Genomic DNA, 288,358 nt, shown 5'->3' with positions numbered 1-288,358 from the left:
TTCTCTCTCTTTCATTAAAAAAAAAAAAAGTTTTTTGAAAAAAAATGAGGGAGATGAATACGAAAGAGCAAGAGAGGGGTGAATTTGATCGAGGTTCATTATATCCATGCATGGAATCTTACTTTGTATAATTAATAGGCACTCATTTCAAACTAAGAGAATAAACTCATCATTGCTGACATGTGGAGCTGGAACATTCTCTGCTGTGGGAGCCAATATCCAAAATCCGCATCCGGGCTTCTGTTCCCTGGGTGCCCGCGGCACACAGCCCCGGCCTCTCTCCCCTGTGGCCATCAGCAATAGCCCCACACCCTGCTGAATGTCCCCCGGAGGACAAAAATAGTCCCAAATTCCCAACTCCGGACCTCAAACATGGACAAGAGACCAGGCAGGAAGTGAAGTCCTCAGGGAAGAAAAGGTAAGGAGAGTTTAATCTAGAGAGTATTCATGGAAGTGTTCAGAAGATGTAGGGAAAGGCCTAAAGAGGACAAGAAGGGAGAAACATGTTTCTGGGCAGAGATACGCTAGTATCCTATCATAATGTGTGGCTGTCGCTTGTAGGCAGGAGAGAAATTAAAACTCTGTAGCAGAGGTTCAATCAGTGTGTGTGTGTGTGTGTGTGTGTGTGTGTGTGTGTGTGTGTAACTTCTCAAACACTGAGCAGGGGGGAGGAGGTACACTGTATGTGCCTGTGAAAGTTTTACCATGAAATCCCCTTGTATGAGCTAATAAAAATATGAACAAGCTGAGCACTGGTAGTCAACACCTGAAATCTAGCTACTCAGGAGGCTTACACTTGGAGGATCCAAGTTAGAAGCTAGCCAGGTCTGTGAGACTCCATCTCTAATTAACCAGCAGATCCAGACTGGAGGTGTAGCTCAAGTGGTTTAGCATCAGCCATGAGAAAAAAAGCCAAGTGAGAGTGTGAGGCCCCGAGTTCAAGCCCTAGTACTGCCCCCCCAAAATTAACACTTTGACTTCATCCCTATACAAACTCAGAGCTCTCTAAGCATTAACAAACCAGATACCAAAAGACAAGGGACCCGTGGTAATGAATGGTTTGGCTAGGCCAGCCTCCCTGAACACAGACTGAAGCAAAAGAACATAGAGTATAGTCAGATAGGCAAACAAAACATCCACCACCTTCTCCTACAGTTCTGAGACTTTAAGAAACGTAAATATATTAAGTCAACACTGGGAACCCATACATAAGTCAGCTTTGACTTAAAAGGCGCTCGCTTCTCTATACTTCATTCAAGCTTATAAAACCGTGTCTCAGAACCCTCCTAACTGTTCATGCCAGATCTACCTCCCCTTCTACCCCCACCCCCACTGCCTTGACCAAGGCCTTGTATGCTGGGTTCACAGATCCCACAAGCAGGTTTGTAACACAAAGAGTGGTCAAAGCTCTGCGCCTATATATGTATATCACTAGACATGGCCTTCATATCTCTGTATGAACAACTAGAGCCCATGGCCATCAGCTTGAAGATAATGTCCCCAGGATACCCACCCCACTCAGACAGGACTTCGTCTCTGTAGCTGTTTGAGATTGGCTGGCCCCTCCTGGGATCCCTCTTACAGGTCCAACCATAAGGCTTCACCCCCCCCATTCTAAAGGCGACAGTGACAGAGTGACCTTCTTCTACCCTCGACTCTCCTCTTCTTAGAAGTAGCAAAGGTGAATGAGATCAGTGATGTGGACCTCATCAGTGGCCATTGGAGCAAAGGCCTCCTTGGACCCCCTTTGTCCCTGCACAGGGCAGGAGAAGCCGCCATTTTTACCAAGCATGATGGTTGCTTGTGTCACCTGCTTCTTTCCGTATGCAGATGACATGGGACCTGCTGCTGGACCACTTGGTCAGCTTCCATTTTCTTGGTCCTAGTGTTTCCGTTTGTAACTGAATATGCATGTCTGAGCCTGTGTCTGGAGAGGGAAATGCATCACCCTGAGCCCATGGGACGTCTAACTTTGATTTGGGGAAGGAAGGCAGTACTGGCCATGGCCAACAATGACAGGAAGGAGGAAACCCACATGGCTCATGGCTGTGCAGCATGTCAGAACAAAAACAAGCCTGGGACCCAATGTCTCTGTTCATGCAATCCTCTTTCGAGCAGGTGGACGCAGAATAATCAGGAAAGGGTCAGGAACAGCTTGCTTTCTGTCCTTGGAATCCCCAGCAGCAAACTCCCATGGGTTTTCGTACTTGTACTCAGCCCCCTTCTAAGTTGGTTCAAGCAACAGTGCCCCTAAGTGCAGGACACAATGTGTTCCGGGACTCAGAGTATTTCTGTCCTTGTAGGAACTTCTACATGCAAAGGTGGCCCTGCCCACCAAGTCTTTCTAGCCATCCCAATACCTTGAACTAAAGTCTCTCACCTCACCAGCAAAAATGAGTATTTATTCATGACCCTGTTGCATATTTTTAAAAGAATTTCCACTGGGCATTAGATAAACTCTGGAAGGCAGATTCCTCCTTAGGCTCTTTAAAATCCCAAGCCCCCTCAGAACGGAGATTGCGGGTGAGAATTGTGTTGAATTAGAGAGGGCTGAAAATTTACTATCCACGTTCCTCCCTCTGACATTCTAATTCCCCTCTCTGAAACTGAGCCTATGTGTTTATCAGGGTTCTGTAGAGAAACAGAACAGAGACATACAGATAGACAGACCGGTGTTAAGGAATTCGCTCATGCAGTTATAAAGGCTGACAAGTCCAAATCTGAGAGGAGCCCCAGCAAGGTGTTGAGTCAGGACGGTGTGTTATACAGCAATAAGCCAACAGACGAAGAGTGCCTGGGATTTTAACAGCTCCTGAGAAACGTGTTAAATTTAACTTCACACACATGCACTGTCTACACTGAAATATTTTAAGAACCTTACCACCGTTAGAACCCTCCTGCCACATCCTCTAGTTCTATAGATAGCCCATTTGGCTCCTCAGTCCATTCATGGCAGGTTAAGGACATGGAAAAGTATGAGGGAAATTGGCTAAGACTCCAGAGTCACTCTACAGTGTCTCCCGGGCTCCACCAATAAAATGCAGGTGTGATCTCAGGCAGCAACTAGAATAGTTGTGCTACTGCAGAGCAGTGATGGGGTAAATAAAAATATCTATCCCCTCATCCTCAACCCTGTCAGAGGGATGTCTGGGTGTTTGGAGAGGCCGAGAATGTTGGCACCTATCTGTAAGCTCAGCTACTCAGGAGATAGGAGATAGGAGGATCACAGTCTAAGCCAGCTGGAACAACACTTAAGAGACACTTTGTGGGGGAAAAAAATAAAGCTAAAAGGGCTGAGGGCGTGGCTCAAGAGGCGAAATGCCTGCCTGGTAATGTCAGGCCCTGAGTTCAATCTCTCAGGACTGCAAAAAAATGCCGCACAGACACACTGTCCCCTTTTTCTCTGTTGCTCTTCACTCTGACCCAGAGAGGAGCCCATGATAGCTGGGTGCCGAGAAAGCTCAATCATCAGCCACCACCCCATTATCTGATAGGCGAGAAGGCACTTTGGTACCTGGTACTTCATTTCATCCAGACAAGCACCTCCCAGAAAGGCCTCTCTGCCCCTATGCACACTGGCTTCCTGGACACAGCCAGACTTGGTGCATATTCCTCTCAGACTCAATCTAGAAACCTTGCTCCCCATAAACGCAAGGCTAGACGAGACTGACAATCTTAACAGATTTATCAGGGTGCCAGCCTGACCCTCCAGTCCGAATTTAAATTTGTTTTTGAGCAGAAAGCTGACGGCTGCTTCTCGGTGGAGCAGGGCTAGCAACTCCAATGGCTATGAGGCAGGGGAGATATTCAAACTAGTTAGCAACCAGTACCACCTGGGCAGTGGTACGCCCAGGGCTGGCTCCCTCAGCCACAGATATAATAAGCCTATGGGCAGGCAGGCGAGGGGGAATTGTGGGCTCTGGGACGGGTGGCTGGGGAGAACGTGTGCTTCGGTCGTGGAGAGCTGCTACCTAGCTGTAGGCAAAGGCAGACCTGGGAACGTAAGCCTCCTGCTATCAGAAACACAGTCTCCCCCTCCTCCCCCGAGCAGAGCTAAAATGGAAATTTTCATGAAATTTCCTGATGTAAATGTGTAAATATTAGCAACTAGTTTGAATTTTTACAAAAAAAAAACAAAGTTCTCGGCATGCTATGATATGCTATGATATGGATATACCTACAGCTATTTGCGTCCTCCCAGAATTCCTTCAAGGAGACAGTATTCGAGTGTGGGGCTTGGGGAGGTGACTTGGGTCATAAGAGTGGAATTTGTGCCCAAAATCATAGAGCCCCGAAAGAGGCCCCTCAACCCCATCCCCTGTGTGAACATGCAAAAAGTCGGGGAGACATAGCTCTGAAGAGCCCCTCACCAGAACCAACACGTGATGCTACCCAGATCTCACACGTCCAGGAAATGGATTTCTGTCCTTTCTAAGCTGCCCTGACTCTGATAACTGTGTTACAGCATCCAGAATACACCAAGACCCACAGGCCCAAGTGAGGACATATATCTATGATGTTCATGCTCAACTTCTCGCTGCTACTCCAAAGGTGGACACAGGAAACCCCCGCAGGCAAAGTGCCACTGCTCCACGTGGCGCCATTAGGTGGCCTCGTCATCGTGCACACACATGGCCGGCAGCAGGGCTTCGAAAGGACAGCCTGGCTGGTTCACTACTTGGGCAAAACTTCCATAACCTTGTGGAATGGAAGGTGAACTTAGCATCAAGCTGTAGGAACTTCCCGCTTGGAAATACCAGGGGTCTCAATCTTCTCTCCCCAACAAATCAAAGTTGGAGAAATCCATCGGGAGGGACTGAGATGCGTAGGGCGAGCTCTGCTGATCTAGTCCTCCAAAGAACGCTTCAGCAAAGTAGGAGGCCTCTGAGCCAGCCTGAACCTTGCCAGCAAGAGCTGGCGGTGTTCCATTGTGTTTGTGCTTTGGGGAAGGGTCACCAATAATGTGAGGGGAACCCCAGGAATAGGAACCTGACAGCCCAGATGAGGCCTAGACCCACAGGGCCTCCCCGCATTGACCTGCACCCCCCTTACCTTCCACTACAACACCACTGCCCCTCCCCCGAAGGCCACGGCCAAGGGGCTCATCTCAGTCTCCCCTTCTCTCCCAGCCTGATGTTTTGGGGTGACCATTGAGATGGTGCCAACTTATGAGCAGGGCTGTCATTGTAGGCACATGATGCCTGTGGTCTCAGAAGCTCCCACTGCTTAGTTGGAAGTTCATCTTAAAATGTCGTTGGAATGAGTGAAAAAATGCATTTTTATTTTGCTCAGAGCCCTTCCAATTATGCAGCTAATCCTGGGCCAGGGGTCCCTGGGTGATTGCAAATGAAGTTATTGAAAAAGGGGGCCTTGAGAAATAGGATCCAGCCCATTATTATTCGTGGTAGTTAGGCTTTATAAATTTGCCACAAACACTGAGGGTGAGCAATGGTTCCTAGGGGAAAAACAAGAGTTAGGTTCTTGCAAATTTCTGGGCAGAACCTCCTCATTAGCTGATCGAGGCACGGTGCACATCCTTTGTGGAGACATTTGATGTACTCTGCACTGTGACCCATCAGCGTGGAATGCAGCCCACAGCACGGTAGCTCGTGCCTAACACAGGTCCTTCCTCCATGGTACACATGGAAGCCTTTCCATTCAAAGCGGCCCTACAGTGTACCCCAGCAATACAACAACTTGGGGGACATTTCAACAGCAAAATCACCACCCACTACAAGAAAATGAGACGAGCAACCCTCTTCACACACCATGGAAAGAACACTTGTGTATGAGTTGGGAGGAAAAAAAAAAAGCAGTGTCCCTTTGTCCCACCTCTGCTGCAAACATTCCCATTGGGCTACTTCAATTTGTAGCCACTGCGCATGTCCACACATGGCCAAGGGAGACCCTTAAGCATTTCAGCAGATGAGTGAATTTGCAAATACCCAGTCCTAAAACAATGCACACCTCACCCAAGACTTCTTCTGGTACTTTATATGGAAGCCCATTGGGGCTACGGCTATGTTAGGATCCCAAGCTGGCATATAGGTCAGAGCACTTAGTAATAGTAATGCCAGCTATTTATAAAGCTCTCAGAGTGTCACCAGTACTGTTGTAAGCAAGTGAGGTAAAGTAGCTCCCAGGGCCTCCCACTCCTAGCCAGGCAACCGTACGACGTCTCAAATGTTCTGCACAGATATGGCAATGATGAGACGTGCTAGTGAGTCCACACTGTAAAGCTAGTCCATGACTCTCAAAAATAAATCTGTACTTACGAGTGTTTAGGAAAGTCCTAGGAAAGAGGCCACCCATAGACTCTTGGGAGCACAGGCCCTGTCTCTTACCTAGATTTCCATCAACGTGCTGGGCTAATGAGCATAATGAATGTCCCATTCAGACTCTTACTCATTAAATTAATGGCTCACAAAATGGCATAAGAAATGCTCAAGAAGAGTTCTTGGCAGACAACATTCATATTCTAGCTAAAATGTTTCGGGGACCTCCTGGCCCATCCACAAGGTATGAGAATCTGGGGGGCCTGTGAGCTCCACAGGCACCTCAGGCCCTGAGCGCTTGTGCCCAGCCACTGTTGCAGGAGAGTTTCTGGTGTCTGATGCCAGCCAGCACTTCGAGTCAACTTCACTTGAAAGGCGCTAGCCAGAGAGCTCAAAGCCACAGAGCAGAAAGCGTCTCACACTTGCAGGAAGCTGCGTGGACTGTTTGCTGGGTGCTTGTCAGAATATGTGCTGGGATTTTTATCTGCCTCCCCTGTGTTATTCCGTTTCCTCATGGGGGAAACAGCTAACTCCCCTTTCCCCCAAGCTTCTTATCATCCACAAATTAGGGTTCTGGGCCACTAAGTCACACAGCTACGCTGTGTCCCCAGGCAGATGGACGGTAGGTCCATTAAACTGTCTCTCTACACAGAAGTAACATGCAAGCTGAATTCACCATGGCTTAAATCCATTTTGCATAAACATGTAATATACAGAGGCCCTAAACCACAAGTATTTGCAGGAAAATGGGGCGGGGGAATAAGTCTCACACTTAAAAGAGCGTGACAATGAACGAGACTAAATTATAAATGCTAAAAACACAAACTGCAGATTTCAACATACCCCCAATCCTAACACAAAGGGTTTAGGGGATACATTGATTTTCTAAGTAATTGCCACAGCTACCAAACATGCTCATCTGTTGGAAAACATGACTGTAACATTATTAGAATATGAAGAAAGGGCCTCTTGGGAATTGATGAATTATAGTATTTTTGTCACTGTCCCTTCAGCCCTGGGAACAAATCCCAGGTCCCTCAGCAGACTCCCTGATCTGTGTAAAGTCTCTACACGTTGACCTCGGGGAAATGAAATTCACAGGGGCATCTCCCTGCAAGTATGCTTTTTTAAATTAACACAATATTCTAACCTGGAACAGCACCCATGCATTAAGTTTTAAGCCCCAGCACGCACACACACACACACACACACACACACACACACACACACACACACACGAAATACATATTTTAATCTTAAATATGGGAACTTGCCATGGTTAAAAGGCATCGTCATGGTGGCTCACAGACTTGCTCAATCAATGCTGTAATTAAAAGAGCCGTGTGGCACCCGGTATGGAGATTCAAACAGCTTCCAGGAGCCAGACAGTCCTCTAAAGCAGGAAATTCTTGAGAGCCACTTGGTTGGAAAAATTCAGCATATACTCAAGCTATAAGAAACAAATAAAAAAAAAGACATTTTGTCATAAAGGAGAGAATGTACAGATGTTACACAGGTTTTCCCATAAGCAAACCCAGCAGGGCATTTACAATTGATGTAGGCTTCAGAAGGATTCTTGCCACATTTACAATTGATATAGGATGTAGAGGGATTCTTGCCATAAAGTTTTTCTCTTGAAGCCTCGCGTGCCTGTTCCCGGCTATGTGGGTTCCCAGGAAGCAGACGATGCTAAGAGAAAGCTATGGTCCCTTTGAGCTCAGCAAGAAATTCTTTCTGCTCCCAGAGGTGCAAATTGCTCTGGAAGTAGACTAGCACTGATGATGTCATCAAGCTCTGAATCCGATTCTACAGGTGGTTGTGCAGGGGTGTAATTCTAGCAAAACAGCACTTCCTGTTTGCCAAAGTAGCAACCAGTACCTCAGTCTCTCAAAACTCAAGATGCAGCTGAGTTGTCCAGCCAGAAGCCAGAGTACTGACACTGACCATTCGGACACCTAGGGAACGGTGCAGCCTGAACGACCAAGCAGTTCAGCTCCAGGTTCCATTGGAGATATCTCACAGCTTGGGCTGTCCATCATTCCACTGGATCTAAAGGAATCCACTGCAGTCAGAGCCACAGAAAGCCTTCCAGGGGGCTACCATGAAGCCAGTGGTGTGCAACTGAGGACACAGGCCAGGAACAGGAACCTCGGCATGACCAAGTCTGTGGTGTTTGGCCATGGGAGTGGCAGAGGCATTGGTCCAAAGGAATTTGAAGAAAGCTAGGGGCTGTGGAAGAAAAGAAAGCATCATTTCCATCAGGATTCAGGAACAGGCTGAACAACAAAAATGAGATCAGAAAGAAGGGGAGGAAGAAAGGAAGAGAGTCACCGGAGAGGGGCTGTCATCAAAAGAGACAGATTCTATGAACACAGACAGAAAAGGAAAAAAAAAAAACATACAGGAAGTAGATGGGAAAGATGTGACGGGCCAGAGACATGGCTCAGTGGTAGAGTGTTTGTCTAGCACACAGGAGGCCCCGAGTTCCATTCCCTTCACCAGAAAGGAAGAACACGGAAACGCAGAGAAATGACTCAAGAGGACCCAATGTCACTGAGTCAAGGGACATAGAAGCTTCCAGAAGAATGTCCAAAGGGTCAGAATATTCACACCCAGAGAAGCTGCAACGGGGCAGTAATTCTGCGCAAGGGAGCAGCGTTAGAAGTGCGGATGATAAAAGGGACTCTGCTAGGAAGGAAGAAACACGGAGCATGCGCTCTCCTGGCCAGTCTTAGCTGCAGAAGATGAGCAGAAAAGGTGTTTGGAATATGGCCTAGTGGTAGAGTGCTTGCCTCATATACATGAAGCCTGGGTTCGATTCCTCAGCACCACATATATAGAAAAGGCCAGAAGTGGCGCTGTGGCTCTAGTGGTAGAGTGCTATCCTTGAGCAAAAAGAAGCCAGGGACAGTGCCCCAGGACTGGCAAAGAAAAAAAAAAAAAAAAAGCCAAGATTCCTTCCCAAACAAAGATAGCTAGCTGCCCTGTAAGGAGCAGAGCAGGGTGCAGCCCAGCTGCCTGTGAGCTGCTCTGGGGAGGGACAAGAGAAGACTGGGAGGTCACTGCCCCCCTGGGCCTGCGCGCCTGGCACCTGTGTGCAGAGAAGAGAGGGAATGAGAGCCCTGGGCGTGGCCTGAGCCACCTGCCTTGTCCAATGCACAGACTCCCCTCTTCTATGCAGGGGGTGGGGGCCGCTCCCAGTCCCCACATGACCCCATCTCCAGTCTGACAGATCACAGAGACCATAGGGAGCCCAGGAAGGCTCCGTGGGTGTTCCTGGGCTGGTAGAAAGGTTTCCCTACAAAGGAAGGAGTTCATCCTCTCCAACTAAGATGAGAAGTGCCTGACACTTGGGGAACTCAGCAAGGGAATGTGTTTAAAGTGATCTGCTCTCACAGGTCTAGATGTTCAGGCACCTCGGAAAGGCTTATTTTTAGCACTGTGGGCTCCGCTGAGACAGAATCACCCACCCAGTGTCTGAAGCCAGCTTCAGGCTGACAGACAGCAGCCAGAGTTCTGCCCAAACACCAAGCAGGAGGAAAACAGTGGAGATGGGTGAATACTAAATGTCACCATCGGCTTGAGAAAAGGCGGGGGGGCGGGGGGGCTAATGATAAGAAAAGGATGAAACGTTAAATTACATTCTACTTCCCATGACAGCTTTAGTGGTCTAATTTACAAGGTTGGTGAGACTTAGGTCTTTACTATTTTAAGCTCCTTAGACATACACACAGACACAAAAAAAAATCTGGTGTTGGTTATACATAATTCATTCTCTGAAGCACAGATGAGCAGAAGAAACAAAGAAATGGGGTTTTGAAATAAAGGTTAATTGCAAAGGAGGAAATATATGTGGACTTATTGAGGAAAAAGAACGTAAAATAACTGGGTCATTTCCCATGAAACAGAATAAAAAGAGTTATCCCAGTGACTTATTTTTCCATACATAGCTCTTAAAATGTACTAAATAAACCAAGTAGCCAGTACCTTACACTTGTAATCCTAGCTACTCAGGGGACTGAGATCTGAGAATCTAGGCTCAAAGCCAGCCCAGGCAGACAAGTCTTCAAGATTCTTATTTCCAATGACCCAGCAAAAAGCCAGAGCTGGTGATACGGCTCAAAGGGGAGAAGTGCCAGCCAAGAGTAAAACTGCCAAGTAAGAGCAAGAGGCCCTGAGTTCAAGCCCCTGTACCGGAACCAAAGAAAACAAAAAGGAAAACTCTCGAAAATTGCTGGGAACATAAGAATCACCAGCACCCTTAGGAATTCTGCATTGGCTTCGCACCTACAGAAATAGATCAGGTGACATTACATTCACTGTTCCTATACAAGGTCTTATTTTTTTGGCAGTACTAGAGTTTGAATCCAAGACCTTGAGCTTGCAAGGCAGGTGCTCCACCACTTGAACCATGCCCCCAGCCCTCCATTGGTTTTAGGTATTTTTCACATAGGGTCGCATGCTTTTTGCCTAGACACTTCAGATCATGAGCATCCTACCTATGCCGCCCACACTGGGGAGACAATAGGCAGGTCCCGCCATTCCCAACTTGTTGCTTAAGATGGGGTCTTGATACCATTTTTCCCAGACTAGCCTCAAATCATGATCCTATCAGTCTTCACCCTCTGAGCAGCTGAGATTATAGATGTGAGCCACAGTACATAGCCTCTAGTGAACCTTTCTCTAAAGGCCCTGTCCACAAACCTACGCCAGTGTCCTACAATCCTGGAAAAGACAACAGAAAGCACAGTGGAAGAAAGCAAACGTTATGAATTTGGAATTTTAAAATTTGACTCATTACTTTGTTATTTAATTTATAATATCCAGGCATTATAAAAGCCTGTTCTTTAAATACTTTCATTTTTATCAAAATGTAGACACAAAATTCCTTACAAGTCATGGTAAAGGACAACATATACTAAAAGGAAGACTTGAACACTACATCTCTTTGACTTTCAGTGACAAGTATTTCAACTATTTCTATTTAGTCTGTGATCACTAACATAAAATGCACTAATTTTCCTTTATTCTCCCTATATAACCTCTTTTTCTCATCTTAGGGCATAAAAAGGAATGAGCATAAGTGAAATAAATATTAAAATGACATCAAGATTCTACTTCACTCAGACTTGAAAGTACTTAAAATTAAAATACAATATGCTGTTAAGTTTTTTTTTTAGTACTATCTGTGAGCCAGGTGCTGATGGTTCACTCCTATAATTCTCGTTACTCAGGAGGCTGAGACCTGAGGGGTGTAATTCAAAGCTAGCCCAGTCAGGAAAGTCCATGAGACTCTTCTTTGATTAATCACCAAAAAACTAGAAGTAGAGCTGTGGCTCAAGTGGTACAGTGCAAACCTTGAGCACAAAAGGTCAGGACAGCCCCTGGGCACTGAATTCAAGTCCTGGGACACACATGGACACACACACACACAATTTTCAGAATATAAGCAAAATTCTCTAAGCCCCCATAAAACAGAAAGGCAGAGGAAAGTAGCTTTTGCTATCATGTCATGTGATTTTAAAATTATAATTATTAAAGTATATTAGGGATACATGCTTGTGGGTTTAACTGTGATATTTAGTACATGTATCATATTTGATCTCTCATGCACTAGCTCTAACTTCCCTGGCTCTCCCCGGCCTGGACTCCTTTATCCTTCCCTCTGCTACTTTTAAGTCATCTTTTTAGCTTTTTGTCTTAATTCTAGCTTCCACATGGAAAACATGTGATTCTTGTCCTTCCAGGTCTAACTTATTTTACTGAACACAACTTATTTTACTGAACACTATGACCTCCAGTTCTATCCATTTTCCTGCAAATGAAATGACCTCATTTCTGCTTCACGGCAAATAAATAAATAAATAAATAAATAAATAAATAAATAAATAATGCCATTGTTGATTTTTCTGCCCAAGTTGGCTCCAAACTGCAATCCACGGGTCTCAGCCTCTTGAGTAGCTTGTAGCTTCTGTAAGAACGTAAGATGCTTTTTTCTAGTTCTGAAAAGAAGAGCACTGATATTTAATAAGGATCATTTTGGTACCATGGCTATTTTCCCAATGTTAATTCCCCCTATCCATCTTCCTGTGTCTTCTCCAATTGCTTTCTTCTCTAGTGTTCTATCATTTTACTGTGGAGGTCTCTCATCTCCTCAGTTAGGTTTATTCCTAGGTAGTTTGTGAAGTCATTGTGATGGGATGGGCTTCCTGACTTCTTTCAGAGTGAGTTTATTCTTCTGATTTCTGTATGTTGATTTTATATCCTGCTATTCTCCTGAATTCATTTATTCATTTTGAAGAGTCTTTCACTGGAGTCTCTAGGGTGTTCTAAGTATAATATCATAGCATCTGCAAACAAAGAAAACTGACTTCCTCTTTTCTTATTTGTATCCCTTTTACTTCTCTTGCCTTCTGCCCTGGCTACACTTTCAAGCACCATGGTGACTAGAAGTGGTAACGGTCGTCCCCTTGTCACATCCCTGATTTTAAAGAAGATGCTCTCAGATTCTCCCCATTTCAGATAACACTGGCCATTGGTTTGTCGTGCATGGATTTCATTATGTTGGAAGATGCACCTGGAAAACAACAGACTTATGTGAGCTAAGAATTCTCTGAGTTTGTCTGGAACTCGGGGCTTCTGGGACTCTGAGGGACTCACAGAGCCCGAGTTTCATCTAAGTGAGCACCCATCATGCTGAAAACCCGCCCTTTCTCTCGCCCAATGTCTATCTATAAATAATTCCATACGTACATAAAAGTTGGATTTCACAGAGAACATCTAGCCGCTCACTTCAGAGACTCGGTGAGTTAATATTTTATTATTCTTGCTCCATCCCACATCTACCCATAGCTTTATTGATCTACCACTCCATCCTACTTCTTTAATAGATTTCAAAGGAACACACACATATAAGTACACTTCCTCCTAAGCATATTTCCCACACACACAAAGCATGCAACTTCATTTAAATGAATGAAAATGGAAAATGGGACTGCTCACACACACCAGAAGACCACCCATGTACCGCGAGACAGAGAAAGGAGGGGCTTGGGAAGACAAGTGGGGTACTTCAAAGGACTTATTGCATTTTTGACTACCTTCACCAAGAAAGGGCAGTGAAGGGCTGCACCCCATAAGCAAAACACCAATATGTTTGTCATTAGTCAAAACTACAGTTGAAAAAAATCAAAGGGAAAACATGAATCTGGACATATTTGTTGCTTGGGGGCATTTTCCCAAAGGAGTTGGTGTCTGGAACTGGAAAGTTCAGCCCTTCTTGGCACTCAGCCGTAGCTCCTGGGAGGAGAACCCAGCCAAGCACCCTTTTAAGTCCTTGAGATGTCATCTGTGGCTGTTTACCTACAAATATGTGCATGTTGATATCCTCCAAGGTTCTTGGTTTTTCTCCAGTGCTATTTTTAACTGCAGACATATAGAACCTCCGACGGCAGACATTCATGGAGGGCACCAAATGCCAGCTTCTCCACTTTGACCGGGGAGCTCTGTTCATTTGTATCCAAGACAGTCCCAGATCTTTTCATATCTAACTAGCAGAGAAGCTATTGGGACCAAAGATCCCTGTAGACAAACCTCTGGCTACCTGTTCTAGAAAAGCAGAACAAAGCATCCTTCATTCTGAATGCGAGGCTGCTACTTGGGTGACAGAGCCCAATACAGCAGTGCCCAGAATCGCACCTGGGAACACAACAGCTCACGTCAGTTGCTATGAGGGCGCCCGTCCATAGGTTCCATCAGAACCAGGGTTGCCGAATGCCTGGTGGTCTTGGCTCAAAAACAGAGCTCCATGAAGATGTCGCTCCAAAGAAGCCAGTGCCTTCTTGATAATGAAAACCTCTTCAGTTCTTTTAAGATTACCAAAAAGGATACCAATCAGGACTAACATGCTACGTATTCAAATCAAAGCACTGTAAGACGATCTGAGCGGAGCGTTGTAGCCCATGCCTAACTATAATCCCAGCTACTAGGGAGGAAGACATAGAAGGATTGCAGTTCAGACCAGACAAAAAGTTAGCAAGACCTCATACTCAACAGACAAGGTAAGCGTGGTGGTTCACATTTGTAACCCCAGCTACATAGGAGGATCACAGAAACAAAATACCCCATCTGAAAGCAAAATAAAAAGAACTGGGAGCATGTCTCCAGTGATGAACCATGAGGCTCCAAGTTCGAACTCTACTGGTAATAAAGAAAATGTGATCGCCAAGATTTAAAAAATCTTCTGATTTAATTATTTCATTACATATCCAGCACCCTTTTCTCTCCCACCCCATCTCTGGAGACCAAATTCAGACAACCCGTGGAAGGTGACAAAGCTGGATTCCTAAGCACCTGTGTGACAAACCTGGTTAAGAAAGATGACACTCGAAGGGATAAAAGCAGCTACATGTCACCATAAAACATACCTCCTTTAGCTCCCAGCTAGCTTTCTTTTTCTTAGTTAAAATTTAAGAATAAGCCAAACACTGAATCCACCAAAGACTTTAATACGGCCTCTGTGGGGAGGAAGAAACGACATTACATTTATCTACTGACAGCATCAACAGAAAACTAATTTGAGAAAGAAAAGACTAATTAAGAAGAGCAGAAAGGACTCCTTCACTTCCTTTGATCTTAGAAATTATTAAATAGTAAATTAACCTCTCCATTTTATTAGATATAATAAAGAGAAGGCAAAGGAGGCGGAAGGGAAGGAAGCATTGGCCTGAAAGGCTGGCGTGCTGTCTGGCATCCCTGCTAGGTGCCCAGGTGTGGGTGCAGGGAGACCTGGGCCCTGCAGGGCTGGCTGGGTGGCTGGGGGAGCCTGAGTCCCCATTGCTGACTCCGCAGCAGAGGCTGGGGGTACCACACGACTAAAGACTCTCAACTACCCATCCTCCATCAATCAAGCAAGCATCAGAGAACTAAACACCGGGACCACTAATGGGAGGAAAATGCCTGCAAACCAAACATGCCACAGGAATTAATGCCCAGAATGCATGGTGAACACATACAACTCAATTGAAAAAATAAAATTAAACAATCCATTTCAAAATGAGACAAAGGATCTGAATAGCTTCTTTGTTTTGGTTTGGGTTTGGGTTTGTGCCTGTACTGGAGCTTGAACTCAGGGTTTGTGTTTCCAGCTTGTGGGTGGTTAATTAGAGATAAAAGTCTCATGGACTTTCCTGCCCAGGCTGACTTTGAGTCGCCATCCTCAGCTCTCAGCCTCCTGAGGAGCTAGGATAAGGTCTCATGCTTTTCCCACCTCAGAATATGGGCCATCTTCTACCTCTGACTCCTGCTAAACAGAAATCAGGAAGGAAGGAAGGAAGGAAGGAAGGAAGGAAGGAAGGAAGGAAGGAAGGAAGGAAGGAAGGAAGGAAGGAAGGAAGGAAGGAAGGAAGGAAGGAAGGAAGGAAGGAAAGAACGAAGGCCAGAGGTCTATGAAAATAAACTATCCATCAGGCATATGCATATCAAAATCACAGTGAGATACTTCCTTGCCCCCATTAGAATATACAGAAGAAGAAAATCCTGATATGCCGGAGAAAGGAAGAGACATGGAGTTCCTGCCCTTGCCCTGTTGTTGGGGAGGTAAGCTGATACAACACTGGGAAACAGCAAGGAGTTTCCTCAGAAAAACTCAAACCGGACCTATTCTTTTTGCGCAATCCATAGACACTATTAAGATGTTTTTACACATTTAAAATACAACTACTCTATGATCCAGAAATACCACTACTGGTTGTGTATCTTAAAGAAAATAAATTGCTATGCTGACCAGACCTGTGTACACATTTGTTGCAGCATTTTTGACACTCGCCCAGAAACAGCCATGGAACTAGATGAAAGCCTATCATTCTTCAACAGTACAGATAGACTAGAATAATAGATGGAGTGAAATAAGCGAGAAGGACAAGTCCAACGTGATCTCACAGAAGTAAGTCTGTAGCGTTTCCGTAGTTCACATCTGCTTGTGATCCCTAACTATCACACTAGAAAGAAACATGCATGGTGGGGGGGTGGGGAAGAGAGGGACTAAGGACCCGGGCAAGGACCCAGGTCTGTTTCTCTGAAGCCATCTGAGGGGTCCAAATGCTGAACTAAAGACAAAGAGACTTCACCAGACCCAGAGTCACCAGCCAAAAGCTTCTGGAAATGTCTTCACCCTTGCTTCCCACACAACAAACACATACCTCTCTCCCACCCAGGCTTCACACTGAACTCTCAAGTCTGTCCACAGTGTGCCTCTGTGAAAACTGAGGTTGTCAACTCTCCATAGGCCGAGGAGGTTAAACAGAAGTCCCCCAATGAGGCACGTGTGCATGGATTTCCTGGTTTGAGACATGGCTGCCCTCCCCATTAAGCTCCATACTGACAAGAGTGACAACATTTGCATCAAGGCCCTGAGAAAGGCATGGAAAGGAGAGCTGACAGCCTCCCTGTGGGGGGCGTGATTCATAGGCCACTCAGTGACACCAATTAAAAAACCCAGGCCTTCAAGCAACATTGGAGCTCAGGCTCCTCTCCCTTAATCACAAAGTAAGTTCAAGCCAAGAAGGCCTCTGCCCTCCTGAGACATACCCTGGAGAGTATGGCCAGCTGCCTCCAATTCAACACCCTTCCTGGAGAAATTGCCCCCTGAACCTGAGACGTCATTGTGCTCCCTCAGCTGCAGGTCCCAGAGTGGGGACCAGGCTGGTGTTCCTCTCCCCCTAGGGTCTCCAATCTCCTTTCCCTACTAGAAGAATAAAGCCAGAGTTATGTAGGCAGGTCACCTGCCCTACGAAAGGTGTCCCAGTCAGAGACAGAAACCCACCACTCCCCACAGCTACTCAAACGGTGATCTTCATGCACACAAAGTCAGGGTCCCACAGAAGCAGGGAGAGCCCATATCAAACACAGGGTCCTCGATTCATATCCTTGTGCCACCAAAATAAAGAAAGAAAAATAATAGAAGTCTATTTGTAGTGTGGTTCTAGAGCCTAGCACTGCATGTGGTGAGGCCTTCCTGCTACATTAAACATGGTAGAGGTCACTGTGGCCTGGCAAAATGGAGCAAGTACGCCATCTTGGGTCTCACTTCCTCTTCTTATAAGACCACTGCAGGCCCCACCCTAATGACCTCATGACCTCATTCTTCCCAGAAGTCCCGCCTCCAAGTATTGCCACATGAATTTCAGAGTTAAGCTTCCACACACTCCTTTGTGGGAGACACACAAGGTGCCTAGTAGCCAGTTAACTCTGCACTTCAACACAATCCCCAGTAGATCAATACCACTAGAAGATCAACCCAACAGGACACATACAGAAAGATCAAATTCCTTGGCCAGAAATGCCCCTGAACCTTGTTAAAAGGAGCCATTGGAGAAAGCAACCAGACAGCTAAGTTTCCAGCGAGCTTTCCTTCGCCAGCTTAGCAGAGTCAAACCACAGCAATGATGTGTGAGGCCACCAGGGACAGGCTGTCAAGGGCGCGGTGACTGTCACCTTTTGCGGGATGTATTGAAACCCAGATGCTGCCTGACTGCCACAGCTGCAGAAAGACCCACAAAGCCACGTGTTGTAACCACACCATAATAAACACCACACAGCTCCATGCTTACACCAGGAAATCAAAGGAACTGATGCTTGTGTTTGATCACTGCTCACAAGCAGGAGATGTGAGGGCTGTCTATCTGTGTGTGGCAAGAAGGCAAGCGCATCTACTGCTAACTATATCCCATGTGAGCAATGCGCCTGGGTTGGCTTCCTAGCAGGGTACAGGCCTGTGGGGTCCCCACATGAGGAGGAGGGCAGGGAGGGGGTTAGAAGAGGCTTACTGGAAGAGTATGAGAACTAGAAAGGGTGTGTGACCCACACCTGGGACAGGTAATTGTTGGGAAAGTTTGGGGGCTCTGTGGTCCAATGGAAGTCTTGTTCAGGCTCAGACAGTAGACAACAGAGTCTCTGTTGAAAGTTCAGCCTGAAGGTGAGTTGCCAGATCGACATGATCACTTTGTGGGGTCCGCCTGATAAAGCAGGAACACCAATGTGCCAGTTTAAGGGTGGACTCGGTGCCCACCATGAGCTGATCCTCCTCCCAGGGCGTTAAATGCGGCACGCCACACAATCCAGTGTCACCTGCTTGACCCCAGAGTGGCTGCACAGCAGAAGTCAGCCCTTGCTAGAAGAGCGAGTGTTTATACGGTGCACATTTGATTGGGACGATCCAGAACTCAATGTGAGAGCCAGGACAGAAGCCTGGTGAGAGTGGCCCCTATCTATCATCCTAGGTACCCAGGAGGCTGAGATCTGAAGATCCCAGTTCAAAGCCACCCCGGGGCAGAAAAGTTCATGAAAGGGCTACCAGTGTGGCTCATGTGGTAAAGCACATGCCTATGAAGCCAGAGGGCCTGAATTCAAACTAACTCCAGAAGTAATACAGCAAGCAAGCAAGCAAGAGAAAGAGAGAAGACTGGAGGAATGGCTCAAGGGGCACAGCACCAGCTTTGAGCAAAAGTCCGAGGCCCTGAGCTCAAGCTTTAGCACTGGCCTGTGACGTTTCAGCCTAATGACTGCTGAGCATCTCTCCCCAAGCATGTGGTCCATTTCCCTTCCCCCAACAGGATCCATGGAGCCCCTCCTGGAAATACACATTCCTAGGCCCCTGTGCTCCTCCTCCATCTGCAGTGGGGCTTGGCAGAGCCTGTGACACCGCCATTTGCAGATGGCGGAGGCATTGAAAGCCACCAGGCCCGCAGTGTGCCGAAGATGTTGAAAACTCCTGGCTGAGTGCACTGTATGCAGTCACTAGCGGGCACACCTCACCGCCACCACAACCTCAGCCGCCTTGCCGGGCTAAATTTATACCTCTCCTTTGTGGAGATGCCAAGCCTTTAATTGTGGGGGACACTTGGCTCTGCCTGCTACTCCCGCCGGCGGGAGGGCAGAGCGTATCCCAGTTGAGACTAAGATGAGATGGAGTAGGGCTGTCAAAACCACCCATCCCAAGCCCCCTTACATTTAAGAGCAGACACTGGACACGGAGATTTCGGTGAGTCGTCGTCAAAGTTTTATTCAGGGCAGGGGTTTATATAACGGTAATGGCGGCAGGAAGAGGAGGGACTAACTGGGTATTAACGATTGGCTAATGAACTGTCCATCACGGTGATGTCACGAAACTTCCCGCAAGGGCGGAGACCACAGTCCCCCCAGGACCGGTCCCCAGTGCCATTAGGAGACATGTGCTCGCAGAGGAGGGCGGAGGGGGGGGGGGCTGATTTGTCTCCCTCTTCCCGGGGAGGTTCCAGACCAGGGGAGAAGGTAGGCGTGGCTAACAGCCAGCAGTCCCAGGTCTTAAAGGTATAGCCATCCGCGACACCGCCTCAGCGGGGAGGCCAGGCTTTAGTCATTGTCATGCCCAGGGTATAATGTTCCGGCTCTGCTGAGTGAATCTCAGACCTTCATGTTATTCATTAATGGGAGCATGAGGTGTGTACATGGGCCCTGTCCTCTTGCCCCAGCTGACTGACCTCCTGTCCCTCCAACCTTACCTCCTGCTAGCCTGCTAGGAAAAGAATGACTCCAATAGGAGTGCCTAGAATGGTTTGCATTTCTTTGGGTATAACTTCATGGAATGTTCACTTCAATTTTTTTTTCTAACTTAAAATAAATAAAACTCATGGCTGATAGCAGGGCATGGTGGTGCCTGCCTGTCACCCCAGCTAGCAGTAAGCCTAAATAGGAAGACTGGGGTCTAGGCTAGTAGCAGCCAAAAGCAAGACCCAAAGGTGGGTTCAATGGCTCAAGCCTGTAATCCAGGCTACTTAGAGGTAGAGATAAAGAATCACAGTTCAAGGCTGGCCCTGTCATAAAAGTTCATGCCAATCCACCTCAAGGACCTCAGTGGCTTGGCGTAGTGGCTCCTACCTGAGACCCCAGCTTTGGAGGAAGCACAGTGGCCAGATACAGTGGCTCACACCATCACCCCGTTATCCCTGGCAACATGGCACAAGTAGGAGGGTTGCAGTCCAGGCCAGCCTCTGCCTGTGAAGCTCACCTGGAAAATAACCAAGGCCAGAAGGGGCTGGTGGCATGGCCCGGCTGGTGAAGTGCCTGCCTAGCAAAGTGAGAGAGCCCGAGTTCAAATCCTACTACCAGCCAAAGAAAAGAGGGGAGAAGGGAGGGAAAGGGAGAGGGGAGGGAGAGGGAAGATGGAATGGGAGGGAAAGGGGATGAGGAGGAGAGAGATGAAGGAGGGAGGGGAAGGGGAGGGGAGGGGAGAGAACATGGAGTAGGAGGGAGAAGGGAGGAGAGGAGGGAGAGGGGAGGGTGAAAGGAGGGGGAGGGGAGGGGGAGGGGAGGGGGAGGGAAAGTCTCCCAGAGAAAAGAAGGGCCACTTACTGGAACTTCCCTCAAAATCACTTTTCTTTCACTTACAAATCAGTACATGAGAATCACGTTCAGATTAGGCCATAATTACAATCAGATGTAAATGCTGTATTCAGAGGGCTTCTTTGTGTGTGTAAGTTTTAAATCCTTCCTCAAAACTTCTGGCCTTGACTTACACTTCAGGATTAAATGAGAGTCTGACTTGTCTATTGATCATCCACCTAATTACCAGGTGTCTTCGACCACATTCTCAAAGCACAACCCACGCCCACCCAACACGTGGACGGTCTGATACCTGCGACATCAAACGCAAATGCGGTGCCCGGGTTTTGTCAGCCTCCTGCAGTTCCATTCCCTCCTCTCTCCTGCTTGAAGTCCTCAGCATATCTGTGAGATTTTTTTCACCTAGTTTTCTTATTAGGAGTCAAGATCTGTCCGTGTAGAAGAATCCCTTTAATGTTGGTATTTTAATTGAACACTAAAAAATAATAGTTCATGGAATACAAGATTTAGTGAAGCACATAAAAAAATAAAATGACAATAATAAAAGAAAATATCTATCTCGCTCACATAAATTAAAGCAAAGCCCTAAAAATTCAGCCCTATGAATATCATATATTCTGCATTTGATTTTCCATTTTCACCCCCAAAATGCAATAAATTACAAAGTATTAGCATGCAGCCTTGTGACTTGAGAACCTATCAGACCCATAATTCTCCCCGAAAACACCAAGGCTATTTCTTATCATATTTATCTTTCCAAATCGTTATTAATTCCACCAAAAGAGGTTATTGAAGGCCTACCTTTATTTTGACCTCAGGGGCTTTCAGCCAGAACAAAAAACAAAAACAAATTAGAACTCTGATATTCACATACAAACAGGGGAGGGGGCGGGAAATCAATAGTTTTAATTTTCACATTGAGGCCCACAATTTTCAACTGATGGCCTCAGCAGGTTTTAATGGACACAAACAATTTACTTTTACTGTTTTAATTGTTTTTAGTCAATCACTTTTTATTGCCCCTCTTCATCTGACTAAACAAATTAATCGAGCTCTATTCATAAATGATGACTTGGTAACACAGCCAGTTATGTATATTTTACTATTTAAATCTCAATTACAGGAGGCCTTAGGAAAGAAATGACCCCAAAGGTAGGTAGCCATGGTCATTAACACAGAAAGCCGGCATGGTTCCTGCCTATAATCCTAAGGATTCAGGAAGCTGAGATCTGAGGGTCATGGATCAAAGCCAGAGAAGTCTATGAAACTCTTAAACTCCCAGTAACCACCAAAAAGCTGAAAGGGAGGTATGGCTCAACTGATAGAGCATCAGCCTTGAGCAAAAAGAAACAAACAAACAAACAAACCACTAAGCTACTCAGGAAGCTAAGATCTGAGAATCCCAGCACAAAGCCAGCCCAGGCAGGAAAGTCCATGAGACTTGCATCTCCAGTTAAGCACCTAAAAAGCCAGAAGTGGCTGTGTGGCTCAAGTGGTAGAGCACTAGACTTGAGCAAAAAAGTTCAGAGACAGTGCACAGGCCCGAGTTCAAACCCCAGAACTGGCACCAAAAAAAGGAGGAGGAGGAAGAGGAAGAGGTGAGGAGGAAGGAGGAGGAGGAGGAAGAGGAGGAAGAGGAGGAGGAGGAAGAGGAGGAAGAGGAGGAAGAGGAGGAGGAGGAGGAGGAGGAGGAGGAGGAGGAGGAGGAGGAGGAGGAGGAGGAGGAGGAGGAGGAGGAGGAGGAAGGAGGAAGGAAGGAAGGAAGGAAGGAAGGAAGGAAGGAAGGAAGGAAGGAAGGAAGGAAGGAAGGAAGGAAGGAAGGAAGGAAGGAAACCTGTGGATGGCCCAGGGAAGCCTTTGGCACAACCAAAAGAGGCATGAAGGCCTTACCAGCCTAAAGGCAGGTGAAGCTGTTCCTATCGACTTAATTAGGAAGGCCAGCCTGCAGTCGCACGTGCAAGCTGCTGTGCACGCAATCCACTTCGCGTTGGAACCAGATAAACCTCCCTCACTTTCCAATCACATCCCAGCTTCAAGCTTCCCCCTCCACCTTTCTGCCTAGCAGGCCATCCATCATCAAGGAACACCCTTTGAACTCAGCACAACCCACCTTAGCTTGAAGTAGCATTCCTAAGAGTTGATTTGTAACAATCTTGCCAAAGATAAGTATCTATGCCCCCAATAAGATGTTACACTTTAACTCTTATATTTGCTTTGATCGGAAGATCCAGCCTTGGGCTGCATTTGAATCAAGTCCTGAAAGTTAATCAATTCCAGCTGTCATCAGGGTTTACCCAGCAGAGCTTCCCGGAACTGCCAGCGAAACGCTTGGTAACTTTGAAAAGTCACAGCTTTCTTTACTTCTCACTGGAGACGGCTGGATCACAGGGAGCTAGACTTGAAAATGTAGTTACCTGCATCGTCCCAGAAGCAAAGTGAAGGAGGGAGACAGAGGAAGGGGGAATCATTCGTGTCCTGGAAGTGACACTAGCTTGAAAAGGCCAAGAGGAAAGCCACATTCGGCACCCTCTAGGAAGCCCTAGTGATAGCCAGGTGCCAGTGGCTCACGCCTGTGATCCTAGCTACTCAGGAGGCTGAGATCTGAGGATCACAGTTCAAAGTGTGAGGAAAAACTGTCTTTTTCTATCAAAGTTCCTGCTTTGACCTGGCGGCTTGGCCCTTGTCAGGAAAAAGAGGAATACCATTGAGATAAGGAAGGATCTTTTCAAATGTAAGTTTCTATCTTACACCAGATTCTTTTCAAGGTGGACTTAAGACGCACCTCAGAATGCTCAAGAAATAGGGGCTGGGGATATGGCCTAGTGGCAAGAGTGCTTGCCTTGTATACATGAGGCCCTAGGTTCGATTCCCCAGCACCACATATACAGAAAACGGCCAGAAGGGGCGCTGTGGCTCAAGTGGCAGAGTGCTAGCCTTGAGCAAAAAGAAGCCAGGGACAGTGCTCAAGCTCAGCCAATCTGAGCAAAGGGGAAGGTCCTGCTGCATTAGGGATAAACAGGGGAGTAGACTGCCTGCTCTGTGTGTTTATTGGCCAGAATTTGGGGTGATGGTGCACCCTTCTGTACAAGTAAATTTTGCCTTGGTGGGACAATTGTTTATTTTCAGCTCTATCATGACTCCAGTGGTTCTTGGAAAGCATATTTACAACAAAAGCTAGCCTGGACAGGAAAGTCTGTGAGACTCATATTCACCAATCTATTAGAAAAACAGATGTGGGGGCTGGGAGTATAGCCTAGTGGCAAGAGCGCTTGCCTCCTATACAAGAAGCCCTGGGTTCGATTCCCCAGCACCACATATATAGAAAATGGCCAGAAGTGGCGCTGTGGCTCAAGTGGAGAAGCCAGGGACAGTGCTCAGGCCCTGAGTCCAAGGCCCAGGACTGGCAAAAAAGAAAAAGAAAAACAGATGTGGGGATGTGGTAGAGCACTAGCCTTGAGCAAAAGAAGCTCAGGAATAGCACCAATGCCCTAAGTTCAAGCCCCAGGACTCGCAGAAGAAAGAAAGGAAGAGAGAGGGGGGAGGAGGGAGGATGGAAGGAAGGAAGGAAGGAAGGAAGGAAGGAAGGAAGGAAGGAAGGAAGGGATGGATGGAAGGAGGGAGAGGGGGGGAGCAAGCAAACCACAGTGAGCCCTCCTACGGTGCTAGCATGGATGAGAGAGACACCTTCAGTGTGTCCCTGACAACCACATTTTTGGGGGGAACTAACTCTTGAGTCCCTTGGCACCTTAGAAGGCAGGGCAGGAATATTCTTCTCTGACTTGATTTATGAACACATTCCAGCAGCCAAAGCCTGGAAATCTCTGACTTGATCCAAAGGACAAGTAATTACTCCTTTTAATTGTGATAAATCACTCTGAAGTAGGCAAATATTTGATTCTCCATTAATTTTCCCCCAGTCGTAGCAAGTGGCAGGGCAGCTGCGAGGCCGCGTCTTCCACTTCCCTCAGGAAGGACTGCGTGTGCATCTGAATGGGGGGGACAGGTGGCTGAGGGTGACTTATAGGGGACAGGAAGTGCTCTGAGAGGAAAGAGAGACAGAGACATAGATGGATAGGTAGAAGATGATGGATGACAGACGGATAGAAAGATAGGAAATCAATAAGCAGCTCTGACTTACCACTCAGACCTGGCAGATAAATCCGAACTCAGCCATCCTCTGATTTGGCAAAAATGGCCAACTACAGGACTCGTGGGTACCCCTGGTACAGAAAGAAAACCATTATTTCATGGAGAAACCAGTTGCTTGTTACCATCTCCCCTCCAAAGGCTCAGGTTCTATGGACCAATAGGAATAGAGAGCTCCTTTTCTACTCCCACTCCTTAATAGCTATGAGATTATACATTCAAACTACATCAATTGTCTGTGCCTCAGTTTCCTCATCTGTAAAGTGGGGGTGCGCATGACACCTCCAACCTAATAAGTTAGTTGTGAGCATTTGTTGCTACTCTATTCATATCACCTTCACTACAGTGGATATCAAAAATAAAATAGAAAGTAAAGTATAATATAAGCATCTAACTCTCTGTTCTTCTCAGCCCTGGCCCAGCATTTTGGGGACATTTCCTCCCACTGGGTGCCTTTCCAGGTGACCCTTGTGTACTGGCTGCTGGCTGCAGCTTTCTTCCCCTCAGGCCTCTTCCTGAGCAGCTGGCTACAGAGCTACAGGATCTAAGACTTGAGTACTGAGGCAATCAATGAGATTAAACTCTGATAGTTGAAAGCAAATAAAGTCCTTTGTTCTGGGACCCAATGACCTAAGAGAAACAAGAAAGTCTGTCCCACAGACTGCTCAGCCCTGGGTTGCAGCTTGCAGTGGCCATCTTAGCACAAAGTCCCAAGATTTGCCATCAGCTCACTCAAACACATGACACTATAAAAATGGAGACAGAAATTGAGATCATCATGACTACTGGGTCTCTAAAACACAGCAGCCCAGGATATCTGGATTTAAGTCTGGGTTTGAAGACCAATGAACAGCACAGAAGATATAAGATATAAATTAAAATAAGGCTGGGTACCTGTGATTCATGCTACTCAGGAAGCTGAGATCTGAGGACTGCAGTTCAAACCCAGTCTGGGAAAGAGTCCATGAGACACAAATCTCCAATTAACCACACAAAAAAAACTGGAAGTAGAATTGTGGCTCCAGTGGTAGAGTGCTAGCCCTGAGCACAAGAGCTCAGGAACAGCACTCAGTCCCCAAGTTCAAGCCCCAAATGAGCAAGCAAGAAAGAGAGAAAGAGAGAGAGAGAAAGAGAGAGAGGAGCCACTACTCCATCTAATATGGCAAAAATCAGTAGTAGTAAACTGTGGTAAACTATGTAACTATATCTTAGTACATATGACAACCACATAAAGAAAGCAATATAAATGCTGCCAAAAAATAATAAACAATACAAAGACAAATACACTAGAAAAAAGTACAAGTAAAAGAATCCTTAAAATATTAAGACATTCCATGGGAAGGCAAGAAATGAGAGCAATACAGGAAACAAGCGATACAAAGAAATAATAAAACGACCTAAGCGTACCTTAATATCACGTTACTCTCAAGGGCTTTTTTAGCACATTACTTGTACATTGAGTTTTTTCCACCCATGTATACATTGTATCTGTAATAAACCCAACACCACACTGTCCCTTCTCCCACTACCCCCTTCTTAAATATTATAAATGGTAATTATCTAAACAGACAATTCAGAGACTGGGTTTGCTAACATGGCTAGAAATACATGGCGCAACAATACATTTTCTACAAGAAACTCACTTCAAACACAATGACAGTGTTGAAACGTATGTATTAGTTCATTTTTCATTCCTACAATGAAATTAGGGAGGCTGTATAACTTTATCAAGAAAACAGGTTTATTTTGGCTCATGGTTTTGGCCCAAGGTCAAAAACCTGTGTCTGATGTGAGCTTTCTTGCTGACAGAGTTCCAAAGGAAATACAGAGGACCACATAGCAAGAGATAGAGATAGGCAGAGAGAGAGAGAATGTGTGTCTTTCTACAAAGCCACCATTAGCATAGGGTCATGGGGACTCTATTTAATTCTCTCACCTAATTCTCATCACCTTCCAAATCCCTAATCACTTCTAAATATTGGAGTCCGGTTAAATTTCTACACTCTTAATAGCTCACAGTGAGGACTAAATTTCAACTCACAAACCCTTAGGAGATAGACTCAGACCAAATACAATCAGATCAGAATACAATCCAGATCAGAAAATAAAAGAAATGAGAACCAGCTAATTATATGGAAAACCAGCAAGGGCTATATTGGCCTCGGATAACGTAGACTTCCGAATTTTATGTAATGGTAAAACAGTTCGTCAAGGTGTCAGTGATCTTCAACACATACTGCACTGAGTAACAGAGCATCAAAACCCATTGCCCTTCCTCTCTGGGAAAACACCAAAGGGTGATGAGGTTGGAGCAGCCAGAGGGCCTGGAAGGCCCCGGGGAGGCAGTGGCAGCTTGGGGCGGGGGAGGGGTGGGAGGCTTTGGTAGCAGCCTCTGGGTCTGAGGTCATGGTTTGCCAGGAGGCAAAGCCAAAGATAAGGAATGGATCTCCACCACCAAACTGGGTCGCCTGGTTAAGGACATGAAGATCCAGTGTTGGTGGAGACCTCTCTTTTCTCCCTGCCCATCAAGGAGTCTGAGCTTATTGGCCTCTTCCTAGGGGCCAGGCCCCTCAGGATGAGGCTGAAGCAGACCAGCACTGGCCAGAGCACCAGGATCAAGGATCATGCCTATGTAGGTCTGGGTGTTACGTGCTCCAAGGAGGTTGTCACTGCCATCCAGGAGCTGTCATCCTAGCCAAGCTCTCCACCATCCCTGTGCAGAGAGGCTACCAGGGGAAGACAGACAAGCCTGCCCCCCATGCAAGGTGCCAGGCCACTGTGGTTCTGCGCTGCTGCGCCTCGTCTTTGCTCCCCGAGACCCCGGGATCATGTCGGATCCTGTCCCCAGCATGTTGATGATGGCTGGGATTGATGACCAACACATCATAGCCAGGGGCTGTGCTGTTACCCTGAGCAACTTCACCAAGGCCACCTGGGACGCTATCTCCAAGACCTGCAGCCACCTGACCCCTGACCCCCAGAAAGAGACCATGTTCACCAAGTCTCCTATCACAAATTCACTGACCATCTGGTGAAACCCCCACCACCGTCTCCACGAAGAGGACCGGGGCTCAGCTGTGGCTGCAACATAGAATTTTTATGCAAGGATAGTAAAGTGAATGGAGCCTGTTTCTTTAAAAAAAAAAAAAAAAAAAATCCTATTGCCATGGTCTGAATGCGTCTCCTGAGAATGAAGAGTGGGTAACTTCATCCCCAGCACAAGTGTTGGGTAACGGGACATCCAGGGCACATGGGGGCCGTGGAGGCAGAGCCTCGTGTGTGGAGGGAAGCTGGTATGGAAAGGGATTCTGGGGTGGCACCCCTCACCTCTCCCACCAAGTGAGGACACACTTAGAGGGACCTCATTAGATACTAGCACCTGGGTGTCGATCTGTCTAGCCCCTAGCACTATAAGAAACAGAGTTCCATTCTTCATAAATTACCCTGGCATAATCTTCATAAATACTCAAGTCTTCTGTGATCGTGCCACAAATGGAAACCCACCAGCCACATATAAAACCAAACTGATGCGACTGAGATGAGAAAGAGCCAAGGTTAGAATCATAACTGGGGACTTTCAGGGGCCCTACGTCTGTTACGAGACAGAAAACAGGCACAAAGTATAGGAGAATTAAACAAGACCATGAAGCATTGGGAGCTGTCATTTATAGAACATTTAACAATAGCAGCATACACACTCAAACACCCTGAGAACATGGTCCACAATGAGCCATGTCCTGTATCATAAACTCTTTTTTTTTTTTAGTGCTGTGGATTGAACTCAAGTCCTCACAAATGCTAAACAAGCACTCTACTGATGAACTACATCCTCAGCCCACCCAACAAAAAATTTTTTTTTAAATCAGAGTTTCCAAACAATGGGAATTAACTAGAAATCAATAGTAGAAAAGAAAATCTTCAAGCACTTGGAAATTAAATAACGCACTTTCAAACAATACCAGGGTCAAAGAGGAAGCCTCCAGGGAAATTTTTTTAATGCATACTCTGAATGAAAATCAAAAGCAAACATATTTTAAAATACCTGTGACAGCTAAAGGAATGCTGAGAGGGAAATTTACAACATCAACTGCCGACATTAGAAAGACAGGAAAGATTTCAAATCAATAATCTAAATTACTACATCAAGAAGAAAGGAAAGAAAAGAAAAGAAAAGAAAAACAACCCCAAAGTAAGCACACAAAAAAAATTACAGCCATCATTAGCAAAGAAATTGATAAAATTGAAAATGAGGGTGGCAAAAAAAAAGAGAAACTCAATGGAAATAAAAACTAATTGTTAGGAAAAATAAGTCAAAGCTTTGACAGATCTGAGAAAAATAAGACACAGAAAGGGTGCATTTCTTTGGGAATGGAGCAGAGATATTCCTCCAAGCACCTCACATCATGGATAAAGGGTGTTGTGTGAAGGTCCTGCAAGACTTGAGTTGTAACTTAATTGCCACTGTGACAAGTATCCGAAGGTGGTTGATGGATCACAAGGCTACACCATCATGAATGGGTGGATACTGGCAGCACCATGTGGGTTAAACATCACATAGTGGCTTTGTTATACAAGCACTGTATCATGCACACATGAATTGGTACCCCCTTCCCGGCCCCCATGCTTTCTCATTTCTCCTCTCTTGCACACACAAATGCACTTGCTCACCTGGTGCTGTCCTCTGTCACTTAGGGCAGAGCACGAAGCCTTTGCCGGATGCTGGAGCCCTGATCTTGAACCTTCAGCCTCCGGGCTGTGAGAAATACATTTCCCCGGGTGCTTAGTTGTATTACAGAACAGAGAAACAGACTAGGCAGAGGATCATACAAATATACTTAAATAACCTTGGCTCACAAATAGGAAATGTCAAAGAAATAAACCAATTTCCTGTAGACTATCAAAATTAACCCAGCTGAAAAAGGTAGCTTAAACACTTCTATAGCCATTAAAGAAATATATCAATAAAAAAAAAAATGCCCTGAATGATGGCTTCACTGAAGAACTTTACCAAACATTGAAAGTGCAATTAACTCCAACTTTATAGATCCACTCTACCTGACATTAGGATACTATATGGCTATAGTAAGGCAATATGGCATTGATGGAGAAAGAGACACAGGGATCAATAGGACCGAGTGAGTAACCTAGAAATGGACGTGTGCAAATATGCCAAATGGCGTGAATGCCCAGAGAATTATACTGTCAAAAAAAAATCAATCCCCAAATCTTATATGCTGAATGATCTCATTTATATTACATTCTTGAAATTATAAAATTGTCAACTACAGAGAGAGAGAAAGAGAGATATGAGTTCAAGTAAACTAAAAACATCTGAGTAAGATCAGCAAATTGTCTCCATCTCAATATCCTGGCTTTCATGTTGTTCTATAGTTTTTCAAGCTGTTATCCCTGGGGGAAACTGAGTAGAAAGCACACAGGGCTTTGCTATATTACTTAGAAGTTCATGAGATTGTGTAGCCATTGCTCGATACGTTTTATTTAAGTGGAGAAAACTGGAATTTCACTTTTAGTTTAAATGGGTTTTCTCCTTTGCACCTGTCACTGCCATGGGAAACACACCTAGATTCGCTTCCTGGAGAAGTATGTGGCCCAGAGTCTATTTTTCAGACCATCCCAGACCTACTAAGGGCTGAGAAACCCCTGGCCATGTGAGTAAGCCCAGGCAAAATCAGCAGAGCCAAATGTCACCTCAACCCAAACACATAAGCAACTGTACTTAGCTTTGTGGCTATTTGTTACACACCACTACCTTGACAATAGGTAACTGATACATAGGCCAAGCCTCAGAAAAGACAACCGATGTAGCTGCAGGAACACAAGCAGCCCACGTATCCATAGAGAAGCATCCATTGTTTTGTGCATTTGTAATTGTGGTACACATGCCATTTCCAGGAAGTTTTCTACTTGGTTTATCTTGAGTCCTATCAAGATCACCCTTTAACAGAACGTAACAGGTTGCCTGCAATGAAAGAGTGGGGCCCAAAGGATAGAGTAAAAAGGAAAGGAGAATAACAGACTGGAGATGTGGCTCAAGTGGTAAAGTACCCGCCTAGCAAGCTCAAAACCCTGAGATCAAATCCTAGAGCTAAAATGAGAAGAAAAACTACTAGCCAGGTAAAAATGACAGAAATCCTCGAACAAAACCAACAAACAGCTGGACAGCAGTGGCTTATATCTGAAGTCCTAGATACTCAGGAGGCTGAGATCTGAGGATCATGATTCTGCACTAGCCCAGGCCAAAGAGAAAAGTGTGCAGGACTCCCATTAACCAGCCAAAAGCCAGACTGGAGGTGTAGCTCAACAGGTAGAGTGCCGGCCATGCATGAGTGCACAAGTCCCGGTACTGGTACAGAAAAAGGAGCAATGTTTATTTATTGCAGGTGACAATCAGCTTCTAAGATAAATTTTAGAATTCACAGCTCCAATTTTTGCCATGATAGGAAAGAAGAGCTTTGGAAACAAGACCACACCAAGAGTCTATGCAATAAATGGTTAATGACCAATATTTGGACACACACACCCCCCCACCAGATCAAGATTGGACTTGAATTCAGCTTTTTGGCAAAACTGGATTTTCAGATATCATTATCTCTTTGATTCTTTGGTTCCATCAGGAAGCCCCTGGCTCCATCTTTTCCCACTACAGAGGAAGACAGAATTTACAACACTTGACCTTTGCACTGTCGCAATGGGAAAGGTCACAGGTCACACTGGGAGGAAACAACTGAAGAGCCATCATCAATCCCTAAATCTTGATTTTTTTTTAAAATGGCCAACTGAGCCATCCTTTGATTTCCAACATCGCATGTCATCATTGTAAACACTTCAGCCCTTCAGGTTCCCAAAGGATGCTTGGCGGCCATTCCTTCCTTGATCAATCACATGGCTTATTGACACGCCACCGCTGAATCAACAGTCTTTTCTGCATGCAGGGAGCAGCAGCCAATCACAGGTGTTGTGACTGATAGTATAGAACTCACGGCTGAGTGGGCCGCTCCCCACGGCCACGCAGGAATTAGATCACAGGAAAGATCCCTGACGGGATAGGCTAAAGAAGCAATCTTTCACCTCTAGAGACCTGGGTCCAAGCGTCACAGAAGCCACGGGGGGGGAAAGGGTTTCCTGGCCTCCATCTATCCCATAATTTGTCAAAACCCAGCAGGAGGGAAAAGCCTCCTTCAGGGACATTAATCAAAGAAAGCGGAGTCATGGCAGCCGAAGACCATGCAACGGGAGGCGGGCAGACATGCTGCGAGCCCAGCTACAAACGGATTCTCTTAAGAAGTTCCCAGCCCAGGCTCAGAGGGAAGCAACAAGGACACTAGTCACACCAGCCAGCCGGGCTCAGGCCCTGCTCCCAGGTTAGCCCATCTGGGTAAGAGTACCACCCTTCTTTTTTGGGGGGGTGGGGTGGGGGTGAGGCCATTCCTAGGACTTGAACTCAGGGCCTAGGCAGTATTCTTGAGCTTCTTTTGCTCAAGGCTAGTGCTCTACCTCTTGAGTCATGGCCCACTTCAAGCTTTTCCTGAATAGTGTATTGGGGATAAGAGTCTCAAGGACTTTGCTGCCAAGGCTGGCTTTGAACTATCTATCCTCAGATCTCAGCCTCCTGAGTAGCTAGGATGACAGGCACAAGTCGCTGGCACCTGGCAAGAATGCCACTCTTCTAACAAGGACTCTGGTCTCTGAGACATGCATGGCTGTGTCATTCAGATCAAACACCTCAAAACTAAAATTGGGTGGGGGAAGGGGGTAATAGCTCAAGCCTAGCACCTGCCTAGTGAGTACAAAGCTGAAAGTTAAACCCCTAGTACTACCAAAAATAATATCGGACAAAGAGCAAAACAGCTGAGCACAGTGGCTCACACCCATAATCCTAGATGATCAGGAGGCTGGGATCTGTGGATAGAGGTCCAAAAGCCAGCCAGGGGAGCAGGAAAGTCCGGGAGACTCTTATCTCCAATTAGCCCCCCCCCCCCCAAATGTCACAAGTACGCTATTGGTCAAGTAGTAAAGCACTTGCTTTGAGAAAAAAAAAAAAAAAAAACCTCAGGGGCAGCACCTAGGCCCTGAGTTCAGCCTTAGTACTGGCACGCGTATACACACACACACACACACACACACACACACACACACACACACACATCATGGTTCAAAGCTAGCCAGGATAAAAAATGTTGGGAAGAACCCATCTTGACAAATGAGCCCCAGGTACTGGCGCATGGCTAGCCCGAACCAAGACTTTTTAAAGTAAGAAACCAAACACACCAAAGTCTGGTTACGGGGTTCGAGGGAGGGGAGTCCCCGGCCCTCCAAGAGTCCACCACTCAGAGTCAGTCTCAAGCAAAAAGGCAACTGACCGGCCAGGGACGCAGCGCAGACTTGGGAGCGGCCACCGTGACCCCCAGCAGTCCTCAAATTGGGGTTTATAAAGGTAAAAGCGTGGCACAGATGTAGGAAGTTGACACGGGGTAGAGCAAATAACAAACAAGTTAAGCAAGCCATTTACAGAAGCAGCATTTGGGGGGTCAGGTTGACCTAATAATCAAGATGGAGTCAGCTCTCTTCCCAACTCTTCCTACCACGTTTCCTTAATCAAGATGGAGTCAGCTCTACAGCAGGTCCTAAAACACAAAGAGCCCTGGGAGCCCAAAGACTGCCTGGGAATCAAGGGGGTTACACTCCTGTCCCACACTGCGGGGCTTCCCGCAGCACCCGGGCCACAGGTCACCTCCTGTCAGGCTCCGCCCCTCCCTGTCACCCCGGCCCCTCGGACCCCGGTGTCTCACGGGGAGCGCTGCAAATCGTTGTTCCTTTGCATGGCTCCCTGTGCCATAGGAATGCCATCACCCCGGGTGACCTTCGGGCCTCACCTTGAGCTGGGGCCAATTCTGGTTGCTTGCAAACTTCCGGCACCATTTGTCACATTTTCCCACATGGCAAGACGTGGCCATTGCGATGTGAACCCCAATTCCCCTCCCAGCTCGGCTGGCTGGGGTTCCCGCTGTGTTATTGTAGGCCGACCCCGCATGCTGCCGGCCGAGGTGGCTTTGCATGGTTGTCTTAGAAACCTTTGGTTTGTTGCAATTTATGCCTTGATTAAAAATGTGCTGTAGGGTGAAACACACTAGTTAGTGGAGGGTTATTTGTTAATTAGTAAAACAAATCAGGTCAAATGTTGCTCATAAAGATTTTGCATGTCTGCAGTTCTGAAATGGCTCAAATTTGGCCTCCTTAGTAATGCTGGTGTATAAAGAGTCAAAGCAAGAGGGAATCTAGGTTGTTTTCAGCGTGTTAGTAGCAGGGGTGGGAAAGACCAGTTTTCTTCTACCTTACTATTTTCTCCACAAAAATCAAACATCATGGTTAGGTACTGGTGGCTCACGCCTGTAATCCCAACTATTCTGGAGGCTGAAATAGGAGGATCGTAGTTCAAAGCCAGCCTGGACAGGAAAGTCTGTGAGACTCTGGTCTCCAGTCAACCACTAAAAGACCGGAAGTAGATCACACTGTGATTCAAGTGGTAAAATGCTAGCCTGGAGCAAAAAAGCTCAGGGACAGCGCTCAGGCCCTTTTCAAGCCCCAGAACTGGCACGTGTGTGCGAGTGCACACACAAATGCGTGCGCGCACACACACACACACACACACACCTTATAATAACAATATAATAATATAATGACTCTTTGTCAGTATTGATGGATGGCGGGCTATCCCTCCCCAGCTCTTGCCTGGAGAAAGAGGCCTGTCCCTGGGAAGGCTTTCCATTCAGGACTCTCAACCTGGCCCTAAAATCCCCCCATCGGTTGTCCATCCCCGTTAGTCCTTCACGATACAGGGCTGTACCGCCCGCGCTCAGGACAGCTGGCCGGGCGAAGGGCATGGAGGCGCGGCTCAGGAAACATCTGCAGTCAGGGGCTGTTCTAATATCTTCTGTGTGTGTGCGTGCCAGTGCTGGTGCTTGAACTCAGGGCCTTGCACTCTCTCCTCTTAGCTTTCTCACTCAGAGCTGATACTCTGCCACTTGAGCCACAGTCCACTTGTAGTGTGTGGGTTTTTTTTTTTTTTTTCATTCTGCCTAAGCTGGCTTCAAACCACGGTCACCAAACTCTTGTCTCCTGAGCAGCGAGGGTCACCGCGTGACTCCCAGTGCCTGGCTCCTGTGTGGATACTTTTATTTTGAAGAATTTTTTTTTTTTTTTTTGGCCAGTCCTGGGCCTTAGACTCAGAGCCTGAGCACCATCCCTGGCTTCTTCCCGCTCAAGGCTAGCACTCTGCCACCTGAGCCACAGTGCCCCTTCTGGCCGTTTTCCGTATATGTGGTGCTGGGGAATCAAACCGAGAGCTTCATGTGTAGGAGGCAAGCGCTCTTGCCACTAGGCCATATCCCCAGCCCATATTTTGAAGAAATTTTTATTCAAGACTCTTCTTTCTTCTTTTTTTCTTTCCTCCAAACATTTATTTATTGTATATAGAAAAGTCTATAGATAAAGGTGACCTGGATTCCATTCACTTCTTGCCCACCCAATCAAACTAGATCACTTGCTATTACATACCCATTTTGGTTTGTCCTGTCATAACCATTTCCTCCTGCTGAAAATCCCTATTCCTCGCTGTAACCATATGATCTTTGGACACAAAGAAACATGCTTCAAAATGTGACCCTTTCTTAGCTAGGTAACTAGTGCCAGTCCTAGAGCTTGAACTCGGGGCCTGAGCACACTGTCCCTGGCTTCTTTTTGCTCAAGGCTAGCACTCTGCCACTTGAGCCACTGCGCCACTTCTGGCCATTTTCTGTATACGTGGTGCTGGGGAATTGAACCCAGGGCTTCATGTATACAAGGCAAGCACTCTTGCCACTAGGCCATATCCCCAGCCCTCCTGTATGTATTCCTGACGGGCCTCCATTCAGCAAGGGCGTCTTGCGCTCCCGGGGACTAGAGGAGACAGATTCTAGCTCATATTTTATTCTAGAAACCACACAGTGCCTTTAATCTGTGTACACTTTTTCCCAACCTGCAACTGTTACACTCTTGCTACTTATTAATAGTCATGGTGGTGAAAATAATAATAATAATAACTCCCATGTTCACATTCAATGCGGGACAGGTCTAGAGCCTCGCCATGTGTTCCTGCTTTAAACTACTAATGGGCACTGGTTGGGCATGCGCCCAGCGTGGCTCGGACCCCGAGCTGGGCCAGATGTGGCCTCAACGCAGCGATCACGAGATCAGACACGCCTCGGGTCCCACAGGACTCCTGTGGCTGCGAGAGAAAGAGAGAGAGAGAGAGAGAGAGAGAGAGAGAGAGAGAGAGAGAGACCCAGCTACATGTGGCTTTATAAAGAGCGAGGAGAAGGAAACCAGGGTGCCTTATGGGGAGAAACCCCAGGATCTGGCCACCGTGAGTCATGGGCACCTGAGGCTGGCTTTCACCCCCTCTGAGTGCCCTGCCAGGCCACGTCTGCTCCCCCCCCCCCCGCCACACTGTCACCCGCTGCCCACCCAGCACAGACAGCAGCTCAGCAACCCTACCCGAGGCCAAGGCAGGGGGGCCAACCTCCCGGGCAGGGGCCCGAGCCCACGTTCCTCCCTGCTCCCTCACCCACCTCACGTGCGGAGAATGGACAGGACGACCCCCAGCCCCCCCCCAGCCACGATGAGCAAAGATGACAGCCCCCAGAGGGCACTGCTGGCTTCGCCCATCCTCCCGAGATCAGTGCCACACGGCAGTGAAGTTCCATGCCAACTTGAATCCCTAGAGACAATGCCATCCCTCCTGAAACGGCGCACCTCCGTTAAGTCAACTTAAGATGAGTACGTCGTAGAGAGTTCAAATAAGCACAGAATAATGAATGCCACAGGAACTACAAGCGGCTCTGGGCAGGGGGCTACGAACCGCAGGGAAAGCCTGCGTGAGATCTGCATGGGCGGGGGGGAGGCCTCGCACTACCTGGCAGTGGGCGAGTTCATCCAGGGGCAAAGCCGGGCGTGGTGGTGCATTGCTGTAGTCCCAGCTCCTTGCTCTGTGAGACTCACAGGAATGAATGGGATTCAGCTGAGGGCAGAGCGCACCGGGGACACGGCCCTGGGGGTGGGGGAGGCAGCCACTGGCCATGCGCCACAGGGGCTGGGGTGGTGGTTCCTGCTCAGCTGACCCCCTGAGGCCAAACCAGCGCCAGCCAGCGCTCCCCAGAAGACCCATGGGGTCCTCCCAGCAACAGACAGACCCACTGCCCGCCCAGCCCAGCTCAAGCCCCATCCTCACTCGGTCCCATGGGTCCACAAACAAGAGCAGGGACGCGGAGATCCAGGGCCACGCTCACCTCCGCACCAGCTGTTGGCATTTTGGGTGCCCGGTGGCCCACAGCACCTGTTGTGTCCACACCAAGTGGGGGTCTCGTGTTTAGCATCAAGTTGGTTGTAGCCTGGCGCCGGTGGCTCACAAGTGTCATCCTAGCAACTCAGAAGGCTGAGTTCTGAGGATCGCAGTTCAAAGCCAGCCCGGGCAGGAAAGTCAGTGCGACTCTTACCTCCAATGAAGCACCAGAAAACCGGAAGTGGCGCTGTGGCTCATGGTAGGGTGCTAGCCTTGAGCTGAAGAGAGAGCTCGGGGACAGCGCCCAGGCCCTGAGTTCAAGCCTCATGAACCACGAAAACACCAACTGTCCCCCTGGACCCCGGCTGTGGTGGAGCACACGCCCTGAGTCTGGTCCAGGTGCTGTTCTGTTTCCAGTCCTCAGGACAGAGACTCCCTGTGCATTGTCCCCAGATCCAAGCAAATAAGGAAACTCAGAGGGAAGACGGCAGGCGGGGCCTGAGCCTCCTGCTCTGACCCCAGCTATGTGGGTGCCAAAGAGTCGGGGGGCAACCAAGGCAAAACGTTGTTGTGCGTCCATCTCAACAAACATGCTGAGATGGTAGCGCAAACCTGTCGTGCCAGCGGATCAAGAGACTCAGGTAGCGAGCTCACTGCCCAGTGTCAACCCTGCTCAACAGAGCCATAAAGTGAAATGTGCTGGGAGTGTCCGCTTAAGTGGGAAAGCAAGCATGAGGCCACGAGTTCAAATCCTAGTACCACCTGTGTGTGGCTCCAAAGGTCATCTGGCCTGCTTCCGTGGATGGCAGCCTCGTTGTCTGCACACACCCTCCATCTGTCACCACACCACAATGTGGGGCCTGGCCTTGCACACTCACCTGGGTCTGCCTTCTTCCCTGGGGAGCCAGAGAGGCTGGCCGGGATGGCCAGAATGTTCCTTCAAATGGTGAGACAAGCTAGAATGCAGCCACAGACCCCACCAGCGTCCGACAGCAGCACATAGGTGCCGGAAAGCTGGGTTCTTGCATGGAACCTGCAGGAAAGTGTGGGGTGGAATGAGGGACACAGAGCCTGGTAGGCCCAGCCGTCCTCACCTCAGGGCCTTTGCACAGGCTGCGCCCTCCGCCCAGAATGCCCTACTGTGCATCTTCCCCTGGGTGGAAATCTCTCTTCCACAGGCCTCATTTGACCAACCTCTCTCCCCTCTCCCAATGCCCTCAGCGGCATCAAGGAACCCCCTACCCGGAGCTCCCCTGCCTGTACCCCTCCCAGGCTCCATCCCCAGCACCCCAAAACAAAAGCCACAGCGATGGTTTCGAGGCCGCCATCCCTGCCTAGATGATAAAGCTCTCAAGGAGGACAGGAAAGGTGCCTCTCCTGGTCCCCCTGAGCCCTGGATGCCAGCACAGGGCCTGGAGCAGAGAGGACGCGTGGCCTGCGCCCTGTAAACAGCCAGGCGCCAGTGCGCCCCGTGGCTGGACGGGCAGAGCCACCAAGGGCAATGGCCCCCGAGAGGCAGGGTCCGGCGATGTCCTGGGGACCAAACTCTCTCAGAGCAACCAGCCAGGCCACCTTCCGCCCTTCCAAGCCCGCAGTGGGCGCACCGCAGCCAGCAATCCGCACACGGGCCCGGCCGGCCACAACCACCCTGGGCCCCTGGCGCCCATGTCAGCCTCAGGCTGCTTCTGCCTCAATGGCGAAGGCGCACACTTGCCTCTAGCCACTGCCTGCGTGTGTGCGTGTGTGCGTGCGTGCACTGGGGCTTGAACTCAAGGCCTGGGCACTGGCCCTGAGCATTGGTTGTTCAGGCCTTTGGGGGTGGTTAGTTAGGGATAAGAGTTCTCCCAAACCTTCCTGTGGGAGCTGGCCTTGAACCACCATCTTCCAGTCTCCTGAGCAGCTAGGATTGTAGGCCTGAGCTACCCGTGCCTGCCTTATGCCCAGGACAACTTCCGACGCCCTTGCCGTCAGCGAACCACGTCCACTCGGGACTGACCCGTGGCCGGCGTTATCCACTAGACTGGATGTGCGTGTCATTCGACGTGTCGCCAAGTGCTCAAGTTTCCCCAGTGGCTCCGCCGGCCCCGCCGCCGACTCAGGGCTGGGAGGACCGTGGCCGCCTTTGGCCTGGTGTTGAGGATCCAGGTCGTTTTCCAAAGCGTCGTGCCCCCTCTGGTGGCCGTGGTCTGAACTGCGACTCTCAGGATCCACCGGGCCCCCATCCAACAATGGGAAAACAGATGAACTCTCCTCACCCCCGCTGAAGGATGATGGGGAGTTCGTTGCCACAGACGACTTTAATCAAGTCACACGTGGGAAAAGGGGTGTCCTGGTGGAGAGAGAAACTCTTAAAATAACAGGAATAAGGCCATTATGCCAAAGGAAGGCTATACCTCGAACCCTTTGCAGGGGACTTCAAAAGAGGGAAAGGGGACATTGGTTTGGGTTGAGCAAGAAAGGGCTTCCCGCAGCCCCGGAGAGCGGATCTGCAGCCCTCTCGGCACCCCCTCGGGCTGCCAGCCTCCCTTAAGCGACCTCTTTCCTAGCCACTGAAGCTCGGCTGCACGAGATTGCCCTGCAAATCCGCCAGGAAGGAAGGGAAGTTGAGGCTGGGGGCAAACGCTGGGGTTGCCAAGCCTGAGACAGATGGCAGGGTGAGGCTGGCACGGGCCCCATGCCCTGGGTTGGCTCCCCAGCAGGTGCCCTCCCCATTCAGGCAGGACCCAGGTGCAACCGGGAGAAAGCCTCTCCCATCTTGCCTCCCCCTGGAGTGAGGGGGCTGGGCGGGCTCGCTGGAACAAGGCCCAGGGAGCATCTCACAACTCCCCAGTGAAGCTGTGTGGTCCCTCGATTCTGAACACTTCAAAGGCAGGGAAAAAATGTCTTCATAGCCCCTGTGCCAGAGCACCCGGGCAGCAATGGTGCCCAATACATGCGTTCAAAGGCTCGGGAATGGAAGGGCTGATTCACGGACAAGCAATGTGGTGGTGACAGCCACGAAGGTGGACTGACATCTTGTTTTTTAAAACAAGGTGTGCTGGACTCGGGTTTGAACTCCTGCTTGGCTTCCTTGCTCGAGGTTGGCGCTCTATCCTTTGAGTCATGCCTGGACTTCCAGCTTTGCGCTGTGGCCCTGGTGATGAGAGTCTCGTAGACTTTTCTGCCCTGGAGCAGAGCAGGGCCACAGGGCCCCACTGCAGTGGACTGGCTAGATCTCGGGGTGCTGGGGGCCACGAGGGTCCTGGCAACGTCTGAGATGTAACAGCCACGAGAACGACTTGAAGCTGGTTTTTGCTGGAGGCTGGAAGGTGCGGAGGGACTGAAGAAAGAGGAAGTAAAATCCAGAATTGCACAGAGGGTAATTGACGAGGGACTTACAGACACAGGCATGTCCTGGGCGGCACGATCCACACCCCAAGGCAGGAGGAAGCTACACAAAGGTGGGCTGCAGCCAGGTAAAACCCACCTGGACTTGCCCCAAAGCTATTCACTCGCCCAGCGTCAGTTGAGGAGGAGCCTGGGGTTCATCTGGGGTTCACCGGCCAGCATAAAAACACCCGGCCAACTCTACCTTCATGACTGGTTTATCCCACAGGCTGTGGAAAGTCAGCCAGGGGCCGTGGCTTCAGCCAAGAGGGTGGCCATCCTGTCATGCTCCATCTCCACAGTGTTCTGAGATCGATTGGTCATGTCTAATCCCTGTGACTGCACGCATAGGCTAAAAACAGTGAATTGTACCCTTTAAAGGAAGGGTTTTGGGGGGTGTAGGAAGTGTCTTTCAGAAGGAAGTGAGGAAGGAAGGCTGGGTCATGCCACCCTTCCCCCAGGGCCAGATCCAGGGACGAGGGACACAGCCCCTGCCTTTCAGTGGGAGGACTGCCAATGTCACCATATCGAAAGATGGGGTGGCACGGCCATATTTTGGGGGGCATGAGGGGCTGTCTTAGGGACTTTTGTGTGTATATCTGTGTACTAGTCCTAGAACTTGAACTCGGGGCCTGGGCACTGTCCCTGAGTTCTTTTTGCTCAAAGCCAGTGCTTTGCCACTTAAACAATAGCTCCACTTCTGGCTTTTTTTTGCCTGGGGTGGGGGGTGATTCATTGGAAATAAAAGTGTGTGGACTTTCCTGCCCAAGCTGGCTTTCAACCTTGACCCTCATTTCTCATCCTCTGGAGTAGCTAGGATTGTGGGTGTGTACCACTGGTGCTCAGTTCAAGCTTGTTTTGTAAAAAAATAATTTAAAGTGACTAAACGGGCTGGGAATGTGGCTTAGTGTAGAGTGCTTACCCAGCATGCATGAAGCCCTGGGTTCCATTCCTCAGTACCACATAAAAGAGGTAGAGTGCTAGCCTTGAGCAAAAGAAGCTGGGGAACAGTGCTCAGACCCTGAGTTCAAGCCCCAAAGCTGGCGCACGCGCGCACACACACACACACACACACACACACACACACACACACACACGTGACTAAATACAAGATCATAATGCTTCAGAAAATAATTCTCAAAAGTCATTCTACCCAGCCAGGCAACCGTGGCTTGTGCCTAAGCCTAGCTATTCACAAGGCCAAGACCTTGAGGATCGAGGTTGAAAGCCAGCCAGGGCAGAAAAGTCCAAGAAACTCATCTCCAATAACCACTCAAAAGCCAGAAATGGAGCTGTGGCTCAAGTGGCAGAGTGCCAGCTTTGTGCAGAGGAGCTAAGGTGTGGCCCTCCATTCTAACCCCAGTACCAGCACCAAAACCAACAGAAGCTCTCCACATGAGTGTAGCACTCACGCAGGGAAACTCCCACCCTTCCAGTCAGACATGCTGCCCACAGCTGGCGAACGGAGGCTCGGGCTGGGCCTCTCCTCTGCTTCAGCAGTGATATGGCCAGTTCATCAGGCTGAGCCCCCACAAAAGCCGCCCCCACAGCACACGGCCCGCGCCTGGCCTCTCCACCGCTCTCAGCATTGATGCCACCCAGGCCACAGATCAGGGGACAACACCGTCCCCAGGAAGTCCCCCGTGAGCTGCCCCCACCCCCAGGATGTTGTTAAGGCCTTTCCAAAGAGGAATCCTCTAAGCGTGGGGCCCGCACCACGGTGCTATCAGCAGTGCTGAGAATAGTCCATAGTGACCATTTTCAAGCCATTTGACCCAGGGTGGAAAACGATTTGTGGATGTGACCAAGTTCGTTGCATTGGAAACTGCGGAGACAAACAGAACCAATTAGAAGGGGAGGCTGATTGGCCAGGGGAAGCGTGGACTGCAGCAAAATGACAAAAAAGGTAGAAACTGTACACGCGCAAACACAAAACACCTTCCCACCAGAACGACAACAGCGCAAAGCCCACTTGCAGAGCACCGCCAATCTCAAGAGACGCATGGACTCGAGTTACGCCATGGAAAGTAAGGTAATATAAGTGGCATGGGCGGTCAAATGTAACCCCATAGTACTCAGCCAATGAGGAATTGGGGGGAAAGGGGAACCCCACACACTAGATGTGCATTTTGTCCTCTAATTGCCTAGAGTATGCCTGCCCATCTGACCTGTGATCTCATGAGATCACCATAAAGATCTCGCTTTTGTTGTACTTCTCCTCTCCAAGCCCACCCGTGAGCGGGGACACGCGAGCGTGTTTCTCCACGGACAGCGCGCTCCCTGATGTGCACGAGGCCCACACTGGCGAGGTCACCCCAGCAGACACCGCCCCAGGGGCAGGCCCCGCACCCGCACCTGGCAGGGGCTGAGGAGCCGGTCTGGGTGGGCGCCCACAGCTGGCTGCAGAGAGGAGCAGCTGGGGGTGGGAGTAGCTTGGGTCCAGATCCAACTCAGAGTCTTGGGGGTTAAATGCACAGACGAATCTCCAGCTGGGAGAGGAGAAAGTGAAGTTCTTTATGAACTGTGATGATCATCTTCAACGAGATTACAGGATTGATTGAGAAAGAGAAGAAAAGGCAAGAAGGGAGGGAGAGAGGGAGGGAGGGAGGAAGGGAAGGAGGGAGGGAGGAAGGGAGGAAGGAAGAAAGAAAGGAAGGGAAGAAGGAAGGGAGAGAAGGAGGGAGGGAGAGAAGAAGGGAGGGAGGGAGGAAGGAAGGAAGGAAGGAAGGAAGGAAGGAAGGAAGGAAGGAAGGAAGGAAGGAAGGAAGGAAGGAAGGAAGGAAGGATGGGGCAGTTCTATTGGTTGCTTCCATGTGTGTAAACAAGAATGAAGTGGTAACTGCTTAACGATCACCAGATGACAATGGAAAGAAGGAACTATGAAATCAGACCCTGTGGCCCGCGCCTGGAATCCCACGTATTCAGTTAGACCCAGGGATGGAGAGCTCGGTTCAGAAAGGGGAGCCCCCATGCCAACCCACAGCCGGGCGTGGGGGCCCCGCGCCGGCGATCCCTGCTGCCATGGGAAGTGTGACTAGCAGGGGGCGGGGGGCTCCATCGAGGCTGACCCGGGCGAGAACCGAGAACCGACGAGCTGCCCCCCTCCAGCCGGTGCAAAGCTCTGGGGTTCCCGGGTGAGCTTCCCCCCACCCCCACCCCCACCCCCGGAGGACGCGTCCACGCTGCGGGGGCCCCGGCCCCAGGCCACTGGGGGATGCCGGCTGGGCCTCGGGGCACCCGCTGCTGCCCCTGGGGGTCCCGGGCTCGTCCCCACGCGCTCCACTGGGCGCGTCCGCCGGGGTCACCGCCGCCTTGGCCTGGTTGCTTGGTTCCCACCGGGGTCGGAAGGCGTCGGCGAGGCGGTGCTCTCCGGCTGCAACTAAACGCGCGGCCACGAGAGGGCAGCCGAGGCCGCGCTCGCGCGCCAAGCGGGCCGCTCCGCAGGGACGCATGGGGGAGGGGGGGCACGACTAATCCATAGATTAGATTATGATATATGATATGATACGTATTAATATTTTATTAGTATTAATTAAATTAGTATTAATATTATATTATATAACATATATTATATATTATAATATATAACATATTATATATTATAACAAATATATATTTTAAATATTATAAATATGTAACATATATTATAATATTATATGTATTCATATTATATTAGTATATTATATATTGATATATTAATATATCTTAATGTATTATATTATGCTTATAAATATACTTATATAATAGATAATATGAGCTATAATAAACATAAATTAACGTACATAATGCATATTCATATATACTACATGTTATATATGAATTGATATGTAGTATATGATACATCACGTATCAATTATGTTCTGTATGTTACTCTGTATTATGTGTGTGGTTGGGTGAGCGTGCAGAGAGCAACAGCTTCGAGGCACGGACGGAAGAAACCCGAGCCTTTTGCAAATGACAGCCTCCAGAAGTTCTCCCCTTGACGAAGGCCCTCGCCCACGCGGGCTCACACCATCTGGGGAGGGCGTGAGGAGCCCCACCCGGGCGGGTTCTCACTCGCTGCGGCTGTGCCCGGCTCCCTGGGTCTGGAGGAGGGAGTCTGGGGGACGGGGGAGAGCGGGAGGAGCCGGTGTAAGGTTGCCCCTTCCCGTCCTGACCAGGCTGGGTGCATTCGTCCCCCCGGAGCTGCCCTGGCCCCCTCTCCTCTGGGGACGGGGTTTCGGTGCTTCCGGGCTGGGTGGCGGGCGGCCGCTGTAAGGCTGCACTCCGGGCACCGTGCGGCTGGGTGCTGACAGTGAATGGCGCTTGGGGGCATGGGTGGGAAGAGAGGCAGTCGTCTGTGTGTGGCTGTGGGGCTTGAACCTCCCTCCTGCTGAGATGCCAGGAGACCTCTCAGGCGTCTGGCACTCAGGGGAATTCATGGGAATGGGGGGGGGGGTTGGGGGGGGGGAAGAGGGGGGGATGAGGGCAGAGGAGCTCGGATTCCAGCCTGAGCTGCACAGGACTTTCAACCTAGGTGGGGCTGTTGGCCTAGATAAGAAAAGCCCTCTCTCAAGAAGGGAGGGAGGGAGGGAGGGAGGGAGGGAGGGAGGGAGGGAAGGAGGGAGGGGGGAGGGAAGGAGGGAGGGAGGGAGGGAGAGAGGGATTACCAAACAGGCCAGACATTAAATATAAGAAATGAAACTATCTAACTTAACATAGGGGAAACCTTTTAAAAAATAATTTAAAATAGTGAACAATAATTCAGGAAAGAGGAAAAGATTTGATTAAAATCGAATTAGTACAAGATTTTGTTCATGATTTATGTGGAGGGGGGGCAGGGGGGGTCATGCAAAGACCAAAAGAAAAAAAGACCAGAGGAGGGGCAAAAAAACAACAACAACAACAAACAAACCTATGACTGTAACTTGTCTCACGCAATAAGGGTAAACTTCCATATCAAATGAATGCTCTGGAGATTTCTAAACCAGGCACAATGGTACAGACCTGTAATCCAGGCGCTTGGGAAGCTTAGGTAGGAGAGTTATGAGTTCCAACCCAGTGATTCCGGCTCTGAAACAAGAAGAGACAGAAGAGTAGAAGGAAGAGGAGGAAGAGGAGGGACCGTGTCCTAACATAAATAAAACCACTAGCATGGCACCTGAGGCCTTACAACTGGACCCGCCGCCATTAGCCTCTTTGATATTAGCTTGAGATAAGCCAAGAACACACAGGCTTAGCCAGGAACCAGTGGCTCACTCTAATCCTAGCTACTTGGGAGGCTGTTTGAGGTCAGCCTGGGCATACACGTGAGACACTGGGGGGCTGAGTTCATAAGGAGCACCGTTCCATGCCAGCTCAGGCAAAAATGCTCATGAGAAGAAGCCGCAGTTCAGGCCCAGGCCCACGGAATCAAAGACACACTATGTCAAAATAACCAGGGGAGGGGGTGGGGGAGGCTGAGGTACAGTACCTGCCTAGCACACGAATAAAAATTCTGGTTTAGATGGGGGGTCTCATGCCCTGATTGCTATATAAGATCGTGTGTGTGTGTGTGTGTGTGTGTGTGTGTGTGTGTGTGCGTGCCAGTCTTGGGGCTTGAACTCAGGGCCCTGGGCACTGTCCCAGAGCTTCATTTTGCTCAAGGCTAGGAGTGCTCTACCACTTGAGCCACAGCACCAGTTCTAGCTTTTTCTGTTGATGTGGTACTGAGGAATCGAACCCAGAATTCCAGGCATGCTAGGCAAGCACTCTACCACTAAGCCACATTCCCAGCCCCACGTAAGCTCTCTTTTAACAGAAGTCATGGGGGCCTGCTGGCCTTGCTGGCACCTGAACCCAGCTCCTGCCAATGAATCCCCAGTAATACATTTCTAAGTACCTGGCATGTGCGAAGTGTCTCTATATTGGCTTTCGCACAATGGGAAGTAATCAGGCTAAATTATTCAGAAGCCACACCTAGTCCTTCACTGCAAGTTTGTGTGAAGAAAAGAAATCAAAGGAAAAGCAGGTGCCGGTCCCAATGCCAGGACATTCCTGGCAGCTAGATGCCGCTTCCCAGGTAGCAGTGACTTCTTGTCCCTTTGGAGACAATCGCCATGCCCATTATGTCATTTCAGACACCCTACTGGAACAGGACTTCGCTCCCGCCCACATCCTTCTCCCTGCAGTGGCCAGGTACAGAGCCACACCCATTTTACTCTCCCTGCTTGTCTTTGCGTCCTGTGTCCCCGTGTTGAGACTCCTCAGTGAATATTCAGATCGCTGCCTGCACCGGTCATGTCTTTCTGAGACGCCTGGCTCCAGCACGTTCCTGTATCACGTTGGGAAGCTACATGCATCTCCCCGGCCTTTGGCCAATGCCAGCCTCAGCACACAAGGCCATTCACCCGGCCGTCATTCCAGTGAAGGTCTGTGCATCGTAGTGGACTAAGGTAATCAATAGCAAACATTTCCTGAGAAGGACTGCACTCCAATTCTTCTCAAAGACATCCTCAAGGCACAGAAACAGCAACAGAGTAAATCTGATATCAGAGAGGCACGCATTTGTCATTGCGGTTGAATGAGATTCTGCATTTTTCTTACCAAGCCAAAGAAAGCACACACCCACAGACAGACTGCAGCTGTGTTTTGTTTTATTTCGGAATCATTCATCACAAGCCAAACCACTGCAAGCAAGGAAGAAATAGCAAAAGGCCTCAGACTAGAATCGGTGGTGCTGTCAGGCCAGGAGGGCCTGATGGGCAGGAGATCCCTGCAGAAAGGCATCCTTCCTAGGGGCCAGATGGCTTCATTACTTCATACAACACATCCTTTCTAAATTGGTGCTGGTACTGGGGCTTGAACTCGTGCTCTCACTTGACTTTCTGCTTTACCACTTGAGCAACATCTCTACTTCTAGTTTGTCTGTTTACTGGTTAACTGATGAATCTCGTAAACTTTCCTGCCTGGGCTGGACTTGAAGTGATCCTCAGATCTCAGCCTCCTGAGTAGCTAGGAACACAGGCATGAGCTACCAGCCGCCAGCAACAATGGCTTGCATCATAGCTAGCTTGTGGCTGGCCTGCCAGATGTCACCCTTCCCTCCCCCACCTTCCTGGGGACAAGGGCGTGTATTTAACCACATTACTTAGTAACGATTTAAATGATAGTCTAACAGCAAGCTCAGTTTTGTGTGCTTGTTTTTCAAGGGCTGAGAGGAGACTGAGTTGAAATGTGCTGATACCCAGCTGCTGTAATGGATGGAAGCTGAGATGTCATGAAGTCACTGAGAGATATGTTAAATACATTGCTGGCTTGTCACTGGTTAAGTAAACTCTGGCTCATCCACATACACTGGAAGACTAGAAAGCAAGCAAACAGACGAAGTGACATTGTAGGTATTAATTTGAAGTCACAAAAATCTAGAAGGAAAGGAACATTTGCTACCTCACTGGGGAGGGGAAAGGGAGGCTCAGACAGCGGTTAGCACCTCCAGTTAATCACTGTATAATGCCAGGGTTGGACCTCACACGCATTTAAGGCTCAGCATCTGCCAACATCTGCCAGACATTTGCCTGATGGGTCCTGCCAGGCCTGAGGCAGTTCCTTTGTCCATCTCACCTTAGATGCCCAGAGCCCACACCCCCGCTGAGACAAGCTCAAGCAATCTGGCTTCAAACCCTTGCTCTCGGTGCACTGCGCCCTATTATAACAGAATTTGGAAACAAGGAAGGTGGCACAGAAAGCCTGGCAGGTGTTATTTTGTTCTGTGTGAACTTCTGCTGTATGTAAACTACCTAATTTTAGAAGTAAATTTAAAGATGGATCCTGTGTTGAAGATCTAGCTGGAGAAATATATGATACCCTTATAAAGTTAAGGGGCACCTTAACAAGGAGATGCAATGGAGCAAGAAACAAACCAAGAGAGGTCGGCTTTGCTGGGAATGAAGACGAAGCCTTGCTTCAGCTCTCTTAGCTCTCTTCACTCAAAGCTAGTGCTCTGACACTTGAGCCACCCCTCCACCTCTGGCTTTTTGCTGGTCAATTGGAAATAAGTCTCATGGACTTTTCTCTCTTGACTGACTTCAAACCCTGATCCTCAGATCTCAGCCCCCACCAGCAGCACCTGGTAAGAAAGCCTTTAAAAAGTTACTTGTTTTAAAGACATTGGTTCCAGTTTGCTTCTAGAAGTACTCGGTTTTGAACTCAGGGCCTCATATACACGGGTTTGAATTCTTTCTGTGCTCTATTATACATATATATATATATATTTTTTAGAAAATACATTGGGAATTTTTTTCCTCCACTTCCCGTGGAGAATATTTCCAATGCTCAGTACACTAAAGTGTGGAAATGACAACAGGGATCGCAAATCACATTGTACTGAGTCACCAAACATGGAAATATATCTGATAGTGTGCCAAGTCCCTGACATTGAAAATAGATGACATATTTGGTGACCTGCTAAATCCCCATGGACCTACACGCACCCACTTGCAGTCCCGCCTGTATTGCCAGGCTGTAGGGAGAGGTTTGGGTTTTTCTTCCCCACCCTGCCCCTCAAAACCCACTCTTGCTATGCAGCTGCTACGGTGCACTCACACTAAGGACTACAACACTTGCCACACTTCTAATCGTTTATGAGCAACTGCAGCCTCAATTCTAACCAAGTAATTTCTGGTACCAGCAGGCTGCATTGGGACTGTAGACAAAGTGTGCATCGTCAATGCACTGAACAGCACGCAGGGAACAAACAGTATGAAGCACAACACAATGCCAACAGCCACCAAATTCCAGCACCAGGAAGCGCCTCACAAGCCCACTCAGCTACATTTACTGCTCGATGCAATCACTACTGACCTAAGAACAAGTCCCAGACATTGTCTCACATGGACCGAGGATGGGTTGATGACATGACCCTAGCAGGGAGGTGCGCCCTGATAACCATGGACTACTCGTGGACACCGCCTTTGCTGGGGAGTTCTCTTCCTGAGAGCACAGGCCAGATGCCCAGCTAGTGCAGGCTGCTTCCACAGGGCAGTATATACAACTAGCAAACAACCACATGCTGTCATTTCCATGTATTAAGTTACGGGGGAAAACTGCAATGCCAGGCAGGTGGCTCATGTTCCTAAGGAGGCCGAGATTTGGGAAGGTCAAGGTTCAAGGCCAGCCTAGGCCCGAAGAAAAAAGCTTGAAATCAATAAAAAGCTGAGCGCAGTGGCAGGCACCTGTCATCCCAGCTAGGTGCAGGTCCAGGCCAAACTAAGGGGAGGACTGGGGGTGTTGGTAGAGTAGGTCACATGCCTGGCAGAAGCAGAAGGCCCGATGTTCAAACTCCAATACCACTGAAAAGTATTGCGTTGCCTTTGGGATACACCCGAGAACTTGCAAATCAACCCAAAGACAAACTCTAAACTCCATTGCTCTAACACTGCAAGGGAACAGAATCATTTCGCATGAGAACACAGCCAGGAGTGAGTCAACTTAATTCTTGGCCAGTGGAAGGACCAGTCTTCCAATAGCAGTCCACACTCAGAACCAGGTGCATGGTGTAGCAAATAACTCTGTGGAGATAAAAAATCAAACGTAAAGGGCAATCCTCTTCCCTTCATGGAATTACACTTAACTATGCAGCTGTAAGAGTAAGGTTTCAACACCAATGCAGACCAGACCTATACATGTAGGCTAAGGGCAAATCTTGCATTTAAAAACCCTGGCAAAATTTCCCACAATGGTGGGCTAAACTCAGCTGTGGTAGAGAAACAACTGTAGTAAAACGATGCATCCAGCATCCCTCCCTGGAGATCAGGAAATCCCTACTCCTCACTATGGAGAGGACAGAGGGAGGCAAGGGGGAACCAGTAAATAAATTGCACACATGGAAGATATTCTTCTAATTTGTATTTTATTGCATTATGAAAATAATACATTTATTTGGCAAAGTAATCTAGGCTCCAAGAAGAAATAATAGTTCTGAAGTGTAATGGTAATTTTTAAATGTGGAATATATTCTAATACATACTAGCATCCTTATTAGGCCAATAACCCAGCAAATCTAATTTTAATAATTCCATATAAAATTACAAGATGTTTTCACATGTACCCATTTTATGACTAGCACAAATTGTGAGAACTGATCATTTGACCAAAACCAATGTGTTCATGAAACTTCTGTTGAGAAGACAATTTGAATGACTACCCGATGTTATTTCCTTTGGTTCTACAAGTTGCATTTTCAACTTACATTTTTCATCATCAAGCACCGTAGCAGCTTTATATTCTGCTCAAGTACCTTTATAGGCAAACTAGTATATTACATCTACATTATTTGAAAATTTGCTGACATACAAACGGAAAATGCATAAATACATGCCTATCTACACCAGAAAAATAAAATCCTCTGAATCTCAGTGCTTTTAGCGGGTCGCACTTTCTGGCCCAGGACTTCTGGGATATTTTCCAAATTGTTATGGCTCTACAAATGTAAATTCCGGTACTCCGGCCACGCCACGTCTGAAAGGTCTATTTGTGTGTACTTGTGATCAACACTGAAAACATTACATATTTCTGTTCCACTACACTCTTCAGAATTGAAAAAGATGTCTTTTTTTAAAGGCCAAGGCTGGGCACCGGTGGATTACACCTATAATCCCAGCTGCTCAGAAGGCTGAGAACTGGGGACAGCAGTTCAGAGCCAGCCTGGGGAGGACATATCCAGGAGACTCTTAGCTCCAAATAACCAGCAAGAAAGAAGGTGGTAGGGCCCAAGTGGTAAACACCAGCTGAGAGGTCAAAGAAAAAAAAATCTGAGAGTGGGAGGCCCTGAGTTCAAACCCAGTACTGACCAAAAAGTTTTAAAATATTGAGAACTATTCCACTTTTTAAAGGAGGAAGGTGATAGAACGTATTCTGTTTATAGTCTCAATTTTCTCCTCAGCATCATCAAATGATCTTTCCATGCTAGTTTCAACACCATATAAATAAACATTTTAGTCATTCAAGTTTTGATTCTTATTTGGTATTTTAGTAAGACTTCCCTTGATACGCCAAAGAAATTTGCCTAGAACCAGTCTCTGAAAGTCAGGAATGACTCAGTTTCTGTTAGAACTGCCATTTCACTGAGCAAAGCCTGTGCCAATGCACGTACCCACATCATGGAAACGTACATCATAGCGGCCACAGTATCTGAAGTCAGCCGAGCGAAGGTCTACTTCGCTACAAATAAAACTACACCTTCCACCTATCCTACAGGAGATATCCCTTTGCCTTCTACATGTATCTGTATAAACAGCATGTCTGACTAGGATCAACATGAGTATCTAATAAATTATCAAGACTATTAAACTAAAGATTAAAATGAAGATTTCTCATAGAGTTAAGTGATGTTTTGGTACATTCACCATTATTATACTTTATTTAATAAAGAAATACATTTGCTCTTGCAAAAATAGCAATTGCAAGTTTACAAATAAAACCACAGACCTCAAAGTCACAATGCTAAGTCTTCAACTCAAACCCAACAAAGTCAATCAATTGGTTTACAAATGGTCCATGGCACTATAATGAAAATAAAAACTATCAAAAGGTCACAGGAGCTTAGAGAATAGGTTTATTGACAATTTCATAAATACCCTAAAAGAAAAAAAATCCCAAGATTTCTAAACTTAAAATGCTTAAAATCTGTTCTCATTGGCAAAATTCCTCAACAAAATGATCACTAAAAATGAATGTCACATTTAAAATGCTTCATCTTAATATTGTAGCAAAAAAATTTACAATGTTTGCTTCTTTGTTCCTTCTTGGGTACAAAATCCACTCCGCTTTAATCTCAACTGTTAAAGACATATTCGCAAGTACATCATGTAGCTCCTGCGAATGTGACAGTACCACACAGTCAGTAGGATGTTATTCTACAAAGGTAACGGAGCCAACCCATGGTGGTATCTGTAGTCAAAGAAATTGGAAGTCGTCAAAACGTAACTGTGGATTCCTTTCCAATCACCCAGAGAATATGACACAATGTCAGAGAGCGTCTGCATCAGCTTTTAAGTTCATCTGTGTATTCAGGTAACTGAAACTTAAAAGGAATTTTTCTGATAAAAATGTACTCAAATATTTCATAACATTAACATTTATTGCTTTATATGAATACTGTATTGAAAGCCCAAGCATTCAGTTTACACACAGAAATTATACAATTATATACCGCTTCACAAAGGCAGTAAACACATTACATTCTACAAAATCTACTTTACAGAAATTTAAAAATTCTAAATATCAAAAGATACAGCTGAAGAAACAGGTATAAATTTGGCAGCCAGTAATTTTGACAGGGAGGTTTGCAGCTTACATGACTTTAAATAAGTGAATCTGAAAATATTGAGTTTAGAGTAATCATTGTGCTTTGTGTCAATCTGAAAAATCTAACACTGGCTGTCGAAGAAGCATGTTCAAAAATATTTAATTCCCATCAAAATGTCATACACGTTATAAGTGGTAGCTTCTGTGTACCCTAAAAGCTGTAGTCATCCTAGCTAGCTTGGGTACATTACTAAAGTAGTATGTGGATCCTTCCAGTACTGAGGTGTTTCGTACCATTGACATTTGCATACTCCAGAATAATTTAGAAAGAAATGTGTAATATTCACAAATGTTCAGAAACGCAAGCAAAAAGTTAAGGAACCTGTCCAATTCTGAGAGATGGTCTCCTATTAGCTTCATAAGCGTTCATCCTACAAAACAGCAAGCTATGTTTGAACACAATTTCCAAGATAAAGCACATTTCCTCATAAATAATAGTCATTTTCCCCCTCAGGCACCTCAGAAGTATACAAAAGAATTTTAGTTTGAACAGGTCTCCTGGAATGTGTTTAAACCTGGTATTTCAACAGACTTAAGATGTCCAGGGTTTCACAAGGGCCAGATTTTATTTGATTTACTCAGAAGAAAAAGAAAATGTCTTCTGAAAGAGGTGAACTCAACCATTACCAATAGAAAAAGTATCCACTGTATTCATCTCTTATAGAAACAGAAAAATATAACATTTCCCCCCTTAGAATAATATATATGTATATATATATATGTATATATGACTTAAAGTTCCATTGTACATAGTCAAACAATAAAATCTGGAAACCAGCATGAAACCCTATAATTCACATGTTAAAATGCTGAAACAATGACCAAATATGAAAACTCCTAAAGCAGTCAGAAAAAGACAAGACAAAAACTTCCTTGTATGTGTATAAACTAAACGTGTTCATCTTTAAAAGGTTTTCAAAATTATAATTACCTTCCAGTTTAAAAACTTTAATTCTAATTAAAAAAAATCTATACACAAACCACTGATTTGACCAGACCCCCGTCCCCAAACCAAAAACCAGTAAGCAGTAAGCAGGACCCAAAGGAGCTGGTACTCACAGTTCTTAAAGGTACAACTCTTCCAGGGTTTATTCTTAAAGTACTTTTATTTTACAACCTGCTTCTCCTGTAAAACTAAAGGTCCACTTTGTTACATAAAAGTTTTATACAGTGTAAAACCAAGACTGTATGTAAAATACTGTATCTAAAGGTTTCTAAGTAGTTAGTCTTGTTCCATTGGCTCATCTGTGCCTTCCGTGGCTTCATAGTCATTTTCCATGGATGATTCTGAGGCAATCTCTCCAGTTTTATTGGAAGTGGATCCTACTAATTCTTCTGTCTCCTGGCAGTCTGAACCACTACCTTCAGGGCCTGCACTTCCACTACTTTCACAATGCAAATCGTTCTCAGCTTGAGACTGACCGGATTCTTCCATTTGATTGTTTTCCTCAGAAGTCTCATCATTCACAGTTAAGGCATCATCAGATTCTTCTTCTTCAATTTTTCTTTCTGCAATCGATTCTCTTGATGTCATATAAGACTCTAAAAATAAACAAATGTTAAATTTTATTTTCAAAATACCTTCAAAATTAAATTTCATGAATTCTGATGTCCTATAGTTCAAATCATATCCCCCAAAACTCAGCAGCAACTATACATGGGGGGTGGTGGGGCACAACATCAGCACTGTAAGCAGTTCTATTACATTCTTTCACAAAAAAAAAAAAATATATATATATATAAGAATCTGAGGATCTCCTTACTCCACCCTTCTACAGATGATCTCTAAATACCTTCTTCTTCCCCTTCTTCATCCTCTTCTTCATCCTCCTCGGAACAGTGCTGCCTGGAGCGACTACTGTCTTTGTCTTTATCCTGAGATGAAGATGATGCTTCTGTTTCTTCCACTTCGACTGAAGACATCTCGCCAGCAGCCGTCGGACTGGCTGTCTCTCTGACCTCTTCTCTGTCGAACCTTAGTCTTTTCACCTCATGCCCTTCGGGTTCCACAGCATCTTCATCTGGATATTTGTTTTTTAAAGAGCTTACTGAGGAAACTTCTGATTCAGAGGGTGGAGAATCACTGTAATTGTCAAAAGTATCATTAATAAGACTATTCTTATCTTCTACAGTCTCATTTTTATGGTACATTTTTTAAATTGCATTTTTGTGTCAAAGTTAAATTACATCCGTGCAAAGAAAAAAAGATGGTTTCAAGGCAACTTCAACTGTTTCAGGAGCACCTCTCAGCAGGGCCTACTTGGCAATTTATATAACCCTCTAGTCTTCTATGCCCACCTTCACCTGTTCTAAAGTTACAGACATAAGCCATAGCTCCTACTACTTCATGAAAGCACGGTTCTGTCCCTCCAAAATATGGCATTTCTCAACAGTTGTGTGTGTGTGTGTGTATGTCTGTCCCTCCAAAATATGGCATTTCTCAAGTCGTGTGTGTGTGTGTGTGTGTGTGTGTGTGTGTGTGTGTGTTTGTTTGTGTCCCTGTCCACACCCACCCCGGGGGATTAGTCTCAAGAACCTTCAAGGGCACGAAAATAATGAGAGCAATGGAGAGTATAGTGTTCGCATAGAATCTTGCTGTGTACTTCATAGCATCTCCAAATGACTTACAACATCTACCATATGGCAATGATGACAATACAGTATTGTATTCTCATTTACTATTTACAAAGCTTAACCCACTGGTTGTAAACAGTGCCATGAATATTTACCTCCTATGAAAACTTTTTGCTGTTTTAATTTAAAACACACAAACAAACCTGTGGTTTTCTTCTTCACTTTGTTGTAGACTGGACTCTTTGCTATCTGTGCTCTCAGGCAAACCATTCGTTGTCAAAGGGGCTGACAAAGAAACCTTCGGTCGATTAAGAGGCCTGGGTGTTCCAGGTCCATTTATATTAGACCTATAAGAAAAATCAACATTATTTTTCATTTTTGTGAGAAGTCTTTCCCCCCCAAAGTATGTTTATGCTTATGTCACAGAAGTATTTGCTGTAATTCTGATTTTCAGGTTCATGCTTATCTACTATTCAGTGTATCCTAGATAGAGGATCTAGGCTAGACACAAGACCTAGAATATCTTGTATCTTTCCTGAAAACATCCAACTCTTTTAAAACCTGCTATTCAAAATCAGGAAACTGTGAAGTCTTCGGATATTTTTTATTTATGTATTAAAAAAAAATCAATAATCTCACCGGTCAGTGTAGCTTGGTGAATTCCCAGGAAACATAACACCATTCATCCGATTTAAACTATTGGAACTGTTTTTCCTAAAAGAAAACAAGTTAATGGATAGCTTATTCTTTAATTATGCATGAATTATGCGTTTAAAGACCTTTTGTAAGATCTTTTGAGTATGGAAGATTTAATTTTGTACCTCTTTTACAGTGTTTTCCAGACTACCTCATATTAATGTTATTAGCAAAGCAAAAAATATTTAGTAGCCAAGTGCCAATGACTCACACCTGTAATCCTAGCTACTGGAGGGGCTAAAATCTGAGAATAGCAGATCAAAGCCAGCCCAGGTAGAAAATCCATGGGACTCTTATCTCCAGTTAACCAACTCTTCAAAACACCAGCAAGTGGAGCTGTGACTCAAGTGGCAGAGTACTAATCAAGATTAGCAAAAACTCATTTAAGGGATAGCACCCAGACCATGAGTTTAAGCCCCAGAACCAATATAAAAAAACCACCCCCCCCATAAAAATTAGTTCAAAAGATAAGCTTTTTGAAAAAAAAAAAAAAGGATTCTTTAGTTTCTCTGCCAAGAAACATATTAAGAGGATTACCTTGGCATTTTATTTAGCAACACATGTAAACCATGAGTTCTAAAAATAAATCCACTATTATTGTCCATATGAAAGCAGAGGAAGCTTCATGTTAAGCCAATGTTTCTCAAAAGGAGGTAACCTCTTCTCTCTCTCTGTCCATTACACCTGGCTCCCCACATGTGCAATCTCTGAAGGTTCTGCAAGTGGGGATGGAGGACACTGAGCTCACTCCCTCCATTGAAGTCAAGGGCACTGTTACATCTGCAATTCCTAGGGAGTCCACTCAATAATACTAAGGTGGAGAACACATGTCTTAATCTGAGTCCTTATCTGGCCTCATAAATCTTGATAACTACCAATTCTTTTGTATCACAAAGTAGAATACCATCAAGTAGCTACCCAAAACAATCAGTTATGTTGTGAAAGCATCTAGGATGGTATGTCAGGGCCCAACAATATTAGAATTACAGTAAATAATCAATTTCTTTAATCCAAATCTCTTACTAGAAAAACACATGGGTATTATCATTGGTAATATTCTTACTTTGAGGACTAGGTAATAGGCTCACATGACTAAAATACATGTGAAATAAATGCAACCTATTTTAAGAATATATTAAAATTTAATAATATATCACACTTTTCATGACAATGCATGTATTATTACTCATTCGTTAGAAAAATTAAATTATATACCAAAAGTAGGGGAAAAAATTTCCATACTTACTCTGAAGAAGGATAAACACAGCTAACAACCATCACATTCTGCAATAACAAAAATTGGTGATTTAATATGAAGGAAATCACTATGACATTAAAGTTTGTTAATTGTTTTAAATTTCTCAAAAATCATTCCAGTGGGTTAAGCTTCCGTCATTCCAACTTGGCTAATAAAAGAAAACACAAGGTTAAATCGAAAACTGATGGGAAGAGAAACAAACTAAAGAGTATAACAACAAAGGACTGAAAGAAAATACTACTAAACCATTTGGTTTTTGCTAATTTTATTTTTTTTCTTCCCTAGTTATTCTGGAGCCCTAACACCATGTACTGTATTGTATGTTCAAGAGGTGAATCATGCTCTCTTTTAATTTAGAGACTAAGCTTCTTAAGCTAAGCATAAAGGGTTTCCTTATAAAGAAATATCCAATGCATAGCTTACTATGAAGCATCAAGCACTTCAAGGAGACACTCCAGCCTTTTGTAGCAATATCCTTTTTAAAAGTAAGTGCTTGGCAATCAGTCCTCTTGCGGCAGCTCTATCACCCCAACTTCCAGGAGAAGAGTGAGATTCAGAATCCTAACTGGTCCACAGACACAAAACCACAAAGCTCCTAAGCACTGATTTGTAGGCAATGCTCCTGGCATAGTAGTCACTATAATATATTGCCTTCTCCATCCAAGTGTCTAAAATGCAACAAGAATGGACCTTTAGCTGAAAACTAAACATTGCTAAACCACTGCAGTTTCCTCCCCTCCAGGAATCATACTCATTTGAGCACATGAAAACATGACAACATATAGTGGGGTGCAGGAAGACACCAAGATCCACTGCAAATCCTGTTCCCAGGGTAAAATACCTGACTTTTTGAATCCAAATCTTAAAACACTAGACTATGATTTATAATCAACAGTCAACTGAGAATAACTCACTGTCTCAGTTATTCTAATTCATCACTCAAAGACAATTTCTTAACTTCATATTCACTTAAACATGTGAACACCTCTATCAAATTATCTTCTCTTCAGTCTCAACTCCAGAATTCTACAAGTTGACAAAACACTCTTTTAATATATTAACCATAGAGCTACTCAGAAACTTTAATGTTTTGCAACAAATTATAAGTATTTAAGAGATAATGTATGGCTTTCCTTAAACTTTAAACTGATTGCCTCTCTCTGGTCCCCCATTTCCCCTCCTGAAATAAAACTTAGGAAACAAGACAACCTAATCCAAGAAAAGGTATTTAAAAAAGATCTTATCCAACATTCTTTTCTGAAATATGTGAGGCTGCAGTTTAATGTAATTCTCATAATAAAATAAATACCTTTTCTACTCCTCTGAGAAATTTGTCTGTTCCTGTATAGTTTCTCCTTGGATCTGTTAGCAATTCACATAGTCGCTGAATAGTAAAAGGGATACTGCAAAAAAAATATAATTTTACAGTTTGAGGTCATTAATTATCAAGAGACTGGGAACATTACTTATTTTGATAGATAAAACTTTATTCACCCACATACTAATAAACTACAAGAGAAAATGAATGAGTCATTTAAAAACACACAAGATTAAGCACACCTGTCTTTATTTAACAAAAACATAGCTTTCCTATCTTTAAAAACCATTAAAAGGCACCAAAAATTAACAGAATGTTTCAAAAATGACTGGAGAAAAAATTTTTAATACAATATTCTAGATCTTGATACTTTAAGTTTACAAGACAAATACAATCAAGTTAGTTTATTTACATACAGAAACTTCAATCTTTCTTCTGAACATAGAAATTTCTTAAGTGTTCAAGCAAACCTATAAATGATTTTGCTACTGGATAGAGTAAGAAATTATTCCAATGAAAAGTATTGTAAATAATTCTGCTTCATTATTACAATTTTATATACAACCTATATATTTAGTCACACTTATACTTTCACCAAAATGCAATTTTTACTTCACCATAGCAAATACACAACTGACATAAGCTGGAACAAAAGCCATTTTATAAATATGAAACAGGTTTCATCTCACATAACTATTAGCAACCATCAGAATTACAGTCGAAAAACAAAGTTATAAACACTGCATATGACAAATATAACAAAAATGTACAAATATTACTTAATCTTCATACTCATGTTTGCCATACAAAATCTATTACTTAGCATTCATAACATTTTCATAGGCAGTTTAACACAATATTCTCCCCTCTAAGATAAAGCAGCTAGTGAGTAACAATGCCAAGACACAAACCCAATGTCTCTAACTTCAAATCCTACCATGTCACTATACCACACAGACTTAACAAAACAATATTAAATGAACTATACTTGGTTATCATATTGAGTTTTTATAAGAGTAGATTACAACAAATTTTTTACTGAATTAATTTTTCAACTTCAAAAGTCTCCTTTCTGACAAAGGAACAGCAAAAGATCAAAGGGCACCATAAATATTCACATGAAACCTCCAATAACTTCTGTGATGTTCATTATGGTTGGTACAAGAAATTCTTTGGTTTTTAATACTGCTTGCTTTTGAAAATCTCATAGTAAAGTACACTGTCAAGATAAAGGATCTTTTAAAACAGAAGGAAGAAGTGAAATGCGCATTCAAAATGATGAAACCATAAACTGATATTTTTATTCACTCCCATAAAGACAACATAAAATTACAAATGTATATAGTACTAAAAATACCGAATATTTTCACACACTACAAATAACAACAAACATCAGTTTCTCCTATTTCCTTTCTCATACTTGACTAAAAATATCTAAGTGCAGGACACATCTTACTACTATGGTCAATATATGGTTTATTGATATGTATGTGTATCTGAAATGCTGTACTTCAAATATTAGAGGAATACACATCTACACCTTAGCCCCTCTTCTATTTCCCGCCATCTCCAAACCTAAAATACACATAAGCCACATGTAAACTGCTCTTCTTACATCTTATAGCAACACTGCAATCCAAATATTTTATACACTACTCGGAGAATACAGAATAGCACCACATTTTCAAATATTTAAGCACTAATTGACAAATATTGTCTAGTTATGACTTTTTTCCCAATTGCAATTCTTCCCCATACCCAAACCAATTATTTTCTCTCAAAATTAACTTTTTCAGCTTAATACTTTTAAATTTTTTAACACTTAGTAAACATTTGGCTAATTTTTTTAAAGAAATGTATGTGAATGGTGGAAATGTGTTGGTATTATTACTGCTGTTAGGGTACAGGGAGATGGGCTTAAACAGCAATGTCTGCACTGACCTGATAAAATGAGTTGACATTTTCAGAAGCTTTTAAAGTCATTTGACCAAGTATCCAGTAGGTAATACTAAAATGTCATACAATACTTTTTCCTTACATCAAATGGCTAAAATATAACCAAACATTTCTTGTAAGTAAATCTATCACTGAAGGTAGTAATATAAAATAGTATTGAAAGGTCTCTACATACAGTTCATGCCTTTAACTTAGATTTTCTAAGTATTAGAAATACCCAAGCTTCCTGAAGAGCAAGCTAGATCTGTAAGTAATTACAATGTAATAAGTACTATCATATCTGTAGACAGTGCTGGAGAGGCAGAATAAATTATGCTAGGCAAGTAAGCAGAAAACTGCAAACAGTTAATGTGACATAAGTCTTTAAAAGGAAGAGTAAGAAAAAAATCAAACAAACTAACCCAAAATAAATGTATTTCGTATGACTACATGAAAGGCTGCCTGTGTTACTCTTTCATTAGAGATAGCACACACAACTAAGCTAACCTCATGAAAATACTGACTCTTCCTAAGAATATAAAAAATCTACTAGCTAAATCAAGACACATGCTAAAAATAAAGAGCAGAAACAAGGGAAGTGTTAATATCATTCACAATGAAAAACTTAAGCCAAAATTCTTAAATTTGTTGGTGGATTGGGAAAAGGCATTCATTAGTAAAGTATGTTACAAAATAAGTAAAATGAAACAGATATTTAAAATTAAACGCATCAGCCAGGCACCAGTGGCTCACACCTATAATCTTTAGTTACTCAGGAAGCTGAGATCTGAGGATCGTGATTCAAAAGCCAGCTGGGACAGGGAAGTCCATGAGACTCTTACTCTTATCTCTGATAAACTACTCAGAAAAAGCCAGAAGTATCACTGTGGCTCAACTGGCAGAGCACTAAGCCTTGAACTCAGAGGCGCTCAGGGACAGAGCAGCTAAGCCCTGAGTTCAAGGCCCAGGACTGGCAAATAAATAAATGTATTCACAATTGTTCTTCGATGATAATACTACTTTCTCTGCTCAAATTGCAAAGTGAATATAGTAGCTAGCTTTTCAATTTAAATGTATATATAATGCATGCATACAAAATACAGTAAATTTAAACAAAAATCCCTACACATTAAGGATCCAACAGTAACAGATACTATCAAATATTATTCAGAAATGCAATTTACTATTGCTCTTTCCATGTACAAATGATTAAGTAGATGGGTTTAAAACCAAGGCTAACCAGGCCTTGCTCTAGCTGAATCTAACCATTCATGTTCTTTTTTTTTTTTTTTCCCTTTTGCCAGTCCTGGGGCTTGAACTCAGGGTCTGAGCACTGTCCTGGCTTCTTTTTGCTCAAGGCTAGCACTCTGCCACTTGAGCCACAGTGCCACTTCTGGCCGTTTTCTGTATACGTGGTGCTGGGGAATTGAACCCAGGGCTTCATGTATATGAGGCAAGCACTCTTGCCACTAGGCCATATCCCCAGCCCCAGCATTCATGTTCTTAGGGAACAGACTCTGAGAATGCACTTATGTACTTACTATGAGGCCTCAATTTGATGCAATATATGTAAGGCACCTAACAGCACCTACCACATTCAATAAATCTTGATTCTTAAAATCATCCTTATCCCTTTGACATCTAATCAAGACTTTAGGAAGGCATAGACTCTCCAAAGACCAACTACAGAAGAATAAAATCAAAAGTTTACTCAGCCTTTCAAAGCATTCTCTTAAGGCCAACCACCATTTTATAGTTGTCTTTTTATCATGTTATTGTAGAGTTGCTATACAGAGAGCTACAGTTACATGAATCAGGTGATGAGTAATGAGTGCAATTCTTTTTGAACCATGTCTCCCCTTCTGTCCCTCTCACCCAGTTCTTCCTTCTGGTCCCCACCACCCACGAGATATCGAGGTCATTTTCCACAGTGTCTAGTGAGTTTTACTGTTCTATTTGTTCATCATTGTTCCAACTTTTATGTGCCTTCACACACCCTACCAAACACAAAAAAAGGAAAAGAAAATAAAAACAGCAACAATGGCAACTAAAAAAAGGTCTCCTGTTTCCTTTTCTTGGAGTTCATGTCATAGAATATTATTTTGTATGATTGTGTGCATATAGCTATTGAGCCTTTATCTACCACTCCTATGCATATCCTCTTTTGACCTCAGTATGTGAATGACTAGATTCCCATATAATTTATCTTGTCCCAGTGTGTGCATGCATATATATATATGCGCATATAGACAGTTATTTATTTTAACAATTCATTGTGTTTACTTGTAGATTTACAGGCATATTGTAGTTACCACAAATGAAGGAAACAATGCAGTATATGTTTCTTTGGCTCTGGCTTACTTCACTTAATATGGTTTTTTCCAAGCCCACAGAATAGGAGAAAATCTTCACTAGCTCTGATCAGACAAGGGCCTCATATCTAAAATAAACTTAAGAGCTCAAAAACTGCCCAAAAAATAAACCCTCAAAAACTCAACAACCCAATCAACAAATGGGCTAAGGACTTAAGACTTCTCAGAGGAAGAAAAAGGAATCGCCAGTAAACACATGAAGAACTGTTCAATATCACTAACCATAAAAGAAATGCACATCAAAACAACATTGAGATTCCACCTCACTCCAGTTAGATTGGCTGTTATCAGGAAAAGTAACAACAAATGCTGGTGGGGATGTGGCCAAAAGGGAACTCTATTACACTGCTGGTGGGAAAGTACTTGGTCAACCACTCTGGAAAGCAGTATGGAGGTTCCATAAAAGACTAAACATCGAGCCTCCTCCCTATGACCCAGCAATCTCACTCCTGGGCATTTGTCCAAAGGACCACTAGGCCACAATAAAGCCACCAGTACAATCATATTCATTGCAGCATTGTTTCCATAGCTTAGCTGTGGAAACAATGTCCCTCAGTGGACGAATGGGTCAAGAAAATGTGGTATATATACGCAAGGAAATTCTAATAATTCACCAGAAAGAATGATATTGTACTATTCATACTGAAATGGAAAGAAGCAGTTTACCTTAAATTGAATACAACCAGTCTCCTAGATTTACATACCTAAAAGCTGTGGAAATTCAAATACTAAAAAGGCTGCTAAACATAACAAAAACAGTTATTGTAAACTCTAAACAAGTCATTTCTCATTTTTAGCTTAAGCATGACTAAATATATTAAGCTGGTTAAATGATCATTAAGATGTAAAAATATTCTGATACATATTAAACTACTGAACTGGAAAAGGCACTCGAAAATCCATATTTCATTCAGATTCTAAGATAAAATCAATTACCAACTGCTATCTTTACATAACAGAAGCAACTTCATTCCTACTCTCAAAAAGAACCATACAGCATGTTAACAGAGACTCCTGGAGAAAAATCAAAATACAGACCAAAAAATCAGTTATTACAGTATACTAAAAAAAAGTCAAATTAGCCATTTACTTCTTTTTCTCTGTATGAGCCAGTGTTTTTTACTCTTTCTTTTCTATATAGACTTATTAAAACTAGTCAATGGAAAGAAACTTCAATTGCCAAAAGCAGACTAGAGGGGCTGGAAATATGGCCTAGTGGTAAGAGTGCTTGCCTCACATAATGAAGCCCTGGGTTCAATTCCCCAGCACCACGTATATAGAAAACGGCCAGAGGTAGCACTGTGGCTCAAGTGGCAAAGTGCTAGCCTTGAGCAAAAAGAAGCCAGGGACAGCGCTCAGCTCAGGCCCTGAGTCCAAGGCCCAGGACTGGCCAAAAAAAAAGAAGCAGACTGGATTCACAGTTTCATTTACTCTTAAGTCTTACACAAGTCAGAATCACTGGAATTCAGTGAATCCATATTTACCTAAAGCAATACATTCTTTGTGTACTAAGGCTTTGACATTTAGAGAGAGAGACAGAGAGAGACACAGAGAGAAAGAGAGAGAGATGCTTACGAATGTACCACCTCCATTCAAACACCAGAAACTGAAATATTCTAAAAATTACATTGTGGATTGAGCAGTATATAAAGAATTAATTAAAAAGGCCAGAGAGCAATGGCTCATGGCTGCAATCCTAACTACTCAGGAAGCTGAGACCCAAGGATCACAAATCAAAGCCAGGCCAGGCAGGAAGGTCTGTGACATTCTTACTCCAATTAGCCACTAAAAAGCAGGCAGGGAAAAGTGTAGCTAGAGAGAGAGCCTTGAGTGAAAAAAGGTCAGGGACAGCACCCTGGCCCTCAAGACTTCAAGCCTCAGGACAGGTACAACAAACATACATACATACATACATACATACATACATAGAATTAGCTTAAGGAATTCCAATGTTGCAGACATCTGTATCATTCCCCAAGATTAATCAATGTATAAATACATGACAAAGCTCTTACTCACCTTTTCCAGTGCTTACAATTGTCTAAATTATTTTGTTTCCATCAAATGTAAATACTATGAAAAAAAGACTAGCTTTCTGCCCGTTACTACTTTTCAACTTTACAAATGTACTAGATTACTACATTTAACCATATAATTTCTATCAAGATCAAAAAACAGAGTAAGGAATGATTCTTATAATTCTTCTAATTATACTATGAAAAAAAGGAATGAAGAAAAAGCAGAGTGAAACTCATTACCTGTTTTAGAAAAAACTTAGATGAAAACAGCATTCATTGACAAGAGTGAGATTTATGAGGGATAACTTGCTTTTACATTCCTTATTTATCCATCTCAAGTAACTCAAGAGAACATAAAATGTTTTCTACTTAACTACTAGCAATGTACCCTTCAAAATCACTTTATGTACTAAAGGTATTAGTATAAATTTCTGCTAACAATTTATAAATTACATATTCATGATGCTGTATATTAGAAAGAGGATTTTTATAATGTTGGGTTTCTGAAAGACCATATATTCTTTATAATCCCAAGCAAAGGTCTAAAGTGACAAGTGACCTTTAACTGACTATTTCACACCTAAAACAGTTGTCTTCAGTTCTGGAAAGTGAAATGAGAACATTGTCTAACCTTCCTAACTTCCCTCCTTTCTTTCCTACACTTGTCTGTCCCATTTTACAGATGGGCACATCATTCCTGGCAAAAGCTTTAAATGTACCAATTATAGAGATGTCAAAGCTCTAGTGGAAAGAAAATATAACTAGTACATAACATGATTCTATTATATCCTTTTCTTTGTGTAATCTTATGATGGGGGATCTTTCAAAAGAGCACCAACATGTTGTATCACTCTTGCTAGAAACAATCTACTAAAAATGAGTAAAGAAATGTAATACTAGAAATGATACCCTCAAACTACTTGAAGAACAAAAAACTACTTAATATTAAAAATAAAATTGAAGAAATTAGAGACATGTCAAAATATCAATCAGTGTAATAGAGACAAAGAGGGCACGTATAAAATGATTATTACGTATTTTTTTGTTTGTTTTGGTGCTGGTACTTGGCTTCCACTCGGCTTCATTTTCACTCACTCGAGGCACATTTTCAATTTTAAAATAAAAATTCTTAATGTACCACCAATTAATACTTAATTCTAGCCACGCATGGTTGAGAACACCTGTATACCCAGCACACAGAAGGAAAGGCAGGATTAATAAGATCCAGTCCAGTTAGGATACATAATAAGGTGCTTGCTTGCTGTATCACACCCGCTTTCTCTCTCTCAAAACTAAAGGGGGGGGGGGGCGGCGGGCAGGAGGGAGAAACAATGAGATCTTGCCTGATTTAAAAAATCAATCATGAACAGCCATTCTCAAAAATGGAATGAAAATATTTAAATTCAAAATACTCATTGCTCAAAGATGAAAAACATTTTAAAAGCAATTATGTTTAAGTATGCTTTAGCATTTAATGACTGTTCATATCATTTTCTGAAGTAGATAAATACCTGTTTTACAGATTAAGAAATTATAAATATTTAGATTTATTTACTAATCTGCTAATCTATAGAGTCTAATTTCACCTGAATTAAAATATTTCCTGTTACAAATTCACAAGACAATTAGCTTACTATTCAAACTTTTTCATTAGTGATAACTTATTGAAAATAAAAGATGGCTCATAACATTGAAGTACTTTTATATGTATCTGTAGCATTCACAAATATTGTATATTCTCAATATACTGATTTAAGAACATTCAGTTCAAACCTCAATCTTACACAACATACTTTCTAATAAACAACTTGTTGTTTCTTCTAGATAGGTGTTTTGTCAAAAAGGGAGGAAGGAATTGTACTGTTGGTGAAAATGTAAACTAGTACAAGCACTGTGGACAGTGGTCTAAAGGTTCCTCTAAAAATTCAACATACATCTTCCCTACCATATCCACTTGGGCATACCACTCCCAACACTATAAGCCAAGATACCATAAAAACACTTGCATATCCATGTTCATTGCTGCACTATTCACAATAGCCAAGTTATGGAAATAGCCCAGGTGCACTAACAACAGTGCATTAAAAAAAAAAGTGGTACTTAGGGCTGGGGATATGGCCTAGTGGCAAGAGTGCCTGCCTCATATACATGAGGCCCTGGGTTCGATTCCCCAGCTCCACATATACAGAAAATGGCCAGAAGTGGCGCTGTGGCTCAAGTGGCAGAGTGCTAGCCTTGAGCAAAAGGAAGCCAGGGACAGTGCTCAGGCCCTGAGTCCAAGGCCCAGGACTGGCAATAAATAAATAAATAAATAAATAAAATAAATAAAAAAGTGGTACTTATACAGCAATGTAATTTTTTAGCATTAGAAAGAATAACATTAATGTCATTTGCTGGGAACTGGATGGACTTAGAGGAAATCATGTTAAATGAAGTAAGCCAAGCCCTGAGAGACAAAAGGCACATGCTTCCTCTTGTATGCAGAAGGAAAATCTAAAATATACTAGCCATGATAAAATTATACAGGACTCTACACATTCACACACAGTGAGACTACAGGAGGATACTCTCAGTTCACAAAGGCCTGTGAACATATATTTTTCTAAATGAATTCCAGGAAATAGAAACAAGGAGATTTTTATCTTGTTTTTTTCCTACTGTTGCTGGTAGAGATGGTGTTGTCTGTTTTTCTTCTTTTGAAGGTTTTTTTCTGTTTTCTTAGTTTTTTTTTTTGTCTTTTTGTCCATTTATCTGTTTTTTGTGGGGGGTGGGGGGGGTTAAGAGAGCACAGAAATGGAGGGATGAAGGATAAAACAAATGCAGCAGTGGTACTCAGGAGACACTATGTTAAAATATAGAGAGAGAAAGGGAGAGAGACACTATACAACTTGTGGGTGGGAGGGCTAAACTGGGAAGAGAGTGAAGGAAGGGGTAACACTATCCAAAAAGAAAAGTACTCATTAACTTATGAACTGGTAGCCCCTCTGCACACCTCCTTGAAGTAATTTTTTTAAAGAAGATCCAATTACAACTGGTAAGGAAACATGCATATGTCTAAATTTCTAGACGGTCCACCCACAGTCAAAATACATCACCTTCCCATTCCAGAGCCCCAGAAGAAAACTACAGCCAGTGAGCTGGCATTGTTATGGTGTCCCTCCCAAAAAGTATTTTGGTAATAAGACTCAAAGCCAAAGCACAACCAAATAATTTGCGCAAACTTCCTAAACTTTAAAAGCAGAATTAGATTACACTACTTGTTTCAAGTCCCAAGTGAATAAACATCTGGATAATCAGACTGGATAATCAAAAGCTACAAATTATCATCTAATAAAATATGCCTCTAAATATGAATTTGCCATTGGCATAAGCATAATTCATCGTTAATACTAAACAAAATACTAAAGAACTCAATTTGCTAAACATCATTTTCCTTCAATAAGGAATTTAAATATATTAAATCCTAAACCAGAGATTAAAATGACATAATTGAAGCACAGCAACATTTCTTAAACTAAAAGACCACCTTTTAGTTTAGTGCAAATGTCTTTCTGGTGTTTTTATTGTTTCACTGAGGACTAAAAATTGTTATGTGATGGGAGGAAGGAGACAAAATTTTCTAAATAAAGTCACTGGAATAGCTTCATAAACTGGTCTTCATTTTAAAAACAGATGTAACTTTTCTTAATGACATACAATTTTTAATCAAATACAGAGACTTAAATTATACAGGAAAAAACAAAAACCAAAATTACTTATATAGTTTCCACTGTCACATTCATTAAAGTCTAAGTACCACATACTCATAAAAGTAATTCAAGCTTTTCTTGAAAAGGCTGTAAATATATTGGTAAGTACTAATTGTAATACCCTTACAATTATCAAATACGATAAAGCTTAAAAGAAAAATGCATGTTCTGTAAAAAATTGAACCTTTAAAATATTGAAGTGCATACCCATTAAATCCAGTGACAATTTTCAGTATTCTTTCCTTCATTTCATCAAAGGGAATATATTCAACATTAGGATTTGGAGGACCTCTAGGTTCAGGAGCTGAAGTTCTGAAATCATCCATCACTTTCTCCAGTTTGAAAATAAAGTAGCCTTTAAATTGGGACCATTGGATCCTACAAAGCAAAATCACATAACATTAAAAAGCTTTATAATCCTTGAACACAACGCAAAAATAGGAAATATATGATGCTAAAGTTAACAACATTAATCAATAAGTAATATGAATGTCTTTGCTCCAGAGCACCTATCACCCATAACCAATATGTGCTCATAAGCTTCAATATGACTCCATAAAACTACCCCAACTCCTGACTTTTAAAGTGAACTCTTGCTCAAAGCCTATAAGCTAGTAGGTTCCTTTGCATATAAAAGTAAGTAATTTTGACTCTACCCCTCATAACCAACCTAACCAGGGATGTATTACAGAATCTATATCTTAATCTCTCAATGTCAAAAGCTATAATGGTTACTTGGACTAGATAACAAGATAAAACTTTTAAGAATTCCATTTTCTTGCACTGAATATTTCATGCTCTTTTGTCATTTGTTGTCGGGGACGGGGAAGGCACACCCCGACTGGACAAGCCAAGAAAGGAGAAGGGTCAGCAGGCCACCCGAACCCAGCCCTCCCTCACAGGAGGACAATCAAGATGGCCTGGGAGTCAAGTCGGTGCAAGGTCTCATTTATTGGGGAAGAACGTGCCACTAATATAAGGCACAGGAGCCAATCAGGTCTAAGATCGGCAGGAAGGGGAGGCATAAGCTGTCCATCAAGGGCGGAAGAGCCAAGGCATCACAGCCCACAGAACTGCCTCCGGGTTATAACCAAAGACGCTTGTAGGAGCTGCGCGATGTTGTTAGGCGCCACCATCTTAGCCACACGTGGCCCCCAAGACTGAGAAACAGGGCCCCTGAGAAACAGGCCGGGCCAGCTAGTTGACTTCCAGGTGTGCCCCACATCTCCCCCTTTTTGTTTTGCTGGTGGCTCCAGTTGTTGGGGTTTTTAGCCACCCCCCTCACCCCCGCACGCTCCCCCCACCTGCAGGAGAGACGAGGAAGACACGCCCTGACCAGACGAGCCAAGAAAGGAAAGGGTAGGCAGAGGCAGGAGCTGTCCTTAAGGGCGGAAGAGCCGGGTGTCACAGCCCACAGAACCGCCTCTGGGTTATAACCAAAGACACTTGTAGCAGCTGCGCGTTGTTGTTAGGCGCCACCATCTTAGCCACACATGGCCCCCAAGACTGAGAAACAGGCGGGGCCAGCTAGTTGACTTCCAGGTGTGCCCCACATCTTATGAGGTACATATACTGTTGTATCCAATCAGTATGCATAGTAAAAACAATTACCTTATTTATGTACTTTTCTAACTTTTCATTCACTGAGTCTCCTCTCACATTTCACCAACAATGTAAGATGATAGTTTTGTGATGACACCCTGATTAACACCTAAATTTCGAACACTCAGGAATACTGACCAGTCCCCTCAAGAAGGCAGTGCTACCTTTAGTGGCAGGTTAGTCTCTTACACCTATTGATTACCAAAACTAACTGCACAAAATAAAGGGAATGATAATTTGCTATAACTCTTCTATCCCGTTTAGCAATATATAAACTAAGACAACACATTATAGTCAACCAATCAAAACTTTTGCTATCACAATAGGAGTTGGGCCTTTTTACTGTACTGACATCTGCGCTGATGATACAAAAGCAATAGTGGATGAAACTGATGGCAACTTAGCACAAATTAAAGTTGCAATATCAAATGATCCTCATAGGAAGGAAAAGCCTACTTCACCTTAACATGCTGCTTAAAATTCAAACTACTCATTTCACTGAATACAATTTTTTGTAGATAGCTGTTTAAAATTCTATGCATCAGAAGATAAGTATAGAAGGTATTATATAGCAGAGAAATATAATAAAAGGATTTCTGCTACATATCAAATCAGCATAGAGTGCTAAGGAACAACACTTGAATACTGTTTTGAGTTGCACAATCCCCACTATGAAAAATAGGGATTTGAAGGGGTTGCCATGCAAATAATGCTTATTCCAACCAAGAGAATTCATATTCATAAATGAAGTAAACCTGTCATTTCAGAAGAAACAATTGACAAAACTTGTGGTCAAAGATAATTAATCTTCCAAGCAAAAAAGCCAAATATAGGAAATGTTTTATTATCCACCTTAAATCCAAAAGGACACACAACTCATGTGATACCATGTGATAGATTGTTAAAAGAACTTTTAAAAATTGTTGAGACACAACTACTTGACTTTAACAATAAAAGCAAAATACTTCCCCGAAAATTATGTAACTCAGAAACTCATGGGAAAAATCATGTAATAAATTTGTCAACAAAAATTGTTCTCTTGCCAGGCAGGCACCAGTGGCTCAAGAATGTAATTCTTACTCAGGAGGTTGAGATCTGAAGATTGTAGTTCAAAGCCAGTACAAGGAGAAAAACTCCAGAAGACCCTTACCTACAATTAACCACTCAGAATTGGAGCTGTGGCTCAAATGGAAAAGCATTAGTCTTGAGTACAAAAGCTCAAGGACAGCGTCCAAATCCTGAGTTCAAGTCCTAGGACCAGTATCAAGTAATACTAATAACAATAACAGTAATAAATTAAGATTGTAGACTCACCACAGGAATACAAACTATAAAAACAAAACCTTAGTTTGAATTTCATATGAAAATTCTAAATGCTCATAAAATAGATTCAACTTTACAGTCAACTTCCTCTCAAAAATACCTTAGTCCCAGCTGTAACCCTGCTAATACATCACTTTTATAATAATAAAAAATGTAAAAAACCAATTAGTCCCAATACAAACCTTGATGAAATTACCTCAATAATTCACTAAATTTGAAACCAATACAGGCCCTAGACTATGTAGGTATAGGGCAGTAACTTCCTAAATAGAACACTTAACAGCTCAGCAAATAAGAGCAAAAGTTTCTGGCAGTCACTAAAGAGCCTACAGAATCGGAGAAAAATCTTTGCCAGTTACATATCTGACAAGAATTAATATAGAATATACAAGAAGCTCAAAACAAAACTAAATTCCCCCCAAAATCAACAACCTAGTTTTAGTAAATGGACAAATGAACTCAATCCTTAAAATTACAAACAACTAAAACACTAGAAAACAATGTTCAAAGAAAATGCAAATAACAGGAGACTGAAATTTCCTATCACTCCAGTCAGAAGAGCACATTAGTCATTTGACTATGATGATGCTGGTTTAAACAAACCTACTGCAGTAGCAGTTTTATGAAAATATTGCACACATAATAGCATACAGAACATACCTGCTATGATGATAAACTATTGTTACTGGTTTATGTGACTACTTTCTAGTCATTATTCCGGAAAGAACACCCACTTATTTAAAAGTTAATTGTAAAGCAGCAGCCGCCTCATGATCACATTTCCTGCATCTTTTTTTCTTCCTTTCTTTATTGTGTAAGTACAGAGGGGTTACAGTTTCATATGTAAGGCAATGAATTTCTTATCCAACTTGTTACCACCTCCCTCATTTTCCGCTGCCTCCCTCCCCCCATGAGTTGTACAGTTGGTTTACATCATTTAGTTTTGTAAGTATTGCTGTTGCATTGCTTTGTCTTTTTATCCTGTTTCTGGATTTTGGTATTCCCTTTCCCTACCCTAGTTCCAATACATGTATATACAATATCCAGGGTACTAAAATCAGTTACAGTGATATTAGGAGTAAAACCATGGGAAAGAAAGACAAAAGAAAAAGGGCATAATTTTACATGGTATGTTGAAATAACAATGATATGCCACTTGTTTCCATAACTTGGGAGTTCATTTTGCTTAGCATCATCTTATGTGTTAATATGGACATAGCTATCGATCTATGTGATCTTCTGCTAGGACTATCCTAGACCTGTAGTAATTATTCCTGATGAGGGAAACCACAGTCTGGTTCTTTGGGTCTGGCTCACTTCACTTAGTATGATTTCTTTCCAAGTCCTTCCATTTCTTTATGAATGGGGCAATGTCATTCTTTCTGATAGAGGCATAGAATTCCATTGTGTATATATACCACATTTTCTTGATCCACTCATCTAATGAGGGGCATCTAGGTTGGTTCCATATTTTAGCAATGACAAATTGTGCTGCGATGAACAGAGTTGTGCTGGTGGCTTTAGTGTGGTCTTGCTTGTAATCTTTTGGGTAGATACCCAAAAGTGGAGCTGCTGGGTTATAGGGGAGCTCCATGTTTAGCCTTTTGAGGAACCTTCATACTGCTTTCCAGAGTCATTTCCTGCATATCTTGACTGAATCAAGAGGCTAGGTCAAATAACTGACCTAAACCACATCAGTTTAAGTAGCTAATGTACTATGTTTGAATAATGACAAAATCAACTAAGGACATACTTTACAGACCAAATCCCAGTTGTTAAGTAGTGCATGACTGTACATACTTCTAATGCTGTGAGGATTAAAATTAGTGTAAACAGAATGTAGCCAATGACTGACAACTGGTAAGCACTCAAGTTGAGTTTCCTCAAGATACTCAGAAGGAGATCATTCAGTGAATATAGTAGAGAAATGCAGAGAGCTAATAAGATGAGGCCAGCACCCTGCGGTGGCATCAGTAAGAATAACTATACAGTAAGAAAGACTTCTGTTAAACCTTAGTAAGACAAATTAAGAGTATGATGTGCTGTCATACAGCAGTCAACTTAAGGCAGTTTCTGGCCTACAGGCACTTTTAAATAATTCCCTTTCATTAGAGAAAGAAGAAAATGCTTCCACAATATTAATTCTCTGCTCATTCTTAAAACTATTTCCTTGCAGAATATAGGAAATACTTTGATAAAAAATACAGAAAAAAAAAGAAAAAAACCTACGTATCACTTACCTTACCAAACTTCAGCTAGTTGTACTTTTTAGTTCATGATCAAAGACATTTATAGATATTACACTTACTTCAAAAATTCTGACTCTATTGGGATTTGCAATCCACTGATCCTACCATCTTTTTGTTCTTCCTTGCCCCTTTAGAATACTTACTTCATTATGAAGTTTGAGTAACAATAATTAATCGTTACAATCACTCCATAGCATACAGTTGATTCTCAAGTTCGTGTTAAGATTCAGAGTACTGGGCTGGGAATATGGCCTAGTGGCAAGAGGGCTTGCCTCGTATGTATGAAGCCCTGGGTTCGATTCCCCAGCACCACATATATAAAAAATGGCCAGAAGTGGCGCTGTGGCTCAAGTGGCAGAGGGCTAGCCTTGAGCAAAAAGAAACCAAGGACAGTACTCAGGCCCTGAGTCCAAGGCCAGGACTGGCAAAAAAAAAAAAAAAAGATTCAGAGTACTTGAATCATCAGCCTCACTGGTCAAAGCAACCCCTACCAAATGTGTACCCAAACACAGGTGATAATAAAACAAGGTTAGAAAAAAATGCCCAAATATGCAGGCTAACCTCTAGTAGTACACTTATTAATGTCTCTATGGAATCACTCCTATACTTGTCCACATTAAGTACTTCATAACTTCCAAATTTCTTCACTGTCTCTCACACTCAAAAGACCTTGCTGCCCATTTCAATTACAAAATATAAGCCAAGCGTAGTCTTAGCTACACAGGAGGCTGATCTGAAAACTGCAGTTCAAAACCAGCTCAGGCAGAAAGTCCATAAAACTCTTATTCCAAATAACCACCAAAAGGCCAGAAGTGGAGCTGTGGCCCAAGTGATAGAGTGCTAGCCTTGGGCACCCAGGCTCCTGGTTCAAGCCCCAGGACTGGTACAATAAATAAAATGCAGAAGGAATTTCCAATTACCTACTTATTAGTATGCACATGTACAGACTATAGATTCCCACCAGTTATAAAGACTATCAAGACATGTACATACTATAGATTCCTACCAGATAAAGACTAAGCTCTAGTTATTTACGTATCAGATTGTCTGCTTTTACCTGCCCAAGGACCTTTTGAGCAATTCTATAAATTATATCTACATCAGCTTTTTACTATATAAGTGGTGGTATTTTTCCCCATCTTAAAATTTTTTCTTTCTTCCTCCTCTAGTTCTCACATTGCATTTATTTGCTGTCCTCTGAAATAAAATTCTTTATTTATCACTCTCCCAGTATTACTCATATCCACTACAATCAAGCTTTCAGCTCCATCAGTAAACCTAATCTTCTCTTGTTAAAATGACCTCCATACTGCTTACTGTACACAGTGATTCTTACTTTCCTGGGTCTTTTTCTTCTCACTGGTCTTGCTCGTTTTCCCTCCCTAGTTTTCCACACCACTTAATGCTACAGCACTCAGTAGTTCACTCTCTCTATAGATGCCTATGATCTCACCAATATGGATATTTTTAACACAATCTACACGTCAATTAGATCTTCTGATCCCTAGACTACATTTATTTAACAACCTACATCATGTCTCCACTGAGATAACTGACACTCAGCATGACCCAAACTAAGTCCTCAGCCTTTTCCCTGTGATGAAATTCCATCTTTTACCTGCTTACGTAAGTTCCTGAGTCACTAATTGACTCCTTTCTCTCCCATCCCACACACTATAAGGAAATTCTATCAGTTGTACCTTCAAATGAATACAAAGTGTAAAGATTCTTTTTTACTACTTTCTGCTACTACTTAATCAAGCCACTATCAACTCATAATCTGAATTCAACTAACCCTTATATAGGGTTAGCAGTGTATATCTTAGTGGCATATAGCCCCTGGGTTTAATTCCAAGCACTAAAAAAGAAAAAGGAAGTGAGAATAAACAACATGTCTAGCTAATTTTTTTTTAAACCTAAAAGATTTTCAGCACAGCCCTTCATAGAACAATCCTTCCAATATTTCAGGCCTAGCCAGGCACTGATGACTCATGCCTGTTAATACAAGCTACTCAAGAGGCTGAGATCTGAGGATTGCAATTTGAAGCCAGCCCAGGCAGGAAAGTCCACAAGGTTTTTATCTCTAATTAACCACCAAAATGCCAGAAGCAGAGCTCTGGCTCAATTGGTAGAGCACTAGCAAAACTTCAAGGACAGCACCCAGGCCCTGAATACAAGCCCCTGAGGACCAGTTAAAAAATTTTGAATTAATGCAGGTCTGATATCACATCTCTATTCCAAACTATAATGGCCTAGATTTCATTCAAGAATATGAAATAAATTACTTCTAATGGTCTACAATCCCCTACACAAGTATCCCCCAATACCTTTACCTCCTCCCCAACTTGGTCAAACTACTCAGCGGTATACTAGTAAAGGACCTTGCACTGACAGATTCCTCTGCCTGAGATGCTCTTCCCTGTACCACATAGCTACATAAATCCCTTATTTCCCATGTGTAGTTCAAACATCATCTTCTGAAGAATGTTTGCTACCCTAATCACCTTATTTAAAATGGCATTCTTCTTGTTCCATATACCTGTCACAAGTACCAAGAATAAGAGTAAGTAAATATCCTGAAACCTAACTGTCTGAGTAATGTTCAAAACCCACTAACAGTGGGAAAGATGGGGGTTGCAAAATGGTAGAAAAATTGCAAAAAGGTAGAAAAATTACAACTTTCAGAAGTAGATTTAGCAAGTAGTATGTGTGAATCTGTTTTAGTGACTACTGTGAGTACAGATTGTTTGTACTGCAATGCCTTGAGCAAAAAGAAACCAGGGACAGTGCTCACACCACGAGTTCAAGCCCCAGGACTGGCAAAAAACAAAACAAACAAAAATACAAAGTCTCAGATTTTAGCCATGGGCCAGTGGGTGCTGGTGGCTCAAGCTTTCAGTGGTTCAAACCTGTAATCCTAATAGTTACTCAGGAGACTGAGATCTGAGAATTGTGGTTCAAAGCCAACCCTGACAGGAAAAGTACATGAGAATCTTATCTCCAATTAACCACCATTTAGCCAGTAGCAGAGTTGTGAATCAAAGCAGAAGTGTGTTAGAACCTGAGCAAAAAAGCTCAGGGACAGTGACCAGGCTTGGAGTTCAAGCCCTATAACCAAAAGAAACATCTCAGATTTTAGATTTTCTAGATGGGAGAGCTTACCTGGTGAGCAAACATTCTAAATACAAACATTCTAAAATCCTGAAAACTCCAAATCTGAAGCAAATCCTCTCTTGGATAAGGGGAAACTAGACTATACTAACTATATATAAAAATATACCCAAACGTGTTATAAAAATTTTCTCCTACATGAAACATATCATTCATTAAATCAGCCTTACACTTAATACTTTTTGAGCCAACATTGCTGGGTATTGGTTCACACATAGAATCCCAGCAGGCTAAGGATGTATTACAATTGTAAATTCAAGGCCGGGCTAGGCTACACAGCAAGACTGTCTCAAAAACAAAAGGAGCAAATACTCTGCCCGCATGCACGCGTTTATATGTCTGTGTCTATTGTGTGTCTCTGCTGGTCTTGAACTAAGGTTGGCACTCCATCACTGGAGCCATAACACCATTTACACCATTTTCAGCTTTTTTGTTATTCATTAGAGATAAGAGTCTCATGGGACATTCCTGCCCCCAAGTGAGCATTGAACACCTGATCCTCAGATCTCAGCCTCCAGGCATGAGTCACAGGCACCTGGCTGCAAATGTTTTAAGTTGCTAGCGCTACAGCTACTGAGTCAATACATTGTTAATACATGTTTCTCTTAAATCTTGAAATAGCTATTAATACTGTACTTATTAAGTCTAGGTCAGTATCAAATGGAAGACTTATCTTAAGGGAAAAAAAAGGTAGCTGATCGCTGGTGGCTCATGCCTATAATCCTCCCTAGCTACTCAGAAGGCTGAGATCTGGGGATCACAGTTTGAAGCCATTCCAGGCAGGAAAGCCCTTAAGACTCTTATTTCCAGTTAACCTCCAAAAGTCAGAACTGGAGCTGTTACTCAAGTGGTAGTGCTAGCCTTGAACTCAAAAGCTCAGTGACAGGCACCTAGGCAGAGTTCAAGCCCCAGGACTGGCACCAAAAAAAGGAAAGGGAAGAGAAATGGGAAGGGGAAGAGAAAGAAGGTAAAGGGAAAAAAAGGAAAGGAAAAGGAAAGGATGGACAATAAAGTGGTCAGCTCAGGGTGTAACTTTTAATAGGAGAGGTCATTCATAATATTCCAGAACCCCATTACTGACATACAGATTGTCCCATCTATAATCCCAAGACACTGCTGATGATTGAACGACTTCAATTTTACATTAAAATGTAGAAAGTAAAACATACTGAAGAACACTTATTGAAATTTTAAATGTCTGGGTAGCAAAAGGATTCTACAGTTAAATACCCTAATAAAGTTTAATGTCATAGGAATGTCAAAATGTTTGGAAAATATATGTATGAGAAAAATTACACAATCACAAGAAAAAGACATAAAAGGGATTCACATAGGAAGTACATCATCTTGTATATTAAGGACCCAAGAGACTCCATCCCCAAGCTCCTAGAGCTGATCAATAATTTAAGCCATCAATTGCCTTTCTGTATATCAACAATGTACAAGCAAGGAATCAGGAAAAGAACTCCATTTGCAATAGCCTCAAAAAATAAAATATTTAGGAATAAACCTAATCAAGGAAAGCAAAGACCTCTATAGTCAAAACTACAACAACAAAAAAAAAAAAACTGAAGAATTGAGCATGACATCAAAAAGGCCTCCCATCTTCATGGGTAGGTAGAATATTGCATAACTGGCCATATTGCCAAAGATGATTTACAAATTAAACACAATCCCCATTAAAATTCCAATGATGTTCTTCACTTATATAGAAAAAAAATCTAAAAATTCACGAGACAACTGAAGATCTTGAGTGACCAAAGCAGTTTTAGGCAGAAGAAAGGGGAGGGGGGAAAGGGGGGGAGGGGAGGGAATGGGAAGGGAGGGGAGGAAGAGAGAAACAAAGCTGGTGGCATCACAATCCCAGACCTAAAGCTCTACTACAGAGCTGTAACAAACACAGCTTGGTACTGGCACAGAAACAGGCTCAAAGATCAATAGAACAGACTGGAAGATGCAGAAATAAAGACATATACTCAGTTATCTGATATTTGACAAGGGAGTCAGAAACGTATGGTGGAAAAGGATAACCTCTTCAATAATTGGTGTTGGGAAAACTGGACATCCATATGTAGAAATCTAAAATTGAACCAGTTTGTCATCATGTACCAATATCAACTCAAAGTGGATCAAAGATCTCAATGTCAAACCTGAAACTCTGAAATTACTGCAAGACAGAACTTACAAGCATTGGTAGAAACTTCTTGAAAAGAATCCTAGCAACACAGCAAATAGGAGATCTGACAAGTGAGATTTTAAAAGTTTCTGCACAGGGGCTGGGGATATAGCCTAGTGGCTAGAGTGCCTGCCTCGGATACACGAGGCCCTAGGTTCGATTCCCCAGCACCACATATACAGAAAACGGCCAGAAGCTGCGCTGTGGCTCAAGTGGCAGAGTGCTAGCCTTGAGCGGGAAGAAGCCAGGGACAGTGCTCAGGCCCTGAGTCCAAGGCCCAGGACTGGCCAAAAAAAAAAAAGTGTCTGCACAGCAAAAGGCCACACTAAACTAGAAAGATAAGCAAGACACTGAGAGATCTTTACTAGCAATACATCCAACAAAGGCCTAATGCCAAAATATATAAGGACCTTAAAAAAATAAACCTCCCCCAAATTAATAAACCAATCAATAAATGGACAAAGAAACTTCAAGAAGTAACAATGGGTACTTAACATCCCTAGCCACAAAGAAAATGCAAATTAAAAGCACTTTGAGATTCTATCTCAACCTAGTTAAATTGATTAGCCAACATCAAGAATCCAAGTAACAAATGCTAGTGGGATGTGGGGGAAAAGGAATCCTATTACACTGGTGAGGGAATGTAAACTAGTACAACCACTCTGGAAGGCGGTTTGGAGGTTCCTCAAAAAATTAAACATATAAGCAAGCCAGGCACTGGTGGCTCACATCTGTAATCTTAGCTACTCAGGAGGCTAAGATCTGAGGATTTCATTTGTTCACTCTTCCTCCTTCCTTTCCTGTGTTCCCCTTTCCTCTTCTAAAAAGGAAAAAAAAAAAAAAAAAAAACACCCAAAGCAACAAACACCACTGTCACCACCACTACTACTATTATGAACAAAATACCCATGTTTGCATTTCCTGCAATGTTTCTATAAATAGTACTTTAAATGTTCCAAGTTACACTTTTGTGTAACTATAGTCTGTGTGTGAATGCCTAGAGTCCTATACAGATTATTACGTCCAGTTATATTTTAGATCTATTTTCCACATATGAGAGAAAACATGCCATTGTCTCAAAGCTTGGCTTACCTCACTTAACACAATTTGTTCAAAGTCCATCTATTTCCATGCAAATGACATAATCTTATTCTAATGGCTGAGTGTAGGTGCCACTCACCTATTGTAGGGCATCTTGTCTTGTTTCCCTAGCTTGGCTGTTGTGAATTTAGTGCAGCAATGAACATGAATGTGCAAGCACCTTTACTGTATTCCAACTTGTAATGTTCTGGTATATGCCCAAGATGGTTTGGATGGGTCATAGGGAAGTTATATATGTTTAAGTTGTTTTTTTTTAAAGTTGGAATGCATGAAGTAGTAGTGGTTATGTACTAACCTCCTTCTGAACCTGAATAGTCTAATCTTAGGCTCATTTAAGAATCAACTGTAATAATTTCTCTTCAAGAGCTTCACTGAGTACAGCCTAGTGTTACAGGCCTATAACCTCAGCTACTCAAGAGAGGAACTTGAGGTGTTTCAAATGGTTGAGTGCTAGCCTTGAACTGAGGTGCGCGCGGGGGTGGGGGGGGCGGGGGGGCCTGAGGCCCTGAGCTCAAGCCCCAATACCAGTATAGGGGGTAAGGGGAGAAGTAGTAGATGAGGAAGAAAAATGGAGTAAGAGCAGCCTGGACTATGTAGTATCTCAAAAGGATAAAGAGGAGAAAAAGCAAACCAACAAGCAAACAAAAAAGTGATGTACATTTATCAAAGATTTCCTGGGCCTAACATTAAAAATGAAGTTTGTGAGAATGTGATAGTGTAATACTAATAAGGACAGTGTGTAAAGAAATCTAATACTTTACTATGACAATAATGCGACTAGAGATTGTATTTTGTTTGCTCACTACTCTACCCTAGGACCTTACACAATACTGAAAAACTAAGTGCATGCCGAATAAATATTTTTGGCTTCAGATATGAAAGAGGACTGAAGACATGGCTCAAGTGGTAGAGGACCTGCCTAAGCAAAAGCAACGATCTGCCAAGCAAGCAAGAGGCCCTGAGTTCAAATGACACACAACACACACATGCATGAACACACAAGTAGTTCACACCTTTCATCCTAGCTACTCAGGATGCTGAGATGTGAGGACTGAGGTTCAAAGTCAGCCATGGCAGATAAATCAGATTCTATTTCCAATTAAGCACCAAAAAGGCACAAGTGGAGGAAAGACTCAAGTGGTAGAGTCCAGCTGTGAATGAGAAAGCTGAGCAAGAGTGTAAGGTCCTGAATTCAAGCCCTAGTACCAGAACAAACAAAACAGGTAAAAACAGACAAGTAAGCAAACCATTATACATTCAATTAATGCATATCAGAAATTTGTCAATAATCTAGGAAAATGTTACAGGATATATGTGTGCTACATAAAACTACATTTTCATCAACAACTGACCACATAGAGGACACCTTAAGATATTACAAAGGAACTAAAAATAACCTATCACTTATGGATGTATAGACAGCAAAATGATAACACATTACAATCTTCACATCTGTGGTAATGCTGGTGTACACAAACTTACAGTACCATCAGTATTATATAAAAGCCTAGCACATACAGTGAATACTTGAAAATGCTAATAACTATGCTATTGGTTTAGGTGTTTTTATCATTAAAAGTAAATCTCCACTAATTATACAACTGTAAAACAAAACGCTGTGAGTTTGGCAGCAGTCCCACATGTCATGCACTCATCTGCATCAAGAGGTCACAAGATTTGTGTAAGTGTCCTCTGTAATACATGCACAATACATTTCTCAAAACATACCCCATAAAGTGACACATGACTATTTGCAAGGAACTATCTGAATAGTCTTAAAGAAATTATATTAAGTAGAAACTTCATCTTTCTAGGACCATCTTGGTCTACACATCTATGTACCAAGTATCTGTTCCATCCAGTTTACTACTTATCCACTGTGTAAAAAAGTATTGCTAACAGCTGCATTAAAATATGTATGCTAGATGAGGGCTCACACACAAAGGAACTAGCTGCTTTAGTTACTAGAGATCACCCCTTGTAAAGGGAAGGTTTACAGTGGCTCTAGAAAGAGTAAGAAATTAGATTGGTTACCTCTATCATCTTTCTAATTGAAACGCAAGTTAAAGGCCTTCATGACCTTTAGTACAGTCACTATTTATTTCACAAGAGAATACAACTGTTAAGATCCTTTTTAAAGTTTATATGCATTTACTACAAGTAGTATCTGCCAACCTTGGCACCCTAGTGACATAGTAGACCAGATAATCTTTTGCTTGGAGGGAAGTCTTTATTTTATGAAGATATTAGTTTATAAGCAGCCACAACATCTCCCCCAATTGTTAAAGCCAAATATGTGTTCAGACTTTGTCATCCCTGTTTGAGAACCACTGCTATAAAGTGAATAATATACAATTAGATAAAAACTTGGATAAAATTCCCACAACTCAAAAAAATCATTTTTAAGTTAATTTACTGTCAAGTTTTATTAAGCTTAGAAACCATAATTCACATCCAAACAAAATTTAGTTTTATTGGAAGCTACCTTTAAGACAGTAGAGCATAGCCCTGGGGTAGAGTTTTAACTTTATTTTTTTTAAATAACTAAATTGCACTAACAAAATATAGCAGGGTGTAAGAATGATTTGCTGTAAGTATTACGAAGGACTACAGTTCAAGACCATGGCAATTAAATTATCCACGGAAGCTTTGAGGAATTCCAACTAGCAAATGACAATGACAGATTTAGAATATAACCAAATGTTCAAACTTAAAAGCTCACTACTGACACAGGTATAGTGGTAACGAAAAGGTTTTTGTTTTTGGTGGAAGACTGGCAGGCCACATCTGTCAGAGATAGTAAGATACACAATCTTCAACCCATAAATCCTATTCTGGCTCTATGCTCACTTTAAGCATAGTTTGCACTGTTGGAAATTAAACAGCCTAAAGGATCAACAAGAACAGCTAAACAGACTGGACATTCAAAAGAGCATTCCCTAAAAACAAGGTATGTTTTTGTATTTTGGCAAAAAAAGTATTGAAGGAGCAAGCAGATAAAGCAGAAGCTTGATGCCACACTCAAGAAAGTTATTTTCCTTTTTCCTTATAAGAAATTTTAATTTAAAAAACTTTAAGAATTACCTAAAGTAGAATTCAGCAATATTTAATACTTAATTACCTCACCAAACTCCTTTCTAACAAATTAGAAATATGAATTGATATTGTAGATAGAAAAATTTTCATGCATATTATATTCACCTACTTAAGAATTTTTTTACAAGTATAAAGCATTAAGAGTAATTTTAAACACTTTTTCTTATTTTTTGAGGGGTGGGGGACATCTGTGAGACTTAAACCCAGGGCCTGGGCACTGTTCCTGAGCTTTTCTGCTCTACTACTTTTAGCTACCACTCCAATTCCACGGACTTTCCCGCCTGGGCAGACTTTCAACTGAGATCCTCATATCTCAGCCTCCTGAGTAGCTAGAATGACAGGCCCAAGTCTGGCTTGGCACCTGGCTTGGTAAGCTGTACGTACAGAAGCCATCAGACATGTCCATCTATCGATCTAAAGCTAAGTCAGATAGTACTGGGGTTTGAATTGAGAGTCTCAAGCTTACTACTAAGCAAGCAATCTTACTTGAGCCAATCTGCAACCTCAGATAATCTAGGCTATGGCAGTAATTTCAACTGAATTCTAAACAAGTAGGATGACAAAAATCAATGATCAGACAACATTTAAAAGAAAGTTGATGACAATGATATAAGGCATCATCCCTCCAAAGCTGCTATATGAGCTGAAGACTAGAGAAGAATCAAAACCTTCACAGAAGTAAAAGAAGCACAATTTATCATTACAACAGCCTTATAAGCTGGAAATATCTCAAATCAACAGTACTACTCAATGAGAAAAGAGAAGTCTACATTTTACTCACGTTCATACCACTCCTTGCAGAAACAGTATGCAAAAGCCTGGAAAAGGTAGAGCAGTCTCCAGTTTAAAAACCAACCTAAGATACAAAACACTACTACCTCAAAAGTTACCCTGGAAGATACCCCTAACAATATCCTTAAAATACAAGCATCATTAAACAACTTTCCAAAATAGAAGCTGCCTTTTGTGTACAAAATTAGAAAAGAAAGCTACCTTCTCAGAAAGACAGGTAAAATTAACATGTTAAGAATTCTTCCATTCCTCAAATTTCAAGTAGCATATACTTTCTTCAGCATATACTTTATTTGGTTTTATCACTTATAAATGGAAATATTACCACTTACCCCTCAATATTGTGTGGATACTATTTCACCTGATGAGAGTAAAAAAATGTAAGACAAAAGACATTTAAAACAAAACTAGGTGCATGCATTTTAAACTCAAATACAGGCATCAACCCCATAAGATGTATGCTTCAAAATCACTCTATAAAAATTATTTCTATAGCCAGGCAGGAGTGGCTCATGCCTGTAACACAAGCTACTCAGGAGGCTGAGATCTAAGAATCACAGTTTGAAGCCAGCCTAGACAGAAAAGTCTGTGAGACTCTTATCATCCCCCAATGAACTACCAAAAAAGCCACAAGTGGACATGTGGCTTATGTGGTAGAGTATGAACCTTGAGCCAAATAAGCTCAGGGAGAGCACCCAGGTCTTGAGTTCAAGTCCCAAGACCAGCGTGTACACATATGCATGCATATGTGTGTACACACACACACACACGATCTACTGTAAGATTTTAGGCTTTGATGTCACTGGAAATGTTAAGGACCGGCCACTTATCTTTCTGACTCAATAAAAACCTCCTAATATAGTTTTTCTTTTATCTCATATTCACCCAACTGCTCAATAGTTGTCACAATCCCCTCCCCAACATATAGTAACATAAATTCACAACCCAAGCCACACTCCTTTACTAAGTATGACATTACCTCTCTAACACATATTAACTCAAAATCAGCAAACTAGCCAACTACTGGTAAAACTTTGGATTGAACATCAAACATCAGTTGGGCACTCAGGAGAATGAAAATCAGATAAAGATCACTAGTCAGAAAGCAAAGCTGGTGAATGAGACTGCTCAAGAAGAAATGTACTCATTATCTGACTCAAAGAACTCTGTACATCACCTTTAAAATAATGTTTTAAAAAGTTGGCATGCCTAGCTCCCAGCAAACTCATAACTCAGGGGCAGTCTACCGGTAAACCCATGTGACTTACAACAGAGGTAATGGGGGGGGGGGAACCTACACATTTCTTTTCATTCATACCTTAACTGCTACAATTACTGGAGTGTTTAGAAGTAACTAATATTTGCTGAAAGTCTACTGTACTTGCTCCACTATAACAGTGTATGAGAGAACCTTGGGTACACACATAACTCTTGTTAATTTACTCATTTTATTATTTAAAAAGCAACTCATCAGAGTACCAGTGGTTCACACCTGTAATCTTACATAATCAGGAGACTAAGATCTAAGGTTCAAAGTTTGAAGCCAGCCCAAGCAGGCAAATCTGTGAGATTCTTTGTCTCCAATTAAGCACCAAAAAGCCAGAAGTGAAGCTGTGGTCAAGTGGTAGAGTGCTAGCCTTGAGTACAAAGATTAGGGATGAGCCCTACATTCAAGCTCCAGGACTGTCAATAAACAAACGAATGGTTTCAAGTCTTATTGATCTCAAGATTAATGGGGAAAAATTAACAGTGATTGTTCCTGAGGACGAAATAAAACAAGAACTTTTCTTCTAGCTCTAGTATTTCATTAAAAAATAAATTCAGGCACCTGTGGCTCATACCTATAATCCTAGCTACTGGAGGCTGAGATCTGAGGATCATAATTCAAAGCCAGCCTGGCAGGAAAGTCTGCGTGACTGTATCTCAAATTAATCACTTAAAAATAGAAAACCAGAAGTAGAGCTGTGGCCTAAGTGGTACAACACTAGCCTTGAGCAAAAAAGCTGAGGGACAGGGCCTGGGCAGAGTTCATGCCCCAGGACCAGTACCAAAGAAGAAAATAACTGAAGAAACAAGGCATGGTAGCTCACACATATAATCGTAGCTATTGCCGTGACTGAGATCAGGAGGATCGTAGTTTAATGCCAGTCCAGGATAAATTTCATGAGACACTATCTCTATAGGAAAAGCTGTGCTCAGTAGTAACACACTTAACCCAGCTGCAGCAGAAAGCATCAAGAGGAGAACTGCAGTACAGACTGACCTGGGCAAAAAGTGAGACCCTACCTCAAAAGGACTAGAGACAGCTCCAACAGCAAAGGGTGTTCTTAGCAAGCAGAAAACCCTGAGTTCAATACCCCAGTACTACCATCACACACAAAAAAGGAAAAAATAAGAGACGACCTAACAAGAGGATTAAATTCTTAAACCAGTGTAGTAAGAATGTGTAAAATCACAAATGTGTAAAATCATGCATTTTAGAAATGATTTTCAAGTGCTTAAATACTATGTTAAGACAAAATTTCCTAAGAAACCCATAATAGGGTTCAAACCCCATGACCAACACCCCAAAAACCAACAGTCAGCTAGGAGTCTGTGGCTCACATTACTCATCTGTGGCTCACACTACCTAGCTTCTCAGGAGGCTAAGATCTGAGGATATAATTTGAAGCCAGCCTGAGCAGGTGACAATCTCATCTCCACTCAACCACCAAAAAACTAGAAGTGGAGCTTCAGCTCAAGTGGTAGTTTAAGCCTTGAGCAAAAAGCTCAGGGACAGCATCTAGGCCCTGGGATCAAACCCTAGGACACTCCCACCCAATCAAAACATATTTGTTCTACACATTTTTTTGCCAGGCCTCCAGATCTCAGCCTCCTGAGTAGCTAGGATTACAGATATGTTACCAACTCTCAGCCTCAATATTATTTTAAATGCCCTTTAAGGCCTAGCCTAGGAAAATAATTGTAAAAGAAAAAAAATTCTCCGGGTGATTTGTAAGATGAAAAAAAATTGACTTCCATCACATGCTTAAGATATTAAAGAATAGAAAAATATGAACTAAAGATTTTATTTTCAAGCAGGGCACAGTGGCAAACACCTATTCTAGTATTCTAGAGATTAGGCAGGAGGCCAAAGTGAGCTACAAAGCTGAGATTCTGTCTGGAAAAAAAAAAATCCCTGGACTCCTTTCTCAATCATCTACTATGGGCTATGTCTCAGTGGCAGAACACTTGCCTAGCTTCCATGAGACTCTGAGTTCCATCTTCTGTACCACAAAATTAAAAATAAAAAAATCTAGGAGCTTCAGATAAATTGACCAGACACTGGTGTTAAGTTCTTAATGATTATCAGATACAGCTAACATAAAAATAAAGTCTAAACGGCAATTCACAAGTTCTATCAGCTAGGCTCCAGTAGCTCACACCTATAATCCTACTCAGGAGGTTGAGATCTAAAGATCAAGGTTCAAAATCAGCCTGGGCAGGGAAACTCTTTTATCTCCAACTGTATTATTAAAAAAAAAAAAAAAAACAGAAATGGAGCTGTGGCTCAAGTGGTAGCACTCACTATCGTAAGCCAAAAAGCTGAGACAGTGTCCAAGCCCTGAGTTCAAACCCTTGGACTGACACACAAAAAAAGAGAAAAAGACGTTATTATAGGTATCATGGATGCTCAGATATAAACCCACTTTTTTCTCTTGCCAGTCTGGAGCCTGAACTCAGGGCCTGGGTGCTATGCCGAGCCTCTTGATAGTGCTCGACCATTGGAGCCACAGCACCACTTCTGGCTTTTCTGGGTAGTTTATTGAAGATAAGTCTCATGGACTTTCCTGCCCTGGCTGGCAGATCTCAGCGTCCTGAGTAGTTAGGACTGCAGGCGTGAGCCACCAGCACCTGGTTAAAACTACTCTTAAAGCTGATAATTGGGAACACTTAAGTTCAAAAAATTAAGATCTTTATTAACTCAGTGGCAGAAAGACTTCCTAATGTGCGCTATTAGATACAGCCAGAACTATGTAATTCTTACCTTTACAATCTACCCACCCCAAAACAAAGAAATTTGAGTAGCTTTTCTTCAAATTTTCATTCTTCTATAAGAATCTTTACACACTAGGAAAACCTCATTTTAGCTATAAATGTAAGACAGAAAGCTGCAAATTTCAGCCTCAAAAGATAATGTTTATGAACTAGGTGCTGACTGCTTATACCTGTAATTCTAGTGGAGGCTAAGACCCAGAGGATCTTGGTTCAAAAACCAGCCTGGGCAGAAAAGTCCTCAAGACCCCATCTGCAATTAGCCAGCTGGACTGGAGGCATGATTCAAGTGGCAGAGTGCTAGTCATGAGTTTAACTCTAGCAAGAGAGTTCAAGCACTAGGAATAACAATAATAATAATTACTAAGAAATGAGCATAGTGAAGATACAAAGAAAGCAGGCCTCTGATGTAGCTCAATGACTAAAATATGCTTGCCTAGCACACTTAAGGCCCTGGGTTCAACCCTCAGCACCACAAAAAATAAAGTAAAATAAACCAAACCACTATTTGGGCAGCAAGTATAACTCAGAGGCTGCCAGCCTCACACAGGCCCAAGTTCTATTCCAAGCAACACACACGGAAAACTTTTAGCTAAGTGCTGGTGGCTCACACCTGTAATAATCCTAGCTACTCAGGATGAGATCTGAGGCTCACAATTCAAAGCTTGCCTGGGCAAATTAGAGATAAAATCTTATTTTCAATTAACCAGCAAAAGAAAAAACAAACCAGAGTGGAGGTATACTTCAAATGGTAAGAGTAATTTTAAGTGAAAAAGGGTATGGTACAAGGCAGAGTTCAAGCCCCAATATCAGCACACACAAGGGAGGAAGGGCGCCTAGCTAGATTTTTTTTTCCTTAAAAAGAAGCTAAATTTAAGTGTATATACATAAACATTGGCTGCTTAAATGACAAAACAAAAAATCTTATCAAAACTCCATCAAAGAATACAAAAACACAAATTACTACAATAAAAAAAACACCTAAATATACAACCACTTAATGTAGTGTGGGCATGGAGAGTGTCAGAGGACACAGTACCTGAAAAATTCAGATTAATTTCCCCAACTATTTGGTGATCCATTAAGACAGGATCTTTTTTTTTTTGGCCAGTCCTGGGCCTTGGACTCAGGGGCTGAGCACTGTCCCTGGCTTCCTTTTGCTCAAGGCTAGCACTCTGCCACTTGAGCCACAGCGCCACTTCTGGCCATTTTCTGTATATGTGGTGCTGGGGAATCAAACCCAGGGCTTCATGTATACGAGGCCTAGTGGCCACATATACAGAAAATGGCCAGAAGTGGCGCTGTGGCTCAAGTGGCAGAGTGCTAGCCTTGAGCAAAAGGAAGACAGGGACAGTGCTCAGCCCCTGAGTCCAAGGCCCAGGACTGGTAAAAAAAAACTTTCAACTACTAGTAACTTTATAAGCAAAGGTATTTTATCAAAAAGAGAAGGCAGTTTGACAGATCTGATAAACTAAGAATTATTTAAGTTATTCATCTCCAGTTTGAGATAATCCTATGGATCAAAAGCTTTCTAAATAAGTGCTTTTTCCTCTGGTATTACACATAAGTTACTGGAGCAACCAACAATAGGTGGCGATCCAAACATTTTAATTCTAGGGCTTATTTTTGAAAGATGGCACCTGGACATTTTAGGATTATCGACATAAATACAAATCAGTGGCTTTGCACCAAAAAAATTATTTTTTGCCTTAATGGGTATCAACCCCAGGATCTTAAGGGCTCTATCACTTGAGTTATGCCCTCAGTACTTTTTTTTGCCAGTCCTGTGGCTTCAACTCAGGGCCTGAGCATTGTCCCTCGCTTCCTTTTGCTCAAGATTAACACTCTACCACTTGAGCCACAGTGCCACTTTCTGCTTTTTCTGTCTAGGTGGTGCTAGGTAATGGAACCAGGGCTTCGTGCATACTAGGCAAGCACTCTACCGCAAAGCCACATTCCCAGCCCTGTTTTTGTTTTTTTTAAACAGAGTTCCATAGATACCTTTGCCGGAGCTAGCCTCAAACAAACTGTAGATTCCACAGCCTTTGCCTTCCAAGTAGCTGGAAGCCATGAAGCCCTGGGTTCGATTCCCCAGCACCACATATACAGAAAATGGCCAGAAGTGGCGCTGTGACTCAAGTGGCAGAGTGCCAGCCTTGAGCAAAAAGAAGCCAGGGACAGTGCTCAGGCCCTGAGTCCAAGGCCCAGGACTGGCAAAAAAATAAAAAACTGTAATTGAGGGTTGGGAATATGGCCTAGTGGCAAGAATGTTTGCCTCGTATACATGAAGCCCTGGGTTCAATTCCTCAGCACCACATGTATAGAAAACGGCCAGAAGTGGCACTGTAGCTCAAGTGGCAGAGTGCTAACCTTGAGCCAAAAGAAGCCAGGGACAGTGCTCAGGCCCTGAGTTCAAGGCCCTGACTGGCCAAAAAAAAAAAAAAATTGTAATTGAGTTTAAAATGATATTTTCACTAAAGGGTTCCATCTTAAAATATAAAAAATAGAAATATTAAACACATCAGTCATTTTGACTGGGATATTTAAACGGATCACTGAGAAAGTTCAGCTAGTTAAATACTGCATTACGGCACTAAAAAGGCTAGACAATAACCCAAAGCAAATCTTGTGAGAAATCAACACTTGTTAATAAAGACAGACATTAGACATCACTTGCTGAAGGTTATACTCAAACTAAGTAGGAAGCCAATGTAACCCTGAATCCAAACTTTTCCCTTCCTATTTATTACCTCAAATCTGCCCAAAGACTACATACAATCCAAGTAAGACTGGAGCAATTGTACTATTCTCCATAGATTAATTTAGCCGAAGTACAAAAGTACAAACTACAGAATAAACCAGAATTTTCTTTTTCAAAATAAAGTAACTTTTTAAGTTTCAGATAAGGAACATTTGAAAACAAACCTACTAAAATGTTGAGCATATGTAACAAGTTAACCTAAAAAAGTTTACAGGACAAACTGTGCCATCTGGAATTTGTCAGATGACTGACTCCTCAAAACAACAACAAAAAAAAGAAGTCACATTTCAAACATCTACGTATATAAAGATGAAATCAGAGGTTGGACACAAGGCAGTATGAGAAAAACCAGCATCAGAAGTTCCTGAAACAAAAACAAGCCACGAAATTCTGAAAACAGGATCATTTGCAATGTCCAAAATGGGTCATAATGAAATAAGCTTTCTTCTTTTGGCTAGTAAAAGTCCTTTAAGTGAATCAAAGCAGAGATAGATACATAGAAAACTTTAAGGTAATTTCTTTTAATTCAAGTGCGGAGCATAAAGAATTATATGCCTATTAAATTCTTTAAATGATCATATCTTCTCTATTTGGACAGATGCATTATTTGATTCTTCTAAAATACACTTTTTTCCTCCCTGGGTAACAATTCTGAATGACAGGTGGAAGATCTGTAACATCAAATGCAGTTTTCAACTTACATGGTTTCCCCAGTCTTGGCTACATGACAAAGAAACTGATCCAGGACGGGACAAACTTCCTTTTTCCCCCTCTTCTCAAAATCTAGATAAAAAGGAATATGTTATCAGTGTTTCTCAAAGACCTTCTAAAAACAAACTCTACTTCCCAGTCCTTCCCCCATACAAACAGGCAATTTTAAAAACCAGCCCCTCAGCCAAAGACCCACAACGACACCCCAACCCCCATCTACGTCTTCCTCACAAACAGGAACCCTCCCAAAGGGAGAACCCAACTACCAAAACCCTCCTTTCACGCAGTGGTTCTCAAAGTATGGCCCGGGGGAACACCAACTTCAGACCGGCTCTAGTTAAAACACAACGCGCCCCCCCCCGCCCCCCAGATCCCCATCTCCCACAAACCGCTTATCTAGGTGAATTCCCCAAATCCGCCTTTTTCCCGTAAGAAACACCAGCTACCTCACGCTGCCACCTCCCCCCACCGGAAGATTCGAGATGTCAAAAAAGGAAAGGGCTTAAAAAAAAAAAATGATAAAAAGCTGAGACCGCGCTGGTCCCAAGTTTGGGAACCGGTGTTCAGCCTGTTGCTCGGAGGCGACCCTCTCGGAGTCGGGGGCGGCGCGCCGGGGGAAGGTGTCAGGACCCTGGGAAAGGCCTTCCGCGACAACTTCAAAGTTGCTCCGCCAGCCCGGCGTCTCCCACTAGCACTTTCTTTCCCCGGTACCCCGCCGCCCGGCGCGTGGGGGGCTCCGGGGGGTGCCGGGTGGAGCCGGGTCCCCTCCCCCACCCCCTCGGGGACGGGGCCGGACCGGGCCCCGCGCCGGCCGCCCGGCTCCCCTCCCCCGCCAGACGCCGCCGGCCCACACAAAGCCCGGGGCCGGCGGGGGGGGGGGGGGGAGCGGCGGCAGGGCTCTCGCCCCCGGGGACGCGGAGGAGGGGGGGGATGGGCGGGGAGCGCGCCCCGCGGGGGCCCGGGCCTGACGAGCCGCTCGGCCCGGAGGTCCGGGGAGACGCGGCCGGAGGGGGGCGGGGGGGCGAGGCGCGGAGAGTGGGGCCCGGCTTCCCCACCTTTCAGCGCCTCCTGCAGCCTCTCGACGTCCATGGCGTCCCGGAGTCCCCTCGCAGCCTCCGCCTCCCTCCGCGGGCCTCCTGAGGACCGGAGCGCCTCCCCCCACCCCCCCGACGCCCTCCCCCCTCCCTCGCACACACTCCGGCACGCAGGCGACCGGGGGGGGCACCGAAGGGAGCCGGGGGAAGCGAGCGAGAGAGCGAGACCGAGAGAGCGAGCACCTCCCCGAGCGGCTACCACTAGCCCACCAACATGGCGCCCGGCACGTCACCGCGCGCACGCTCTCCGCCGGCGTCCTCGTGCCCGCCGCACGCGGGAGCGCGAGCGCGGGGCCGGCCGAGTGCGCGTGCGCGTGCGCGGCAGGGGGTCAGGGGGGCGGGCCGCGCGTGAGGCCAGGCCCCGCCCCTCCCGCTGCCGCGCCGCGTGGGTCCCGCCCCGCCCCCGGTTCGCCCCGCCCACCCCCGCCCCGCCCCACCCTCCCTTCGCGAAAGCCCTCCACCAGCCGGCGGCCCCGGGGACGCTTCCGGACGCTGCGACCCGGCAGCGGCCTCCCGCGTCACCTGCGTCACCTGCGGCGCTGAACCCCGCCGCTCGGAGCCTCGTTTGGCCCCGAGGCCGCTGGTACCCAGCCCCGTAAACAGACGCGCGCCCGTCACGTGACCGTGCGCCTTTAAAGAGCGCTGACCGCCGGGCGCTCCCGCCCCGTTCCGCTCCCGGGACACGCGCGCCGCGCTGCGGGGCCGGCCGCAAGCTGCGGACTCGGCCCGGCTTCCCCCCGCCTACCTCCACGACGTTCTCCCTCCCCGAGTGACCTTGCGCGCCTTACCGACACTGGAAGCCTCGCTTTTCACGTCGATCAAACGGGGTTCCGAGAAACCAGCCGGGACCCGGGAAGCCAGGCCGGCGACTCACGCCTGGCCATCCCAGCTACTCGGGAGGCCGAGAGCTTGAGGATCGCGGTTCGAAGCCAGCCTGGGACAGGAAAGTCTGCGGGACTCTCCATCTCCAGTTAACCCACCCACGAGCCCGAAATGGAGCCGTTGTTCAAGTTGTAGAGTACCAGCCAGGACCGAGAAAAGATTAGGAACAGCGCCCCGTCCTTGACCTGATTGGGTTTAAGCTGGCCAGGCATGCATACATACATACATACATACATACATACATACATACATACATACATACATACATACATAGATAGATAGATAGATAGATAGATAGATAGATAGATAGATAGATCTACCTTTTATCTAGGTGGTGGATGTAGGCAAAAAGGGAGGGGGGGGTGAAACACCACATCCAAATGACTTACAGCAAATGTTGCCATCTGAGAAACAGGTCTCCATGCCTTCAGGCTCTCGGTCAGTGTTCGGAGCACCCAGTGCGGATTCCCTTGAGGGGACAGGTAACGAAGTGACATCATCAACCCTGGGCCACACTGGCTGTGGCCGGACCCCTGTGATCTAAAGCAGCCTACTGCCTCCAGGGCAAAGCTTAGCCTGGCCTTCTCACTGCCACCCTAACTGCTGGATTCAAATCTAACTTGAAGTTCAGTAAAATATCAAATTCAGTCCCTGAGTTTCTAAAAAAAAATATATATATATATATACTTCCTCAATCACTCTCCCCCTCCCCCCCCCCCAGTCAAGGGGTCCACAACCACACGTGGCTGTTAGCTTCTGTGTGTACAGCTTGGTTAAAGAAAAATCCACTTTGACAATAAATAATAATTTTTAAATCGCCCCCCCCCAAAAAATAAAAACAATTTCCTGATTAAAAAATAAATAAATCCAGGCTGGGCACCTGCGGCTCAAGTCTGTCATCCTAGCTACTCCGGAGGCTGAGATCTGAGGGTTGTGGTTTGAAACCAGCTAGGGCAGAAAAAGTCCCTGAGACTCTTCTCTCCAATTAATCACCAGAACCCTGGAAGTGGCATTGTGGCTTAGTAGTAGAGCAGAACACTTTCCTTGGGCAAAAGAATTCAGGGATACGGCTCAGGCCCTGAGTACAAGCCCCACAACAACCACCACAAAATATAAGAAAAATCCGTTATTGCAGAAAGTTCCATTGGATTTTCTACCAGAGAACAAACGTTAATGTGCTTCACTTTGCTTTGTCCCTTGTATCACCCACAGCTTTGGTCATGGTTCATTTTCTATGGCTCTGCAGCTTTCATGGTGTTGGGGATGGAACCCAGGGCCTTGCCCTGGTCTCTCATTTAAAAGTCTGTGCACATAGGGTTTTTCTGTTTGAAAAGTCCTTTTCTCCCTTCACTAGACTACCTTCCTATCATAATTTTATGTCTACGCTTAAATACCACTTCTGGGATGATTTCCTGGATGCCTTTAGGCTGTTAAACTCCTGTGCACTTTGTCTTCCGTTGCTTTTCCAGTTTAGAAGTTGAAATTGCAAAGGGAGGAGAGACACAGATCAAGGCTGAAGATTTTCTCTGATTCATTTCTCCCGTTTTCCTGGGAATTCTGCATGGCTAGAAACTCCTTCCATGCCTTGCATTCCCCACAATAGCTCCTAAGGAGATTCTGGTTCCCCAGCTTTTGTGTCTCTGTGTAGTGTCCCCACTCTGAATCAGAAGATTTCTAATAAATATGGTGGAGGGAATGGCAGATGGCCTCTGAGGTCATAAAAGACCCAAGAATGTCTTCTTTGGACTGGTAAATTGCTCACTGGGGGATTAATGGGCAAAGCCAGAAGAACATCGAACAACCTATAGAGGCCCACATAGAGAAGAGAAGAACTTCAGCCTTCAAAGTGGATTCTCCACCTCAGGAGTTCCTTCACACAGTTGCAGCCCCACTGACATTGGGAGCACCCATCTTAAGAGAGTGCCTCTTGAAGCATGGCCCATTTAAGCCACTTCCCAATTTCTGATCAATCCAAGGAAACTGTGAAAGATAACAACTGATTATGATTACCCTTAACCTCTACATTTCAGGAACATTTCTACACAGCAATAGAAAACCTATACAATAAGTTAAATGTTAACCCAAATACTAAATTCTTTCCATTTGACATTCTTCCAAGAACTTTACTTAAAAATATATAATTTAAGCCCAGCATAGTCATGCACAACTGTAATCCCAGCACTCAGGAGAAAGAGGTTGGAAGATCATGAGTTTGAGACCTGCAGACAGAGCAAGATCCTATACCAAATAGTAGAAGTAAATTTAAAAAAAAAAAACACATCTAATTTAATTCTCACAAAAATCCTGTAAGATCAGCAATGTTATCCCATGTAACAGAAAAGGATATATGAACCAATTTGTCCAAAGTAATGCAATACATTGCCAAAGGTCTGTTTAGGGCCTTTGAGTCAAAACACAGACCGATTTCTGAGCCTCCAAACATGAACTTGTCCTTATAAAGTTTGCAAAATACCAAAAGAGATGAGACATTAAGTAAAGAAAGACGTTGATGGTAAAAGACAGATGTGTGAATTAGGTGTTCAGAAACCTTAGAAATCTCTTCTAGAGCAGGACAGAAATTGCTTCTTAGAGAGTACTCACTGAAAGACTGGAAAAAGATTTGCACCAAGAGAAGAGAAGAGGGCTGGGTATGATGTCTATAATCCCAGGGACTTGGGAGACAGAGAGAGGAGGATTACAGTTCAAAGCCAGTTGGAGCAAAAACTTGCTGAGAACCTGTCTTATAAAACAAGCCAAAGCCAGGTGCCAGTGGCTCACATCTGTAATCCTAACTGCTCTGGAGACAGAGATATGAAGATCTCAATTCTCAAAGCCAGCCTGGGCAGGACTCTGATCTCCAATTAACTATCAAAACAAACAAACAAAAAGCTGGAAGTAGAACTGTGGCTCAAGTGGTAGGCAGTTAGCCTTGAGCACAAACCTCGGGGTTAGCACCCACACCCTGAGTTCAAGCCTCATGACAAGCACCCCCCCAAAAAAGAATGTTGATTTAAATTTTTAAAGGGGGGGAGGGAGGAGCTGGGAATGTGGGTTAGTGGTAGAGTGTTTGCCTTGCATGTATGAAGCCTTGGGTTCAATTTCTTAGTACCACATAAGCAGGAAAAAAAAAAAAGCCAGAAGTGGATCTGTGGCTCAAGTGATAGGAGTGTTAGCCTTGAGCAAAAGAAGCTCAGGGACAGGGTCCAGGCCCTAAGCTCAAGCTCCAGGACTGGCAAAAAAGGGGCGGGGTGGGGGGGGAAGCCAGAAATGGTGTACATAGCTGTAATTCCAGCTACTTTGGAGACAGAGGTAGGAGGATAATGGGCCAAGAATTACTTATGTGAAAGTGTAAAACTCTATATGAAAAATAAACTAAAGTGGAAGAAAAGACCAGGGCCTGGCTTAAATGGCGAGTGAAAGGACCTAAGTTCAATCCCAGGTGCCACAGATAATTTGATGATGAAAGAGGAGGAGGGAGAGGAGGAGGGGGAGGGGGAGGGGGGAGGAGGAGGAGGAGGAGGAGGAGGAGGAGGAGGAGGAGGAGGAGAAGGAGGAGGAGGAGGAGGAAGAGGAGGAGATGACCTATGACAAAATTCTCTAAATGGAGGGAGATAATACTAACAAGATAAATCTTTTGTGAGGGGCTCCTCAGTGCTGGGGAGAACAGAGTGAATGATCTCTTTCCATGAAGAAATCAGGCTCTAATGGAGGAGCTAGACAATACACAATTATGAACACACAAGGAAGACTGGCAACGGAAGCCCAGTGCCGTGGGTGTAACAAGAGGAAAAGGCCTGAACTTAAACAAGACAGAGTAGGTGGTAGGAGATGGAGGAGCAGAAAGAGTCAGGACTACGTCAGAGAACATGGAGGAGGATCTTTTTATAACCAGAGGAGAATTGCTGGAGTTTGGCTGCCCTTTTGAGATGGATCTGTGTGTGGGATGAGACAAGGAGAGGAGACTCAGGAAACATCTAGAAAAGTCAACGGAACAAGGAATAGTCTAGGGTAAAATTCCACCATGTATCTGCTCAGCAGAGGAAGGAATCTATGGGATGAGGAGACAACCAACAAAATAGAAAAATAGGTTTGCAAACTCTTCTGACAAAGGCTCAACAGCTAGAACATATGAGGAGCTCAAAACAAATTCAGCAACAACAAATAAAAATCAGTTAATACATGAATAAACCTAGATGAATATTTCTTTTTTTTTAATTAAATTTTATTGACAAGGTGATGTGCAGAGAGGGTACAGTTACATAATAAGGTAGTGAGTACATTTCTTGTCATATTTGTTATACCCTCCTAGATGAACATTTCTTAAAAGAAGACATACAAATGCTCAATCTCATGAATGATCAGGAAAAGGTAAATGAAACCACAGTAAAAGATCGCTTAGGAAGAATAGCTATTATAGAAAAGACTGAGGACACAAGTGCTGGCGAGAAGGTGCAGAAAAGGGAATACTTACACACTAATGGTGGAAAAACAAATCCGTGCAGCCATGGAAAACAGTATGGAAAACAGTATGAAGGCTTCTCAAAAAAGAAAAAATAAAACACCTGCTTCCAGGTGCCAGTGGCTCACAATTGTAAATCTCAGCAGGAGGCTGAGATATGAGGATCACAGTTCAAAGCCAGCCTGGGCAGAAAAGTCCATGAAACATTTATCTCCAATTAACTACCAAAAAGCCAGAAGTGGAGGTTTGGCTCAAGTGACAGAGTGCTAGCCTGGGGAGAAAAAGCTAAGCAAGAGCACAAGGTACTGAGTTCAAACCTCAGTACTGGCTTAAATAATAAATAAATATTAAAAATAAATAATTAAAGTTAAACAAATAAATAAAACTACCATCTGATCTACCAGTCCCACAACTAAGTGTATACATGAAGGAAATGTCAATATGTAGAAGAGGGCCTGTGCCCCAATGCTTACAGTAGCACTATTCACAACAACCCAGAAATGGAAACAGCCTGAGTCCATTAATGAATAGAAGGAAAAGGCTAGATGGCTTATTTATATACAATAGAATGCTATGCATACTATTTCATAAAAAAGAATGAAATCTGGTCATATGTGATAATACAAGTGAGAATGTGGTGACTCTGATGTTAAGTAAAATAAACCAGGGATAGGAAGACATCTCATTCCTTTGTAGAATCTAAATCTCAGATGTTGAGAGTGGATGACAGTTTGCAGAGCCTGGCAGAAGGGGAGGAGGTGGAGCAATGGTGCCAAGTCATAGTTAAATAGGAGCAAGAAGCTGTAGTGAGCTATTGCCCAACGGGATGACTAGAAGCAATGTGACGGTGTGCTATATAATTCAGAATGCTAGAAGAAAAGAGTTAAAGGTTTTCATCATAAAGAAATGATAAATGCTTGGGGAGATAGATGTGATCAGCCTGATATAAACATTATACAGTGGATACATGTGTTTCAACATCATCTAGTATATTTTTGTGCATCCGTTAAAAATAAATTTTAAAAATTTAAAGAATATCCTTATATAAAGCCCTGGAGGTCCTTTGACTCGTGACCTTCTATTGGTGCCTTTAAGTCTTTATTATATAACATTGTTCATCGCCCATTTTCCTACCTCAGCTTCATGTGGAGGTATTGTGTGTGTGTGTGTGTGTGTGTGTGTGTGTGTGTGTACATATATTTGACTCAAGCAATATCCTATAGGAAAAGCTCCAGTCCAGAATCTGTGTCACTGAGTCACTGGGTCTCTTCAGTCCTTCAGGATGAGTGACTTCTTACTCTTTCCTTGACTTCCACTGTCGCAGGCCTATTGAGGATGATCATCAAGGCTGCTCAAGGTTGGTGCTCTGCCACTTGAGCCATACCTTTTTGTCTGGATTTTTGCTGGTTAATTGGAGGTAAAAAAAAACTTGTGACTTTCCTGCCCATGCTGGCTTTGAATCTCAATCCTCCCAACTCAGTAGCTAGGATGATAGGCATGGTGCTATAATTATTTTTTATAATTATTTTATAATTATTATTTTTAACTTTATAGAAACATCCTCTCAATCAAACATCCCTTTTCAGTTTTTTACCAGTCTTCTATAGCACCACATATTTGCAAATGACCACAGAATAAGAAAGGAGCACTACAAACAACCTTCAAGTAGTAAACATTTGACATATCGAAGCTACTATCATGTGTCATTTTTCCTCTAACTCTAGGTGCTTGCAATAATTTCTAATTAACAAAAACTTAAATGATTTTAACTAAGTTCCTAACAGGATATTTGCATTTGCCTTGTCACTTGACCAAAAAATAGCAATCCTGGAAAAAAGAAAAGAAAAGAATGTCATGGTTTTGCAAAATGCTAACTACTCAGTAAGCAGACAGGAACAAGGTACTCCCCAGAGGTTCTTTTCTTTTCTTTTTTGTGGTCAGTTGTGGTGCTTGAACGCAGGGCCTTGACCAAAAAGAGCTTAGAGACAGCACTCAGGCGTGATAGGCGTGAGTCACCTGGCACCCAGCCAGAGTTTCTTTAAAGTCATATATTTTATAGGAAGGAGTATAGGAGATAGTTTACATTCCTGAACCTAACCATCCCTTCTGACAAAGTGTAATGACTGTGGGATGAGGGTCTGGTAAACTACTCTTTGCCGGCAGCAGAAGTTTATGACAATGCCCTTCCAATCATCCATTTATATTAGATTACTGAATTATTTTGGGTGATGACTTTATTCAGCCGATGATCATTTCCCATTAAAGGGAAAAGATATATTATAGTTGCTATAAAACGAACACCAGGAGAACAATTTCTTTGATGTTTTGACCCAGGTTGGCAATAACATTTTTTCCTCTGGACACGGAGACAAAGCATTTCTCCAGAGGTGCAATGACTCTATTGAAATGACATGGAAATTTTATTGCTGGAATTCTAAAAGGATGTGTGGTTTTTCAATAAAATATTCATTCAAAATTTTAAAAAAAACAGCATTGTTAAAATGATACATTTTCCTTGGCATCATTTGAGCCTGGGAGTTCAGGGCTCTGCTCGGACTTTTCACTTGCACAAGCTAATTAGGCTGTCTTTCCCCACTGAACTAATCGAGTTGTGTGCTGTCACTTACAGATTAAGGAGTCATTCATTCATTCATGCTGGTACTAGGGCTTGAATTCAGGGCCTTGCACTCTCATTTGGCTTTTACACTCGAGGCTAGTGCTTTACCACGTCACCCATGTTTCTGCTTCCATCTTTGTGATGGTTCATTGGAGATAAGAGTCTCTTGAGTTTGTCTGCCCAGGTTGGCTTCAAACCAGGATCCTCAGAGCTCAGCCTTCTATGTATCTAGGATTACAGGTGTGAGGCACCAGGTGCCTAGTGGGTATTTATGAAATGAGTAATATGTTACTCATTGAGGCATAGGGACAAGATCAACAAGGACAGAACTCTTCATGAGCTGTGTGTCTACATGAAGGAGGGTAACAAACTAATGGTTGTACACAAATCAATAGTTACTTTTTGCTGTTGGTGGTGGTGGTCATGGGGCTTGAACTCAGGGCCCAGACACTGTCCCTGAGCTCTATTTGCTCAAGACTAGCATTCTACCACTTTGAGCCATGGCACCATTTCCACTTTTCTGGTGTTTCTCATGGACTTTCCTGCCCAGGCTGGCTTTGAGCCATAATCCTCCAAACTCAGCCTCCTGAGGATTATAGACGTGAGCCACTAGCACCCAGCAGTGGTTACTTTTTTAACAGACAGCAGGAAAAGAAGGTACTGGATAACCCAGACAAGTGACCAAGAAGTGGGTCTGCCTTACATGGTAGATTATAGGAACCTCCACAGGAAGTGGCATTTATATCGAGTCTTGAAAGGTAGTAGATCTTTGCCAGGTAAAGAAGAAGAGACAAAGCAAAGGATCCCAGAGAGGCATATGGTAGCCCTGTTGGAGAAAGAACATGGCCTCTTAAAGAAGCAGAAGCTAAGTCAGCAGTAGGAATTAATGACATGGGGAGAAGAGCTCAAGGTGAAGTCAGGGAGAGAGATTGGACAGGGGGCTGTTCACACAGACTTCCTGAGCCATTTGGGAAAAAAAGCCTAGATGTTGTTGAAAAAGGGATCCATGGAAGAAGGGCTTTGCATGTGGTAGAGTTGGGGTATAGTTTGGGGGGAGTCCAAGTGAGTACAGAATTAAGAAAGGCCTCAGAGTAACAATCTGAGACTAAGACATCCTGGACCTAAAGAGCAATGTTATGATCAGAGGTTGCAGCAAAGACAAGAAACTAGCTTAGTTACTGTTCAGGAGGTAGAAGCATGATCCCCTCATCTCTCATCCTATACTAGTTTGAGTTGTATTTTCTGTCTCCCACAATTCAAAGATTTCTAGCTACTATAAGAATCAGTGACAGGAGTGGAGTGGTTTAGTGGCAAGGTACACATGTAGTGAGAAACAGGATGTGAAAACCAGGAGGAAAGGGAGTAGACAAAAGGACAATGTTCAGGCTTCTGGGGTAAGGCAGATGCATTTGTTGGTGACCTTTACTGAGTTGCAACAGTGGGAGAGAAAGAAGAGGAATAAGTTAATTATAATGGAGGGGGCTATGGAGCTGGGTACTGGCTAAAGGTCTCAATATGGATTGCAATTGAGGTAGGAAAATGACCAAAGCCATGTTCTTTCAAACCTTGCCATCCAAGTTTCTCTAAAAGACTTCTGCATGTACACTTCCTGGAAACCAAGCATTTGACACTATGGTAAAGGAGAGAGATACTATTCCTTTAATCTGGTATTTTTGAAAACTCCATTTATTAGAAGCACGGGGATGTAAATGTTTTAGACATCTAGAACTTCCTTTAGTGTGTCTGTACCTGTACTGGGATTTGAATTCAGGGCCTAGGCATTGTCCCTTAGCTTTTTCCATCAAGGCTGGCCCTCTACCACTTGAACCATGCCTATACTTCCAACTTTTTGCTTGTTAATTGGAGATAGGTCTCATGTATTTTCCTGACTGAGCTGGCTTTGATCCTTTATTCTCAGATCTCAGCTGGAATTTCATGTTGTACTTAAATTCCCCAGGATCCTCACTGTTGCTGCGGTAATATATGTAATAGGACTAGGGAAGTACATTGGTGGTAGAACATTTCTTTAGCACTCATGAGGGTCTAGGTACAAATTCCAGCAGTACACTCCATGCCCACACTAAGCAATAGTAAAATTAGCTATTGCTTTACCCTAGCATTATGCTAAGAGCTTTATTTTTTTTATATTTTACTTTGTGCTGGTCTTGGGGCTTGCACTTCAGGCCTGGGCACTATCCTGACCTTCTTTTTGCTCAAGGCTAACACTCTACCACTGGAGCCACAGCTCCTCTTCTGGCTTTTCGGTATTTTATTGGAGATAAGACTCACAAGAGCCAAGTGCTGGTGACTCACACCTATAAGCCTAGCTACTCAAGAGCCTGAGATCTGAGGATTGCACTTCAAAGCTAGCCTGGGACGGAAAGTCCATGAGACTCCTATCTCCAATTAACCATCAGAAAACCGGAAGTGGTGCCGTGGCTCAAAGTGGTAGGGCACTAGCCTTGAGTGAAAGAGCTGAGGGATAGCACCCAGGCCCTGAGTGCAAACCCCATGACTGACCAAAAAAAAAAAAAGTTCTCACTCTCTTGCCCAAGCTGACTCCAAAAAGTAAGTGTGAGCCACTGGTACCCAGTGAGCTTATTTGTATTCTCCCCGTGATCTTCAAAAGGTAGATATTTTCATTCCTGTTATGTCAAAGAGAGGATAACCTAATTCCACAAAAATCACAAAACTAATCAAGGATAGAGCAGGGACTTAAACCAAAGAGTTCCTGATGGTCTTTATTTTTCTTCCCTGAATGTTTTAAAACCACTATTGTTTTTGAATTCCATCAGTGAGGACTATCGTATAAAAAAATAAAAATATTCTTCATGGAAGACATGCCAGATTTCTCCAGTGCCCAAGCTCCAGCTCCTTTTGAACTCTACCAAGGCATAGAGGCCTGTCGGGGTCCTTCGCCCCCAGCGCTCTCCTGGCCAGCGGGAGAGGCGGGGAGCGCACCCCAACGGGCAAGCCAAGAAAAGGTGAAGAGTCGGCGAACGGCCCGTACCCAGCCCCCCTTTGACGGGAGACAATCAGACGGCCTGGGAGAAAGTTCATGCAGCCTCAAGTTTATTAATGGAGGAATCAAACTTTTAAGAGCCAGAGAGCGGCAGGAAGGGGAGGGGTGAAGCGCACCTAGCTAGGGGCTATGAGAGGCGGCCTGAGCTGTCCATCAAGGGTGGAGGGCCAAGGGACCACCCACAGGACCGCCTCCGGGTTCACCACCAGCCACCATCTTGGCTATACCTGGCTCCCAAGGCTGGGAGGCGGGGCCAGTTAGAGCCGCCTTTCCGGTTCCAGACCCGGAAGGAGGCGGGGCTAACAGCCACGCGGCCCCAGGGCTGGGAAAACAGGCTCTTAATGATGCGAGGCATCCAGGCCGGCATGCCAGTGGCTTTAAAATCCAGACTTAAGCAAGCCCCCATCCAGTAAACGTTTGTTGATTAAGAACCATGGACTTGTGAAGTTGTCCTGTTTGCAACCCAACTCCTTTACTTCTCATCTCTTAAGCACCTTAGCCTCATTCACTAAAATGTTTAGAGAACTGAAATCACTCTCAGAGAATAATCAAATATTGAAAAGATAAAAACAAAACAAGGGCTGGGAATGTGGCTTAGCGATAGAGTGCTTGCCTAGCATGCATGAAGCCTGAGTTCAATTCCTTAGCACCACATTAACAGAAAAGGCCGGAAGTGGTACTGTGAAAGAGTGCCAGCCTTGAGCAAAAAAGAAGCCAGGGACAGTGCTCAGGACCTGAGTCCAAGCCCCGGGACTGGCAAAAAACAAAAACCAGCAAATATACACAAGTTTTCATTTGTTCAGGTCTGATAGGTCTAAACCATCTGGCTTTACTGTATCTCAGCTTCCGTCCCAGTTCCTGCTGACATCTCAAGTTTCATGGGTGTTCCTTCATATGTTCCCCTGTGGTGTGTGAAGAGCCCGTCCATCCCGTCTTATTCCAGTAGTGTAACACAGACTGGTGCTTGGAAACCTGATTGTTAGAAATCGCTAGAATTGGTATTTAACCTCAATTTTGTCTATATGTAGAACTTCATTACGCATTGTGTGTATTTTGCTGTGGGTTTTCTTATCCTAGAAAGCCATTTCCAAACCATTTTTTAGCATTTAAATTTTTCTATATTACTACATAAGGAAAAACACTCAGTAGATGAACTGAGTATTTATGTGGACCTACAAAAACACTAAGGATTATGGCAGAAAACATTCATATCAACTTAAAACTCTGGGAACACTTCAGTTTGGGTCTGTTTTTGTTTCTTTTGTTTTAGAGATAGGGTTTTTTTTTTCTTTCAAATTTTTATTATCAAACTGATGTACAGAGAGGTTACAGTTTCATACGTTAAGCATTGGATACATTACTTGTACTGTTTGTTACCTCGTCCCTCATACTAGAGATAGGGACTTGATATGTAGCCAGGATGGTCTTGGACTTGTGATCTTTCTGCCTCAGCCTCCTATGTGCTGGGATTACAGACACATGTAACCATACCTGACATTCAGTTTAGTGTGTGCGGGCGTGTGTGTGTGCGTGCACACGTGCGCACACAATGGCTTGAACTCAGACCCTCACATTCTCATTCAGCTTTCTTTCTAAGATCTGGCCATGTCCCTAGTGGCTTTTTGCTGATTAATTGGAGTTAAGAGTCTCCATGGACTTTTCTGCCCAGACTGGCTTTGAACCTTGATCCTGTAGGCTTCAACCTCCTGAGTAGCTAAGAGTATAGGTATGAGCTACTAATGCCTAGCTTAGTTCACCTATTTTTGAAATGTGTACTAGATAATAAGCCAGGCTTGATTCTACTAAATAAAATGTAGAACTGTGAAAAAGTAATTTTAACATCTCCAAACTTGGTTTATTCTTTGTCAACTAATACAACTAAAGCCAACTAACAATTTATAGTATGGCAATATTATAAGCAAAGTTTTAATGATTTTCTTTTTTAGAAAAAATAGACAAAGATATTTACTAAATACTTCCTACAGACAGGCTTAAGAACTATTATTTAACATTTTAGATTTTTAAGCTTGAAATCATGGCAGGGGATACAATTCCAAAATAACACCAAAAGACATGTATTTAAAGCTTTTAATTTAAAACAAGGTAAAACAGGAGGTAACATTTAAAAAGACAAGACAGTAATTAATCATCATACTTATATCCCTTTTTATTCACTATAATGATTCATTTTCTTTGCAGTCTTCTTTATTATACTAATTTTGAACAAACGTTTTTTTCCTTTTGTTGCATGTCCTGGGACTTGAACTTGGGCCTTTTTGCTCAAGACAAGCCCTCTATCACTTGAGCCATAGCTCTACTTCCAGCTTTTTTGATAGTTTAGTGGAGGTAAGAATCTCACAGACTTTCCTGCCTGCTCTGGCTTCGAACTGCTTTCTCCAGATCTCAGCCTCCTGAGTAGCTAGGGTTACATGCATGAGCCACTGGTGCCCAGCACAAACAAAAACCTTTTTAAAGACGTTTTCCAACATTAAAAATGGTATTCAGGGTCTCCTTGAGACTTAAAACAATAGTTGCCTTTCATCAGTGACAACAGAAATGTGTAAACCTGCTGGGAGCAGAAATCACACTGGATGCTTCCATGTTCAGAAGTGAACATACGCAAATGCTTCATCGTGAAGACTTAAATATTTCCAGTTTTGCCTTGTGAAAAACAAACACTAGGACAAGGCTCTCCTCTCTTTGCCAGAGAAATCTCATCAGTTTTAAATACCAACAATGTAACTGTAAAATGATTTGACCTAAGATTTGGATATCATTCTTTTATTTCACAGGTATGAAAAATGTGCAACATGCACACACACGTGTTGAGTTGATTGATTTTCTTTCTCTATCATTTCTGGAACATTCTTATTATGAAGATTTGATCTAAGGATTAGAACTGCCTGCAAAGAGATCTCCAAATTCTGCAACTTGCTCACAAAAACCCAGCTTCATATATGACTCAGAAGTTTACATCAGAGACAGAAAGGGAAAGGAGAATTGAAAAGAAGAATATGAAAAAAATGAGAAAGAAACAAAATACAAGAAAAGTTGCCTGCCATACTAATAAGACTGCTAATGGCAGGTGCTCTCATGAAACTCAATGTATTAATGAACTTGGTCATGAAATCATGTTCTCTTTGGTTTATTAAACACATGCCATGTGTCTTTTGTGCATAAATACCAGGCAATATTTACACATAAGTCTAAATTTGTTTCAATGTTGTTCTGTTCACAGGGTGGGTTGGAATAAATTTGTGATCAATCACTGTGAGTTATAATTGTGCAAGGTTTGGTTTTTTTAATTTTGCTCATGAGTATAACTGCAATAAAAGAAATATTGTCAAACCTAAGTCCACATACTTACCCATGTCAATACTAAATTCAGTGAAATTCAAAACTCTCAGGAAAGCATTGAATAAGAAACTAAGATTTCAGGTTACTAGTAAAACTTACAGCACTATGCCCAAATACCAAAATTGTCATTTTAGAAGTTGAAGAAAAAAAATGTGAATTTATTTTGTAGCCAGTTAAATTTTTAAATATTGACATTTTCAATGTCCACTATTTCTCACGTTAAAACAGTGAGGAAAATCCCATCAGTATTTTCTAGTGACTGCTACTAGAAGCTTTGATTTAGATGCATACAAAACTGTGGTCCCACCAAGTGTTAGTGACTCACCTGGCCACTGAGGAGACTAGGATCCGAAGATCTCAGTTCAAAGCCAGTCAAGGCAAAAAAGGCCAGAGATTTTTTTTTTTTTTTAATCTCCAATTAACCTGCCCAAAGTCAGAATTGGAGGCAAGGCTCAAGTGGTAGAGTGCCAGCCATGAGCAAAAAAGCTAAGTGACAGTGCAAGGCCCTGAGTTCATGCTGGAGTTCCACTCTTACATGAAACAGATTTTGAAACAGGAGGAAACCAGAAGAGAAGAAGAGAGAGGAAAGAAGGGACCGGAAGAAAGTAGATAGGAGAGGAGAGGAGGAAAAAAGTACAAAAGAGGAGAGGAGAGATTCAGCCCATGTCCTTCCCAATATAAATTCACATGACTGATGGGATTGGAATTCAACCTTTGGCAAACTTCAAATTATAGATCACATGCTTTAAAATTTATGGCTGTCAGATTTCAAAGGTGTTTGCTGGGAGTTAACCAAAGGCAGAGAAGATACAGCCTTTGGGTAACATTCTAGCATACTAATTGATTTCAGGCTACAGTATAGGAATTTCCTGGTAGAAAATCATACCCTGTCCTAAGTGTCATAGACCCATGGTTTATCATGCTAGAATGTTCTAGAATTCTATCATTGATCTTTGCTGGCAACCATGCCTGTGTATTCAGTGGACACCTATATCAGAGAGTTGTAAGTAAGCCTAGTTGTCATGAAAGAAAAGGCATTGTTGCTTTGTAAATATTTATAGTAGACCCCAGATCTCTGCACTCATGGTCTATGTGCCATCTTAAGGGAGCATGTCTTGCCCAAAAAACACAGAATAATGAATGGTGCTACCTCTGGGTGAAATGAAGAAATAGAAGATTTTTCACACCACAGTGACTGTTTCCCTAACAAAATTAAGCAGATGGGCTGGGAATATGGCCTAGTGGCAAGAGTGCTTGCCTTGTATACATGAGGCCCTGGATTTGATTCCCCAGCACAACATATATAGAAAAGGCCAGAAGTGGCACTGTGGCTCAAGTGGCAGAGTATTAGCCTTGAGCAAAAAGAAGCCAGGGACAATGCTCAGGCCCTGAGTCCATGCCCCAGGACTGGCAACAAAAACAAAACAAATAAACAAAAATAAAACAGTAAAAAAAAAAAAAAGCAGAGGACTCACAAACTGATTAAAGGTATGGATGGGTATGGGTATGAACTTTACCCTTTAGACTTAAGTTTGTGACTGCTCTAGGATGTTCATAGTAATATGAATACCCTTACATTTCTCTAAACTCTGAGGTTTTCTTTTTTCCCCCAGGGTAAGACATTTTCTGCTGATACAGCATCTATGATTGACTGGATTCTGCTTTTTAAGCTACCATATTGATATTAACAACAAAACATACTTGGTTTTACATCTTCAGATTGCCTTCTATTTATAATGGAAGGCAATTTGATATTTTTATTTCCAACATTTGGGATAAAGTATTATGAGCTGAGGGTAGCACATGCCTGTAATCAAAGCTACTCAAGAGACTGAGATCTGAGGATCACAGTTCAGAGATAAACCTGGGCAGGAAAGTCTGTGAGACTCTTAGCTCCAATTAACCACCCCCACCCCCAGCCCCTAAAAGCCAGAAGTGGAGCTGTGGCTCCAGTGGTAGAACACTATACTTGAGCAAGAAAAGCTAAGGAGCCTTGAGTTCAAGTCCCAGAACCAGCACCCACAAACAAAAGAATTATGTAAAATGTTCCCATGAAGATACTAGGGTTGACTTCAGATCCTTTTGGCAAATAGAAGACTTGGTTCTTCTACTGTAGCAAGATGCTTAAGGGCCTTTGAGCTTTCTTGGTTAACACTGGTTAGCCCTAGAGAAAACTCCTTGGGGAAAAAAAAAGAGGCCTTTCTCAGATTGGCAGGAAGGTGAATTTTCTTGTCAATGGCATTATCTGAACTATTTACTTGAGCACAACAAATCTCAAGTTCTTTCATTTCTCTTTACTACACAGGAGCTCACAAAAGAGATAGGAGCACAGCTAGAGACAACTTTAGAAACCAAGTGCTTTGGTCTGTCTGTGGCTGAATGCAGAATCATAGTTCTTGGCTAAAGAATTTCCCAGGGGGGGCGGGGAGGTTCAACCGAATTACTGAATTTCTTTCAGAAGTTATTGGTACACAGAAATTTCTTACGATTGTGTCCACTGCAAATCTAAGTTTTAAAATAAATACCTTCAGATACCTGCTTTATCACACTGCCCAACTAGCCAAAATCTAAACTCTTCTCACATTGTAAGGAGACTGCTGCAGACATACAATCTTGTCTAATGTTTTAGTCTCCTACATAAAGATCTCAGCACAGAAGCTGGCTTCTGTGGAGATGATCTGTTTAAAATGCCTGGAATAACAGAAAATGCAGAAGAACTTCCTGGAAATGGTTAAACAGTGAGGGGGGAGTCTGGAAGGAAAGACATTAAAATACTAAAGCTTTCCCAGTGGTTGGTAGGATTATGTCTAATGTAATCTTGAGTTTGGCCCATGACCTAGATTCTCAACAAGCTTGTTTTTTATATAAGTACTGCTTTTTACAACAAGGGTGTATGAGGAAGTCAACTGCATAAAAAGAGTGTGGGAATACTAGATAAATGTCATACCCAGCATACCACTAAAACGGTGTCTCAACCCCCGAACAAGAATCAGTAAGCTTAGAAAAGTTCCTTTTTCACAGCTTAAGAAGGCTGCTAGAACAATCTGAGATTGAACTCAGGACGATACCACCTCCCACCATCCCCTAGTCCTTTTGCTTTTTTGTTTGTTTTCCAGATAGGAGCTCATGCTAACTTCCCTCGGCCTGGCTTTGGGCCACCATCGTCTTACCTCTGCCTCCTGAGTAGCAGAATTACAGGCAGGTACCATCACCCCTAGTTGTTGATTTTTTTAAAAATTATTAAACAGAGATAAATAGGATTTGAGAAAAAAGAAGTTAAAGAAAGGCTTATTCCATTTTAGGGGTGACTAATTCAGCAATGTCTCACAAGGCCTTTTGAATGCAGGTCATGGAGCACCATTCAATAATCACACGCGAAAGATCCAGGCAGCGTAATGACCCCCCCCGTTGCCATGGTGACCACAAGATGAAATGCTCAGAGCATGTGGTTGGGACCAACGTGGATGATGACGTGTCTCTCATAAGCTCTTCTCATCGTTTTCTCAATTTGCTTCAGGAATACCTGGGGGATGCGGCCACATAAAGTGTGCACAGTCTCCAAAAACTTCAACTGGAGGGGGTAATACATGGATTGAAAGAGATTGTCTTGAAAGGGAAACTGAAAGATGATAAAGAAAAAAGAAAAAGTGTTGTTAGCTGAAATGCTGTTTTAAAACATAAATCTAACAAACAAATGACATGGGGGAACCAGGGTGGTTTAAGCCGTCTGAATATTAGGATGACAAGCATGCACCATTATGCCCAACTCTTGGTGGAGAGGAGGATCTCACCAACATTTTGCCTGGGATGGCCTTGAACTACAATCCATAAGCCAGAGGCACTAGTTGAAGAGTTAGTAGTTGTTATATGCATGAGTGGTGCTTTCCAAAATAAATCTTTTGAACTGAGTCATGAACAGTTATCAAAATGTATTCTACTCTTGTGGAAAGAGGAAAGACTGCTAGTAGATTAAGTCACCATGGACATTTTATGTGTTGACTAGAAGGGGAGAAAAAAAAAAGCCAGAAGAATGTTAAAAAGCAGGGCGCTACAGCCTGAGAGGGCAGTGGGTGGTCTGACTGTTTTCCTAGAACAAGTCAGAGCTTTTACAAGTTCAACAGAAATATTGCTGCAGTATTGTTTATCAGCAACACAAAGTTTCCTCCCAGCCTGAGCACACTGATGGGTTTCAAGAAAGTTCTGTCCTGGACCAGCCTCAGGATACTCTTTCTTTCCCAGCACAATCTAGATCAGTGATCACACTCCTCAAGGACAGGCCTCCATTTGTTCTTTTCAGTAATAGAACAAAACAGGTGGAACCCCGGTCGTGACCTTTCACCCCCTTTCCCATCGCGCCTACATGCAAACCCATCACCAAGTCCTGAAGCTTTGTCTTGACAACATAACAAAAACACAGCTCCTCCACCAACTCCTGCCCTCATGCAAGCCAGTGCTGGCTCCCATTCCTGTCTCTATGACTGCAATTGGTCTCACAAACAGCCTTTGTGTTCCATGCTGTGCCCCTGCCACCAACCATGGAGGTGACATTTTCAAGCATAAATCAGAGCCTGTCCCTCTCCCACAGGGGCTTTCCACTGCTGAAAGAAGTCCAACTCCCCCATGCTTTCTTTTTTTAAATCTCTCCATTGCCTCCTTTTCCTTCCTTCCTTCCTTCCTTCCTTCCTTCCTTCCTTCCTTCCTTCCTTCCTTCCTTCCTTCCTTCCTTCCTTCTTTCCTTCCTTCCTTTCTTCCTCTCTCTCTCTTTCTCTCTTTCTTCTTCTCTCCCTGCTTCCTTCCTTCCTTTCTCTTTTTTTTTCTCTCTTTCTTTTAAATGGAATCTCCTGAACTTTTCTGCCTGGTCTGGCTTCAAATCACGATCCTCCAGAACTCAGCCTCCTGAGTAACTAACATTATAGGCTTTAGCACCAGCACCAGCTGAGAAACACATCTTTAGTGATAGCGTCTGAATAACACATTGATTTGGGATTTGTGACTGTCCTGATTGAAATGCCTAAATGAACAGACGGAATGCATGGACAGACAGCTAAGTTATTTGGCCCTCTTTCTGATCCCACAGAAAACAAATCACAGGAGATAACAACTCAAAAACCACAGTTGGGGCTGGGGATATAGCCTAGTGGCAAGAGTGCCTGCCTCGGATACACGAGGCCCTAGGTTCGATTCCCCAGCACCACATATACAGAAAACGGCCAGAGGCGGCGCTGTGGCTCAAGTGGCAGAGTGCTAGCCTTGAGCAGGAAGAAGCCAGGGACAGTGCTCAGGCCCTGAGTCCAAGGCCCAGGACTGGCCAAAAACAAAAACAAAAACAAACCACAGTTGCTCAATTCCAAACTGGGGCTTCCAGATCACAGAACATCAGAACAGCGCTGCAGGACACGCGTGTGATTCCGGGCTGCGGGGCCCCCCTAGTCAGTATGAGGGTATCCGAGTGGGAGAATGTCACCGTGCAGAAGAAATTTCCCATGTCATTTAATCACCTGGCCTTTGAAATCCCAACAGCAGGACACACAGAAGGAGGAAGAAGTGTTAACATAGGTACATGCTTAGCTCCTCCCCAGCCATGAAGACAACTCCCAGATTTCTGATGCTGGAATTGTCTAGCAAAATACATTTTCACAAGCACCCCCAAAATGTGTTATTGTGGCAAGGATTCTTCCTTACCTGATTCCTGACAAAGCCTATTGGGAAACCTTGTGGGTTCCTAGATCTTCAAGAAAACCATCTCTTGGGTCAGGCACATACCCGTAATTCCAGCTACTTGTGAGACAGAGATGGGCAGGATTGTGGTTCAAGGCAAGCCAGGGCAAAAGTAAGAAAGAGCTCATCTTTACCAATAGGCAGGCTATGGTGGTGCATGTTTATAACCCCAGCTATCTGGGCAGCAGAGGTAGGAGGATCATAATCTGAGGCTGGCTCCCAGGTAAAACATATGAGATCTTACCTGAAAAAAAGAAAAAAAACTAAAACAAAAAAGGGCTGGGGACACGGCACAAATTGTCTAGCAAGCATAAGTCCCTGAGCTCAAACTCCAGTGTTGTACTCCCTCAAAACTCTAATGAGGGAGGTCTACAAACTTTATTATGTCAAACTAGCAAGCTTTTCCTAGGGAGGAGTTTAGATAGCAAATATTTTTGACTTTGTGGACACTACAGCCGCTGTCAACATTCATTGGAGATGGTGTGAATGGATAAGTATACTGTGTCCTTTAGGGACTGTGTGTGTGAATACTAAAATCTCAGTCTCATACCATTTTCCCACATGGTAAAATTCTTTTCTTAATTTTCTCATCTACTTAAAGCTATTCGTAGCCTGCAGGTCTTACAATATGTAGGCAATGGGACAGGTTTGGTCCACGTTTGCTTCTTCCTGCTCTTTGTTTTGGAATTTCAGTAGATCTGTTGCTCATTTTCCCCTAGCAAGCTTAGGGTAAAAGATGGTGAAACACACAGGACTTTAGGAGGTAAATCACAAAGTAAAATTATTTTAGCCTCCATTTACTGCAAGGAGATAGTTCACATACATCTTTATTTTATTATTTTCTTTTATTTTTTGGTGCCAGTACTAGTGCTTGAACTCAGGGCCTGGGTGCTGTCACTGAGTTCATTTGCTCAAGGTTAGCGTTCTACCATTTGAGCCACAGCTCTACTTCTGGTTTTCTGGTGGTTAACTGAAGATAAGAGTCACATGGGCTTTCCTATCCAGTCTGTCTTTGAATTGTGATCTGCAGATCTCAGCCTCCAGAGTAGCTAGGATTATAGGCTGCCTGACCTCATGTACGTCTAAATCCTGCTTAACATTAGCTGATCTATCTCTTTAAGGCTGTTTGAGAGGTCCCACAAAACTTGATACAATCTTCCCTCCTTATCCATGGGGGACACACTCTCAGACTAGGAGAAGATGCTTGAAACTGTAATTGGTTCTGAACCGGTGGCACTGAATGACTAATGGAAGGATGAGGAATACAGGATGGGTACACTGGCAATGTAATGATTCACAACCTGGGCAGCACAGAGCTGATCACATGACGTGCCATCATGCTGTTCAGGACAATACACAATGTGAAACTCATCCACTGTTTCTGGAACTTTCCACCAAATATATCTGGACTGTGCTTAGCCAGGGTAACTGAAACTATGGCAAGCAAAACCAAGGATAGGGGAATTGTGGCTAAGATCTTTCAGATTAACAACAGGCAATCACAGGGCTTGCTTGACAGTCGCTGCACTGCATCACAAAGACTCAGGCCTTTGCCCTGGGCTAGCCAGGCTCATCTTCAAGTCTGCATTCGTAGCCCAGGTGCCTGCTCTGGGGGCTTCCTTATTAAGGAGCCTTGATGGGAGCATTTCTTCCATTTTGACTCAGTACCATCTCCCTCTCCCACACTCCTCCCGCTCTTGCTGGCTCACAGCACTAGAAGGATGTGGATGCCATTTATCTGGGGCTCCTTCTATCTGTGCGGCATCATGTGACCTCACCCTGGGCGGGGAGCACTGGGGAGGGGACACTTCATTTTTACCTCTTGCTCATCCTGTTCTGAGGTAAATCAATAATTTAAAAAAAATTCCACTGTTAATTTTAGTTTGGTTCCTTCATTTCTTTCTTTTTTTTTTTTTTTTTTTTTTTTTGCCAGTCCTGGGGATTGAACTCAGGGTCTGGGCACTGTCTCTGAACTTCTTGAACTTCTTTTGCTCAAGGGTACTACTTTACCATAGGAGCTACTTCTGGCCTTTTCTGTGTATGTGGTACTGAGGAATCGAACCCTGAGCTTCATGCATGCTAAGCAAAGCACTCTACCTGAGCCCCATTCCCAGCCCCATTTATTTTTCTTGAGTACTGAAATTTGAACTCAAGGCCTCCAGCTTGCTCAGCTTACTCAGCTGACACTCTACCACTTGAGCCACATCTCCAGCCAGGCTTTTGGCTGTTTGCTTTTGGACATAGAGTCTCAATAACTTTTCTTTCTTGACTGGCTTTGAACCATGATTCTTCAGATTTCTGCCTCCTGAGTAGCTAGGCAGTGCCAGGCTGGTTCTTTTTTTCCAATTATTCACCTTGACCTGATTGCTCAAGGGGTTGGAGCTTGCAACCAAGCAACATATTTACTTACTGACTCTGTGTGTGTGTGTGTGTGTGTGTGTGTGTGTGTGTGTCCTGGTCCTGGAGCTTGAGCTCAGTGCCTGGGCATTGTCCCCTAGCCTTTTCTCTCTAGGCCTGTGCTCTACCACTTGAGCCACAGCTCCACTTTCAGCTTTTTGGTGGTTAACTGCATAAAAGAGTTTCATGGACTTTCCTGTCTAGGGTGACTTTGAACTACAATCCTCAGAGCTCAGCCTCCTGAGTAGCTAGGATTACACTCATGAGCCACCAGCACCTGGCTTGAATACCGTTTTCTTGTATATCTCTTCCATGTGATGACAAATTTTACAAGATTTGTCTGAGGGAATAGATGGCCTGGAAAAGGCCTGCTGACACAATGCATGCTCACACGCATGTGTCTCAGGAGTGGTGCTTGGCCAGGGTGGACTTACATCCCGTACTGCTTCATAGAGTGCTTTGAAAGTCGGCTGCTTGTCGTCATGGTAGACGCCCCGGTTCCCGTGCACCACGGACACTCCTTCGCGCTCAGCCTCTTTGCAGTTGCTCCCGTACATGCAGTGGTCTGGACGGTAGTTCCACTGGCAGGGGAACACGTAGAGACACTCTGCAGGACACAAGAGGAAGACACATGTCCCCGTCAGGGTCAGCTGTGGCCTACATGGCTGGTGATGAACTTGATATCCTCGTAAACTATACGCTGTGCCCGAGTTCACTGCACAGGAACACGATGCTGTCAAACGCCTCGAGTCAAGGATTGGAAGGGCATCTGTTGGGATCATGTAGGTTTTATGCAGAAAAAAAGGGAAGGAGGTACAATACATAAGACAGGAAGACAAACACCGGCATTGGAGAGACAGGGGACAGGGTCTGAATCCTGGTTCTCACTGTGTCAAAAACTATGGAAGCTATGTCTGCTCAATCACAACCCTGTAATTTGGTTTCCTCATATGTAAAATAGGCATAATATGCTTTCCTCTTACATGAAATTGTTAAAGTGCTCAGCCAAGTGTTAAGCACAAAGTAGTGTTTAATAGTGGTTGCCATTATCATCCCTCTTTATAAAGGTTTTGTATTATAGACAATCCCACAAAGTGAGTCATAATCCAAGCAGTGATTCCTCTTCAGATTAAAACTAACTAAAATCCACCTATAAAAGCAAAGGAGAGCCAGGGCTGGTAGTTCATGCCTGTAATCCTGGCTACTCAGGAGGCTGAGATCTAAGGATTGTGGTTCAAAGCCAGCCCAGGGAGGAAAGTCTTTGAGATGTTTATCTCCAATAAACTACCAAAAGAACCAAAGTAGAGCTGTGGCTAGCCTTGAGTAAAACAAGTTCAGGGGCAATGCCCAGGCCCTGAGTTCAAGACTCAGGATAGGTACATGCACACACACACACACACACACACACACATACACACACACAGCAAAGAGGCTAGGTGTTGGTGGCTCATGCCTACAATCCTAGCTACTTTGGGAATCTGAGGACTGAGGTTTGAAGTCAGCTTGGCCACACAAAACTTCAAGCCTCATCTCCAATTAGGCAGCAAAAAGCTAGAGTGGAGGTGTGGTTCAGTGGTAGAGGGCAATCCTTGAGCAAAGAACAAAACAAAACAGAACTGAGAGCACTGAGCCCTCAATCCAAACCCCAGGATCAGCACATGGGAAAGAAAAAAAGGAAAAATGTCTGAAGCATAAAGTTCTTCCATTCCCCCCACTGAGCCAAGGAAGCTATATATACCATGCTACGTGTGCATCCAGGCCTGTGTGTGCACCTGTATCTCTAACCAGTTGGTTCTTAATCAGGGCGAGTCTTGCCCTCCCCGATGTCCTTGGGGCCATTTGGCAATATCTGGAGGGAGACATTGTTGGTTGTGATATGTAGAGGAGCTTGTGGCTGGCATCTAAGGGGCTCTTAACATCCAGCAGGCCAAAGAACTCCCATCCTGTAATGAGCAGAACTAACCCCCATCACTGTACGGCTGCTGTTGAGAAATGGCGCTAATCCTGTTGTGCTCACATTCCCACCCCCCGCCCCCACCCCGGTGATTAAAATTATGTGATTAACAATAAGTTCATGACCCGTAGCTTCCCAGTTACTAGCCGGACGCCTTTCAAAGCTGGGGCTGCAGGATCACAGATCAAAGCTCTCTGTAACTGCTACAAATCAGGAGAAAGAGCCAGGAGACGTGAGCCGCCCATGTGCTTGTTCACTTCCCCTCGAAAGGCACACTGCTTAGAGGTCACTTAGACAAAGCCTGGGGGTGGAGAGCCAAGAATAGAGGGGGTACCTCGACCCCCACTGAAGGCTGTGTGACAGTCCTACCCTTCCACAGCCCAGAGGTATCCAAGTCCTTCTCTCCCATTCCTAATCATTCCCAATACACAGACTCACCTCTGCTCAGGGAGGTTCTATTCCAAGGATGTTTCCCTTTGAATTACTAGCATTTTCCTGCACCTTGGCACATACACAATCCATAAGTGGGACAGAGCAGTGGCCATCTTCAAATCACACTACCTAGACTTCAACTCAACTGCTCTAGTAACTGTGAGAACATTCCTCCATCCCTCTCTCCCTCTTCTTTCCTTCCTTTCCCCATCCCTCCTTTCCTCCTTCCTATCTTCAGTTTTTCCTTTTAGATAGGAGTCTTACTATGTAACCCAGGCTGGCCCGAAACTCAAGAGCCTCCTGTCTCAGCCTCCTGAGCACTGGGATTATAGGCATGCACCACCATGCCCAATATAGCTGTGTGATCTTTTTGCACTTTAGAGCAAAGAGGGTGAATGGGAGATTGAACAAAATGAAAATATATGAAAGCTCTTTTGAATTGGGCCTGGCACAGTCCCGTCCTTTCCTTTTGTAAGCTAGTGGGTCTTATCACTCATGTGATATTTGCCTGGACATTTATATCCCACTCGCCATAGTCAGCAGCTGAACGAATATCCTAGAATCGCCTGTCTGTGTAAATATACTGATTGACTGAACTAACAATTATTATTGAGTGTCTGCTGTCTATGTTCTGTGGACAGAGCAAATAATGGGGCATCTAGTCCCTGTGTTCCTGGAGGGCAGTTTTCTGCCTCTTCTCGAGTCCTTCTGGAGCCTCTACAGAAAGAAATCGATTTCTCTTTCTCCAGTCCCAACACAGGCCTGAGTGATGAGGTAAAAGGGACTCAAAGCCAGAGCACGAAATAGAAATGGCCCAAGCTTTGAAATCAAATACATACAGGTTCAAATTTGGCTTTTCCTACTTTCTAGATCTATAACCTTGATGAGTCACTGAAACATCTAACTTCAATGAAGGGCAGTAATGAGGACATGTTATCCAGGCCTGCACACGCTATGCCTCCACCTTAGCTGTGACCACCCGCAGAGGATGAGAGCAAGCTCAAGCCCACCCACTGGGTCTGACCATGGAGCTCTGCCCAGGCTGCATCAACTCATACAAATGACATCACTTGTTCATGCCTTGGTTTCCTCATCTGTAAAATGGAAGAAATCCTAAACAATCCTTGCCCATAGGAATCGGGAGCGTTATTCGATGAGTGCATCTACACTCATGACTGGAACACAGAACACACACCATCGATGTAAACTATGACAGTTGTTGGCAGGGCCTTTTCTTTTATGACAAGAACCACTGTGCCAGGTGACAAGAAAAGGAGGAGAACAGATACACAAAAGAAGCCCAGTGTGGTTTCCAGCACAAAGTTGCCTGTGATAAGCGTTTACTCTGATTGCTTCTATGCCTGCAGGATCTTACCTTTCTTAACCTATGGTGGGCCACAGACTTCTCTGAGAATCTAATGAAAGTTTTAAAGCTTGGCTTTACGATATTCCAATAGGCAACACAGATCTACCAAAATCTTTTTGCTTACAAGTTCAGGGTTTTATAGACCTCCAAACAACCCCTAAGAGCCCCAACTGTAGAATCTCAAATAGGAAATATGAATTCCACATTGTTACATCCCTCCTTTGCAGTTTTTGTTTTTGGCTGGTCCTGGGACTTGAACTCTGGGCCTGGGTGCTGTCACTGAGCTTTTCTGCTCAAGGCTAGTACTCTATCACATTGAACAACAGTTCCACTTCCATTTTCTGGAGGTTACTTGGAGATAAGAGTCTCATGGATTTTCCTGCCCTGGCTGGCATTAAACTGCTATCCTCAGATCTCAGCCTCCTGAGTAGCTAAGATGATAGGCATGAGGTACCAGCGCCCAGCTCCTTTACAGTTTTTCAGAGCAAGAAATGTGCATAAAGCCAAACTCAGTGACTCACACCTGTAATCCTAGCTACTCAGGTGGCTGAGATCTGAGGATTGTGGTTCAAAAAAGAAAGAGAGAGAGAGAGAAGGAGGGAGGGAGGAAGGGAGAGAGGAAGGGAGGAAGGAAAGAAGGAAAGGAGGAAGGATGGAAGGAAGGGAGGGAGGGAGGGAGGGAGGGAGGGAGGGAGGAAGGAAGGAAGGAAGGAAGGAAGGAAGGAAGGAAGGAAGGAAGGAAGGAAGGAAGGGAAAGAAAGAAAAGAAATGTGCATAGACTGATTATGTACTCAAACCCAGTACCTATTCACCACATCACTGCAGAACCTGTGTGTCCCAGGTGATGTCAAGGTGCTGTTTCTGCCCAGGACACAGTAGGTCCCAAAGAAAGGAGTTTTTCCAGGACTCAGTGAGGGGACAGTTCCTTTCTGGGAGGTGAGGTGAGAAGATGATTCTACCAAGTTTTATTAAACTGAGACTTTTAGTATGGAATTCTGACAGTCTAAAACAGAGGCTTGGGAGACCATTTGAGGAGAAAATGGTCTCTGATGGTAAGACGTTTGGAAATCAGAATACGTCTTGCAAGAGCCAGGCTTGGTGGTACACACCTGTAATCCCAGCTACTTGGGAGGGCAGGAGGCTAGTGGTTCAAGGCAAAGTCAACAGGAAATCTTATCCAAAAAAATAAATTATAAGCAAAGGGACTGAAGGTGTGACTCACATGATCAAAATGCTTGCCTAGCAAGTATGAGGCCCCGAGTTCGGTCCCCAGTATTGCCAAATAAAATAAAAGAATCATAGTAGTTTTTCTAAGACAAAGGCAATTGGAAAACAGAAGAGTAAAGCTGTGTAAGTCTACTGCTTTGGCTTAACATAGTCGAGACACAGAAAGCCCAAAGTAAAGCTGAATTGGAGCAGGAAGTGGGACATCTCCAGAGATCTGGAGGAGGGTATTAATGAATGTCAGCTTTTCAACACTGCTGCTGGACAAACCAGCTCTGTCCAGGATGTGGTCTGACTGGTTTAACAGGGAACTTGGGAGAGCAAGATCTCAGGCTACCTATGTGAGGAAGAGTAATTCTTCTCAAGAAACCAAAGCAAGGGCAACCACCAGTGGACTGCCAAACATAGCATGCGGCACTTTCTTCACAGATGAGCTTTGCCTGAGGCAAGGTTTGAAATCTCCATTTCATGTATGGAGGGCAGAGGGTATAGAGGAGACTGATCTGCTACCCCATCACAGGCTGAGAAGGAAAGCCAAGCCCATCAGAGCCAGCACACTAGTGTGCACGTGGCTAGAACATGCAATTAGAGCAAAGAGCTTTACAATGTGCTTGCTACTGACTTGCAAATACACTTTAAAAGATGCTATCACTGACTGCTGGAGACTAATAATTGTAACAACCCTGACATATATCTATTGCTTCCTCTATGGCAATGTGAGGGAATTAGGGCAATAAACACATTCATCAATCCCTCACCTTGTACTCAGACTTGTCAGTTTTGACCTGGATTTCAGACCCCAAAGATCCCACGTTTGTTTGTTTGTTTTTGGTTATGGGGCCTGGGCAATGTCCCTGAGTTTTTCTGCTCAAAGCTAGCACTCTTCCACTTTGAACCATAGAGCCAATTCCAGTTTTCTGGTGGTTAACTGGAGCTAAAAGTCTCATGGACTGCCTGGCTGGCTTCTAATCGCAATCCTCAGAGCTCAGCCTCCTGAGTACCTAGGATTACAGGCCTTTAGCCACCAGCACCGGGCCAAAGAGTCCATGTTTAATAAAGTACTTGAGTAAAGTGTGAAATAGGGAGATAAATTAATCAGAGTCAGTGGGTTTACTCAATACGGATCTAAAACCAGAAAACTTGGCTACTGCTTCATACTGCTCAGATTTAGGACTTAGAACTTTGTAATCGTTTTACAGCATCTTTGACTCTTAGATGTGGAATGAAGAAGCCCCGAAACCCAGCTGGGTTCAGCCTCAAGGAGAGGTAAGGCTCAGATCTACCTGCGTCGCAGCTTCTGATGGCTTTCCAGGGTTCATTCTTACAGACTACATCCCCAAACCATCTGTAAGAGGATTTGGGGGTCACATGGCTGAGTGAATCTGGAATTTCTCCCCTTGGAATATAAATGGAGATACATCAGATAGTTTTAGCCACACAAGAGAGAGAAAAAATGCAACTAAAGAGAAGAATGCATCAAAAGATACATCATGGGATAGCTGCCTGGCACTCTAGAATCTTCCACCCCATCTCCAAGAAGCTCCCTGCTCCTGTATTTGGAGTTGGGGTATCCCAGATGAAAACACTTGGTTCTCACTTGTTACTTATACTAAAATTAGTAATTCTCTTTTCTGGTTTTTCTTGCTGTGAAATGGTCAGGGTGATTGCGTGGGTAGGTTTGGATGATGCTTAGAAGTGAATTTGCTACTTAATAAGAAATATGAGCCCAATTCGTGAACTCTGAGCTCCCAGCCCAGCTGATTCCCACTGGAACCAGGGAGTGCAGAATTGAGATGAAGTTAGTCTTTTAGTGCAGGCTGTACCTGCAGGATAAAAGTCGGGACTTTGCTTTGAGGCCTGAATTAGTATCAGAAGTTTCCCTCCCAAAAATCTCAGCATCAGTCTGCTTCTTTTCTTTTCCAGGATTTGGTCTTTTGGACCAAAAGACATATGAAATTGAGCTTTATATTAGAATATTTTTTCTTTCCAAAGGTGTACAGTTTTTGAAGCTTCAATGGAGGTAGAAATCTTTATCAATAGAAGTTTTTATTGAAAGAATTTTAGGATATATGCGCTGGTACTGGAGCTTGAACTCAAGGCCTCATGCTTTTACTTAGCTTTTTTGCTCATGGCTGGTGCCCTACCACTTGAGATACATCTCCAGTCCAGTATTTTGTTGCCTAATTGGAGGTAAGAATCTCATGGATTCCTATCTTTTTCTGTGTGTCCCATCAGGCTGGCTTTGAAACTCAGATTTGAGCCTCCTGAATACCTAGGAGGCATTGGTACCTGGTTTATTTCAGGATTTTTAAAGACAGCAGAGTCCTTTTTCTCAGGAAAGACAAAGATTTTTCTCAAGAATATATACATGGTTTCTATTTTAATGGCAAATAAGATTTTAATAAAGGGAGAACAAAAGGATATTTTATTAGCTTTAGGTATTAACATGAAAACAGACTGGAAGTTTTCCTCTCCCTCCCTGCACTTCAGCAAGTCATTGACTTAACAATATATAAGAATTTCCTTTGCAAAAAGGGGCTATGGGGCTCGTAACCCTGAACAAGTGCCTTAACTTGAAGTCCCTGAGAACCAGGCTCTGTGTAGCTTAGATAGGTGGAGGGACTCTCCTGGATTAGGCTGTTTCCATTTCACTGTGGGCCTCACGTCCACTTTGACTGCAGTTCTTGGGAACATGCTGCGGCCACATGGCAAAGATATTCTCTGAAAATGGAACGCAGTGTTGGAGGTGTGGCCTTGTGTGGCCAGGAAGCCACTTCTGTCAGAGAGTCAGGGAGAGCAGACAAAAGGGCAGGTGCACCAGTCAGGCTCTGGTCACTGCAGCCCAGGCCACACACACACACACACACACACACACACACACACACACACACACACACACACACACCATTCTTGAAAGAGAACCTACCTGGGTTGAAATAAAAGATGATGTTTAGCAAATCCTGGTCCCCCCAGGTGATGGCATTCTTGTACTTCTGGTACAGAGGCAACAGCATGTCTTCCCAAGCCAGGCCTGTGGGACTCAGGCTGTTCTGGAAGAGAGAAACCATGAGGGCAACGGAAGCGAGGAAAACACCCTTGCCATGGAGAAAGCGTGCAGGCGTGGGCTTCCTTTTCCTCTGGCTACAGGGGAGATCCTGCTATCCTCAGGACCCCACAACAAAGCACAGTCCTTCTGCATGGATACTGGATGGACCAAGAAATGGTTCAGAAAAACCATGCCTGGAATCAAACCTTCCTTACGTTTCTTTCTTCTCTATGAAGAAACAAAATGCTGGTCACCGAATTAAGGTATCAAGTGAAAATATCTTGCATCTACCCATCAGTCTGTCCATCTGTGCGTCCATCCACCTGTCCACCCATCTGTCTGCCTATTTAGAAAAGCTTTTGTGGGGCTGGGGATATGGCCTAGTGGCAAGAGTGCTTGCCTCGTATACATGAGGCCCTGGGTTCGATTCCCCAGCACCACATATACAGAAAACAGCCAGAAGAGGCGCTGTGGCTCAAGTGGCAGAGTGCTAGCTTTGAGCAAAAAGAAGCCAGGGACAGTGCTCAGGCCCTGAGTCCAAGCACCAGGACTGGCCAAAAAAAAGAAAAGCTTTTGCCACCTTTCTGCCTCTGCCTCTGGAGTTTGAGGGCTAGAGATGTGCATTTGGCTACAAACAATTCACTTAAAGTAAGGAAAGAAGCCTGGCGTGGTGGCTTATGCCTCTAATTCCACACTCCGAATAGGAGCGAATGGCAGTGGAGGATGGAGAGGCAGAGGCAGGAGGAATGCAAGATAAAGGTCAGCTTGGGCTACACAGTGAGTCCCTATGGCAAGAAAACAAATAAACAGCCCCAACATGATTTACCTGCAAAGTAAAAATAACACATTCACAAACAATATTCAATCAGTACAAGTAAAAACACATTTCTTTTTCCTCCATCCTCCTCTGAATCTCATTCCCATTTTTCCTAGAAGCATCCACAATGAATAACTAATGGCCTCTTAGGTATTCTGGAAATTTCTAAGGCATAAAAGTCAGCACACTACAATATAATGATATGCTACTACAAGCAAGTTTTTCTCAGTATATCATCTCACTTATGGATAAGCCTACTTTTCCTTTCCTTGCCTTGCCTTTCACTTCCTTTCTTTTCCTTTCCTTCTCCCTTCTCCACTCTCCTTCCCCCTTCCCACTTCTACCTTTCCCTCCCATCCTGATCTTGCCTCTCTCTTCCTTTCCCCTTTATCTTTATCTTTTGTGTTGGCACCAAAAACTTGAACTCAAAGCCTCACACAGTCTCTCTTTGGCTTTCTTGCTCTAAGCTGCCACACTTCTAGTCTGGCATTTTTGCTAGTTAATAGGATATAGAGTCTTTGAATCTCAACCTTCCAAGTTTCAGTCTCCAGAGTGGCACCTGGATCTTCCTTATTTTTGTGGTATTAGGAATGGCAAACAAGACCTTGTGAAACATGGATACTGGATCTAACTGGTGCCTTCTTGGCCATGTGGTAGATGATAGGTTATTAGGTTTAACTAGCACCAGCTTGTCTTCACGGTGGAGGCAGGGAAGTTCCACCCCCAGGTGATGGGCATTCCTGAATTCCTAAAGGTAGGGGCAGGGACTTGGACAATATGTCACTGGACCTGTCCTGTGCCTTAAACTCTTGAGACCATTGAGTTTCCTGTGACCCTATCCCCTGTCCCTGCCCCTATTTAGGCCCAGACTAGCTCAGGCGCTATTAGGCTATGCCTCATGTCCTGTGTCTCCTGTCTCCTGTCTTTCCTCTGGTCACTATGGTGTCCTACTTCAGCTCTCCATTGGAGTTGATCTGGTTTGTTTATATTGTTTTTCTGCTCTTTATTTGCTTTACTGTTATGGCTCAGTTTTCTAAGAGTGTATACTGTATTTGAGGGGCTGCAGGTCTTTGTGATGAGAGTCCACTTGCAGCCCCCATCTCTCCAATAAAGACTCCCTGTTTGACCTCTCAAAATATGGTTTCTCATGACTGAGTTTCTGTACAACACTTGGATATGCTAGGTAAGTATTGTATTCCTGAGCTACACACCAGCCATAATTAACATATGCTGTTCATTTTGTTTTTTGTTTGTTTGTTTTTGCCAGTCCTTGGGCTTGGATGCAGGGCCTGAGCACTGTCCCTGGCTTCTTTTTGCTCACAGCGAACACTTTACCACTTGAGCCACAGTGCCACTTCTGGCTTTTTCTTTTTATGTAGTGCTGAGGAATCAGACTCAGGGCTTCATGCATGCAAGGCAAACACTCTACCACTAAGCCACATTCCCAGCCCTAACTTTTTTTTGGAGGGGTGACTTATTTTTTAAGTTCCTTCCTGTTCTTTGCTAGGAGATCATGCCTACCCTTGTACCAACTCTATATACTTACATAACTATCTTTAGAGTGATTCCAAGAAATCTTGCAGGATATGTGCTATGGAATTCTGAAACACTGCCAGACAGTCGAGCATAATACCTTGTGAAAGCTTGATATTCCATAGCCATCTGGACTTTTCCTAAACAAACATTCTATCACCTTCCAAACACTTTCCTCTGGGTTCTTCTATCCCTACCTCTAGGCCACCTACTACAGACCCCAAATCAACTCATGCTCAACCTTGGCAAGACCAGGATGAAAAGCCTGCTGATCTTTAGATAAGGACGTCAAAGCATTTCCTTACCTTGAACTGGGTATTTCTTATACGCGTTAAATTCATCAGCATGACTCCTGAGTTGACTCCTGCAGAGCCATAGAAAGGGTGCCTAGCGAAGCGGCTGTACCAGCCTGTCTTTGGGACTTCATGTTCGGGAGCCATGGCTGCAAGCTGGGTGGTGTTAAACTGCCTCAGAAGCTTCCAGATGTCATCAACAGGTCTCAGAAAGAGAACATCAGTATCTACGTACAGAAGCGAGTCGACATCCTTTAAAATCACCTTTGTGTGTAAGGAGTTGGGGGGGTGGACACAGAACAAAAAAGCAGGTCAGAAAGAAGAGAAGTAGATCAACAGAAGAATGATGCTGCTAGATGCACTGGTTAGTGTTGAACTGTAGAACTGTTGAATTGTACCACTTTGAGCTCCATTTCTCCCTTCTCCTTTGACTTGAAGAATAATCAATGATTACCAATGATTTGAGATACAAAAGAAGATAAACCTCGATCTAGACGGTCCAACTCCAGGATCTTGGATTATATTTGATTTGGGCCCATTTTTCCAAAAGATGAGAACATCAGCCAGTTACTGTGGCTGTTTTGTCCTTCTATCCTCCAGGAAGGTCACCTTTTTCTCTTGGTTCTTTTTTTCCAAACAAGCAGGCATTGATGTGGACAATCTCTTAACCAGTTTCTACCAAGCATTGGGGGAAAGCATCTACTTCTAGCATTGATGGGTATGGCTCTGTATCTTTCTGAATGGTCTTTTTAAAGCCAGGCATCAGTGGCTCATGCCTGTAATCCTAGCTACTCAGGAAGTTGACATCTGAGAATTGTGGTTCAGCCTGAGCAGGAATATCTGTGAGATTCTTATCTCACAGATTAACTACCAAATTAACCACCAAAAAGCCAGCATTAGAGCTATGGCACAAGTGGTAGAGCACCAACCTTGAATGAAAAAAAGCCAAGCAAGACCAAGAGGCCCTAAGTTCAAGCCCCTATACTAGTACGTGCACACACACACACACACACACACACACACACACACACACACACAGAGATACGTGTAATTAGTCCCTATTCTTATCAACACCTGCAGCCCTTTGCAACAGGTGCTAACCAAGATGGCCTGCATTGTGGTTAGAGTTAAGCGGAGGAGAAATGTAGCTTTTAAAAAAAAAATCATAATCCTTTAACACAGAGGCCTTTTTACTCTTTATCTGAAAACACAAAAGGGAAAAAAAGAACACCATTCTTTCTCCATGCCTCTCTGTAGCAATTATGGCCGGTACACATTTGAAGAGCCTCCTCATTGGCTGCACTATAATAGGAAGAGTAGTAGTTATCAAGGAGGACAGAAAAAGTAGCCATTTCAATTCCCTGTGGAGGAGAACTGGCTTCAGAATCAAGCCTTTGTTTTCCAGAGGGAGCTGGGGGAGGCAGCAGCCAGGGGGCTGACTATACCTTTGCTGCTGACATTACTGATCTTCCTGCTCTACCCCACCCACTGCTCCAATCCATCTCCAGTGACTTCACCCAGAAACCTGTGCTAAATATGGACCACAGCCTCTGGTGCTAAATACAGACCACAGCTTCCTGCACACAGGCTGCAAGATCACCAGGGGCTCTCCACCTCTAATCCTGGCCTGACTTCCAACAGTGGAGGTCAAAAGTTGGAGGTTTTACTTATAGTCCCAGTTACTATGGAAGTAGAGATTGAGAGGGTGAAAATCAGTGTTGTGCACCTGTAATCCCAGATACTTGACAAAGGGTGGTAGGAGGATCAAGATCTGAGACCAGTCCTGGGGGAAGAACCAACTAAGAAAAAAGGGTTGGAGGAATGAATGGTTCAAGTAGAGTGCCTGCCCAGCAAGTGTGATGCCTTAAGTTCAAACCCCAGAACCATTCAGCCCCTGTTGGGGGCTGTCCTTCCCCCAGCCCTGGGACAATGTGATGGAGCCCCTCCCACCTTCCGGCCTCAACAGGAAGAGAAAGACTCCGCCCCTTGGGAGGTGAACACGTGCGTGCCACCATGATGGGGTTGTCCCGCCCACAAAGGAAGTTTCGTGATGTTGCTTGATGGACATGGTCCTTAGCCTATGACTGGCCCTTTGGCCAGCCCCCTTTCTTTCCCGCCATTACTTCTATATAAGTGCCTTTCCATATTAAAGTCTTTGAGATGCATCCCACCACCGCAGCGTGTCCCTGATGCCTTCCTTTTCGCCTCTGCCCTTGGTAACATGTGAGGGGACTGGGCGGAGGGGAGGCTTCAGCAACCTTTCCTCAACTTAGCGCTTGCCCATGTGAGCACGCCTTTGGCCTTCCGCTGGCGGAGGGCCAGGCCGAGTGCTCTTTCATATATTTTGTGGTTACCATTCTCCCCATGGGGGGAGAAAGGGGTCGTTCAGACCCCAACAAGCCCCCTCAAAAGTTGTGGGTTTACAAACTGATGACCTGTGTTCAGATTCCATTCGTACCATTGCCTGTGTGACCTGAACTCACTACTGAAAAAAAGCTAGACTTCCTTGCCATGTCAGCCAGATCACACTCATTCCATAGAGCTGCTGGGACAATCAAGTGAGAGCAAGACTATGGAGCACGTGCACACATACACACGCATGCACACATGCACACACACAGCAAAGCCTTCATAAATTTTGTGTGGGATCTTTGTGTGTGTGTGTGTGTGTGTGTGCACTAAGGCTTGAACTCAGAGCCCCATGCTCTCACTTGGCTGTTTTGCTCTACTGCTACTGTCATATCCACAGTTCCAGTAATCAGAAACTGGCTCCAGCCTTAGTACAACTGAGTGAAACCTGCACCATCCTTGGGAGCTTCAGTTGAGGAGGCAGAGAAGAGGAAACTGGGGTGCAGATAATCATAGCTAGCACAGAAGCACACAGAAGGGTCTGTAAACCAGGCAGCAGTGAAATCCAGGGAGGCTTACCATTAGAAGTGGCAGTTAGGCTGAGAGATAGTGATGAGCAGAGCGGGGTGGGGGTGGGAGAACCAATGAAGCAGCTTGTGCAAAGGCCCAGCTGCAGTCCAGAGTGAGCACCTGTTGGCTGCTGGAGGGAACAAAGTTTACAGCTGGATTGTGGAATGTTTGGCTATAAAGTTGAACAGGGTGATCAGGATCTCTTCTGATAAACTTGAGCATGATCCTGACAGCAATGATGAAGTCAAGGTCATCCTTGGGTCTGCCCATCTTTCCCATGATTAACCTTAATAGTCCCAAAGGCCCCACTTTCAAACACCCAGATCTATCCATTCTCTCTTTTTGTGTGTCCTCTCCCTGATGTCAAGGCACCTTGACACCCCGTCCAGAATGCTGGTGTGCTCTTTCACAGGTCCCTGGGGGGACCCACACTTGTCTCCCTGAAGTCCCTTGCAGCACTCCCACGTGCTTTCCTCAGCACAGCCTCCAACTGCTCCACATGCAGTGTGCTTTCCTGTTCAATCTCACTGACTGTGGTAGCCAAACATCCTGATGAATTCCTAAGTGCTTGGAAGTGTCCAGATATCTTTCTATCCTCCACTTGTCACTTCATTCCCCTATCGCCAGAGAACAGTGGCTGTGGGATTGTCACCAGTTTCTATTTCTCGAGGCAGGTTTTATGGCTCAGCATATGGTCCGCCTTGGTGAATGTTCTCTGTGCTTCTGGAACAAATGTTTGTCCTGCTGCCATTGTTGGGGTGGGAGGGAGGGAGTCCTACACATTCTGTAATTGTTGGTTAGGCTACTTGATTGACAGCATTGTGAAAGTCTTCTACAGCTGCACTGGGCATCTGTCTGTCTATCATAAGTTTGTGAGATGCCTAAAGCACTGTCTCTTGGCACAAAGAAGGAGGATGCAAGGGACACCCATGTCGCCTGCAGTGCCAGGTACGTGTGGGGAGTTTGTGTTTGCTTTCCTGTCTCTGGGGAGGAAGCTCCTGGCTTGAATGATGATAACATATACCAATGTTCTTTTGTCCCTCTGCTCATGTCCCTTTTCTCTTGTAGGCTATTCCTAAAGTTTTGAGTTTGGGATTTTGATGTCAGGCTCAGAGTCTTCCTGGAGGTCTCTTGTCCCCTAGTAAGGTCAAATCTAGTCCTCTCAGCCTGGCATTCAGGGCCCTTTGCCCACTGGCCCACTGACCCACTTCATATGCTCCAGCCAGGCTGGTGGTCACTGTCTTCCCACTGTGTGCACTCTGACCTGCCCTACACTGTCACCCCACAGAATGCCCTGCCTCTCTCCTCCCCCATCCTGAAACTGTCAAATCATACTTATTTCTTCAAAACTTATAATGTAAGTTCATGTAAGCTCAAAATCCTCTACTTGACATGATGTGTTTAAACACACACACACACACACACACACACACGAAGGTCTAGGGAGACAGCTCAGTGACAGGGCATGAGACAAGTTGTTTCGAGGCCTTGGTTCAATCCCTAACACAACAAAAAAAATGTTGAACTTATTGTCTTCCCTCCCACTCCCTTCACAGTGAACAGGTTAGCATACATGGCCTGTGCGTTTTCTTTGTACTAGCCCATATGTAGTGTAACTAGGAAGTCACAGCTCAATACAAAAGATAACCTTGTCAGATGCCTTCACTCCCTAACTCATTCATGCCCCAAATTCTTACCACCACCTAAAATGAACACACAGTTTGCTAATGATGATGATGATGACTTACACTCTTCCCTGCCATGAAGAATAATAAGCTGACTCTCTAATTCATGGTCATAGTTCTAGGGACTAACACATGCTAAGAGTCAGTAAGCACTGTTCAGTGAATGTGTATGTGTCACTTTAGATGAATAAATATATCCATACACATAGACATGGACACATGCACTTAGGGACAGTTTTAAACACCAATAGAAGGAATCACATTTTACATACTTTCTAATTATTTCTTTTCAGAATTCCCCTTCATCATCTCTATGTTGAAAAACTTTTTTCTATCTGATCTTGCCAACGTGCAAGCAATCTTTTTTTATATCAATAAAAATAGATAAGTGGAGGGAATAATGGGAACTATGAAAGTATTATTCTGATATAATACTTTCTTTTTTGAGGAGAATGTGGCAGAACTGGGGTTTGAACGAAGGACCTTCTTGCATACTTCTAGTTCCCTTTCTGCTTTTTAAAAAGACATATATTGGGAAATTTCACAAAATAAGTATACATTTATAACTGAAGAGTGTTCCAACCTTTAACTCTTTTTGAGGTGTCAAGGTCATTTCATTAAATTATTAGCTTAAAATAGAGTCATACAAAAGTGTAAAACATTGGTTTTTTTATTTTTGCTTCTACTGTGCCCCCTTGTGGAATGACACATAACTTACACGTTTCTATTAGAAACACTAGCACAACCAATGCCTGGGCTCCATTTGCACAAGTTCCATGAGTGAAATAGGCTCTTGTGATAATTCATCTTGCAAACAAGATTCAGATTGCCTCTGAGTTAGGAAATTCTATGGTGGCTTTGTTCAAGAGGGTATTCCTGAAATTCCAGATCCTCAGATCGGTGCCTGATCTTGAATTTCAGCTGCATGGCTGCAAGAGTCTGGTTTCTCTATCATGTTCTTGGATAATGGCTTTCTCAGATCTTCCAGCTGCTTCCATGTCCTCTTTTGGCTTGCTTCCTCCTCTTTCTTATCAGGTGTTGCAATCCCAGCCAGCAAGTACACAATCTCCTTCCACGGTGGCTGTGGAGATCCCACTAGCCAAGGCAATTGTCATTTAAGCAGTCCAGTGTCTGGGCCAGGTGGGGCCTCCTAGGAGACTCTGCTCTGCTAGAAAGTTCCTGAAAACCAGTCAACTGCACACAAGAACTGAAGTCCCTCACCGGAATATGACTGATTTTTTTCCTTCCCCTTCTCTTTGAAAGTCAAATCCAGCTCACATGTACTGAGTAGTCACTGAGTTCAAGCACACACACTCTTCTAAGTGTTAGATCTAGAAAGTCTCTTTCCCACTATTTAAAGCATTGTCAAAAGCTCTTTCCTCCTCCTCTTTCTTATTTTTGAGACAGGGTTTCATTCACTACACAGCCTATGCTGGCTTCCAACTTGTGATCTTCCTACTCTACCTCCTGAGATCTGGAATTATAAGTGTGTGCCACCATGGCTAGCTCCCGAAGCCCTTTCCCAATCCATCGGTCTGTCTATCTATCATCCATCCATCTATCTGTTCATCTGTCCACTAGCTATTCTTTTTTTCACCACAGCCCTGATCATCTTTCTAATGCCTGGCTAGACTTAAGCTCCAAGGGGGGCAGGACTATGTTTATATTGACCACAAATCATCACTGCCGAGTCAGGCCTGACACCTGACACTCAACAAATGCTTATAGAAGGCATGGATCTTTCTGAAATATTAAGGCTAAATTCAAAGTTGCCTTCTCTGTTCACTGGCATTCTGAATTTGTATATACCTTAGCTGACTTTTCTATTTAGGATGGTTTTTTGGCAGTACTAGGATTTGAACTTTGGGACCCTCCATGATAAGGAGCTCTACTCCTTGAGCCATACCTCTAGGCCTTTTTTTTTATGTCATTGTTTGAACAGGGTCTTGCCTCTATGTTCAGTCCAGTCTGGCCCACGATACTCCTACTTATATTTCTTTTTTTTTTTGGCCAGTCCTGGGCCTTGGACTCAGGGCCTGAGCACTGTCCCTGGCTTCTTCCCGCTCAAGGCTAGCACTCTGCCACTTGAGCCACAGCGCCGCTTCTGGCCGTTTTCTGTATATGTGGTGCTGGGGAATCGAACCTAGGGCCTTGTGTATCCGAGGCAGGCACTCTTGCCACTAGGCTATATCCCCAGCCCATCTACTTATATTTCTTGTAGAGCTAGGATGACAGCATATGCCATCATATCCAACTTTTTATTGGTTAAGATGGGGTCTCTTGCCTGAGCTGGCCTTGAACCAAGATCCTCCTGATCTCAGCCTCCAGAGTAACAGGGATTACAGGTGTGACTCACTGTACCTGGCTTTTAAGATTTTTTTTTAAAGGAAGCAAAAACACGTAACTTAAGCTCAAGACTGAAAGGCAGAACCCGAACTCTGGGCCCTTACCAAATATACCTTAACTTGTCTTCATTAAAAAGAGGTCATTGTTGAGAGACAAATAACGTTAAGAGAAGGTAACCTGTACCGAGAACTAACTCAGTGCCATAGCCATCAAGGAGACTAGATTTGGAGGAAATTGGGTCCTTTGCTTAGGTCTCCATCACAAACGAAACCTAACCCCAAAGTGCACTGCATGCTGACAGACCTGCAGCACGGATGAAGACCTTTCCAGAGCAGAGATACCTTACTGTCTGCAAACCACAGGATGCAAGGGACACCCACCTTTAACTGTAAGTGAAAGGTTTCTAAACCTACACCTCAGCTTATTTTCCCCTGGCTCCCAGGGCAAGTTGTTCCCAAGCTGCATCTTATGAAAAGAAAAAGAAAAAGAAAAACCCAGCATGTTCCTACCGGGAGAAAGAGTCTCTGGGCAGCACAGGGTTTGAATAATTTCTTCCATTCCTGAGGGTTTCCAACAGAAAATGTGATGGGGTAGATTTTGTGCTCAAATTTCTTTGTATATGAGTCAGGCCACTGTCGTAACTGAAAGACACGGAAGGCAAGGGTGATTAGCCATTAAGAAATACAGAAGACAGCAGGGGCTTCTTGCTTAGAAAATTTCCATTGGAAGTCTAACTTCATCATTACTAACAAGCTTTACCTCTTCTCCTGTGAACCTTGCTAGGATTTATAGCAAATAGCGCTCAGAGTTGGCAGTGGAGGTGGGAGACTGGGCATAAATACTGCCAAGCCAAGGGAAGCATGGAATCAAAGGATCAGCCAGGAAGGCAATTTAGAAACTGGTCCCCACGAGCCACAGAGACAGACGTGCAAGGGTTTTCTCCACAGCCTTGTTTCCAGTAATGAGGAGCTGTGTAAATGATACGCAAGTACACATACAAACAAACACACACAGACACACACACACTCCAGACCTTGCTGCTCTGTCCCCATGGGAGTCTTTTGTTTGTTTGTTTTGTCATGAGGCTTGAACTCAGGGCTTAGGCTGTGTCCCTAAGCTTTTGTGCTCAAGGCTAGCCCTCTCCCAATTTGAGCCTCAGTTCCACTTTTTCCTAGTAGTTAATTAGAGACAAGAGTCTCACAGGGTTTCCTCCCTTGGGTTGGCTTTGAACCTCCATTCTCAGGTCTCAGCCTCCTGAGTAGCTAGGATTTACAGGCCTGAGCCACCAGCAGCCCAGCTGTGAACCTGAATATTGACTTGACCAGAGCTGTCAGAAGATGTATTTCCTCTTGTCTACCTGTGTAGACAAAAGTAACTACAACTTTAAACTAAGGTACCCACCCTATAGATAGCAGATAGCACCAGACACACCAGGATTATGCAACCAAGTGAGGCAAAACCCCACAAAGGCAGAACTCCTCCCTCAGCCTCCAGAGGAATCAGGATAGCAGGTGACGTTTTGTTTTGATGGACTAAAATTGTAGCCCTGGGATACACCCACAATGCTGCAGTGTTGGGTGACAGCCTGAAATGGGTGACATTGCCTGGCTCACAGCAGCTTCGGCAGCAAATTGCAAGGAGCCAACAAAACACCCAACAGGTAGGAGGTGCTCCTCTGAATCTCTGCCGCAGGAAAAAAGAAACACGTTTTCTGACTGCATCCACAGGAGAAGAGTGATTTGCCCCATGACCCGGATGACAGAACAGGCTGAGAAGCATTGTATGTCTTAAGCAAGCCCTATAATCCTTGCTTTCTAATGCTCTGTGATTTAGCCTTGCTCTGCCAAACATGTTGTTTTTGGCATTTCTCCTGAGGGTGAGTAGCTGGTGACCCGGCCCAGCACTGTTGGCCCAGGTTAGTTGAAACAAGGCAACACAGGTTGCCTCTCTGCCAGTATCAGGCAGCTAAGCAATGGCTTGGCTCAATGGGCCAAGGTCAAGCACGGACCTCCATGGTGGACAGAGGCCTCGTCTCAGCTCTCCTTGTCCACTAGACAAACTCGAGATGGGAATAGCCAAGCACATGCTGACCCAGTTATAAAACAGATGGTGGCTCTGTAGTTAGTCACCAAGACAGAACAAGTCACCCAGCAAGAGTGTCCAAATGCTGAACGGGAAAACAGTATGACCAAGTGGTTTTCAGAATAGAAAAGCAAGTCTCACCAGCTCTAGAGTAGAATCCTGATTTTGCAAAAGAAACACATCTCAATCTGGACACATGCATGTATGTGTATGGATATGTAGAGGTGTGCATGGTTACACAGGTTGTGTCTACACATGAAAACATATAGAACACACAGCCACCTCTATGAGTGTTGAAAGAAAATATATAAGAGCTGGGTGGTGGCGGCTCATGCATGTAGTCCTAGCTACTTGGGAGGCTAATATCTGAAGATTACAGTTCCAGACCAGCCCAGGCAGCAAAGTTCATGGGATTCTTATCTACAATTAACCTCTTAAAATCCAGAAGTAGAGGTATGGCAGAAATGATAGAGTGATGATAGCTTTGAACAGCAACAACAAAAAGCTCAGGAACAGCACCCAGGCCCTGAGTTGGAGCCCTAGGACCTGTACACACATGTACACACACACACACACACACACACACACACCATCTGTCTTTTCATCTGTATTATTTGAATTTATTTCAATGAACATGTCACTTACTATTTAAATGTACATTTTTTTTTTACAAAGCTATTTGCCCTGAAGGTGGAAACCCTATGAAGGATGAAAACAGCGTCTCAAAGCATCATTCTCTTAAATCCTCCCAGTATCTCCACAAGGAGGGTGACATGTCCTTGCATTGCCTTTGAGGCAAGGGAGGTCACATGATGGAGGCCACAGCCAAGTATATTTTGCAGCTCCAACCGGGCAGTCTGTCTGCCCCATTTATGCAAATTAACTCTGCCCTCCGCAATGCCACGCCCCCTTTTATGCAAACTCACCTGCTTGTCAAACTCCGACTTCAGAGAGTCTTCCGTGAAGATGTGAAAGTGCATCTTCCTGTGGCTGAAGAGCACTGCAGATTTGAGCATGACCAGCGTCTCCTCCAGCCTATTGCCACACGCCACCACAGCCAGATGGATCCAGAGCTCGCGTGGGAGCACAGCATGGAAACTCCTGGCTTCTCCAGGCCTCCTAGAACGAAGGGAAACAAGATAAAGCTATAACTAAACTCAAAAGAGGAAAAGAAACAGAACAACAACACACAGAGCTAGTGAATAGTTGGAACATTTCAAAACAAGAAGCAGGCACAATCTGTTCTATTTTATAAAGTGATAAGCATTTTCAACAATTCTTCCTGCTTAAGAGAAGAAAAAAAATACCATTGATTCCCATATTTATCCTGGCAACAAGAGGATGAGTCACTGTTTGGATGGCTCTAGGTGTCTGGGACTCTCCGCCAGCTCTCAGCTCTCTCGTGCCTGCTGGCTGCCTACTACTAGCCCTTGTTTGGAAACAGCATTGCTAAGCTTCCACAGCTGCCACGGGGCTGTGGCGCTCCCTCTTGCACAGGCCGTGGAAATTAGATTTGGTGTAACTTGAACAGGAGGTGGGTGGGTTGGGGCTTTCCCATGTGAAACAGGCAACATGATATTCTCATCATCTGGATGTTTTTAGGGTGCAAGGGGATGCATGACCACTGGGGGCAAAGGAAAGTGGGGCAAGTGTGGGAGGTGAGCAGAGAAGACAATGTGTGTGCTGTCTCCCTCTCCCCAACTCCACCCCTGGCTTCCCCCCCCCTGTACACCATCTCAGGAGACTTGAAGAAACGGGTGTGAATCCTAACAGTCTCACCAACGAGTAGGGGAGGTTATGGCTGTAAAAAATCAGCTTCTGGGATTAAAAAAAACACCAAAAACTCCTCCTAATGAGACAAAGACAGGGGATGGGGCAGGGTTAACCTGCACATGATCAAGGTATCAAATACTGAATCAACAGCTGGGAGGGTAATAAGAATCCAAGAGGCCAGAATCACTATCCAGCTATTTCCTAGGAATAAAAGATTTGTTCCAGACAAGGGGATCCAGCCAAGCCTCAAACACACCACTGAGAAACATTTGCAAGCAAGCTGGGAGAAGCTGGCCTGCAAAAGGTATCCGGAGACAAATGAAACTAAATTACTTGCACAAAAGATTGGAGACCAGGAGAATTTGGATGTCAAACGCTACCCTCTTTTCCAAAATCTCGGAGTTCAATCTTTGCACAGCTCTGTTGAATAATGGCTGTCTCACTCCAGGTTGCTTTCACCAGAGGAAAGTTGAAGATGTGGGTGGAGGGATCTGGAAAGCTTTCCTGTTTGATTATTTCAGAGCACGCTTAATAGAAGCCCTGCTTCATAACTCTTCCAGCTGTGGCGCGTGCATCACTGAGACTCCACCCACTTTGAGGGTCACAGGAATGGCGGCATTCTTTGGACACTGTCCACTTCTTTTTATTCCTTTGCCTGCTGTGGTCATTGTCTCCTCTCACCTCAGCCACCGTGATTGCCTTCTTGGTGGCCCAACCTGATCTGTAACCCAGCCTACGTGATCGCCACAATGATGCCAGGGATGATGTGCTAAGGCAAGATCAAGTCCAGCCTGCTGATCCTAAGTACATCATGTAGAATGGCCTGCAACCCCACATGGATGGACGGCCATTGGTACCAACAGTCACAGCCACACTTTTGTGCTTGTTCTGTCTCACCTGCAAGCTGGCTGTGTTGGTTTTAGGCCTTCACATGGGCTCCTTCTTTCTTCCCTCCCACCCTCCCTCCCTGCTTCCCTCCCTCCCTTCTTTCCTTTCTTCCTTGCTTTCTTCCTTCCTTCCCTTCCTCCCTCATCTTCTCTGTCTATATCTGAAATGTTCTCTTGCTCTTTCCTTTGCTAACTGAAGCTCATAGAGAAACCAACAGATCTTTACTTAAAAACCTATTCTACAACAGTATTCTAGACTGACTGCGGTGAACAACACAGAAGTACCTGCCCCAAAGGAGCTGCTACCTAGAGAGGAAAGAGAATTAAGTCATTGTCAAAGGGTCTGGCGGCTAAGTAACTTGCACAGCAAGTCAAGAGTGAGACACAGAGCTAAGCAAGAAGGGGCCTCAGTTTGAAAAAACTAAAATCCTTCCTGAGAAGCAGAAAGCTGCCAGTAAGTTCAGGGAAGGGAGGAGAGGGAGTGGCGTGAGCACCTCCGGATAGTCCAAGTGAAAGCACTAAATCAGGGGTGAGCCTGGGAATCATGAGGACCCCTTGCTTGCATGAGTCATATCCTTGTTGTCTTCCTACGCTTCATGGGAGGGTTGTCACGCCCTTGATTAAATTCAACTCCCAATGAACTCCAGTGCAGGGACAGCAAGGGGGAAAATATGCTATAAAGCTAAAATGACAGTCAAACAAGTCATCACCAAAACTAATGCGGTGGCTTATGCCTGTAATCCTAGCTACTTAAGAGGTAAAGAGAGGCCTGATCCTGGAGGGTCAGGGTTCCCAGCTGGCTCAGAGAAAAAGTTAGTGAGACCTCCTCTAAACCAGTACAGGCTAGATGTGGTGGAATGTATCTGTCCTCCCAGCTACACGAGCAGTGTAAAGAGGAGGACCAGGGTACAGACTGGCCCAGGAAGCGAGAGCCTGTTTTAAAAATAACCAGAGCAAAAAGTGCTAGGGGTATGACTCCAGTGGTAGAGTGCCTTCCTAGCAAGTTTAAGACCCTAAAAAAAAATCAGCTAAAATTTCCTTTGAAAAAAAATCATGTAACTATTCACTTTAAAAATTTCCCATTTAGAAGCACAACTGTGTCTCAGACACATTCACAACTGAGGGTGGGATGTAGCTCAGTGGTAGAGCATTTGCCTAACATGCAAGAGGCCCTGGGTTCCATTCCCCCCCCTCCAAAAACAGAGGTGCTAACGAATTCAACCCCTTAGCTATCTAAAATATAATCACCCCAAACAGAATAAATCTACTTAGTTTAATTTTACCTATGGAACTGCCATACAAATAAGAAATTTGAACCTGACTCATCTGGGAATTACAAAATTCAGATAGCAAGGATTCTGTTTGATTTTTCAGACTATAAAAAATGACAAAAACCACGCTGGGCCTCCATGTGGCTACAGGGCAGGGGGCCGCTCTGACCCTGCTGGGGTCACCGGAAGTTAGGCCAAGTACTTTGGAGAGCCATTTGGCAGCGGTTAGCAAGCGTGAAGATGGAGACAGGCACTCCTCTCCGCAGCTGTCCTACTCCATGAATAATCGAGAAGCTCTTACACATCTGCCCAAGTCCTATGTAAGACCACATACAGCAGCCCTGCTCACAAGCACAAAAGAGTGGAAATACTCCAGGACATGCAAACAAGGTTTTTGGTGTTTTGGTTTTTTTCTTTGTGGCTGTTTTCTGTTCTCTTTGTCCTGTTTGGTCATTTATCTGTTCTGGAGAGGGTGAGGGGGACACAGAAATGAAGGGACAAAGGGTGAGCAAATGCAGTGGTGGTACTCACTGGACACTATGTTGACGATGAGCTATGCAACTTGTGGGTGGGGATGGGAGGGAAAAACCAGGAGAGCCCAAGGGAAGGAGTAACATTATTCAAAATGAAATGCAGGGGCTGGGAATGTGGCTTGGTGGTAAAGTACTTGCTTAGCCTGCACAAAGCCCTGGGTTTGGTTCCTCAGCATCACATAAACAGAAAAAGCCAGAAGTGGTGCTGTGGCTCAAGAGGTAGAGTGCTAGCCTTGAGCAAAAAGAAGCCAGGGATGGTACTCAGCTCCGAGTCCAAGCCCCAGGACTGGCAAAAAAAAAAAAAAAAAAAAAAAAAAAAGAAAGAAATGCACTCCTTACCTGATTAATGTACCTATAACCCCTTTGTACATCACCTTTACAAGAACAATAAAAATTAAATACATTTTAAAAAATAAGATGATTTGTAAAAAATATATTGGAAATAAATTTCACTATGCATGCAAAGGAAAACCATGAATACAATGTGACATGTTAAAGAATGGAATACTGTATACTAGTGGGAAGGAATAAACTGAAGACACATATCAATGCATTAGGGCCAAAAGAGAAAGAAAAAAAAGCAGCTTGTAAGAAAATAGCAATGGAACTATAGTATTTAAATGAAATTTAAAAACAAGCCAAAGCTGGGCACCAGTGGCTCACACCTGTAATCCTATCTATTCATGAGGTTGAGATCTGAAGACCATAGCCCAACGCTAGCCTGGGCAGACAAACCTCCAATTAACCAGAAAAAAGCTGGAAGTGGAGTCATGGCTCACGTGGTAGAGGGCCAGCTGTGAGGAGAGAGAGAGAGAGAGAGACAGAGACAGAGACAGAGAGACAGAGACAGAGACAGAGAGAGACAGACAGAGACAGAGAGAGACAGAGACAGAGAGAGAGACAGAGAGAGACAGAGAGACAGAGAGAGGAGAGAGAGGTGAGAGAGAGGAAGGAAGGAAAGAAAATAAAAGAAAGGCAAAGAATACAATTTTATTTGTAGACATTTTTAGTGAAAGTATTATACACAAGAATAAAAATCATACAACACAAGATGGTAATTACTTCTGGGGACTCAAAACTGTAAGTTCAGTGGGCCACAGAAAACCTTTTTGGTTCTTTTGTCAGTCATGGGGCTTGAACTTAGGGCCTAGCACTATGCCTGAGCTCTTTTGTTTGAGGGTAGTGCTCTACCAGTTTCAACCACAGTGCCACTTCTGGGTGTCTGGTGGTTAATGAGAAATAAGAGTCTCACAGACTTTTCTGCTCAGGCTGGCTTTGAACCATAATCCTCAGATCTCAGCCTTCTATGATTACAGGCATAAGCCACCAGTACATAGCTTGGAAAACCTTTTTTTTTCTTTTAAATTAAATTTTATTGATAAGGTGATGTACAGAGAGGGTATAGTTACATAATAAGGTAGCGAGTACATTTCTTGTCATATTTGTTACACCCTCCCTCATTTTTCTTTCCCTTCCCCAGTTCAGATAAGCATATATACAATATCCAGTGTTCCAGCATCATATACAGTGACCACAGGTAGTACATCAAAGGAAATTCACCTAGTACATTAAACATAATGGCAACAGTAAAATCCTTCTGTTTCCATCTCTTGGAGTTCATTTTGCTTAGCCTCATCTTATATAATCATATGTATGTAGCTGTTGAGCTATTATGCTCCTGGCAGGTCTATCCTACACCTTTTTATGTTTATTTAGTAATTGTTTGGTTTTAGAGACATGATGTAAAGTCGCTGACCAAAACATGTAGAAATACCATTTGAAAAGAAGTTTGTTATTTTACAGACATGATCTCTACTGTTCTCCCCTCCCCCTCCAACAGCCACATATCAGGGAGACCATGCGCCTTTGTCCTCTGTGTTCTAGGCTTGTCTCGCTCAACATTATTCGTTCAAGATCTGACCATTTCCCTGTGAATGCCATTATTTTATCATTTCTTTTTTTTGCCATTAAAATTACCTTTAGGTACACATTGAACAAGAGATTGATTATCTAAAATCAAATGTAATACTTTTGAAAGAGACATATTCTAAAATACCTGATTTCAATGACAAATTAAAAATTTACTTGCTGTTAATTTCATTAAACATATTGATTATTTTTTCAGTAGGCAGACAATTATGGTTACTTTAGAGACAATATTTTTTGTTGATTATTCAGTAGAATTCATTATGTTACCTAATATGCACAGAATGGACTTTTCTATGAAATTATGTAGGATGCCATGTTATCTTCTCCATATTAATAACATAATTAAGTTTTTGTTATGTAGTTGCCATATTTATGTGTGCAAGTAGTGCTTTCAGTTATCAGAATAGAGCCTAAAGTTTAAAGATGTTAAATGATTCAGTCAAGTCACAAAAGTAGCAATGAGGATGTTTCAGAAATTCTTGACATCTAAAACAATTTGTATCTAAGTCTGTGTAAATGAAACATGTGGTCCTGGCCCTATAGTTGTGCAGATATTTGTCCCAGGAGGCTACTTTTTTTTTTTTTACTGAAGAGACTATTTATTGTTAGTATTAATGTTAGTAGTACATTAGTTGTGACATTTACACACATGCAAACAATGTATCCTGATCAACATCTTCCTCTCTTATTTTCCTCCCTGCTCTCTCATAGCCATTTCAACGAGTACATTGTATTTTCATATGTGCAAGTAAACTTTATGAACAATATTCTTTGTTAGCTCTCTCTACTCTGGTTGCTGCTCACCACACAATCTGAGCCTGTTTTAAGAGTTCTTTTTAAAAAATGGATTTAAAAAATGGAAAACCACTTTTTTAAGTTTTATGTTTTCATTCTTCATGGCCCCCAAATTGTTGAACAAATGTTTGTATCTTTTTCCTTCAAGAAAAGCTCATAGGCTGGGTGTGTAGCCCAATGGTAGAGCTACCCCTAGCTAGTCTAACATGTGTGAGGACCTGAGTTCCACACCCAACATCAAAATAAAAGAGAAAAAGAAAAATGCTTACACACACACACACACACACACACACACACACCCGTGGCACAGCAGGACACTCCTTCCCAGGCTTGCTCCAATGGTGCAGGCCTGTGAGGCACAGAAAAGAGGGGACCTGCCTGCCAATGCAATCCTTCATGATGTCTGCTGACAGGCCCTGAAAGGGGAAAGGAAAAGCCAGCCTCAGCTGGTGGCCGGTTAGGTGTCCCTAGCTGGGGCTTAATGAGGCCTTCGTGGGTGCCATTCTCTTCTCTCTCCTATTACATTCACTTGGGGCTCTGGGTAATGAGCGTTGGTATCGCAGGGGCACGTGAAGGATACAGTTGAGGGGCGCTGGAATGGTGTGCCTTTCACTAGCTCCTACCAACCGCACACTTGGCAGCTCTCAAATGTCACCTGGGGCTGAGCCAGGACTCAGGAGTCTAGTCTAGAAGCCTGGGATTTTATAACCTGGAATGCCTGGGTTTGGGAGGGAGAGAGGGGGAGGGGGAGGGGGAGGGGAGGGGAGAGGGGGAGGGATGGAGGGAGGGGGAGAGAACAGGAAGGAAGGGAGGAAGGGAGGAAGGAAGGGAAGGAGGGAAGGAGGGAGGGAGGGAAGGAGGGAAGGAGGGAAAGAAAGAATAAAAGAACAAAGAAAGAGAAAGAAAGAGGAGAGAGGAAGGAAGGAAGGAAGGAAGGAAGGAAGGAAGGAAGGAAGGAAGGAAGGAAGGAAGGAAGGAAGGAAGGAAGGAAGGACGGATTTGGGAGGTAGAGATAGGAGGGCTGAAAGTTCAAGGCTAGCTTGGGCTTCACAATGACATCCTCTCCCAAAAAGCTAGGCAGTGTGAATGTAGCTCAAAGACAGAACATTTACCGACCACATGCAAGCTTTGGGTTCAGTTCTCAGCACTGTGGAAACAAACGATGAACTGAAGATGCAGTGAAGCCAGAAATTTCATACCCTACTGATGGGATTATAAAGTGTTGCAGCCAGCTTGGAAAACTGTCTGACAGTTTCTAAAAAATTTAAATCTAGATCATACCATATGACCCAGAAATTTCCCTCCTAGTTACCTATGAGAATTGAACACAACAATCCAGATGAGGGCTGGGAATATGGCCTAGTGGCAAGAGTGCTCGCCTCATATACATGAGGTCCTGGGTTCAATTCCCCAGCACCACATATACAGAAAATGGCCAGAAGTGGCGCTGTGGCTCAAGTGGTAGAGTGCTATCCTTGAGCAAAAAAGAAGCCAGGGACAGTGCTCAGGCCCTGAGTCCAAGCCCCAGGACTGGCCAAAAACAAACAACAATCCAGATGAAATCTTGTACATAAATGTTCCTGTCGACATCATTCACAGTCCCCATAAAGTTCTTCAACTGGTGGATGTATAAATAAAATGTGGCATATCCAACAATGAAATATTATTTGGCAGTAAAAAGGAAAGAACCAGGAAATGTAAACATGGGGGGGGTTGTTGGTGATGGTATTTGTTTTTACTTTTAGTTTTATTTTATCTGTTCTTTTTATCCCTGTCTTTTGGAGGGGAAAATGGGAGAGCATAGAAATGGAGGGAGGAAAGATAAGCAAATCATACAGGCATGGTATTCAATAAACACAACGTGGAAAATGAACTATGCAACCATGGGCAGGGATGGGAGGGGGGAGCCAGGGGAAAAATAAATGTACTCATTAACTGACTTAGGAAATGGCAATCCCTCTGTACAACACTTTAATAACAATAAAATTATATTTTTAAAAAGGGAAGGAAGTCCTGACGTGCTACATTGCACAAATCTGAACCACAGCAAACTTGTGAACCTTGTGTAAATGCAAAAGGCCATGTAGTTTATTATTCCATATTCTGAAAAGTGCAGGAAGAAAAGCCGTGGAGACAAAACAGATGAAATCAGATACTGATGGTGATGGCACCACTCCCCACATAAATTAAAAATCATGGAATTCCATACTTTTACAAGGCATTGTGTTTCCCACCTCTAAACCTTGTTCCTCAGGAGGCTGAGGTCCTGAGGATTATAACTGGAAGCCAATCTGGGCAGAAAAGTCCATGAGACTCCATCTGGATTCATGGCTCGAAGGATAGAGCACCAGCCAAGAAAGAGTGAGGCTTTGAATTCAAATGTTGGTACAGACACAAAAAGAAAAACATTGTAATTCAGACATTGTAAATAAACACACTCAGGTTTATAATATAATTCTGAAATAAAATATAAAACAGGCAATGATAGTATAAGCATATCACAAGAATTGGGGTGATGTGGGAATGAGCATGACTGGAAGTCACTTCCCCATGGCCCAGGCCCCAGCCCTTCCAAGCCCAGCCTCCCAAAGCTGGCTTTGCAGGAGATGAATATCAAACGCGCCCCTCCGCACTGCTTGAGACAAGCGGCTTCTTAATCGCTTGATAGTCTCAAGCGTGTGACTTAATTAAGCTTCCATTTCTGGAGTGGATAAATAATGGAATACGGCATTTATGTGTAGTGCTATTTACTTTGTAGCCTATTACCACAAAACCCACTGAATTATTAAAGTGAATAATTGGTTCTTCTAAGGCCCTCTTTTCCTGCCACCTCCCACCAGCTCATCTCCTGAACTGACAAGCTGCATAAACTCAGGGAAACCTGAGGCTGGGCCAGCAGTGCAGGTTGGATGAGCACCCCCAAATTGCATTGAGAGCAATCAACTAGTATGACTTTGGGAAGGAGTCCCACACAAAGCCGGGGAAAATCAGTAGAAGATAAATGTTAAGATATTAGGTCAGACAGCAGTGACTACTGCCTGTAATCCTAGCTACTCAGGAAGACAAGATCTGAGGATCAAAGCCAGGCCGGGACGATAAATATGAGAGACTCTCATCTCCAGTCAGCCAGCAGAAAGCCAGAAGCGGAATTGTGGCTCATGTGGTAGAGTGCCAGCCTGGAGCAGAAAAAGTCAAGTGAGAGTACAAAGACCTGAGTTCAAGTCCCAGTACACACACACACACATACACACACACACACACACACACACACACACACACACACACAGAGGATATGCTTCCCTTAGGGAAGATTAGTGAAGCCACCCTCTCTTGTGCAGACCATTTGGCTATTTTAACATGGAGGAAAGGACCTAATGAGGCCAGAATGACAGCTGAAGGAAAGGAGACCCTTGGTACAGTTCCAAAAGGATGGCCGTAATGGGTAATTATGGAGGACTGGCTGCCACAGCCTCCCATGAGCCTCTCTGCCAGCCACCAGTTGTGGAAGGCACGAATTAATTGACAAAAACTTCCCAGCTGAAGCTGTGATTAGACCCTTCCCTTAAAACCAAGACATGACACTAAGGACTCTGCTAACACTTAAATCACTTTTAATGACCCTCGGTTTGAAGTTAAATCAAGTATCATTAATCTTTCAAGACAGAAAAGCCGAGGTTGACCCCGAAGTCATGGAATAATATGAACGATGTGAACAGCGTTCCAAAAACCTGCCACGAGGGCCTTAATAACATTATTTGATAAATGCACTTAGTTATTAATAGTACATACTTAACTTGGTTCATGATTTCTGAAACATGGCTGTGTTCCTAAACAAAGTCTAGAAGGTGTTTGATATCTGGAGTCGGTAACTGTGTGTGTGTGTGTGTGTGTGTGTGTGTGTTTGATTTTAGACATCACCCATCTCTCCCCTATCCCTTCTCCTTTCTTTTCCTTATTTTTTCTTTCATTCCTGCTTGCCTTCTTCCTTCCTTCCTTCCTTCTTTCCTTCCTTCCTTTTCACTTTTTCTGTCTTAATTTCTCTTTTTTTCTCCCCCGCTTCTCTGTCCTAATTTCTCTCCTCTTTTCTTTTCTCTCCCCCCCCCACCCATTTTCTCTCTTGCTTAGGCTGACTTTGAACTTCCAAGCCTTCTGCCTCTGCCTCCCAAGTGTTGGCTTTACAGACATAAATAAGCCACCACACACAATCCATACATCCTTTCTGTCCTCTCCTCCTTTTTAAAGAACACTAGTTATCAGATGTAGGGCTTACACTAAGTCTAGTGTCTACACTAAGTAACTTCAGGCCCTCTCTTCTGTTGCCTAACTCTTTGTATCTGCAATGACATCTCCAAACCAGATGGGATTCTAAGGTGATCTCGCAGGGGGCAGAGGCCACACTTTTCTTCATCAAGCTGTATTTGGGACTAGACACAAGTGAGATATTAAAGGAGTCCTCCCTGGGCAGATGGCAGCCGCTGCAGGAGTTCCTGGCATGGAGTGGAGTCCGAGCCTCCACTCACAACCTGAGTTCCCCTGTGAAGGTCACAATGCTCACCTCCTGCCTTCACCATTCGCTTCTATGTGATTCTCCCTCCACCCCAACTCTGTGATGAATCTTGGGCTAATTCTCAGTTTCAGTATTTTCTTTATAATTATTCCTGACATGTCTGAGACTCGATTTCTCCATCTCTCCCGTCCTTTCGAATTAAGATATGAGTAAGATTTTAAAAATGATCCAGCAATGCCAGTTGGAAATAAATGACTGTTGACACACTGGGAGGAGAAGCAGATGAGGATTATATAATCTCATTTTCTGGAATGGAGTGTGTGGGAATTACCAAGAAAAGAAGAAAACTGGTCTCCTCCAATAAGGCACTGGTCCTGAGCCCTGGGGCTGATTTCTCACTCTATTCATCATTTACACACTTGCAGTTGGTAAACGGTATGAGTGATACATATCTTTGCTAGAAAGTGACCGGATGGTTCTGATTTTGAGATTTGTTCTCTCATGTAAAGACTGCTTGCTGGAAACACAAGAGACTTGGTTTTAATTTCTGAAACAATCATGTGGCTGTCCCATGCTGGGCAATTAAAAAAAATTATCCCTTGCCTTCAGTTTCCCCATCTGCAATGTGCGCATGTCGATTATAGTAGGTGTGGACCGCTGTCTTTCTTATATCCATTTCTAGGATGAGCGGCTCATTTTTCTTCTGGGGAAACAGCTTTCCCTGTGTTCTGAGTCCATGAGGTTTGGAAATCACCACCCCTCACCCCCCAGCTGCTGGCATAGTCCCGGGTACAGCTACGGGGAAGCACAGAAGACAAGCCAACAGGGGCAGCGCTGCTCCAGGTTACCGGGGACACTGCGAGGCTGGACTCGCCTTCTCGTGCTCCAGCTGTATGAGCCGGCACTTCTCCTTTTGTGCCTGAGACAAGTTCATGAGCTGGGTTTGATCCTTGGAAAAGCTCTGCCTTATCTATTAGATGCTATTAGCATGCCTACCTATTACAATGTAGCAAATCACTTAACACAGTACCCAATATGTCTCAAGTTATCATTAACTACACATTATACTCCTTGTTATTCATTTTTTGTTGTGCTAGGTAGGGATCGAACCCACGGCCTCAGGCTCTACCACTGACTTGCCTTCTCAGTCCTCTTCCTTGTTATTTAAAATTTTTTTATGTTGTTGTTATAACGAAGGGCTGATATACAGAAGGGTTATAGTTACATAGGTGAAGTAATGCGTTCCTTTTGGACAATGGTCCTTGTGATTTTTAAATATGAACTTGATATTCACCCTTTGCTTCTACTTTTTCTCTCCATATATTACATCTATAGCCAAACCCAGCTCGGAGGCAGCTCAGCAAAAGTGCATGTTATTTTCAGGATCCACACTCTCTAATTTACAATCTAACTTACAATCACAATTTCCATGAACCCATTCACCCCTGGGGATAAAAATCTCCTATTTGAATATTAAGCCTTGTGACTTTGGGGCCAATGGTCACACAACTAGAGACTTTGAAATTCTCACACAACCGGAAGGAAGAAAAATAGAGAATAGCTGGGCACCAGTGGCTCACACCTGTAATCCTAATTACTCACAAGGTTGAGATCTGAGGATCCTGGTTCAAAGCCAGCCAGGTCAGGAAAGTTTGTGAGACTTTTATCTCTCACTAGCTAGCAAAAAGCCAGGAATGGAGCTCTGACTCAAGTGGTAGAGCACCAGCCTTGAGTGAAAAAAGCTCAGGAGATTGTACCTACAGCCTGAGTTTAAGATCCAGTACTGACACCAAAAAGGATTTTTTTTTAAAGGAGAACAAAGTTAAAGACTTGGTCCCAAAGAGCTGAATCAGGGGGCACAGCTCTCCATGCCAGTTATAATCCCCAGAGGAGTTTTGTTGGGCTTTCTAAGATGGAACACTCCAGGTCTATGTCCTGAAGTAGACATCAGAGCTCCAGTTAGCCAAGACAGCAGGTATGGAACTCTCCAGAATGACAGTCTGGTTCTCCAAGAGGCAGCCAAGGATCCTGCCTGCCTCCCTCCCTCCATGAGTTCCAGGAGACTGGACCTGCTATCCATCCACCGTACTTGGAAGCTAGGTCTCAGCCTCCTCCCCACCCCTCCTACCTGTTTGCTAAGGGATTATGGTGCCTTGGATTGTGCCCGCATTTTGCCAGTACAATCTTACCAGTGAACTTAGCCGAGATTTGCTGAGGACTGATTTATTCAGTCATATGGTTCTAGTTACAGTTCAGTATCTACCAGGGCGGGGTAGGCAGTAACAGTACCCACAACAGTCCTCCGTCTGTTGAGTGACATTCTTTGAGCTAGCTTGTGCCAGAGGCGATGTGCATGTTATGACTTGACTCCTTTGCTTTGACCCTCAGTATCTCTACCCATAACACAGTCATATTTGGAATCATATTCTCTAATTTTTCTTATGGAAAGCGTGGATTCTGAACTGCGCAACTTGCACTTCTACTAGAACATTGCAGTCTTTCATGTTGCTAAAAGGGATGGGGAGGCATGGAAAAGTCACATCAACTCATCTTTAAGTATGCTAACTACATCAATGTCACACTTGGCTGCTATAAAATTGGAGACTCCCAATAAAATGATTGAGAAGTTTTCCAGGAACAGAATTTTACAGTCTGAAATAACTAAGTACTGGGAAAAGTGAGGAATTCTTCTTCTCTCTTTTTGTTTCTTTGGTAGTACTGGGGTGTGAACTCTTTCTTTACAATCTGCCCAATGTGAGGCCTTCCTCCTAAAGCTGGCTCCCTCGGAACTCTAGTAGCAGCTAGGTTCTTACTTGGTTATCTCTAGAAGATAGGGACCTCAGTCCAATAATGCAAAATAAGTCTCTCTTTCCTGTCTGAATAACCCATCCTAGGTCACATGACACCTGTGGACCAATAACTGTTGCCAAAGAAGAGGGTGGGTCTGCTCTTAATCCTGGATACACAAATGTATACAGGGAAAAGTAATGGATTATTACCATGGGCCTAGACTCTCCCTTGAGGGTGTGGCTCCCTTAAGCACTGGGGAGTGCAGAGGAAATAGAGGCCAGGAACCAACCACAAAGTCGACCACACACACCCTAGGTGGTTTGGGTGGGTTTGGACTCAAGCCTCACTCCAGGGTGGGCCTTGCTTTGTTTGAGATAATTAGTTGATCTGATCATAACTCTCTATTCTTTCCTGCTTCCTTCCCTAAATTACAAGCATTTAAGCTGAAGACCATGTGATGGGGGAAACTACTGCTGGGGCTCCTGGGAAATAAAAAGCAAGAAAACAAAGCTAGACCATCCATGTGGTGACAGATTGAAGTTGAGCCTGTGTTTAGTTTAATATACACAGAGATGGCCACATGGGGAAATGTTTATAGCTGTGCATATACACACAGGTTAGTAAATACATACATGCTGTTTGCTCTGCCAGCTTTGAGAACCTTAAACAAATAACAGCCAGCCACAACAAGCACACCCAGATATTAGTTTCCAATAACATTCATCCAATCAAAGCAATCAGGAAACCAGGACTGGGATGGGAATATATAGACTGAACCTGCAGCATCTCACAGTGCCAGAAAGCACTGATGTGCACCCCAAATCAAAACTAAAAGACAAACTCAGAAATACACAAGGAAGCTCCCCACAGAAGCCAACCAAAAGAGCTCCGAATGGCCAGGAAACCTTTTCAGCGAGAGCAACAGAATGGTCACACTGAGTCATAACCCAAAGGATAAAGTAGTCAGGCATCCCTCCTGACAGAAAATCTTCCCATGCACAAGAATCTCAAGTAATTTGTGTAACTGGTCATCCCGGAGGAGGTGGAGCTTAAGCCTCATTCCTTAGGTGAGGCTATCCCTAGTGCTGTGGAAGGTATAAAGGAGTCCCCTACCAGTGCAGATGCCTGACAAGCACTGCTTCCCTCACATCACCAAGGCCGATATGAGCAGTCGTAAATCACATTGACAGGCTATACACGTGAAATGATAGGGTGGAAATGGCGCTTTACTTCTGGGGCTTTCCTTCTTGAATCTGTAACTCCTGTATTATCATAAGACACCAGACACATTCCAATAGCAAAGTACCCTCCAACATAACTGACTGGTTGTTTTCAAAATTGCCCAGATCCTTAGATATACACTAATCCTTAAATATACACCAATTATACAGATTCTTAAATAGACACCTATTTTAAAAGCCAATGAAGCCAGGCACTGGTGGCTCACAACTGTAATCCTAGCTTCTTAGGAAGCTGAGATAGGATTGAGATTTGAGGACAAACTGGGGAGAACTTTTTTTTTTTTTTTTGGCCAGTCCTGGGCCTTGGACTCAGGGCCTAAGCACTGTCCCTGGCTTCTTCCCGCTCAAGGCTAGCACTCTGCCACTTGAGCCACAGCGCCGCTTCTGGCCGTTTTCTGCATATGTGGTGCTGGGGAATCGAACCTAGGGCCTCGTGTATCCGAGGCAGGCACTCTTGCCACTAGGCTATATCCCCAGCCCCAAGGGGAGAACGTTTTTTGAGACCCTCTTCTCAACTAAGAGCTGGGCACAGTGGTGTGCACCTGTCATGCCAGCTATGACAGGAAGCCTAAAATAGGGGAATTGTGATCCACACACATGCCCAGGCAGAAAGTGACCCTGCCTCAAAGATAATTAGTGCAGAAAAGGGTTAGAGGTGGGGCTCAGTGGTAGAGCACCCTGCCTGGCAAGTGCAAATCCCTAAATGTAAACTCTAGTACTGCCCCAAAATGGAGGAAAATGGAGGGGAAAGAATCTGCCAGTCTTCTGAAACAGTTTGAGAAATTGCCACAGCCCAGAGAAGATGAAAAAGACAGTGCTAACTAAAGGTCACGTGGACTGCTGAATGGACTTTATTTGATAGAACTAAGGAAATGTCAAGAAAGACTAAAGCAATATATCTATGGGAGTTCCCTAATTGCCACAGGTCTATCACAGGGATAGAAGATTTTAATTACAAAGCAAGCTAGGTAACCAGGTATTGGTGGTATTTGTACTTTCTCAACTTTTCTGTAGCTCTATTCTAAGAAATAACTATTAAGAAGAAAAAAAATACTGTCCTTCTCTTTCAACATAGTCACTATTCTGAGGAGTATGGGATTGTTTGGATATCATTAACTAATATGGAACTTAATAAGTAAAGTCAGCATAGCACCAGGACAAGGGGGTGTGGCATACCTGCTAATGTTCGCTCAACAAATACTGCTAAGTCCCTTTTCTGAGGCCACGCTGCTGTTGGTGATAGTGTGGTTAATGAGCCACCTGCCTGCACAGAAAGGGAAGGGGTAAATAGGATAGGATATTAATTAATGCTAATGATGAGGGCAATTAAAAAAAAAGCCCAGCACCAAACAGAGCAAAGTAGTAGAGAATAAAGGGATGAATCCTGTTTGTTAGGTAGCTAGGTGAGAGGCCTGCTCTGGGCTGAGATGGAACAGGGCTCAAAGACCATGTGGAGAACTTGACTTTTACTGTCATGGGAAGAGAGTGCCTAGAGGGTTCTACCCAGCAAACTGATCTTCTCTGGTGTATCTGTTAAAGGTCACTCCTATGGCTATTTGGAAAGTGGGCTAGGAAAGTAGACTACTGCAATAGTCCAAGTAGGAAATGATGTCAGCAACTCAGTAGTAACAAGGAGATGGTATAAATGGTAGGTTTGAAGGTATATTTCAAAACAGAACTAATGGAGATTCTGGTTGTAGGAGTTTCAAGGCCCATGAAAAAAACTGAGTTGTGAATAGAACTGAGTCAAACTACAAAACATGACAGAGATCTAGAGTAGAGACCTAGGTCAAGATCAAGATCTTGATCAAGATCTGGAGATTTTGTCTGGGACAGGGTGATACACACCTGTAATCCCAGCTACACTGGAGGCAGAGAAGTAGGATGATCACAAAGCTAGCCCCTGGGGAAAATGGATGGCATTATCTAAAAACACAATAAAGCAAAATATGGCTCAAGTAGTAGAGCAACTGCTTATCAAGTACAAGGCCATGAGCTCAAATCCCATGAATTCAAATCCCAGTACTGAAAACAAAACAAAACAAAACAAAAACCCACCCACCTAGAAGCCTTGACCATCCTCTGAGGCTATCTGCTAACTACAGGATGGCCACAGAACTAACATTCTGCTATATAACATCATCTCTTTGCTTAGGCTGGAACTCTCTTAGAAGACTTATCTCTGACACCAAAGAGAATTGCAGGAAATGGAGTCTGTTGATGATCAAGGATGCACCCTTCCCTTCGCTGGAGCAGCTGGGGAGGCTGCCAAGTGCAATTTGTTTCTGTGTTGCCCAAATTCGGGGGGGGGGAGGGGGCGGTTGCAGCAACTGCATTCACCTCTGGATAGACAGTGAGAGCTTCGCAGAGTATATGTGCCATCAACATTTGCTGCACAACCCTGGCCTATAGCGAGTGACACGTGACTCCTACAAGGCCTTCTCAGAAACCATATTTTAAGAGAAAAAAAATACAACATCCAGGCCGACACAGAAGAGAGGGATAAGTAATCAGGAAAGTGGGGGATAGAGCCAATAAAGGAGGAGCTGCCAGGTTCTGCAGGAATCTGATAGCACAAGGGGTTGAGATCTTGTTGCTGAACTTGATGATCCCCACTGCACCCCCACCCCCCACCCCGATCACTGCACGTCAGAGCTGGAAGGCATGTGTGAAAACTTTTAGATTCATCTTCCCATTTTACAGATGAAGAAAACAAGGTGAAATGACTTGGGACTAGACTCCTCTTCACTAGATTCCAAATGCCATATTTAAAGAATCGGGCCAATAACATTACATTAAACTTCCTTTTCCATATGTAGGCTGAAAGAGTTTTCAGAAACAAGATGGAAAGATGATCTCCTGAAATCCATTCCCAAGTAAAATTCCCATTGCAGAATTTCAGTTCCATAAAAGATTAAAAAAAAAAAAAGAATCACTTGATTAACATTTGAGGTAGCCCATCATGGTTCCCTTTTTAACATGGCTGCCAGGAAGCTTAAAGCTAAATGTAAACATTTAATCATCCTGGTAATTGTGGCCCCAGTTTTTGAGAAATAGTACTTATTCCTTCCTCCTCTGCATGACTTTTCTTTATATAACTAGTTCAATGGCCTTATTGTATTTGTGTCTTTTACTGTTTTAAGTCGTCTCAAATTCTTTTTGGAAGTTAGCCAGGTATAGCTCACCAATAAACCAAATGAGAAGAAGGATTTAATTTTTCTTCTCGTCCAGGGTCACTACTTCCAAGATGGTGTCCATTTTTGGATCCCTACCCTCGGCCTACAGCTCCGGTCCTTACCTCCTTGCTTTATATTTACAGAGAACGAGGCCACCACAGGACAGATTGCATACAAATGACTAGCTTGAAAATTGTAGGGTCTTCCTGCTCACTAGGCAAATCCTTGGAAACTTCTCCCAAATGAAAACAAGCTGTAGAAAGCGAGAGCTATGCTTCCTGCATTGACGTGGCAGAGCTGCACTTAGAGCAGGACCCTGGAGAAGCCAGGCAGCCCGGGCTGTGTATGGTCAGCAGGTGGTGGTTTGTCCCCTATCCAACTCCAAGCTTTCTGCTGGTTGCATCCACAAGTCTGACCTTCCCGAGAAGGGAGAAATGAGATCACGTACCCTCCATCTCTTCTGGACCCTGGTTCCATAGAGACATGAAAGTGCTGGTTTTCTGAATCCATGAGGCCTTTTCTTTTCCCCTCCCTAAGTGAAATTCCTCCTAAACCACAAAAATTTAACCCAGGCAGAATTAAGAAAGCCATAAAGGAGCCCATGTAGAGATCTTTCCTCCTGGTCTCTTTCTGCTTCAGGACCATCTGTTGCCATTTCTGTGGAGGTAGCAAAAGAAACCATAAATAAGTCCCAGGAAATGTCGATTGTTTATGCATTTGAGCCTGAGACTTCCTGTAGCTCTTTGTTGTTGTTGTTGCTGTTGTTGTTGTTGTTGTTGTGTGTGTGTGTGTGTTTAATTCCTTCCCCAGTTTGTAAATTTTGTTCTTTATTCCTTTGGTATTGGATATGGTTTCCATGATCATCTAAGAGATATGTTCAAAAGAAAAATGGCTTTCAGGGGTTCGGCTGCCAGTGGAAATATACCTTCTCTAAGACATCCATTTGGATTCTGCTCATGATCCTCTCCTACTCACAGCCAGTTTGCTCAGATAGAGACAAGGAAGTGCTGCCCCAATGTTCCCAGCACCTCAGAGAATCAGACAGCTCCAAAACTCTACAGTGTTCCTTTGGAAAAACCTCAGTGCCATTCTGAACCCCCTAGCAAGACCACTCTATGACATAAGCAGACTGGGCAAGAGTCACCTGATCCCACGCAGCTGGCATGTCATCTCCCCTCTTCGCAGTGAAACCGAGACACATTACTAAGCCTTACAGAGTAGTTTTCTGATCTGTAAAATGGGGAGAATATATTAATGCTATTATCACAGAGCAGGTTCTCCAATTTGGATGTGTATGCAGAACAAAGGAGTGGGGGTGGGGAGTGTAAAAACAGACTGCTCCCCCCACCCCCAGAGTTTCTGAGCCAGTGGAGCTGGACAGAGCCTGAGAACCTGTATTTGGTAAGTTTTCAAATGATAGGCAGCTGGTCCACTTTAGAAGGCTTGAGAACCACTCTCAAAGGGCTGCCGTATGGATTTGTGCTACAAATCAAGAAACGGTGAGCTGTGATGATTGCTGTTTATCGCTGTTAGTGCTGGTAGCCTGTGCTAGGTGACCTTACTTGTTATTATTTTAGAGGTTGTCCCATCAAATTTAGATGGCACAGTCACCTGGCAGTTAAATTCTGATATAATCTATTACAAAAAGACCAGTATGGGGGGGGGGAAGGGAGGAGATCCTATTCATTCTATTGAAGAACAGATAAGTTCATAAATGTTGCAAATACATAAAAGCTTAATTCTTAAATTGTTGGACTTTTCTCTTTTCTTTTCTCCCTCCAACTTGCATCTGGGCAGAAGAGAAGCAAAAGCTGACACAGCTCTCTTTCTTCTTAGGTTTCGTGTCTCTTCTCTTCGCTGTAGTAAAAGCGCCAACACAGACTTAGTCATTATGGTCAAAAAAAAATAAAATTCTTCAACTCGTTTCAAGTAATTAAGGAGCTGAGCACAGGCAGACATTGCAAGGGCCCTCAGGAGCAGCTTTGAAAGAGCAGAGGAAACAGAGCCGCTGCAAAGCCACAGGGAATGAATGTTAAGAAAGCACCCCACAACAAAAGGAATCACCGCAAGCCCTCCCACCCCACCCCAACCTGCGGGTGCTCCAGCCACGGGGCGGGGGCGGAGGCGGAGGGGGGGGCACAAAGATAAAAACGCGGGGCTGGAAAAGCGCCTCCTGTCAGGCCAAGAGAATCTCACACAATGTCAAAGATCAACACGGTTTTCCTTGTTAGGACCCTTTCGCTGGGGAGCTCAGAACATTCTAGGAACAGAACCACCGCGACCGATCGTCCCTGGGCCCCCCGCCTCACTCCTCCCCAACGAAACTTCCCCAGCCAGCCTCGCAGGGCCGTGCGCCCCCCCCCCCGCCCCCGCTTTAAGCAGCGGATCCTCGGGGTTCACGGAATGGCACAGCCTGGGTCAACTTTCCCAAACTCAGTCAGATCAAAGTTTTCGGCGTGACTAGTCCAAGTGAGACGAGAGAACGAACGAGACCGAGCCTTCTGGCTTCGTGATGGCTCTTGGAAACATTTAAACAAAGGGCACGTGTCTGCAAGAATGCCCGAGCCACCCAGCCTTGACAGCTCGACCCCGCGCGCGCGCGCGCGTCACCGAGCCGCTCGCCCCGGACTGCCCGGCAGTGGTTCGCGGTCTGGAGCCCCGGGCCGCCAGCAGAGCTCCGCCAAGGTGGGCAGCCCGCGGGGGGAGGGGGCGGGGGGAACTTGGAGTCGGGTCCTCCGACCCACAGCCTCCCCTGAACTTGGCAGCGATCGGGAAGGGGGGGGGGGGCGCTCCCTGATGGGATTCCGGGGCTGCCACGACTCACCTCGCCAACTTCTCCAGCCTCGCCGCGCCCCGGCGGCTGGCTCGGGGGCGCAGACGTGGGGGCCGGTGCCTCGCAGCCCGGGGAGGGACGGCCGGCCCCGGCAGGCGCGCAGACACCGGCGCCGGGTGGCGCTGCGGGGCGGACGCGGCACGCGCGGGCGGCGCGGGGAGCCCCGGGGTCTCGGCTCGGCCGGGGCGCAGGGACAACAGCGCGAGCAGCAGCGCGGCCAGCGCCAGCAGGAGCAGCGCCGCCGCCTTGCTGCGGAGCTTCATGGTGCGGGCCGGCGGCGCTGGCCCCCGCGAGGCGCGGTTCCTTTGCGCATCGTGGCGCGCGGGGCGACGGGGGACGAGCGCACAGCCCAGGGGCCGCCTCCTGCGCCCGCCTGCCTGCCCGCCCGCCCGCCCGCCCGCTGGGGGACTCGGACCGCGGCTGGCCGCGGGAGGCGGTGGGGGAGAAGGTGGGAGGAGAAGAAGGAGGGGAGCCCAGCGGAGGGCGGGGAGGAGTGGGGCTCCTGGAGGAGCCGCTTTCTCTACCGTACTGTGTGGAGTAGCCGCCCGGCTGGCTGCCCACCCGTAGCCATGAGGCGCTGGGACCTCAGGTAACGGAGACTCAAACGGTTCCACCCGTCCTTCCATTCATATATCCTCCATCCATCCATTCTCCATCCGTCATCTTCCACCCTCCGTCCCTCATCCTCCATCCATCCATCCATCCATCCATCCATCCATCCACCTCCATTCATCCTCCACACCTTGAGTACTCACTCTCCTTCCCATTCCATCCACAGCTGTAAAGGATTCCCTCAAGCCTGAGTCACTCATTCTTCCGTCCATTCCATATGTTTCCCCGTGACTGATTTTTATCAGGGACTTGGGAGAGCACATTTGCTTAGGCTGGGACATCTCCAGGCAGGCTCCGGGCAGGCCTTTGCATACAGTGATGGCCAGTAAGTTTTGTTGAAAGCCACTCTAGAGCCACCACGTAGTCTAAAGAAATTAGAGAATGAATTTCAAAGTCTAGCTTTGAAATCTGACACGGTCTCTGCCTTGGTGATCCCCAGCAAACAGCGGAACTTTCTCCAGTCTTCATTTCCTTGTCTGCGAAACGAAGAGGGCTGTCAGGTGGGGTGGCTCACACCTATAATGCTAGTTACTCAGGAAGCTGTGATCTGCGGATCACAGTTCAAAGCCAGACCAGGCAAGAAATTCTGTAAGACTTTTATCTCCAGTTAATCAGCAAAAAGCTGGAAGTGGAGCTATGACTCAAGTGGTAAAGCACCAGGGGATTCTGCCCAGGCCCTGAATTCAAGACCCAGTACTGGCACCAGAGAGAGGGAGGGGGAGGATGATACTGTTTGCCACAGTGGCATTTGAAGACATCAGATTAAATAATCCTTTCAAGGAAATGCATTTCATCTGACATACAATAAGTGCCCAGTAAAAAGTTCATATTCATATATAACACATGTTATATGTTGGCACATAATATATTATCCATATATCTAAAGGAGGAGCTGTTTGGAGGAGGGGAACTAGTGAGCAGATGGAGGGAGACAAAGAGAGTGAGGGTAAATATATAGATATGTGTGTGTGTAAAAATAGCACAATAATAAACTGGAGCCCAACCTTGCTATGTAAGAGAAAAAGAAAAAAAATGTATCATACTAACTACAACTCCTACTTTGTTTTTGAAGTAGATTTGTGTAATTACTTCCAAACCCAAAGAATGGATTCTTCAGAGATGGTAACAGCCACAATCGACACATCAAGGTCAGAATTTCCTACCTATTCTTCCAGGGCATCCCAGACACAAGCTGATGCATTCACACACATCCTCCTATTATTCTCTCTGACAGCCCAAGTTCTATTAACTGCTCTTGTAGCACAGCTGTGGAACAAAGAACACTAGTTATAAAACACATTCCTGAGTTTCTACCAGACTCCATGTTGCCCTATACATCATTATAAAAGTCAATTATATTCTGATTTGTCATTATATCGACATTTTAGCTTAATTCTTTGGAAACATGTTGTAGTTTAAGTTCTGGAATGAGGATAAAACGAACCTGGAGCCTCTTGTCAGTCAGGCATCCAGGAAATGGCAGGATGCATGCAAGCTGGAAATGTGGGCAGCAGATGTTGCAGATGAGCAAACATAATCTTGTGATTCTCCATGGAGGCAGGGTGAGTGGAGGTGACATTCTACTGAGACTAACATCTGGAATTGTGGGAAGGATGCTTTGGGTTGACACCATAGTTGGAAGATTCTTTTACAGAGATTAGGATATTGGTCATAATTAAAAAAACAAACAAACTTGTCCTGAGTAGGCCAAAGGCCAGCATAGAGACCCATTAGGCAAAGCTAAGACCTAAGGTACTCAGGCCTTTAGATTAAGAAATGGCACTGTTATTTTGGAAAATGGCCCAATGAAACAAGAATTCCTCAAATCTGCTTTGCCAACCCCCTTCTTCCAGTTGAAGGACAGATGCAGTAGAACAACACAAGGCCCAGCAGGTAAAAGCAACACTGGATAGTAGTCAAGAGTTTTGCTTCAAATACTAGAGTAGACCTTGTAATAGCTACACTGAACCTAACAGAGGATTCTGTTTTCTCAAACAAGAGCAAACGGATTCCTTATTTACTTCCCTCTTCTAAGTCCAAACCCAAGCTTTGGATTTCACTGCTCTCATCTGTGGGAAAGTATAACTCCTAATGCCAATGGAAAAGCAGTTCCAGGCTCTGGCAATCATCGCTTACCCAACACCTCACTTGGCCGTCTAATAGGCAAAATGTGTGTTTATTACCCTCTAGCTTCCCAAATCTATTTTTCCTTCTGTAACCTTGACACTTGGCGCTACTAGTTGCTCAAGCCAGAAATTAGGTGGCAATCATTTCCTTTCCCTCACCTTCTAGATCAGTTATATGCCACTACATAACATACTATCCCCAAACTTAGTGTCATAGGATATATCATCTCACAGGTTCTGTGGAATTAGGAACCTGGTACAGGTTGGCTGAGTCTTCTGCTTTACAAGTTCTCCTTGCATGGCTGCCTTCAGATGTGTTGGAACAGATCAGTCGTATCTGAAGACTTGAGTGGGAAAGATCTGCTGTGAGGCTCCTTCACATGGCTGCTGATTTCTTTTGAATCATTGGGCAGGAGGCCTCAGTTCTTGATTGGTTGTGAGACAGAGGCCTTCCAAACACCCTACCCCACTCTATCAAGGCAGGCTCACAAGAAGAGCCAAATAGACAATACCAGCAAGATGCAGGTCCTGGGTTTTTGTTTTTGTTGTTTTACAACCTTAGCTCAGAGATGACACCCCATCACTCTGCAGCATTCTTCCTGTTCAATCCAGCTCACATTCAAGAGGAGGGACTAATACCAGGATGACCCATGGCTGGGGATTACTGGTAGGCATTATAGAAGGCTACTTCCCTCAAAAAGGAATGCTGGAGATAAAACCCTCGGTTACACTTAGGAAGAATGTCGCTGATATGCTAGTTCGTAGACTTAGCATCCTTGAGGAAAGATTCTGAGCTTGAAGACACAGCAACAGAAACTACTTGAAGTGAAAAAGCAAAGAGAAGACTGAAAAAGCTATAATGGAATGCCCAAGAATGGCAGACTATAATGAAACCATCAGAAAGAGATAACCAGAAGAACTATTTAAATCAATAACAACAATTGCCTCAATACCAGATACTAAACCTGAGATCCAGATAGCTCAGAGAACACCAAGGTTAAATGTTAAAAATAGACAATACTCTGCAGACTGAAGCAGGATGACCAAGAGTTCCAGGCCAGTTTATTCAACATACCAAGATTCTGTCTGCATATAGATGAGCTGGTTTAAAGTTTGGAGAGTCCAAAGATCCAGAGTAGCCAACTCAATACTGAAGTAGAAGAGCAAAGTTCGAGCATTGACACCACCTGGAATCTGGACTTACGCTCAACAATCAATATAATCTGGCTTTTGTATTGGTGAAGAAAGGACAGATAAATCAATGGAACAGAATGCAGGGCCTAGAACCACATAAACATCATAGCTTGCTCTTGTAAATGTGTACTTTTAGCAAATGGTATGGAACAACTGAACACCGACATACCAAAAAAAAAAAAAAAAAAAAAGGAAGGAGGGAGGGAGGGAGGAAAGAAAAGAAACTTGTTATGGACACTATCATTCACAAAAATTAACTAAAAATTGATCAGAAGAGGGCTCACAGTAGCTCACATCTATAATCCTAGCTCCTCACAGGCTAAGGTCTGAGGATCACAGTTAAAGCCAGCCCAGACAGGAAATCCATGAGACCCTTATTTCTAATAAACTACTAAAAAAGCCAGAAGTGGAACTGTGGCTTAAGTGGTAGAGCATTAACCTTGAGCAAAAGAAGCTCAGGGATAGTGCTCAGGTCCTGAGTTCAGACCCCAGGGCTGGTGCACGTGCGTGTACACACACACACACACACACACACACACAGAATCAGAAATGTATAATAAGCCTGTAAATGAAAACACACACAAAAAAATCTCTAGACAACAGCACACCAAGGAAAAATCTAGGAGACTTTGATATGGCAGCAATTTTTAAAGCTACAACACCAAATGCACAATCCTTGAAAGACATTGATTTTCATTAAAATGAAAAACATCTGTTCTGTGAAAAACAATGATGAGAGAATGAGGAAGACAAGCCACAGATTGGAGAAAACAGCTAAAAGACATAGTACAAAGACTGCTTAAGCAGGCTGTAAATGGACACATACAAGACTTTTTAAAAATAATTTTACTGTGACACAGGATCTTGCTTTGTATCCCAGGGTGACCCAGAAGGACAGGTAGTCAAGAGAAACTATAGGTTAAGACACTCCCAGGTTGGTAGTTCCTCCAATTACTAAAAGCAAAAATAGGTTCCACTGTCTAACCACCACTTAATTCTAGGTCTAATAGGTTGAACTTAAAATTCATGTCTATCCAGAACCTCAAAACTTTGAAGGCATGTTTAGACATCATGTGATCAAATATTTTGCAAATAGAATGGGCTTTAAGTACAAGGACTGGTATCTAGAGCAAAAGAGAGGAGAGGGCACAAAGAGATTACATACACGTGAAAGGCAGCCACCAACTGAAGATGGAGACAGATTGGAGCCAAGCAGACACAAGTCAAAGAATACCCTGGACCATTGGAAGCTGGATGAAGCCAGGAGCGTTCTCTCTAAGTAAGGCCTTCAGAGGATGCTTGACTAGCCTGCATTTGATCATTGGGCTTTTGGCCTCCTCAACTCCAAGAATGAATTTCTATAGTTTAAGCCACCCAGCTGTGGTCATATGCTATGGCAGGCCTTGGAAACAAATACACCAGGTTTCTAGGAATTGGTACAGATAAAATTCCAAGAAATTTGATTTTACAAGTCCAAACCATAAAGCACAGGGGGAAATAAGGATTAACAAGAATCGCAAGATACAAATGCAGCAGACATTGAGATAGGCCAGTGTGAACTAACAGGTAATATCAATAAGGGAATCGTTGGGAGCTATGATGTCATTGATAAGACTGTGGGAAAGAACTAAAAATTAAAAACATGTGATGAAAGCTAAGAACCCAGTTTATAGGGAGAATACCATAGAAAATGTAGCTGGGAAGAAAAGTAGAAAAACTGGAAGATGGCTTTAAGGAAGTTCTTCAAAATGTAGCACTAAAACAAAGATGTAAAAAAATGAAGAAGTTGAAATATAATGGCGCAATACAGCATTTGCCTAGCTTATGTGAGCCTATGGGTTTGATCCAGGCACTGCAAACAAACAAAAAGTAAGAGGTTAAAGATCAAGAGGATAGAGTGAGATGATTTTAATAAATCTCCAATTAGTGTTCCAGCAGGGAGGAGGCAATGTTAAACATAAAAATGACTGAGCATTTGATAGAAATTAAAGAGATACAAATCATTTACTTGAAAACAATCACAAGTTCCAAGAGGGATAAAATAAACAAAATCTATGCCTAGACATATTTCAACAAGAAAAAAAATAGTAGAAACCTTAACAAATTCAAAGAGAAAAAAATCTACATACCTACAAGTGAATAAAAAGCAGATTTCTCAGCAGTCACAGTAAAAGACAATGAAGAATCTTATGCCTGTAATCCTAGATATGCAAGAGGCTAAGATCTGAGGATAGAGGTTCAAAGGCAGCCCAGGCAGGAAAGTTCATGAGACCCTAATCTCTGACTAACGGTCAAAAAGCCAAAAGTGAAAAGTGGAGCTGTGGCTCAAGTGGTAGAGCACTAGCCTTTAGCTAGAAAGTTCAGGGACAGTGCCTGGGTACTGACTTCAAGTCCAAGGATCAACACACACACACACACACACACACACACACACACACACACACAGAGTCTTAGGAAAGAAACATAGGATGTTAAAAAATATATATCTGAAATACATCTTCACATTTTTGTGTATTTTCTTATTTTATAAGCAATTCTCCTTGAAAACCCTTTTTTGTAATTTTTGTAAGTACCTCTGTTACTTAAAAATTCTTACTGCTTGGGAACCTTAATAGAACAGATCTTACTCATAAAAGTCCCAAAGTGGAAATGAACCAAGGGTGCTTTAAGCGATGAGTGGAGAAACAAACTATGGTACCTGTGTACAATGGAATTGTGTTCATCAGTATCATCAATCAATATATGAAATAGGAAACATCCATACAATGCAATCGTGTTTGCTAATATTCAACAAAAGGCACTACTGATGCATGCTGCAACATGCATAGATGAACCCAAGAAGCCAAACGCAAAGTACCACGTCCTTCACAGCTGCGTTTATATGCAATGTACAGAAGACAGATATGAAGAAAATAAAGTTGATGTGTAGCCTGCAGTTTGGGCAGAGAACAAGGATGAAATATAAACGGGCAGAGAGCTTTTACTGGAGTCATGGAAATGTTCTGGATTATGTTGACGGTTGCATAACCTGATACTAAAAACCACCGAGGAACACTTAACATGGAGTGAGTATTGTGAAATGTAAATTATACCTCCATAAAGTTTTTTTAAAATCAAGATTTAATGGAGAATTTGGTGAAAGTTCAGGAACTAAAAGGTTTCCAGCTTGGCTGCTTTTGTTTTGCTTTATTTTTAATATGAAAGGGGGGGGGGGTTGAAGAGAGGCTGATAGGATATTTTATAAACACAAAATCAGAGAACTTGGCTTTACCCACTCTGTGTCTGTGCAGAATTGTGGGAAAGATGCCATATTATCCCTGATGCCAGGGCAGAAAGCCCATCTGGATCAGATACAGAACAGTGACCCTGTTTCCCTAACCAGTGTGGATTCCTGGATGGAAAAACACTGGGGGCTTAGCCTAAACAATTCCTGTCTCCCACCAATCAGATGGCAGCCCCCACCCGAACCCACCCCTTTATTTCTCTACCTGTCACTTTCCTTATCTGTGGGGAAGACTGCGTGTTTGACATTGTTTTTACAGTTTTGCCTGCCTGTCCATGTTTTTTCCTTTTGGTGTTCACAACCTTCCACCGTGTGCCCACGACTCCCTCCCAGTCCTGTAGCCACAATTTCTGTACTCTTCAGGTCTGATCAGGTGACTTGGGCCTAACCCTATTCATTTGCTCTTTCCTTCTGAGAACCTTTGGTTCAAATCCCAGGCTTTCTCATCAGAAAAGCAATTTTTGTAATTGTTCTAACCCAAACCATTCCTCTATCTCCAGATCTGACATTAACTTATTCTCTCTCTCTCTCTCTCTCTCTCTCTCTCTCTCTCTCTCTCTCTCTCTCTTTCTCCCCCATCCTTCCACAAGCTTCATATATCAATTGCTGCCTTGCAAACTTCCTCCCAAACAAGTTGGTACTGGGGCTCAAGTGGTAGAGTGCATGCTCAAGTGGTAGCAAACATGAAGCCCTGAGTTCAAACCTACACCTCCTGACTTAAAACAAACACCATTTGCTCTGCTTCTAATTTTGTGCGTGAGGAATTGGGGCAGCTGTGGTATTTTATGACTTGGCTTCAGCTGTCATGCCTTGAGGCTTTGGTTGCATGGTATTAGCTATACAGGTCAGCCTGGATGAATTACAGGAGGGTGCCATAACAGGGGGGATTACTGGTAGTCCTGGCTCAGGCGGTTGAAGGTTATCTTTGGAAATATCAGTTCGCTATCACAACTACTGGTCCTTCAGTGTTCTGTTTTTGTAGTGAAGATCTAAATTATTTGAAGTTAGGAAATATTTCTTTCATCTTTTATTATCTTTGCTCTCTCTTCTTCCTCTCATCAAAAAAGAACATCAAGAAGAGAAACACATGTTTTATAGGCAAAAAGCTGGAAGCAGGGAAAAGTGGAAGGTCCCATCCTGCCTGAGTTACTTAATACTCATGTGACTGGGGCAATGTCTCAGCTTTCCTGAGACCCAGATTCTTCATCTACGCCACTGTGGTGAAGGAGACAAGAGCGATTACATCTGCCCATCTGTGGATGAAACAATGGAATTGTTAATAAGCTCGAAAAATGGTTCATAGCTAGAGGCTTTGGGTTATTCCTGTAATTCTAACTACTCAGGCTGAATATTTGATGACCACGATACAAAGCCAGTCCAGGCAGAAAAATCTGTGAGACTTTTATCCCCAGTTAACCATCAAAAAGTCATAAGTGGCGGTGTGGCTCAAGTGGTAAAACACTATCCTTGATTAAAAAAAAAAAAAAGCCAAGCAACATCAGGGCTCTGAGTTCAAGCCTCAGTACACACACACACACACACACACACACACACACACACACACACACACTCTGCATTCAATACTGGGCACCAGTGACTCACATCTGCAATCCTAACTACCCAGGAAGCTGAGATCCAGAGGAACAAAATCTAAAGACAATTCAAAATTTGATAATGGAAAAAAAAAAAAAGACAATGAGCCTTGGAAATGTTTTGGTGATGTTTGTGCTTTCCTCTTTTTTTTTTTTTTCTTTTTTACAGTTCAGGTTGCCTGGAACCATGCCCCACTAGTAACATGTTTTGAAAATACAAGTAAACTCATTCTTTCAATGAAGATATGCCAGAAAAAAAAATACTGCAGGCCAATCAAGAAGAAAGCCACAGAGTACATCCTGAGAAGTTCACCATTTTGGAGGATGGGCCTTTAGTACAGGTGTGTGTGTGTGTGTGTGTGTGTGTGTGTGTGTGTGTGTGTGTGTGTGTGTGTGTGCTGAGGGATGAAACCCAAGGTCTTAAACATGCTGAGCACCTACTCTACCACTGAGCTATACTATACCCTCAGCTCCCAGCAGAAAACAGTCATTAAGGAGAGTTGGGTGCACTTGGATAAATCACTAGAGAGCAGGAAGATGGAATTGTTTGGTACAATTGCAGCCAAGTTCATTGTTCCTTCTAAGGAGAGCTCTTGAGAAGGTGAGATGGGATAGATCCCCTTCCCTCAGTATTTTGACTTCCTTTCCAGAGCTGCCTTGTCTGAGGCAGGGAGTTAGGTTAAACCACTGGAGTGGTTTAACACTGGACGAGGTATTTCTCTGCAGCCAAGGGCAGGCAGTGTGCTGTGTGTATAACATGGGTGACAGCTGGCAGCAGCTCATCTTCCCAGCATCCTCTGCTTGTCCAGACATCTGCAGATTCTCCTTCTGACTGAGACATTGCAGTAAAGTATACAAAGTTTAAGTGGGGTTGGGGTTTTATTCTTTTGCCAGTCCTGAGGCTTGCAGGGCCTGGGTGCTGTCTCTGAGCTTTTTGGCTCAAGGCTAGCACTCTACTACTTGAGCCACAGCTCCAATTCCAGCTTTTCTGGTGATTAATTGGAGATAAGTGTCGCACAGACTTTTCCTGCGCAGGCTGACTTTGAACCTGAATCCTCAGACCTCAGCTACCTGAGTAGCTAGGATTACAGGCGTGTGCCTCCTGCACCCAGTCTAAATAGTTTAATGAGTGCGTATACACTCAAGAAATCCCACCCAAATTAAGATATAGACCACATTCTCAGCCCCCAGCAGTTGGTTGTCCTGTATTCCTTCCAAGTGAATAATGATGCCCATAAGGGAAATCACTATTCTCACAGCTATGATCTTACACTAGTTCTGCCTGGCTCTGAGTGTCATATAAATGGAAATATCTAGTATGTACTCTCTTGGGCCTGACCTTTTTTGACTTAATAAACCTGTGAGATTCACATATGCTATTGTGTACTGGAACCAGAAGATTGGTTCTGGTCCCTCCTCCACAATGAGTGCCCAAATCTGCAGATGTCCAAGTTTTGCACATGGGATAATCTAACAAAAATTATCCTACTTAACTATACATTATCTCGAATTACTTACATTATGTAGTACAGTATAAACCCTATGTAAAAGGCATTATACTGCATTGTTTAGGGAATAATGACAAGGAAAAAAGTCCATGTACATGGGCTATAAATACATTTTCCCCGAATATTGTTTATCTGAGATTGGTTGAATCTGCAGATACAGAGGCTTGGGTATAGAGGGTTGAAGGTAGTTCATTCTCACTGCTATGTAGCAATATTAACTGAATATACCACAACCTAATTTATATTCAAATTGTTTCTATTTGGGGCTATTATAAATGATGCATTCATGAACACTTTTTTTTTGGAAGTACCAGGATTTGAACTCAGAGACTTGTTCTTACCAGGTAGACTCTCTACCACTTGAACCATGTTCCCAGTCCTTTCTGTTTTATTTTTTTTTCATATATGGTGCTGTGCTATGCCTGAGGTGGCCTTGAATCATGAACCTCCTCTCTCCCTAAGTAATGGGAACATAGAAGTGTGCCATCATGTCTGGCTAGTTATTCACTAGCTTTTTAGCCCGGGTTGGTCTTGAACTACACCACTTCTATCTCTGCCTCGCAAGTAGCTGGGATTACAGACATGCCCATGAATATTCTTGTGCATATCTCTTAGTGAAGTATAAACATTCATTCCTGCTATATATCAAAGAGAAGAATTGCAGAGCATTATGACATATGTTTCTTTGGTGTTCATAGATACTGCCTAGTGATTTTTCTTAAAAGGAATTTGCAACCTTTTTTTTTCAATCCCACCACAATCTTTGAAGCTAAGATGTGCATTAAAATCATTTCTGCATGAGGAACTAAAAATATATTTTCTCTGAATCAAGAAAATAGTTAAGGATATAGAGGTGGTAAGAACTTTTTTAAAAAATAAGGAAGAGCTTGAGGCAAGCATTCTCTGTAGTCCTGAAGGACTATGGAGAACATTGAGAAGTTCTTAAGATGTGGTCATAGGTCAAGCTCTACAGGTAGAACTCAGCTTTGGATGGGGATCTTCCTATCTCTGCCTCCTGAGTAGCTAGGATTATAAGCACTACTCCTGGCTACTCTGTATGTATCTTTTATAAATATATTAAACAATAAAGGAAGTTTGCCGTGCTGTCTAGTTAGTATTCCTGTGTGATCTTGTATTTCATCAGGATCCTGTGTTTCAGTAGGATGGGATTAGCTATTCAAAGGTAGGTTGCTAAGTCCTTAGGTACATTGAACAGAAATGTTGTGGGCAGATGTACTGATATGTGATGTGGCCATTTGGATTATCTTTTTTCTTTAGATCTGAAACTGGAAGTGGAATTTGGTACCTGAGGCTATTCTACTGCTCATTGGCTGGCATTCTACCAACTGAGCCATGCCTCCAACCCCGAATTTGGGATTTTCTTCAGAGGTTTATTGAACTTGTATAAAATTGGAATTGGGCCATATCCTACCTGAAATACCCACTCGTAGCATTGTTCTTCTGAAGTTTAGTCCTGATAACTATAATTTGAATGGGCAGAAGGACTGGGGCAAGGGACAAAAATAACTACAGTTGCCAGGTGCAGGTGGCTCATGTTCACATGAATTCACTCTAGCCATTTCATAGCAGAGATGGCCTCAAATCTTACAACTCAGGATATCTAACCCTACTGCATTTACTACTTATAAGAAAGGATGTTTCAGGCTGGGGATATGGCTTAGTGGTAGAGTGCTTACCTTGCATGCATGAAGCCCTGGGTTCGATTCCTCAGCACCACATAAACAGAAAAGGCTGGAAGCAGTGCTGTGGCTCAAGTGGTAGAGTGCTAGCCTTGAGCAAAAGGAAGCTCAGGGACAGCAAGCACCCAGGCCCTGAGTCCCAAGCCCCAGGACTGGTTAAAAAAAAAAAAAAAAGATGTTTCGAACTTCAAAATGTGTAATCGAATTAATATTCTAACTTTAATATTCTTGTTCTAGGGTTTATATGTGTGTGTGTGCCACTCCTGGGGCTTGAACTCAGGGCCTGGGCACTGTCCCTTAGATTTTGTGCTCAAGAGTAGTGCTCTACCACTTGGCCCACAGCTCCACTTCCAGATTTTTTGTTTGTTTTGTAGTTTATTAGCGTCTCATGGACTCTGGCTCTGGTTGACTTTGAACCTTGATCCTCACATTAGCAGCCTCCAGAGTAGCTAGGATTACAGGCATGAACCACTGGTGCCTGGCTTGTTCTAGTTGTTTTTTTTTTTTTTTTTTTTGCCAGTCCTGGGGCTTGGACTCAGGGCCTGAGCACTGTCCCTGGCTTCTTTTTGCTCAAGGCTAGCACTCTGCCACTTGAGCCACAGCGCCACTTCTGGCCATTTTCTGTATATGTGGTGCTGGGGAATTGAACCCAGGGCCTCATGTATATGAGGCAGGCACTCTTGCCACTAGGCCATATCCCCAGCCCCCCCCCCTTTTTTTTTTTTAAGAAAATCTATATTTATGATTCTGCCCTTAGAAAAATGATTTCATTCTTCTTTTCTAAAAATGAATCACCTGAGTTTAGTCCTTTTTTAAAAAAAACAATTACTAATAAGTAAGAAGGACACAATTGTCGATAAACATTCTTGGAAAAAATGCAGTCAGGTGGGATTAAAGGGATTCTGTGCTAAGTGAAAAAAGTAATCTGTAGAGTACAGCACTATTTTTATTTGAAAATCTTCCTATATTTCTTTAAATAGAATCTGAAAAGTTGTCTATCAAAGTAATAGCAGTGTCTCACATAGCTTGATAGCCGTAAGAACCCGTCACTCCCCCACATAGCTCTGGTACTGAACCAGGGCCATACATGGTTAACACCATGAAAAGCATTTTCCAGGTTAAAATCCTGTTCTTTGAGATAGCAGTATTCATTGACCAGGCACGCGCCCCCTTCTGGAAATAAGGTATATTTCTCTATTGAAATGGAAATTAGAATGGTTTATTTATAAAGGCTATTTTTTGACATTTATTTTTGTCATTTAATTTTAAAACTTACAGATCACAACCAGTTAATTATGCCAGAAGAGGGACTAATTTATTATCATCAAACATGATAGACTAAGTGTATGTCCTCCATGAAGAAAAAATAAAAGCTTATTTTAAAAATCATAAAAACTCAAAAGTTTTGCCCAAAGTAAGACTTACAGAAATGGAACAATAAAAAAAATTAATATTGAATCCTTTGGCTCAAAAATGATGAAAATTTGATTTCTGTTTCACACACATCATAGAATGTTAAAATAATGTTTTTATTCTTAAGCAATGTCCAGAAATAGCTTAATTTGATCTATGAATAAGTATAGCTATAGCTAAACAAATTACCCAAGTAAAGAAAAAGCATATTCCAGGATTATATTTATAGCATGATAATACACTTACGTAAAATACACGTGAACACAAAGTCACAGAGAACACAAAAATGCATGTAGAAGTATAAAAGATCTTCAAGGGTAGCTAGAAGGATTATCTTTGGAGAAAAGCAAAAGAATCAAAGTTGCTTTACAATAATGGGAACTATTTTGTGTGTGTGTGTGTGTGTGTGTGTGTGTGTGTGTGTGTGTCAGTAGCAGGAGGGGGGAACTTGAACTCAGAACCTCATGCTCTTGCTTAGCCCCCCTCCCCCCTGTTTTTGCTCAAGGCTGACATTTTACCCCTTGAGTCACACTGCCACTTCTAGCTTTTTGCAGATTAATTGGAGATATGAGTCTTATAGACTTTTCTATTCAGGCTGGCTTTGAACAATGAGTCTCAGGCCTCAGCCTCCTGAGTTGCTAGGATTACAGGTATGAGCCACTGGCCTATGTTTTTTTTTTTTTTTTTAAGGAATAATGAATTTATAATCTTTGAGATTTACTGCTAAATAAGACTACAAATATAAAGAGAACTATTGCTTACAAAAAAAATTAAAAAGAATCCAGAAAGTCCTTCCACTCAAAACAAGATTAGTCTGCAACTAAAATACAAAAGAAAGAAAGAAAATATGGTCATAAACATAAGCATTTTGTGATATAGCAGCAAATGTAATGTTTAATTCTAATAAATAGTAGCACAAAGCAATGTAACCTGCCTTTCTGTGTTGCAATGGTGTGTGTGTGTGTGTGTGTGTGTGTGTGTGTGGCGTGTGTATGCATTACCAAACACATATAATCAAGTATACAGGAAAAGCACGGCTCTAGTTTGCAAGTGCTTTTAATTAGTTTCCTTGTGGATAGCATGGCTTGTTTCAGCTACATCTCTGGCATGAATAATTTAAAAATATTAATGTTTGTGACCTACGGAATGAGGTCCCATGGTAGATGTAAAGATTCCTCCTAGAGAAGTTAATTTGAAATAATTTAGCCAAAGACGTCTCTCATGGGACCTTTTTAGGGCCTTACTGATTCCAGGTTGGCCCCAATTCATTAGCAATATTATGAGTGCCTATTATTTGTAAGGCTCAGTGTGGTTTGAAGCAGGCAGGCTTGCCTCAGATTATGAAACTAAGGGATAGGTGATATTATTAAACTACTATTCAGTAGCTTAGAGCCGGGACTCAGGACTCAAACTTTCTGGGGTTTCAGCTCCTATTGAACCACTTTGTAGCTGTGGGGTCCTGCATACAGGAGGGGGATATATGAAGCCTTCATCACAGCGTTGACTGTCAGGAAGGAAAACGAGGTCATAGGAAGGGTTACTGCAGTCTTGGCACATAGTTAAATATGCAATGAATATTAGGGCTCATTAATACTTATTTTTGGTGTTAGTACTGGGGCTTGAACTCAGGGCCTGGGCACTGTCTCTTTTTTGCTCTACCACTTGAGTCACAACTTCACTTCTGGCCTTTTAGTGGTTAATTAGAGATAAAGCTCTCGTGGACTTTGCTGCCTGGGTTGGCTTCAAACTATGATTCTCAGATCCCAGCTTCCTGAATAGCTAGGATCTCAGGTGTGAGGCACTGCGCCCAGCCTGTTAATATCTTAAAGAACAGTTCAAGATTGTCTCTTCCAAATCATAAAACAAAAAGCAAACAATACCACCCCCTCCACACACACACACAGATGCTGAAAAGGCTTTTGAAGTTACCTGGTTATCTCCACTTTCCTAGGAGGTAACTTTAAATGCTTTTTCATAGATACTTAAAATCAAGAAATAACTACTATACTTGAACTATGCTAGCTTCTGATGGAATAACAGAAAATAAAAATGAGAGAGAAGGCAGGCAAGGGGAATATATGAAAGAACAGGAAGAAGCAGCATTGGAGAGTATGAAGAATACAGATTAAAGGGAGAAAATCCAGTTAAGAGAAAGAAGGAAAGGGAGCAGAAAAGAGCTTTGACATGTGTAAGAAGAAAAGAGAAAAACAACAACATTGAGATGGTATAAATACAAAGGGACCATATTTCAATGTAGGTACTGATTGCAAGCCAGGCACTGGTGGCTCACACCTGTAATCTTAGCTACTTAGGAGGCTGAGATCTAAGGATACCAGTTTGAAGGCAGCCTGGGCAAGAAAATCTGTGAGACTCACATCTCCAATAAACTACTCAGAAAAGGTCGGAAGTGGTATTTGTGGCTCAAGTGGTAGAGTGCTAGCCTTGAGCCCAAAGAAGCTCAGGGACAGAGGCCAGGCCCCAAATTCAAGTCCCAGGACTGGCAAAAAAGAAAAAAATGAAAAAAGTCAGCTTGCCCAACATTATAATCCCCTTCTGATGGAGAAACATAGAAACTTAAGGGGGGAATTATAAGTGCTTTTTGCTGAAAAGCATGGCCTACTTACTTGGGCCCACAAATGAAGTAATTATAAGAGAAAAGCTTAGCATCTGTCTCCATGTTTCTGTCTCTGATATAGGCCACTCTCTCTGCAGATACTACGTGATCACCTTAGGTTCTTGGAAGAACTGGAAGAGCTTAATGACAAGGAGCCAATACTTACTGTAAGGAACAATAAAGCCTCCTCAGTACAGATCACTTACTAATAAGCAAGGTAATTTGTTTGTCTTGATTGAGCATGACAGTGATCACTTCTCCAAACAAGGACTAAACTAATAATCACCCAGGCCATGCTCTGACTAGGAGTGTTTAATAGTTATGCATTCCTCTTTTTTCCCAGCCCCCAATTTTTTTCTATAAAGACATGTCTGTGTATCAAAGATGTACTCAAGTGCTGTTTTCCCATGGCTGCCATGTGGCAAATTTTCTTTCTCTGCCTTTCACCAGGTCCTTCATTTGGCATAGAGAGTTGAGTGGCAGGACATGACATGACTTGTGGAATATGGACTCTGCATCTAAAACTCTGATTTCAATTTGATGTCATCCTTAGAGCTTCTCTAAGAAGCCAGGCTTCAGTTTTAGACTTTTTCTGCGGCACAGATTCCTGAAGCACATCTCCTAAAACCCTGCAGCTGAGACTCAGCAGAGAAGGGACCCAAATACACATCTGTCTGACCTGCAAAGTCAAGGCTGTTAAAATCATTTCCTTTCTATTCACTTTTGTGCCACGAGTGGGGCATGCACTCAGGACGTCTGTGCTCTCTTAGCTACTTGAGGCACGCCTCCATTTCTGGGCAGTGATGGCTAGAGATAAGATTCTAAATGAGGTTGTCTTCTCCAGCTGGCTTTGAACCATGATCCTCAGAACTCGTCCTCCGGAGCAGCCAGGATCAGAAGTGTGAGCCACGGGAGGCTGCTTATTAAAATCCTTTCTAAGAACCTCTATTTGCCTAAAATGGGTTCTTCCTGTGCTTCCCAAATCTCGGCTGGGTGAAATTCACACTCTCCAGAACGTCTTATTTTCCGTCAGTCGTGGGGCTTGAACTCAAGGCCTGGGCTCTGTCCCTGAGTTCTTTTTTACTCAAAGCTAGCACTCTATCACTTTAAACGTGAGCGCGGGTTTCTGGTGGTCTCATGGAGTTCGTGCCCGGGCTGTCTGCCAACCGCGGTCCTCAGATCTCAGCCTCTTGAGTAGGTAGGGTTGCAGGCGTGAGCCACCAGCGCCCAGGCTCTCCAGAACATTTGAAAGCTCCGCCTGGGTATTTAAAAGCGTCCTGTCTCCATGGAGATGGGCATGGGGGCAGGACTTCCGGCTTACGCTGGAGCACTTCCGCCCCGAGCCGGAAGCGCAGTGGCTGACAGCGCGGGCGCTCACGCAGGCGGGCTCCTCGGAGAGCCCCGCTGTCCCCGCGTGCGGCGTGGCGACGATGCTGACCCCCGCGTTCGACCTCAGCCAGGACCCCGACTTCCTGACGGTCGCCATCCGCGTGCCCTACGCCCGCGTCTCGGAGTTCGACGTGTATTTCGAGGGCGTGGACTTTAAGTTCTACGCCAAGCCGTACTTTCTCAGGCGAGTCCCGGGCGGGCCTGGCGCCAGTGGGGTTCCTTCCTCGGTGACGGTTCGTGGCGGGAGGCTGTTCTCCATGGAAACGACGCCGTTCCCGCGCCACTCCGGGTCTGACGCGAGCGCTTCCCGGAGCGCGGGAGAGCGGCCGCGGACGCAGGATCCCTTCCCGCACGGCGACCGGCGCCCGCGAGTTCGCGGGCCCGCGTCCCTCCGCCTCCCGGGCTTCTGTCCCGACGCCCCTGAGTCTCGAGGCTTCCCTCCTCTCCCGCCTCTCCCCCCGACCGGGCCCGCGCGCCCACCTTCTCTCGCACTTCCGGCCCATCCTTGTTCCTTTTGACTCTTGCCAGCACTCCCGTTTTTGCCATTCCCTGTTTCCTGAAATCCTCACTTTCTTTGGCACCTCCATGCCAAACTAGCCAAGTTCTCCCCCACCCGGATGTCTGGCTGCTTCACTGTCCGGCCAGCTCTTCACCCCCTTAATTGGGGTGTGTTTCTCCACGTCTCCGCGAGAGGCAGGCAGCTCCTGTCGAATTGGATCTTTCTCCTTGCAGAACTGTTTAACAGTAGCAGTAGTTAACGCTGGCCACCCGCCTTCGGTGTGATGTGCAAGTGCTGTGTGTCACCTTATTTGATTTTCAGCAGCGATACTTTAGAGCTACGTTCTACTTGTTAATCCCATTCTGCAGGAGGCTGCCGGGTTATTCTTTATTAAAAAAAAGAAAAAGTTGCCAAACCCTTGTCCTCCCTGTTAGAAACACAACAAACGGCTCTCCAGTGACAAATGAATTAGACACAAAAGATACAAGAGATTTCCTCAAGGCATTTTATTTTTATGCGGAAGGATGCAACACCCTTACTCTGTCCAGAGCTAAGCAGCCACACGGGGCAGGGCAGTCTGCTAGGTTTTTATTCCAATCCAAACGGTCCCTTCTTCTTGTAAGGGAGTTAGGCTCACGTTCTAAGTACAGTTGATTACCAAGGTTAGGAAGGGGGCTATTGTTTAAATCTTCTCAAAGTTTTTTTTTTTTTTCTCTCACAGCTGACTGGGAGCAAGGCTGGGAATGGGGTGCTTGACAGATATAGTTGGAGGAGGTTGATGAAATCAGTGGAAATCTCCCACCCAGAGTGTCTTATTCCTTTTAACTCCACTGATGAAGATGTATCTTCCTGACATGGCTAGCTGGTCACAAGTGGCACACCTGGTAGTTTGCAGTTTATTTATTTTTTAACACTTTTGATGAAGATCCATATTCCTAGCATGGCTGGCTGGTCACAAACAGTACAGATAATAGTTACAATTGAAGTAAAAATGCAAATAATTCCAGGAAATATCAGTATTCAAGATGGAGCCACTTTGGTTTGACAGAAAAGACTGCTTTTTCTCACACCCCCTTTTCCAAATAAACCTATGGTTCAATGGGCCTGAACCACCAGAACCTGGCCTATTAAACAGTGTCCACTTATTGATGGAGATGGGCCTTCAGTGGAGACCTGAGACAAGGGATGGTTCTGTGAGCCCTGTGTATACATACCTTCTTACACCTACATAAGATAAAGCTTAATTTATAATCTAGGTCCAGTAAGAAATTAACAAGAATAATAATGAAATTAATAATATAATAATGCATTTTAATAAAGTTTATGTGAATATAGCATCTTTCTCTCCCAAAACTCCATGTTTTGTACTGTATTTGGATCTTGAACTGAAACCACAGAAACCATGGGGAGATATACAATAGCACTATGTACATGGAGGGCCCACTGACCCCACCAAATTTACAAAGTGTAATCTGTCAGCAGTCATTTTTATTGACTGCTCTGGTTTATGTGGTTAAGGAGTTTGGTTAGACTTGGTCTGTTCTGGGTCGAAGGCTTTAGTACCACTGGTCACATGATGGCTGGACCTAGAATGTGGAGTAATAAGGAGCTAAAGCAGCTAGAGGCAGAGGGGCATTCTCCCTTGTGTGAAGTACTCTTAGGGTTTTCCTGTGTGGCGTGTGTGTGTGTGTGTGTGTGTGTGTGTGTGTGTGTGTGTTTTGTAGGAGAGTTGGGCTGACAACACAGTGGCTACCATTTTAAAGAACAAGAAATTCCAGTAAACGGTGGAATTCCCATTACCTTTTAGGACCTAACTTCAGAGAACACAGTGCTGCTTGATTATTTATTTATTTGTTGTGTTGATGCAAAGCTGCAAAAGCCAGCAGAATTTTGAGGGAAAGAGACCTAGGCCCAACCAGGTTTCTATGTTAGAACACATCTTTCTGAGCTCTCTGTGGAAGGCTACTTGAAAAAGAGTTCACCTGAAAAGAAGAAAACCAGTTCTCTTCTAGGAGAAAAGAAGGAAATTTTCATGTAGTCTTCGTGAGTTTTGAGGAAAACTTGCTTTCTGCCTTTTTTTTTTTCTTCCTTTTATGCCTGTCTTGGGGCTTTAATTCTGGGTCTGGGCACTGTCCTTGAGCATTTGTGCTCAGAGTTAGTGCTCTACCATTTGAGTCCCAGTTCCACTTCTGGAATTGGAAATAAGAATCTCACAGACCCTCCTGCCCAGCTAACTGTGATTCTCAGATTTCAGCCTCCTGAGTAGGGTACTACTACAAGTGTCAGCCATTGATGCCTGGCTTCCACCTTTTTTAAAGTAGGAACTTTGGGGTTGAGTACCTGGCCCAACAAGCATGAAGTCCTCGTTATTATTATTATTATTATTTTGGCCAGTCCTGGGCCTTGGACTCAGGGCCTGTAGATTAAGTCTTGCTTCCTCCAGGATGTGTAAATGGACTTTATTTATTTTTATTTTTTTGCCAGTCGTGGGCCTTGGACTCAGGGCCTGAGCACTGTCCCTGGCTTCTTTTTGCTCAAGGCTAGCACTCTGCCACTTGAGCCACAGTGCCACTTCTGGCCATTTTCTGTATATGTGGTGCTGGGGAATCGAACCGAGGGCTTCATGTATACGAGGCAAGCGCTCTTGCCACTAGGCCATATCCCCAGCACAGAAGTCCTCATTTTAAACCCCAGTATTACAAAAAAAAAAAAAATTAGAGGTAATTTGCCTTATATAGGCAGTTGTTTTTGTTGTTTCTTTATTTCCTGTTTTCTCCTAAAAGCCAGTATACTTCTATTGAATCCCTGCTCTGTCAGCCACCTGGTATTTAAATAATTCATTTATTAAGAAGGCGGAAAAAACCCTAGATAGTTGGGAGGCTGAGAATGCCAGCCAGGGAGAAAAGTTGGTTAAATTTTTTTTTTTAACCCACTTCTGGGCTGCCATACTAAGCTATGTGAGACACTGAGATTGGGAGGATTGCAGTTTTGTGCCAGCTGGACAGAAGTCTAGGAGACTCCATCTCAACAGAAGGAAGCTAGATGTGGTAGCGTATGCCTGTCATTCCAGCAATGATAAGTACCATAAAATAGGGGGGAGGAGAGGTTAAAGTCCATTTATGGGCTGGGAATATGGCCTAGTGGTAGAGCACTCGCCTTGTATACATGAAGCCCTGGGTTCGATTCCCCAGCAGCACATATATAGAAAAAAATGGCCAGAAGTGGCGCTGTGGCTCAAGTGGCAGAGTGCTAGCCTTGAGCAAAAAGAAGCCAGGGACAGTGCTCAGGCCCTGAGTCCAAGGCCCAGGACTGGCAAAAAAATAAAAATAAATAAAGTCCATTTACACATCCTGGAGGAAGCAAGACTTAATCTACAAAATAACCAGTGAAAAAGAAGGCTGGGGGTGTGGCTCAGTAGTAGAGGGTCAGCCTTATAAGCATGATGGATCAAACTCAGTATTGCCAAAGAAAAGGGGGGGGGGGGGATTACTGTAACTATAGTGATAACTATTTGTTGTGGCTTTTGTTTTCATTATCTTATTTAATGTTTGGGCTGTTCAAATGGACAGATTTTTACTTGCTTAGATGGAGAAGGGATGGAAGTTATTTAGGTTTGTAAAATGTAAAAGAATTGCCGAAGAACTTCCTTTTAAAATGTAGATTTTGATGGATAAGCATGTTTTATTGTTGATTATGACTTTCATTGTTTTCTAACTTAAGGACTTAAAACTTGTGTTAAATCTGCAGATTAAATCTTCCTGGAAGAGTTGTAGAAAATGGAAGTGAGCAGGGATCCTATGATGCAGATAAAGGTACTGTCTTTGCGTTTTTGTCTTTGAAAACATTATGAGGACTTGAGGTGTCTGGCAATTGCTGTTTGTCCTATTATTCTCTCTTAGTGTTAAGAGCCTAGTATTCTTGGATTTTCGGACAATTGTAATTTCCTCAGTTCTTTAAAATATTTCACAGTAGTCTTCAAAGTAAAGTTGTATTAGTTATGTACTTGGGCTCATGCTTCTCCATTTAGTAAGTGTTTAAAAATGAAAATTGGAATGTGCATGATAATTGGTTATAATAGGTGTAGATGATTTATAAGCTTTTGAATAGAACCTTTCTTGTACAATTTTCAAACTTACATTTTGATGACAAATAATTGAGAGAGTAACTATCCTTGTGTGGCTTTTAAAGGCTAATTGGATTTTTTTCCCCTTCATGATTTCATAATACTACATTTTAACGAGCCACAAACTGTTTATTTTCTTTTTCTAGAAGCCAATGGCTTTTCCTTTATCACTGGATCTGGAACAAGAGGATCCTGTGTACTCCTGTATCATTTATTGAGTGGCTGTGTATTGGCCTCAGAACACAAGGATAATGGAAGGATGTAGGATGGAGAGTTGTGATGAGTTTCACTCACAGTGTGTTGTAATTAATGAGGTGGCAAATTCTTAGGGAAACTCCCTTTTTCCACAGTAAATCTGTTTGTTTAGGTAGGTTGTGCATGTGTGACTGTGTGGGTTGAATTGTATTTGATTTGTTGGGATGCAATTCACTGCTCTCAGAGTTAAAAGACAGGTGCTAGGCTTAGTTGCCCATAATAGAATTCCAACACTTGGGAGGCTGAGAGGGAGATTGTGAGTTTGAGACCAGATTTCAATGCATATTAAGCCCTGTCTCAAAAAAACTAAACACTAAAGAGGGTAGTAAACATTGTAATAAGTTTATAGGGGAGGCTAGTGAAGGAAAGAAAAGAAGTATCAGCTAGGCGAGCACTAAGTCATATTCCCAGCCCCTCAGAAATATATTTTAAAAGCAACTGTGGGTTAATTTTTAAGCAATTGCTTCCTCAGGCAATGGGTTGTTCTGCATAGAAGTGTCTGCTACAAAGCCCTGTTCGAGCCTTTTTCTATCTTAGTTCTTACTAAGTCCATAATAAGGATGTAATTGTGGAGTCCTGTGAAATAAGAATGTGTTTTACTAAGACATGTATTTCTTAGGTATATTTGTGAAATCTCTGAATATTTTGATGTGATTAAGCATAAATTTGCCTTTAAGGAATTTTTACCATTCGATTGCCCAAAGAAACTCCTGGCCAACATTTTGAGGGGCTGAACATGTTAACTGCTCTTCTTGCACCAAGAAAACCCAGGACAGCCAAACCACTTGTAGAAGAAATAGGTATGTTGACTGTGACTTGGAAGAACATAAAGGTAAGGTTTAAAATAAAGTGAAAGTACTCGAAATGCTTTACATTTTGAGGGGAATTAGGAAATGGGAGAAAATGCTTCAGATGACAAGATAAGTATTCATGTGAAAGTCATTTATTTGTTTTTTTTTTAAATTGTCAAAGTGATGTACAGAGAGGTTACAGTTTCATACGTTAGGCATTGGATACATTTCTTGTACTGTTACCTCCTCCCTCATTCCTCCCTCCCCCTCCCCAAAATCATTTATTTGGTGTGAAATAAGAAACATAAGTAACTTTAGTGAACTAGTCACATTTTTGGACCAATTAAAACATCATCAGGGCTGGGAATATGGCCTATGGCAACAGAACTTGCCTTGTATACATGAAGCCCTGGGTTCGATTTCCCAGCACCACATATATAGAAAATGGCTGGAAGTGGTGCTGTGGCTCAAGTGGCAGAGTGCTAGCCTTGAGCAAAAGGAAGCCAGGGACAGTGCTCAGGCCCTGAGTCCAAGGCCCAGGACTGGCAAAAAACAAAAAACAAAAACAAAACATCATCATGCCAGAGTAAACAGCTGAATGAGTTACTAAATATGAACAGTAGCTACGTCAAGAACTGGTATACTTACTTCCAACAACCTGAGTCTCTCTGGTATCTTGTTCCTAGTTACTTTGTTCGGTCTTTTATAGTATGGATGCACTTTTCTTTTGCTTCTTGCTTATCCATGTTGTAGCATTTATCACTATGTGATATTCTGTTTTCTGAAGATACCACATGTGTTTCTCTTTCCTCCTGAACATTTGGGTTTGTTCTGTTGCATTGACCACCAAGAATAGTGAAGCTGTGTACATGTCTTGTAGTGCATGCCTTCAGACACCTTTTCCTATACTTTTCCCCCGTGGTACCTAGGAAACTCAATTATTTAAAAAAAATATTGTCTGACACAATTAGGTGCTTCTGAGGTTTCTGAGGAAGTAGTTGAAGATGACGATGATGAGTTCAGTTGGGACATTGAACAGACCCCCTATGAGGAGGTGCCAGGCAGTGCTTTGAACCCGCAGTGCTACTATGGATTTGGAAACCTGCGATCGGGAGTGCTTCAGCGGTTGCAGGTATGGTGACCTGGAAGAGCTCCGGATGTGAGGTTTTCTTAATTGAGTGAGTTTCAGTTCTGTCTGTTCTTGGACGAGCCTGTGGATAACTTGGACATGGAGACCATAGATATACTGGCTGATACCCCAGTGAGTTTGAGGCCACTATGGGGCTTATCAGCCATGGCTTCAGGCTCATTCAGCAGGTTGCACAGGAAATTTGGGTCTGTGAGAAGCAGAAGCAGACAAGCCTGGAGATGTCATGGTTTACAAAGAGCATCTCAAGTCCAAGCTGGTAGATGGGGAGTCTCAACTCACCAAGAGCAACCACAACATGTGATCCCTTAGCCAGGCTAGGGTTAAGAGCCATGTTGAGACTGCCATCTGCCACCTGATCTGCTGCTCAGGAAAGGACCATGGGTTTCTACTCTCACATTGCTTTAGCACTGCCCCAGCCTCTCCCTATGAGCAAGCCAGCCTTATCTACAGCTGCACAGCACCTGTCTGTCTGCATCCTCCTTGCAGTTCCATCTGCCCCTCTGGGCTCAGCTGGATGATCCCGCCAGCTCTTTGCTGGTTACCTTGTACTGAGCAAGCTACAGCAGAGGTACTTGGGTTAGCCCAGGCCCATGCTCTGGGTTTGGCCTGTGAAAGAGTTCAAGAACCTAATTTTCTGGGGTTTGATGATGTTGGAGGGATACCTCCCATTCCTTAATGCTTCTGGCTTGGCGCTCTGGACCAGGGCCTTAATTCGGATCAGGTTTTAAGAAAGCGTTGTAACAGAATAACTTTTAGACCTGTATGACATCTACAAAGCATCCAGTAAAAAAAAAGAAAGCCATTAAAAATAAATACAAAGATAAACTCTGCCACCCCAACTCCCAGGTATCATGTCTTTCTTGAATAATTTAACACTTTACAAAGGATACAGTCTTTCTTGTATTTCCTTTTAACCTTATAAACACCACTGCTTGTAAACTTGTATATTCTATACTGATAATGGGAATAAATAGAAATATTTTTGCTGAAACAAATTATCTTTTACCATTCTCCCCCGCCTCCCTCTCCCCCCGCTTCTCCCCCTACAACAAACACAAACACATGCACACACTCCTTTCTTTTTCTGAAATTCTGGCAGCCAGCAGGGCATCTTTGGAAAACTGCCCTGACTCCTCAAAGTCAAAGCTGCACAACAGGCTTCTGGCAATGGTGGCTGCCAGCAACCACCATCCTAGAGTCTCTGGGCGCCAGCCCAGCAAGCTCCTGGGACCACTGCTGCCAGCAGCTGCGGAATGCCAGCCCGGCTGGTCCTTCCCTTCCCTCTACTTGCCTGGGGAACCGAGGTCTCTGTTTCCAGGACAGCCGCTGGGCGGTTGTACACAGAGATCATTTTCCCTCTGGGTTGACCCTGCCTTGCCTGTGGTTGCCGTGGAAGTTAGCCTGATTGAAATCCTCTGTGGACTTTGCTTGGCAGTGTGATTTAAATAGCTCGCATGACTAGTGACCACAGCCATATTTTAGGAAAAAAAAAAGAAGGAATCCTTTTCTTCTTGCTATAGTTTAAAACCTTTTCCTTGCTTCCACTTGCTTGGTTGATGGCTCAGACTTTTTCCCAACCTTCCCTCCCTCCTGCTTTCCATTAGATTGTACCTTAGACCTTTTTAAGTCGCAAGCTTAATGTTGCTTTTTAGGTTTTCTTTGCTTGTTTTTTGTTTTATTATCTCTTTTGGGTCCAGTTTGCACAGGACCGCAGTGCACAGCTGTGCATAGAGCAAGGCCTGTCATCGACAGTTGGGTTCATCTGTATACATGTCGCATATCTTTATCTGTAAGCCCTGAGTCAAGAAAAGGGAAGAAGGAAAGAATAACTTTCTTACTGATCAGTCCTCATCTGCATGAGAGCAAGGGCCTTGTCTAGTGTTTGTTACTGGATTTCCATTCCAGCTCCCACACGGTGCCTAGCCCATAGCAGGCCTCACATACTCTGCTGAGTAGTGGATAACATTGACTGCCACACCCAGTGCTAGTGCACAGTGGTAAAGATGGTAAAGAGACCCCTGCCTTCATGGAACACTAGTGGGGAGACACACAGTTATGTACACAGGATACAAAATGATAGCAGAGTGACGTGAATTGGAAGGATAGGGTGATAGGAGATATCCCAGGCTGGGATACTACTTCGGTTACGATGCCTAGAGACCTACCGAGGATGGGATGTTTGTCTGAGTTTGGGATGATGAGAAGGGCACTGTAAATGCAGATGCTCAGAGTGAAGAATGAATGTATGTGTTCCATAAGTGGAAAGAAGTCTAGTGTGGCTTGGGTATACTTGAGCCCATGGTGAAGGGAGACCTGAGTTTCAGAGGCAGGACAGCTAGATGATAAGGAACTGTGCTGAATCTAGGTTTGTTCTCAGTACAGTTAGTATTTTGACAATTTGTCTGGTTTTTCCTCGGAAAAACGGACGGGGTTATCCATGAAGCCTCACTGATTATAGCCAGAAGTTCAGATTTTTGCTATTACCCCATTTTTAATTGCTGTTAGTGAAGCAGAGGAGGATCTGGGTTCTCAGTAGGAAGTTATTCAGTGAGTAATGAGGAGTGAGGAGACAGAAAGGAACCTGCTATTGAGTATTATTAAGTACATTAAGCCTATGGTTGATTACTTGTATCACCTCATTGAATCCTTATATAAGTCAGTGGTGCCAAATGATTGTCATCTCTCTCCCCACCTACAGGAGGTGTTCTCGTGCTTATCCCCAGAATCTAAAGATGTTACCGGGTAAACGGTATTTTGTGATTAAACTAAGGATCTAGAGAGTACCCTGGATTATCTGGGTGGGTTCCACCTACTCAAAGGTCCTTATAAGAGGGAGACAAAAAGAAAAGGAAGGCCATGTGGTAAGAGAAGCAAAGAACAATGGTGTCATGATGTGGGTTGCAAGTGAAGGTCAGAGATAACCTCTAAGCTGGAAGGTCAGAGAAACAATTCTCCTATAAACCTCCACAGGGGCATGTAGCCAGGCTGATACCTTGTTGTTAGCTCACTGAGCCTGATCTTGAACTTCTAACCCCTAGAACTATGAGATAATAAATATACATTGTAATGGACAACCAAGTCTCTGGTAATTTGTGGCAGCAACAGAAGCAAGAGGAAATGCATCCTCCACACTGTAATAGAAATGTCACTCATGTCACGTGAGCAAGCAGAGATTCATTGATGCTGCCTGATAACAACTGCAGCTGGGACTTACGTTTAGGCTCATCTAACTTAAGTGTCTTTCTCCTTCACCAAAAAGCATCCAGAAGTGTGGCAGGGATCGAGGAGAGGACTCCTAGGGGCTAGGAGGAAAGAGAGATGATTATGGTTGTGAGTCTGGTATCCAAAGGCAGGTGGAGGCTCCCATTGTTTTCTCCTCTCTGAGTTTAGTCCCCCCAGGCCTGTTTCAGCTCCCTTGCTCAGGCTGTGACTCACTGTGAGGTTCAGTCAGGTAAGGAAGTGAAGTGAGAGAGGAAGAATCCACATAGACTTGCTAAGAGAAGAGATGTTTCTAATGGACTCACATGCAGAAATTGGGCAAGGATTTTCCCATAGATGCACTGCTATGTGTGTGTCACGAGTACTCTGTTTCAAGTTCCTTATGAATTCAGTAAACTTGAAGGCTGCCCTGAGAATCTAACTACTATTTATAATGGTCTTTCTGTAGGAAAATACCTTCCAGATCCCCCCAAAGGTAAATTGCAAAGGAATTTTTAGAATACAAATTTTTAAAAAGTTGGAAAGAGCCAGCAATCTGGTGTGCTCAGAATGTTGATCTTTGGAAGCATTAAGCTATACTGTTTTCGCGGCTTTCAAAAAGGTCCCTGGACTCCATCATTGTATTCGAATGTGCTTAGATTGAATATTGCTATCTGGCCTAAAAGAATTGTGGTAGATAAGAAATTTCATGTTGTATAAAAAGTTTGATTGTACAAGGAAACTTTCCTAGGCATTTTTACTAAATCCGGTTAGCTCACTAATTTTAGTGAGTTTGCATTGCAATTATCTATTTTTAAACCTGCCTATTAGGTACTAGCCTGTCATTCCATTGACAAATCTTTCTTAAGTTTGCCTTGTTATTTCCTTTGGTTTCTTTTAGCTTATGTCTTTTAAATTTTTGTACTTCTTACCTGGGGTTGGTAGTTGGAGTGAGAGCTTGAAGAAAACCAAGAAAAAGGAAAGCACAGTTTTGAAATATTTTACATTGTATGAGGTGTGTTTGCTTCATAGGTGGGTCATGTGGTATCCTGGGCAGCTTCCTAATCCACACCTACTACAGGATTTCACGTGGGATACATGCCACATGTTAACAAGCATCACTCTGATAAAGAAGTCACAGTAAAATGGATTCTCACCTAGGTTTCTAAGTTTTTGGATAGAAAATTGTCTACATGAGAATTGTCCATAGATAGTCTTCAATCAGCTCAAAAATCGTTCTACTTTATATTTTATGGTAATTCTTTTCAGAGAGCAGCTGAGCTAGACTGAAGAAGAAGGAAAAGTCTCTGTTGATAGCTAATACTCTGGCATAGCTCTGAAATCTCCAGGAGTAGGTGGGAAATAGATGAAGAATTAAATGTTCCTGCTTGCTTGCATGAATTTATTCTATTCTATATTAAACTTTTATATTCCTAATAGATATGGGTAAGTTCGTTTGTTGTAAGGATTAAATGGGATAATCCATGTAAAAGTATCCAATGGGACCTCAGGAGTAGTAAGTGCTTAACAAAGTTCATTAGATTTGAATTGTAATGTCATAGGCACTATCCTAGTTTGCTATTCAATTCTTTTTGTGCTTGGGCATTTTTTATACCACCCCCCCCAAGGGGAAAAAGCAACTTTGATTTTTAAGTGGCGAAAATCGGTGACAGCAATTATTCTCTTCTTCTGGGTGTTTTTAGGATGAATTGAGTGAAATTATTGATGTTAAGGATCCAGATTTCACGCCTGCTGCTGAGAGAAGGCAGAAACGCCTGGCTGCAGAGCTGGCAAAATTCGATCCAGATCATTATCTGTGAGTATTGAGTTTTGGAGGGTTAAAAAACTTACTTGACATGAAAAAAGCATGTTTTTTAAATGTCTTTAGTTGTAGTGGGCATGTGATGGAAATTAGCGATGGCTAAAATCTTGACCAACCTCTTTTGAGCCTATAGCAGTTGTGTGTTTCTCAGGGATGCTTGGAAGGTAATATTTAGTAGTTGTTCATCCCAGCAACTGAAGACTCTTCTATTATGTTCTTGAGGTTTTCTCACCAGGCTCAAAAGTGAAATCCTGAATACATGAGAATATTGAGACTTCTTTTAATAATATTGAGACTTCTTTTATTGTGATGGGTGGTATGTGAAGCTATGTCAGGGTTTCCTTGAAAATCTGACTACACATGTACTGCATTATTTACTCATCCATTTTTTCCTAACACTTTTATTCACCTATAACCAGAGGTCTGTTTCAAATGTACAAAGAATTGTCCTTTGTAGTAGCATTATAAATAGAATCTAATTTTAAGGTTTGCTGTATTTCCCACGGACATTAGTTGTGTCTTTAGCCATGATGAGTCTCTGTCAAGCTTATATTTGCACTAGGAGGGAATCTAATTAGAAATTGTGCTGTCTCTCTTGAGCTGTGGTAGTCAGTTTTCCAGTTGTCACCAGCCCCCTGTAAATACTTGCCTTCTCTTCTGGGATGATTGGAGAATGGGTGTTATGTGTTAATGTAGACCTCACTTAGTGTTCTTCTCATGCTGTAGGCCCACAAGTTCTCATTGGTTCCATGTGCAGCTGTAATCACCACTTCCTCTATACTTGTGCAGTGCTTACAGCTTATCTAGTGCCCTTGTGTGATTATTTAATTCTGTTTTTTTTACAACAGATGAGGAAAGAGGTTAAGTGACTTGTCCAGGGTCACACTGCTACTAAGTGACTTGTCCAGGATTTGAAAAGAGACTCTCCATTTGTCACTCTGTATTTCCTTTTTATGTACACTATTTCAGTTTAACTGCTGTTGCTCTTGTGATTAACATTCTATCTCCTGTGAACAGTGGGATACTAATTGGAATAGCAGAAATCTGTCTTGTGATGTGCAAATGGAATGAGTGATGTGTGATGATGAATGGTTGAACCATTCTATGTCCTAAGGGAAGCTGGGCTAAGAGCAGAGTCTGTTAGATTTTGGAGGACATCTGAGAGATTCGACTCCATTTACATTGCCATTTCTAATTACCTTTATCTCTCCAATTGCGGCTTTAAAGGTCCACTGAAGAGTAATTTGAAGAAACCCATTTAAAATCATGCTGAATATTTAAAGTGGAAATTTCATTGTCAGCAAATTTCTTGGTGTAGTATGAATACAGAATGAGCTTTGCAAGACTGAAATTTCAAATGGGAGGGAGCATAATTAGAAGAACTGCTTATCCTCTTCTAAAACTAGAAGAATAAGTCTTTGGCCTGAGAGAATTAGGAAATTGAAATTTATAGTTGGCAATGTGATATTCTAAGCAGCACGTATTTTTCTCTGTCTTCTGTATTTCTTTATCCAGCAGCTCATTTTCTTTAATTGTATGCATCAAGTGTTCTATCTCAAGTAGTTGTGCTTCCACAGTGACTGAAATTTAGGAGAGCCTAAGCAGAACACAGTAAGTGCAATACATTGTGTATTGTATATGTAGTGATTTATGCATTCCAAAAATAGATACAATTGAGTTTGGATTTATGTTATTTTAGGTGGTTTTTTGGGGGTCTTTTTGTTATTGTTGGAAAATCTGAATGTCATTGTGGTTTGGTTTGTATTATTATTATTGGTACTGAGGTTTGAAGTCAGGGCCTCATGTTTACTGCCGAGCCATACCATCCCTTTTTGCTTTAGTTATTTTTGGACTTTCTCTTGCTCTGTTCTGCTCTCTCTCTCTCTCTCTCTCTCTCTCTCTCTCTCTCTCTCTCTCTCTCTCTCGGCCCAGGATAACATGGGCTTTGATCCTCATATTCACATTTCTCTCTGTTGTTAAGATGACAGGAATGTATCAGCATGCCCAGCCTTTTCTTTTGACATGGAGTCTTGTGAACTTTCTCTGGCAGTCGAGATCTTCCTCATTTCAACCTTCTGTGGAGCTGGGATGACAAGTGTGCACTGGCATTCCCAGCTACTGGTTGAAATGGAGTCATGTGAACTTTTTGTCCTGGCTGGTCTTGAACTGCAGTCTTTCTGGTCTCCACCTCCTAAATAGCTAGAGTTATAGGCATAATCTACTAAGGCCTGCTTGGAATACAATTTTAAATAATAATTTTTCATGATTTTAAATTCATTAAAGATAGATTGATGTGGCTTTTGTTTATTTTTGTTTTTTGCCAGTCCTGGGCTTGGACTTAGGGCCTGAGCACTGTCTCTGGCTTCTTTTTGCTCAAGGCTAGCACTCTACCATTTGAGCCACAGCGCCACTTCTGGCCATTTTCTATATATGTGGTGCTGGGGAATCAAACCCAGGGCTTCGTTATGTGAGGCAAGCACTCTTGCCACCAGGCCCTTTCCAGCCCTTGATGTGGCTTTTGGCTGAGTAGATCTCTAGTAATTACACTGCTGCAACAGAGAGGCTGGGAGTTGGGTCTCATGTGTCCAAGATAGCTTTCTATTTAGAACACCAAGTGTGAGAAATAGCATTAGAATAAAAATGTCACTCATTCTTTCATTTGTGTGTTTATTGACTCAACAAGCATTTGTTTGAATGAACTGCAGCCAGGCATTGTTGTAGACTTCAAGGAAACCACAGTGAGTATGGCTGGTCTTTTTGTACTTTGTTTGGGGAGAGGGAACACTTGTGTTGTGACAAGGACTATGAAGATAAAGCAGGTCGAAGGTGTGGACAGTGACCCAGCATTCCTTAGACTCCTCTGTTTCTATGTGTCCAAAAATGAGCTCATCGTTTACCTGTGAAGTCTTCATGAATTTTCTTACTTGGTTGAGTGCCCTATTTTTCACTCCAATCACTGAGGTTAGGAAGCTGAGATTCATCCCTGACTCCTTTCTTATCCTACACAGTCAGTCAGTCCGGAAGCTGTGTCATTTGTCTCTGTATTATTACCTTCACTTCCTCTCTTTCTGCCCCTTCTCTGTGTTTGGCTTATTATAACCAGCAGCCTGACTGATGACTGACATCTCTTCCAAGTCCATCGACCACAAAGCCACCAGCTGATGTACTCACATGAAAATCTGCCTCTAATATACTGGGTGCTGTGTTTAATGCACAGCCTTCTCACTTATTGGTATCTCAGAAATTCTCTATGGCCTGGACCTGCCCACCTCGCTTGCTACCTTTTGCCACCCTCTGCCAGCATTTTGCACTGCTGCAACAAAGAAGGTTGTATATCACCCCTCTCCAAACCACGTAGTTTCACACATATTCCTTTCACTCATGCTGTTTGCCTGCTGGGTCTCCCCTTCCACATGTGCCCAAGGAACTTAACCTTTTAGGCTGGACTCAGCCATCAGCCACGTAGGACATTGCACTTATATTGGCAAAAGGAAGCCTCCTCAGTGTTCCCCCGTGGTAGCTTGTCTTGTCTTTGCCACGTGGTGTTAGAACTCTGCTCTCTGTATTTTGTGTCCATGGCTCCTAGTGAATTGTGGACTCCTTCATGGCAGGAGCAGTCTAAATGATCATGACTGTTTCTGATCTTTGCCTCCAAGGCAAAGATCTTTGCCATCAAGGGCATTTAGTGACTGCTTGCTGAATTAGAGGCATTAAAATTTTTGAAAATAATATATTCTAAGGACAGAATCAGCCTTAAATCATGTCCAAGAAACTCTTAATTCACTGACAGTATAAAGAGGAAGCCTCTTGGCCCACGGGGGCATGGCCTGTAAGTGACTGGGTGACCATAGCCCTGGTGGTACAAAGCGGGTGCTCTGGCCAAGATGAAGGGCTACACTGGCTCAACAGGATTGATGAACTGCCTGAGGGATCTCTGAAACCTCTAGCAAACAAGTATCCGGTCTTCTTTTTTTGGTACTCACGAACCTGCATTTCTAGGTCGCAAAGACCTTTTTCCACATAAGGAACAATACAAAGATAAGTTTGGGAAGTCAAACAAATGGAAAAGATTTACAGGATTGTGGGAAATAGAAAATAACCCAGGAGTGAAATTTACTGGATACAAGGCAATTCAACAACAGAGCTCTTCAGAAACTGAGGGAAAGGGCAGAAATAAGCAGATGTAAGCCATGAAGAAGAAAGTGACAGAGTAGAAGATGAAAGGGGCAAAAGAAAAAATGAAAAAAGAGGCTCAAAATGGAAAAAAGTCCTGTGCTTCAAAAAAATCCTCTAAACAGTTCTGGAACTTTCCAGGAGATGAAGATGATGAAGACTGCAAAGGAAAGGAAAACAAAAGGAACTCTCAGGGTGGGAAACGCTAGCAAAGACCCAAGAAACACAACTTCAGACTTGCAGGAAACAGAAAAGGGACCTAGTGACCATAGTGAATTCTGCATATTAAGAGAAACCACAAGAAGCTTCAGAGTTGTCTGATATTCTTGGTTTTGATATGAACCAACACATAGTTGTCATCAGCCCATTTGTACATGCATCATCCATGTTCCTCTGTTTTGTTGGAAAAGACATTTCAACCTTTTTAAAAGTTTTTTATTTAATTCTTGTTACTTGGTTGCGTGAAGTTTTCCGTAACCACTGAGAATTGCTGAAGTTTTTGCACTGACTTCTACATATCTAAGTTCCTTTTACCAAGGGAGTTATATGCATTAAGTCCTGCTGTGGGCCTGCCGTCACCAGACACTCAGCTAAACATGAGTTTTTACATGATCACTCAGCATAGGCACAAAGACAGGATTTCCTCTTTGAGCTAATTCCTACATACATAATGCTGATAAGTTGGAGATTAAATGAAATTATCCTTCAGTTTTGAAGCTACATGTAAATTTCAGCCATATTGTACAATGTCTATTCTGTATTTGAAATAGCTAGTCAACAGCTTATACTTCTCAAAATTATTTCTGTATGAGAAGGTAGTGAGTCTTCTATGTTACTCCAAAATAAAGGCAAGGATTTTTTTTTTTTCCCCAATGTCAGTGCAAGCTGAACAATCAGTACAGTCAGTCAAGATAGATACTTGAACTGTTCACACTGCATTCAGCAGCAGGTCCATGGAAGTGACAGGGAATTGAATTTGCATAGAGACTTTGAAAACAAACGGTTTCCTTTTGGAACTAGAATTAGAATAGTTAATAGCCATCCATAAACCATTACTATGTGTACATGATTGATGCCATTGTGATAATAGAGAATTTAATTTATTTTTCTGCCAGCTTATATTGTGAGAACACATCTATCTAGTCAGTGTGGGTTTTTATCAGTCCTATTATGCTAGTCCTTGGAACCTTTGTCGATTATTTGAGGTTTTTAGTTGAAATTTTACTGTAATAAAGATCAAAACAAAAAAATGCATTGTTTTTACAGAACAAATATATTGGAATGTGTGCTGGGAGAAAGCTTTGAGTTGTAGCAATTGAGTCAGTATAATTTGGCTTTTTCTGTGATGTGAGGTATTAATGTAACTCATTTATGAAAACAAAAATTGCTAACAGAAAAAAGAGCAAACTCCCATAGTTCAGACTTACTGAAGCTGAGTTAGTGAGATTTTATTTAGAATGATTAGGTAAGGTGTTAGGAATGCCAGTTTGGTTTTTTCCCATCACAGTCTCCTGGAGGAAGCCAGCGTCTTTCCAGATGGGCTCTCCTGCCCTCTGCTGTATGTGTCCTCTGCTGCCACATCCAGGGCCCTTTCCTCTCACCATGCATGCCACTGTCCTGTGTGATTATCTCTTCTTCTTTGATCTAATGCACATGACTCTTCATGTCTCTCTCTTGAGATCATACTACTATGTCCAACTTCCTATTGCACAGGGCTTTGTAGGGCCAGAAAGGACTCATCAGAGTAAATGCATCCAAATAGAAGCCATCTACATCTGTGATCCCAGTCTTATATGCCTTATGCGTGGGATGAAAACGAATATTGGGATTCCTGTTTCAAGAGACTTAATTCTTTAGTTTTGTTCACTAAGTACTTTCCTTCTCCATATATAAAGTGAAACATGTATGCATGTTAAGAACATTGATTCTGAGTTGAGTGTGGTAGCTGAAGCCTATAATCCTAGTTACTTGGGCGGTAAAAATTGGGGAATTAAAGCACAAGGCCAGCCCCATGAGCCGTTCTCAGTACTAGGTACTTGCTGTCCTAAGCAGCAGGGGAAGCGCAGTTGCTGGGTATAATGGTACACATGTGTCATCCAAGCCATGAGGACAAGTATAAATGGGACTGTAGTCCAGCCAGGACTGAGGGTAAAGCAAGACCCTATCTCAAAAATAACCAACTTGAAAAGAGATTGGTGGTGTGGCTCACGTGGTAGAGCACCTGCTAAGCAGGTGCAGGTTCCTGAGTTTAATCCCCAGTATTGCAGGGAAAGTGTTGATTCTGGATTAAGACTTAGCAGGCCTACATCCTTGCCAAACACTTTATTGGTTCTTTGCACTTGGCCAAGGTATGCCACTTTTCTGGGTCTTAGGTTTCCATGTACAGTGTGTCTCCTCCCCATGGTGATGTTGTGAGGATTCAAGGAAATAACAGTTAAAAGCACCTGGCACAGTGCCTGCCACACACAAAGAACTCAGTAGATTATCCATGGTCTTTCTGATTTTAAGATCGCTATCTCAGGTGAAAGAAAAATGTGTTAAGATCATAAAACCATTAGCCAGAAAACTCAGCATATCAAAGCAAACTATTCCTGGCGTTTTTAGTTAGCTAAAATGTAAGTGAGGTTTTTACCATTTTACCATACTTCATCTTGCTTTATCCAAGAATGTCCATTTCCAGCTTTGAGTGCAGGATACCCTGATTCACAAGAAGAATCCTCTGAGAGCAAGAGGCACATTGAACATAGCTGTCATTTTTCTAGTTAACACGGAGAGCATAGAGCAGAGGGAAATTGTTACCTATAAAGGTTTTATTCATCGTTCTCAGTAGTTTAAAGTCAAGGAACCACAAGGATTTGTATTGCTAAATAAAATAATTTGATCATAGTGGAAGGTAATGCATATGGTGAAAATAGCATGTGTGTGTTGGTATGTGTTTGCATGTACTGGTGTATAATCAATTTAGCCTTTGTAGAGAGATGGTATCCTGAATTTCCTACTCATCTGTTTTTTTTTACTGGCAGATTTTAAAGCTCTTTTGTCTTGTAACCTTCCAAAGGCTGTGCTACCTGCATACCTTACAATGCCAATCCAGTGTGTATTCAGATTTGCTTCATTCCACACCACTGAATATGGGATGAGACTTGAGGGTAGGACTGGCTGTCTGTGGGCCTTCTATTTAAAGAGATCAGAAATATCAGTTGTCCTGTAGTCAGATGCTTGCCATTTGTTTTATGGTGATTTCCAGGGCAGATGTGATACGCTAAGATTTTTTAAAAATGAAAGCCAGCCTAAGCCAGTCTAACAAGCTCATTGACTGTTTTCCCAGAGCTGACTTCTTTGAAGATGAGCCAATTGAACAAGTTTTGAAGTATAATCCTTGGTGGAATGATATGTACTCAAAAATGAAGGCCTCTTTGGGAAAGAGTAAGAAGCCAGAAGATCATGCTGCATTAGGTAAGAAGCTCAAAATCAGGCTCATTTGTGTAATTCTTAAATCTCATGGTTTACCAAGTTTACAGCCTTGCCTGTTATTTAGCATATGATTTTAATTGCTTTGCACCGTGAAAATATGACTTTTGGATTGCTGATTTGGGAAATGTGATGTTCATCCTTGACTTGAAAATTCCATTTAATTTGTTTGTCTTTGGAAATTCTTCTGATGTATGTTTTCCTTCAGGATAATTGGGTAAATTTAGTAATTTGGGGGAATATTCAAATGCAGAACAGAGTTTTTGAATGGTCTGTCTGAGAGGTACAAACTTTTGAGACATTTGAGTCTTTGTTGCAATGAGAAAGCACCCAGTTCTCTTGCCCTCTGGTGAAGGAATTTGGTCTGTCTTCAGTTTTCTCACAGACCATTTTATGAGGAAAGTAGAATAGATAGCCTCTGTCATAGCTTCTGGAGCTGGGATAGGCCAGCTTGTACTAGTGAAAGCTGAACTGGGGATTTTATGAGCCAGGAGAGGTGACTGTGACGTGTTCAACATTAAACCAAATGTTACTCACAAAGAGTCTTTTCTTAGTGGCATGCTACTACTGTCTTTTTAAGTTCATGGTTTGCATAGTAAGTCTGTACATTAGAGCCATAACCTATTTGGATAACTTAGGAATCAAACTTCTATTTTGTCTGATATACTGATTTTGCTTTCATTTACACATCAAGAATGGAATTTCTATGTTTAAATGCATTAAATGAGAAAAAATACATTAATTCTGAAGATCATCAAATGGCATTTAAACTCTTTCTACACCAAATTCTCTTCCTAAAGTCACTGTTAAAATTGGGAATGTTTTAAATTAATTTTTGTGCTAAGGATCGACCCCAAGTCCTTGTGCGTGTGTAACACACATTTACCATAGAGTTACATCCTCAGCCTGGGTATTTTTAAAGTATACATACCCACATCTAAATACTTGCTCCAGGAAAATATATGTCAAGCTTTCATATGCTCTGCTATTAAATTCCTTTCCTTGGTTGTATTACATGTGGCACACTCTTCTGTAGGTGCTCCCAAACAAGTCTCTCCTGTTGTCTGTGTCCTGACTGGCATGTGCATTGATCAGTTTTCTGTTGTGTGAATAATGCAGTGATCTTCTCTGGCCTCATGTGAAGCAGCTACAGACTCTCTTGTGTCTTTTTGTTCTCCCACAGAAGTTCAGTAGCCTCTTATCTGCTCTTATTTCAGTGTCCAGTGTAGCACCTGTTACCTAATGGGCCTGAAACAGAAATTTATGAAAAAATAAGTTTCTTAGTGAATATTTTTATGGTTATGTTTTGTTAGAAGTTAGGAAATTTCTACCAGATTGAAAAAAATGTTCTTGTAGTTTTAGAAAGCAGACAGTAGCTCTGTTGTGTAACAAACTATTATATGACTCTTGATAATGCTTGTTGCTTTCAACACATCCTGGGCTTACATTTGATTTGAGTTCAAGAAGCTGTCAAGAGACTTCTGAAGAGACTTTCCACATGATGTTGATGTATTTTCAGATGTAGTATTGCTAACACAATTTAGGCAATTAGCTATATGCCATGTAGATCTGAGACAGTTTTCTCAAGTGACAATCATCAAAGACACCAACTGGTGTGAATCAGTTTCCCCAGTTATAGCAGAGTTTTAATGAGGTGGTGTGGGAGACTGGTGCTTGTGTAGTTGCACTTTCTCTCCACTAGGGTGAGCTAGTTGCCCTAAAAATCAAAAGGTATTACCTTTGATTTCAATACTGATGTTTTCCTTTGATAAACTGCAGTGTGTTCTCAGTTCAGTTCTCTGTATCTGCAGTGCTTTGAGATAGATTTTCTGCAGTGTTAACAGAAGATGACTCCTCCTTCAGTCCTTCTCTGACCCATGCATTCTCTCCAGGCTGGTGCTTCAGGTGTTCAGCCATTATGGTGATTCATTATAGAAGTCACCTTTCCAAACAGTGAGGACATGTGAACCAAGGGAAAGGGACTGAAGTTCTAGTATGACAGGTATAAGGAAGGCTACATATGGAGGCTATGAGCTGAATGTGGGCTTGCGGTTTAATAGCTTGCTTCATCCTATACTCACTGTGATTTTGCCACTTTGGCTTGCTGTAAAAATCCTCTGCCCAACTCAGAGTTGTCATGAGGGTTGTAGACATTAAGAAGTAAAACCATTAGTAGGAGAGCCAAGAATGGAATGACTTCTCTTGAAGTTACCATTTTTGTACGTTGTATATAGACCTTCTAGAGAAATGAGATTTGTGTCTTGTTTTTGTTGTTGTGGTCCAAATATTTGGGACACTCAGAATTGGAGGAGTAAACTGAAGTGTATTAAACCATGACAAACTATGGGTGGAAAGAAAGAAGCCAAGAAACAAGCTCTGAAATGTTGTGTTCCCCCAAGCTACATGCTGCTGCATCCCTCTGCCTCTCCCCTCTGGCCTTCTTGCTCTGAGGAATAGCAGTGAGATGTGGCCAGGTGGCTGCTGCCCATCAGCTGTTGCCAGGCTGCTCTGCCTGTGGGTGAGGGGTGCACCTGGGATTCACTGTTCATCCCTCATGATGTGTTAGCCTGCACTGTTTGGAACCCTGGACAACCTGGCTGGTACTCTTCGCACGGGTTGTGATTCTTGTCAGATTTATTGGAGCTGTGAGTTACAGCAGGGAGATGGTAATGAACATCTCCAGCTTTGTAATGATCTAGATTTTCCTCCCCAAAGGCTTGTGAAAGGCAGTGTTAATGTGTTGCTCCTGGAGCTCTGGCTGCATGGGGATGGACTTAGTACATTCCCCAAGTTGTTTGTCAGTGGTTAGTCTCAGCCCATGAGTCTTGGCGCATGGTTGCTTGTTATGACACAACATAACATTTGTCGTCGTCGATGAACTTCCTCGCAGGGACATGGCTGCAGGGTTTGTACAGATAACTGTCAGTGTCATCTGTGAAAGTTGTAGCACAGCAGGGCTGCCCCATTTCAACTGACGGTCTGAAGACAGCTCAGTGTCTTCTAGTTCTCCTGATCTGTGCAATAGACAGATAGGCATTACTCTTAGAGGAGCTGGATTATGGATAATTGAGTCACTGATCCAGGGAAGACAGGGGATGCTTGAGAAGGGGATTTAGAGAGGGAAGGGAGAATGAAAAGCAATACGATTAGAAAAAGGTTGGGAGCAAAACTGACCACCTCACTAACACCTTTACATTTTAGTGGGGGACCCTTTGTTGGCCATTTGCTTCTAGGCTGGGGCACCAGTTTCTTCGTCCAAACATATCTAAAAGCTGGTCCTAGTTTTTCAGTGTAGATTATTTTTAGAAGTATAATGAGCCAAAATGTTGTGAACTTGTAGCGAAGCTCCTGTCTAGTGTAGCTACGTCATACAAGCTCTTGACAAATGTTGCTCGTGGTGGCACTCATCCAAGTATTGTTGGCACTGCATCTGTAGGTGTTTCCAGTATGCTGCTCAGCTAGGCCTGATTGTGTGCGAACCTCCCAAGTTCCCCTTCGGGTAATATGATTTACAGCGCTAATAAAAAGGGCCATGAGGAGTTCAGACTTTTGATTTCTCCAGTGATTTCCGGGCTTGTTGCTAGTCTTATTTATCTGGAATTTCAGGACAAAAAGTACGTTTATGTATTATTAATGTGCTCAAAGTGAAACTTAAAAATGGGCAGAGGAAGTTGGTGGTGATTTAAGGAAAGGCTAGAGGCTTGTAGGAGTATAGTGAGGTCGGCCCTTGCTCTGTCATTGACAGTGACATGAACATGCGGGAGCCCTTAGTTGTGGGTAATGAACTTCACAACCCACTGTGCTCAGGCCAGCAGTTCAAATCACTGCAGGTACCCAGGCCAGAAGGCATCAACTTGTTGTGAAATGCTCTGGCATGCCTCCTTTGAGATTCGCAACTATGCAGATGTAGAGGTCTTTGTTAGTCAACTGGGGTACAAAAGCTTTTCTCCAGTGAGATAGTATCATCATGAACACCTGGCACTTTCCTATTAGCTAAATTAATGAATGTCTGACAAACTGTGCTTAAGGGAATTGTCTCACATCTTATTGTTAAATATCAGGGCTCTTCCAGTACTTTCTCCGTGTATTTTTCTTCATGCAGTGAGGATGTTCCATCATGTAATTTTCTTAAGTTGAACTGCTGGAAGTGAACTGAAAGCTTTTATTTAAATTAAGGAATCTTTAAATGAATCCTTTAATGAGTCAATCACCACCCACTTTATCTGGCTTATTTCATTTTTAAGCAGTCTTTAAAGAATGCTTCACTTGACTCCTACCTATGCAAAAAATTTTTAATGTACATTTCTTTACCTTGGTGACCAGAAAGCTAAGTGCCTTTTAATAATTATTTGTCATTTTATAAGTACTTGTACAATGCATTCATTTCTTTTTTCTTTTGCATAAAGTTGATTACATGGTTGAAAAAAACTATTTAAGTACTGTCAAAACCTATTGTTTGCACTACATACTAAGGAAATACTCAAATTGTTACACTAAAAGGAGTAATGCTTCCCTTAAAACAGTGTGTTTAAGACCCCACCCTATAGGCTCCAAAACAACTAAAAGCTTTTAATAAAAAAAGAAACCATGTTAAGCTTACGACCTTATAAAGGAGGACAGAAGTGCACTTAGAACATTTTGTATGAGAAAGGATATGTTAATTAACTGTTACTATAACAAAATACTTGAGATAATCTGTAGAAAGGGGAAAGATTTATCTGGGTTCATGGTTTCAGTACTTGAGTTCTGTTGCCTTTGGGCCTGTGGTGAAGCAGTATACCTTAGCAGAAGTGGTAAGTGAAACCATTCACTTTTGTCCCAGTTACAAAACAAAGATAGGAGGGACTGTAATCCCACTATCTCCTTTAAGGACAGGAGCCTAATGTTCTAAGACCTCACTAAGCTTCGTGTGTGTGTGTGTGTGTGTGTGTGTGTGTGTGTGTGTGTGTGGTGGTACCAGAGTTTGAACTCAAAGACCTCACTTCAATGCTATATCACTTAAGCCACACCTCTAGTCCAGCATTTTGCTTCATATATCGAGACCAGTGATCATGCATGGAGTATGGTGTTCAGAGACTACTTTCTAAAATTAAGCCTGAACCATAGGCATCAGAGGACGCTTAAATGTACAGCTTCTTACTTGCATGCCTTCACATTATATCAAGTATTTTGCTTTCTCTTTAGCACTTAAACTATGGTATAGATGGAGTGACCACTATTTAGTCAAGTGGCTGCTATATAAAAGAAATAAATTTTTCTCTCTGTCAAGAAATATTTAATGAATGGAAATGGAAAAAAAAACACCCTACTGTACATTTGCAATAGTGACAAAACCCAAAAATACTTCTAAATAATTTTTAGCAAGAAAAGCAACAGATCTGTTTGACATAGATGGTGGTTCAATATAGTGGAAAAAAGAAAGAGATTATTGAGCAAATTGTTCTGGCACAATTAACTCTTCATCTAGGCCGAACTGAAATCTTGAAACATGGAAAAAATAGCTTACAGATGGAGTAAACATTTCTTCATTTACAATTCACAGGTTAGGGAAACACCTCTTAGTTGGTTAAGAAAGAGATGGATTTGTTTGGCTATATTTTTTTTAAAAATGCCTAACAAAAGGTATCCAAGACAGTAAATAGCAGTAGACGTGGAAGCATATCTACAAGATAAGAAGAATTCTTAAAAATTAGACCATCCAGTAAAATAAATTATCAGAACCTTTGGATTGTTAATTCACAGATTGCCATCAAACCTAGGAAATAATGCTCAGAGTTTAACAGAAACAGGAACATAACCAAAGTAATGGTCGTATCTGTTTTCATTTTCTTGGCCTTATAACAAACTGCACCCCACATCCCGTGTGTGTGTGTATGTGTGTGTGTGTGTGTGTGTGTGTGTGTGTGTGTGTGTGTGAGAGAGAGAGAGAGAGGTGAGAGAGAGAGAGAGAGAGAGAGAGAGAGAGAGCTTACAGATTTTACGCATGCCCAGTAGGGCCTGTATCTGCTGGATCCTCTGCCCAGTATTCCGGAAGGTTGTAACCAAATGTGCCTAAAAAAAAAAAAAGAGTTTGTTGGCTGGTTGCCAGTAGTTCATGCTTATAATTCTAGCTACTCAGGAGACTGAGATGTGAGTTTTGAAGTAACCCCAGGCAGGAAAGTCAGTGAGTCTCTTTTCTCCAATTAACTGCCCAAAAGCCAGAAGTGGAGCTATGGCTCAGGTAGATGGTAGAGTGCCAGCCTTGAGCCAAAAAAAGCCCATGAACAGTGCATAGGTCCCGAATTCAAGCCCCAGGACTGACACACACAAAAAAATAGGTTGTTGTTGGCTGCACTCCAGGCTCACAGAAGTGTTCACAGAATTTTCTCCCTGGCTGCTGTAAAACTGAGGCCCTAGTATATTGCTGTCTCTCAGCTGGGCCTACTCTCAGGTCATAGAAACCCATGGGATCCTGTCCCCCTTTTCATGGGGCCCCACCAAGAGTAATTGCTTCAAAATGGGCAAGGCCCAGGTCCAGTCTGGTAATAATGGGGTGTTGTCATGGCAGCGACTGTCCCATCGCCATTGCCAGCTTCTCTGAGACAGAGAGCCAGTGGCAAGCACTATTCCCACACAGTGATGTGACTCCTTAGGAATTTTCTTAGAATTCTGCCTCCTGCAGTCACTTAAATTCATTAGGCCTAGAATGAATGGGAAGAGCTCTATTAAGTTGTAGGAGGTGAACATAGGAAGATGTGCCCTTTAAGCAAATTATTTGTTTAAATACTTGATATACTTTTGTGAGCCAGTAAGTCTGTGACTGGGGATCTTTTAAGGGAACAAAGCCTTAGTCGAGGGCTTTGGTAAGGACATGTTTTGTAGTGCCATTAGCCAGAGCACAAAAGTAGAAGCTAAGAGATGCTCCTTAGTGGGGAGTGGTCAGAGAGCATGGTGCATTGTGGGACATTCCACTTTTTAAAAATTAGCCCGTACAAAGTGACTTGAGGGACTTGCCAGAGACAATTTTGTGTGAGTAGGGTATATCCATGTGAACAACTGTGTAATCACATGAGTGTAGAGAAACCACAGAGTGATGCATACAGTGGAGGTTGTCCCTGACGAGGAAGGTAGAAAGAGGGTACCAGCAAAAGACTTTATTTTTCATGAGAATTATACCCTCCCACAAGTCTGCTTTGTGTGCTATGGTTATACTTGTAAGTTTGTGTAAGGTTTTATATACATGGATAAAGAATAATAAATACTATTCTCTTAAGTCTGAGTACTATAACCTAGATTCTGGCAGCGCAAACCTGTACCAAACTACTCAGGGGACTGAGATCTGGAGAGTCGAGTTTTGAAGCCAGCCTTGGCAGGAAAGTGAGAGGCTCTATCTCCAATTAGCCAGCAAGAAGCCAGACTAGAAGCATACTGAAGTGGTAGAGCACTAGCCAAGCAAGTGCAAAGCCCTGAGTTCAAGTCCCAGTATGGGAGGCAGGGAGTGCCTGATCAGTATATGGAATGTTCTTATTTTTCTGTATAAACTTTCAAACTGGATGCTGAATATTTCATATGACTTATTTGTCTATTATATTTGCCAAAAATATCCTTTTAATTTTAAGCCAGGCACCAGTAGTTCATGCTACTCAGGAGGCAAGATCCCTGAGACTCTTTAACATATATACCTATCTGATATATACTGTATATATAATAGCCTATATTAATGTGGAGAAATAATAAGTAAACTTATTAAATATATATTTGCATGGTATATATGACAATACATTATTATATTGTTTCTATATATTACATACACTATATATTATACACATACACACATATATAATTTTAAGGTTTAGTTTTGTTTTGTGCCAGTCTTAGGGCCTGAACTCAGGGCCTGGGCACTGTTCCTGAGTTTTCTGCTCAAGGCTAGCACTTTGCCACTTGAGCCACAACTCCCCTTTAGGCTTTTTGGGTAGTTAATTAGAAATAAGAGTCTCAGGAACTTTCCAGCCCTAGCTGGTTCAAACCTTGACCTCAGATTTCAGCCTGATGATTAGCTAGAATTAAAGATGCGAGCCACCAGCACCTAGTTTAATTGTAATGTTTTAAAGTTACTAATTGTGGTATTGAGCAGTCTCACAAAAAGAAAGTGGAGGTATGGAAATGGAGAATGGCCACTTTGAATTTTCTCCTTGTGGCAACTATGGTTTGGACAGATGCATGCCTCCCCACTCCTTTTTTGGTGGCACTCAGTGCTTCATGTATGCTACATAGGTGCAATACCACCAACAGGAGTGTAATTCAAGCCCTTTTTTTTGCTTTAGTTATTCTTTAGATAAGATCTTGCACTTTTGCCTGGGGCAGTCTGAGACCTCAGCCTTTTTTACCTTTGCCTCCCTCATAGCTGGAAACACAAGCAAGAGCCATCATGCCATGCTTAGAAATGTGCTGAGATGGAGTGTCATTACCTCTTTTCCCAGGCTGGCCTGGAACTGCCATCTTCTTGAGTAACAGAGATTACAGGCATGAGCCACCATGCCTAGTTTATTGCCAGCTCTTTAAAGCTGTTTATACATTCAGAGTTAAGTAGAATAACATTTACTTCAGTTTCAATATTCGGAGTTATGATTTTGGCAAATCCTTCACATTAGTAGTTTTAAAAACCTGGAGACATTTAATTTTCAAATGTCTTTTCTTCTAGTGACTTTTTCAGAAGAGGAGAAATACCAGCTACGTAAATTTGCCAATAAATCTTACCTGCTGGACAAGACTGCCCAGCATCAGGTGTACTATGGTTTAATTGATATCCTTCTGGCATATTGTTATGAAACACGTGTCACCGAAGGAGAGCGGAATGTAAGTGTCCATGTGTCTATGTGTCCCTGTGTGCTACCTTACCCACTGTGCTGGGTAAACTGAGTCTGAGCCTCAATGCTCTTGTTGGAAGCAGAACCTGTGGGGTGATGTCCCAGGTCCCAGGCAGAGATGTGTGTGCATGTATGTGCATGCACATGTATGTGTGTACGTGTGTGTGTGTGCATGTGCCCACACTAAGGTAGAGAGGAGGCATTCTTGAGCTCTCATTTCTTTTAGGCTAAAGAGGAGGGCTATGTCGTGTGACCTTGACCTTGGCAGTGGATCAAGTCCATGCTCATATTTTTCTACGTGGTCCATCAGCACACACAAAATATAGCACGCCACACAAAAGGATTCAGCATGTACCTCCAAGTATCTCTCAATTCATAAAGAATGTGGACTTCTGAAAGATTTTATGTACATCACATTTTAAATAATACTTTGGGTCAGGGTGTGGGAATGTGACTTAGCGGTAGAGTGCTTGCCTAGTATGCATGCAGCCCTAGGTTGGATTCCTCAGCACCACATGAACAGAAAAAGCAGGAAGTGGTGCTGTGGCTCAAAAGGTAGAGTGCTGGCATTGAGCAAAAAGAAGCCAGGGACTGTGTTCAGGCCCTGAGTCCAAGCCCCAGGACTGGCCAAAAAAACAACACAAAACAACTTTGAATCATGCCTTTTTTTTGTTATTTGAAAGGATCATCATTCTAACATTCAGGAGGCTGAGGCAGGATTATGATTTGAGGCCCGACTGGGCTACATAATGACACCTCCCTCAGAAAAACAAAATAAAAATAAGTAAATCATATTTATTTATATGAAGCTACATCCTTTTATAAATTATCTCTTGAGTGACCATTTAAGAATAATACAGACTTTATTATATCTCTTAAACCATGTTTGATTTAGTAAATGAGGAGGCAAACTTCTTTCTCATCTGTGAATTTTATATTGATAAAGCCATAAATCTTATATGTTAAAAGGTTGTGGGTTTAAATGCCAGCACCACAGAAATGAATACATTAACTAAAAAGGCTCTTTCCATTAGTGTAGTTCTGCAGCTATTTATAGTTTCTGTGTGTTGAGTTTAGATCTGAGCATGTGCTTTTCAGTTTTTGAATCACACACATGGCGTACTATCATAAAAGAGAATGCACATGAGAAGAAAATAATTGAGGTTTCCTTAAATATCAGTGATCAGAAATAGCCACAGTTATCAGGTATGTGTATATATGCATATTTTCAGATTGTGTAATCTGCCTTTATCCTTAATGCCTATACTGTTGTTTAATCTACTTTTTGTACTCAGCATTATAGCACTGGCATAGTTCAAAGTTCTATATGTCGGGGTTTTTTGTTGTCATGACTCTGAAAGTTACTGTGGGAGCCCCCCTCCCCCTTTTGGAGGGGTTGGAACTGGTACTGGGACCTGAACTCAGGGCCTGCCTTGTACTCATGCTTGGATTTTTCATTCTTGGCTGGTACTGTCACTTGAACCATGCCTCTCCTTCTAGCTTTCTGCTGGAAATGAGTTTTATGGACCTTTCTGCTCAGACTGGCTTTGAACTGTGATCCTTAGATCTTAGCCACTTGATAGCTAGGATTATAGGGGTGAGCCACCAGCACCCAGCATGCTGTGATGACTCTTGGGGCTGCATATGACTCACAAATGAAGAAAATGGGTGTATAAAGATCATACTCTGAAAATATTTTTGTTTTCACTATAGTCAGATTAATTTCTTTTTTTTTTTTCTTGCCAGTCCTGGGGCTTGAACTCGGGGCCTGGGCACTATCCCTGAGCTTCTTTTTTTACTCAAGGCTAGCACTCTACCACTTGAGGCACAGCACCACTTCTGGCCTTTTCTGTTTATGTGGTTCTGAGGAATCAAACCCAGGGCTTCATGCATGCTAGGCAAGCACTCTACCACTAAGCCATCTGCCCAGCCTGAATTAAATTTTTTTGACAAAAAAGTACTTCATGTTATTGACTCATGAGCATAATTATCCTTGGAAAACTTCCTCAGATCCGTTAGCAGCCCTTCTGCAGCAAGCACAAGCAAGTTAGTAGAGAAGGTCACTATGCACTCCCTTGTTTCAAGCCCCTGCTTGCTTGCTTTTGTGTCCTGGGACAATCCATTGAAGCCAGATACACTGAAACTTCCCAACATCTCTGCATGAAATGATTCTTTTTCTGTACTCAGACACTGAGTTCTCCTGTGTTAGTCCTACTCATATACTAGTAGAAGCAAATATCCTTGTTTTGTTTTTCAAATGATTTCTAAAGGTGATGTTTCTCTTCTCTCCACAACAAAGGTCGAGTCTGCATGGAATGTCAGAAAGCTAAGTCCGACACTATGCTGGTTTGAGGTATGATTTCTACTTGTAATTATTCAGATTGTTGTTGTTTGAAAAATTACTTTTCTGTTTTCCTTACTCATTTTGTGAAGTTCAAGCAATTCCTTGGTGTTTTAGAGGTGTTAGATTCATCTTGCAAGTTTCATTCTCATCTTTTCCATTAACTTGTGCTGGGGAAGCCAGGTAGGGGATTTGGATGCTGGCAGAAGAATACTTTGGAGGGCCACTGAAGATAGAATGTGTCAGGGTGGGCTGCAATTGTGTTGGTAAATTGGCAGGGGTTGGCTCTCAAAGATGGGAAGCAACTATAGGTGGTAAAGGACCACCAGGGTTTGTGCTAACTGTTTAATACTTGTTACTTTATGCATTCCTCTCAATAAATGAAGTGAGTTCCTTATAGCTTAAGTATCTGATCTGGGTCCTGTGATTTTTCTGGTAGCGCTGACACTTCTCTCCATATAGTAATAATTGTTTTGTGTCTTTTCTAGATACAGTCTCACTTAAATATCAGAAGATGAGAGCTTTAAATGTACTAGATTTGGGGTTGGGAATGTGGCTTAGCGATAGAGTGCTTGCCTAGCATGCACAAAGCACTGGGTTCGATTCCTCAGCACTACATAAACAAAAAGCTGCAAGTGGTGCTGTGACTCAAGAGGTAGAGTGCTAGCCTTGAGCAAAAAGAAGCCAGGGGACAGTGCTCAGGCCATGAGTCCAAGCCCCACAAGTGGCAAAAAAAAAAAAAAAAAATGTACTAGATTTGAACACACTGTTGCACACTGAAACAGTAATTGAAAGTAGAAGCATTTCAGAAGTATCCACTTAAACAGTTGATAATGGCATCACCAGATAAGACAGCTGGTTTTTATGGTTGCAAACCCAAGGTGCTTTCATGGGTTACTCTGATCTATGAGAACCTATCAGTTACCTATGAGTGAGTGGTTCAGGACTTGCAGTCTCAGTGGGTTCTTGTTAGACACAGAGCATCTGAGTCTCCAGGCCATGGAGGGGAGTCTTAGTCTGGAGCTAGGCCTCAGATGGTTTGTATCTATGTAAGGCCGCTTCTTCTGTCCAGGCTTCCTCTGGTTCCCTTGTGCCACCATCAGCATCCAGTAGAGAAACTGGGTGTGTGATAGTGCACTGTAAAACCAAGGAGCAGTTGTAACAGTTAATTTTGTCGTACAGCTAGAAAAAGCTTCGTGACACTTGATTTGCTTATTATTTATCTGGACATTTTTATTGTTTTGAGGTGATTTGGAATTTCCAGACATATTAGCACTTCTAAGTATTTAGGTTTTGCTAGAATTTTAAAAACATTTATAATTCCTTTTCAATATAAAACATTCTTTGTCAAATACTCAGTATATATAATTAGATCCCTCATAAAGCATTAAGGCTTAAAATAATGTAAATTATCTTGTGCCCTTAATTTAAATTTTATATTTTAAGTTTCACATATGATTTCCATTTTTATACTTTGCTGATCAAAAAGCAATTAAAAGATAATTTTGTGAATTTTGAATTGCTAATGGTATCTGTTTGATACCTTTCAAGATAAAACACCCCCTCACAGAAATCAGTAGTGTGCAGTGTTTTCTCTTGGATAAATTAAAACAAAAGCTCAAGTAAATATCATGTGTCACTCATATCAAAAGCAAAAATGAAAAGTAGAAAAGCAGGAGCAGGGAAGTTGGACACACTTCACTAGTGAGTCTCTACCCTTCATCTGAACCATCTTAAATGGCCCTGAGGGACAAAATATGACTTATGCATCCTTTAGAGATGCATGCACTCTTTATGTGAGTCTGGTTTTCATTAGTGCCATGCGTTTTAGATTCTTTCTTGTCTTTGTGGTGGTGGTGGTGGTGGTGGTGGTGGTGGTGTGTGTGTGTTTACTTGGAGATAAGAGTCTCATGAACTTTCCTGCCCAGGCCAGCTTTGATGCTTGATCCTCAGATCTCAGCCTCCTGAATAGCTAGGATTACAGGCATGAGTCACCAGCACCTAACTCTTATTTGTAATTCTTAAAACTCTTTAAAACTTTCCTGCTACTTAAGTGAGTTTTAAGGAGCTTTTGTGACATGTTGCTATAGAATGCAACATTATGAAGACCAATAAGCTAGTTTACTATAATAGGTACAGAGTTTCATTGACTGTATTCCTATTTCTCTTCTATTTGGCTTGTTAGTGATCCAAGTTCATAGGTGTTCATTGAGGATAGTTTCTTGTTGCATTGTATGCTTTTGTTTGTGTCACATATTATGTGAGAATACTACTTCCTGCCATGACTCTTTCCAGACTTGGACGAATGTTCATGAGATCCTGGTATCTTTTGCAAGAAGAGTGCTGTGCTACCCACTTTACCGCCACTTCAAGCTTGTGATGAAAGCCTGCACAGACACCGCAAAGATACTGCAACTAGGTAAGATTGCATTTTTGCAAATTTGCCAGCCAGGAAATTGGAAACTTTCAGTATGGTAAGATACAGTTTCCTATCTATGTAGGTAATGAAGAGAACCAAATCCAACCCAGGTATGAGAAGTGATAAATGCAAGGTACTAAATCCCTGTACTAGCACAGACGTGCAACCACATGACCCTTTTCTGAGAGGAGTGAGAGGCCAACAGAGAAGGCACATGGTATCCTAGGCTCCTTTGTGCTGCAGTCAGTTACATCACTCAGTGCAAGTATGGGTTTCAAATAAGAGAGATAAATACCCTGCTCCAGTGAGTTATTGCTTTATCAGGAGGAAGACAGTAAATAAGTGATTGCAGTAGAGAGTGAGAAGTGTTCTGCTGAGGGACCATTCAGGAGGGCGCTTGTCACTGAGATGACACTTGTCACTCAGGATGACAACAAAAAGCACACCTCCTCTCAGGTCTCAAGAAGATTGCTGCTCAGCTCAGCACAAGAAGACAAATACTTGCCAGCTTGAAGGATGTGGAAACTTCAAGCTCTAAAACAGACCTCAAAGTGCCATAACCATGCCATTAGACTAAATATATCACTTCCAAGATGAAACCTTTGAAGGGACACGTCCACTGTGTGCATTAATTCTGGACACTTAAAAGGCTTGTCTTGTACTTTCTAGTCATTCTCCTGTTTCCCCTGGGGAGGCTCATGGTTCCTGCACCCTCAGATCAAAGCGTTCCTGGGACTCAGTTCTCAATCTTGTGGATAAGAAGTCAAAGAAGGGACGTTCCTGCCTCTGTGTTTAGGAGATTTTGTCAGCCTCCTAGGGAGAATGCTATCTCTAATGGTTTGTGCCCCACCTCAAGGGACTTCTAGAGTCTCCTTTGTCTCCTTCAGTCTCCCTGCTCTGGAGGCAAGGGACTTATACTTGAAGGAGATTCTGTTTGTTTTGTTGCCAGTCCTTGAATTCAGTGCCTGAGCACTGTCCCTGGCTTCTTTTTGCTCAAGGCTAGCACTCTACCACTTGAGCCACAGGGCCACTTCCCTCTTTTTCTGTATATGTGGTGCTGAGGAATTGAACCCAGGGCTTCATGTATACGAGGCAAGCACTTTACCACTAGGCCATAGTCCCAGCCCCTTGAAGGGGATTCTTTTGGCAGACAATAATTGTATAAAAAAAAAAGTTGTTAAATGAAAGATAGCTTTATAGTCATATAATTGGCTTAGGCATACAGTATTTTATTTTGAAGGATTGCTATTGTAATAAAGAACTGTTCAGTTTGAGATCTAACCTCTGTAACCTAAATGTGGGAAACTGCTTTTATCGCTGTTGTTTCTCCTTGCCTTCCAAGTTTTTGTTTGTTTTGTTTGTTTTTAGCAAAAGTTTCCTTGAAAAATCAATTCACTCACCGTAAGTAACTTGTTGTTGAGCTTGAACTACGTACACATCACAGTTAACTTCTTAATTTAAGTCATTGCTAGATTATGTGGATTTCAGCAGTGGGTGAGCAGTTTCAATTCTATCACATCAAGGCTGTCAGAGGGAAAGCCTATATGTAATATGTGTGCGTGTGTGCTTATGCGTCTGTCTGTGTGTCTATCTGCACACATGCGCTTCTCTCATCTGAACCCATGCTTGTTACTCATGCATAATTACTGGCTCTCTAGATTTTCATTTGAAAAGTAATCCATTCTGTGATTGCGTAACCAAAAATAAATTTGATTGCCTTGATTCATACTCTCAATCATTTATTCCAACAGTTTTAGCAGATAAGAATTGAAATTGATACTTAACTTTTCATCATTATCTCTCTGACAGTAAATCGTCTCAGCTACATTGCAGTAGGAACAGAAAACTTGAAGTCCTCACTGCAGGTGTCTACTAAACATAAATCTGAGCCTGCTTGGGCTGTGCCCCCTGGGTTTGGTGACTGGTTTGGTGGTGGTTGTCAGTGCTAGGGCAGTATATTGGGCTGTCTAGAATTCATGCTGTCTGCTGTGAAATGAGCAAGCTCTGAGTGAGGCCTGTAACCTGTATTTATACAGGTGGATAGCACAGGCATGCCCTGTTACCAGAGAATCTCATTTATTAGGATACTCCATAATTTAAGTGGAAGTAGCGTTTAGTGTTTCCTAGAATGACTTTTTGCCTACTTGCAATTCAAAATGCAGTCACAACATTCACCATTTTTACTATAAAGGTCACTCTAGTGCTTCCATGGTTGAAAGTAATGAATAACTCTTTTTCCCCAAAGAAGTATTGATCTGAAGTGGAATGAGCTTCCAAAACCAGCAGAGGGATGCTTCCGAATCTACACAGCATTTCCTTATGGCTGATGGACTAAGATGAGCCTGTTCAAAGAACCAGGAATTTGCTTTTCAGATGTCTCATGGCTGTTTCGGAGATCGTTTGCTGGGCTTTGGTCCTTTCAGTTTCTAAGTACTGTATTAATACTTAACAAAGGCTTTTGTCCATGGAGCTACTGTCCCTCCGCTTGGGTACATGGATCTCCCCCCTTTTATTGTCTGGTCTGACTCTTTACTGCCTCCTTCTTGTTCCACCCATTTTCTTTTTCATCTTTTCTTCTTTTCTTTCTCTCTCTTTTCTTTGGGGGGGGGGCAAGGGGTGGGTATGTAGCTGCTGTTAACCAATTGGAAATAACAGTAAAGAGATAAAAGAAAAAGAGGAATTTCTCTCTTTTGGTGGTACTAGAATTTGAACTCTGATCCTAGTGCTTGCTAGGCAGATGTTCTTCTACTTTTGCTTTATTTTTCAGATAAGATCTCATGCTTTTTGCCTGTGGCAGCCTGGAACAGTGGTTCTCTGCCTGCCTCTCCATTGTAGCAGAATTACAGAAGTGCACCACCATGCCCAGTTTGTTCTTTGAGATACAGTCTTGCTAACATTTATTTCCTGCAGGCTGGCCTCAAACCTTTTTTATCTCTATCTCCTAAGTATCTGAGAACACAGTTTTTCTGGTGTATCTTTAGAAGTTTTATTCTACCTAGTCACAACAAGTCCCATAGTGAATAGTCGGTCATACATTATACTGTTTAGTGAGTGTTACTATATTAATATCTGCATCTTACTTTATAAGGGGTTCCTCATTGTGCTTATGTTGGAAGAACTGGATAGGATGGGGTAGGAGGGAAACAACAACCTCATTTTTCTTCCAGTTTCCCCTTTGAGTTCATTCTGTGTGCCCCTCCCCCACTTTGGAACGAATACATGTATTTCTCCTCTAACATATATCGTATAACTTCTATATCCTATAGAATTCTTATTAGGAGCCCGATTTTAGTACTTAAAGTGTTGTCTTGCTGTAAAAGTAACCTTGGGCCTCTCTCAGCATGGAGAGCCAGCAAGCAGGAGGCCTGTTGCAGGCAGGTGTCTCGGGATCACATCTCTAATGTGGAGGTCACTGTACTGACTTTTGGCTGTTGTAGGAAGCAGCCTCTCCCATCAGCCACCACTGCCCACTCTTTCCTGATTCCTGAAGATGTCAGATACCCGGTTTATTTTGTTGTTGTTGTTGTTTTGTTTTGTTTTTGCCAGTCCTGGGGCCTGAACTCAGGGCCTGAGCACTGTCCCTGGCTTCTTTTTGCTCAAGACTAGCACTCTACCTCTTGAGCCACAGCACCACTTGTGGCTTTTTCTGTATATGTGGTGCTGAGGAATCAAACCCAGGGCTTTATGTATACGAGGAAGCACTCTTGCCACTAGGCCATATTTCCAGCCCAGATGCCAGTTTTTGTACCCTATAGCAGGTAGATTGAACTGTTTTAGAGCCTCTCCCATGAAGGGGAGATATCTACCACGTAGATATTTGGTACCTATTCTGCCCTTGGTGAGCCTTGCTGGAAATGTTCTGGGTTGACAGCCTAGTACAATAATATAACTACAGTTGACTTTCACATCTCACTTTTCTTGTGTTGAAATCCCCAAAGCCAAGAATTGCTCTCTGTCTTTTTGCAGAGAGGAGGCAGGCTAGTATGTAGTATATGTAAGGAAGGCCCTGGGTTCCATCCTTAGCGGAAAAAAAAAAAAAAAAGAGGAAAGAAAATGGGTGGCTTTGTTTATCTGTGTTGTTTTTAATGCTATTAGAGCTGTACCTTTCTCTAAACACTTGGAGTCTAATGACTAGTAGATGGATGGCAGGAGAAACAGCTTCAGGGCTCTAGTTACTATCACCAGTTAAAAGCCAGTTTGACTTCAGATCATTAACAGCCCTTACATACCAGTCATTAACTCGCTCAATAAGAATCAACTTTTCTGAAAAGACTGCTTTATTAACCTCTCCCGTAGACAGAACACGATCACTGTGAGAGGGAGGAGCCAGGACCCCCAGCATAGGGAGTGGCGGGAAGGCATGTATGCCATGTATTATATGAGCTCTAATTTCTGATGAAACTCTATAAGGGTGAATTTCTGACTGAATTCTTGCCCTGCCCTCCTGGACCTGCTGGTTCTGTGAGCTGCATGGTGACTGCTTTCTGAAGCACAGCTGGGGCACCAAGGAGGTGGAGGGTCCAGCACTCTAAGGAAGCCAACGCCTGGAAGCCTAAAGGCCTGGAAGCCCTCCTTCTCCTTCCCACTGCTTCTCATTCTTGTCAAACACAGGGGTTGTCATGACACATCATGACTTCCTGTACCGTGCCTCACTCTTCCCCACAAGTACCCAGGAAGTAAGGAGGGGGGAGTAGACAAGAAAGAATCAGCCACGTAGGCCCAGTGAGTGATGTGCTCTGGTAGTTGATACTTAAAGAATGCGTAGGAATAAGAAGGTGTGGAGAAAGTAAAAATCCCTAAGAAAGTAATAGTAAACACTCAGAAAGGAACCAGAGGCTTAGGCTGCGAGCTGGAGGATCATGGTGTGAAGCCAGCCCAGACAGAAAAGTCTGCAAGACTTAATCTACAAAGTAACCAGCAAAAAGCTAGGCTGGAAACCTGGCTCAAGTGGTAGAGCACCAGCCAAGCCACCTAGGTAAGCAAGCTGGAGGTTCCATGTTCAAACCCTAGCACCATAAAAAAAAAAAAATCAGAGAGGGGAAAATAAGAGTTCTGTGTCCAAGAAATAGCAAATCCTCTCATTTGTCTGGAGGCCTGGGGTGTGAAGACTTGGTGGGGAAGCATAGGTGGTTGTTGAGGTGTGGCCTTGCTAAAGCTGGGGTCTTTTTTTTTTTTTTGCCAGTCCTGGGCCTTGGACTCGGGGCCTGAGCACTGTCCCTGGGTTCTTTTTGCTCAAGGCTAGCACTCTGCCACTTGAGTCACAGCGCCACTTCTGGCCATTTTCTGTATATGTGGTGCTGGGGAATCGAACCGAGGGCTTCATGTATACAAGGCAAGTTCTGTTGCTGGGGTCTTACTCGAGGAGAAGCCACCAGAGTCTAGTATTGGGCATGTGACATGTTTCTGCAACCTAGTTCGTCTGTGGTAGGGGTCAGGGTGGTGGCATCAAAGAAGTAAAGTGAGTGGCACAGAGAGCCGTCAGAAGCCTGTTCCTGCCTTGGCCCTTGGTGGCAGGGATAGGCAGTGTCCCCACGGAGCACTAACAGTGGTCCCAAGGAGGAAAGAAAAAAGGGACAATCGAGTGGGAGTAAGAAAAGTGAGTCCCAGGACTCTTAGTCCCGTGTGATCGGTTAGCCTTCCTCTTGTGCATGTAAAGTGCTTGCTGGAAGTCGCTAGCTCCTTTAATTCCATAGCAGTTCTTAAAATTTTTTTTCTCTCAGTTTAACTTGTGGGAACAGCTGCAGATAAGGCTCCAGACGGCTAAGAAATGACCCCAGGAGCACACAGACTCTGGGCTTCCCAGCTTCTCCACAGTGGAACAGTTCTAATTGTTTTGCACTGGTGAAAAATTAGCTAAGAACTGCATACGATTATTTATGCATAGCTTTTTAATGATCTTTCCTTTAGAAGTGGGAACCAGAATCCCAGATCTTAATTTCCTCAGTTAAAATCTCCATGCACCTTTCAAGAATGAATTAAACTTCCACATAGCTGTAGATATGAAATTGTTTATCTCAGTGATATTTATGACCTATGGATTAAAGCGTTAAGAAGCAGAAGTCAGTCCTAGTGGGACGACATCGTCCAGCAGCAGCAGATGTCTTTCTTGACAGTGCGGGTTTGCAGAAGGGCCCGGCTTCCCTCCTCACACATTCACATGCATTTCACATCACCAGGTGAGACTCAAAGTGACAAGGCTGGGTTAGTGGTGGTCACTTTTAGGAGCTACTTGAAGCATCCAGCTTGTTCATAGATTATGAGTTTACATTTATTTTTTCTGACTTTATGCACAGCTCTAATTTTCCAAATTTGAAAGTTAAATCACTTCCAGAGAATTAGGATTTTTTTTTAATGTGTCTCTGCCAGGGCTTGAACTCAAGGCTTTGTACTCTCCTTCAGTTTTCTTGCTCATGGCTGGCATTCTACCACTTGAGCCACATCTTCAGTCCAGCATTTTTTTCTGGTTAGTTGGAAATGGAGTCATGAAGACTTTTCTGCCTGGGCTGGTTTTTAACTATGATTTTCCTGATCTTTGTCTCCTAAGTAGCTAGAATTATAGGCATTAGCCACCATGCCAGGCTCTGAGTGTGTGTGTGTGTGTGTGTGTGTGTGTGTGTGTGTGTGTGTTTTATGTCCAGATTTAGACTGTAGCTATTTCAAGAGCTTTGTTCCACATGTCTTGAGCTTCTTTGCCTTTGCTTTCTTACTATATATAGGGAGATGGGATTTTTTTTTTAATATTCTACCTTGAACTTGGACATCTTCCTCTTGTCTGAAGAATGTGAAATTAGTCATGTCACCATTAGGTCATTTTGACAACATTTGACTGTGTATTTCTAACCTGAAACAGTCACTGCTTTGACAGGTGACTTAAGGAGGAGGACAGAGTTAACAGCTGTCACAGCTGTCCTTCCAGACCAGCTCATCTTACAGGGATCATTAGAGCAGAAGAAACACAAAGCAGCCCCTTGGGTTAAATTGCTTATTGCTCTCCTGATGGTGCAGTGAATGAGGAAGTTGGCATGGCTGCATAGTGGTCTCTCCAGGAATAGAAAATGAGGGAAGATGTAGTCACTTCCAGGAAATCCAGACCTCAACTAGTGCATGGTACCTCAGCACTGCTACGTGTGTTGAAAGGCAGATTCTGGATGTTCCAGACTAGATTAACCACTAGCCTTTGTCAAACAGGGTCATGCAATTTGCTGGACATTGTTCTAGACCAGGGAAGAAAGATGAAAACTCATGCCCTTTCCTGTCAAGAAGTTCCCCACACAAGGTAATATATACTGACACTGCTCAGTGCACAGTGACCTGGAGGCAGAACTATTTATTCTCAGATTCTGGCTGCCATTTCCTAGCTGTGACCTGGGCCAACTCTTTCATATCCTTAAGCCTCCCCTCTGTCTCCTCCTTTATGAAACAAAGAAGCGCCTAACTGTAAGGGTAATGGTATGAGGTATGTACAGTGCTAGTGTACTGCCATGGAGAAGAATGTAGGCATTGTGGGAGACCCTCCACCAGCTTGGGGGAGAACTGGCACTGGGCACTGTCACCAGTACTGTAGGATTGAAACTTGAAGTAGGTACTGGCACTGAGGGCCATGTATTCTGGGAATTAGGACATGTATAAAATACGCATTTGCTTTGTGTTCATTTTGGTTGTGAATATACAAATACTGTATGTAATTTTAATAATAGGATGCTTCTTAAATTGACATCAAACTGTAAATTTACACATTGTTTTGTCTTAAGACTCAAAAATAGTAATTCATTGCTTCAAAATTTGCCAGACAGGCACTCTACCACTTGAGCTATACCCACAACCAACACAGTTTTTCTGTCTTATTCTTTTAATAGCCAAGTTACCTATGAAAACTAATACTAAAATAATTGGTAAGATACTCCTTTTGATAATACGATCTCATCAAAATCTGAGAAATCTAGTGACTATTAAGTTACATATTTCCAGATGATTGTAATTTTGGCTGTGTGTGTGTATATGTGTTTGCCAGTCCTGGAGCTGGAACTCAGACCCTGCTGTCCCTGAGCTTTTTTGTTCAAGGCTAGCACTCTGCCAACTGAGCCAAAGCTCCATTTCCAGATTTTTGGTGGTTAATTGGAGGTAAGCATGTCATGGACTTTCCTGCCTGGGCTTCAAACTGCCATCTTCAGATCTCAACCTCATGAGTATTAGGAATACAGGCGTGAGCCACTGATACCTGGCTACATTGGTCTTATACTTGCTAGGCAAGTATACCATTAGAGCCATGCCTTTAGGACTTCGTTTTGTTTTTGTTTTTGTTTCTTGCTTCTGAGATTGGGTCTTACCATATTTGTAACAATTGGCCTTGACCTCTCAATCCTCCTTCCCCTGGTGAGCAGCTGAGATTATAGGCTTGCCTCTTTTTATTTCTGAAATTTATTTTGGTGGTTCTAGAGTTTAAACTCAGCCTTGTACTTGCTATTCAGACATCCTTGGAGCTCATATTTGCTAGGCAGGCAACACTTGAGCCAGGTCACCAGCCCTTTCCTTTCATTATTTTTCAAGTAGGATCTTTTTGGGGTTTTTGTTTTGCCCTGGAAAACCTGGACTACAATCGTACTTACACATTCTGTGTAGCTGGATGCCAAGTACACACCACCATGCCTAGCTTTTTTGTTGAGATAAGGTCTCACTAACACTTTTGTCTGGACTGGCCTCAAACCACAATCCTACCTTTTGATCTTTTCCCAAGTAGCTGTTGGCTTTTATTTTGAGATGACTTTATAAATATAGATGAAGCAGTGCTTTCCTTCAGGTCTTTAAAATAACCACTGTTTTTCCTTTAAAAAAATTTTTTTTTTGCTTCTTGACTTGTATTGCTAACATTTTAAAAAGCAGAGCTAGATACATAGAAAACCGCAGCCACCTAGTTATGCTATACCAGCACTTGATAAGAAATTTAGCTCTTATTGTATAGAACTAGCAACGTGTGTTTATTTTTTTTTCCTCTGATGGCTTTTAGCCAGCAAAAACACCTACTCCAATCATCTTCCAAGGTTGTGAGCCATTTCTTAAGTGCCTCCTCCAGCCATGCATTGGTCTGTCAGTGAGAGATCATTGCCAAACCTGGTCTGCTAACAGGAGGATTTCAAATAGTCAAAGGATTCTCACACAGAGAGCTCAAGCTTTTCTTCGTTTCAAGATAAATTAGTCTGGGCAGCCACATCAGTCCAAGCAGGAAATCACATTGCTTTTAGCTTACCTTCCCTTTGAAGGAAAGCCAGAGAATATGTGCAATTCTGTTTACTGCCCACCTGCTTCCTATTGTCATCTGTATTTTCTTTATGTTGTCATCATGTTTTTGTGCGCCCTCAGTGGACAGTCACTTCCTGGAAGTAAAATGTTCATGGCTCTTGTCGTTCATAATGCTTGGATCCTGGTGTGAAAGTGCCTACATGAGTGATAGAGACCTTGTTCTCCGCCAGCCTTGCATAGATAGGGTTAGCTTGACCAGACAGTGCTGGACAGCCCCTACTGGTGGGGGGGGGTGGCGGCGGTGTTGGACATCCTGGGAGAACAGTGAATGTTTCGAAGTGAGAATAGTTACCGTGGTTACTATGCAACCTACCTTCCTCTCTTCCCAGCTTTGGACCAGTGAACTGCTGGGAAATGCTCATTTCCTGTGGTGCCTTTGAGCAGAAATAAGTGTCTTAGATTTGGGCCTGAACAGTTTTTGTGTTTTTAATGTATCTCTGGTGTATGACAAGCCCATATTTGGGTAAAGCCCCACAAGGATGCAAGGGCTTTGAGTCGCTGTGGACTTCTGGCCACTGGCTGTTACAATCTAGAAGAAGGCTGTTCCGCTTTTGTTGCTAGCTGCAAGCTGAGTAGTTGAGGGCTTGATTTAAAGAGCAACAAGCTAGTTAGCCACCTGCCTGTGAGTGCCTAGGTGGTGCTACACCCACCTGTGGGAGGGAGAACAAAAGACAACTGTGACCACCAGGGACAACAGTGTTGCAGGGCAGGTGACTTTAATGTGGTGCTTCTAGACCGCCAACTGCTAGTGGCCCACTGTATTTGTCACAGTGAATTCTGTGAAAATAGTTTAGGCATGGCATAACTTTCCCTTTCCAAACTGCTTTCATGTAGTGTAATTCTTAAAAAAAAAAAAAAATACCTCACCTGTCCATGTACCTGTGACTCAGACCTGTAATCCTACCTACTCTGGAGGCTGATATCTGAGGATCATGTTTCAAAGTTAGCCCAGGCAGGAAAGTCTGTGAGACTCTTGTCTCCAATTAACCACCAAGATGCTGGAAGTGGAGGAGTATCTCAAGTGGTAGAGCACCAGTCTAGAGCGAAAAGGTCAAGGGAAAGCACGAGACCCTAAGTTCAAGTGCCAGCACCGACTCAAAAAGCAACCTCACCTAAATACTGCTTCTCATTTATTAAAAACTACATCTCTATGAATTAGGACATTCATTTTTCAGTATTTGAGGAGTTGGTTTGGAATGAAGTAGGTCTGGTTTTGCTTAAGTAATGTTTCTTTTGGATAATTTTGACAAAGTGTCACAAACAGTGAATGATAGCACTGGTACTGGGTTTGAAGTCACTAGGCTGGTGCTCTACCACTTTGAGCCAGGCCTCTAGCCCTGGTATCCTCCCTCCCTTTCTTTTAAAAATAAGGGTAATAACATGTTTATCAATATAATTTATTCCCTTTAAAGAGATTCTTTAGTTTGACCTTTTTAATTTTTGTTATTTGACATTCTCTCCATTGTTAGTCTTTGTTTACTCATGGTTCTTTTTCAGGAGCTGGAAGGTTTGGGTTTGCCTGAGGCTCTTAGTGAGGGGCACCCACAGTGTGTCCTGTCAGCTAAATAGGGCTGTATAATTTCCTTCATAGCCAGCAACCCTGCTTTCTCTGCCTGTGTGACCTAACTTCTGACTTCCTGGAGCTTTCTGGAGTTTGTCTTTTGTCTCAGTCTTCTTGCTCAGCCTATCTGATGGCATGGAGGCGTCATCCTCCTGGCTACTGTTTCACATCTCCCAGACTCCTCTCCTTACGCTCCTTGTTTCTCCATGTTGAGCCTTCTTCTCAGCCCGCATTTTCTGTCCACCTGCTGATGTTAGTAAGGTGTGGAAGTCAGTCCCACTGTAGAGAAACATATTCAAGTAGTAAGCAAATCATTTGTTTTCCTGGTGACCCCCTGATTGACTTTTTTTTTTTCTGAGCCATGATTGACTTTTAAAACTTTAAGTCAGTCTGTTATAAAAAGCTAAGCTAACAAACTTCTTTGGTCTGCACTGCTTTCTCCTAAAATAGAGGAAGCAAGAGAGAAATGACAGGCATTTGCTTGCTGTCAGGATCATTTTCCCTGGGGCAATTGAAACTGTTCAAAACACTTCTTAGAGATGATGTTCTCTTTTGGTTTTTGGATAACATAGATAATGTAACTGACTTAGTTTTGTAGGTATTGTTATTTCCTAACAGTCTAGCAATGGATCAGCTTTCTGCACATCTGCATAAGAAGCCACATAGTTAGTACTTTTTAATTCCTCTGACTTCTCTTTTCAGGGACTTACAGCTTGCTTAGCTCTTCAGCATAGACAGAAAGGTCCGAGGACATGGCAGTGTTGTCGCACAGTGGACAGCTTCAGAGCCAGTGGGGTTGGCATTCAGTCCTGACTCCTCATGAGGCTGTCCTTCCTTGGACATCCATACTGTGGAAGCTCAGGGAAGCACACAGGAAGCTCCCCTGTGTGAGGGGAGCAGGGAAGATTATAGGGAGGATCAGCTGAGTTCCCTTTCCCTTTCTCCCCTAGGCAGGGTTTAATAATGGAACGTGAGGGTGGGAAGTCAGCCTGGGGCTTCCTGGAAGGCTGAAGGCTTGAGCTAGGCCTTGACAGCAGGTAGAGACAAAGAGCAACCAGTTGAGTAGAGACCTGGGAGATGTCAATAGAGAGCCATGGAGGCACTAAAGATGGGGACGAAGGGTTAATTAAATCCAGGCTTGAGATGCAGGAATGGGAGTGAGGGGTGCTCAAGTGGTGCTGTAGATACGGTCAGGTCCAGGGAGCACTTCTAAGGAAGGGTTGCCAGGATTTGTTGTAAGGTTGGGGTAAAAGAAGTCGCAAGGGTTTACTGTCAAATATTCATTTGTTTTATGATGTCAGTTCTAGTGTTTGAACTCAGGGCCTGGAAGCTGTCTTTGAGCTTTTATGCTCAAGGCTAACACTCTTACTACTTGATCTACAGCTCTACTTCTGACACTTGGTGGCTAATTGCAGATAAGAGTCTCATTGGCTTTCCTGCTTGAGCTAGCTCCAAACTTTGATCCTCAGATCTCAGCTTCCTGAGTAGCTAGGCTTATAGGCATGAGCCATTGGTACCTGGCTTCACTGTTAAAATGCCTAAATCGAAAACTTGCTGCAAAGGTCTCTTCCAGGTATTAAGGATTGACCACCAAACATACAAAGTTCTGCTCTTTTGAAAAAAAAATTTTTAATTTTACTATTTTTAGTAGTTTTACAAAGGAGTTGCCATTTAACAAAGCAGTTTATGAGTACAAAGCATCTTGGTCAGTGTCACCATTTTCAACATTCTCACCCACCACTCCTCATATTAATATTTTAGTGGCAGCAGTTTTGGGATCTGGAGATGGCATCCTGTAGCCCATGGTTTTCCATGTTATCCAAGAGGAGGAAGTGGAGGCAACACCCACTGTATCTCCGTGAAATCACTAGCCAGTATTCCTGTGTTTTTGAGCTGTAAGAATAAGAGTGAACCTGCACTTTACAGATGGATGGAAGTGGTGCTACTTGTGCCTTAGGACTTTGCCTCATATTACCATGCATTTGAAACACCTAAGGCCTGGTTCTTGAGTTAGGAAAGGTGCCTTTTGTGTACTCTAGTTAAAATCAGGTTCATTTAACAAGCCCGAGGAAGTAATTTGGTTGAACGAGACTTTAATAGCTCATGACTTTTTCTCTAGTGACTTTTGTCAGTTTAGCTTAGTAGTTTTATGACACTTTTCCTTTTCAGTTTGAGTTTCCTAGGGTGAAAAAAACATCTTCGTACCAGGTAATTCCTTGATGAAAAATATTGCTGTGAGAAATAAACAAGAAATAAACAAAATTAAAATGCAATTTCCTGTGTTATTTGGAAGGCTTGGAGTGGTAGAACATTATCTATCTAGAATTATGATGTACTTATTCACTTAGTTTGGAAATTTTCCCTTTCTTTTGTTTATACACTAAGGTGTATTTCATATCATGCTTATGGATATCACAAGCTGCTTGACAGTAGAGATTATTCATAATCCTCAAGGAAAGAAATAGGGGTTTGAAAATAATAAGAATTGTATGTCTACTTGAGAAGCAGAGATCAGGAAGATGGAGGTTCAAGGCCAGTCCAGGCAAAAAGTATATAAGGCATTCATCCCAGCCAGTAAAAAGCTGAGTATAGTGGTGAGCAGCAACATGGGGATCACGAATAGGAGGATTATGGCTCAGGATTCTCTGGGCATAAATGTGAGACCTTATTCAAAAAATGACAAAAGCAAAAGGAGTTGGGAGCATGGCTTAAGTGGTAGAGGGCTTGCTTGGCAAGTGCAAGGCCTTGAGTTCAAAATCCTACTACCCCTACCAAAAAAAAGAAAAAATCCAAGCAAAACAAATAAAATAGTTTAAAATTCTAAGCTGTTTTAACTATATTACATCTCACTGTCTGGATATGTTAGTTTAAAAAAAATTTAAGGCTGATTGGGTGTTTTACATTTTTCTTCAGGCAAGAGTGCAGTTTTAAAGTGTCTCTTGGATATTCACAAGATTTTTCAAGAAAACGACCCAGCTTACATTTTGAACGATCTTTACATCTCAGACTATTGCGTATGGATCCAGAAAACCAAGTAAGTTTTGTGTCACTTAAGAATTTCTAGGGGGCTGGGAATGTGGCTTAGTGGTAGAGTGCTTGCCTAGCATGCATGAAGCACTGGGTTCAATTCCTCAGCACCACATAAACAGAAAAGGCTGGAAGTGGCACTGTTGCTCAGGTGGTAGAGTGCTAGCCTTTAGCAAAAAGAAACCAGGGACAGTGCTGAGGCTCTGAGTTCAAGCCCCAGGACTGGCAAAAAAAAAAAAAAAAAGTTCACCAAAGCTAACCCAGGCAGGAAAGTCCCTGAGACTCTTATCTCCAACTAACCACCAGAAAACTGGGAGTGGTACTATTGCTCAAGTGGTAGAGTGCTAGCCTTGAGCTGAAGAGCTCAGGGATGGCGCCCAGGCCCAGAGCACAAGCCTCACAACAGACAAAAAAAAGAAAGAAAGAAAGAAAGAATTTCTAGATGCTTACATACTTGGTACAACACTGACCAAAAGGAAGAAAATAGCTTGGGGAATGTGTTTTAATGGAAGACACACTCATATAGCTGCCAGACACTTGGGAAATAACTAGATTGACATAGGAGTATGGCGAATTTGTATAGGTAGGAAGTAGATGGTGAAAAGCTAATTTTATCAAACGAGATTGGGCACCACCTAGAATTCAAGTTACTAAGAGGAAGTGGATTTGTTTCTGTACTCTTGCCTTTCTCATATATGAAATCTCAAGACCAGGTGCCTGAATATGATCTGAGCTTATTATGGAAGGATGTATATGTATGCATATACAATCATATTTACATGTGTAAACATCATAGGATGTGAACCTACATCCCATCTAATCCAAATATGAGCTCTGCATTTCTAGACTAACCTCTGACTGTTACAGAGTCCATATTTCAAAGTGTAAAAAAGTATACAACCTTCATGGCCTAGTACCATGGTAGCGCTCACTAATGGATTCCAGCACTTGATGTGTAAAAATTTCAGAAAGTGTTTGCCATTGTCTCAATCAAGGAAACATAGTAAGATATAGACTAAACTTGAAAATGCAGTGAATCTTTATTTAGTGACGAAGTTTGATAGCTGCTTCTTATCAGACATGGTCAAATAAATGATTCATTTCAGTAGAAAGAGACTGTTAATTAAAAACTTAAATAGAGCTTCCTTCCTCTCCCCTCCCTCCCCCCTTCCCTCCCTCCCTCCTTCCCTCCTTTTCCTCCTTCTTCTTTGACAGGCTTTTGCTATATAGCCCAGCCAGGCAATCCTTGAACTTACAGTCCTTCTGCTTCTGCCTACTGAGTATTAGTGTTACAGATATGCACCCCTATACCTGGCAAAAAGAGCTTTTCATTGGACCAATCCTTTGGTGCTATCGAAAATAATGGCACAATATCAGTTGTGAATTAGATTTTTATTGTTACTGTAATTGGCAAATAAATGCTTTTGTGTGGCTTTTTAAATGAGTTCTTTTATAGACTGTAGTCTTTATTTGGGTCCATGGCTAAGGGCATTGCAGAGTAACATAGGAACCAACTTGAGGCTTGCTCTGCCTGTTGTGTGGAAAATGCTTAGGGTTTGTTCAAGATAACACCCAGTAGAGACCACAGGTGGTGTCAGCAGTTGTGTTGCAAAGCTAGATGTTGCCAGATGGAACATGGAATCTTTCACCCTGAGGTCAGAGTGGCATGTCTTCGCTTCATTTGATCCCCCTGCTAACTGAGCTTATCAAATACCCTGCTGCCATTTCCTGTGGTTACTTTCTCTTGTAGGAAAATTAAATCCACAGAGTCTATGTGTGGGTTTTTTTTTTCTTTTAAGAGTAAGGATTGGACAGCTGTGTAATGAATTTGAAGTCTGTGCCAGGATACCACTTCCATGAGTGCCTATTTGTCTGTGACAGTCCTTGTTAACTCTACAGGGAAGATCACATTGCATGGAAGTAGAGGGAAGGAGGTTCCAAACTTCATCCAGGGATTTTCAGAGTTACTTTCCCTTTAAATGTTCTCCCTTTTCTCTCAGGAAATTTCCCTGTGGGAAATCAGGCAGAATTCTTAGGCTCTTAGCTAATTGTTAGCACTATGCTAGGCTTGGGGAAGAAGGAATTGTGGTGTGGGGTAGGCAAGGGAAATCAGGAGGAGCTCTTCAAATGACTTTGTAAAAGTGGTTGCTTCATCTTTACCAATTTGAACATAACTTTTCTTTAAGTAGGTCGTGATGTTTTTTACTTTGTGTTTAACTTGAATGATAATCAGCTATTTTTCTCCTTCTTTGAATTGACACATTTCTTCATTCATCTAATTCTTATTAACATTCATAATATCATTTTTTTATAACCGTAGTGTGAATGAACATGCTATTATCTTTATTGCGAACTTTCTTGGCTATAAAGTAACTTTTTTGAGAGGGTTGGCATGACTCTAAATCATACTCACTTAATTATGATTCATTGATAGTATGTGGGGGAGGAGGGATCCTGTGAAAATTCTACATATGTATATTATGTATTTTGAGCAAGTTCACACCCTCTATTATATTACCTCAATTACCCTTTTTCTTTGAAAAACAGTCCTTGGTGGGTTTGTGTGTATGTGTGTGTATATACGCACACGCACGCATGCACATATACATGCATACCAAGCATGGAGCTTGAACTCAGGGTGACACGTTACCTATATGCAAATAACCACTTTTGCCAGCACCATTTGTTAAAGAGGCTGTCTTTTCTCCAACATATGTTTTGGGCTCCTTTGTCAAAAATTAAGTGGGTGTAAATACATGAATTTGTTTCTAGGTCTTTGGTCTTTGTGTCTGTTTTTGTGCCGGTACCATACTGTTTTTGCTTCTATGGCTTCGTATGGTAATTTGAAGTCTGGTATTATTTGTGTCACATGGAGAATTATTACTGATATTGTTTTTCTGTTTGCTAAAGTTTGCTTTGGCTATTTGGGGTCTGTTGTGCTTCCATATGAATTATAGGGTTGATTTTTTTTCTATTTTTGTGAAGAATGACATTGGGATTTTGTCAGGGACTGCCTTGAGTTAGGAGTGTAACCCAACTCTAAGTTAACGTTAACGCTGCGAATTTCCACAAGTTTTATTACTGATTTTTCCTGACTTTCTGGTTTATTTCTTTAAATAGTGGACCTATGAAATCTAGCACATTAGTTTTACATTTTAAATTAATTAACTTAAAGTAATTAATTTTTCTTAGTCTACATTTTGATGTTTTTATTTTAGTAATAAAAACTATAAATTTTTATTTCAAATACTAAACAAGTATACAATTATAACCTGAACAAAAAATAGTATCTCACTTTCATAGTCATAACATTTACTTTGGAAAAAACTTTGGAAAAAAAGTGTGTTGCAAAGCAAATCCTATGTTGAATTAATGAAGTTCAAGCATGAGTTACATTAGTTTTGCCTTAATGTGAGTCACATTTTTCCCCTGTGATATCTGACTTGTAGAGTGTGTTTGCAAATTTAACAGTTAAAGTGCTGGGCTAGATTTACCTCCCCTGGTGCGGGGATGCTAAGCTTACTCCCTTATCAGTGCTCCCCTTTCCACCCTCTGCCCTGGGCAACCTGACCAGCAGGTGGCCAAGGTGGAGCGAGGGACACGGGCTAGCCTAAGGTGCATGTGGCCGAACGAGATCCCCTTTTCCTCCCTCCTTACCCAACAAGGAAGCCAGGCGCAGATGGATCTCGGAGACGCTTCGGAGAGCAATCCAATTTAATCGGGAGGGACTCACAGTAATATAGTAGGACGAGGATTGAGCATGAGCTGGCTATAGGCTGTCGAGCTTGTCCATCCAAGAGCAGCTCCCAAGGACCTCCCTCATGGGCTAACATCACTTCCCATAGTACCACCCTGTGGGCAAAGCCCACTCGAAAAGGGAGCACACGTGCTCACTGGCGCAAGGTGGGGGATGGTCTCAAAGCTACCTCTTCTGGTTCCAGACCCAGAAGGAGATAGGTGTGGCTCACTTCCACACTGCCCCAGGGCTGGGGGAAGGGCAGCCTCTCGGGAGCGCTCTCCTCGCCCTTCCCCCCTTAAGGCCAAGATGAATCCCCAACATTAAAGCTCTTGGATTCTCTTTTGTCAGTTACAGAAAACCTTCATCTCCTGTTGTCTATCACTCTAAGTGGCTTTGAAAATGATGAGTGAGAGGCCCTTGCAGTGAATTTTTCTGGGTAGCAGCATGTGAGGAAGTGATTTGCTTGAGATCATGGCTTATAAAAGATAGACCTGGAGCTGGGGGAATGGATCATTGGTACAGCTAGCAAGTTCAAGCCTCTGAGTTCAAACCCTAGCATTGCAGGAAAAAAGAAGGTGTGATAGTGTCAGGGCTTCTGGTTTTAGATTTCATATTTTTCCAGCTGTCTCCTTAAAAACCCATGGGAGGTGGGAGGAAAATGCCCTCCTTTTCCCCAGCTTTTCCTAGAGGGAAAGCCATGATGGACTGTTTGTCTTCCTCTCAGGGATGCTTTCCTGAAACTCGGTTGAGAGGTTACAGGTTGCATCTCATGTCTGCCTCATACTGCAGTGATCTTTCACTTTTCCCTCTGAAATTTGAAGGACATGGAAAGAGCTCCCATTTGGGCCTGTCACAGTTCCTTGTGAGTACAGTTGAATTGAATCACATCTAGTAGAGCCAATTCAAGGAGAATTTTTCATTGTTTAAAAATACTGGATGAAAGATAAGATTTGCTTCTTGCTGAGCTAACTTGTTCAGAGTCCAAGTCTGTTCTTCCTTAGAAATAAAATTAAGTCTCTTAAATAGAAAACAAAATACTGGATGAGGGAGGGTATAACAAATAAGACAAGAAATGTACTCACTACCGTACTGTGTAACTGTGCCCCCTCTGTATATAACCTTGTCAATAAAATTTAGTTAAAAATAAATAAATAAATAAAAATACTGGAGCTCTTTAAACAAAACAAAACAAAACAAAATGGCAATTTGGAGTTGATTGGCGGTGGCTTATGCCTGCATTCGTAGCTACTCAGGAGGCCTTCAGTGTAAATCTGAGCTGGTGCCTAGAATGTGAAATTGTCCTTCAACATTACTGGGCCCTCCTGTGTGACAGGTGCTAACGTGGGTAAACAGGGGGTCATGTGCTCCCAAAGCTGACCACGCAGGGAAGTGCAGGTTTAAGCAGAATGTCTTGCTATGCCTGGTAGTGGCGACAGGGAAGTACAGTACTGTGAAAGCTTCTAGAAGGGCATACAGTAAGTCTGAGTTTAGGAGAAGGTTTCTTCTATGGTTTGAACATGGTTTTGTTTCCATCAGAACTGCTAAGTGTGGAGAAATAGTAGACCTTTAGAGATGATTAGCTCTTTAAAAGTGGTCCTTGTTTTTCGTGAGACAATGCTTTCACAGAAATGGATTTGTTCTCACGAGTCGGTTGTTATAGAGCCAGACAGCTCCTTCCTCTTCGCATTGAACTCTGTACAGGCTCGTTCCCCCTCTGTTTTCCTTCCATGCATGGGCTGGCATGTGGTTCTTGCCAGGAGCTGAGCAGGTACAGTGCTGTGCTCTTAGATCTCTTGAGCTAGGAGCTGAGATAAGCCTTTATAAGTTTCCTGGTCTCAGGTAATTTGTTAAGCCACAGAAAATGGATTAGGACACTTCTGGAGAAAGAATACAAGTTAAGATCTAAAAGAATTAGGACCTGGTAAGGTAGCTGAAACCTGAAATCTCATCTACTTGAGAGTAGATAGAAAGATTGCAGTTAATATTCAGCTCAGACAATAGTGAGATCCTTTCTTAAAAAGAGTCCAGGTGTAGTGGCTCAAGCCATTCCAGCTATTTGGGAGACCCTGTATGAAAAACGAACTGAAAGCAAAAAGGGCGGGGAACATGGCCCAAGTGCTAGTATGCTTTCCTCATAAATGCCCTAGTACTGCTGAAGAAGAAAATCAAGAAGAGTTAGTCAGATGGGCCAGTTCTAAAGTGCTGGCATATCTGGCACAGTTAGATCACAGGTTGGCAACAGGGAGGCAAGATTGAAGCTAGAGAGGTTGTGTGGGTCTGTGTGCATCTCAGTTGCTGGGGCTGTTCTGGAAGTAAGGAACAAGTAGAGAGCCTTCAGCTGTGCAGTGCCTGTGTGAGTGCCATCCTGAGGTCACATGGCAGGGAATACTTTGGGGCTGGCAGAGCTCAAATCTAAAAGGCTGGTAGGTATGGGGATCCAGGCAAAGAACAACCTTAGCCTGAGCCTTGCTTGTGGCCAGGCTTGAGAGGTAGGTGAGCCAGTTGGGGTAATTGCCTGATGGAGATTGAGGAGAAAGAGAAGGCGAGGTCCAGGTTTTTTTGTCCACTGTGAACTCGGCCACTGAAGGTACAGTTGCTGAAATACTGGAGAGGTGTGGGTTGGGAGAGAAGATGAGAACGTTGGTCTTGGAAATGTTGACTTGATACCTTGAAAAATGAAAGAGGTTGCTACAACCATTTGGATTGCAGCTGGGGAAATGTATGGAAAAGAATTCAGACAGAGAAGGGATGTGAATTAAATAGCAAATGCTCTCTGCTTGCATGGTACTGTCTATTTATACCCATCTGGATATAATAACAGTGAGGAACAGATGCATTCCAGTCTGGGAAGTAACCACGCAGAGATGACAAGGAAACAGGGTAGGACGTGGCTCACAGCTTTCCCGGTTGTGGCTGGGGTATGTAGGAAGAGCAAGAGTAAGTGTGACCTATTTGTTTGGGGATCATACTTTATCCTTGAAGCGTCCTTTCATTGCTGAGTAAGAGAGCCTCCAATTAGCCTCCTGTAGCCCCCGAGGTTTTAGTAATGAGGTTAGATAAGAAAGTTGCACTAGAGGCTGCCAGTACTCTGATTTTGAATTTGCTGGTCACATTATATAAGAGATACTCACTCAGACTGTCCATGAAAATGACATGTTTGTTAGGAGAACACAGGTTATCCCCTGGAACCCAAGTGTGGGGTATAGCTGGCCTGGTGAGCCCAAACCATGTGAAAGTGAGGCAGGCGCTTGCTTTCTGGCTCATGGCCTCTTGGGAGCTGCTTTCTGCAAGCTGCTCAGTGCAGGCGGAGCTCTGAGTTCGTGCGTCCTTACTTCCAGCAGAGATGGAACTGAGCCCCTCGTTTGTTACTCTAGAGCAGGAAAAACTGGATTGGCCCAGTGGTCGGTGTCTTCTTCTGTCCAATTGCCTGGTTGATGTCTAGTGAAAGAGGCTCTGTAGGGTAATATAATTTACTACTTCCTACTTCGGCACAAGTGAGTGATTCTCGGAGAAGAGTGTACAAAGAATGTCACCACTTCATGAGGACTTAGCTATTTTCCACCTCAACATTTTAAGACTGCCACGGAGGACAGGCATCCTTCCTACCATTACCCCTGTCACTTGGATTCCTGGGAAATCTGCGGTGCTGAAGGCATCCTGTTAAATAGAGGTCCGCCATGTGATTCTCCTGGCAGTTTAACTGTTCTAAGGGAAGTTACTTCTCTGATAAATTGTAAAACATTAAGTGTTACATTCACTGCTAATGATTTGCATGTAAAAATTTGAAGAAACAATTGTGCACAATCTGAAGCAAGTTAAGCCTCTCTTGAATTGAAATCATTCTTGGTAAAGGGCTTTCTCTGGCAGGTCAGGTTGCTCTTCAGTTTTACTGTTTATTTTTAATTAAGCACACACATTCATCCTGGATGGAAGCACGGTTTATCTCCATGAGGGAGAATTAGTCCACACCAGTATCCATGCACTGGCAAGCCTGCCACGTGGTTTCCTGGAGACACGATTTACTTAATGGCTCTCATCGCCAGGGCCTCAGCAGTGCCCACTGGGGCCTGGTGTTCCTCATTAGACTTCTCGTACAAGAAGCGTGCCAATAAATCATAGCACTACAGAGGTTCCCACAGACTTAAGATTAAAATAACCCTTTGAAGATGTGAATGCTCTCTGTAACTGAGCATGGAGAAAACCAGCAAAAGAATCGTATATCTGCGTGATAACACTTTATGGGATTTGTGCTTGATTTCCTCTTTGTTTGTGATTTTATCCTACTTATTCTTTTCAGATAAACTTTTTGTTTTAGTTTTAGAGTCACCGAAAAATTATAAAGGTAGTAGAGAGAGTTGCCAAATATCCCACACCCCATTCCTCTCTTGTTAATGTCTTATATTATAATGACATATTTGTCACAGGTGATAAATCAGCACCAGTATATTATTAGTGACTCAAGTTTATTTAGATGTCCTTAGGTTGGGGTATGTATGCACCACCATGCCCAGCTTAAATCTCCTTAGTCTTTAACCTAATGCCCATTTTTAAAATTTAAGAATGTAGTTTCGGGGCTGGGGATATAGCCTAGTGGCAAGAGTGCCTGCCTCGGATACACGAGGCCCTAGGTTCGATTCCCCAGCACCACATATACAGAAAACGGCCAGAAGCGGCGCTGTGGCTCAAGTGGCAGAGTGCTAGCCTTGAGCGGGAAGAAGCCAGGGACAGTGCTCAGGCCCTGAGTCCAAGGCCCACGACTGGCCAAAAAAAAAAAAAAAAAAAGAATGTAGTTTCACTCAAAAAACTACATTTATTTTTCTTGAGAAATGGAACCCTAATCAGAAGTACTGTTTCTTGGGTACTTTTACTTAAAAGTTCTTGAAAGGTGATGGGCTATTGAGATAGCTATAGGAGTTGATACAGATGATGATGACTGTCATCATCATGATACCAGTCGTCGGGGAAAGAGAGGAAGGTATGACATATTTGAGAATTTTCAGAAATTTCAAAATATAATTATCATTTTTACTTAATAGATGTACTTGGGCATAAATAGAGAAGGCTTATAAAAATAAATTAGGCACATTGACTTTCTCAAGGGTGAATATGGGCTATTGTGATGAAAGATGGCTTTTTTCAGAGGAGGATAAACACGAGTGTTACATATATACTCAGCAGTAGCCTCTGCATTGTGCCTAGCTTTAGCTCTGGCTGGGTGGGTGGCTGGGTGGCAGTTGTCTCTGGCCTTTCTCATTTTAGCCGTGGATACGTGGCTCTGGACCTCTCAGTTCCTTGTGTTGGCTGGCTGGAGCTGTGATTTACACAGTGAGCAAGCGCACCTCTTTGCTCTTGAGGGTTTGAGGGCCTCGGAGCTCTTGGGAGGAGACCGGTAGGATTGAGTGTGGGTGGTGATTGATGGAGTCAGCTTGTTTAAACCAGCATCTATAGATACTGGAGAGTTTTCCCTGTGCCTGGATTGTCTTAATATCTTACTAGAGAAGAGACGTGCTTGATTAATGTGGCATGTGTGGTTATCGCACTCAGAGACGGCTCTGCCTAAGCAGGGCTTTGTCAAGAGCATCCTGAGAACAGTCACAAGCAAGCTTTAAAAAAAAAAAAAAAAACCTGACAACTTCAAATACAATTTCTTTTTTCATCTGCCTATTATGATTGAAACCCAATCCTTGTTATAACATAATTATCTCAGCTAAAGCCAGCAGGGAATTGCTGTCTTAATGGAAGGGGTGTGAAGTCCCCTAAATAAATAGAGGATTAATTACATTCCCAGCATGTTGTGAAGGTGATGAAATTGATTGTGATCATTCGACTTGTCCCGTTTCCTGCCCTGACTACTTTCTTGAATAAATAGAAGCTGGGAAAATAATAAATAGAGCTCCGAAGTGTGCTGTTGGCCAGGAGGTGTTAGAAAAGGGTCTCTGTGAACCTATTCAGAGTTTAAGTGATTTGTATGTTTATTTAAAATAATTCTATCACTAGTTATGCTTCTACTGTTCTCAGTTTAACACCTTTCCAGGAAATCACTTTTATTTCAAGAATACGACTAATAGCTGAATATTACTTTGACAAATTTTTGTTTTTGTCATTTTTTGAGACAGGCTCTCGCTATATATCTGGGCTAGCCTCAGATCTTCCTGTCTAAGCCTCTCAAATACTGAGATCATAGGGGTATGCACCATGCGTAGACAACAAGTTGTATTTAAGTGGAAGGATATCAGAAGGTTTTTTGCTTTTTCCTGGGAGAGGGGCAGTGATTGAACTCAAGGCCTTTCACGTGCAAGGCAAACACTCTACTACTGAGCTGTCACTAGCCCAACGTCAGCAAATGCCTGATCCATATTTAAGATGTTTGCATTATTTTTTTTTCTTTTAGTTTTCCATTTGGGGGAAGTATTGGAGTTTGAACTCGGGGCCTTGAGCCTTGCAGGTGCTCCATCTCATTGGGAGCCTGGTTGAGGAGGCAGTGCTATTTCACTGCTGTGAAAAGCCGTAAGTGGAAAGTGAATACTGAACTGGTTCAGGCACGTTAGAAACACATTCACTGAACAAAATCTCAGAAGGACGCACATTCATGTTCATACAAATTAGCTGGTTGTGAACTCATGGGCAGATTTCCTATTTTACACTTAATTTTTGGCTTGTTATACAGTGAATATATATAACCACCACCACCACATACTTTCTTAAGTATACATCTTAAAACTTTTAAAGAAGTGCTTGAAGCCCGGTGCCAGTGACTTACGCCTGTAATCCTAGTTACTCAGAAGGCTGAGATCTGAGGATCACAGTTCGAAGCAAGCCTGGGCAGCAAAGTCTGTGAGATTCTTATCTTCAATTAACCCCCAGAAAACCAAAAATGACACTGTGGCTCAAAGTGGTAGAGTGCTAGCCTTGAGTGAAAGAGCTCAGGGACAGCACCCAGGCTCTGAGTTCAAGCCTCACAATTAACAACAAAGACAAAAACAGTGCTTGTTATAATTTCCCCAAGTATAGTAGAATGTTAATAGGAATGAGTAAAGTTTAAAGGTGTGGTGGCCTGCACTTAAGGCTCAAGTGAACAAATGAATAAAGAGAGAAAGCCAGTATCCCTGGATGAGATGAAATGAACATAATAATTCATTTACCTATCAGTGCTTGTTTGAGTTTTCTCATCTCAACAATTAAGTTGAGCAGTACTTAGACATTATACATAGAATATTTCTCTCATTCTTTTGGTGTACCATTTTTTTTGTTACTTACTTAAAATTACACAGCAGAAAAAAGAGACTATACCTTAGGAGTCTTGTGTGCCTGGTTTGTACCAATCTACCAAATGAAAGGATGTGCCTGCAGTGTTGTGGCCTTAGTCTTGCGCTGGGTTCCATGACACATTCACTTCACACATCTCTAGTCCCATGGTGGTACTTTACAGGGCAGAGTAGATGTGAAAGGTCACATCTTACTTTTTTCTCCCCAATTCTTCCCCACACTGTAAATCCAGGTCATACATGCATGGAAAGTTTTCTGTAGGGATAGCATCTTGATTTCTTGGAAGAAGCCAAAGATGCTTTCCTTGAGAAGAAGAAAGTACTTTCTCACATGTCCTTTTTTTTTTTTGGTAGGTGTGGTGCTTGAACTGAGGGCCTGGGCACTGTTGCTGAGCCTCTTTGTGCTCAAGGCTAGTGCTCTACCACTTGAGCCACAATACTACTTCCAGTTTTAGGGTGGTTAATTGGAGATAAGAGTCTCACAGGGACTTTTCTGCCCAGGCTGGCTTCCAACTGTGATCCTCAGATCTCAGCTTCCTGAGTAGCTAGGATGACAGGCATGAGCCACCGCCACCTGACTCTCACGTGTATTTTTAAGTACCCATGTCCCGTTCCAGATTTGCTTACCAGCCATTTAGATTTTATTTCTGTCCTTAGTATATCCTAATGCTTCAGGAAAATCAGCCTGTAGTTCTTGCTGGAAGAAAGTGACTTCACTTTCAGTGTGATGCTTAAAATGATAGTTGTCAGCATACATCCTAGCTACTTGTCTTAATAGATACAATGGTTAAAGAGACTTCACGTATTCAGTGTAAGCTGAAATGATCTGAATAAAACTTGAGTTAAGTACTGGATTACTCATGAAAAGCAGCTTTCAAAGCTGCAGTTGTGAAGCTGGGGTTCTTAATGCCACCCCAAACATCTTTTCCTTTCAGAGCCTCTGCCCTACCAAGATTTCAAATGTGAACTTTAAACTTCAACTCTTCACTTGGTTAAGTCTAAATAGCATCTTGCTAGAAAGACCCAGCCTTAGACCTTCATTAGGCCTGGTGGCTTAAGGCTGTAATCCTAGCTGCAGAGATCAGGAGATCATGGTTTGAGGCCAGCCTAAGCATAGAAGTTCATGAGATAATGCAGCCAGTGGCTGGGTGCTGTGGCATATACCTGTGATCCTTGTGCTGGAGGCCAGCCTGGACATACCTTGAAAATAACCATTGCAAAAATAGGCTGAAAGAATGCCTGCTTAGCAAGTGTGAGGCCATGAATTCAAATCCCAGAACCACCACTAAAAAAGAAGAAGAAGGTGAAGAGGAGGAAGAAGAGCCTTATTCCAGGTTGTGGGCAAATAGCTTTGCTGTGGCCCTTCAGCTGAAAAGAGGGTCTTTGTTAACCATTGGGTGACTCACACCTGTAATCCTAGCCACTCAGGAAGCCGAGATCTGAGGATCACAATTCAAAGCCAGCCTGCAGGAAAGTCCATGAGACTCTTATCTCCAATAAACTATTCAGAAAAAGCCAGAAGTGGTGGTGTGGCCCAAGTGGTAGAGTACTAGCCTTGGCAAAAAGAATCTCAGGCAGTGCCCAGGCCCTGCCTTTAAACCCCAGGACTGGTATTTTTTTTTAAAGGGAGGGTGTCTTCCTGTCATCTGGACAGGTGGGTTGTGACCTGTTCCCCTGACCGCCTGCCAGTACAAGATGCTCTGGCAGTGTAGGTTCTGTGAGATACTGAGTTGGTTTCGTATCTTTGGGGTCTTGTTATCCCAAGTAGTGCTTTCAACTTATGAATCTGTTCACCTATCCATCCATTGAATAAGCAATAGAGTTCTGACCATGTGTAAGATTCTGTGCTAAGATACTGGGTCTGCAATGGCAAATAAGAACCAGGCCTGGCCCCTGCCCTCAAAGAATGTGTGGTCCCTTTGGTAGGGAGATGAGCATCAGAGGCTCATATCCACAGAAATGAACTTGAAACCTTGGGGAGTGTTGCTAAAGATCATATTCACTGCCTGGAGTGCACATTGTAGCTGCCTAGACTGCCAAAGGGTGGGAAGAGGGGAAGAGTCCGTATGGAAGTGTGTGCTTTGAATATTTGAGAACCTTGGGAGTTGCCTTCATGGGGGAGGGTGGCAATATTCAGGAAGATGCAGTAGATCCATCATGTGCAAAGGCCCTATGGCAGGAGGGAATTCTGTGGTGTCCCAGAAAGCTTGGAGGCGTCGTGACTTAAGTGGTAAAGTGCCTAGCAACCATGAGGCCCTAAGTTCTAACTCCGGAACCGCAAAAACAAAACAGAGAAACAGGAATTGGAAGATGGTCAAGGTGACCAAAACACAGAGGAAGGGTATATGTGCCTAAGTAGTGGCTAGGAGACTGACAATTTAGATTTAAAGAGCCTGATGAGGTTGCAGTGGGGCGTGTTCAGGGCAGTTTGAAGGCTGTTCGCAGGGCCCTTGTGAGGCATGGATGTGGCTGTGTGGGGAGGGAGGACTTAGGAACTAAAGTAGATTTGGGGTGGAGAGAGAGGCAGTGTAGAAGATGACGCCTGGGCATGTGGCTCCTACAGTTGAATAACTGATAGAGTTTCTCTGATTTGGGGAAAGTCTCAAGATAATAGCTTTTGTTGGGAAATTCTTCAGTCTACAGAACTTAGCCTCTTGGGATAATTCAGGCAATAGCTACTTTCCTTCCTGTGCCTCTGTTGTTTCTTTTTACTATTTAAAGAACTATTGGGCTCAGTTGTCTATTGAGTGTTTGCTTTGTGTGTCTTTTTGTATAGTTACATAGTAGAGCTATTTTTCTTAAAATAGTCCCTTATAAAATATATTAATAAAACTTAATAATATATAATGTATATATACAGATCAAAGCATAATATTAAATGGAACAGGCATGTACTTCCACCATCAATCTCAAGAAATAGAACCCTTTCCCAGAGGCTTCCTTTGAAACTGGCTCCCTCTGTGACATTCCCACCCACTTCCGGAACCGACAGCATCAATTATGTGTCAGTCACTTCTTTTCCTTCATTTATGTATATGTCTTGGGCTTTATCTTAGTTGTTTCCTTTTTAGTTTTTGGTAGTTCTGAGCTTTACTCCAGGCCTCTCACTTGCCAGGCAGGTGCTCTTGCCTCTGAGCTACACTTCCAGCCTTCTTTTTTCCTGGTTCTCCTCAGGATACTCTTGCTTCCCACTGGGGCATACATTGGAACTCTGTCTTTAGACTTCCCATCGTTGCTGGAATCTCTGGCGCAGGCCGCTGCATCCGGCTCTCCTCTGTGGAGATGGAGTCTCATGAACTCTTTTGCCTGGCATGTCCTGTTCTCAGCACGCCACTGCCCCCGGCTGTGTATTGCCAAGGTGTCCCACCAACGTTTCTGCCTGATCTATGCTTGAAATCCAATCCTCTCATAATCCTCTAATTAGTTAAGATTACAGGTGTGAGCCATCTGCACCCCGCTTGCCTCTGAACGTTGAACACATGAAGTCATTTGAGATGTGTTCTTCTGTTACCTCACTTCTTTCCCTCACTGGTGTTCAGTTTTATTCATGAGCCATGGTGCTATGCTATGTTCCTTTGTTTCCTGCATGTGCTCTGCCATGGTCCTGGCACACTGCGCTTGTGGGTCTGTTTCGTAAATCGCACCAGTGATGGCTTCCAGCTTGGGAAATGGGGAGAGCCGTTCTGTGCATCCTCAGGTGCGTTCCATGGTGGACGTCAGAGTCTGAGTGGAGGCAGCAGAGGCGTTTCTGGAGTTAGAGAGCACTTGTCAGTCAGGTAGACTTCCCTGGGTGTATCTGACTTTCCTCTGGTGGTTGTGCTGTTTTATGTCAACTTCTATCCCCACCAGCAGTGTAGGAAAAAAAAATTTTTTCTGGTTCTGCTTTCCTACCAACTCTCACTTTGCTCAAACCTAAAGATTTCATGGTGTGAATAGGTACAGAATTGTTTCTCTTATCATTTTAATTTGCACTTTGCTATAGTTAATGGAGCAGAGCACACACATCCCATGTAGTGTCCAGTCACTGGTGTTTCCACTTCTGTGAAAACGCCATCTGTTGTATTCTACACTTGGCTCAGTGGGGCTGTCTTTCTCTTCAGTGTGTAGGGCTCTTGCAGTATCCTAGATTCTAGTCCTTTATTGGTTAAATATGTTGCACACATTTTCTCTCAGTTCATGGTAGATCTTTCATTCTCCTTGTAGTGTCTTCATAAACAGAAGTTTTTAATTTTAATGTTGTAGAACTTTATCAGTACCTTCCCTCATGGTGGTGCTTTTTGTTTCTTGTTTAAGAAAGTCTATGATTTGGATGTCATAAAGATATTTTCCTATAGTACCTTATTCTTTTGGCTATTAGCATTTAAGTTTTTAGTTCACCTGGAATTGATTCTTTTCTGTGTTGTGAAGTAGGAAATCCAGTTTCCTGTTTCTCCATGTGGATACTCTTATCTCAGCTCTATTTATTGAGTGGTCTAGCCTTTGCTCATCAGCAGTCATAAATCAAGTTTACATGTATGTGTGGGTCTGTTTCTGGATTGGCTGTTCAGTTCCCCTGATTTACTTGTCTATCAAACACCAGTACCACACTGTCTTAATTACTGTAGCATTCTAGCTTAGAATCAGCTTGTCAAGTTGCATGAAAACTGTTTTTATTGGCATTGCTTTGAATCTATTAATCAGCTTAGGGAGGCTGAAACATTCAGTCTTTCTTGCCAGTAACATGGTATATCTCTCTTAAGTTTTCTTTAATGTCCTTCACCATAAAAGTTTGTAATCTTTTTCATAAAAGGCTTACACATATTTTGCTAGATTTATTGCTTCATATTCTGGTTGCTGTTGTAAAGAGGGTCTCTTTTTAAATGGTTACTTTCAAGCTGCCTGTTTAAAGTGCATGTGGCCACTTTTTATATCAACTTTGTATCTAGCTGCCTTAGCAAATTGCTTTAACTCTGATTCTCTTCAGTTGTCCTGTAGACAGTTGGAAATGCACACGATGAGGGTAGATATGGATATATGTGCATATATGTGTATATACACACACATACTACATACATATATTGTTTGCTCTTCCAAAATGTATGTCCTTTTTTCTTTTTCCTATTTTCTTCACCTCATGGCTGTAGTCTAGACCCTCCAGTACTATGCTGAATAGATATGGAGGGGATAAATCTACCCTTTATCTTTAAGAATATGGTGTGTCCTGCAAGCCTTTGTATATAATGTATATCAAGTTTTAAAAGGTTCCATTATTCTTAGTTTGCATAGTTTTTTATTCCAAATGGTTATTGAAGGTCTTTTGTTTTTTGCGTGTGTGTGTTGGGGGGGTGTCTTGGGGTTTGTACATTGTTTGAGGACTGGAGTTTGAACTCAGAGCTTCACGCTTGCATACTCAGTTGTTATTCTACCACTTCAGCCACACTCCAGCCTGGCTTTTTGCTGGTTATTTTGGAGGTCTTTTTTTTTTTTTTTTTCTGGTCCTGGGGCTTGAACTCTGGGCCTGGGCATTGTCTGTAAGCTTCTTTTGCTCAAGGCTAGTGCCTTACCACTTGAGCTGCCCCATCCCTTGTGGCTTTTTCTGAGTAGCTTATTGGAGATAAGAGGCTCACAGACTTTCCTGGCTGGGCTGGCTTTTGAACTGCGAGTCTCCAGTCTCAGCCTCCTGAGTAGCTAGGATTTTAGATGTAAGCCACTCATGCCTGGCTTGGAGATGGATCTATTTATTTATTTATTTCCTAGGCTGGCTCCAAACTGCAGTTCTCTGCATCTCTGTATCACAGATATGAACCACTTGAGCCCAGCTGGTTATTAAATTTTGTGGCATGTTTTTCCTCATCTTTTTTGATGATCTTGAAGTTTTCTCCTTTAATCTGACAGTGTATTGGATGCTATTTATATAAGTTCTAATTTAAATTAGGCATTGTGTTTTGGAGATATGCCCATCTTGGTGTGTTATGTAAATACAGTGCAAGGTTTGGCTTGCTGCATGTATATGCATGCACTGAGGAGAGATTGGCCAGTACTTTTTCATTCTTGTGCTGTCTTTTCCTGGGTTTGTGATTAAAGTTATACGAGCCTGATGAGTCGGGAGTATTCCTTTTTCTCTTTTGTTTGAAATAGTTTATGTAAGCTGGAAATTATCTGTTCCTTGGATCTTTGATAAAATTCACACCTGTAATCCTAGCTACTCTGGAGGTTGAGATCTGAGGATGGCTGTTCAAAGCTAGCCCAGGCAGGAAAGTCCATGAGATTCATCTCCAATTAACCAAAGTGGCACTATGGCTCAAGTGGAGTTCAAGCCCCACAATTGACAAAAATAAAAAAAGGTATCTTGGATCTGGGCACTGTGGCTCATGCATACACTTCTAGCTACCCTGGAGGCAGAGATCGGTGAGAGGAGGGAAGGTTTGAGGGCAACTGGTGCAAAAAGTTTGCCCCATCTCAACCAGTAACAAGCTGGTTTGATGGTACATGCCTATCTCAGCTACTTGAGAAGCATAAGTAGGAAGATTGTGAACCAGGCCAGCCTGGACATAAATATGGGACCCTACTCAAAATATAACCGAAACACAAAGGGCTAGAGGCATGGCTCAAGCAGTAGTAGATTGTTTGCCCAGCATGTACAAGGCCTTGAGTTCACATCCCATTACCATCAAAAAAAGTTTGGGTTCTTGACTAAAAAGTTTTAACTGATAGAGGACTATCCGTTTGTCCTTCTTTTCTGAGTCAGTTTTGATGGGTTTGTTTTTCTAGAAATACACTCAGTTCATCTAAATGAATGGAATAAGGTTGTTTTTATTTACTCTGATCTGATCTCCACAGTGTCTGAAATTGTCTTAGTTTATTTTTGTAGTATTTCTACTTTTCTTGTTTTGCTATGCTTGTTTTTACATCAGTTTTGCAAGAGTAAACTTGTTTACCAATATTTTGCTCTCTTGATCCTGGCTGGTCTTGTGTTGGTTACCTTTGATTTAGCATTTGTTTTTGTCTGTGTCATTGGATTCCATCTCCATATTGGGTTTGTTCTGTTACTTCCCTCATAGCTTCTTAGGTAGATACTTATTACCACATTGCCATTGCACCTGTCTTCATTAAAAAACATGAATTTCCCCCAAGTGGCTGCTTTGTGATTTCACTGGTTTTAAAATGTGCTGTTTTCATTAGCATTCCCATTCCAAATAATTTTCAGATTTTGCTCATGAAATGTTTAAAAGTATGTTTCTCCATTCCAAATATATGGATTTGGGCAGTAGTATTTGTTGTTGTTTGTTTTATGTTGGTCCTGGAGCTTGAACTCAGAGCTTTTTTGCTCCAGGTTAGCACTCTACCACTTGAGCCACAGCTTACTTGAGGATTTTTGCTGGTTCATTAGAGGTAAAAATCGCACAGACTTTCCTGCCCCGGCTTGCTTCAAACTGTGATCCTCAGATATTAGCCACCTGAGTAGATAGAATTACAGGTATGAGCCACTAGTGCCCAGCTGGCAGTAATGTTTTTAATTGTTGATTTGTAACTTCATTACATTTCTTTCAAAGAATGATACTATTATTTTGAAACCACTAAAGATTAATTTTGTATCCACTATGTAATCAGTTCTCATAAATTTTCAATTTTATTCCTCAATAAAGTAGAAAAAATGCTGGGGTTTGAACTTAGGGCCTCGTGCTTGCAAGAGGGGCTCTCTGTCACGTGAGCCACACTGCCAGTGTTAGGTATTTTCTATTAGCCTTCTGTTTGTCCTCACTGGTGTGTGTGTGTGTGTGTGTGTGTGTGTGTGTGTGTGTGTGTGTGTGTGTGTGTGTGTGTGTGTGTGTGTGTGACGTCAGTTTTGAGTGGAGAGATGTATGGACATCTCCTGCTGTGCTGACAGTCCTGTCAATTTCTTCCTGTAGAACTGTCAGTTCTTACTTTCTGTGTAAAGGCATGTCATTTGGTGTTAACAGTTTGTAATTGTTATAAATTGTTAGGATACTTCTATCTCCTGGTAAGTTAACATTTTTCATTAGGTAGCAATCTATTTTTATCACTTACAAAGCCTTTTGCTTTACAGTTTGTTCTGTTTAATCTGATAGTGAGTAGCATAGCTACCCAAGGTATTTTTTAATTTGCCTTGCTTATATTCTTCTGATCTTTGCAGGGTTTAATTTTTATCAACTTTTTTTTTGTTTAGTAAACTTTTTACTTTACCAGGGTTTGAATTTGGGGTCTCCTGCCCACTAAAGCAAGTGCTCTGCATTGAGCCATGCCTTCTGTCCTCTCTTCGGCTTTGGTTATTGTTTCAAATAAGGTCTCCTTTTCATCCAGGGCTGTCCTCAGAGAAGCCTTCCATCTGAAGTAGCTGAGGCATCCCTCACCACCCTCCTCTTTGGCCTTTCTGAAAGCTTAGCAAAGCCCCATTTGTCTTTTCCTGCCTTTGCTGTGGGTATTGGAGGGTAGACACCGTGTTCTGGCTCCCAGTCAGTTTTTCAGTGGTCAGTAAAGCATTTTTGCCATCAGTATTTAGTCAGCATCAGTTTTTGCCTTCCATGGTCATAGCTATACTTCTTCCATACTTTACTCCTTTTTCCACCATTCTTAGTTTATTGAACAAACTGAGAGCTCCTGGTCAGACTAAGAGAAGCAAATACTTCTAAGGTGTGTGTGTGTGTGTCTGTCTGTCTGTCTGTCTGTCTCTTCTCTCCCTCCTCCCCCACTCCCACTAGGGTTTGAAATCAGGACTTTATGCTCCCTAGGATGTGACATCACTGAACCACACTTCCAGCCATGTTTCTCTATCTTTTTAGGATAGATTCTCACTTCCCACCTGGGTCTGTGTCTGAACTGCAGGCCTTGAAGCTTCCTGTCATTGCTTTGATCACAGGTGTGTAACACCATGATCTTCCCGTTCTCAGCCTTCCAAGTAGCTACGACGACAGGCATAAGCCACAGTGCCTGACTTCATTCTCTTCTTAAGCCAGGATCCACAAAGCCAAGTCCTGTTTTCACTTTTGCAAGGCTGGGGTCAGAACATTGTCCCCTGCCTCTAGAACTGAGCAAAGCCATATAAACATCATGGTTCAGAGTTGAGATCTGGGGCTTAGTGGCAGCTTCAGATACCTGCTGCCTGTGTGTCCTTGGACAGCCATTTGAACTCCTTCTCACTTCAACTATCCCTAAAATAGGAGAGAATTGACAAGATTAGGTGGCCTGATCTGTGCAGGGCATTTTGGACGTGTTAACCCAGAACTCATTGTCAGTAAATGTCTGCTAAGATGAAAGCTATGTTGAAGTGATGCTTATTGAACTGAGGCAGGCAGTCCATAGAAATAACTATTATTCATCAAGTACATACTGTATGCCAGGCATTGGGCAAAGAGCTTTATGAACATTATCTCTCTTCGTCTCACAGGCTGCCTATGAATTTGGGTTATGTCCTCATTGCAGCTTGGAGAGATCAAGTAATCCAGGGCTGTTTGACATCAGAGCCTGAAGTCTTGGCTGCCTTGCTGTGGTCACCCAGGCATCTGGTGTCTTCCAGAACTTGCAGCCCCCTGATGACTCTGCATGTTCTGTGGATGAGCATCCAACCCAATGTCTACAAGCTTCTGGTCCAGTTGGGGAAATAAGACAAAATATGCAGAGGGCAGAGTCAGAGAACTTCTGAGTGGCCCTAGCCCCTTATCAGTGAGTTGTTAAGGATATGGTAATAAGAAAGACACAGAAGGGGGGAATATCAGGCTGGAGCAGGGACCTGAAGGTGATGGGATCTGACCTGGCACATAGATAAAAGGAAGTAGACTTAGCAGGGGCTCCACTGAAGCAAATCTCAAGTCAGAACTGACTGTCAGGTGGTGGCTATGTGTTGGGCCCATAGGGTGCTCAGGAATGGAGAGATGAAACTAGATCTGCAAGTACAAAGTTGCAGGCTAGAGGCCTTTGGGTCACACTTAGCTCCCAGTAAGTTTAGAAAAACTTAAATTTAGTTGTCAGCACTTAAAAATTGGAAGAGTTTATCAAAAAGTCTGGATTTACAGCTGCTCTTGAAATCATGGAAGTACTGGCAGTTGCTGGGCCCACATCCACACATGGCATAATTGGCTAGAGCTAGGGCCAGCTGTCCCCATTATGTAGGACAAGTGCTCTCCACTCTGTCACAGACCCCCGTCTACCCACTAGGCTCCATCTGTCTGGCTCTGCAGTCCCAGTGTTTGTGGCCTTGGCCTTGTCTTAACATAGGAGCTCTTGTACTGGACCTGGTTCCTGATACATTGCAGCCCTATGCAAATCAGAGCCTTATTTTTTTTTCTTTGCTGCTGGATTACAAGGGCCTAGCAACATGCCTAGCAGTCCTGGGCATTCAGGTCATGTGGCACCTGGGTGGCAGCAGTGACTGAGCTAGAGCAAAGTGGCTTTTGGATGCTGCCACTGCGCTTCAGGGTGTTTAGGTGAGAAACAGACCTCTCAGCCTGGTGGCTTAGTCTGAAGCTTGTTCTCAAGGCACACTGTGGCTCACCATTAGACAGCACAGAGGAGGCCTGTGGTACAGGAAACAATCTGCATACATTTGTTGAGGACCAAACTACAGCTCCAGCATTGCTACTTCCAGCTCCCTATAGGAGCATGGAGCACAGTCCGTTGTTTTCTTTCCCAGACAGCCACTAAACAATAGTAACAGAAAATGCACAAGGAAGGCAGGCTTTCAGCACAGACTTTGTCACACACAGCAGGCTAAGAGCATGACAAAGATCACAGCAGCACTCTGAGTCCTGTGTGTAAACCTAGTTACCTTTGTGTAAGGCTCTGATCTCCTTCCTAGCTGTTGATGGCAGCTCTCCACATTTAGCCTGTGTTGTTGTGTTGCTTATTTATTTATTTACTCACTCCCTTTTCTTCTGCACTAGATATTCCTCCAGGCGCCGCCACCTGAATGCACCTTGCCTTCAGGAGCAGTAGGCAAGAAGAAAGTCCTACTGCCTCTCCCTCAGGCTTCAGCTTTGGAAAATCAAAGCCAAGGCGAAGGCAGTTCTGCTGCCTGCAGCAGGGTCAGCCATAGGTGTAATGTGTCCCTCTCAGCACATCTCACTGATTTCTTGCATTCTTGAGTAAAGGAGTGAAGAGCTTCTACTTTTTCAGGAAGGTGGGGTCTGCAGCTCTGATCAAAGCCAGCTCTGTGCTCCCTGCCGACAGCACTCCCTGCTCCTTTGTGGGACTGGGTTTGCCTCTGTGGAGTGTGGTGGCTCTCGTTCCAAGCAGCAGGCATTTCAGTCATTTCAGTACTCGCCTTTGAATCAAACCATAATTAGGCTTTTGCATCCAGTTCTTGTAGGAACATGAAATGCCTGGCAGCCAACAGGTTTGGTTCTAATCACCATCGTCTCACAGTGGAGGTTTAAATTGTACTGTGTGTTCCTATATTTAGTAAAATAATCTCTCACAGCCACTCTTTCATTCTTATATTTAGTAGTCAGTAATTTTTGTCGATAGCAATTTGAGTCTGACTGGGACATATTGGCAACTCTTCAGTTCTAATTATAGACAGGCTTTTGCCTGTGATTCTGGAGGATTGAGTGAACGCAGGATTTTAGAGATGGCCAGAAATCTTATGCCATAGTCACTATAATAAAGTGTGGACTAGGTAAAATACAGCTTCAGTTTGATAGAACTAGCCTAGGAGACTTACATACATGAGTGTCTAGTCCATTGTGGGTCCCATGATGAAGGACTGGGGTCTCTGGTGGTTCTGTTAACAAGTCTTCGCTCCCAACACCTTGGCCAACTTTGATGTCATCAATTAACGTGTTACTTACCGAGGTGGCCTTAGTGCTTCTGAGCATGGCCCAGCCTGCCATCATGGGTCTATGCGTACAAAAATCAGGCCACAAATGACTCCTGTGGCTCTGCCCATCCAAGGAGCGTGGAGAGTTTCAAAGTGTGGAGAGTTTCTTACCTGCTGACACAGCTGATGAGATCAGCCAGATTCATGCATGTGGAAGCGATTTGAAACCTTCAAGGCCAAGGCCAGTGGGGAGCATTAGTACTTGGGATTTGTGACTCCCCTGTGGTGTTACCGGGAGTCACTTACATTCTCTAAGCCTCATCCAGGAGGTGCTTGCCAGTGATGAAATCTTTACAGCATGTTTTCCTAGTGGCTGAATGCTTATACAACACTTCTCAAGCTATGTTAGTTGTGGAATGCTACATTCTTGAGTCCTCAAATAGTTGTATTCAGCTTATTTATATAATACAAAATAATATCCAGCATGTATTTATAATATAAAATTCTGGCCATTTTTTTTCTTGCATTCTCCTAAGCCTGTAGGTCTTCCTTTTAAGAAACACGGTGATGTCGCTTTCCGTGCACATGGACAGTACAAGCTGGATATCAGGCTGAGACTTTGATTATAGAGTAGGAGTATAGGCAAGTGAGAATTCACGTTTCAAATTGGCCCCCAGAGTTGGATAGAAGGTATAATAAGAGGTTGTCTAGGGATGGACACTTGGTCTGGAGACTCATAATGGCCACCTGAAGAGCCAGGAGTGGATTTGTATGCCATATACTAGGTAATAAACCAGAGAGGGAAGGTGGGGAGCAATACAATAGCCAAGGGCAAAAATAAGCTAGATCCCACAGTTTAGGCCATTCGGTGTACTTGGCACCTGATGTCACCTTTTTGTGGGGCTTTCTTTAATCATGCATAGACAGCTGACGAGCCCCAGCCCTGAGTGCTCCCCGAGCACCCTTTCAGCTGTGGTTTTTCTGGCACCTGCACTCCCCTGCACACTGTGTCTTACTTAGCTGCTGTTTCTTGTGGCTTTGTCTACACAAATACAAGCTTACAGACAAAGGGTCAGAGCCTGGGTATGGGGCTTTCAGCAAATGTATTGAAGGAACAAGTAGAAGGTGCAGGCCTGTGTGCTGCTGTTCTTGTGACACTGGAGGTAGTGGCTGCTTCCACACACCACGCCACGAAAGCCTCCTTCCTGCCTTGCTCCCCTAGCCAGCTCATAATCTTAGGAAAGCCTCTGTTGATAATACTAATCCTTTTCGAGAAAAGTTTACCTCCTCCTCCTCTTTTTTTTTTTTCTTTTTTGCCAGTCCTGGGGCTTGAACTCAGTGCCTGAGCACTGTCCCTGGCTTCTTTTTGCTTAAGGCTCGCACTCAGCCAACTTGAGCCACAGCGCCACTTCTGGCCTTTTCTATATATGTAGTGCTGAGGAATCGAACCCAGGGCTTCAAGGATACGAGGCAAGCACTCTTGCCAGTAGGCCACATTCCCAGCCCCCATCTGTCTCTTCTTCATGACCTTCCCTCACCCCATTCCAAGCTCCAAACAGCTGACCTCCTCTGTGTCAGGTGGCTGGGCAGAACAGCACCTGACTCCCGCTGTTGTGTGAGTCGGGTCTATGAAAGACTGTAAACACTGAACTAGGGAACCCAGCCGCTGCTCCTAGGGGAACTTCCACAAGCTAATCAATAGAAACCTTGTTTTCATGTGTGTGTTTCTGTTTAAAGACTCCGCATTTAATAAATCCTGCAGACTCTACCTCGCAGTCATGGCCAGCAGCTCTAGACGCCTTTCTCCGGAAGCAATGTTCCAGCCTTCTTCCTCTTAGGAAAACCAGAATTGGGTCGGATTTTAAACACACACACACACACACACACACACACACACACACACACACACACACACACGTTTGGAACGCAGAGGCCAGAGCTGGAACTGGAGGCCGTCCATTCTGCTTCTCTCCCACCCTGGCTGGGGCCCTGTGCATCATATAGCTTAAAGCTTTTACCTCCTGGGAATGACACCAAAAGGCCACAAAAGCACAGTGAATACTGATGTGGAGGTTGGTTTTCAAACACATGTTAGTGAATTCTCATATATAGAATTAGCAAATAATGAGGAATTACTTTTTCTTAAGGATAGTATACTCCAGGGAGAAGAGCAGAAGTAAATGGAAGAATTTGATCATTAATATTTCTTTAAAAAAAATAGCTTGTGAAGAATGAGGATGTCAGCAGTCTTCTTACCTTCATGCTACATAAGATGGAACTCTTTCCTCTGTACTCTGGGCACCCTAAATGTTCTCATCCAGTTAGGGCTCTGGGTTATCATGGCTACTTTCTTGCCACGCAAAGAGATGACATGATCTTGTGGATCAGAAACTGCACTTTGTGGTCATCATTATGCCCACTATAACTAGCATATGATTGCTGGTCAATATTTATTTGTCCAAAGACCAACCTTGGGCCTGGGACAGGGAGCTGAAAAGCCACAGCCCAGTCTGATGGCTTCTGATACTAGCCCACAACATCATATCAAGAAAACTAAAGTTTTCAGGGCAGTGAGCAGCAAACCTGTCTAGCCTGAACTCATGTAAGGATGTAAGACTTGACAGTTATGAAGTGACAAATCATACATTTGGATTGAGAAATTCTAGTGTCATTGATGACAGGACACTGCTGGGAGTGATGGGTCATGTATGGCTTATGTCCTTTCTTTAAAAAGGAGATCAAAAGCTCAGAATTTGTAAACCCAGCCATGTCTAGATCCAGGTACAAGGATTTCAGATAAGACATGGTCCATCTATCGTAGAATTTAGGGATTTTCTTTAGAAATTTAATTTCCAGGGCTGGGTGCTGGTAGTTCATGCCTGTAATTCTAGATATGCAAGAGGTTGAGATCTGAGGATCTTGGTTCAAAGCTAGCTTGAGCAGAGAAATCCAAGACTTATTTCCACTTAATCAGAAAAAAGAAGCAGAGATATATTTCAAAATAATAGAGCTCCAGCTGGTTGCAAAGAAAGCTAAACAAGAGTGCCAGGCCCTGGGTTCAAGCCCTAGTACTGGTACACACTGGCATCTGCTGAAAGGGAGAGAAGGTTGGGGGAGGGAAAAACAAAGGAAAAAGAAATTTTTATTTCAGGGAATTGAGGTTCAGAAAATAATTAGCTAGAGTGGTTAGAGCCTCTGGCTGCCAAGAGTAAATGTAAGTGGCACAATCTATGGTGTAATTTCTAAAGAGATGACAGAGTAAGAAGTCCCAGGGTGAGTATGAAGAATGCCAGAGAAGTTTCTGTGGTTTTAAAGAGGAAGCTTGAAAAATGAAAGCATATGATTTGATTAATCTTAGCCCTTCATTATAGATTTAAGAGTATGCACTTTTAGTCTATCTACAGAGGCCTGTGTCAACAGGCACCTGGGTAGAATTCATCAAAGTGTTCACCGGAATTGCAGAAAAGTTAGATTCTAATATCTAAGTCAATCATTGTTTCACAGAGAAATGTGTTAGTAAAATACTCTCTTCTATTAAGAAGAATGAACAAAACAATGAAAGTGCCAAGAATCCAAGCAAACCAACCACAGTCAGCTGAGCTCTACCAAAAGCTTTTCCCCACAGTGTGTCTTACAGTGATAATGCACAGAGTGCCTGAAAATTTGACATGGCTGTCTTTTTCCCTCTCAAGGGGAAGTCTCCTGTGATCATGTGTAATTTCATTAGAATTATAGATATTAGGTATTAATGAACACTATGCACTTTAAAATAAATTTTTTGAAAATTAACAGTATACAAGTCAAGCAAAATTTCTCACTTTGATTAAATATTCATACAAGTAGAAGAAAGATTCTTAGTGATCCCATTTAGATTTTTTTTTTTTTTTGGCCAGTCGTGGGCCTTGGACTCAGGGCCTGAGCACTGTCCCTGGCTTCTTCCCGCTCAAGGCTAGCACTCTGCCACTTGAGCCACAGCGCCGCTTCTGGCCGTTTTCTGTATATGTGGTGCTGGGGAATCGAACCTAGGGCCTCGTGTATCCGAGGCAGGCACTCTTGCCACTAGGCTATATCCCCAGCCCCCCCATTTAGATTTTTTGTTACATAACGAAGTATTAGGTAAGCTTTTTTTTTTTTTTTTTTTTTGCCAGTCCTGGGGCTTGGACTGAGTGTCTGAGCACTGTCCCTGGCTTCTTTTTGCTCAAGGCTAGCACTCTGCCAACTTGAGCCACAGCACCACTTCTAGCCTTTTCTATATATGTGGTGCTGAGGAATTGAATCTAGGGCTTCATGTGTTCGAGGTAAGCACTCTTGCCACTAGGCCATATTCCTAGCCCATAACAAAGCATTAGAAACATGCAAACTATTGAGGCAAAAATAAATTCTTTAGTTTGGAAAGTATTAAGGTTGGTCTGTGGATCCATGTTCTAGGAGAAAATGTCTTTTCTAATGACAGCTGAAATGACCCACAGGCAGTGCTTTGAGCTGTGTGCTTGTGCAAAGAAATTTAGCCTTTTATCTGCACATGTAAGGAGCTGGCTAAGCGATCTTTCTCTGGGAAGTTTGGGGACTTGCGTTGGTTTGGAAGAACATGGCTTGTCATTTAAAAAGCACTTTGAGATGATGGGTAAACCGTTAGAAGTCACAACAGTTTGCCCAGGGAAAGTTGAGGCTGTCCCCGGGCCCCACCGTACTTCCCACACTATACACTTGGCTCTACCCTCTCTTCCTGAACCAGCCTCCAGATGCCTGAGGATTCCAAGACTCCCAGTATGGGAGGATGTTTTTTCAGTCAATTTTTGCTGAAGTCTGTACAAGTTATAAGTATATGAGTAGTTAGCCTTCATACAGCGAGATAGATACTAGGAACCCACCCAGCCCAGAGTTGTAAGACACCCAGCCATCTCTTCCTGCGTGCACTCAACACTACTCCATGACCTGATCCTGATTTGTCACTCACAGTTGATTCTGCCTGCTTTTGAACTTTGTGTAACTAAAATGATAAATATTGTTGGTATATTTCCAGATGTGGTTTCGCTTATTCAGCATTACTTAAGGAGCATTCTGACTCTAGTTTCAATTCCTAAAGATCTCCATAGGGCACTTTCACAAAACCTGACAAGATGGTGTGAGAGCGAGACAGCAGAGCCCATCTGGTTATGTAGCTGCTTAAGAGGCATAAGTAGGGATTCTGGGGAGAGTTGAGTGCTGAGGAGATTTCAGGTGGGCATGTTTCTGAGCACTCTCGGCCTTTGCCCAGTGGTCCTAAGGCATAATCATCAGGACTTCCTGACCACTCCTTGTCAACTCCCTGCCAACCAGGACAGAAGGCATTGGACTAGCACCCCTACCCCGGTGCATGTGACTTGATCACAGCTGTAGAGACACACTGTTCCCCAAAAAAGATTCCATTCACAGGTTCCAGGAGTGAGGAGGAGTCAGCCTATCTTTGTGAGGGACACAGCTCAATCCACTCCTCTGCTCTTTTTTTTGGATCTGTCCTGCACCGTAGCAGATCTATAGTACTAAACCTAGTTAACATTTATTATTTTTATTTTAATTTTCTGTTTAAGGACCAAAGCCTATTATAAATTTTAAAAGAAAAATGGTGGTAAGGTTAGGTGTGGTAGACTCATACCTGAAATCCCAGCTATTGAAGAGGCAGAGAATGGGAGGATTGAGGTTCAAGGCCGGCCTAGGCAAACAGGGTAGATGCTATCACAACCAACAAGCTGGGCATGTTCCCAGCTACATCGGAGGCAGAGATAGGAGGACCAAAGCCCAAGGCCAGCCCTAGACCAAAGCCTGGAGGCTGCCATGAAGGTAGTAGAGGTGGTATGGAAGCTGTGCTTGAAACACACTGGCCAAGAGGCTCTGAAGCACGGAATTCAATAACAATTGAAAACTTGACAATAATATTAAAATTAGGAGAAAGTCCTTCATTTGGATAACAGAAGGTTGATTTGAGCATCTATATGCTGAGAAACCCTTTAAAAAATTGACGATGCCTTAGTTACTGTAAAAAATAGTTTGTGAACATTCTGCAAAGACCAACATAAAGTGATGGTGCTGTAAACAGAATTCTGTTAGAGCCGTGATTAATACAATTTGTATTTGATTCATTCTTTATCTTTAGAATCCATGTATACAAGCAGTTAAACCTGTATATTATTAAAGTTGTTAAATATTTCATCACTCTACTTCCTAGTTTGCGGTTTCAAGATGAAGGGTAAACCTTCCATCACTGCTTGCTATTACATTTGAGTCCCTGGTTTAAGCTGATTAAAAGGTCTTTTTCTGGTCATAGTTATTGTCCATTTCTACAATGTATTGTATAAATGTCCCTTTGAAATTCTTGTCCTTCCCAGAACCCCTGAATCTGACGTTATTTGGAAGTAGGTTCTTTGCAGATATAATTAGTTGAGATGAAAAGAAGAGTGAACCCTTAATCCAACACAATTAATGTTCTCCAAAGAAGCCACACAGGGGAAATGGTCATCTGAAGTCACAGGCACACAGGCTCCACATCCTGTGATGGCGGGCACGGCGGGGAGCCTTGTGTCTGTGAGTGAAGGAACGCCAGTGGTTACAAGCCACATGGGTGGGACAGGAAAGACATGGAATGCATTCACTCCTGCCAGCACCTTCATTTGGACTCGAGGCCACTTTGTGGTTGTCAGCTATGGAAGCAATAGGCAGTGAATACCAGGGTTTTATGACCTATCTGTCCGTAGGTGACATGCTGTATCTTCTTGTCTGTGTCTACATCGAGGATGCCCGTCCCATTGGCAATTGAATCAGAAGTCATTGCATTGGCCCAAATTAAGTATGGCTTGAGTCATGTGCAGTCTTCTCTGTGTTAAATTAGCAGCTGCTTTTTCAAAGGGATTGGATGTTTCTGTTCCTGACCAAACTGGAAGTGGTTTGGGCTACTACAGAACAACAGCTGGCATTTCTGAGTTTATCTGTACATCAGTTGGTATTTACTTTTTATGGCAGCTCTCAGATGCCAGCTAGGAATCTTACAGTAACTTCTACTTCATAACCTTTTAGATTAGGTATAGAAATTCATTTGGAGAAGAGGGGCTGAAGTTGGGAGTTTTCAGTAGGCAGAAATAACGATAAGACATTGTCATCAATGCCCTTTAAAAAGAATTTCTGCATGGCCCCAAATAGAATAGACACCGAGACTGTAAGCATTAGAATTGAGGGGCAAATGGAAAATGGGGTGTATTGGCCATTCTGCTGTCCCATATGAGCAGGCCTTGGATTGTCTTCTGACATCAGCGTGGCTTGCCTGGCAGGCCACTGGGTTTGGGCAGAAGAAACAAAACCTAGTCATTTACCAGAGGTTGTGGTAAGCAGTTATTGCAGGAAGCGGTGGAGAAGTTGGTTGGTGGTTGAAGATGAAACTCTATAGTGAGAAACAGGATGCTTGCTTTCCGTTTATGCCCGGGGTCACCAGTGTGAAGTTAGTGAGGAAATTTCCTCTCAGCGTGGCTCTGGCAGAGGCCTGTACTATGCTTTCCCGACAGTTACATTTGCTCTAATTTGTCAGCATTCATTGTTTTTAAATCTTCCCAGTAGGGCTTTATGCCACAGATGTGGAAAGAATGAAAACTTTTCTTAAAGGTTATATGATAGGATTAAGTTTACAGTAACTTTCTAAGAATTATAGAGTATAACTTTATTAAAATATGACATAAGTGTTATCGTGTCTCTTTTAGATATTGAATCTCTTCACTCTAGTAAGTACATTCTTCACAGTTGAGGTTCTCCTCGTGTAGATGTAGATGTAAGATAACACTGCAACCATGTACCATACCTCCACATAGCTTTTCATGGTCTACCAGAATGGTGTTTGTGAGAGTCTGGATGTCTAATAATGCCACTTGACAACATTTTTCACATGGACTGGCCATGTTCATTTGGAACATATCAGAAAAAACCTACTACTTACCTTAAAGAAGCTGACTGGCAGCACCATTATGACAGCATAAGTTCTAGAATGCACAGAGAGTGGCAGATTAGAATGGACTATCCTGTGGCTGAAAGAACAAAATGGCTGATCTGTCATGGTTTAATTTTTTCCCAAAAGGAATACTTCCTTTTTTTTGTTATGTATATAAACCCAACTTTTGTTCTACACCAATTTTAGTTTGGGATGTTAATCTATGTGAGAGAATTTAGAATTCTGCTTTTATAGACTTATAGTTTATACCAGAACTGTAATGTTAATCAGGAAAGTAGTCAGCTTGGGCAAAAAAAGGGGGGGGTAATAAAAAAAAATAGCAATAAATCAGCTTGATGAAGATCAAAACTGAATATGTACTTACTTTTTAAAAAAAAACAAATATATATTTTAACAATGTAATGTTAGGGTAAGGAACAGCTTTTGCCTGAAAGATAGAAACTCATCTGGATGGTTTCAGGCATGATTGCTGTTTGTATCACGTGACTCTTCCTCGCCCCTTTCCTGACAGTGGGCGGGTATTAACTAGTCTGGCCCTTGTGGGGTGCTGTCTGAAAAGAGCCAGGAGTAAGAGTAGGAACTTGCAGCATCTACATTTATACAATCATAAAAGACACTTAGGGTATAACATTGTGTGTATTAGACAATAACATTTCCAAATAGTTTCCACTTGGGAATCGATAAATCTAACATTCACAAAAGGATATCTTTCCCTCCCCTACCCCATTTCCTTGTGGATTTAGGCACTGAGCCCAGGGCCTTGCACATGTCGAACAAGTGCTTTCCCACTGAGCTATACCCAGCCCAATATTAACAGAAGTAATTCAGATTTTTCCTTCTTTCTAAACCTTGTAGTTAAAGCTGAGGTGTACTTCCTTTAATGTGGCTAAGCTAGAGGTGCTAGACATGCTTCCTTTGGAGGATGCTGGACATTGCGTCCATCAGAATTTACACATTTGGAAGATGCTAAGTAGAACTCAAACTGGGAAAGACCAATGAATGTGGTCTTAAGGAACAGAACTTTACAGAGCCTAAGTGTTGCCAGGAGGCTCTGCTATGTAGGAAAGCTGGATATTGGGGTTTGGGTTTTCCTTGTGGCTGGGATGTGGCCCTTGCAGCCATGTTAACTCCTCGAGCCTCCATTTGCTCACCTATGGAGGAAAAACAGTGGAACTGAGTCAGCAGATGGTTGATGGGAACCAGTGCAGCGATGTTTGTGGCACATTAGGTCAATCAGCTTTGTTACCATAACGAAGTACCTGAGACAGTCACTTACAGGAGGAAAGGTTTATTTTAGCTCCTAGTTTCAGAGGCTTTAGTCCATGGTTGTCCTGATATTTTGGACCGAACATCATTGTGAGAGCATGTGGCTGGAAAGGCCTGTGTACTTCACAGAACCTAGAAACCAAAAAGAAAGAGGAAGGGAGTGATGGAGGAAGCCCAGGATTCCACAATCCCCTTCAAGGGCATGCCCTCCCCTCCCCTCCCCCCCCCATGACCTAACTGGGTCCCACCTAAAAGGTCCCTCCACCTGCGGTGCCAGATGCCAGTGACACTGGCTGGGACCAAGCCATCAACATATGGGCCTTTGGGGGACATTTGAGATCCACTAAAAATTCTTACCAGGGTCCTGGTGGCTCACACCTGTAATCCCAGCTGCTCACGAGGATCTGAGGATCACAGTTTGAAGCTGGCCTAGACAGGGAAGTCCATGAGACTCTTATTTCCAATAAGCCTCCAGAAAACTGGAAATGGTGCTGTGACTCAGAGTGGTCAATGTGCTGGCCTTGAGCAAAAGAGCTCAGGGACAGCGTCCAGGCCCTGAGTTCAAGCCCAAGTACTGGAACAAAAATGAAAAAAAGAAAGTGACTGTCCCTTCACAGCCTTAGAAATGGGCCACTGTCTCAATATATAATGGATTTGTGTTTACGAGCCACTTGTATTTTCTCGTGAGGATTGTCTGTGTGTCCACCCATTGTCATGTTAGATTGTTGTATCCACTTTTAAGAACTCTGTTAGGGGAATTAGGGCCTGGTCATGTTATGAGCTGCAAAGATTTTCTGTGCTTTACATCAGCCTTTTGGCGTAGCTGATGGGGCAGAGTAGGGTGTTTGTGCCTTGTTTCTTTTTCTTTTTTTTTTTTAGCCACGAAGGAACTGGTTTTTATTTCCTTAAATTTATCAAGCTTCCCTTTTGTGGCTTCTGTATTTTGAGTCATGATTAGGAAAGCCTTCCTTATTCCAAGACCATAAAGCCTTCCTGCATTGTCCATAATGCTTTATGTAGTCCCATCTCCTTTTTCACATACGTCTTCCCTGTTTGCCGTGTATTCCGGCACGCGTGGGGATTCCATCTGGGCCTTGTTTTAAGCTCTAGGCCCTGTTCTTCCCAGGCGAATCAATGAATGGTCCTAATATCCCTTCTTAAATTGTCCAGGTCCAAAAGGTTGAGCACTCTTGCGGAAGCCTTGAAAGAAGTCTCCCTCACGAAGGCCCAGCTGGGGTTAGAGCTGGAGGAGCTGGAGGCAGCAGCGCTTCTCGTCCAGGAGGAAGAAACTTCCGGAAAGGCGGGCAGATCAAGTCCCGGCCCCTGCGAGAGCAGCGAAGACTCCACGGAGGAATCGGAGACAGAAGACTCGTCGGAGGCGGAAGAATCAGACAGCTCCACATGCTCAGATGGCAAGGACGGGGCTTTAGCGGGAGACGGGCCACACCCGGGCCTGATGGAGCCTATCATTTCCTTGCAAGGCTCCTCCCTGGAGCGGGGCCTGAGTGCCCTGCTTCTCAGTGATGGTGAGGCCCCCGAAAACACAGACCCACAGGAGGCAGTCATCAGCCAGGGCCTCCCACTAGCCAGCTCTGGGGCCCCCGGGGGGCACAGACCCCTGATTCAGGAGCTTGGGGATCAGCTGAGCACCACCCTTCAGATTTCCACAGCCCAGGACAGTACAGCAGAGTGTGGGACAGAGGTGGGGACAGGTGACCAGTGAGGGACCCGTGTGGGCTTGTCACCGTGGGCAGATGTGGTTCACATGTATCCAATGTTGGTTTTCAATGAGCTACTCTTACTTTACTCATACCTTGGGTTTCTTGTTGTATCTTGAAAAATAAAGTTCTAGAGAACTTTATTCTGGAGTGCTAAGCAGAGCTCCGTGCTAGCTTTTAGCTCTTCAGAGATGTATTGAACATATGAGAAAGTAGTCATATTTGAGGTGTGAGGAGTGTTTATATATGAGTATACCAGGTAAAGCATCATCATAACCTAGGTCATGACCTTGCCTGTCATATGGGGGGGTGGCTTTGTTATCTGCCCCTCCCTTCTGGCAAATGCCATCCACTTTCACACGTGGGGTTGCTGCTGATCTTCTTTGTGTTCAGTACAATGGCTTACAGTTCCCAGACCGTGTATAAATCAAATCTTACAATATGTGTTATTGTTTTGGGTCAATATTTCACTCCAAGTAGTTATTTTGAGATTGATCCTGGTGGTAACAGCCTTCTGTGTGTGTGTGTGTGTGTGTGTGTGTGTGTGTTGTTTTCACTGCTCTGTACTATTTCGTTGAACACACCTACTGTAATCACCTACTAGTGGGCATCTGAGTTGTTTCCAGTTTTGCACTGTTGCAAATAAAGCTGCTTTGAGCATTTGCGTACACGTCTTTGTTGGACATATGCTTTCATTTCCCTTCAGTAAATATCTGGAAGTGGCTCTGTGAGCCGTATGGTAGGTATACATATAAGGTTTTAAAAAGCTGCAGATCTGTTTTCCCGTGGCTTGGCTGTACTGGGTTACACCCGGCAGCGCGGACGACGGCCCAGGGGCTAATCACTGGGTATGGTCAGTCTTCTCATCCTCACCATGCCAACAGGTGTGCATGGGTATCTCTTTGTGGTTTTAATTTGCATTTTCCTAAGCCTGACAGGGTTGAACGTCTTTTCATATGCCTATCTGTCATCATGTGTCTTTTTGAAGTGTCTGTTCACATCTTCTGCCAATTTTTTTAGACTTGTTTGTTTTCTCATTTCTGAGTTTTGAGAGTTCTTTATAAAGTCTGGGTGTAAGTCCTCATTATGAGTCATGTTTTCCTGCCTCTTTTCATGCCTTGTAATCTTTGATCCAGTGCCAAACTTTGTGAATTGTATCTTGCTGGTGCTAGATATGTAACCCTACAGATTGATATTCTAGGCACTTTGTTCTGAGATGCACCTAAGTGACTTGCTCTAGTTTGATCCTTGAGGGTTTGGCTTTTGTGATTTGTTAGGCAAATCTAGAGCAGTGATTGGAGCACATTATTTCTGCTTCTTGATGCTCCCGACTCTTATCTCAAGGCCCCATGAATGTTGTTTTCCAGGGTACGTGATGGAAGTGGATGTTGCTCCACGTGGATATACTCACCACCCTGCTAGTCCATTCATACAGTGCCTCTCAAGCCCTCATCCTGACTCCTCTTGAATACTAGACAGCTTTTCTCTCCATCTCCCACTTTTCCTCTCCACGTCCCTCCCTCTTTCTCTCTTTTCTTTCTTCTACTCGTCCTCCTCCTGTTTCTCTTTCCCCACCTTCACTTCTCTCCAGAGACTCTGTGTTCTCTGGAAAGATCTCTTCTCTGGAACCTGTCCTACGAGCTCTCAGCCACCTTGGTCTCCCTGAGCTCTCAGCCCTGTCCCCAGAGCTCCATGATTCTGGCTGTGCCCGGATTGTCCCTCCTGTGTACAGCACTGGGTAGGATTATTTTAGGGTCACTGTCACGTTGTTTTCTGTTCCTCAGCATCAGTCTTCATCACCCAATGTTCAGTGTCTTGAAAACCACTTTTATATATTGTGCCTTGTTTTTCTTTAGGTTATGCACAGACCAGAGCAATCTAATCTGGCATCAATCTTCCCTGCCTGGAAGCTTTAGTCACCATTTGTATTTTAAGCGTGCATATCTCCGGAATGTAAGTGCCTGGTGAGGAGGGGCCATGTCCCCTCTTGTCACCACTGAATATCAGCACCACGTTTTCGGTGCTCCATAAATACTTGGTGGAAGAATGAACGGGTGAGTTAATCCAATTTGCTTTGGGGAGGAAATGAATGAAATCTGATCGGCAGTTGTTGTTTTTTTTTTTATTCCAAGAGAAGGTATGATCCTTTTTACTTTGGGTTTAGAAAGACTGCAAGGGTTTTGTTCATAACATAAATTCCATTTTGTAGGAACATGATAGTTGGGGTGACTGTGCCATTTGGCATGCGTGTTAACTCCTGAACACTGTAACAGCTTGGTCAAAATGTGTCCAAGACTTTTCTCAGGCTCCCTGGAGAGCTTCAAAATTTCATTTAAAAATGCCTTTCTATTCCACACTCGACCTGAAGCCTATTTGAAAAGCATCATCCATTACACCAGCCATTTACCACTACCAAAATCAAGCCAGCCAAGCAAACCTACTTTGGTCACAAAGCCATGGCAGTTTCCTTCCTTCATCAGTTTCTGTCCTTACTTAGGAATCTTGACAGGAGATCTTCCATGAGATCTACTTCCATGAGACTCAGAAAATCTCCCTCAAAGAATAGGTGAGAGTGGTCCTTCTCAGAAACTCTTAAAATCAGAAGCTCATTAGACATCCTCAGGGGCTTTAAGGGCAATGTAAGTAAACTCTTTCATTTTAGACTCTCTATCCCCATTGTTTCTCTTTCCCTTTGTTCACAAGGATTGAAGCTTTGTTATATCACATTACCTGTTATTTATTGAAGATCAGCTAAGAACACTATATAACATCTGTAACCCAAAACATGCCCCAAGGGGCTGCCTTTGATTTGTTTTTAAACCAGACAACTTGCCGAACAACTTCAGTGGTCTCCTGTAACCAAGAACCCTCCCTGAATGACGGAAGAAAAAAAGTAAGTTAGGGAAAGAAGAGGATGGAAACCTCAGTGGCTGCCTAGTTCATGGAACCGAGGCTCAGGGTGACAAGACAGCAGAGCCTCGGCTCAGGCATGATGGGCCTACATAAACTAGGCCACCTACACACACGCACTGTCTGGCTGTACTTCCATGGCTTATTGTGCAGGACTCTTCAAAAGAACACCTCATAAACTAGAAAGTAGTAAATCAGCGTAAAGGTTCACCATTGTTGTCTGACTTCCCAGAGCTGAGCTGGCCTCGATTTAGCTACCTGACGACAGGTCACCGGAGGAGCTAGAGCTGCGAAATGAGTCAGCCCACTAATCGCTTCTGAGACAGGCTACTGGTCAAAGTCTACACAGTTCAGCAGATTAGATAGAAATATTAATTATCTCAATGAATCACAGCTCTGCCTTGTCTTCTAAGCTTGCATTATCATTGACCTATTTTTCTATGTTCCGTCTCTCCTCTCCCATTATCCTTCAAGAGTAATGTGGGGCCTTGCTGTGGGCATGGTTGGTTTTAGGGGCCGTAACTAAGCTGGTATCATCTTTCACTGGCACGAGATTAATGTACCAGTGAGACAGGGCTGCTCCCTGCCACATGCTAAATTGGTTGACAGCTGGGGGGCGTTTTTCACACCTGCTAATGAAAAATCCACTTTGGGTTTGTGGATCAAATTCTATTACCAAGAAACTGAGGGAGCAGAGGGAGGGTCTAGTTTCTAGTTGTCAGACTATCTGACTATGATTTTAAACAGAGGGGCTACATTATTTTAAACAGATTGGAAATAAGCCAACATAATAGTGAGAAAACAGATATACTCTATTTTAAAAAAAGACAAATCTTCAGAATATGTTAGTTATAAAAAAATTTTCAAGCCAGGCACTGATGCCTCACACCTGTAATCCTAGCTACTCAGAAGGCTGAGATCTGAAGGTTGTGGTTTAAAGCCAAGCTGGGCAGAAAGTTCGTGAGACTCTTATCTCCAATAAATTCACTCCAAAAATCTGGAAGTGGGACTTTGACTCAAATGGTAGAACACTAGCCTTAAGCAAAAAGAGCTCAGGGACAGCGCCTAGGCCCTGAGTTCAAGCCCCACAACCAACAAAAAGTATTTCCTTAAATAAAAGTGAGTTGTCATTTGAAGTCATCGCATGTCAAATATATTCCAGTTAAGCTTCCTACACAGAAATCTCTGTGATTGATCATCTGTCTCCATTTAAGTGAATCAAAGATTCCAAATGTTTCCTTAACAACAGTTCATCTGAATCCCAGTGGAAGTTTAGTTTGTGATCTGCCTCTTTCCCGCCTGTTTTCTGACGGTTATATATAGTTTCAGCCCATAGCAAATGAAAGAAAGCATTGATTAGATTTGATTTAAGGCAGCAAGTGATAAATGGAGCTAGGAAATTGATTCATGTCTCTCAAGTAACGGGGTACCCATCCACCATTGACACAACTCCTGTCTCAAGGCTGGAGAAAACAAACAGGGAAACACGTCAAACAGATAAATGACTTAGCTGTTTCCAGCTCTGTGGAGGCCATTTGTTTCAGAGATAAGGAAGACTGCTCTCCAAAGTCATGAGAAGATAAGCTGAAGGAAAAGGGTGGCTATGGGGTTGGATGCCTAAGCACTTGGAAAATAACAACAGCAACAGAAGAAGGAAGGCTTTACCTCCCGGAAGGATGTGCTGGGAGCTGCATTGTGGAATGCTCTGCCTTCAAAAAACAACTATATATGTTACACACACACCATACTGGATGGTTTTCCCAGATAGGCATTCTACCACTGAAATCATAACACTTGTCCTTTGCTTTTAGTTCCCTTTTCAGATAGAATGTCATGCTTTTGCCTGAGTTGGCCTTGGCCCTCAATCCTCCTACCTCCCCCTCCTCCAGAGGAGCTGAGATTACAGGCATGTACCACCATGCCTGGCTATTTTTAATGATTTCCTGATGTGCACTGTTTTTGAAGTTGTGTCCAGGGAGCTGTTGTTCATTCGGATTGGAATGAGTGCAGCAAACACAGCATCCTTGGGAATGACTTAGTGATGTGGTTTTGGGTCCCATGGATGCCACCAGCCACAGGAGTGCCGGCTCTGTGGAGGCTTCCCCACAGAGCATCGCCAGCCCTTTGTTGCATTTGTGTTTCCCTTCCTGAGCTTTCTCCCCTGCTTATTTACTCCCCGAGGCCTGGCTCCTCTCCCCCACCAGTCACCTACACAGTTCCATTTTACCGAGAGCCTTCAAGGCTCCATCAAATGCCACTTTCCACAGAAGGTCACCCTTCATTCCTCCAGGCTAGAAATAATTTCCCTCTTCTGCGCAGGCAGAACAATTTATAACAGTCTTCGCGTGCTCACTGCTTTCTGCTGGGGACACATCGCAGCCAGCTGTGTCTCCTTCAGAAAATCCTGAACTTCCCCTAGCACTTACACAGAGCCCAAACCAGAGGATACTTTCAGCCACCGCCCTTCTTATCCAATAACAGCATCCCTGGCCACTCTGCCCTTGTTTTCTTCCACAGGTCTTAGTTCTCATCACTGTGTGAATGTTCTGCTGGCCCAGCCTGTCTTTTCTTGAAGAAAATGTCCTGAGGGATTTTCCGCTTTAAAGTTTTCTTTGCATATTCATGGCTCCTAACAAGGAGACCTTTTGGAGGTGGAGCCTGTGGGTGGTAAGCAAGTGACTGGGGGTGCTCTTGGGGTGGGAGTTAGTTGTTCTTGCAGAGTAAGTTATAAAAGAGCAAGCCTAACTACTCAGTCTCTCTTCCACCTGGAGGCTCTCTCTCTAGAGGCCAGACCAATGGGGCTACTTGATCTTGGATTTGAAATCTTCAGAACTAAGAGCTAAATAGGTCTTGTTTGTTTATAAAATACCCAGCCTCAGATTATTATGTCACAGTAATGAGAAACTAATACAGACCCCTGGTGCTTCCTTCCTGGCTCTTCTCCATGCTACAGCAACATAGTTTGTTTAAAAGACAGCATTCTCTTGAGAATGTGTAGGGGGTGGGGAGGTAGCCATTGAGCAAGATGCATTGTGTTCATAAACTGCCTTGTTAAATGGCAACTCCTTTGTCCAACTAAAGATAGTAAAATTTTTTTTAAAGAACATGAATTTAATGACAACCATCATTTGTTAAGCCACCGTATTGTGTTAATGCACTATGCTAAATTCGTCTTGTCTGAGTTAAAGAGGCCCTGGCTCTAGACCTGTTTTTCTATAGCCACAGACCCTGCTAATAGAGGAGGATTTGGCCATGAGACGATGTGGCTCTGCTCTTTGATGGCTAAATTGGGGTGGAACTTCTAGCCTGATCCAGCGGTTCTTGACTCTGCCTGCAGACTTGGCCCGTGCAAGAATGGGAAGGATGGATACCCAGTCCCCTCTCAGATAGCGGGATCTGAATCTGGGGGTGTCTAACTGTTCCAGCCCTGGACTAATCCCATTCCTGCTCTCAGTCAGGAGCTGGGGAGTGAGGCAGGAGTGGGGGTGAAAAGCATCAAGGAAAGTGATAAAGTGGATCTGAAGCCAGTCCTGCAAGCTCCCCGGGGTGGGGGTGGGGGGGAAGGAAGTTGCAAGACTTTGTGGAGTGCAAACAGTATACCAAGGGGAGGACAGCTGGTGAAAAAGATGCGACACTTGGTGGTGTCATTACATCCCATTACTGAGGTACACACTTGCATATTTCTGTCTGGGGATTCCAACCCCAGCCTTCCAGCCATTCATCCAGTCATCCCTCAGACATCCAGTCAAGTCTCCATTAGTGTTGCCCCAGTACCTGTCATGGCGTTCTTGTGACTACAGTGGTAGCCCCGTACCCACAGTTATTTATTACTGTTTGTTAATTACCATAGCCTGAAAACATTAAGTGGAAAATCCCAGAAACGACTCAGACGTGTGTGCAGTTGTGATAAGTGTGACGGAATGTCACACCATTCTGCTCCGTCCTGCCAGTAGCCTGAATTGTCCTGTGCCTACTTGGGTACACCACCTGCCTGTCATCACCGGGAAGCGGCCCTGCTGTCGGCTCGCATGTTGTAGCCTTGGGATGCTGTGTTCAAGTGATCCTTATCCTACTGAGTAATGGTCCCCACAGCACAAGAGTTGTGATGCTGACATTTGGATATGCCTGAGAGAAGCTGTAATGGGTTCCCTTAAGTGGAAAGGTGAAACTTACAGCAGAAGGAAAGAAAAATGACTCTGGAGTCGCCAGGTATTTTTAGAGAAAGGGTGGGAAAGGGTTAGGAAAAGAGAGGGAGAGAGAATACTCACGTATCTTAATACAAGGTGCTATTATAAATTCAGTTATTGTTCATTTCTTACTGTGCCTAACTCACAAATTAGACTATCATAGGTAGAAATATACAGAAAACCACAGTGTACATAGTATATATAGGATTTAGTGCTAGCCAGGATTTCAGACATCCACTGTGGGGGTCCTACAGGGGACTCCTATCACAGGACACAAAACATCTGCTTGTAAAGAGGACTTACACTCATGAACTGTGAAGGTCAGAGGGAGAAAGGATTTCTGGAGCGGCGTAACCTGGCCACTCCGCGGTGTGACCGAAGCCCCTATTTCTGCTGATCTCTCTGCCCCGCCTTCCTCTGTGTGGGTGTCATCAGCACCTCTCCGGTCCCATGGTGGCTGCCAGCTGCCCTCACAGCTACCTGTTGTCTTGTTAACGTGTGGCACGGGAGCCTGCGTCCTGGTTTCCTCAGCGGACACCCTCAATCGTGGTAATTGTGTCAGCAGTGTAGGTAACGCTTGGTTCCTTCACCACTGACCACTGGCCACTGGAACCGTGTGCAGGGGTCATTGGGAGCTGTGGGAGTGAGTGGAAAGGTGACTGATAAATGCCTGCCACCTTTTCTCTCTCTCTCTCTCTCTCTCTCTCTCTCTCTCTCTCTCTCACACACACACACACACACACACACACACGTCCTGAGAGCACCACTCGGCTCCTCCCCCTTCAAGAGAAACCCATGGGGCTGGGGGAGGTGCTCAGTGGTACAGCTGGGCCTAGTGTGTGCCAGGCCCTGGGCTCCATCCCTAGCAGAGAGGCAGACACAGAAGGGCGGGGTGAGCAGAGGGACAGACTGACAGCTTCCACCCCTTCCCCCCCACCTCCCCCCCCCCCCCCCCGCCGCCTGCAGCGGGTGCCCTCCCTTCCCAGGCTGGTTCCCGCCACTGGCCACGGGGAGGTGCCCGAGCCGGCAGATCCTGCCCTGCCAGGGCCTCTTCTGCCAGGCTGCATGTGGCACGGACGCCCCGCGGGGCCCACGCGGTCTCCCCTCCCCACCCCACCCCTTTCTCCCCGCACAGCGGCGGGCCTCCTCTGGTGGGAGTCCTGGCCCTCGCACCCCGGTCTCCTCTCCCCTTCATCTTCCCAGAACTGCACTTCGAATTGTGCTCACCGGGGCACATCTTGGTCACGTGGCCGCCCTGCGCGCGGGAGTGGGGGGGGGGAAGAGAGAGGCTCCAGGGCAGCGCGGACCCGCGCCTGTGGGGGGGGGCGGGAGCGGGATTCGGGGCTCCCCCGGGGAGGAGGCGGGGCCGGGGTCTGGGGCTCCCCCGGGGGAAGAGGCAGGGCCGGGGGCCGGGGCTCCCTCCGACCCGGGGAGGAGGCGGGGCCGGGAGCGGGAGAGCCTGAGGTCCCGAGCCCCCTGGATTCCGACCCCGATCCTTGTCCCCCTCGGCAGCGAACTCCGTCCCCGCGGGGCCGTGGCTGGCGGCCGGGAGAGCCCGGGGCGGGCGGGGAGCGGTCGTCCCTGCCGACCCCACCGCCCTGCGAAGGCCTCGCCGGCCTTGGGGACCCGACCGGAGCCGGCCACGCGGGCCGCTTCGCCCGCACACCGATCCGCTGGCGGGGGAGGGGGGGGCGGAGGAGTGCAGGCCCCGGGGCTGGCGAGGCGCCCCCCCCCCACGGGGACGCGGCTTCCCGCTCTGCGAGTCCACGCCTCTAATCGGCGCATTGTCCACTGCCGCGTCTAACTACGTGCGGTGCGATCGCGGGGCTCCGGGCGGAGCGGGGCGAGGCCGCCGCTCCATCTGTTCCCGGCGCGGGCGGCGCGGGCGGCGCGGGCGGCGCGGGCGGCGCGGGCGGCGCGGGCGGCGCGGGCGGCGCGGGCGGGGCGGGCGGCGCGGGCGGGGCGGGCGGCGCGGGCGGGGCGGGCGGCGCGGGCGGGGCGTGGGCCCAGTGCGCATGTGCGCGAGCCGGGCCGGGCCGGGTGGGGCCGGGCGGCGCCGCGCGGCGCAGGTGCGGGCGGGCCCGGGATCCCCGCGGCAGGTGCGGGTGCCCGGCTCGCCGCGGCTCGAGTGTGTGCTTGATAGCCGTCGTTTTATTCAAGAATGGCGCGAGGTAGCTCCCGTGGAAGTTGTGAGCGGAGCCGGCGCGGGGAAGCCGCGGCGGTCGGGGGGCTCGAGGCGCGCGCCCCGGGTTTCCTGCGGTGGACGAGGGGAGGGTCCGCCCGCTCCGTCCGGATCCCCGGCCCGGGGCGCCCGCAGAAGCCTCGAGCACGCTCGCTCTCCCAGCGACGCTGTTTCGGTTTGGTTTTGGGGGGCTCTGACTCCGGGAACCCGCAAGTTTCACCCAGAGAGAATGGATCCGCGGAGATGAGCCGAACGCCAACGGCCCCCCACCCCCACCCCACTGCCTGGTCTGGATTCCCGCAGGGCCGGCCCACTTCCCCCCCCCCCATCTCCACATCCCACCCCTCAACCCCATCCCCCGCCTCCCCCTCCTCCCATCCCCACCCACATTTAAGTTGCTGGGAATGGAACTCCCCCTCCCCCCTGTACTAGGCCAGTTCTCCACCGCCAAGCTGCCCCCTCCCCCTCGTTCCCAGGTGATGTCATTTTCAGACTTTCAGGGACCGGGCGGGGCACCCCCCGGTGGGGAGACTTGATGCAGCAGCCGACCAACCCGACGGCTCAGGACGGCTGGGACTGAAGGGTGAGGTGCCGAGCTGGTGGATTGGGGCAGCGCCCAGGACACCATGTCTACCCGAGGGCCCAGACTCAGCACGGTTGCGGAGACACGCGCGCATCGTCGGAGCCTGTGGCACAGCCATGGAACCACGTGTGAGCGTGGATTGCCACCCGTGGTGCGGCTTGCTGGGAGTCCCGGGAAACACTGTGAGGACCTCTCCTCCTGCTTCTCAGCGCCTCTGCCCAGACTCGCCTTTCCCTGGCCCCAACTTCCTCGGATCTATCCGTGATATCTCCCTACGTGAGGTTGTCCCTGTCCTGTTTGGAAAAGTATGCTCACATGGATGGAGCCCTTAACACCAGGCTCTGGGCTCAGGTTTAGAGGGCTGGTGTCACCCCCAGCCTTGCTGTGGGCAGTGCCAGCCCCTTTGACAGATAAGAAAACTGCATCCCTTGCCCAAGGCATTACATGTTACACTTGTTTCTGCTTTCAAGGCAGACTAACAGGGTACTAGGGGGGAAATGGGGAGACTTCTGAAGAATAAACACTTCGCTTTGAAGACAGACTGGGAGGGCACCTGTCTACCAGGCACAAGGACCTGAGCTCAAACCTCCGTTCTGTCCACAGACTGGCATTTACTGGCCTGCTGGCTCTGTGGCCCAAGTGGTAGAGTGCTAGCCTTGAGCAAAAGAAGCTCAGGGACAGTGCAAGTTTAAGCCCCAGAACTGGCCAAAAAAAAAAAAAAGTGACAGATTGTCACCGGACTGCGTCATTCTCACCTTCAGAAACCTTGTGTTATATATCAAACCAAACATGGCAGTGCACCGTGTCATCTGCGTGTGTATAAATACACTTTTCAAAAAGGATTTTTATAATTTTGCTTTTGAGCCCACTTGCCTATGAATAGTAACTCGTTTCATTAACTATTGACTCCGCTTTCTCCGCAATCATTATGCAAACTCAGCAGTTCTTGCAAAATGAAGTAATCAGCCCACCAATTATTTTTAGGTGTAATAGCAACTTTGTGAAAGCAAAACAGTGAATAAAATGGACACAGCTATTTTATAGGCATTTTTTAGTATGTGTATGTGTGCTGGTACTGGGTTTTAAACTCAGGGCCTCTGCAGATACCCCACCACTTGAGCCACACCTCCCCTTCTGGCTTGTGCGTGTTCATTGGGGATCCGAGCTTCTCAGGTTTGTCTGTCTGGGCTGGCTCTGAACCCTGATCCTCAGATCCTGAGTAGCTGGGATTACAGGTGTGAGCGCACCTTGTTTTTATCCTGAGATCCTAGAGGGCTCTTGACCAGAAGGAACTTGATGTTGCTGTGGCTGGAAGCCACCTGGGCGCCCCAGGTCTTGAACATTGTGAAACAGCATAAGCACACTAACTCTCTCCCGCTATTTACTTTGGGGAGTGGCTGGTGTTAATCAGTGGGATGCTAAGCAAGCCTTGGCAGAGCCCAGCTCCTAATCTTGCTCACACAACCCCCCACCCCCCCCACCCAACCCTCAGCCCCTCTGTCCCTGGACCACCTGCGGTGCGGGGTTGCTGTTCTCAGCTTGAAGAGCAAAGCAGACCTTTGTAACCAGTGACTCCCATCAGAACCCCCAGCACCCCGTGGGGCCTGGCCAGCTCTTGTTCCCTGGCTCCCCTCACCACCCTCACTAGGATAGAGACCGACTGCGGGAAAGGGACAGCCAGGCTGCATGTGGCACCGAGGACGCAGTGAGCTGTGGATCTGCCAGGGTGACTGATACCAAGCGGTGGCATTAGAGGACATGGTTGCCCAGGGAAGCATCTGGAAGCATCTGCCCCCATCCCCAGCACACTCCCTGACAGCCACCTGCCACACCAGACTGTGCCACCCCAGATTCTGCCCGGGGGCGGGGTGGGGGGGCCCTGGGGAAGAGCGAGACACCCCTCCTCCACCAGCCTCCTCCCCCACTCTCTAGCGAGCACTTGCCTTAATACCAGCCGGAAGCCCGCGCTGCCCTTTTGTTGTCTGGTGGCCTTAGAACTGCCGACTTGTGCCTCGGTTTCCTCATCGGTAACAGGAAGTGGCAATGAAGCTACTTGTGTATAATTGTTGGGGAGGTATCCGGTACATAGTGATGGCTGAATAATTCAGTGTTTAAATTGAATTATTGTCAGCCCCGTCAGACAAAGGGAAAATGGACCAAGGAACTCAACAGCCATGTGAGAGGCAGGGCTGACGTGTGGTGTAGGACTCTGTGTGATCATTTATTCATTTGACCACTGCCTGTTGATCGCATGTGCCAGACACTGTGCACACTGCGGGATTTGTAGCCGTGACCTAGTTTGCATGTAAGTGTTGGGTGTGTACAAAGCACAAGCAAGCACGTGAATAACTTCAGAGTGATAAGGACTAGGAAGCAAATAAGAGGGACGGAGTAAAAGGGGAGGCACAAGATGGGGTCACTTCAGGATGGGCAGGCAGGAAACATGATGAACCATGTGAGGCTTGGAGTGGAGGGGTGGCAGGAAGCTCTCTTTACCAAGGAAGTAGCAAATGTCCTGGGGTACATGGAAACATGGAGAGTTGGCTGTCGTGGCCAGGAGGAAAATGAGGAGGAGGGAGAGGGGCAAGAGGTCACATTGTGGACGGGCGGATGAAGCAGGATCATGTGAGGCCTTGTCTTCTTCAGTACCGGATGTTATTTGCTGCCCCTCCCCCGCGGGGATTCCTTCCTCCTGGGGATCAGACCCCAGTGTTGGACTTCGTTGCTTGCGGGCTGGGCCTGGGCTCTGTGAAATACCATGAATGTCTGTGGCTTGCTGCTCTAGAAAGACATGTGGTTTCTATGGTTTCTATGTGGTAGGGAGGGATTCCCGCCCACCCCACCCCCCAAAGGTTATGACTTGGTTGCTCGGAAGGACTCCGGTCGGTATTGTATTTTTACTTTAAATACCAGCAAATAAAAGTCACTTTAGTCACTCTCCCCGAGGGACAGCAGAAGGTCCGAGCCGCTTTTTGAGCCAGCTCCACCATCCTGGCTGGCTCGCTCATTAATGAATTAAATAAACGTTTGACACGTATTTATTCTCTATTAGCTTAAGAGTCAGGTTTTTCTCCTCTCAATGGTATTCCTTGACAGAGCTCTCTCCTAAGTGAGATGAAAACCTGGAGAGGGTTTTAAGCAGGCCACTGCCATAATTAAATTTGCCTGTGGACGTCAATGTTAATATTCTTCCAAGAAAAATTAAGAGACTCAGGCTTCTATTTTTCTTTCTTTCTTTTTTTTTTTTTTTACCTTCAAGTGGGAGCCCTTGCCTATTGGGGAAAATAATTGGTTTGGTGGAAGGCCATTCCGCTGTTGTTATTATCAAGGGTAGCTTTATTACAGGGTCTTTCTCTAATCATTGCCGTGTCCATTTTGTTATGATTTAAAGCAGCAGATGATAATTTATTATAATGGGATCTAAACTAATGAACTCCACTTACAATTAAAATGTTTCAGAAGGCTTTCTTTCCTCCTGGGTCTCCCCAGGAGGTCTGTCTCTGACAAGAATGGGATCTCTCCGCCACCAGGAGAGCCAATTGCTCATCAACTGTCAAGTGTTAAAGACGTGTGTGTGTGTGTGTGTGTGTGTGTGTGTGTGTGTGTGTGTGTGCAGGGGAATGAGGATGTCAGCATCCACTCCTGTAAACTATTGAGTAGGAATGTAGATTCCTGTTTGGAGACGTGTTGAAATTGTATGTGCTAATTGGAGACTCAGGGAATCTGTGTGGGGTCTGGAGAAAGGAGCCTTGTAATTGTTCCCGAGTGTTCTGTTCAGAACAACAGTGACATTGGGATGTGGAGTTGGGTATAGACATCAAGCATCCCCCACAGGCCTCCTGTGGTAAACGCTGTGTCTCCAGCTGGTGGTATTGGGAGATAGTAGGCCTTTAAGGGCGGGGCCTAGCGAGAGGTCTTTAGGTCGTTGAGAGGAGTATGGCTTCCAGAGGAACTGTGGGAGCTCAGACACTTCCCCTCCTTTTCCAGTTCATGAAGTGCTTGGTTTTGCTCCCCCTTAGCCCGAAAGCAACAGGGCCAACAGACCATAAGAACCCCAACCCACCCTCCCCCTCTATAAGCCAATCGCCATCAGGCGTTGGCTTCGGTCTTGGAAAGCTGGGTGCTGTTTCTGCTTTCCTGTTGGAACAGCCTGGGGGCCGGAGGCTGGCCAGGTTGGGGATAGGGGGGAATGAATGAGGGCGGAGGAATGAAGGCTGAGAGCCTGACTTGTCCAGAAGACCGCTGCCAGCGGTCACACCTCTGCTGTGGCCTGGACCTCTTACCATAGAGCAGTGGGACCTTGAGCAGGCAGCAGGACACGGGGGTCAAAGCCACAGACCCCAGAATCAGACCTCCTGAGCTTACGTGCTGTGTGACCCTGGGGAGTCACTCACCGTCTCTGTACAACAGAGTCAGTACCATCTGAGAGTAAAAATCCTCCTCGTTTCTTCTTGAAGGGCCGCTATGAAGAGTAAGTGAAAACAGTTGTAACTGTTTGATACATCTAATAAAGATTAGTCTTATTGTGCCGGGATTTGTAAGAGGACACGCATGATCCTATAGAGCTGCGAACGCTGCCTGCCTCCTTCTCTCAAGTGGGGGGGCGGGGGGCCTGGTCTCCCATGTCTTTGAGCCCCTCTGAGCACCATGTCTACTAGAACTTACTCGGAAACCAAGAAATGTGCTGAGTTAAATTGACTTAAAAAGAAGTACCAAACAGCACCAGTGTGATTCAGTAGCCAGGAAACAAAGAGGGTCCCGTGGCACAGGGCATCAGCCAATTATTGCATCCTTAATTCATTTAACAAGTGATTTTCTTTAGAGGCTCTATTGAAATGGAGTTCCCCGAGCATGCAATCCACCCGTGACGGTGTGCGGCCCGGTGGTTTTTAGTGTTATGTGTGGGGCTGTGGAACTCTGGTCCATCCCTGTCAGCGTTCCTCCCTACCGACCAGCCTGACTTCACCCCCCCCCCCCCCGCTCTGTGTCCACACAGCTCCTCTTGGGGGGGCTGTGCTCTGTGCAGGGGTGAGAGGCAGAGACGGAGAGACTGGCTCCTCTCACTCAGCACGGTGTTTCTAAGGCTCTTTGTACCCTAGCCTGTACTGGTAGAATGGAAAACGACGGGCAGCCGTTGAATATACAGCGCAGCGAGGGCTCCCCTCAGGGGCCTGGAGTCTAGAAAGCACGTTCCCATCCAGAACTGCAGAGTTCACAGCTGGCCGGGCTGCCCCTCAGCTCTAAGTGCGAACGCAGCCTGGGCCCTGTCCCCCGTCTCCCGACGCGGCTCCCCAGCTTCTCGGAGGGGCTGGACGTGGTGGAGGACCACCTGCACGGGTGGATTTCAAACCAGTGTGCCAAATGCAGGAGCCCAAACACGAAAGACGGAAGAGGCCGAGTGAGCCCGTCTGTGGGGAATTCTAAACAAGGAGAGGCTGGCCCAGGCTGGGGAGTGGTGCGAGGCTTGACCGGAGGGGCCTGAGCGAACTTTTGGGGTGCGGACCCTGTTGACTAGAGTGCTGATTATACCTCTTGGACAGTTTCCAGAAATCGTCACACTCTGAAGTGACCGTGGGGGGGGGATGAGGTTGTACTTTAATCAGAAAAGGACCACCGCCCAAATCACACAGTCCCTGAGCGACTGTTTATTAGCTGGGGCTTCCCAAGGCCCGAGACTGCTAACGCGGCTAGGAGATGAGCACGCGTGGTTCAGAGGCCACGAGATCAGGCTCGCCCCGGCCTCTCGGGCCCGGAACGCAGTCCTGTAGTCATGGCTTGCCGCAGGATGGAGCCGGAGGTCATGGAGAGCTTGTCACTCACCTGCTGGACACCTGCCATGGGGATGGCTCTTTGCAGACCCCAAAACCCATCTGGCCCTTGTGACAGCCATTGTTGAAATGAGGAAACTGAGGCCTAAGAGGGGAAGTGACCTGCTGTGGCTCACAGCTGGTGCAAGGCTGAGCTGGGATGTTGTGCTGGCCTACAGTAGCAGAGATTGAATCTAGAGCCTTGTATTTGCTAGGGTAGTACTGTACTGCTTGCGTCATGCCTCTAGCCGTGTGTATATGTGTGCGTGCGTGTGTACGCATGCTTGTGCCAGTGCCAATCTTGGGGTGTGAACTCAGAGTCTAGGCGCTGTCCCTGAGCTTTTGGGTTCACGGCTAGCACTCTACCATTGCTCCTCCACTTGTGACTTTTTGTTTTATAATTGGAGATAAGAGTCTCAGGGACTTCCCTGCCCTGGCTGGCTTTCAACTGTGGTTCCGCAATCTCAGCCTCTTGCGTCGCTAGGAATGAAGGCAGGAGCCACCGGCCCCCGTAGCCTTTCTCTTTTTTTTCGCAGTTTACCCTTAGATAGGGTCTCCTGCCGAGGGGTTACTGGTTGGATTACACGTGTGTACCACCGTGCTTGGCTCTAGAGCTGGGATGTATTTAAAGAAGGTGGATCTGGCTCCTGAGTCCACACCACGTGGTTCACTGACAAGAAGAGGAAGAAGATGGGGGCCCCGGTAGCTCCTCACAGGGCAGACATGAGCCACCGAGTTGCCACCTATGAGTTTGCAGTCCAATCCCACCTGCAGAAACGCTTTCCTTGGCCTGAACTATGTTGGGTTTTGTTTTGTTTTTAATGTTAGAATCCATCACTAACTTTTAAAAATAGAGAAGTCCCCCACTGGATGCGGGCTTCCGACTATCTTAGGGAAGGTGGGAAGGAGCCACATTAAAGGTGACAGCTGCTTTGGGGGGGTTGGGGGGGGGCAGAGCCGTCTGGGGAGGCCACAGCTCCCTCGCCTGGACCACCCACCCTGGAGACGTCCGTGACCCCAGGCTGCAGCGGAGGCTGGATCTGGCCGTGGGAAGTCCACAGGGCCCCCCACCCCGGCGAGGGCCCAGCCAGCCGATCGTCCCTGGGGCACGCCTCTGCCAGTCTTCCGGGACTCGTGGCCTGCGTGGGGTAGCAACCCAGCTTAGGAAGGGGGAGGCCCACAGGCCAGCAGGAGCGGGGCTGGGCCCTGGGGCCTCCCCTCGGCTGTGGATGGCGTCTCCCCCACGTCCTCCCACAGCTGTCTCGCTAGGCCTTGTGTTTCCGTCCCCATCCTCATTGTGTAAGGACACCGCCCAACTAGACTCGGGCCCCACGCTGGGGACTTGTTTAACCTAGCAGTCTCCTCCGAGGCGGTCACCTTGTGAGGTCCTCCGAGGGGGGGACGAGCCCGCCGGCGTCCATGGAAACCAAATATCGCTTGTCTTCCATATTTAGGATCCAATTGTGAAGGGCTTCCAGAATGCTGAAAAAGAAAGAGACTGTTGTGAATGTAAAACGGGGCCAGAGAGCGGAGCTATGGGTGCCTCCATTAGTCACAGGCGGGGGGATTTCAGTGTGTTCCCGGCACTCCAGCGGCCAGGGGCTCTGGCCCATCCACAGCCCCCCACCCCCACCCCCGGAGGGCGTTCGCCACTGACCCCCTCACCCCCTGACCGGGGTCACTACCACGTGAAAGTTCTGCCCTGTACATTAACTATGGCTCCCCAGGCCTCTACTTCTGGCCTTCCACAGCGAGGCCCTGGTGACCAAGAGGATCTGCTCCACCCAGGGGCTAGCCAGTCCCTACAGGAAGGGGGAGGCTTTCCAAGACAAGCCTTGACCAAGCGGTGTTCTCCACCTCCCCCTTCCGCGCCCCAGAGCCGGCTCGGGGACCTGAGGGGCAGACTCAGCCGCTCAGCACACCAGCCCATCCTGCCTCGTGTGTCCTCCTGGGCCTTGTTCATGCTTTCCTCCGCCCCTCGGGCCTCCCCGGCCCTGTGTGACATGACATGGCTGCCCCTTGGGAACTTTCCAGTGGCAATTGTCTCTGCATCTCTTGGCCTGGCCATAGCTAACTAACCGTAAAATCCCCGTTTTCAAGCGCCACACCTCCCAGGGCCCCCTGGGACGAAGGGGCTGGCGATGGGCTGGTGACGGCCTTGGTTGGCCTCACCCTCTTCTGGCTTCCCCACCCAAATCCCTGGGCCTCCCCTGAATGAACCAATGTATCCCCGCCCTTGTCCCAGGGGCGGCTTCGGTGTGAACAAAATTAAGCACAAAATGGAATCTTTCTTTTAAATACAGAGAGGGAAATAAAACTGGAGACAGGGGACTTCGTTTTACCAAGACACCCGGCCCCAGGAACACTTGACAATGGCTCTTGGCAGGGGTCCAGGCCCTAGCTACACAATGGACCCACCCCACCTCCCTGACTGGCAACACCCCCCCACCTCCCCACCCCGCCCAGCCTGGGCAGCATCCCTAATGTGGCTGCACTTGGTCACTGTTCTAAAACGAATGCCAGTGAGGCAGAGCACACCTGCAGTGCTCACCTTCGCCTCGGGGCCCGGGGGTAGGGGTCCTCGGAATCCCCCTGTGAGCCGGGCTGCTGCAGAGACACAGTGCTTTTTCTTTAAGGGAATCTCCTCTCTTGCAGGCTGAGGAGCCATGGGCCCAGTGTGCTCCCGGCCCCTGTGGCTTCCTGTTTGCACATTTGCACCAGGAGCAATGCTTGGAACTGACGGGAATGTGTTGCAGAATAGCGGAGACCCCCCAAGGGGAAGCTCCCCAGCTCCCTGCAGAACAACCGTGGGCCACTTACTTTCGGTCTGCGAGCCTCAGTTGACCCTTCTGTAAAATAGGCATGATGCTAGAAACCACGTTGTGCTGTCAGCGAGGCCACGCTACAGCGCTTAGCGCCAGGCTCCCCCATCGCTAGTGTTCAGTAAGCGCGGGTGGAGCACGGGGGTGTCAGGGTGTACCCAAAGACTGCTAACCTTGCGAGGCAAAGTTCTCAGTGACCTCCATGGGCCTGGGGCAGGATGGAGATCATTCCAACAGGGACATTCCATGAGTTTCTGGAAGCTTGTGTAGTACCAGCACGGAATGCTCTCACACGAACTAGGCCTTTTGTTTCCTGGCGATGGTCCAGAACGCTAGGCCTTTGTTTCCTGGCGATGGTCCAGAACGCAGGGCCCTCTGCTGAAAATGGTGGAGCTCATCCCGCCCCCTGTCAGTCTCCAATGAAATGTTGGGCTCAGGGAATGCTGTTTACCAATGACAACATCTTTTGTTTGTGTTGCGCTGGTACTGAGACTTGAACACTTGGGCTTGGGCCCTGCCCCTAAGCACTTTTGCTCAAGGCTAGTGCTCTACCACTTAAGCCATAGCTCCACCTGCGGCTTCTTGTGATTAATTGGAGGGAAGAGTCTCTCTCACAGACTTTCCTGGGATCCACAGATCTCAGCCTCCTGAAGCGCTAGGATTACAGGCATGAGCCATCAGCACTTGGCCAACAACAGCTTTTGGTAACACTGAGGGGGCAAACCTAGTGGATGGGCCATAGGAACAAAGAAAAAAAAAGGAGTGAGAGAGTGAGCTCCCTTTGACAGGCTTTACCGAGGGTGCAATGTGTCAGAAAAGACAGAAATAAAGAGAATATGAGAAAGGAGAAAAGAGCAAAAGATAGCAAGACAGGATAATGGTCCAGGAATCCAGAGGGATCTGCCCTAAGGTCAGGCAAATGCTAGAAGTAGTGTAAATAACACACACAGGTCTTGAGGTATCCACACCTCTGTTCTCCAGGCTTGTGCCAGTGGCAGACATCACTAATCAATCACCGTACTCTTCCAACTTCAGACTCCTCAGTCCAGGAGCCTAGGTCATCACCACCAAGATGCTGGTCTTTCAGCTCCTGAGAAGTAGAGGCAGAACTGGGAAGGCAGTAGGGGAAAGCAGAACTGGACAGCAGGCTGTCTCTAGAACCCAAGCATTCAACCTGCCAGGAAAAGGAAAAAACCAAAAACAAAAGAGAAAAGAGTTGAAATTCTAGGAATGAGCCAAGGGATTTAAGGAGTCATGTTAGCAGTGATTTGGGGAACGCCTAATTCCGCCAAATTCACATTTCTGTGCGTGTGTGTGAGTCCTTGTCAAAGAAAAAAAAATGGAGGGAATTAAAATGTCTTGAAGAGATTCCCTTTTATAATTAAGCCTTCCTTGCCTGGCTCTCTGTTACTGGGGCTGACACTTTACAGCAATAAACAGCCCCGGGAAGGCCGGGAAGGCCGCGCCTGTGTTCTGTCAGCCGTGAGGGATGGGGTGTCGCTCGAGCTGCCTGCTGTGCTCAGCTGTTTCCAGGGCCTGCTGGCCCCTCTTCCGAGCTGCCCACTGCCCCCGAGCGCCGCGGGGTTGGATGCTGGCCCCGGAAGGCCATCTGGGTGTCCTCCTCGGAAGATCATCTTGGAGGAAATTGGGCCTTCAGGGTGGCCAGAGGGAGGACGACCCACTCGGCTTCTGGCGTGGAGCCCGGTGGCCGTGCGCGCTCGTGGCGGGGCGGCCCTGTGGGGAGGACAGCCGGCAGCATCCTGTGTGGAGGGAGCACGCGGAGCGGGTGTGAGCAAGGTGGAGGGTCAGCAGGGGTCGCCACGTGCGGGGGGCTGCCGCGGGACTGGTGCACGGACTCAGGAGGCTGCAGAGCGTGCTTCCAGCTGACTGGCCTGCTCACTGCCGTTCTCCACACCTCAGTCTTTCCATCTCTAAAATGGGAGACATGTCCATCAGCCTCTTCTCCCCTCTCCCCTCCCTTCTCCCCTCCCCTCTTCCCTCCTCTCCATTTCCCCTCTCCAGTCCCCTTTCCTCCCCCTCCTTCTCCTCTCCCTTCTCTCCTCCCTCCTCTCTCCTTTCCACTCCCCTCTCCCTTCCCTTCTCTCCTCCCCTCTGTCCCTTTTCCTCCCCTTCCCTCCTCTCCCCTCTCCTCTCCTCTCTCCTCTCCCATTTCCCCTCTCCATTTTTCCTTTCCACTCCCCTCTCCTCTCCCTTCTCCTTTCCTCCCCCTCCCCTCCCTCCCCTCCCATTTCTCTTTTTCTCTCCTCTCCTTTTCCCTGTTTCCCCTCTCCTTACCTCAGTCTCTCCCTCCTTCCATCCTTCTCTCTCTTTCAGAATGTGGGAAAGGTGCCTGATTTTAAGAGGAAAGGGAACCTTTAAAGGACGGTTTAGTGGAAGGTGGTTAGATGGCTGGAGTGGAATGACGTAGTTCTCACAGGACCTCAACAGTTGTTATCAAAATAGCACATTTGACCTCCTGTCTCACCTGGTGATTTCATCTATGTGTCTGCCATTGTAATGTCATTCACCGCGCCACCCTCACGGGAGGTTAAACTGATGGGGCTGCCAGAGCTGGAACCTTCACCAGCACCCCCAACTGAGCTACATAAAACCTGTTTTCTGAATATGTGTTCAGCCTCGAGTTCTGTGTTAGAGCAGCGACTGGAAACCGACAGCCATACTGTATGGCTCTGTGAGTGCAGACTGTAATCCAGGCATAGTGAGCGGCTGGGTAAGTGGGGGTGGGGGGGTTCCCCTTGGGGGCTAGTGATGGTGGCTGGGAGGAGCCAGGCTGTGGCAGGGATGTGTTCTGTCCTGGTTGAGATGTGTATATTTCTTTCCTAAGATATTTTGTAATAAAAGACTTAAAAAAATGTGGGGCAAGCTGGATTCGTTTAGTAAGCCTTGGCCTTAGTGCTACATTGGAGTAAATGAGAACAATGTTGTGACTCATTCTAACACGTGAGTGACTATAATGGATAGCGAGGCTCCTGTTTGTATTACGGATAAGAATGCTTTTTTCTTAGATTTCAATGAATGCTTTAGAAGAAAATTCTGGGGATATCCCAGCGCTGTAAGGCTGAGGCAGAAGACTGCAAGTTCTAGGCTAGCCTCAGCTACCTGGTGAGATGCTGTTTTGAAATAAAAACATTTTAAAGTAAACATATGAAATAAATAAAATAGTAATTTTTCAGATGAGAAAAGAACTAGAACATCCCTAAAGAATTTCTGTGGTTTTAGATGATTTCATAGTAGCTTGAATGACTGGAGAATGGAAATGAGCTTTATTTTTGTTTGGGGTTTTTCTGTTTTTCTTTTGCCTCTGTGTGTGTGTGTGCACACTTGTGCGTGTGCACACTCACGCATGTGCACACTTGCTGGTCCTAGGGCTTGGACTCAGAGCCAGGGCGGTGTCCCTTAGCTTTTTTGCTCAAGGCTAACCATTTAAGCCACACCTCCACTTAGGGTTAGGGTTAGGGAGATAAGAGTCTCACTGACTTTTCCACCTGGCCTCAAACTGGCTGGCTTTGAACCTCAGTTCTCAGATCCCAGCCTCCTGAGTAGCTAGGATTGCAGGTATGAAACACTGGCGCCCAGTTTTGAATATACCCACTGTCCCTCTGTGATCCTGAAGCCCCCCCCATCCCCCCTCACCCCGCTCCAAAATGTGCCCTGAGGTCAGAGCTTTGGGAAGAGAATGTGACAGCACCTGGGAAAAATGCCACCTGCTGCCCGTCTCTCTGCGCACATTTACAGAACGTGACTGAGGATGGGTTTGTCCATTCCTCAGGAGCTGAACCGAGGGATTCGGTGTCTGCCTGAGAGCCAGGAGTCCCGTTTCTTCTCAGGGCCTCGTGCCAGGCAAATGTTAGAAGTCAGGCCTGGCCCTGGCTGACCCGGGCCTGGAGACGGGCTGAGTGAACATTCATGCTGTAGATTACCTTACAGTAACTTAGAAACCATAATCCAGGACCTAGCCGGGAGGAAAACCAGACCCAGCTGCTCACAGCTGGGTGGGGAAAGGCCTGGGAGGACGCTGACGCTGTGGATTGCTGGGATTCCCACCCTTCCTCCCCCCTCTCCCCCTAAGCACAGCGATGTGAGAGCAGAACCCCTAAGAGACCATGCTAGAGGTGACAAGCCAGCCCGCTGCTGGTGGGTGCACACCCGAGTGTCCATTGCGCGTGGCAGGTGTGGCACAAAGGCCCAGCAAGGGTCACTTCACGTAACCCTGGAGAGCGAGCGCAAGGGTGTCTCTCAGCCCATGACCAATGGTGTCAATCTAAGGACTTCGAGTGACCTCGAGGATGGTCCCTTGCTCCCACGGAAGAGGGCGATTAGCCCAGATTAGCCCAGAAAGGCTGCGGCTGTGGTCACGAGGAGCGGAGCCCGCGCTCAGAGGGGGCGAACGGCGCCGTACTTCAAAAGGCCCGTTTGACCGTGTTTGGAGTTACAAATCTTGAAGGAATGCAGCCCTTTTGACCTCAGGAATTTTGACCCAAGTGCACATTTATTTATGACCCTTTAGCGCACTGCATTTGTCCTAAGTGACAAACTGAATAGGTGACCCCACACCACGCCAAGACTGCCTGCGTGAGCGTTGCCTCTGGCCATCCCGGTTTCACAGATGAGGAGCACGGCCCATGAAGGGAGGGCTCATTAGCTTGCCAGAGCCGCAGAGCTTCCTGGAGAGGGCGAGGGGCTAATGTGGCCACCGCTGACCCGTTCCCCAGGGAATAAACTCCTGGCTGGCTCAAACCAGTTTTTGTTGCCCGGCTCAGGGTGAGGCGGGGCTTTAAGCAGAACTGCCTTGACTCCCAGGAGTTTTCTCCGTGAAATCTACACGTGTTCATGGTTAATGAGAGCCATATGCTGGCAACTAGAATGTTCTCAGAACCCTGGATTATCAGCCCAGCAAGACAGGAAATAACCTCCATGACTGGGAATTAGAGTCTGGTGAAATAAGTTACATTATGTCCACGCTCTGGAATAGTAAACAGCGTTCAAATGAATATCACAGGCCTGTTGGTTGTCATGGAAAGGTGTTCCTGTCATATTGTTAATAGCAACAGGGTGATTAGACTTTACACATTTTTTTTCTGTCTTGTGTATATGTGATAGAAACAACAGGTTAGTAGCTATTTTTCTTTGGTTTGGAATAATTTATAGTTTCTCCCTCCCTCCCTCCCTCCCTCCCTCCCTCCCTTCCTTGCTTCCTTCCTTCCTTCCTTTCTTCCTTCTTTCCTGTCTTCATTCCTTTCTTCCTCCCTTCTTCCCTCCCCTTTTCCCTCCCTTCTTCCCTCCCTCTCTCCTTCCCTCCCTCCCTCCCTCCTTCCCTCCTTCCCTCCTTCCCTTCCGTCCTTCCTTGCTTCCTTCTTTCCTTTCTGTCTTCTTTCCTTCCTCTTTTCCTTCCTTCCTCCCTTCTTCCCTCCCTTCTTCCCTCCCTTCCGTCCTTCCTTGCTTCCTTCCTTCCTTCCTTCCTTCTTTCCTTTCTGTCTTCATTCTTTCCTTCCTCCCTTCCCTCCCTTTTCCCTCCCTTCTTCCCTTCTTCCCTCCCTCCCTCCCTCCCTCCCTCCCTCCCTCCCTCCCTCCTTCCCTCCCTCCCTTGTGGTACTGTGGTTCGAACTCAGGCCTCGCACTTGCTAACCAGGTGTTTTACCACTTGAACCACACCCCCATCCTTTTGTGCCTTATTTCTTCAGTAGGGTTTCATGCCAGGGCTGGCCGGGATTCCGATCTGCCTATTTATGTGTCTTACATAATTAGGGAGACGTGTGTAGCACAAACCAGCCATTGATTGAGATGTGGGGGAGAGAACTTGTGGTTTGAGGCCAACCTCCCTGAAACCACAACCCTCCCATCTCTGGCTCCAGAGGGGCCGGGATGACTGGCCTGAGCCACTGTGCTTAGATGTTTCTGTGCATTTTGCTGACCTGTCTGATTTAGGGCTAATTAGCACGTCTTCTAAGTCTAATTGGAGTAATCGGCTGTGTCCACTTGCAGGGAAAAGTAAGTTCTTCCTCCCTGACACACAGAGGTTGGCGTGTTGCAAAGGCACCTTGCTCCAGGTTTCTTGTAAAAAGGAGAGGAGTGGCCCCCAGGTGTCAACGCTGTTCTATGACCCTAGGAGCCCCCTCTGTGCTCAAAGCACAGCACAGCACACACACACACACACACACACACACACACACACACACACACACACACACACACACGGTGGTGGGGGGGGGGGAATCTTGTTACCACAAGCTGGAGGGCTCCACCCTGACGCAGGGCCCAAAGGGGCTGACCAGCCTGCTCCAGCTACAAGGCTCCGGACTGGTGCTTTAGCTGGAAGCCTGGGAGCCCAGGAATCGGAATTTTTACACACTCCTGATGTGAGCCGCACGAGGTACCATCACCTTAAAAGTATCTCTTAACTTTCCGCTGTAGGCATTGCTTTGTAAGAAGGAAGCTGGCTCCCGGCCAGTGGCTCATGTCTGTAATCCTAGCTAATTGGGAGGCAGAGATCAGAGGATGGTGGTTGGAGCCAGCAAAGACAAAAAAAAAACAACAACAAAGAAAGTGAGACTCCATTTCCACCAATGGCTAGATGCCCTGGTGCGTGCCTGTCATCCCAAGCTAGAAGGCAGCACAATGGCTGGGTGCGGTGACCCACACACACAGTCATCCCAGTGATTCAGGAAAGCTAAATCAGGGGATCCCAGTCCAGGCTAGTCCAGACAGTCAAATGAGACCCTATCTCAAAACAACCCATGCAAAGAGAGGCAGGGGTGGGGTGGGAATGGCTCATATGGTAGAGCGCCTGCCTAGCAAGCTCAAGATCCCGAGTTTAATCCCCAGTACCACCCAAAAAGGAAAAAAAAAAAAAAAAAGGTTATGGATGAGTTTTTTTTTTTTTTTTTTTTCTTTTGGCCAGTCCTGGGGCTTAGACTCAGGGCCTGAGCACTGTCCCTGGCTTTGTTTTGCTCAAGGCTAGCACTCTGCCACTTGTGCCACAGCACCACTTCTGGCCATTTTCCGTATATGTGGTGCTGGGGAATCGAACCCAGGGCCTCATGTATATGAGGCAGGCACTCTTGCCACTAGGCCATATCCCCAGCCCCTATGGATGAGTTTTAAGAGTCTATACTGACGTAAAACTCTTCTAAAACTGTTCAACATATTACTTAAAATCTGTTCTACATATTGCTTTAATGGAAGTTGTATAGGAAGGCATGGAAAAATACAAGAGTTTCAAAGGCAGAAATGAAATTAATAATTACATCTTATTTAAGACCTAATATCATTCAACCACTATGCCCCATCCATTTTTTTCTACATTGGATGAAGTAAGTTGGAAAAAAAAAAAAAGCACAAATATTAAAGCAAAATCATCCAAATACCAGTGGCTCATGCCTGGAATCCTAGCTACTTAGTAGGCTGAGATATGAGGCAGGCAAGTTCACAAGACTGCTATCTCTAATTAAAACCTCCAAAAAGCCGGATGTGAAGCTTTGGCTCAAGTGGTAGAGCACCAGCCGTGTTCAAAAAGATATGGGACAGTGCCCAGGCCCTAAGTTCAAGCCCCAGTTCTGGCACGCACACACACAAATCAATGCCAGCACAGTGCCAATGGTTCACTAGCTACTTGGACGGCTTGGATCTGGAGGACTACAGTTTGAGGCCACCCTGGGCAGAACAGTTCTTGGGACTCCAGCTTATCTCATAGCTGGGTATACGCCTGTCATCCCAGCTGCGGCAGGAAGCACAAATAGGACGACAGAGGTCCAGATCAGCCCAGGCCAAAGAACCCAAGATCCTATCCCAAAAATAACTAGAGCAAACAGGGATGGGGGTATGGCTCAGGCAGCAAGTGCCTGCTCAGCAACTCTGAGTCCTGAGTTCAAATCCTAGCACTACCAAGGATGAAGTAGAAGAAGAAAAGAGGAGGAGGAAGGGGAAAAGAAATGAGGAAGAATGAGAAGCCATAGTAATATGTTTGCTCTACATGGGCTGTGTCTTTGAGACCATCTTACGATCAAGTTACATTACAACAACAGATTCAGGGTCTCCTGCAGTCCCTTCTCTCTTCTGGGGGACTCTGAAGCAAGCTGGGACATCTGGAAGCTGGGACAATTGAAGAGATTTTAATTGGTCAAAGGCACCCAGCCTGTTCCTTGCAGCATCTGTCCAGAATCTGTCTGTTCAACCTTGGACCAATGACACCCTTATTAATCATGGTGGTCAAGGAGTATGGTGTCAAAGAGCTAATGGAGACATCATCATTTTTGCCCATTGTAATCACCCATTACTAGTCTCAAATGTGTTATAGTCAGCTTTCCATGACTGTAACAAACACCTGTGAGAGTTGGCTGACGAAGAAAATAGGTTTATTTTGGCTCACCGTTTTAGAGGTTTGGGGCTCATGGTCTGCTTGGCCCTGGAGTAAGGGTGTGTGGTACAATATGGCAGGCAGTGGGAGGTGGGACAAACTAATCTAGGTGGATGGGAAGTGAAAGAGCCAGCCAGGAAGGGGCCAGGTCACACCCACATGTGACCTTCCACGGAGCCTCGCCTCTTAAAGGATCTGCCACCCCTCAGTGGCCCCCCTGTGCCAAGGGCACAGAGCCTTTAAGGAACCTTCCAGTCGGAGCCTCCTGTCACATACATAACAAGGCAGAAGGTGACTTGTAGAGCAGTTGAGCTGCCCAGAGCAGCTGGTGGAAGTCAGACCCTGCTAGGGATGAAGTGGTTTGTCCAAAGCCAGCCAAGGCTGAGAGGTACCGATAGCAAGAAAGAAACTTGGACATTGAGTCCCTCTACTCAGGGCTGGAGAAAGGGGCCGAAGACCCCTGTTGAGTGACGACGTCACCCCTGTGGGTGACAGCTAGGTGACAGACCATGCTATCAGCACAGTCACTCAGAGCTCAAGTTTTCTTTGTCTCCTTTTACAGAGTAGGGAACTGAGGCAGGGAGACCTGTGTGTCAGTACATAGCCAGAAGAAGCTGAGTGAAAAAAGGCCTGGGATGCTGTTCCCCAGGGAAGCAGCGCACGGAAGCTTAGCTTTGGTGCTTCGAGTTGGGACATACCCCGAGGCCTGCTTTACACTCCTGCCGTCACCAGACTGCTCCACGTTTGCTTGGTATCCTCCATTTCACATCTTCCTCTCCACCCGCACCTCCCCCCGCCCCCGCTCACTTCCCACCTGCTGCCCCTGGGAGTTCTTCCTTAATCAACCGCTTGCACACAAATCCTCCGCTCCTTCTGGGGACCGCGCAGTACCACCGGGCTCACACTTCCCAGCTGCTCTGTAAATATTTGTTGCTTGAGCGAACGGATTCATGAATGGATGAGCCGGCGGAGAGAGCTCCGGCAGGTGGAATGGGAACAGGTTATTATACTAATGACAGGCTGGCGCCTTTGCCTTCCCTCCACCTCCAAGGAACAGGCTGGGCTCTTGGGGAAGTTTTCCTGATTGGGTGGGCCATAGGGAAGTGAGGGCATCCCCCAGGGAAGAGCCCAGCACTCTTGACAGGGAGCCCTAGCGCGGGGACAAAGGTGATTGGACATCTGCAGTGCCTCGCGTCCCTTGAGCAGCTGGAGGGAGTGACCACTGTGGGTGAATCAAGTAACCTTTTGACCTCAACGCCAGTTTAATTCACTCTTTCCCCTCCATTAGCCGTTGTAGGGATGGGGGAGGCAGAAGGAAGGATAACGTATTTTATTTTTGTGGCGTTTTTATTCGCGATGACCTGCCGGGTCAAACCAACTTTCCTTTCATGAATTATGTATTAGAGGAGCATGTTTGCCTTCCTAATGGTTTTAATGGAGGCCACCTTCTAGAAATATTAGGGGAAATTTTAGCGTTTTAGTTAAAAATTTCACCTCTTGCTGTACCAATTGTCTTTATTTTTATTTATTTATTTATTTTGTTGGTTCTGGGACTTGACCTCTGCACCTGGGCCCTGTCTCTGGCCTCCTTTTGCTCAAGGCTAGCACTCTACCACTTGAGCCATGGCACCACTTCCAGCTTTTTCTGGGATTCATTGGAGATAAGAGTCTCACAGACTTTCTTGCCTAGGCTGGCTTTGAACCACGATCCTCAGATCTCAGCCTCCTGAGTAGCTAAGATTACAGGCGTGAGCCACCAGTGTCCGGCTCAATTGTCATATATTTCATGGCGGCTCCTTCCATATGGGTCGGGAGGACCTCAGGCCTCCCGGGGACTGAGAAATGCCACAGCCCTTTCCCCATTTGTGATCCATCGGCAGGGGGGGCGGGAGAAGGGGGACCACGAGCCCTGAGACGGGAGATGACAGGCCCAAGTTCACACTGCTCGTGGGTGAAGGGCTATGATGTCAAGCGGGGGATGACGGTGCATACCTGCAACCCAACACCGGATAGGCAGAGGGAGGAGTGGAAAGACGGCCGTGCATTTCACTCCCCGGATTTTGAGTGCAAAGTTGTTTTCTGCAAGGAAGTCTAGAGAGGAAATCCAGTTGCCATGGCTGCAGAACAAATTAGCACGCTGCCTAGGGGTGTCCAAGCACGTGCGTGCGGGGTGCTGGCGAACCCTGCGGCCTGCGAATTTGGTGGTGGTGCCCTGGGGGGGGGGGAGGGGGCTCCTCTGCCCCATGGTGCCGGGGAACCTCAGCTAGGTTCGTTCTTTGAGACTTCTGGACACGACCTCTCCTCTCTCACAACATGGCGCTGGCTCCGAAAAGACAGAGTCGTGAGGGAGACACAGAGAGGGAAAGATGGATTGCTGGGCACTCGTGTGACCCCAGAGTCATGTAGGGCTCACAGAGCATCACCCAGAATCATGGTGTCACGCAGCGTTAGCGTGCCGCGGGCATCTCGCGGCGGCACGGGGCACTGCGTGACACCACAATCGCACACAGCACCCCGCCAGTCATAGGGCTACAAGAGCGTGGTCCCCACAGTTTCCAGGGGAGGGAGGGCAGGAGGGAGGGCAGGCCCCGCCTCCCCGCAGAGGATCTGGCCACCCCACAAGGAGCCCGTGGAGTGGCACATATTGGTGCTGCCATCTTGCCAGTTTGGCTGGTTTGCTTACCTGGTGTGTGTCTTGCGGCCTAGATTCTGGTTCTAGAGCCGGGCCTGGCTCGGCAGCTGCGGTTGACTCAGGGGTAAGGAGCGACAGGCTTCTGTTCGGAAAGCAGAAGTCTTGGTTGGCTGAAAGGGCGATCACAGATTTCCCTTTTCCTCTTGTGAACGTTCCCATTTTCAAGAACTTGGACACCATCACCTGCTTCCCGTCGACACCTGCCACACCGTGCAGGGCCCTGGGGTTCCTCCATGAGAGAGGCTCTTCCCCCTCCCAGGGCATTGCGCTTTGATTTGATTGTGGAGTTGGGCAGGGGGGCGGGGAGAAAGGGAGGGAGGGAAGGAGGGAAAGAGGGAAGGAGGGAGGGCTGACACATGACTGCAGTCCCTGCTGCCTCTTCCCCCACGGCGTTCCTGTTGGCCAGGGAGCCTTCCCCAGCCACTGGTGCCCTTCTTCCCTGCCTCCCCTGTCCTCTTCTAGCATTTGGGTCTCCCATGTCCTGGGTTGCGGGGGGGGGGGGGGGGCGCTTGTGGGATCAATAATGGTAGCAATTAGAGGATGATCTGCAGACTGTGACTGTTTTGATTACATTCAGAAAGCCAGTTTCCTCCTCCTCCGTGGCAGCTGGATTTCCGGTTTTCTTCCTTTCTTTCTTCTTTTATTTACCAAGTGTATTTGTTACTTAGTGCTGCATAACAAATCGGCCCCCAAATTTAGCAGCTTAAAGCCATAAAGATCTCTTAATACTCCCTCCCCCAAGCATGTGTGGTTAGGGATCGGGGGACATCTTTGCTGGAGGGTTCTGGCTCAAGGTCTCTTGTGAGATCACCCAGGGCTGCAGATGCCTGAACAGGAGGAGATGGCGGACCAGAAGTCTTGCTTCTGAGATGGAGCCCTCACGGGGTTGTAGGGAGGAGACTGGGGTTGTTGCCATGGCACCCCCAGAGCTGTTGAGTGTCTGGACAAAATGGCAGCCACGCCCCCACCCCAGCCCTGTGAGTGATCTAGAAGAGAGGAAGTTAGTGGTGGGGTGGGGGGGGGGGCTCCTCTCTGCAGGAAAATGTGCTGCTTACACACACAAGCTGTATTTACTGGAGGCCACACAAGGACACGGCCACCAGACATCCACATCTAGGAGGGTGGAAACCTCCATGGGGAGTGGCAGTTTCTTCCTAGTCTGGTGGAGATCCCCTCCTCCCAAATGGCCCCTGTGACTGGCTGGGGCTGGCTTGGCATCGCTGGGGGATGGGGGGACGGGGACAGCACCCCTTCCTAGGCCTCGTGCTCAAAGGGGCCGTCTCAGAGCTGGCAGTGAGTTCCGTAAATAGACTAGTGAACTGACTAAACTAATTTGCTGGTCTACAGCCTCCTGGCATGTCTGGAGATTTCCTAATAAATACTAGCCTCAGATTGGCAACTCGCCAGCCCGGCGGCTTCTCCTGGGCCCCAAACAAACCTGTGACAGCGCCTGAAGGGCTGGGGGAGGTTGGGCTGCGGGCGCCTAGCTTTGAAATATCTGTGAGCGAACCTCTTTCCTCTCTGGGAAAGTGAGGGCTGGGCATGGTGGGGTGTGACTGTAATCCCAGCCACCCGGGAGGGCTTAGATAGGAGGGGCTGAAATCCATCCAAGCGGTGCTACATACAAGCTTGAGACTCTTACTTGAAAAATAACTAACGCAAAAAGGCCTGGGGGCATGGTTCAAGTGGCTAAGTGCCTGCCTAGTGAGCACGAGGCTCTGAGTTCAAACCCATGGCCCTCAAAGGAAAGGAAAGAACAGAGAAGAGGAGAGGAAAAGGAACAGGAAGGGATGGAGGTTATGATAGCCTTGTTCTTTCCTGCCAGGCAGGCTGTTAGAGGCCATGGCTGCAGTGGGGTGCCATTTCCCGGGCACCCGTGGGATGCTGGGAGCAGCCCCAGGCGGCCCCAAGGGGCTCTGTGCGGACGCTGCGGCCCTGGGTGGCGTCGGGGCCGGGCTCCGCTCGGCTTCCTGCACGGCAGGGCAGGCTGGGCTTACGGGCTCGCCGCCGCCGGTGCAGCTGCCCAGCGCCCTGGGCGACGCATGCCTTGCACGTGCTGTCAGACATTCCAGACAGTTCTATCTTTGGAGCTGTGTGTTGTATGTGGAGTCTGGCAGGGCAGTGGAGCACATGTTGGGGGGCTTGGAGTCACAACTCACCCTCATGGCATGCTGTAGTTCCCCCAGCACCCCGGGCTCCCACAGTGCCCAGTGCCCACGGGTCCACATTCGCTTGTCGTTCTGGGGGGGCCTATTGTGAGGAGACAACGGTGACCTAGCTGCCCGCCCCTCCTCCCCCCTCCACACACAACCTCAGTCCTCTGCCCCCGTCCCAGCCACTGCTGCAATCCAGGTGCCTAGTGAACACTGGGCAAATGTCCCCCCAACAGGGGCGTCCTGCACAGGCCCCCCTCCCCTCTAGAGACCCTTACTGACTCAGTGTCCCCTAATGCTCACGTGGCCTTAGAAGCTGGCAGGGCAAGCAGCAGTTATCTCCAGCCTTGGCAGTTTTGTCTCGTGCTTATGTTCTTGGGGACTTGGTGTCTGTCTGTCTGTCTGGCCCTGCTGAGGACTGAGAATGGCTCTTCTAGAACCCCCCACAGGCCAGGCCAGGGGCCATAACTCACTCCTCCCCCTCCCCTTTCCTTAATTGGGCCAATCTGTCTGCCTGACACCTTGCACTCGGGCTCATTTTCTTCACAAAGCCCTCTCCTGTCACTTGACAGATTCTCAGCTGTCATGGGGACATTTTTCAATGTGTGTTCATCCAGTGATTTCCCAGCCAGGTTTCCCTCTTCTTAAGCCCACGGTGTTTTATAATTTCCAAATGATTTACCCCATTCTCTGCTCATTCTCTCCCCTCCCCTTCTCCCACTCTATCTCAATGCCCTCCCCCCACAACCTGAGGGACAGACACATGGGTTCCCGGGGGTCCTGTAAAGTGGCCTGGCTTGTTGAGCGGTGTGAAGGACCACAGTCCTAGCTGGGGGTCCTCCCAAAGCTGGTCTGACCCCACTGTCCGGGACAGATCCAGAAGCAGGCGTGGTGGAGTGGGAGAGGGGAAGGGAGGCTGGGCTGTCCTCCACTGGCTCCCGCCACAGTGCTGGAGGGTGGGCGCAGGGGAGAGGAGCCTGCCTGTCTTCCTGTCCTCGCGGCTAAGTAGCCTTTATTAGTTTGAGAGCAAACAGCAGGTGCTTGAGGCAAGCTCCCAGAACTATCTGCAGTATTCTCCGTGGGTCTCCATCACCGGGACCAGGAGTGAGGAGGTGGCAGGTGCACGCAGATGGTCCCTTACGGCCCCTGAGACACACACACACACACACACACGGCTCCCGAGTTACGGTCGGTCTCTTGAGGCACAAGCTCCCCATTTGTCTTCTTGATAGCCCCTGATTTTTGGAAGGATTTCTGCTCTCTGAAGTAGGCTCCAGCCCAGAGGTACTCTGACTTCTCAGAGAGACTGTCGGGTGGTGGGGAGGGAAAGGAGGCTAGCCAGGCAGGTGTCTGCCTTTGGCAACTCAGCCCCTACGAGGAGGGGTGTTGGTGCCCCCCAGATGTGTAAAGGAATGGGTCTCCCAGCTGTGAACGTATCTAGGTGGGTCCCAAATGCAGTGCAGATGAGGGGTGCACAGGATGGGGGAGAAAAGCAGGAAGTAGACTGTGTTCATCACCTGCTCTGTGGTCTGTCTGGCTGGCCGTGTTCCTTCCTGCTGTTCTGGGTGGGTCTCTCAGGTCTCTCCTCACTCTGGCTGTGGAAAGATCCAGGTGGATGTGTTGGCCTCACCAACCCCCTCCCCCTCCTCCCAGGCTCTCGTTTGCCCCTCATCCTGGGAGGTCTGATGTGGAGCTGGGGAGCTTGGCCATCCCCCCACCTCCCCGCCCCACCTCCAGGGAACATCATGACCCGCTGCAGCCCTGGAACAAGGTTCTTCTGGAACCTACTGTGA

At 44.4% G+C, this 288,358-nt stretch overlaps 3 protein-coding genes and 1 pseudogene across 3 annotated transcripts; 2 read left to right on the top strand and 2 right to left on the bottom strand.

Moving 5' to 3' along the window:
- Nucleotides 1-50,354: 50,354 nt before the first annotated feature.
- Ppp4r2 (protein phosphatase 4 regulatory subunit 2) lies at nt 50,355-92,976 on the bottom strand. Its single transcript, XM_048356166.1, has 9 exons — nt 92,820-92,976; nt 91,755-91,836; nt 68,955-69,125; nt 58,665-58,758; nt 57,344-57,381; nt 56,041-56,115; nt 55,605-55,748; nt 54,622-54,910; nt 50,355-54,367 (listed from the first exon to the last, which is right to left on the bottom strand). The coding sequence occupies exons 1-9, from the start codon at nt 92,851-92,853 to the stop codon at nt 54,050-54,052; spliced, it is 1,245 nt and encodes a 414-aa protein (XP_048212123.1). The 5' UTR covers nt 92,854-92,976; the 3' UTR covers nt 50,355-54,049.
- Nucleotides 92,977-109,123: 16,147 nt separating this feature from the next.
- Nucleotides 109,124-157,118, bottom strand: Gxylt2 (glucoside xylosyltransferase 2). Its single transcript, XM_048356165.1, has 7 exons — nt 156,734-157,118; nt 135,934-136,126; nt 133,435-133,566; nt 125,988-126,239; nt 123,213-123,336; nt 115,745-115,917; nt 109,124-110,814 (listed from the first exon to the last, which is right to left on the bottom strand). The coding sequence occupies exons 1-7, from the start codon at nt 157,003-157,005 to the stop codon at nt 110,632-110,634; spliced, it is 1,329 nt and encodes a 442-aa protein (XP_048212122.1). The 5' UTR covers nt 157,006-157,118; the 3' UTR covers nt 109,124-110,631.
- A 17,036-nt stretch (nt 157,119-174,154) lies between these two features.
- Nucleotides 174,155-255,525, top strand: Shq1 (SHQ1, H/ACA ribonucleoprotein assembly factor). Its single transcript, XM_048356164.1, has 11 exons — nt 174,155-174,357; nt 178,420-178,484; nt 179,728-179,850; nt 180,813-180,973; nt 185,893-186,005; nt 193,513-193,640; nt 202,336-202,490; nt 204,801-204,854; nt 207,138-207,261; nt 221,033-221,153; nt 254,308-255,525. Exons 1-11 carry the CDS (start codon nt 174,215-174,217, stop codon nt 254,858-254,860), a joined length of 1,740 nt encoding a protein of 579 aa, XP_048212121.1. The 5' UTR covers nt 174,155-174,214; the 3' UTR covers nt 254,861-255,525.
- On the top strand, nt 188,816-192,708 carry LOC125358360 (annotated as a pseudogene).
- Nucleotides 255,526-288,358: the final 32,833 nt, after the last annotated feature.

This window comes from Perognathus longimembris, chromosome 10 (genome assembly GCF_023159225.1).
Source record: "Perognathus longimembris pacificus isolate PPM17 chromosome 10, ASM2315922v1, whole genome shotgun sequence".
Classification (NCBI taxonomy): Eukaryota; Metazoa; Chordata; class Mammalia; order Rodentia; family Heteromyidae; genus Perognathus; species Perognathus longimembris.
Note: the sequence above shows the minus strand (reverse complement) of the source record. Positions and strands in the feature narration are given on the sequence as shown.

Excerpts from the sequence above, each read along its gene's own strand:
- Gxylt2 (XM_048356165.1), bottom strand. The coding sequence starts at position 157,005 with ATGAAGCTCCGCAGCAAGGCGGCGGCGCTGCTCCTGCTGGCGCTGGCC. Across the intron at positions 126,240-133,434 it reads CCCAGAGACTCTTTCTCCCG|GTGATTTTAAAGGATGTCGA; the intron begins GTAGGAACATGC and ends TTACACACAAAG. Across the intron at positions 110,815-115,744 it reads TCTATGAAGCAGTACGGGAT|TTTCCCTTTCAAGACAATCT; the intron begins GTAAGTCCACCC and ends ATCATCTTTCAG.
- Ppp4r2 (XM_048356166.1), bottom strand. The coding sequence starts at position 92,853 with ATGGACGTCGAGAGGCTGCAGGAGGCGCTGAAAG. Across the intron at positions 57,382-58,664 it reads TTCTCAGAGGAGTAGAAAAG|AATGTGATGGTTGTTAGCTG; the intron begins GTATTTATTTTA and ends TTGTTATTGCAG. Across the intron at positions 55,749-56,040 it reads TCACCAAGCTACACTGACCG|GTCTAATATAAATGGACCTG; the intron begins GTGAGATTATTG and ends TTTTTCTTATAG.
- Shq1 (XM_048356164.1), top strand. The coding sequence starts at position 174,215 with ATGCTGACCCCCGCGTTCGACCTCAGCCAGGACCCCGACTTCCTGACG. Across the intron at positions 174,358-178,419 it reads GCCAAGCCGTACTTTCTCAG|ATTAAATCTTCCTGGAAGAG; the intron begins GCGAGTCCCGGG and ends TTAAATCTGCAG. Across the intron at positions 186,006-193,512 it reads TTCGATCCAGATCATTATCT|AGCTGACTTCTTTGAAGATG; the intron begins GTGAGTATTGAG and ends CTGTTTTCCCAG.